General features: G+C 41.8%; 2 protein-coding genes and 1 pseudogene across 7 annotated transcripts; 2 read left to right on the forward strand and 1 right to left on the reverse strand.

Annotated features, from left to right (window-relative positions):
• Positions 1–20,350: 20,350 nt before the first annotated feature.
• On the reverse strand, positions 20,351–25,795 carry LOC118935908 (protein maelstrom homolog; annotated as a pseudogene).
• Positions 25,796–30,245: 4,450 nt separating this feature from the next.
• Positions 30,246–41,782, forward strand: GEM (GTP binding protein overexpressed in skeletal muscle). Of its 2 annotated transcripts, none has more exons than XM_036933180.2 (5): positions 30,246–30,397; positions 31,732–32,071; positions 38,224–38,300; positions 39,087–39,291; positions 40,399–41,782. In XM_036933180.2, the coding sequence occupies exons 2-5, from the start codon at positions 31,741–31,743 to the stop codon at positions 40,674–40,676; spliced, it is 891 nt and encodes a 296-aa protein (XP_036789075.1). In that variant the 5' UTR covers positions 30,246–30,397; positions 31,732–31,740; the 3' UTR covers positions 40,677–41,782. The 2 variants fall into 2 exon arrangements, with proteins under 2 accessions (XP_036789075.1, XP_036789068.1); XM_036933173.2 differs by having other exon boundaries at positions 30,264–30,553.
• A 1,727-nt stretch (positions 41,783–43,509) lies between these two features.
• CDH17 (cadherin 17) lies at positions 43,510–143,907 on the forward strand. Of its 5 annotated transcripts, none has more exons than XM_036933149.2 (18): positions 43,510–45,515; positions 91,000–91,070; positions 95,971–96,069; positions 103,924–104,058; positions 104,969–105,107; positions 107,103–107,261; positions 107,364–107,563; positions 109,894–110,025; positions 110,353–110,503; positions 114,476–114,691; positions 116,565–116,641; positions 118,801–118,992; positions 125,309–125,553; positions 128,491–128,621; positions 130,891–131,130; positions 135,291–135,407; positions 135,530–135,643; positions 142,991–143,907. In XM_036933149.2, exons 2-18 carry the CDS (start codon positions 91,026–91,028, stop codon positions 143,089–143,091), a joined length of 2,493 nt encoding a protein of 830 aa, XP_036789044.2. In that variant the 5' UTR covers positions 43,510–45,515; positions 91,000–91,025; the 3' UTR covers positions 143,092–143,907. The 5 variants fall into 5 exon arrangements, with proteins under 5 accessions (XP_036789044.2, XP_036789035.2, XP_057353877.1 ...); XM_036933140.2 differs by lacking the exon at positions 43,510–45,515 and adding an exon at positions 80,649–80,788; XM_036933131.2 differs by lacking the exon at positions 43,510–45,515 and adding an exon at positions 81,503–81,707.
• The last annotated feature ends 132,749 nt before the right edge of the window (positions 143,908–276,656 follow it).

Here is a 276,656-nt window from a genome sequence, read left to right on the forward strand (position 1 = left end):
CCACAAGCAGCCCATGAGTTGCCGAACACCCAATACCCATGGGTATATATATATAATTTTTTAAATTAATAAATTGGTTCATGCGGTTATGGAGGCTGGCAGGCCGGAGACCCAAGGAGAGCCAATGTTCCAGTCTGAAGACCATCCAAGAGGAAGAGCTGATTTGTGGGTGAAGTCTAGGTCAGCTGGCTGGAGCATTCACTATTACCAGGGGTGTGTGTTGGCAGTGTTGGTCTTTTTTTCTATTTAGGCCTTCAACTGATTGGATAAGGCCCACTCACACTATGGAGGACAGTCTGTTTTACTCTACTGATTAAAATGGTAATCTAATCTACTAGTCCACTAATCTAAATGTTAATCTCATCCAACAATACCCTCACAGAAATGCCCAGAATAATGTCTGCGTACTCCATGGCCCAGTCAAATCAACACACAGAATGAACCGTCATCACAGACACGTAGGGGCCAGCAGTCCTCTGTGATGCAAGTGGCTAAATTTGAGCCGTGGCCTCTGAGTAAACAACTTAATCCTAAAATTACTAATCTTTAAGGGCCTCAAAATGAAATAGTTTGGGTAGAGTTCCTTACATACTAGAATGGGACACAGATTTGTCTGAGATGAAGTCTCAGCTGTTATGAAGACATATCCTAAGTCAGAGGAAGAGCATAATACAAACGCTGTGAAGTAGAATAGTGGGGAAACATTTTGCTCTCATCTTTATTTCTAATTCATACAGTTGTTAGCATGTGGGTTAGGTTTATATTTGAATGTTCCTCAGTAGTTTAGATTGAGTGGCTTTGAGTGTCTTCTCAAGGCTCATTAACATTTCTTTTCACATTTAATCCTTATAAGGATTCTGTAGGAAAGATAAGCAGATGCTAGGATTCTTAATGCCAGTTTGTCTTCCAAAGTCCAATTACTTCATTTCCTTACCCTCTCCTATAACTTCACTATTATTTGCTTTAAATCTACTTGCCATTTTTAATTTAAATCCACTCATTACATTTTAAAACCAAACTTTAATTACTTATGTGTAAGTTAGGAGCCTATATTACCTGTCATAAATATTAGGTACCCATGACATTAAGCACAATAAAAAATAAAACATTTAAAATTCTTAGCTATTGTTGTCTGCAAAAAACTGTGTGTTGGAGGCCTAGTCTTCATTCATTAAAAAAAGAAGTTAGCAACTTTTAGACATTTGTTTAAGGTTACCACCAAAGAGAAACTTTCTCCTTGACAGAACCAAAAGGCTCAAAAGGGATCTGAAAAGAGAATCCCTTCCTTTCCTTCTGACTGTCATTTAATCATCTCAAAGTTGCAAAGCTAAAAGATCTTTTGTACCACTGCCTTATCACACATTGGAGAATGCTACCATCTGTATCTTTAATATCTATATATGATCTAGAGATAACTGTTTTTATTTATCTTTGCATTTCCAGGACTTTGCATTGTTGGTGAGCAACAGATATTGAATGAATGAATGAAGATTCACTGAAGGTGTGCAGACATCTAAGTGCCTGAGTTAGAATCAGAATTCAGAGCCCCTGGAATTCAAGCCCTCTGTGCTCTCTTCTGGGTTCATAGACATCTGGCTTACAGGGGCACTCATAAAGGTTGCTTACTTCTGGAAGTTTCCTCAGGCCTAGGGCTGATTCCTTCTTGAACTGGTTCCTGATACTGGCGAGGCTCTTTGTCCACTGTCTTAGGGCTGTTTACAAAGCCAAGCAAAATTATCCCTTCAACAATCTCATCTTTAAAAACTTAGAATAATTAACGAGGAGACTCTACTGCGAGGTTTCCTTGGGGGAAGAACAAAAATCCTCGAGGGCTGTGCTTTGACTTGCCCGGCCAAGCCTCAAGGAGTAGAGAATGTCAGAAGAATATTGGGACCAAAATCAAGGTAATTAAATAAAATTCAGAATCTTCCTAGGAACAAATAAAATATTTCATAAGGGACTAATTGTTAGGAAATCTGGAGCTAACTTGCAAGTTTTAGTAGATGGCTCATATTAACTGGGACTATTTTCCTTAATTGCTTCCCTTTAAACATACTGACTGTTTTTACTTGGTCTCCCTGCCTCCCCACTTTTTCTTCTCTCAAGAAGCTTTAGCTAATTCATTTCACTAAGATTTTACTGCGAGTGAATGCTAGGCCCTTTGCTGGAACAGGAAATGTAAGTTGTGGTCTCATGCTCCATGTACTGAGGATAAGAACAGATAACTTACAATATTCCAGGTGATGTGCTGTAAGTCTGGGGAAAGGAAATCCTGGGGCAAAATACCTCCAAAACCGAAATCAGTCAAAGGGAGAAATAAAGTTTAAAATCCGTTTATTGCTTACAAACTGCAGTCTAGGCCCTTCTCTCTTTCCTGCTCCAGCAGAAGCAAAACCAGCCCTCCCCTCACCTCTCAGGTACAGATAAGCCCTCCTTGCCCAGGTAATTACCCATTGATATGGAGATGAACTTCTTTCCACCCCTGAGGAATGATGCAAATGCACTAAAACCATGCTTCTTTCCACCTCTGAACACCTATTGATGTGCAGATGTACTAAAGCTAGGTGAGATATTCTAGAAATACAATAATTTTACCCAGATGTGCTAAGCATTTTACATGCTTTATTTAATTTCCTTCTTGCAATGAGCCTAGGAAGTGGTAGTCTTATTGTTTCTACTTTACAGATGGGAAAACTGGGAATGGAACTCCAATAACTTGCCTAGGTCCAGTAACTAATCAGGATTTAAACCCACATTCATCTGGCCTCCCAGCCTGAGGTCTTAGCTGCTGCATTGTGTTCCGCTCTCATGATTTACTCTGCGATTTATACAATGTAACTCTTAGCTATGAAATCTTAGAACACAAAGAAACCATATAATAAAGTGTTAAAATAAATTAATACTTTAATTTACAGCTATTAAGAATGGATGTTTATGATCATTTATAGATATGGGTATAGAAGGTTTCATTTTCATTTTCAATTGTTAGTATTTTAGTTAGTAAACTAAAAAAACTCTTTTTTCCCCCCAAATAGTCTTGAAGGGTACAAGATGAAAAATGAGTCTTCCACCTATATAATGTATTTGGTTTATAATTTGAGAATATTCAATTCTGCTGTAGAAGAAAAGAAATAGAATGGAGAAAACTTAGAAGGATGGTTAATTATAAATAATAAGTATGCAAGTGCCTTGTGAGATCCTCAGAACTTACTCCTCTTGTAACTGGAAGTTTGTTCCCTTTGACTAACATCCCTTCATTTCTCCTCTTCCTCACCCCCTGGAAACTGCATGTCTACTCTCTGTTTCTGTGAGTTTGGAGATCAGATAGTTATTTATCTTTCTCTGTCTGATTTTTTTTCACTTAGCATAATGCCCTTAAGCTTTATCCATGTTGTCACAAGTAGCAGGATTTCCTTCTTTTTTTTTTAGACTGAATAATATTTGTGTGTGTGTGTGTGTGTTTGTATCACATTTTCTTAATCCATTTTATTCATTCATCCACTGATGGGCTCTTAGGCGGTTTCCTTACCTGGGCTATTGTGATTAATGCTGCAGTGAACATGGGGGTGCAGATATCTCTATGAAATAGTGATTTCATTTCCTTCAGACATATACCCAGAGGTAGGATTGCTGGATCATATGGTGCTTCTATTTTTAATTTTTTGAGGCACATTTATACTGTTTTCCACACCAGCTGTATTCATTTGCATTCCCACCAACAGTAAAATGTATTCATTTTACATGTACAGTCTGATGACAAATATGACAACCACCCCAGTCAAGGCCTCAGACCTTTCCATCATCTCTAAAAAGCTTCGTATGCTCCTTGGCCTCCCACCCATGGCCCAGGCAACCACCGAACTGTTTTCTGTAACTATTGAAGCCATTTTTCAATCTTTGCTCTACCTGGTACATTATTTTAGTGTAGGAGATAAAAAGAGTCCAGCTTTGTTTTCTTCCAAATGGTTAGCCTATGTTCCCAATGTTATCTATTGCATGATCTACCTTCCCCTATCGTTTTGAAATACTACCATTATCATATATAAAATGTCTATAGGTATTTGAATCTCTTTTGCATTGATATATCCCTCTCTTCTTGTGCTGGTCCCTAACTTTCAAGTACTGTACCTTTAGCTTTGTGAACTGGGGCAAATTACTGAGTCTATCTGTGTGCCTCAGTATCCTTCTCCACAGAATGAGAATATTAATAGGACCTACCTCAGGGTATTGTTTAGAGGATCAAGCAATTATTTTTTAAAAGTACTTAGAAAAGTGCCTGCCACATACTAAGCACTCAGGAGATGTTGATTACGTTGCAAAGCTACTGATTTCTACCTGTTAATTTTGCAATCAACTACTTTACTGAATTGTTTTATTTTTTTTCTAGCAGCACTTTAGTGAGTCCTCTGGGTAATCAAGGTTTTGTTGTCCTTTTATCCATCACCTTTAGAAAGAATCTCTTAGTTCCCTCATTGAGTAAGATGAGGAAATCAGTGTTCAATTCATTTCCCTCCATACCTCCTCATTCCTCCCCTCTGTCTCATTCAATCTGCTGTTACCTCTCTGGCATCACTTACACAATATTCTATAAGTGGAATGAAACCATTGGGTCCATTTGATTCTAAACCCAGGACCTTGGGGAGGATGGCAGTAGCAAAGGCAGTGGCTGTGAAATTGGTTTTCATTCTCTCTGCATCCCCACGTAAAAGTAGGCAGAACACCTAGACAGCAAAATAAACAACTTATGGGCATTTACAGCACTCTAGGTGTTAAGGTATCCAGGACCCATAGAACAAAAGCAGGTGAGGACAAACCACTCCTAACTTCAGGACCTGTACTGTATTGGTGTCTATGCAGAATAAAGCCAAGGGAAGCAGTGGGCCATCTTATAGGCCCAAGACCAAGAGAAACCCAGTAGATACTCACTGAAAAGCATGAAAAACCAATGGGAGAACAGAATCAAATGTGGAATTGTACCCTCTCCACCACTGGGTGAATGCAAGGGGCTCATGGTAGGAACTGGACCATGCAAGGCACTGGACCAGCCAGAGCCCCCTTCTGGGACAGGGCCTAAACTTAAGGGCAACTGCTGGGAGTGGAATCAAAGATGAGTAGGATGGGGAATAGAGAGAGGAAGGAGGAGGTCCAGGAAAAAATGGAAGAAAACAGAAAAACTGTATCAATATGCAAGAAGTCAGGGAATATGAGCTCTTTCTGAAGAGTTCCTACAGACAGGGATAACCAAAATGACCAGAGTGATGTAGATATAGGGACAAGTAGGGACAACCTGAGAAAGCAAGGCATCATATCTTGAATCATCTCCACTTTACAAAGAAAGAAAGAAAGAAACACAAAAAACCCACCATCACCAGCATCAATAAAAACAAGGTGCATGAAAGGGGAATCTCTGTGTAGTTAGAAAAGCTATGCCAAATTTTCCTTCTGAAAGTTCAGGAAAACTAATTTCACATAAGAATGAAGACTAGAAAAGGATTGGGTTAAATCCCATACAAAGTTATTAAAAGAAAAAAAGAATAAGGGGCAGAATGATATTCCTACAAATAATGGGTGCATGTCAGGAAGACCTATCTACAGGTCAAAATTGTACCTTTCCATTTCAAAATGAGCTAAAATGATGCAAGACATGAAAGTAAAACATAAATGAGAATTAGAAAATTTGGAAGTGAGGTGACAAAATTTAGGAAATGATTAGAAGTAGAATTATTTCAGAAATGATTAGTACTGGAAGGGGCACAAGACTGAATAAATATAATGGAAAATGCTTTTAGAGAAATGGAAGGTGAAAAGGAAGAAGATGTTTATATTAAAAGCCTGAAGAAAGAAATAAAAAACGATTTAAGTAAAAATGACAAATATTATAGGTAGGCAAAGAAGATCCCATTTATGGATAATAAGAGACCCAGAAGAAGAAAAGCAAAGCAAAAGAACAAACAATAAGAACTATAACCCAAGAACAGTTTCCTTAAATACGACTTAAAACTGCATATTGATAGAGTACACCACCCACCTGAGAGCACTGCCCCAGACTGATTAGCACCAAGGTACACTATAGCAAAATTATTAACTCCAGAGAATACAAAATTTGGGCAAAAACAGCAAGACACTAAGAAGGGAAAGAAAATTAGGTTATCATCAGACTTTCCAATACTGATGCTTTATTCCTTATGGAGTAACACATGTAAGATACACAAGGAAAGAAAATTTGATTTAATAATTTTTTTTCTTTTGGTATCATTAAGCTACAATTACATGAGGAACATTATGTTTACTAGACTCCCCCTTTCACCAAGTCCCCCCCACAAAACCCATTACCGTCACTGTCCAACAGTGCAGTAAGATGCTGTAGAATCACTAATTATCTTCTCTGTGTTGCACAGCCCTCCCCCTGCCCCCCCGCCACATTATACATGCTAATTGTAATGCCTCCTTTCTTTTTCCCCATCCTTACCCCTCCCTTCCCACACATCCTTCCCAGTCCCTCTCCCTTTGGTAACTGTTAGTCCCTTCTTGGGTTTTGTGATTCTGCTGCTGTTTTGTTCCTTCAGTTTTTTCTTTATTCTTATACTCCACATATGAGTGAAATCATTTGGTACTTGTCTTTCTCCACTGGCTTATTTCACTGAGCATAATAACCTCTAGCTCCATCCATGTTGTTGCAAATGGTAGGATTTGTTTTCTTCTTATGGCTGAATAATATTCCATTGTGTATATGTACCACATCTTCTTTATCCATTCATCTACTGATGGACACTTAGGTTGCTTCCAATTCTTGGCTATTGTAAATAGTGATGCGATAAACATAGGGGTGCATCTGTCTTTTTCAAACTGGGCTGCTGCATTCTTAGGGTAAATTCCTAGAAGTGGAATTTCTGGGTCAAATGGTATGTCTATTTTGAACTTTTTGAAGAAACCATACTGCTTCCCACAATGGTTGAACTAATTTACATTTCCACCAATAGTGTAGGAGGGTTCCCCTTTCTCCACAACCTTGCCAACATTTGTTGTTTGTCTTTTGGATGGTGGCAATCCTTACTGGTGTGAGGTGATATCTCATTGTGGTTTTAATTTGCATTTCTCTGATGACTAGCGATGGTGAGCATCTTTTCATGTGTCTGTTGGCCATCTGAATTTCTTCTTTGGAGAACTGTCTGTTCAGCTCCTCTGCCCATTTTTTAATTGGATTATTTGCTTTTTGTTTGTTGAGGTTTGTGAACTCTTTATATATTTTGGATGTCAACCATTTGTCGGATCTGTCACTTATGAATATATTCTCTGATACTGTAGGATGCCTTTTTGTTCTATTGGTGGTGTTCTTTGCTGTATAGAAGCTTTTCAGCTTGACATAGTCCCAAATGTTCATTTTTTCTTTTGTTTCCCTTGCCCGGAGAGATATGTTCATGAAGAAGTCACTCACGTTTATATTCAAGAGATTTTTGCCTATGTTTTTTCTAAGAGTTTTATGGTTTCATGACTTACTTTCAGGTCTTTGATCCATTTCGAATTTACTTTTGTGTATGGGGTTAGACAATGATCCAGTTTCATTCTCTTACATGTAGTTGTCCAGTTTTGCCAACACCAGCTGTTGAAGAGGCTGTCATTTCCCCATTGTATGTCCATGGCTCCTTTATCGAATATTAATTGACCATATATGTTTGGGTTAATGTCTGGAGTCTCTATTCTGTTCCAGTGGTCTGTGGCTCTGTTCTTGTGCCAGTACCAAATTGTCTTGATTACCGTGGCTTTGTAGTAGAGCTTGAAGTTGGGGAGCGAGATCCCCCCCCACCTTATTCTTCCTTCTCAGGATTGCTTTGGCTCTTCAGGGTCTTTGGTGGTTCCATATGAATTTTTGAACTATTTGTTCCAGTTCGTTGAAGAATGCTGTTGGTAATTTGATAGGGATTGCATTGAATCTGTAGATTGCTTTGGACAGGATGGCCATTTTGATGATATTAATTCTTCCTAGCCAAGAGCATGGTATGAGTTTCCATTTGTTAGTGTCCTCTTTTATTTCTCTCATGAGTGTCTTGTAGTTTTGAGGGTATAGGTCTTTCACTTCCTTGGTTAGGTTTATTCCTAGGTATTTTATTCTTTTTGATGCAATTGTGAATGGAATTGTTTTCCTGATTTCTCTTTCTGTTAATTCATTGTTAGTGTATAGGAAAACAACATCTTTCTGTGTATTAATTTTATATCCTGCAACTTCGCTGAATTCAGATATTAGTTCTAGTAGTTTTGGAGTGGAGTTGTTAAGGTTTTTTATGTACAATATCATGTCATCTGCAAATAGTGACAGTTTGACTTCTTCTTTACCAATCTGGATGCCGTGTATTTCTTTGTTTTGTCTAATTGCTGTGGCTAGGACCTCCAGTACTATGTTGAATAACAGTGGGGAGAGTGGGCATCCCTGACTTGTTCCCGATCTTAGAGGAAAAGCTTTCAGCTTCTCGCTGTTAAGTATGATGTTGGCTGTGGGTTTATCATATATGGCCTTTATTATGTTGAGGTACTTGCCCTCTATACCCATTTTGTTGAGAGTTTTTATCATGAATGGATGTTGAATTTTGCCAAATGCTTTTCAGCATCTATGGAGATGATCATGTGATTTTTGTCCTTTTTGTTTATGTGGTGGATGATGTTTAATGGATTTTTGAATGTTGTACCATCCTTGCATCCCTGATATGAATCCCACTTGGTTATGGTGTATGATCCTTTTGATGTATTTTTGAATTCTGCTTGCTAATATTTTGTTGGGTATTTTTCCATCTATGTTCATCAGGGATATTGGTCTGTAATTTTCTTTTTTGGTGGTGTCTTTGCCTGGTTTTGGTGTTAAGGTGATGCTGGCTTCGTAGAATGAGTTTGGGAGTATTCCCTCCTCTTCTATTTCTTGGAAAACTTTAAGGAGAATGGGTATTATGTCTTCTCTGTATGTCTAATAAAATTCCGCAGTAAATCCATCTGGCCCAGGGGTTTTGCTTTTGGGTAGATTTTTGATTACCACTTCAATTTTGTTGTTTGTAATTGGTCTGTTTAGATTTTCTGTTTCTTCCTTGGTCAGTCTTGGAAGGTTGTATTTTTCTAGGAAGTTGTCCATTTCTTCTAGGTTTTCCAACTTGTTAGCATATAGTTTTCATAGAATTCTCTAATAATTCTTAGTTGATTTAAGAATTTTATGTCCAGAAAATATCTTGAATTTTACAGTCAAGAGTGGCAAAAATCAAGGGCAAAAACTGTTATTAACATGCAAAAATCATGGAATATGAGCTCTTTCTGAGGAATCCCTAGAGACAGGGACCACCAAAATGGCCAACTGGACTGGCATAGATATAAAGAGAAGTGTTGAGCAGGTTGAAGAAACATATGTTACTTTTCTTTTTTTTATTTTAGTATGTTTTATTTAACTCAGTACACACTCATTTTAACATGTGATCAATTGTTTAAGTGTTAGTTATCTTACATTATTTTTTTCAGACCAGGTCTTTAGAAACTGTTTTTTTTTTAAATTAAAACATAGGCTACTTTTAGAGCTAAGACCAGATGAAGGGTAAGGGGGAATGTATAGAATGAAATGACTGCATGCACAGACAAGGTAGATGTAGTGCAATTATTAAAGAAAAAAACAGGGCCAGAGTGGGTGGGCATAAGTTAAAACTTTGAACTGTTCCTAGTATTGGTGGCATAGTGCTTGCTCTGCTATTCTGACACTGTCGTACACAAGCAGAGTCATGTCCAAAGCTCTCAGGAGCCAACCTGAAGATGCCTCCACTGGCCAAACAGTACAATTTGAGTTTGAAAAAGAATGGTAGTTGAAATTAATCAAAACTTATTGAGTATGTTATAATCCATGGCTTCATAATTTACAAATGTGTATATTTAAATGGAATTGATCACCTTTGGAGAATGATAAAGGAATATTATCTTGAAACCTTGTAAAGAATGGGAAAGAAGCGTTTTTTTCTGCCTTTTCCATTTGAATTGTACTACTGGGAGCCATACTGTAGAAGAGAGAAAGTAGCTTTTTATGTAAGTATACAAGCTGATAAATGTGAAAGAAATGACAAAATCAGATCACCATTTTGCAATCCCTGATTGCAATTAATAGCTGTAGGCATGGCTCCTCAATATCCCTTAATATTAAAAAAAAGTGAAAGCTGTACATTTTCTGCCTCCTGATGAAAGACTACATCACCACCTTGGAAACATGGCGCTAAGAAGCCAGTCACAAAGGACCACATATTGCTTAACTCCATTGATATGAATTTATATGAAATGTCCAGAACAGGCAATATATCAGTAGTTGGTTTATTGGTAGCAGAGTGTATCAGTAGTTGCCCAAGGCTGGTTAGGAGAGCTAAGGGTTTGGAGGCTTGTGGCTGGAGGGCATGGAGTTTCTCTTTGAGATGATGAAAATTGTTCTAAAACTGACTATATAATGGGTGCAGGACTCTAAATATACTAAAAGAAACCCACTGAACTGTACACTTTAAATGGATGAATTGAATGGGATGTGAATTTCATCTCAATAAAGCTGTTATCAAAAAGAAGGAAGGAAGGAAGGAAGAAGAAAAAGAACATGTCACCATCCAGTCTGGCTAAAAGGCTAAAAGCTGAGTCTGACCCGGTCTGTGGGTACCGATGCCCATTTGCAGGATCACAGGGGAGCCCCACATGCTGAACTGTAGCATGAGTATGCATTCAGCAAAGTCCAGACACCATGTTCTTCAGCAGATAAAGTGCAAAAAAAAGGAAGGAATGGAGGGGAAACCTGTAAAGTTTTTTTTTCGCTATTCTATTTTATTTTATTATTTTTTAATTAATTAATTAATTTTTATTTCTTTGAAGAACATTATGTTTACTAGGCTCTCCCCTACCCCAAGTCCCCCCCCACAAACCCCATTACAGTCACTGTCCATCAGCATAGTAAGATGTTGTAGAATCACTGCTTGTCTTCTCTGTGTTACAAAGCCCTCCCCTTTCCCCCACCCCCCACATTATACATGCTAATCATAATACCTCCTTTCTTCTTCCCCACCCTTATCCCTCCCTACCCTCCCATTCTCCCCAGTCTCTTTCCCTTTGGTAACTGTTAGTCCATTCTTGGGTTCTGTGAGTCTGCTGCTGTTTTGTTCCTCCAGTTTTTCTTTTGTTCTTGTACTCCACAGATGAGTGAAATCATTTGGTATTTGTTTTTCTCCACTTGGCTTATTTCACTGAGCATAATACCCTCTAGCTCCATCCATGTTGTTGCAAATGGTAGGATTTGTTTTCTTCTTATGGCTGAATAATGTTCCATTGTGTATATGTACCACATCTTCTTTATCCATTCATCTACTGATGGACACTTAGGTTGCTTCCATTTCTTGGCTATTGTAAATAGTGCTGTGATAAACATAGGGGTGCATATGTCTTTTTCAAACTGTGCTCCTGCATTATTTATTAGGGTAAATTCCTAGAAGTGGAATTCCTGGGTCAAATGGTAAGTCTATTTTGAGCATTTTGAGGAACCTCCATATTGCTTTCCACAATGGTTGAACTAATTTACATTCCCACCAGCAGTGTAGGAGGGTTCCCCTTTCTCCACAACCTCGCCAATATTTGTTGTTGTTTGTCTTTTGGATGGTGGCGATCTTTACTGGTGTGAGGTGATATCTCATTGTGGTTTTAATTTGCATTTCTCTGAAAACTAGCAATGTGGAGCATCTTTTCATGTGTCTGTTGGCCATCTGAATTTCTTCTTTGGAGAACTGTCTGTTCAGCTCCTCTTCCCATTTTTTAATTGGATTATTTGCTTTTTGTTTGTTGAGGAGTGTGAGCTCTTTATATATTTTGGATGTCAAGCCTTTATCGGATCTGTCATTTACAAAAATATTCTCCCATACTGTAGGGTACCTTTTTGTTCTATTGATGGTGTCCTTTGCTGTACAGAAGCTTTTCAGCTTGATATAGTCCCACTTGTTCGTTTCTGCTTTTGTTTTCCTTGCCTGGGGAGATATATTCATGAAGAAGTCAAATGTTTTAAAAGTTTTAATTTTAAGAATCACCAAGATTATAATGTTTAGAGATGCGTATTTGGGTGATAAAGTGAGTAAGTAGCTAAGGGTATTATTGCATATAATCACCCGGAAGGTTGAGATTGGGATGGTTAAAATGGGAGTTTCTGGGCTGGGTGACAAAGGTTTATTCCTTGAGCTGAGTGATGGTTATGCTCTCTTCAGAGTGACTCATTAAGCTATCTATACTTTTGTGGGTTTCCTGTATTTTTATTTCATTTTACAATAAGGCACCAGTAGGAGGTTTACAAAGTTGTGATTCATGTCTGTATTATTTTGTGTAGAACGTTGATGGGCCATTGGAAGGAAGTGTAGTCATAGGTCACAAAAACTGAACGTCATGAAGGAGACTATTCTGAACATCAAGATCACGTGGGCTGTCTGCACTTACACAAGGGCTCACAATTATCCTGCATTTTAGTTAGCTTCAGATTTGGGCTGTGATTTTTTTTGTCTTCATACTTTCTTCCTTACTAGAGATTCTGTTTGTCTTTTTTCCTGTGGACAAAAGAAGCACATACCTTCCTGTCATCACCAAGACCACCCAGCCGCTTAGTCAGACTGTCAATGGGACATCATTCCTTCTTGTAGACACTCTTAGAGCTCTTTATTTCTCATTTTAATTCCGACTGGTTACTTCTAAGCTGCACACAACTGTTACCCTGGGCTTTTTTTTTTCTAATTGAGCTACTGGGTTAGGTCCCCTGCTTATTGGGTTCCCTGCTTTCCTTTTTCCTTGGATTCATTTTTTTATTCTCTTTTGAATTGCTGATTACTTTTAAAGCATTTGTTCTCCAAAAGAGATTGGGATGGCATTTTTTTTGAGTTCTTGTATGGAAGGCAGTGTCATTATTTTTACCTCACACTTCACTGAGAATTTGGCTATGTACAACAGCATATTAGGTTGAAAATAATTTTTCACTTAGAACTCTAGGAACTATTTTCTAATGTCTATTGTGGCTGATGCATGTAACATCAACCTAAAAATCGTATTGCTTTTTAGTTAATCTTTTATTTTTTGATTTCAGAGGATCTTCCCTTTGTCGTTGGTATTTAGAAATTCACAGGGATGCACTCTTGGTTTCTTTTTCTCTGCTCAGTGTTTGCTGAGCCCTTGTAATGCGAAGCCATATGTCTTTCTTCAGCTCTGAGAAATTTTCTTCTTCTTATGTCCCATTTTCCTCTCCTGTATTTTCACTATTTTCTCTTTCTGAAACTCATATGGGGGATGCTTCCTGTGTAAGTCTTCTACATGTTTCTTAACATTTTGCTTATATTTTCCATTTCTTTGATGTTTGCTCTATATTCTAGGAGATCTCTGTGACTTTTTCTTGTAGTCTTTCTAATAACTTAAAAATACTTCGTTATCTTGTTTTTGACTGGTTCCTTTTTTACAGAAACATGCTCCATGTTTTCTAGGCATTACCATCTTAAATCTCTCTAAGTGTACAGATTTAAATTAATTTTAAGTTGTCTTCTTACCATCTAATTAACTATCTCCTTTGAGGCCCAATATTTGATGATCTAGCTCCTTCTCTTTTGTATCATTGGTTTTCCACTGTTGTGTTGGTCTGCAGCTCCTTTGAGTGAAGGATGCCTTGCCAGCCTGGAACGAGTGTGTGTGTGTGTGTGTGTGTGTGTGTGTGTGTGTGTGTGTGTGTTTTGGGGCAGAGGGACTGGCAATCTTTGTTATAGGGTAGATGGGCAAGGAGGCAAATGCAAACTGAGAAGAGCTTGACTCTGGGTTTACATGTTAGTTATGGTTCTTTGGATGTGAAGGAAGCTTGCAGCAAAGATACGGGATTGTGTATAAAGCCTAGGGTAAAGTGGAAGAACCAGGATCACAGCAGGACAGGAGGGAGACCTGCAGGAAGCAGAACATCTCTGGGGGCTTACCATTAGGCAACAACCAAGGCTAAGGGAACCACAGTTTCTTTAGGCAGGAAGAAGGCACTCAAGCCATATTTATCCTTGTGTCAGTCTGTCAGAGAGATGAGATGATCTGCTGGCTTCATTTGGGTCAGGTGCCTACACTTCGGCCAAGAGAGGAAGGCACTTTGGTCTAGTTTCCTTTTTTTAAAATTCTTTTTCTTTTTTTATTCTGGTATAGTTAATGTACAATTACTTGAACAACATTATGGTTACTAGACTCCCCCTATTATCAGGTCCCCCCCACCTACTCCATTACAGTCACTGTCCATCAGTGTAGTAAGATGCCATAGTCATTACTTGTCATCTCTGTATATAATGCCTTTCCTCTGTCCCCCCTCCACTACATTATGTGTGCTAATCATAATGCCCTGTTTTCCCCCTTATCCCTCTCTTCCCACCCATCCTCCCCAGTCCCTTTTCCTTTGGTAACTGTTAGTCCATTCTTGGGTTCTGTGAGTCTGCTGCTGTTTTGTTCCTTCAGTTTTTGCTTTGTTCTTATACTCCACGGATGAGTGGAATCATTTGATACTTGTCTTTCTCCCCCTGGCTTATTTCACTGAGCATAATACCCTCTAGCTCCATTCATGTTGTTGCAAATGGTAGGATTTGTTTTCTTCTTATGGCTGAATAATATTCCATTGTGTATATGTACCACATCTTCTTTATCCATTCATCTACTGATGGACACTTAGGTTGCTTCCATTTCTTGGCTATTGTAAATAGTGCTGCGATAAACATAGGGGTGCATATGTCTTTTTCAAACTGTGCTCCTGCATTATTTATTAGGGTAAATTCCTAGAAGTGGAATTCCTGGGTCAAATGATATTTCTATTTTGAGTTTTTTGAGGAATCTCCATACTGCTTTCTACAATGGTTGAACTAGTTTACATTCCCACCAGTAGTGTAGGAGGGTTCCCCTTTCTTCACATCCTCGCCAACATTTGTTGTTGTTTGTCTTTTGGATGTTGGCCATCCTAACTGGTGTGAGTTGATATCTCATTGTGGTTTTAATTTGCATTTCTCTGATGATTAGCGATGTGGAGCATCTTTTCATGTGCCTATTGGCCATCTGAATTTCTTCTTTGGAAAAGTGTCTGTTCAGCTCCTCTTCCCATTTTTTAATTGGATTATTTGCTTTTTGTTTGTTGAGGTGCATGAGCTCTTTATATATTTTGTATATCAACCCTTTATCAGATCTGTCATTTATGAATATATTCTCCCATAGGATGTCTTTTTGTTCTACTGATGATATCCTTTGCTGTACAGAAGCTTTTTAGTTTGATACAGTCCCAGTTGTTCATTAGGTCTAGTTTCTTGACTGACCAGACTGTCGACAAGGCAAGATGAGTGGTTTCCCAAAGCAAACTTGAGTTCTAAAGGTAGGGGAATGGATGCGGGGAGGGAAGACCGCGGGAACCATTGCAGGTTCCAGCGCTGAACGAGCAAACTCGACCCTCCATAAAAAGATCGTTCACACTGCAGTGTGTCTTGTTTTTCTCCAGGGAGTAATCCTCCAACTGACAGGTCCCCAAACGTGAAGGTGGGGGTGCCCCTAACTCGCTAACTGCTCCCGTGACAGGCCCTCCGTCCACCATGCTCATCTCTGCTCTGCTTCCCATTCCCACTGTGTTCCACCCGACCTCGAACTTGGAGCCGCCCACAAGCGCTCCGCCCTTAGCTACAGCCTTCTCTGCTGTACCTGCTGGGTGGTTGCTGCCTTCTCTCTGTTATCTCTGCCCAGACAGTCTCATCTGCTTTCTTTCTTCCCAGAAGCCTACCAGACTTCACACCTGCTGCAAGCTTCTTTTGTGTGATCTATTCCCCTTGCTGCCTCTTTACTGTCATGTCAATGCCAGGAAGGAGAGGAGGTAAAGGCCTGTTTAGTCTTCCATCTTGTATTAGAAATGTTAGTGGATAGATTAATCTCTTGATTTCTTTGAATTTTTCCATGGGTGGTTGATTTTAAGGACTTCCTTGTTGGCTAATAATCCACATTTGTTGAAAGTTACATGGGAATGCCCTAGGCTTTTCCTTGATCAAGGTGGAAGGAAGATTTACTATTTATTTCATGCTACGTGCAGGTTTCACCAGCTGGTACTCCATAGACCCAGCACAGGAGCCTGGGTCTATGGAGTGACCCCAGCTCTCCTCTGCTGGCTGGACTGAGCTCATTGCCGACAGACCTCTCCATATTTATCTTCTCCTCTGACTTTTGTGCTTATCTGGATGCTAACTTGTCAATAAAGTGTCTCTCCCTTGTCTCCCTAAAGAAACCAAATGAGAATCTGTAAAATTCTCAAAGGCTTAGATTCCCTCTATTCTGATAACCTACCAGCTGAAAAAGATTTTAGCTATAGGAAAGGGAAGGAGCTTAGAATAGTTTTTTTTTTTTAAAACAAACAGAAATCAGAAGGCTGAGATTGTTCAGCCCTGGTCTTGTCACTACTAATGTGTGACTTCCTGGAGGTCTCTGAGTCTTGGTTTTAACATCTGAAAAATGGTGCTGGGCATATTGCTTTTGCTTTCTTCACCTGGCCGTCATCAAGATAATATTTAAAAAGTGTTTTATAAGCTATTACATAAATGAAAGCTACTGTTCAAAGGATCAGCACTGTTGAAGCAACACTTAAAACTGCCATAGCCCATGGGCTCTGTAGAAAGTATGAATCTGGGGCACAAACAAGATTTTTGTGGTAAGACGTGACCTGTGCTATCAGGATTATTGGCACTAAGGGTGCATTTATTACTTCAGCAAATATTCCCTAAGTACATTCCCTGGGTCTGGCCCAGTGCAAGGCACTGAGGTACGATGGTGAGTGAACCGTATGGTGCCTGCCCACATGGAGCTTATCGACTGGAGGGCGAGGTGGGCATTAACCAAATAACCACCACAGTTAATATGGTAGAATGTAAACTGTGTGGGAGCAGAGATTTTGTTTTGTTATTGCTGCATCTATAGTGCCTAGAACACTTAACAAGTCTTTAATAAATATTTGTTGAACTTGTGGTAATCCCTAGAAAGGAAAAGTCCAGAAAGGTTCAAGAATAAACATCAGAGGACCTACAGTAGCCTTGGGGGTTGAGGGCTTCCCTGACCAAGTGATGCTTGAGCCAAGATCTGAAGGATGATTAAGAATTGACTTGTAAGAGGTGGAAAAAGAGTGTTGTAAGCCCAGGGATTGAGCAAGGAAAGAACTTGGCATGTCCTAGCAATGAAGGAGATGAGAGTACTCAGATAGCCCAGAGAAAGGGGCAACAAGAGCATGGAGGGCCGAGACTGTGTCTCAGAGGGACACATGGAACTTTAAAAAGATTGTGGTCCTTATACCAAGAGCAAGGGCTTTGAATAGGGGAAGGTCAAGACGTGATTTGTGTTTTAAACAACTCTGTGGTCTGTGAATTCACAGAGAAACCCATTAGGAGGCAGTTGCTGAAATTTAGGTAAGAGGTCGGTGGTTTGGATGAGGGTCATCATGGAGGACTTGGAGAGACATGCTTGGAATTGAGAACTATGTTGAAGTAATAGCAACAGGACTTTTTGGTGGATCGGATGTGAGGAAGGAAAGAGATGGAAGAGTCAAGCTTACTTCCGGAATTTTCTGTTTGTAGCTGACTAGATGGAGGTGCATCTGTTCAGAGAGGGAACTAGTGGGGGTTGACCTAAGGGTATAAAGTGCCTTCTGGCAGGGTGAGCCCTTGGGTGCAGTTCAGGGATCTTAGTGTTCTCCCTTATACTCTTCTCTTCCTCCATCCCTTTTATCTTCTGTCAGATTTTATTCTGTTGTGCAAGGGTTGCCTCCAATAACAAAACCAAGCAAGCTGTTTCAGAACTGAAAAAGGCTCATGGAACAAAATTAAGATGCTCAAATCATATAGATTATCATATCAATTTGAAACACACAGCAATGGGGCTGGTTACACACTGAGGATAGGGTGCAAGGACCATACTGCCCAGGTTCTGGGTTATGCAGTGTCTGCATGTCCTGTTTCCTTCTGATACATTAGTTGGTGCTGTGGTTACAAAGACCAAGTTAGAGTCTGAGTAACAACAGACTTGAAATATCTTCTACATGTGCCAACCCTTATACTAGGTGCAAGGGAGGATAGAGTACCTTAAGATGTGTCCTGCTTATGTAAACTGAAATAAAAGGCTACAAATTCCTTCCATCCCTGCATCTTATTCTCTCAGCACTGTTACTTTACCTCTCCTCCCATCAATAGGTGAAGTCTGTTTTTCACTTCTTGAATGTGAGCTGATCTTGTGACTTGCTTTCTCCAACAGAATGTGGAAAGGTAGACATTTGTGGGAATTCTCAGCTGTGGGAGTTCCAGATCTTGCAGCTTCTAGGTCTTGCTTTCTGCAGCCCCACTGCTATGGGAAGAAGCCAAGGCCAGCCTCCTTGGTAATGAGAGGCCACATGGAGAAAGAGAAGCACAGCTGAGAGCCAGCACTAACTCCTCGTCATACGGGTGAGGCCGTTTCGGATCATCCAGTCCTGCTGAATTGCCAGCTGATAGTTCTGACATGAGGCAGCCCAAACGAAACCAGGAAAAGAGCCACCCATCTGAGTCTAGCCGCAACTGATGACCCATAGTATCATGAGCTAATAAATTACCATTGTTTTAAGACACTAAGCTTTGGGATGGCCCATGAACACTATAATAAATAACGGCTAATGAGGGGCTCACTGTCTAATGAATGTATTTCCGTGGCTTTTTCATTCTAAAAAATTTACCTAGGAATTTTATTTTTACATTTGTGGTAATACAACTGATTGCATTTCTCACATTTATATGTTCTATTTTGTCTTTTTGTCCTTTTAGTTCAGATTTTCTGGATATCATGTGCTACCTTTGGATTTTGCTAATAAGGATTTTAGATCCAGTGTCTCAAGAGAAATTTCTGTAAGGTTTATGTTGGACTCCTACTTGGAAAAGCTTTTTTATGCCCCAGGAGGGAAGGAGGGAATTGCGACAGGGTGGGACTCTCTAAACTGGATTTGCAAGAAGCAAGGCTATAGTTCTTGGACAGGTTACTTCTCCCGATCTGTGCCTGAGTGTCCTAGTGTTCTAGAGTCCTTCCTCTGGGCCTGAGCATGAGAGTGATTCAGACTAGTATTCCTCTCCTTATACAAAGAGTGTATGAGGTTGGATCATGCTTTTGTGCTCTACTACAATTTAAAATAGACTTTAATAGTTCAGGGATGCAAATGAACCCCCCAAGGGACTCTGTCTTGAGTAGCATGTAGGAGAAATTGCCTTTCTGTGGTTATCAATCTGTTAACAGTCACCATCTCCTAAGGGAGTTCTCCCTAATGAGAAGCCCCCCGTGTGGCAGCCCCAGGGGGAGTCTGTCTCTGGTCATGAGGAAGAGAACTTCCTGCTGGCAGGGGATCTGCTTCTTTGGTACAGGGATGTGCTCAACTGTGACTAGAGATACTGCTTGAGGTCTTAAATGAATTGGAAGTGGGGCTTGTAGCTAGGAGATCAAAATATTTGGATCTTTTGTATAATATGATGTGTCTGTCTCTTTTAAAACTCCCATTGGTTCTCAGTGATATATTCTTTCCTCTTATTTCATGTTTCTGTGTTACATTTCTCCATAATTTATGGCAAGAATTGAGTCACTGTGACATCTAATATTAATTAGCTTGTATTTCTCAGTGCAGGGCAGGAGAGAGTATACTGCTTGTCTCTGCTTGTTTAAATAAGCAATTTACAGAGGACTTTGCAAGAAAAATCACAGTCCTACCACCAAGATTGTAAGGCCTTAGTCGCCAAGAAGTTATGTAGCAGTCTTAATGATTTTGTAATGGGTAAGGAGTTTCTTCCTTTTATCTATCAATTGTTTACCTTATTTTACTTTAAGGTCCTCAGAAGTACATATTTGAGGAGAATAAGTAGGAATTTGAGGAGAACTGGCTTTATTAAAACACCAACTAATGGTACTGTTACATAGTACATTGAATAGCACAATAGTAATTTTATAAAATATATGTGAAATGCTAAAATAGTTACTGTTTGACATGCAAAGTGCTCATAGAGATTCCTAAGAAGCTCATTTTATGTCTAGAGAGTATTTGGAAACAGGATAGATATTCTATCATCTAAGTGCTTGAAAGTCATGGTACTTTTTGAGGAAAACTGCTGAGCCTATAGCTTTTTTCTGCGAAAAGCAGAAGCAGACAGTGCTTTACCCTTGCTTCTTGGTGACTTTTTTTTTTGTTGTTGTTGTTGTTACAGAACTCAAAACTTTAATCACATTTCCATCAGACAGTCAGGAAGTAGAACAAGTCCTCAAGAAAAAAGCAAAAATGCAAATATCTTCTCCAACTTCTTTTAAGGGAAGTTGGGCCTGTTATTTTTCTAGAAATTGAAAAGCACCATCATTAAGATAAGGAACAGAAAGATTTGTATCCATCGTTTGGGGACCTGTAAGGTGAGAGCAGAGTCTCACAGTTGGAGAATCAGTGGATATTGCTGGAGGAGCTGGAGATGCTCTCTAGTAAGCGGGTGATTCCTCTTCCCCGAACATTGCTGCTTTGGCTAGAAATTTTCACCCCTGATGGGTAGTCACCAGTGGGTGTGTCTGCTCTTTGTTCTGGATTAGGAGAGTGGAAATTAGAGAATCCTGGACTCTCGACCCTTAGTTTCTGGTAACACCCCACATCCAGTACAACCATTTTGGGTGTCACACTATTGCTGGCCTCATAATCCTGGAGTGCAACGTGAGCCTCCGTGAGCCGGATTCCAAAGAGAGTGGCCAGGGAGTTACTGATGCAGTACGCGATTTTCTTGTAAACAGCTTAAAGCACAGAAAAGAATGTCATTTTCTTCATGCCACTTGCACCTTGTGTTGCTAGAATAATCCCACATGGCCACATCTAGGAGGCTCTGAACCCAGGTCTTAGAGGGCTCCTTGAGAAATTTTTGCTGGTTGATCTCCACTACGAGATCCTCCACAGTGAGAAGCTTCTTGGTGACTAAGGCCTTACAATCTTGGTGGTAGGACTGTGATTTTTCTTGCAAAGTCCTCTGTAAATTGCTTATTTAAACAAGTAGAGACAAGCAGTATACTCTCTCTCCTGCCCTGCACTGAGAAATACAAGCTAATTAATATTAGATGTCACAGTGACTCAATTCTTGCCATAAATTATGGAGAAATGTAACACAGAAACATGAAATAAGAGGAAAGAATATATCACTGAGAACCAATGGGAGTTTTAAAAGAGACAGACACATCATATTTCTATTCTGTAGCCTTGTGATGTCTCTACCCTGGCCACAGCTGATAGGACCAGGATTGATGGGACCAGGATAGATTCATGGCTAACCCAGAGAGAGCTACAGGTCAGTTGAGGTCCAATCAAGTCTACTTCTGGGGAGAGTGAAATCCATTTAGGTAGAGAGATGCTGACACTAAAGTGGGACAGAACCAGAGACATGGAGACAGGCAGTGTGTAGAAGGCACAAAACAATAGTAGCTGTGGGTAAGCAGATGCCATGGTGCACAGAATAAGAGAAGGGAGAAACCTAGTGAATGTGGTGGAAACTATCCATACCTAGGTCACTATGAACAGTGTGCTCAGTCACAGAGCAAGGGAGCAAGGGAGCAAGGGAAGGGAGAGATGACAAGATAGCCAAAGACTAGTAGACACTTTTTCTGGTGCTGTTCAGTTCATAGCACCCCTTTCATGTGAGAATGCCCTTCTTTCACACTCTTAAGGCTCCTCTGTGGCAGCCATGATTGTGCTACAAGGCCCCACCCTCCAGGCCTCAGATGATTGGACCGATGGTGGCATTTTCATCCAAGCTGAGACAATCAGATGCTCTTTCCTGGGACTTTGGAGTTGGAACTGAGAGACCGTGTGTCTGGTGTGACTGGGGCTAAGGGACATGGACCTGTGGGGTGAGCAGACAAAGCTAGTGTGTGGAGAAAAGAAAGAAACAGATGTGCAGCAAGAAGCAGATGTGGAGAGGCCATGTGGAGAGAGGGAGGGAGGCAATGCAGGGGTCTTGGCTTCTGCTACCTTTTCATTTCCTGGCTCTGATCACACAAAGAAGTCCCTTAGGGCCTCAAGATATGTATGTTTTTGTAATATATATCACCATTTTAAAAAGTAAGATGGCTTGAGGTAGTGTCCAGTTTCTTCAGTGAAGAGTGCCCGTGAGGACATAGCACAGGTATGGTCGCCTGTGTGAGCCTGTGTTCTCCCTGACTCCCAGCGGGGCAGCTAGCTTATCTCTTACAATAAGCTCCCAGTTAAGTATATGTCATTTTTTTGCAACCTAGAAGGTACTAACAAATATACCTGGAGAATCTGACATGATAAAGGAGAGTGGAACTAATGGACTTAGATTTTTAAACACCAAATACTAATTTCTATTTGAGACTTCTGTTATTTTCTCTTCTCATTACTCTTTTATATGTCCATGTTCTTGGAGGGCAGAGGCTGTCTTGGTGTAGTAGGAATGGGGGGCCCCATGTACCTTCCCCCTTTTCCCATCTGAAGCCTCACTGTGTTCCTGCCTATCCATGCTGATAGGCCTTGGCCTTCCTGAACAAACACTTGACTTGAACAGACACTTCAGTACTAAATTTGGGTTCAGTGATTGTGACTTTTTTGAGGGCAGTGATTGTGTGGCTTTCATTTGTGTATCTGGGAGCCTAGCACCTGGGCCAATGCCTAAGAAGTCCTCCATCAAAATTTATTGATTGAGCAACTGGATAAAATAGCTTTTATCAATGTCAGTTTGAAGGCACAAAAAGCAGAATATAAAATCTGACCCCTAACAACATATTAAATTATATAATCTGAGTACACAAATGAATAGACACCTAATAAAAATTCTTTAGGGTATAAATTATGATGATGGTATTTTTTTCTATGCAGTTTCTTAATGCTCAAGGTGTGGAAACATAGCTAAGAATACTGGGTCTATGTTTCACTTGCAAGGAGCTTGCTTTCCTCTACCTCAGATTGTGCTTTAATTTTGAAAGAAAAATGGCAAGTGCATTTGCCACTGGGTCATGCATTGCTCCTGCTGAATTCCCCAGGGGAGATGATTTCACAGTTTCTTGGAGGCTTCTACTCATTTCATTTGTCAGAGGAACATTTACAGTTTTCATGTAAGTTTTAATGGGTGGAAACATCTGTTCCCCAACCAGCCATGAGGTTTGCGTTGGGTATAGATGAGACTCTCTGGTTGAACACAGACCATACTTGCTGTGTATTGGATGCTCAGAAAAATAGCGTAGACCAAGGACAAAGGATTTGGGAGGAGTGAAGAAGGGTGTGGGGAAGAGAAATGCACCCTGGAATGGAGGGTGGGTGTTTGGGCAGGAAGCCTCTCCCTGCTCCAGCTGGTGGCACTGTGGAGGCCTATCCCTCCTGGGTGGTCTGGGGGGTCCTGGTGGATCCCAGGTCTCCCTGCTACCTCTGGGAGCTCAGCCAGGAGGGCTCATGAGCGTCTTTGCTCCATTTTATGGAGCTGTTCCCTCATAAAAACTGTGGGAACCTCTCAGCCCTTGTATGGGAAGGGGCAGATGTGCACCTTGGTGTCATGGCACCTGCATCTCACCAGCCCTCCAGGTGACTGCGCCGGCTGCTCCTTGTTTGCTCCTGTACCTTGAAAGGTTTCTCCCCACCTTCTATTGCCTGAGCTCCTGCTGGCACTTTGTGTTCCTGGGAGAGGACTAAACAGAGCACTATGCCCTCATATACCCGCCATAGCTCAGAATTTGCAGAGGACCCTGACCGTCTTATCTCTCATTCCTCCCACGCTTTTCTTGCTGTTGAGCCACCCTAAATTACCTGTGACCCCCCCCCAAATGCCCATAGTTCTGAGGCTTTGCATTTGCTTTTGGTTTTTTTTTTTTTAACTGGGATGCTTCGTATTTCCTGGCTCCTGCTCAAGTGGTGGTGTGTGCATTTGCACAGGACACTTGTGTGAACACACACACACACACACACCATCCAGTTTCTCTCCGTGCTTCTATTCTTTAAAAACTCAGACTGAAGTTTTCTCTGTGAAGTGTTCTCTGACCCACTGAGGCGTAGCTCGTCACCTGCCTCCTGCTGCCGCGCAGCAGCTGTCCTGTTGTTTTGCAGTGATGGATTTAGATTCCTAGCTCTGACTCTCTTGAAGTCAAGTTGCTTGGCTACAAATAACAGTTCCATCACTGGGCTGGGTGATCCTGGGCAACTTAATTAATATCTTTATGCCGCAGTTTCCTAATTTGTGAAATGGGGACAGATTATTAACAATGACCACATAGGGTTGTTAAGAATATTAAATAAGATGATACATGCAAATCACTTAGCAAAATATTCAGCTCAGTAAAGGGCAGCTATTAATATTATTAACTCCTCAGTTTTTCTTCCCAACCACTGTGTACAGGGACTGTCTTTTATGTACTGTATTCCTGGAGACTGGCATTTAAGAGGTCTGTCAATCTGTTGAGATGAATTGTTGAACTGATGGCTCCCAGTGGCCTATTGGATGAAGTCCATGTTTTCTGGAATCAGAAGATGGGGTTCAAATCTTAATTAACTTCACCACTTTTTAGCTGTGGGACCTTAGGCAAGTTAATTAAACTATGTTTCAATTTTGTCATCTGTGAAATGGCATTATGATAGTACCTTGCTCACAGTGCCTGGAATATGCAAAGATCTCAATAAATGTTAGTTGATATTATTCTCATGAATGTTATGAGTTTTACTATATGTAAAGGCTGATTTTAAATATCACTACAATATACTACTGAGGGTCTTTCTCAGTTCCTCTAGCTGGAAATAATCTCATCTTTATTCATTCATGCAATGTAATTATTAAATGCCAACTATTAGCCAGGCACCGTGCTAGACACAGGCTGTATAGTGGTAAATAAATCAGATATGACTTCCGCTTTTGATTAAGTTGGGGTTTGAGGGAGTGATAAACACTAACCTGTTCTCCAAGCTCTAAACTGACTGAGATATATAGGCAGGTAAATGGAGATCAAAATATCAGCTTTATAGTTGATTTTGCTGGATTGGAGAACATGATATGCTCTGCCAAATTCAGTTTTTCTACTACTTTCCTTAAGGAGTTAAACTCACCTGTCTGTAAGTTTGTTTGGCTGTCATTAATAGAAAACTTAACTAATGGTGGCTTATTCCCTGATAAAATGTCTGGAGGAGGGTGACTAGGATTCTTTGGCACGTCAGTGATGTCATTAAAGCCCCAGGCTCTTGCTTTTCATCATCCATGTGCTGCCTGGAGGTCTCAAGGTGGTGGCTCCAGCTTCAGCATAGAGCTCTCCGCATACCTGTACTCCCACGGCGAAGGAAATGCAGGACGGCAAAGATGGCCTTCTTTTTATTAGTGAGGAAATTATTTCCCAGGAGTTTCCAAATATCCTTCCCTTTATATCATATTGGCCAGATCAGGATCACATGCCCATGTTTAGCCCAATCCTTTGCAAAGGGGGTGAACTTACCTTGCCTGGCTTAGATCACTTCATCTTCTGATGCCTGGGGCCCTCCATCTATCCCTGTTTGTTTGTTTATTTATTATTTCTCCCACCAGAACACAAATTCCATGAGTGTGAAGACCTTATCCCCAGCCATTAAAACAGGTCCTGACATAAGGTGGATGCTCAGAATTTGTTGCTTAGTGTGTGAATGAATGGGGGAACCTGGGCAGAGAACAGCTGCCTTCTTCAGGAGGCTTCCCATGGCCTTCTGCACATCTGCACATCTGCACTTACTCTGCAGAATCTGAGGAGGGTCTCCAGCAAGTTCTGCCATTGGAGCGGTAAAGGCCTACAGCAGGTTATGCTGAGAGAGTGGAGGAAGGGTGACAGCTAAGATTTTTTTCAATGGAAAATTAAATCTGCTCAGCAGGAGCCTGATGAGAAGCTGGGCCAGCCCAAAGGGGCATGCAGCTGGAGGTAGGGTCCATCTGGGTCACACGGGCCTCTGGCTGTAGGGAGGTTATTCTTAGCCATCCTTTCTTCTTCGGTCTTTATTTTCTCTTAATCAGGACTCTCTTGATTTTGCAATTGGAGCCTTTTTTCTCCTTTTGTAAAGCAATGATTTTCCATATAGTAATTCTTTCCTTCTTTAGACTTCCCAGAGGAGGTAGGCGGTTCTTTTCATGCTCACGCTTTGCACATTGCCTCCCACCCAGCTCCTCCTGGGTGCTTCTGGGGCTGGTGGAGACCTATTAGGTGGGTTGGGTAGTTGACCCCAGCTCCTTGTTCATTTACAGAGAACTTAAACATACCACTCTCCTTGCTAATTATTTTTTCTTAGTAACACCAATACGAGTACGTTTTCCACCATTCCTCCCTCTGTCTCATGTGTCCTGAATTCTGCTGGATTAATTGAACTTGAGCCTTAACAGGCAGTAAAACAGGGGCGGGTAGCCTAGCTCCAGTCCTTCATTCCTGGGTCATACTCACAGTCACACTTGAATTAACACAGTGCTCCATGGCTGGCAGAGCACTGCCACACTCAGTAGCTCTTTCATTCTTAGAACAACAGAAGCAAGGCCTCTGGGGTTTGGTGACATGCCAGCATCAGGGAGGCTGAGAGGAGGAAAGGCCTGGGATTGAATTTGCATTTCTGATGCCTTGCTTTTTCTTTTAACCCTTTCAGGGGTTACAAAGTCAAATGCCCTTGGGGACAAGTAGATGATCTGAATGAACGAGGCTGGCTGGAGTAGAAAACATAGGGAGCAATGAGAATGTTGGGGAACTGGAACCTGCCTAAAGGCATCAGAGAGGTAAGTCAGGGCCCAGAGGAACCCCAAGTTGACTTTCTCACCCAGGGAACCTGGAGAAAAGAGAAACATTTAAAAAGCAATGAAAAAAAAACCATTAATTTTATCACCCACTCACCGCCCAGTCTATAATCCACCTTTTGATGGTGGAAAAGCATAGGGATGGTGTCACCTTTGCCACTGAGTAGCACTGACTTGGTGGCCCGAGTAAGCACGCCCTTGGTCGCAGTGTCTGCGGGACAGATGAGGGAGTATGGTAAGTTAAAGATGGAGTGGGTGATTCCATTGCTTTTAGGGTAGTCTTACAGACCAAAGAATGTACAGATCTTGGGCCTCCTCATCATCTCGCCCCTCCTACAGTTTTTAAGGGATGAGTTTCAAAGTAATATTATATTACTGGTTGAAGGGTCCCTGATGTCCTAACCCACAGCTCTGGTCAAAGGTTCTACTCCTTCCCTACCTCTCTCCTCCCTCTTTCATCCCTTTTTGAAATCACGGGACTGGGTTGCTCAGGTCTATTCACTGCAAGAAAGAGTGACAATGGCAGAGACAGAGAGGTAAGTCAGGGCCCAGAGGAACCCCAAGTTGACTTTCTCACCCAGGGAACCTGGAGAAAAGAGAAGAGCATGGTTCATGCCTGCAAGTGGAGAATCCCTGCCCGTGGGTTACATGTAGCCAGTGGAGGTCGTGGCCTCTGGCTGATCAGATAAAAACTCCTCTTGCTAGGATAGCTGGGAAGGGAGTGGGCTGAGATGGGGCTAGCATGGGAATGGTGCTGAAGTGTATCCCCGACTCTAAGTAGAGCAGCTTCAGACTGTGGCCCTGGAGAGCACAGCTCTGCTGCCTGCCGATCTGTGACCTTGGACAAGTGATTTCACCTCGTTCCTCAGCATCTTCAACTATAAAACTTGGCTAGCTGCAGTGATAAGAGGACTCAGTGCGGTAAGGCATGCACAGTGTTCAGTAATGTGAGGGCAGGCTTGTTGGCTTGAGTCCTGTCTCCCGGCTATACTTTGTGAGCTGGAATCTGAGGAAGCCTTCAAATGCTAGCAGAAGGAATAGAGAGAATAATTCAGAGAGCAAGAAACTACAATATTCTGCCAATTTTTTCCTCTTCAGAATTTGCCACTTGCCCAAATGCCTGTTTCCACCTTCTTTCTCCATTTCCATATCCTCAGATGGTCCCATGGAGCTGAATCCTGGATGAGGCAGCTGGGACAATGCTGGATAAGATTTGGCTCTCAAATGTACTTTCTGTGAGCTGTAACTGCGCTTTTTGTCTAAATGGTAACTGTCATTCAGTTGAAACTTTTCCTAAGTAGTTGTTTTCTCATCTGGCTTCTTGTGTAACAGAAAATTTAAGAAGAAATCTAAAATTAAATTATTTAATTCAAACACAACATTGCTGTACTTACCCAATCAATAGTGACCTGAACCCATTTCGCAATCTTTAGAGTTTGTTTTCTTTGGTGTGCTTCAAATACACCAATGAAAAGCAGTTCATAGTAGATATTACCTAGGCAGAGAATTAGGTTCTTATTAATGTGAAGAATTTTAGGTTCTTATTAATGGGCAGAAGTAGAATTGAGAGGCTATATGATATGCTTGTAAACTCTGATTTAGTCTTAGTTTTTAGCCACAAAATGTTTTTCTTGAGACCAGTTGATAGAATAGGAAGCTCAACATGGAAAAAGCATGGGTAATTATGAAATAACTCACAAATTATTTTACATGTGTTTTAGCATGGAGTCAGTGATATATGCTTGGATAATTTTCCTTCTCTCTTTCTCTCTCTCTCTCTCCCTCCTTCATCCCCGACTCTTACTCCTTTCCCCACTTCTGCAGACAACCCCTTTTGGCTAAGCACAGAAGGAAAAATTGATGGAAGCGAAGGGCACCATCCAGGAAAGTGTGATGCCCAGTTTCTTGTTCCAGGTCTGCCATCTACTAACTGAGTGGCAGTCATCCCTCCAGGTCTCAGCTTCCTCGTGTATAAAATAAGCAGAAGATTGGAGCCAGGGCACCTAGAACTAAAGGAGCTCTAAGTTTGCATTGTTCTGAAGATCCCACCTTTGCCAACTTGGGACCTCCAGGTCCCAGCAGCTGGTCACTTGGATAATCCCCAAAGCAGATAACTGCCTGCAGGGTCACCAAGAAGGGTTTTTAATCACAGCAGTCCAGCGGCTGGAATAAGTGCTGGTGCTTTGGCTGCCTCCGCAAGCTGTGAGCCAACCCAGAGAAGAAGCTGGCTGGAAGAGTGGATGGATGCTTTGGAAAGGCCAGTGTCATCTCCAAACAGCGTCTGGGAAATGACCATGTCCCCAGAAAGAGGTCACTGAAACCCTTCAGCTGGTGGTGCCCTGCAAAGAGTTAGGAAAACAAGGTTGAGTCCTGACTCTTCCACTTACACAAACTGTGTGTGACCTTGGGCAAGCTCTCTGGCCAAGTATCATTTCTCTCCTACATAGAATGGAGGTAGCAGTATATCTCCCTTGCAGAATTATAGTAAGGATTGAGGTACAGAACAGGCCTAACAGCACCTACCTATTGAGTATAGGTAGTCTGGGGTACTTAGTAAATGGTAGCAGTAGTTGTTTTTATTATTATCCTGTACCCTTTATTCAGGGGAGTCTCTGGGTAGGGGATGGGGGTCTTGGGTTCCCTTTGCTTGGTTCAGGGCTCCTCCCCATGGCTGGGAGGCACTGGCACCATGCCCAGGCTCAGCAGTATCAGGAAGCCTGGTACAGAGATGCTGCTGATGGGGACGAGGATTAAATCCCCTGATTGAGGAGCCTTAGCATCCTGGCCCAGGGCAGGAGGGCTGGGAGTATTTAGCATAATCTACTTGGATCCCTAAGTAAGTTACTTTTCAGAACTGCCCTTTTCAAGATCTTGTTCCCTTTGCTCACCTCTCTCTGGCCCCTTCTCTGTGGGTCCGTGCCAGAGAAGGGGAACAAAGCAGTGTGGGACCCCTCTGCCTCCCCATTCCAGACAAGGTGCCAGGAGGCAGGAAGAGGCTGTTTCCCTTGCAGAAGATGCTAAACAAGCCCTGACCACTCAAGGTAGCCGCAGACCCACTCACTCTAGAGGCTGAAGTCCCCGCTTGCGCCTAGCTGATCCCTGTTTTTCTTTCTTTGTTTCTTATTTTTTTTGTCTTTTGGCAAAGCAGGGCTTTGCAATTCAAACCTCCCCTTGCTCCATCTTTTATCCCGAGAGCTGGCAAGTGCTTTGCTGGGAAGCGCGATTAGTGGCATTTAGTGTATTTTTCCATCTTTCTGTGTTCACCTGGTAAAAATAAAGCAAAACAGAATAAAGGGGCCGGGATTGAATTGTTATTTTTTAAAAAGAGAGAGAGGGGTCACATGACTGCGAGTAACTGATTTAGCCCGGCGGCTGCAACTAGGAGTTTACTGCAGAGCCTCCCTTCCCGGCGGGGCGCTGACGTCACGGAAAAGCTCGGCGCGGGCGGGCGACGCTCTTTATAAAGAGTGGGGCCGCGGCGGCTGCGGGCGGCGCGCTCGGACGGCGGGCACGGCGCGAGCTCCCTTGTGCTCGGCGGCCCCAGGATCGCAGCGCGCACGGCGCACGGAAGCACCGCCCCGCGGACGCCCACCCGGCCGAGCCAAGTAAGCCGGGCGGCGCGGAAAGGGGCCATCGAACGCCGGGGAGAGGCTGGGGAAGGAATGGGCGTTCCCAGCCCGCAGAACTAGTTTCTAAGTTGAAGGAAGATCCCTGAACGTGCTGTCTGCGCTGTGGCTTTCTGGTCGGGGGCAGAGTTAAAGGTGCAAAGTATTTCATTTGTCGTCAGAGGTTTCCTTATTTCAATTCAGTAGCAGAGTCACCTCCTTCTACTGACTGTGTGGTCAGAGGGCAGCCAGCCCTCAGTGATACTTAAGTTTTCGTTGTTTGACTGCAAGTCGGCCAACTGAAGCGCTGCTTTTAAGATAAAAAAACCGGCCAGTCATGCTGGTTAGTGGCCGACGTGTTGGGGTGAGTGGGAAGTGGAGAGTCTGTGCATTTCTCACTCTCACAAGTGGATCTTGCTGATTAAGATGAGAACGCTTCCACTTATCTCAAGTAGCCTGGGAGGACAGACCTCCGGGCAAAGGGAGGGTCTTACCAGGGAAAGTTGTAGCCAAGTTTTTGACTGCCATTTGGCAGAGTTTTTGGCCTTCTGATTTGCTTCAGAAAGTTGGAAATCTGAGTTGAATTAAAGAATTCTCAGAATGGACGTGGTTTAATAAGAGTGAAGCATTTTCTCTGCAAATTTGATAGGTCTGAGGGTAGGCAGGTCATTTTCTTGCTAGAACCACAAGGCCTGGGGCTGGGATGTTTTAAACGTGGTATCTGTTGGCAAGAGAGCAGAGCTGAGGCATAAACCTCCAGCAGAAATTACCCTCCCCCACCAAATAATAGCTTGTTCAGGCATCTGGAGAGCATCAGGGCAACTTTACTAAACATGGTAGTTCCAATAAGTACTTGCCCAGTCCTGCAAGGAGGAGTGATGTCATTGCCGTATGTTTCCCACCAAGGCTCAAAAGCTGCTGGATGCTGGTGCAATTAAGAGCCATGTTTAGACAAGAGCAGCTAACCTGGCCAGCTGGTCCCCGGCTCCATTAATGTGTTGCTTTTCAAGACAACCCTGGAGGCTGTTGGTTCTTTCTGGCTTCCTCTGTGCTAGCTCTGACTGGGGGTCCCAAGGAGGAAGCCCAAGGGCAGTGGGTGATGTTAAGGGTACTTTTTCTTTTTGCAGATTGACAGTCTGCCTGAGGAGTTGGTTAATAGTGTGTGTGGGTGTGTCCAGTTGAAAGCCTGTTGGTTTGGGAGCTGTTTCATTGGGGTTCGTTATGTTAAGGTTTGCCCCATCTGATAAAATATCCCTGAAGACGACTGTGTTTGAGACCAATGAACTCTCGCTCATGCTTACTAATGCGCACACCTTGGCCACCTTGCTCTCCAGGCCCTGACCATGACTCTGAACAATGTCACCATGCGCCAGGGCACTGTGGGCACGCAGCCACAGCAGCAGCGCTGGAGCATCCCGGCCGACGGCAGGCATCTGATGGTCCAGAAAGAGCCCTCCCGGTACAGCCAGCGTGGCCATCACTCTGCCACCAATGAGGACCACTGCCGCCGGAGCTGGTCCTCTGACTCCACAGACTCCGTCATCTCCTCCGAGTCCGGGAACACCTACTACCGGGTGGTGCTCATAGGGGAGCAGGGGGTGGGCAAGTCCACTCTGGCCAACATCTTTGCAGGTGTGCATGACAGCATGGACAGCGACTGCGAGGTGCTGGGAGGTAGGTGGCCCAGCCCCAGTGGCTTCTGTTCATCAGCAGTGGTCCAGGCAGACAGAGTGGGCAGGTAGGTCATTTATCCGCACAGCTGGGAGCTGTGATTATGCATTCTTGGCACTGGCTGGGGAGCTGAATCCTCAGAAGGGCCCTGGCACTGGCCATCGGGACAAGAAGATGAAAATGCTCATAGATAGAATCTGCATCAGCAGGGAAATTTCTTAGATTCTAGTTCTAAAGGGACTGGGGGAGACTGACTAAAGAGGACAGAGCCAGAAAGTCAGGATCCCACCTCTGACCTAAACCTTTCAAGAGCTCAGTGTAGACACAGCCTTTTTCTGTGGTTATACCTAAAACCAAATCATTTTGAAAACTAGATGGATTCATCAGTTTGTTTCCACCAATATCAGGGTCTTTCGAGAGTATAACGTAGTTTAAAATCTGTATTTAAAATAGTATGGTATTTTTAAAAAATTGAAGTATAACAATGATGATACATTTGTTTGTATGGTCCTAACAGTTTTCAAGACAATCTTACCTGTACTATCTCATTTAAAATATTTATTTGTCTTGCCTGTTTCCAAAACTGATTGGAGGTGAGATAATCTAAAAAGTACATATAAGTCTTCAAATACATGTAAGGCATATAGCACTATATTCTGGGAAGCAATAATAATAGGATCCTAAAAGTCAGTGGTTTTCACAGAGTGTCTTTTGGCCTTGGCTTGCATCTTCCACCTTACATGACCAGGGTAGCTTCTCATCCCTGTTAGCAGCTGTGGAAATGTAGGGAGAACCTTCTAGTGCTTGCCCAAGTGGCACAGTCTATCTGTACTCTTGGTTGCTACTCACAGCTGAATCCCAGACTTCTAGAATTGGAAGATGTCTTAGTGATGACTCAGTTCTGCCTTCCACTCGATGCATAGGAATCCTACTCCTTGCTCATTGCTGTCAGCCCATTTCAGCCAAATGTTTATTCTTCCTGGCTGTCTCCAGTGTTAGGGAGTTCACCGCTTCATGAGCAGCTCCTGAATGGGACTATAAATGATGACTCATCGATAGAACATTGATATCTCATCTTGCTTCTGAAATCTGCAGGATTATAACTAAACAAATGTCTAGGGGAAAATAGAGTCAAGGGGGAATTATTATTTTACAATTGGTTTCCTCTTACTTTGTAAAGGCTGGTGGATGACTTGCTGTAGGAGAAAGGGAGGGAGGAACTTACATCTAGAATGCACAGTTGCAACGGGAGAGGCACTTACTGGGTACTTTACATTTGCTACCTTTTTACTTTGGTCCTCATAAAAGTCCTGTACTCGTGTGAGTAAGTGAACTCTCAGGGTTGCCAAGCGGCTTATCTAGAATCACACAGTGGGGTAGCTGGGCTTAGAACCTGGGGTTTTGTAATCTTAGTTTAGTGGTGTTCTCATTCTGCATTGATGGGGAACCTGCTATATGCCCGGCACTGTGCTGAGTACTTCCCATAGGTTTTTTTTTTTGCTGATACTTTCAAAAACTGAAACCATTTGGTATTAATATTCCTATTTTACAGGTGAAGAAGTGTAGAATTATGAAGTCAAAGAACTCCCAGAGAGAGAGAGCTAGTCCATGGTATGGCCAGAATTCAAACCCAGTTATAGTTTGGACCCAAACCTTGTGTCTGTTCACTGTGCCTGCAGCTGCTGGATTTACCATCCAAACGTCGTTAAGCCGTGTGGTGCTTTGCTCTGGTTATGAGCCCATGTCTGGCTCTATGCTAGGCTCTGGGGTCCTCGATGATGAGTAATATAACACCATGCCCTTGTAGGAAGGAGCTAAGTGGCTATAATTCAGAGCAGTGTAAAATAATACCTTAAGAAGTAACAATACAGGACTTTGGAGAGGAATATAAGGAAGAGATCAACCAAGAGTTTTTGTTGTTTTTTTGAAGAGGGAGGAATTGAAAAAGTCGGTAGGTAGCAGACTTTCAAACATGTTTGTTGATTAGTGGGGTGGCATCCCCATAGGCATAGGGTGTGAAGCCCACTTGTGTCTGGAATTTGGGATGGTAGGCTTCTGTATTTGGGAAATCTCTGTTGAATAGTGGGGCAGGGGGAGGGGATTCTTTCTTTCTCCTCAGAGTCTTTGACAACAAGTAGCTTCTCAGGTGATCCATCTTATTAACATGTCCTATTTGGGTAACTTAATTTTTTACTGTCTAAGATTACATCTCTTATCTGTAGGCTCTGTTGGAATCCCTGGTTGGCTTTGTGTTCCCCAAGAGGAGGGCTTTCCGAGGCATGCCCCCACATTGTTCTTTTTTTAGCATTAACCGTAAAAAAAAACCCCTACATAATACTCTCATCATTATTTCTCCTAATAAAGATGGATGTTATTACTGTTACATTGCAATAATCTTATGACTCTCTGTACACATGTAATGCCATTCATTCATTCATTCATTCCTAAACAGTTACTGAACATATAGCGTGGAACTTGATGAAGCTCTGGGGACATACGAAGAGTCATGGGGCTTCTTCCCTATAGACGCTTCCAGTGTATGCAACAGAGATTAGATATATACCATCTATGAATCAGGATAGGATGTGGTAAGTGTCTTGGAAGAGGTACAAGGACAGTGCTGTGGGAGTATAGAGGAGAAAAGATTACTTCTGGGTGTGGAAATCAGAGAAGAGGTTCACGGCAGAGGTGGTCTCTGACCTGGACCCTAGGCCAGTTAGGACTTGGCAGCCCTGAGATGGGTGAGAAGGCATCCTGCCCGCACACAGGAAGGACGGGAGAGAGCACTGGACTTGCAGGCCACTGGGCTTGGACCGCAGCTTTGACACTGACCCACCTGGGCACTCTTGGGTCATCTGCTCAGGCTGCCTCATTATGTCAAGAGGGACAATTCCTGCCTCATAGGGTATTAAGAAGATTAAGGGAGATAAAGTATATTAAGCACGTAGCATAGTGCCTGGCTCATAGTAAGTATGGAATGAACACTAGTTGGTGGCGATTTTGAATCTCCCATCTCCTTTCCCTGGGCCTGTCTTAAAAACTGGTACTTCCATTGCTTGTAGTCCCCATCCACTTTGGGCACTCCTGCCTGGGGCCTTGTGAGGTAGGCAGAGGAGGCCTCAGCCTCTAGAGCAGAGGACTGACTTCCCTTGGGCTGTGAAAGCTGAAAGCACTGGCGAGCTTTATGGGAGAGAGATGCTGGAGCCTCAAAAGTTTTGAGGGGCTCCAGGAACTGGTTCCAGCATGTGGGAGAGCTCCTGTAAGGTTCCACACCCTGTGTTTGAGCCAGCAGTGGGCACAGGGCCCTCCACGCACAGTGGGGGTCAAGTGAGGAAAGAGAAATGGAGGTACACCAGTCCAAGGAAAATGGCTTCTGACCACAACCTCCCCATCCTAGAAACTGCACCCCATCTCATGTGGATGATCTCTCTTGCTGTAGGGTGTAAGTACACTCCCACAGCTTTCCCCAAAAGTGCTGGAGAAATGAGGACTGCCCCAGACCCAGGTTACTGAAAAGCCATACAGGCCAGTAGGCCTCAACCTCTTCTCCACAAATGTTAACCAGGGACAAATTTCAAAGGACTCTTACAGAGTTTTATATTACTTTATTTCCCCTCTCATCTTATGAGCACTTGAAAAGTCCAAAAGGTAAGTGACTAAGGGAGGAGGAGAAGCTAGAGCTTTGGTTGCAGACAGGCCCTCTCTGGGTGAGCAGAGGCCCTCAGGCGGGGCGCTCTGTGTGTCTGAAGGATCCTTGCGGCGTCTAGCCAGAGGGCGTATATAGACCGGGTGTGGGGCATGAGCTGGGAAGCAGGGCGGAGAGGATTGCTTTAGGCTCCTGGGTTTCCAACACAGTGATTTTTCAGGCAAAGCAAGTCCTGACGGAATGATCCTGTCAGGAACCTTCCAGAAAGCAAGCAGTTTGGCTCTGCTTTCATAGCTGTAATCCTTAGTCCAGTTTTTCCCTAGACTTGTTCTGATCTTTCTCAAACCAAGGGAAAGTTAGAGTTGGCTTTTCCCTTCAGCTGTTGGAATGCAGTAAGCTCCTATTTGAACATCTGGGGAGTCCAGAGTCCCCTGTACCTGCTTCTGGGTGGTAAGTGGTGGGCTGAGGGCAGAGAAAGTGTGTTTCTTAGTTTTCTGAGCACAGGGAAGGATTTTAAAGAAAAGATGAAAGCTCTGAGGTAGGAAAGGTCAGTCGGCCTCGTGCCCCCACCCTCCACTGTGCTGCTCTGTGGGGGTATGGGGGGCCCAGTGATTCCCATTTGGTTGCATACATTTGCCCCTGTGAAGTCACGAGGCCCTGCTCTTCAGTAAGCCAAATAGTGCATCTTGCTGTGATCCCATTCATGCTGCAGAGTGTGGACAGTACACATAATGGGCAGAACAGTGTTTAATCCCCCAGTGGAAACAATTACCTGAGAATAATGATGCCTACAGGAGGAGGGGACACTCTGTTAACTGGCTTCTCATTTGTCCACGTTGTCCTTCCTTTCCCTCTCCTGATATCAATTCCTAGATGAAGAAACATTAAACCAGGACCATTGCTTTTTATAAGCCTATTCTAAAACAGGAAATGTCCTGTTTCTCCCAATGTAACATTCTTAAGCTAGGATTTACCTGTAGTAGGAAATGCTGAGCATGACAAGAGACTGCTCCCCACTCAGAAGTGATGGTAACCACTGACGTTTACTGCATTCCTGCTGTGTGCCCAGACTTAATATATGTAACTGTCACACTGTCCTAAGGCATGGAAACTGGTACCAATCCCATTTCACAGATGAAGAAACTGAGGCCCAGGGAGCTTAAGTGGTCCAGAGCCACATAGGTAAGCAGGTATGGCACCCAGATTCTAATTCAGGTTTGCTTGTGCTCACAGCCACAATGCCGTGTTTACCATCCATTCATTCATTTGATAAATATTTACTGAATCCCTCTAGCACACTGGGTCCTCTCTGGAGTGCTGGGGGCATAGCAATAAACAGCACAGATGCAAATCTGTGCCTTAATGTTCAGGGAGGGGAGGAAGAGGGACAGAAAATAGTAAGTAGGTTAAATGGATTGCGTGTTAGATGGTGGCAAGCACAATGAAGAAACAAAAAATAGGGAACGGAATAAGGAATATTGGTAGGGAGAGGTGTTGTAATTGTAAATAGATGGTCAAAGAATGCCTCTCCCGGAAGGAGGTAAGTGAACAAGCCTTTTGGGTGTTTGAGGGAACAGATTCCAGGTAAAAGGAACAGGAAGACAAACAAAAAATCTCTAAGAAAATCGTATTTTTCAAGTGATGAAATTCAAAACTGGAAACCTCACTGTGAAAATAGAGTGGGGATAGACTCAATTTATGGGGTTGATGGGAATGCCTCTTGGAAAAATCCCAGTTAGCTCAGTCAATGCTCCCCCACCTCCCTAGCCCCGCACACACCCTGTCCCAATTTTTTCGGGCTGGAGCTGCTCTGGCCCAGCGTACTGCATTCACCCTTCACCTACACTCAGTCTGGGCCCAAGGGCAGGGAGGAAAGTTTCCATTACCTAGTAGAGCTGGAGGCTACACTTCTGCTATACCTCAGATGGAAAAGCAAGCCCGTTTATTCCTAGGGAACTGTATTTTTTAAGGAAGAAAACTTGAGCCCAAACAGGGACACTTGGGTTTTTTTGGACATCTCAAAAGAGGAGAAATGTCTCTGAGCTCAGATCTTCTGAAATTGCCAGTGAATATTCAGTAATCACCCCACTGAAAGACTCAGTGGAATCCCATGTAAGGCTTATGAACAGGGCTTACAGTGCCACTGGGCAGTTAGTGTTTTCTTATGGCATCAACCATTGAATCTGAGTCAAAAGCTCTAATGTGAGTTTATCCTCATAAATGGTTTTCCTATATAAAAGGCCTAGGAAGGATAAAAACAAATGCCTTTCATCTCAAGTGGCTTAGCAATAACACATTTAGAAGATGTAGTTCTGCTTGGTAAGTACTGGAGGAATATATGTAGAATGGTTTTGAAGGTGATTAAAAAAACTAGTAACGTGCCTTTGTGAATATCTGTATATTTACATAATTCATTGTGTATTTGGTAAGTTTACTTTCTACATGACTCTCTTATATAAAAGTGTTGCCTGTTTCCCTGACTTCAATGTCACTTCTCTTTCTTTTCTAGAGGATACATATGAGCGAACATTGATTGTTGACGGGGAAAATGCAACAATTATACTTCTGGACATGTGGGAAAATAAGGTATGCAGAGCCTGTAGCTCTTGTAAATTTCTTTAAGGCTTGCTTTCCGATAGGCCGTTTGATGCAAGACTGACCTGGCCCCTTTTTGGTGTTCCAGATGAGGTGGGCCCATTTTTTTTATTAAAAGCTTTGAATTATGAGACTGTTCCAAAGAACAAATCATTCACAAATGGGCTCTGAATAGCAAGCAAGTTGCAGTGATTTGCCTTTAGTTCTATTAAAAAAATACAAAGAAAGTATATTTGTTTTAGAGAAAGTACCAAAAAGTGTGGATGATCATTTTAAACTACATAAAACCACATTATATGAAATTGACATTCTCAGTACTTGTCCTCAACACTTGCTTTTTAAAGATTTTAGGCTTCTGAGCATCTACACTAGACCTTCTGTTCTCTGAGAACCTTTCTATTCTCACAAAAGGATCCTTAATTTCATCACTTGGGAAAGGCAGAGATTTTTGGAAGTTGGTAAAGACTCATTTTTGATAGTTTCAATAGGAACTGGAAATATTGTTTGGCAGAGTGGTCATGTAACTTATCAACTTGAGCTGTAGAAGAATTGGACAGTAAAAATCTTTTTGGCATAAGTGCTCTCTGGGTTGGCAGTCTTCACAGCCACCAGACGTCCTGTGGGCATGGGCGACCAGTGTATTCTGAAGAGCTGGAATAAGTTTCCTTCCTTTCTCAAATAAGCAAGGGTGCTTCAGGATGTACATATTGTTTCTTTGCCAATTGCTGCCTCATTTATCAGGCTAACCTGAGCTCATGGAAGTTCTTGTCTCATTAGGGGGAGAATGAATGGCTCCAGGACCACTGCATGCAAGTTGGGGATGCCTACCTCATTGTATACTCCATCACAGACCGGGCCAGCTTCGAGAAGGCGTCTGAGCTGCGAATCCAGCTCCGCAGGGCCCGGCAGACAGAGGACATTCCCATCATTTTGGTTGGCAACAAAAGTGACCTGGTGCGGTGCCGAGAAGTGTCTGTGTCAGGTAAAAGGAGCGGCTATCATGGAAACATCCTCTGGGGCCCCCTGCATATTCCTTCAGACAGGTGCTCTTCCCTTCTTCTTTCATGAAGCTGGAGCCAGGGACTCATTAACATGCTACATGGGGTTTTATGTATATTCTGACCCATGCATTCCCAGTAGGTTATTTCTACCCTCGTTGTCCCCTTGTCCATCTGGTCTACCTGCACATTCCAATTTCTTCATACCCAAGGCTTTCCCTGCAATTCCTTTAGGGAAAATATCATGCTCAAGGATTTACTGGTGGTCCCCAACCTTTTCTCCTTGTCCTTTCCAGTTTCCAGGGAGATCTCAAGAGTTCAGGGAATTAAAAGTAGCATCTTTATGCAAGAAGGACAGGAACTCTGAACACTTAAAATTGAGACTATTCCAGAAAGGCTTGTTTGTATAGTTTGCTGTAACTGTGTTGTACATTTGTGAAATCCTCAACATTTTTTCAAAATATCTCATCAAAGTTTTATAGCTTTTTATTAAGAGAGGAAAGCCAAATGTCAGGTTTCTTATTTTCAGTGCAGGAAACTTGAGTCAGGAGGAAGAATTAAGAATATGAGCTTGAGAATGAAACAGGCCTGAATTCACGTCTGCAACTTACATGCTGTGTGAACTCTCTCATGTTTTTAAAAGACTCCCCAGCCCCCACCCATTTCTTCATCTATCTGAAAGTAATAATGTAGTTTTCGAGATTGTTGTGAACATTAAAAAAAGTTTAAGAGGTATTTAACCTAGTTCCTGGCATTTAGTAAGTGCAATAAATTAAGACTGTGGTTTTTACAGTTATAATTAATATTACCGTATTTGATGAAGTTGGGCCTTCATATATTTTTATTTGAATTTATGATGGGTCAGATCTAGAGCCCATCTCTTCTGCTTCTGGGAATCTTCCTGTCAGACTTTCTGCCTCTATTTATGCCTTGGGGAGAAATGTGTCACAGTGGCCTTCTATATCCATCAAAAATATGACTGACTTAGAGTTACCTGGGGGAGAGTTTAAAATTAGGAGTCCTCCAACTGTGTGCTGTGCAGGGTCATACTCTGCAGCCCCTCTGACTTTCTTCTCTCCTCTTCTCAACAGAAGGCAGAGCGTGTGCTGTGGTGTTTGACTGCAAGTTCATTGAGACCTCTGCGGCTGTCCAGCACAATGTGAGGGAATTGTTTGAGGGCATCGTGCGGCAGGTCCGCCTTCGGCGGGACAGCAAGGAGAAGAATGAGCGGCGGCTCGCCTACCAGAAAAGGAGAGAGAGCATCCCTAGGAAAGCCAGGCGCTTCTGGGGCAAGATCGTGGCCAAAAACAACAAGAATATGGCCTTCAAGCTCAAGTCCAAATCCTGCCATGATCTCTCTGTGCTCTAGGCACCCAGAGTCATCCAGATGTCCCCCTAATAGACATCACTGAAGGCCAGTGGGACCAATAATCTATATTAGATTGGATCCTTAAGGATTGTTAGATGCGGCTTCCTTTTTTGCAGCTGGAAATTAGCATGTTAGCCTCGTGGGCGACATAATGCATGGGAAATGAAAGATCTTTGCAAAGAGTCAGAGTTTCTTTACAGGAATAGCCTGACCTTGTTACTTGAACACCCAAGACTCATGAGAGGATGTGTTTGGTGTTCACATGTGTTTCCTTTCTCCCTTGGATAGTAGAGAATTGAAGCCTGCAAAAGAATGACTAGAACAAGAATTTTTCACTATTAAAATTTTGCCCAGTGTTCTGATACATGAATTTAAGGCCAGTGGGTCATAAAACAAATACAGGAAAATCATCAGAGGATTTATTCAAAGGAGGGAGAATGACTCGCTTTACACCTTGTATATTCATGGAGCTAGGATTGTAGAACTGGTCATGATCATGAATAACGATCATGACTATTATTGCTCCATCAAGCTGTGAAAAGAAATGATGGCCCTTGCTGAAAACTAAAGCTGAGCAAACAACTTTGGTTCAGTGCCCATAATTAGGGATCTAGAAATTTGTAGAATTGGGAGCTGATAACCTGTACCACTTATGGTTCAACAATTATGTCTTTATTTCTGTGTCTTAAAATTTTTCATTTAGGGGAAAATTATTTTAATCAAATTCTACTTAGTCAAAACACCTTTTATGTTTCATTATTTTTAAAATCATAGGAACATCATAAAAACATTTTTAGATCTGAATTATTGATAACCTAGAGTGCAAAATGCCAAATTTTTAAGTATAATCAAAGGTCTGAATTTTTATAAAACACAAAGCATAAATATTTCCAGTCTTTGGGTTGACCATTGTATGCCACAGCTCTGCTCTATTTATTATTATTTTGCAAAGTAATAACCATTTTAACATTTGATAAAGCATATTTATGAACATATTTCTTAGTAAGAAAGATGTCCATTTTATTACCATTTTCTATCTTTTTCAGAATATGCAAGTTTTTACCTATGTCTTTTATAAAAGAAATAAAACCTTTGGGAAAAAGGTCTTCTTAAATGTTTTTCCTTTTCAAACAGTATGATTATTTTGACATAGCTTTGAGAGCAAGCACATTCTAAGGAAACATACCTATTATTTTGTTTCTTCTTTTGATTAGCAGTAGCCCAGTCATTATTTGTTTTAAGCAGTTTCCCCAACATCTCTCCTTTGGAACAATGATTCACAATAATGCAAAGTTATTTTTGGCTAATACAGTTGGAAAGTATTTGGGGTCATCTAAATGCTAAGTTACAGTAAAGCCAGATTGATCTTTTACTTTGGCAAATTCCTGACTGCACAGATGGACCTTGCTTTGCTCCCTGAAGGCTCATGGTCCTAAGCTTAACTAAAGCATTAGAGGAAATTATGGAGGATTAAGGGGGGAAAAAGGAAATTGGAGATTTGCAGCCTGAGATCTAGTCAGGCAAGGCTTTAACCAAATTCTCCTCTCTGACATTAATATGGTTTGACATTAATCACTAGCATCTATCCAGTGGTGGTGTGCAACCCTTTTGCTGGAACGGAACTTTCTGAATGGCATGGTTCCCCTTTCACATCTTCTCTGGTCCCTATTTACACCCTCTTTCCTCTTCTCATCTTTCTGAATTTGTAATCAGATACATGCTAATGGTGGCAATCATGGGACTTGAATATTACCCAAAGCAGCACAGTTTTACGAGGTGTCTCTGCTGAGTCTCTTGGCCCATTCACCCTCTCTTTTAAAGTGGAAAGCAAAGGTTTCCATCTCTACATACTTTGCATCTTTGAATTACTCAAAGAAACAGTACAGGGAGGAGATATGCCTCAGGTTACATAGGCCTGGGGTGAATCTTGGCTGTGCCATTTCACATCCGTTTGTCTTTGGAGTAAAGGTTAAACCTTTCTAACAGTTGGTTTTCTCATCTGCAAAATGGGGTTGCTAATAATACCTACTGTGTGAGACAACCACCTTTTAAACTGCCATACTGAAAGAGCTCAAGGGATGTCAGTTTCATTGTCACGTGTCTTCCATTTTGCAAAAATTAGAATTATTTTCCATATTTGTCTCACCCAATTGGAATAGAAACCCATTAAAATCAGGGACCACTGCTTTTCCTTTCTATCCCTCTGCTCCCTTCAGTGCAGTGCCTTGTGTATTTTGGGGACTTTATATTGTTTCTTCTTGAATAGATCTTCCCAATGGCCACATTGTTGGGCCATTTTACTCAAACAAATTCAGGGTGATAACTAAGTTGCCCCAGGTTATTCAGATGTTGAGTGTCCAGGCTAGGACTGGAGTCAAGATGTGACTGAGTTGTTTGCATCTTCTAGTATCCAAAACCCAGCCAAATGGCCAACTTAGGGACCTGCTCAGTCTTGTCATACTAGGACTCTCTCAGCTCAGCCAGGCAGGACAATGCAGGTTGCATTCCAATCAGTGGCTTTTTTAAAAAAAATTTTTTGTTAAGGTATGATTGATATACACTCTTATGAAGGTTTCACATGAAAAAATAATGTGGTTACTACATTTACCCATCAGTGGCTTTTTGGTTAAAAGACACAGCTTTGGAGTCAGACCTGGGTTTCAATCTGGTTTCATCACCTACTAGATGTGTGAGCAGGAGGAACTCCCTTGTGAGCTTCAGCTTTCCCATTGTGATATGGGAATAAATCATCTTCACAGGGTTGTGAGGATGATGTGAGGCTGAAACCAGGGTTGTGAGGATGATGTGAGGCTGAAAAAGTTACCATCCCAGAAGAACTGACTACTTCTATTCTAATGTGGCGTTCATGCCTTCATTCCCTCATAGATTTTTCAGACATTACTGGGCATCCAGGCACCATCGGGTACAAGAAATAGAATGCTGACTAAGACATTGTCTTTGTCCTCAGAACTCTGAGGACAGTAAATTTGTTCCAAAGAGCCAAAGGAGGTGACATTGAAAATGTGAATAAAATGAAAAAACTTGGAAGATTATACCTGGAAGGGGACTAGATTTGCTGCCATTAGATAAAATTCAAATGGAGGAAAAAATTACTGTTAGAATGATTGGATTTAATGTGGAAGAGTAAATTAAACTATTGCTAAAAATTCCGTTTTGGGGAAGTGGGAACACTGGAGAAAAGTCGGCTTTTAAGCATCCTACCTTTTTGCTCACTAATGCTTGAACTATTCAGTACAGGGAAAGAAGCAGACGGCTGTGAATCCACTTGGCTAACTTTATGGCGCTCCTGCTTGGGCAAGGCGCTGTGCAGACTACGCGCTGGGACAGGGCAATTTGCCTTTCAGAAGCTTATGGTAGAGTTGGATATACTGGTGGGAAGTGGACATGGTGGTGAATGAGGACAACTGCACAAAAACCCAGAATGTGAGGTAGGAGACAGAAAGGGCCCTCAGAGACACGTGAAGTAAGGCAGCTGGAGCTTGGGTAGGGGAAAGAATTCCTTGCTTGGCTGGTCCGATCAGCTGCAAGCCAAGGAATGCCTGGGAGCACAAGAAGCTGGAGGCGGGAGAAAGGACTCTTCCCGAAGCCTTCCAAGGGAGTGTGGCGCTGCCAGTGTGGTGACTGTAGGTCTTTAGCTGCCAGAACTGCAAGAGAACACGTTGTTTTAAGCCACCAATTTTATGGTAAATGTCAGCCACTCTAGGAAATAGAGTACTTTGAGTTATTTAGGGCAACTTACTTAGCTTCTATAAGCCTCAATTTCTTCATCTGAAAAACAAGGATATAAGCCATCTCAAAGCATTATCATGAGGATTAAAGTGCTTAATTTATTGTCTATCCAAGAGATGGGCTGTGAGTAAACCCAAAGACCAGATGGAGTGCAGTCGTAGAACGCATGTTTCCAGGCTCAGTATGACTTGGTTCAGGAGGCAGTGCATGTGCTTGAATATTTCCAAACAGGGGTGTGATGGATCAGTGGAGCTGCTTCTGGACACTGTCCAGAGAGAACTGACCTGACTGAAGCCAGAAGGCATGGGACCCCCTCCAGGAGACCAGTGAGGAAGGGCCAGCACCTCGCCTAGAGTCCTGAGTAATGGCTGCAGGCAGAGGAAGGAAGTCATTTGTCGGGAGACATCCGCTCAGAAAGTCCATTGGTGTGTGGGTTGGGCCTACTGAGTGCACAGAACTGGAAGTGGTCAAGGTTTTGGACAAGGAGTGCAATGAGGCCCGCTGCCTCCCACAGCCTGAGAGCAGTGCACATGACAGAGGGAAAAGGGTAGCACAGCCGGTCAGGCCCAAGGGTTAGGGCAGGCCCTGGTTACAGGATCACTCTGGAATGAGGGTGTGGACTTGGGACTGCCTGGAAAATAGCCACAGAGCAACAGACCCTAAACCACCACGAATTGTCGAGTAACTCCTGAGGGAATATGGCAGTAAATACTGGACTTGCTTTCCTCAGAATGTGGCTAGGGAAAAATGCACGCAAACCAGAGACCTGAGCTTTTTAGCCAAGGAGTGCTGCCATGTGTGTGCATGTGAATGTGTGTGTGCATGTGTGTGTGTCCAGAGGTGTGTGTCAGGAAGTGGGTAGAGTTGGGGATGAGAGGCCTCACAGGTAAAGGAGAAGTAGGCAGAGCACTACAGCGAAAATAGCGAACGGGCTCTCATCCTGCTGCACTTCTTCGGTTATTCCAAAACAGGGCTGCTGCCCGTGGTCTTACTTCAGCATCTGCCAAGGAACCTGAGTAGTTAAGAGGTGCAGGCCCTTTCTGAGACTGAAGATGGGTTGTAATTTAAGTTTGCTGGGACTATGCTCAAGTAAGTCAAACAAAAATGTGCCTTCATCTGTTGTGCTTGTTTTTAACCCTTTGAATCAAGGGAGTAGAGAAGCTACCCCCTTGTGAGGCTTTTAGACAAATTGAAATGTAGGACTAAGAAGTCCTCCTGGAGGCCCTAAGGCAGTTGTTTTGACTTGGAGAAATCTGGCTGCCTTGTGGGTAATCGGAAACAGTTTTGGAGGGCACTTTCTTGAAAGGTGTTGGGAGTCATACACACACACACACACACACACACACACACACACACACACACACACACACACACACACACACACACACACATTTACGTTTACACCAGCCTCCTTTAAAGGTAGGGATCAAATGTAGTACAGATGGCAGATGTTTTAAAATAAATGTCTGATGAGGGAATTACAGCCCTTATGTGACTGTTAGCAAAGAGTATCTCACACAAACCCCAAGGAAGAGCGAGTGTGTGGTAGACAGGCCAGGCACAGAGCCGCAAAGGTGCAACTCAAGCAGTCAGCTGTTATGAGATTTAAAAATGCAATCGGGTATACTTGAAAGCAGTCATTTCTTTTCTTTATAAACATCAGGCTGGACAAGGCAATGAGGTAGGGATGGAAATCCTATTAAACAAATCCAAAGGAAATTGCCTTGTGATTCATCTATTTGATTATAAGATGGAGCTGGTGGCCTGCCATCATGTGTTTCAGTATTTGGGACCAGCAGTGTGAGGAGCTTGGCTTATTTGAGGGATGACTGGGCAAAAGTAGGTCTGAGCTGAGGTGGAAAAAAAGTGAAACCAGAGCCTCCAGCTGTCTTGATTATGTGACCCAAGGAGGCCGGCCGGGGGCCTGAACAGTACACCCCAGTTGGCCCTTCACTTAGCGCTGGGGGATGCCATGTCTGAGTTAGCTGAGTCTCAGTCAAGGTTATTGTCCATAAGGATGGTAGCAGCTAATTGTTATGACTTTGTTAAACATTTGTTAAGTCGATGGATGGCCTGCAAGAGAAACTGAAATAGAGAAGGGCTCCCCACCAGTCTTGGAAAAGTGCACAGCCCAGCATACATTGAGGGGCCACGTGGGGAGGTCAAGGCAGAGTGCAGACAGAAAGAGAAGCAGGACCTGGGGCACCTGCTTGTGTTAGGGTTTGTGTCTGGGTTCTCGGCCAATGCCCAGTTGATCAGTTCAAACCAGACTTGGCTCTTCTCAGTACACATATCAAAACTTACCTGTCCTAGGCTCAGGCTTCTGGCAGGTGAAGGAATTGTGTAAGACATGTTGATAGGTGCACATATCTTGCATCCAGAGAACACTGGTCTTAGAGTTCAAAGCTTTAGATACTAGTCCTGGCTTTGCTAATTACTAGTGAGCTTTAAAATCTTCACATGTAAGATAGGAAAAGTGATATCAACCTCACAGGGTTTTTTAAATGACAGAATGAAATAAATGTGATTTGTAATGTCTAAAGAGTTTTCAAATTTGTATAAGATTAAAAGGTGCTATGCATAGATGAGGTGGTATTAGGCCTTGTTTGCACATCAATGGTTCCAACAATGCTTGAGGGAGAATGACAGGTGTGAGGCTGACCCGGCATGTGAGTGAGATCTTCTGGTGTGGGTGGGTCTCTCAGTGCCTACCCAGCTCACCGCTTGGATCCCACCATGACACTCACCTACTTTGCCGATGTATTGGACCGGCCTTGATCATTGTCTCTTAGAATATATAAAGCCAGTTAAAAAAACATTAGCAGATGGGAAAATGCCAATATTATCTCTTCAGGCAGCCAAAGAAGGGAACTCTTAACTTGATTTCCTTTATTGTGCCTTTGAGAGTCTCTGTACAGGCTAGGCAATGAGAAACGCTATTTCAACTATTGAAGATAACATTTGACTCATAAAAAATCAGGTTGATAGTGACCTTGTCCATTCCCCTGCTTTTATGCAGAACAGCACACCACCCAGCTGATAAATGGGACAGTAGGGTTTCACAGGTGCTTCTGGTTATAGTTGTGAGTACAGGAAAGAAGAGGACACAAAGAATCCCCCTCTTTTGTGACTGAAGGCAGATGTGGACTGTGCAGCCCTGGGAAAGGGGGATGCAAAGATGGGGAAATGGCTGAGAGAGGGGTGGGTTCTGGAGTCCAGCAGCATTTGAGCCCCGGCTCCATGTGTGTCCAGATGGGTAACGGGCAAATAACTTCATCTTCCTCAAGCTCAGTTTCTTCATCTGAATGAAGAAGTTGAGTAAATGAATTAAGAATTGATCTACTTTACAGGTTTTTACAGGGAAAAAAATGGGGAAATGCATACAAAGCAAGGTCCCTGGCTGATGATGAAGCTCAAAAATTTTTAGCTATGTTTCATTGTTTTCTTTGTTCAAACAAAAACCCAGAACCTTCAGAAGTTAGTCCTAGGAGGATGTCTAGAAGGAGGGAGGGGCTACCTAACAAGAGACTGTCCTACTCTGTTCTAAACTGTTACCTTCCCCTTGGGCAGTTATTTATTTATTTAATTGAAGTATACTTGATATTCACTATTATATTGGTTTCAAGTATACAGCATAGTTATTCAACAGTTACCTACATTATTAAATGCTTACCCTGACTAGTGTAGTTACTGTCAACACAGAAAGATATTATAGTATTTTTGTTAATATTTTTGCTATACTGTCTATCTATACTTCATCTCCATGACTAATTTATATTGTGATTGAGATTTTGTACCTCTTTATCCCCTTCACCCATTCACCCACCCACTCCAATCCCTCTCCCATGGTAACCACCAGTCACTTCTCAGTGTCTGTGAGTCTGTTTCTGTTTTCTTCATTTGTTTTGTTTTGTTTTAGATTCCACATACAGGTGAAATCATATGGTATTTGTCTTTCTCTGCCTGGCTTATTTCACTTAAAGGATATTTTACTATACTCTCTAGGTCTATCCATATTGTTGCAAATGGCAAAATTTCTTTCTTTTTTATGCTTGAAAAATATTCCATTGTATATATGTACTACATCTTTTTGCACTCATTTATCGATAGACACTTTGGTTGCTTCTCTATTTTGGCTATTGTAAATAATGCTGCAGTAAATATAAGGGTGCATGTATCTTTTCAAATCTATGATTTTGTTTATTCAGATAAATTCCCAGAAGTGGAATTGCTGGGTCATATATATTTCTATTTTTCGTTCTTTGAGAAACCTTCATACTGTTTTCCACAGTGATGGCACCAATTGACATTCCCACCAACAGTGTAGGAGGGTCCCTTTTCTCCATATCCTCACCAACATTTGTTATTATCTTTTGTATAGTGGCCATTCTGACTAGTGTGAGGTGGTACCTCATTGTGGTTTTGATTTGCATTTCCCTGATGCTTAGAGATGTGGAGCATCTTTTCATGTGTCTGTTGGCCATCAGTATGTCTTTGGAAAAATGTCTATTTAGGTCCTCTGCCCATTTTTTAATTGGGTTATTTGTTTTTTTTGGTGTCGAGTTGTATGAGCTCTTTATGTATTTTAGATACTAGTCCCTTTATCGGATATATCATTTGTGAATAGATTCTCCAATATAGTAGGTTGCCTTTTCATTTTGTTGGTGGTTTCTTTTGCAATACGGAAGTTTTTTTAGTTTGAAGTAGTCCCCTTGGGTAGTTTAAGTACCATTCTGGTGGGTAATCTAGCCTGAGTGCCCTGGCCAAAGGGTGGACCAAACTCCCTGCCAAAGGAGTTCCCCTTAGTGGCCAAAAACAGGCTAAAAATTGCAAAAAGTCTTTATTCAATTCTGAGGTTTCTAAACAACCTGTATTCTGCATGTAAACAGTAGAATCTATAGTAGCAGAGGTAATTAGCCTCAGTCTCTGGGGATGTAGGAATAGAGTTTGCAATGTTTCCCATACCTATTTGTCCAAGATACCCTTAGGCACATCTTACAGGATTGTTCAACAGAATATATTTGGGGAAATGCTGTCATATGCTAATAAAAGGAATCTATACTTGTACAATAGCAAGTCCAATCCTGGTTGATTCTTCTTCAGTGTGTAAATTAGACCCATTTTACATAAAGGGCAAAGGCACACATCACGTATATCCAAGCACTGAGCTGAAGGGAGCCTAGACTTCCCGAGTTCATGTGGGGAAGCTAGGAGTCAGATTCAGGTAATCCTCTTTCGTAAACGCACGGGTTTAATGCTGACCTCACATAAGCAGAAATGTAGTTCATGGATTTTTTTTGGGTGTGCATGTTATCTATGAGATAGGTACACATTTCTCTGTGACACTGAAATGTGAGAAATGACACATTTCTGTATTTTTTAAAACAAAATTAAATCTTAGCCCAGCCCTTCCTCAGCAGGGCTGGTCTTTTTGGGAGACCTCTACTCCTTTGGAATATTGATGACACCCTGGGATTTACTTAAGGCCCAAACAGCTGATCTTTAGGGCACAGTTACTTCCATCACTATTGCTCTGTCTGATACCAGGATCCCCATGGGTGCTGGTCCCACTGTGCACTGGGCGCTGACACTCTGGGTGGGTCCCCGAGATGCCCCTCAGAGTGCTCTTCTCCCCTGATGTCATGCTTGGCATGGGGCTTTCAGGTGGCCTCCCAAATCTCTTAGCTTCTCACCTCTGCAGTCCTTCATGAAACCAAGCCCACCCTGAAGTCCCCCTGCCTGCGGGGTGGCACAGTGAAGCCTGGAATAGCCCCTCAGAGGCCCCATCCCCTCACCAGGCTCTGGGACTCCAACCCCACTGACACTGAATCATTTCTGTGTCTTACCTCAAAGTATCAATGCCTCCATTCCCCTTCCTCTGGCATATAGTGATCTAGCACCATCACTTGGGGTATAGGGATTGCAGACCAGTAATCAAATTTCAGTCCCCTCGGGGGATTTTGAAGAACCTGGGGTCCTGTCCTCAGAGGTTCTGATTCAGTGCTGTGTGGAGTCCAGAACAAGCTCCTGGGAAGAGTCTGATACAGCAGGTCTTCTGACCATACTAAGATGAGCACCAGACTTGACCTTGGGAAAAGATCCGATAAAGCTCCTGGGGTTAAAAAGAGCTCAGTCTTTTGAAATGCCATAGCTGGTCTCCCCTTCCAAAAATAGGCAACATACTTCTTCTAAAGCAGCCACAACCAACATATCCTGATTAAATTCTCCGTGACTCACGCCATACAGCTGTGCTTTGGAAGTCCCTATAAACAGAGGAGAGAGTCTGGCTATTGTGGCCTGGCAGGTATTGGCATGACCTTGGCGAGGTGCCTGGTTTCTAACTCCTGCTGTCTGACAGATGGCTGGCTGGAAGTGACTTCCAGTGGCTGGAAGCAGAATGAGGCAGGGGCTAGGCAGGGGGCTGTGTTCATGGGAATGGCGTGTCTTCTTCAGATCATTGTTATGAATTGTCACTGCTTTGGGAATTTTCTGTGACTTTCAAAACAGGTGCCTTTTGATTTTCTGTTGCCAGCGTCTCCTTTTCTTTCTTCTCCAAATTCCATTCAAGCATCTGTATTTCTATCATTTCACACATCCTGGTGACAAGAAATGAATAGGTATTCACCAGGGCTGCAGCAGCGCGGTCAGCTCTGGGTAGGGTGGGAATGACTGTTTTTTAATTTCAAAACTCATCAGCAGGGTGATCTGGGGTTCTGAAGGTGTGTTTCCATAGGGAAAAACGGGCTTTGCTGGGAGCCTTGTAAGGTGCTGGCTAGCCTTGCCTCCCGGAGCGCCAGCTTTGCAGGTGAAGGACCTGTATGCTGAGAGCAGTCAGCGGGGACCCATGAGAATGGGCAGTGGGAATGCTCCTGGTACTGAGAATGGTGTTTTCTAGAATGTGAATCTGGAGCCAGGAAACTAGACACCTGGGACCTCTCCCAGCTCATCCATGAATGTCTGGTCACCTCTATGCTTCAAGATTTTTTCCTCCATAAACTGAAGAGGGTTGGGTTAAATCTATTAATTCAAAAATAAACATTTGCTGAACTTTGATTAGGCATCAGGCTCTGTGCCAGAGGGATGTGACATTAAATAAAGCATGACACATGCCCTTGTGAGATGATTTCCAAGGTCTCTTGCTGCTCTAACATTCTGAGTCTATGAAATAATGCCTTGGACACTGCTTTCTCATGCCTTATCACCACCGCACTGAGCATGTGCTGTCCTTCCCACTGTGTGACGGGTCAAGTGACCTGTCTATGGACACATGCTTATCGTTGCTAAGCAACAGAATGGGATTTGAATCCAGATTTTCAGATTCTCAGTCCTGTGCTCCCTTCTTTGTAGTTTGCTGTCTGTGACTGTTCCCTCCTCCCAGACTTCCCCACCCATGAAATAACATCTAGCATTTTCCAAGCATTTACTTTGTATCCTGCTACATGCATTACCTCATGGACATCTCACAGCAGTCTTATTAGGTACAACTATTATTGTAACTTTACACAGGGGGAAATTGGGGCTCAGAGAGATTGAGTGCCTTGCACAGTGCCACACACCTGGTCAGTGGCATTTGCTCCCAGGTCTGTCTGGGGCCACCATGCTGCACTGCCTTCTGGAATCACCAAGAGAGATAACTAGGAGGACGATGGACTCTGTTCTCTCCTGGAGAGCGGAAGGTTGTGCCTTCGGCAGGGGCCCTCCTGGGCTTCCTCTGGAGGAAAGGGAGAGAACCAGAAGCCTCCAGGGACCTGGTTGTGAATAGGCTTTGGTCAGGGCCTGCTTCTGGATGGAAGGCCCTGAGGCTGGGGCCTTCATGGGAAAATATGACAGGCTTCCAAGGCCCCAGAGACATCCCGGGTCTCACAAGCCCAGAGACCCTAATAGTCAGCTGAAAGGTAAGAGCACCCTGTCATTTTCCAGAAGGGATTATGTGGACTAGCTGGGGAAGCTGCTTCTGAGGCTTAAGTCCCTCCTTTTCCCTCTATCCCTGCATCCTTGGCTCCCTTGTCCACTCCCAGGTCCCCAAAGGCCTTTCTTCTTCCTAAAGCTTGCATGTGGTGCTCCCTGACCTGGCACCTGGAGGCTCTGGGAACAAATTCCACTCTGGCAGGGCAGTGCCCCCATCTTGGGGCTTCTCTTTAGCCTCATGCCCTTGTGGGAAGGCTGGGAGATAGTGGGGTACACCCCCATCTGCAACACCCACCGAAGGAGCTGGGCCTGAAGCCCTACCCTCAGTTCTCTGGGGCAGGGTGCCCAGCTGGACCCACAATGGGGTAACCAGTGCTCCCACCTGTGGTTGGCTTTTAGGTACTTTATCTCATCTACAACTACTGCTTGAGGCAAGAAGTAGTGTCTCATTCTGCAGATGAGAACCCTTAGCTTAGAGAAATCGATGGGCTAGAGGGCCATAGGGCCCGATTCAAACTCAAGACCTGCTGGATCCCCCTACTGTGTCCAGCTGTCTGCTCTCCCCGCAATCCCAGAGTGTGATTTTCCAGACTTGCAGAGTTCAAAGTAAGGTAGAGTTCACAGCTGTGAGTAAAGCCCAGATGTTTCCTTGATGAGTGGCTAGTAACTGGGTCCTAATTGCCCATCAGTTGCCAATCCTCCATCCCCTGGATTTTAATTATCTTAGGAAGAGTCAAGATAACCTTAGATTCATTTGTTAGCAACAGGAAGTGTGGGGGATGTTCAGAGGCTCCAAAGGGACCTTTTAAGGTAGCTAGCAGCTCGGGGAGCCATGGAGATGAATCTGCGAGCGGTAGGCCCCAGGAGAGGTGGCTCTGACGGCTGGTGAGGTCACCCTCGGGTAACAGATGCTAATGGACGAAGGTCACGGCCTCTGAGGAGATGGGCGGGAGGCAGTCATCTGTGAGTCACCATAGGAGAGACTCCCGGCATGCCCTGAAACCCGGAGGCCCAGACCGAGCTGTCTCCACAGCCACCCTCCCATAAAATGCATGATTAATTATGATAAAAGCTTCTTACAAATGTGAAATACCGAACTGGGTCTGCAAGTAGCATGAGGAGAAGGTGTTTCACATTCAATTACTTTTTATCTGACCTGCCTGATCTCCTAAAGCAAGGCTCTACTCATGCTGTAAGGATTAAATTTTCTGCCAGGGCTGGAGGGAATTCAGCTCAGGATCTTTCCAGACTGGAGAGTGTATCTCTGAGATGTGCCAACTGAACAGATGGGAGAATAATGAGCATAATTGTCCTCTGTCCCACCCGGTGGAGACCTGAGGAGGTAAAATCAAGCCTGTTCTTTTGGAATCTGAAAGAGAAATCAGATGGCACAGTTTTGTTTTGTTTTTTTTCTCAACAAAGCATAATGTTTTAAGGGGGAAATTCCCAGCATACATAGATGATTTTGACCCTGCGTTAGCCGAGAGGGAGGGGGAGGGACACAAGCCATGGACTGGACTCTTCTGGGTTCCTGATATTCCCTGTGACCCCTAGCTTGAACATGTCATGTCTTGGTTTCTCCCCCCTGTACAATACAGAGGGTCAGCAAATATGCTGGAATATATGAAGCTTGTTCTGAGCTTTGCATCCAAGTTCAGGCTGGGGAGAAAGGCCACTTCTTGGGGCAGAATTTGATCATTGAAGCAAGTAGGAGGTGCTAATGTGATCCCGGGTGGTCCCAGCTCCTGATCTGAGGGCCCAGTCCCACCTTGTGGAGGACGGTAGCGTGGTCACAGGAACCCTGAGGCACTGGATCTTGTTGAAAACAGGGTGGACAGGTTCTTCTGATTTCAGGTGGGCTCTCATATGGGTCTTCAATTCGGCTATCCACTTTGCTGATCTTGGCCGACTTGTTTGGGGGCTGGACTGGAACACAGGAACTGGCAGCCAACGGAATTGTTCATTAGTGTGAAAAGTGCTAGGCAGCTGGTGGGATGGCATTTGAATGGGAATGAGGAGCTGGATCTGGGGATTTTGAGTCACGTTATTCAGACGTCACAGAAGGCCGTACAGTGGAATGCCATGTCCCAGGAGGCCTGGGAGTTTGGAGTTTCAGAAATAAGTGTTCAGAACTCTTACCACCTAATTAGGTTTACTCAGAGAGCTTGAGTCAGATGGACACATTTCCATCTCTTCTCTACTGAGTCATTTTGGAGAGGTTATTTAACCTGCTGATTCTTACCCTTATAATATGAGGGTAATAAATATCTCCCCATTAGGGCTGATGTGAGGATCAAATGAAATAATCCCAGCCGACCCAAGGGTCTGCTGCAGGCATGTTCCTGAGCCTCCTGGCTTAATAAACTCACCCTTTCCTTTGCTAACCCTGAAAGATTTACATGATGCCCATTTCATATGCTGTGGCTTGTCCCACCACAGCTTCTTCACAGCGCTCTGAATTCTTGGGGAGAATTTGTTTTCCTTCTGGTGATCTTTCACTTTGATTTCCTGCCTCTGCAGAATTTTCAAGCCCTCTCTGCATCTCTTCTGCTGTGACTGCCCTCCTGTTATTCACCACCCCCACCCCCTTGATTCACTAGGCAAACTATCATTAACTAAGTTAGCTGTGTTTCCTGAAGATTGAGGCCTAGCTGGGTTGGTTCAAGAGGGCTTATAGCACAGACCAGACAACAACCTAAAACTGAGTATCAGGTATTACCCTTCTAATATTTCTCAGCCATTCCATGGGCCTCTCACTAGTCATCTGTATCAGTTAGCTATTGCCACATAGCACATCACCCCAAAGCTTAGTGGTCATGACTTTGTGCATTGGTAACTGAAGGCCAGCTATGTGGTCCTTCTGATTTCAGCTGGACTCTCACTTGGGTCTTCAATTCGGCTATCCACTTTGGTGATCTTGGCCGACATGTTGGGGCCTGGACCCAAACACTGAGACGGTTTCATGGGGCCTCCCTTCTTACAGCACGTTAGCTCAGGCTTGTTCACATGGCAAGTGGTGGAAGTGGGCAAGGTCTCTGGGATCTCGGCTTGGAACTGGCACTCTGTCACTTCTGTTGTCATTCTTGGTAAAAGCTAGTCACAAGATTAACCCAGATTCAGGAGGGGAAAAGGACTCTATTTTTTGGGTGAGAAGAGCTGCAAAGTCATATTGCAAAGGGTGTGAGTACAGGGAGGAGTGAAGCTGAAGTATTGTATCCATGTTTTGTAACCTGCTACACCATCTTTCCCCTCAGGGTCTTGCCTGTTGTCCTGTTGAATCTTCGGTCTGTCCTCCAGGACTATCTAGATCTCTTTCAAAATAGTCTCTTCTTCCTGTTCTAGGGCCCCCAGTTCTTCCTCCTTTTTGAAGAAGACTCCAAATTCTTGTAATTTTATTTTACAGAATGTTTATTTTTCTTTGTGGACATTTCTTTTGTTCCTTTCTAATCACATTCACACCAAATATGTGCTGATTAAAGTAAACCAGTAGTTCTCATCCAGCTGGGCATACGAATCGCTTATAATGCTTTTAAAATTTACTGGGAGAGGTTTTGATATCGGTATTTTTTCAAAGCTTTCCAGGTGGGTCTAACATGCAGCTATGGTTGAAAACCACTGGAATAAACAAAAGCACCCTGTACCTCTGAGATAAAGTTTGCTCCTTCCTTACAATATGGATGTCTTAAGCTGTTTTTTTTTTAATGAGCAACTCCCTCTCATATTACATTTGTAACCTGTCTAGTTCACTGGAAGTATTCACTAAAGGTAAGCTATAATCGTTGTTACAATTACCATAATAGTGTGGTGGTAAGGGACGTGGGCTCTGAAGTCAGACCACTTCACCTCTCTGCCTTGATTTCCCATTTGTAAAATGAGGATAACAAATTTCTACTTCACATAAATATCTATTTACCACATAGGAGTTGTGGGGATTAAATGTCTTAATGGTTGTACTTAGACATAACGTAAATGTTTGATAAATGATGGGTAACATGTAATTGCTGTTTTGTTCATTCAGCACCCCATAGTTTACTAAGCTCAGCCTCAGTTTTCTTTCTCTTTGGTCAGTTTCCAAATGAAATGTGGTGACAATGGGTGGAGAGCAGTGGTGGCACAGTTACAGCGGAGCTGGCATTGGAAGAGCGGGCAAGAGAGACATTTCCATGGCCTGGGGAGCCCTCAGCTCTGCCAGCTCTAGATTACTACAGGCATTAAGAAAATTCTCTGGCAGACTTGCATATATTCTTTCTTTTCCAAGTTGAGTTTTCTTCAGTTCAAACACTCATTTTCATGGGGGTGGCCTCAAACTTGTGCAAGTGCTTGAGTAGTGCCTAGTTGGCACATTTAGCTCATGTCAGATGTCCTGGAGAGAATAGATGTGAGTGAGGATGCAAAAACCTGGCAGGAGCCTGAGCAGGGTCCGGGTGGCTGCCAGTGGCGGGGTGGGGGTCAGACAGCACATTGAGTCGGGGAGGACAAGATAGAGGACATCTTGGAATCACAGAGAGTCAGAGTCAGCAGAACCCTTTGGTAGCTAGACACATATACAAGGAAAGAGTCCTGGAAGAATTAAGCATATCCAGAGTCACCTAACTGACGACTGATAGAGCTCAGACTAGGGGAAGAATGAGGATTTTAACTGTCACTACATCCTTCCTTGTGCCAGGCTTGTGCTAGGTCTTTATCTTCACTCCTTCAGTTATAGCTCACATTCTAAGATGTGGGGATTATTGGCTCCATTTTGTATTTGAAAGAACCGAGGCTTCGAGAAGTTATGATGGCGCAGCAGCTAAGTGAAGAGCTAGGTCACAGCATAGCCCATGACACCATGATGACTGCTTAAGGCATTAAAATGACATTTAAAAAAACTATAAAATTTCTATTTGCCTGGAGACAGATTTCTCACTTATCTGCAGATGCCAAGTTAGGTTATCTCCATGGTATGATTTTTAGGAAGATCCTAAGTAAAAAAAAATCCTTTCCTAAACACAAAGATCAGAAAACCCAAATCTCACTTCGGAGTCCTTTCATCTTACTCACTGAAAGGTAGAAATCAATCAGAGCTCATTCTAAGGCTTTAGAAAGAAGCTAAAACTTAGTGTGAGCGGAAAGGAGCCTCATGGCAGTGTGGAATGAACCCTGGGATCTCATATTTTAAATGACCAACTTGGGTTAAAGTTTGACCAGCCCAGTACAAGTCATATTCTGGCAAGTTCTAGAGGACAGCCATGAAAAAGATCTTATCTGGTGGGAAAAAAGTCCAAATTATAAAATATTTAGAAATATACATTTTATTATGGTCTCTGTTATAGACCAATGTATGTGATATGATTACACAAAATAAGATGGGGGAATAAAAAATGATAAATCTCCGCAGCCCTAATGTCTTACAGGCATAAACAAATTACCAAATGATAATGCAGTGTAGTAGAGTGGTTACATTTTTATATTTGGGAGTCAACCTTTCTGGTTTCAAATCCTGGTGGTACCACTTTACTAGTTGTGTGACTTTGTACAAGTTTGCCTAACTTCTCTGGGCCTGTTTTCTTATCTAGAAACATGGGGTAAAGACAGATGTACATGTCTAGAGTGTCCTTTTAAGATCTGAAGGAGTTAATATATTATTATTTTCTTTCCAGTATAGGATCCTCTTTATAGGAATCCAATTCAGGTTATTGCCTTATTGCTGGTAATATTTTTTCAAATTAAGGCAACCACTTTCCTGGTTTTTGGTCATTATCTTTGCATTGGGCAGTCCAGGATTACCTATCATCAACTATAATTTACTCCTTGCTTATGGCTGCTTTGGCTTATACTGACTGCTCTTGTATCATTTTTCATATTAGCCATGATTTTCAGAGCTTTGACAAGTACGCACTGGCTCACTGTTTGTAGCAAGAGGCACTGCAGAGGGTAAGGCAGGTTCTTCTGTGTCACTGTTACCAGAAGATGGCCGTGGCAGATCTGGCTTGCCCTGGACATGCCTATTCATTCACATGGATTGACTTGTCATGTCTACATCCAACATGGCTATGGTTCAGTCAAGCACTCAGCCTCTCACCCATTCCCCGGTCCCCTGGACCTACTGGAGATCAGACCTTGGATTAAAGCAGGAATAGGGTTATCTTAGGGCACAGAGAGAAGAAAGAGACTGCTTCCCTAGACCAGATACTTGCACAAAATTTTAAAAGCAAATAGCACAAGTGATTCCATTATAGTCCCCTTCTTATGTATCTCCAATTCAATGTTTCCATTGTCAGAACACCCAGCCAAACAAGGGTGGTTCTGAGCATGGGCTAAAGACATGGATTCCTAAGGGGAGCCCTGAGTGGGTCCCTCAGGATGCTAGAAGAGGCAGGTAGAGATCAAAGAGTAATGTTGCTACTGGCCGCCTGCCTTCGTGGCTGCTTGGAATAGCTCTGCACAAACTATGAGCAGCCGTTAGTCTAAGTTTGGGGTTGGCAGAGATAAGAGACCAGGCAGATGGCCTGGGTGGGGACCTTTCCAGGGCCTCAGGAAGAATCTGCAACAAGTGGTGATTATCAACAGGGTGTAAGGGATCAGGATATATGAGCATGTTTTGCTACCAAAAGCATCTCTTTAGAGGAGGACGTATGGTTTGTGGTCTACAGGCTTGGATGTATGTCTGCATAATTATTGTTCCTCACAGTTCCCCTGCCCAGAGATGAAATCATGGAACATGTAATATTACATATTTACCATCACAGGTTTTTTTGTTATAAGCATTTTTTTCTGGCTTTGTATCCTTTTACCTCTGGGGCAGCATAAAGAGAAATCACAAGTGATAAGGAATTCAAGGACCTATGTTCAAATTTAGATTCTTTTATCTATTAGCTGATGGATGCTGGGGCAAGTCACTTAACCAAAAAGAATTTCTTCATCTGTGGAATAGGGATGCAAAATACTTATTTCAGAAGTTTTTAAAATGGCATTTTAGATAAATAATGCCTGTTTTCTGTATCAATGGATTGTTTGTCTCATTAAAGAAGTACTTTTTCTATGAAGATTTTGCGTTTCAGGAATAGTCTTTTTGTCTTGTGCTGTTTTTCATTAATTTGATTATTTCAGATAATTAAAAGCATAAAATACAGAATAGCATGGGGATTATTCGACTGCACTATGTTCAAATGAATCTTAACTCAGACTAAGACTGAAGACACACACCCACTCTTCTTCTGAAGACAGAATGAAAAACAACACAAGTCAGTTTTCACCAACATAGTTCTATATTAAGAAGATACAAGGCAAGGATCATGATGTTAATGATTATACATGACAATAATAACAACAGCTGCCACTTGGGAGCCCTTACTAATTATTGGGCATATATAGGACTTTACAAATGCTATTTCTTAAACATGATAATAGATTTGGGAGGCCTCCCCAAGTGTGCCAGGCAATCACTGCAGGCTCCCAAGTTGTTTAATTTCTCCCTAGAAATGATGTGTTTTGAAAAGGCTGTCACCAGATCATTTTCCAGTTCAGCTTTAAGTTTATCTCCTCCAAAATCTTCATGTGATAGAGTAAATATATATGGTGGAAGTCATATTTATCTAGATCTAATGGCAGAAACACCAGAATGGTCAGAGAATGTGTTGTTCACGGTAATCAAATATTCTGGTTATATAGATTTCACATAACCATATGCAGCTGAGCAGTTGTCAGATACATTTAATTCAATCGGGTATATTTAATGTGCTGCCTCTCTGGAATGTAATTGCATTTTGGTGAGTCATAAACCCCTTTAGGATATCTCACTGCCTTTGAGTCATCTGTACAGTCATCAATTCTTACTGTGTTGTAACACCACTTTCTAATCAATAGGATGCTAAATAAATGAGCTCTTATTGCATTATTTGCCACAGGGGAAAAGGGGCTGCATTTGTCTATAAAAATATCATTAATGATCTATTTAAAAGTGATGTAAGGTGATGGGAAAAGGGAGCCGTGAAATACATGTCTTCCTTACTCATTGCCCACCAGCCCCCACCAGGCTTTCTGAATGCTTTGGTCCTGGATTTGCTACCTTGAGAAATGATAGAGGCATGAGTTGTCTTCTGAACTCTCTTGCCTTCTGTGATGAGCTATTCATCCTTTCCTGGATGGTGCCTTTGCCATTATTTCAGAGGTTAGGATTTTCATGCAGGAAATGCTTTTTGCATGACCAGTGCAGTGACACCAGCCACCATTCCACGGCCTGCCATACCCAGACAGTGGAGAAAAGGTTTGCAAACAGACTTCCCTAGGCTAGATAACAAAATCGTACCTGCTGTGTGACCCCAAGAAAACTATTTGTCTTCTCTGAACCCCTTTTATCTTTATCTTTAAAATTGTGATGATAATGTCTAAGTCATGGGGAATGGGAGGGCTGTGAAGATTCAATGAATAAATTAATATAAAAAGCTTAGTATATGGTCTGGAAAGATAATTTATGAATGGCAGGATAATTGCTTGAAACCCTGTGTTCAGCTCAGAATCCCCTGATCTTTGGGGTTACAGAACTCCAAATCATGCTGTGAAGGGCTAACGACACCCCCGCACTGCCTGCGAACTCCTGAGGCTTAGGCTCAGGTGGACAATCTGCCCCTTCCCTCTTCACTCACCTTGTCTGCCTGGCTGGCTCCTGTTTCATTGTTCCTGCACACCCTGTTTCTGATGCATCTGCTCTCACCAGGTCATGAATCCTAGCTCAGGTGAGAGGCTTGACATTATCTACATACTAAAAAATGAGAATCGTTCTTATGTTTCAAAACTAATATTTTAGTACTTTGACCTCCAAATTTGCCTTCTAATTCAAAATCTTCATTTAAATTTTTTGAAAGGCCAGATCTCGAATGTGAAATAAGAGGATTCAGCACATGGCGTTATGGCTGAAACAGTGTCATCACAGGCAGCTTTCCAATCAGAGTGTGCTCTTACTGTCTTTAATGAATGAAATAGCCTGACCGTTTAAACAAAAACACCACTCATCTATTATTGACACAGATCCCTTGCTCAAAAACCAAAACAAGAAAGTAGGGGAAGTGTGGATGTGTGTCCGTGTGTGTGTGTGTGTAAGGGACTTGAATTTTCTAATTTTAACATTTTCTAATAGGAAACCTCACACATAAACAAAAGTAGAGAGAAGAACGTAATGAGCTCCCATGTACCTTCACCCAGCTTTGGCAATTATCGGCTCATGCCCAGACTGGTCTCACCTCTGCTCCCCTCGTACCACACTACCCACCCCTGGAGCCCAACGGGATTCTCGTGAAGCAAAGCCAAGACAGCAGACCACTTTATCCGTAGCTCTTTCCATATGTATCCCTAAATGATGAGGACTCTTTAAAAGCCAAAGCCACATAAACCCAGACAGTGGAGAAAAGGTTTGCAAACAGACTTCCCTAGGCTAGAGAACAAAATCCTACCTGCTGTGTGACCCCAAGAAACCTTGGGGTTATCAGACATAAAATGGACAACATTGGAGTTTCCCTAATTGTACAGTTTCCTCCCTTCCTCCCTCCCTCCCTTCCTTCTTTCCTCTCTCTTTCTCTTTCTAGAATTGCTTTGTTTCGATCAGGTCCAAATAAGGTCCAAAATTTCTTTCAAATTTCTTTTAATCAATAGGCTTCTCCCTCCTTTTTTTCTTTTTCAATTTGTCTATGGGAGAAACAGCATCACTGGTCCTGTATTTTGCAACCCTGAGGTGTCATTTCATCTGTAACTTGTTCCTGTGACTGGCAATTTCTATAAACTAGTTGTTAGACCTGCACTCTAGAATTGGAGGTTTGATCTGGTTCAGGTATGATTTTTCATTGAGAATTCTTCCTAAGTGGTATTGCATACTTCCCTAGGTGACCAGCTGTCCATTTGTCATGGTTCTCCATCTTCGTCTTGATCTGTTATTTCAGTAGGGGTTGCAAAGTGGTAATATTTTAATTCTATCATTTCTTCGTTTATTAACCGTAAGACTTCTATAAGAAAAAATTCTTAAAAACTTGGTTGCCCTGAGACAGTTTGTATAGTATGGGCAGGTAAATCCTTGATTTTTGCCCTTTATTTACATGTTTTCAGAATAGGAAGTTGGTTCCCTAGCATCCTCCACAGGTGATCAGTGGGTTTTTGTTGTAGAGTATGATCATGACTTCATGGCCTTTTATATATTTGCTATGTTTCAGTTAACTGCACTTTCTTATTCTTACTGCCTCTCAAAATTTTCCGTCTTTTGCCTAGGAGAGACTCTTCCTTGGCTTCTGAATCCTTTGATACAACCCTAGTAGTTTTTGGTAACTTCCTCACTGTCCAGTATGACAAATGTCCTGGGCACATTTTGCACATTTCCTGCTCCAGACCTAGAATCAGCAATTTCTCCAAGGAAACTTAGTTCCTCTTGTGAAAAATGATATCTAAAATCACAGCTGGCTTTAGATCTGCCCATTGCTTACAAGTTGGTCATTTCTTCTGTCCTGTTTCAGTAAGCAGAATGATAAAAAAATATTTAAGAGAAAATATCTCATGAATTCCTGCTAATAGTCTGAATTTGATTTTGGTATTGCAGGGTTTTTTACTTAGCTTCTTTGATTTTTGTATTTGTGCATTTTTTTCTCTTCTGACTAGAATCTTGATTCCAAATAATATTAACATAATAACTTTGCTTTACGATCTGTGTTTCAGGATAATGATATTAATATTATTGCTAACAGTATGATTTATGAAAACAGTTTAGAATTTTTTAGTTATTTTTGTCCTTAGGATCTATCCTACTAGGGATACACAGGCCAATGACTTTTTAAAAATGATGGATTAATTTATCTCAGTGGTTGGGCTGCCAACTCAATACACAGCAAAGTTTGTTTCATTTGCTATCAATTCTTAGGAATTACTTTCTTTTCTTTTTGATTTGATATTGTTCTGTAGTTATGTAAAGAATTTACATAGTTCCGGTGTTAAATCTATACAATAAATTATAAGCAGAGAAGTTCTATTTTCTGTTCTTGTTCTTTCCACTTTAGCCTCTTTCCTCCCCTATGGTGATTATTAAACAGATGTGCTTTTTTCTTCTTTTTTCTAAACTACAGATGTTCCCCAACTTATGATGGCTCAACTTAACAATTTTTTGACTTTATGATGGTGCAAAAACAATATGCATTTAGTAGAAATTATACTTTGAATTTTGAATTTGGATCTTTTTCTCAGTTTAGCGATATGTGGTATGATGCTCTCTCATGATGCTGGGCAGCTGAGACAGCTCCCAGTCAGCCCGTGATCCTGGGGGTGAACAGTGACACACTGACAACCGTCCTGTACTCTACTCTTACAACCATTCTGGCTTTTACTTTCAGTACATTATTGAATACATTACAGGAAATGTTCAAGCCTTTATTATAAAATATGCTTTGTGCTCGATGATTTTGCCCAGAAGCAGGCTAATGTAAGCATTCTCAGCATGTTGAAGGGAGGCTAGGTAAGCTTGATATTGGGTAGGTTAGGTGTATTAAGTGCATTTTTGACTTTCGTTATTTTCAACTTAACGATGTGTTTATTGAGATATAAGTTCATCATAAGTCGAGGAAGAACTGTATAAGCAAATGCATGCTTATGTGTGTTTATAATATGTACATAATTTTATGTATATACAATACATACATGTGTATCTTCCCCTGCTTAGATATTAGATAAATGGTAACATACTATATATACTTTTTCTTTTGCTCTTTTCACCTAACAGTATAGAATCCAAGAGATTGCTCCATAATAGTATGTAGAAATCATCCCCATTCCTTTTAACAGTGGCAAACTGTTCATTGAGTGGTATACCACATTTAATTCAAGCAGAATCTTACTGGTGAACATTTTAGTTGGTTCCAGCTTTTCGGTTTTTGTTTTGGTGATAACTAGTACTGCAATGAATAACCTTGTACACACATATTTGGGTATTTTTCCCAGTATATACATGGGATATATTCTTAGGCATGAGCTTTCTAAGACAAAGGGTAAGTGTAATTTTGCTAATATTGCCAAATTCCCATCCATGGGGTATATCATTTTGCATCCCACTAGTGATGTATGACAGTAATTGTTTCTCTGCAGCCTCTCCAACAGGACATGCATTTTGGGTTTTTGTTTATCTGAAAGGCAATACATAGTTTTTAATTTACATTTTTCTAATTTTTTTGTGAGGTATAGTGGTTTTTTCCATATGTTTTAGAGCCATTTTTATTTCTTTCCTAGAACTGTTGTTCATATTGCCTGTCCATTTGTTTACTTGTTTTGGTCTTTTTTGTTTCTATTTTTAGAGGGTCTTACACATTACATATATCAACCCTTTCTTGTGATGTGTTGCATATGTTTTTTCCTAGTTTATCATTTCTTTTTACTTTGCTCTTGGTGTTCATTTCCATGCAAAATGTTAACAAATTAATATTATTAAATTTGTCAGTCTTTTCATTGTTTTTTCTGAAGTCTGAGTTAGGGAAGTTTTTCCACTTCCTGCCTGTAGAGGAATTCACCCGTTTTCTTCCAGCACCTGTATGGTTCCTTAAAAAAAAAATATGTCTCTGACATACTTGAAACTTATCCTGGGGTGTGGTTTAAGAAATGAATCTCCCAAATTCATGCATATTTTTTACTAAAAGTGGGTAGCAGCAGCCAGGCCAAGACTCAGCTGTGTGCTTAGAGCCTGGAAGATGGTTATTCTGAGCTGTTGATTAAAGGAGGCAGCTATAGATGCTGTTTTCTCAACTTATGAATTTCTGTGGTTGTGTCAAAACTTACGAACTTCTGCAGTTAAGGGTCAAAACTCACCAACTTCTGCAATTAAGAGCTCAAGAGTTTCCCCAAATTGTCTGCCACAAATAGGTGATATTAAAAATAACTTGTAAGGTTCCTCTTCAGATTTCAGCACAAAAAGAACTGGAAAAAGCATCTGAGAACTAGACCTGTCCATGCGTAGAACAGCTTCTGCACTTTGGGCATCGGCCAGGCAGAGACAAGCTGGAGTGATTGTATAAATTGACAGCCTGACCTGTATTACACACAAGGGAGGACCATTCTGCCACTAGTGCAGTTGCTTCCAGACAAGACCATAATTTTTTTCCTAAGAAGCCAATCTGGAAGCTTGGGGCAGGGGGTAGTGTGGTTCAAGAGAAGCACAGATAATTGTTGAAGCTAGGTGATGATATTTGGGGTCCATTACATTATTCCATTATTCTCTCTGTGTTTGAAATCTTCTATTACAAAATGTTAAAATGAGAAGATTCAAGTCACACACACACACACACACACACACACACACACACACACACACACAGCCTGGTGGAAGCATTTGGTATCTGATTATAGACCACAGGTACTCTTGTGGGGCTTTTATATCTATCCTTGAATCAAATTAGTCACCAGCAGAAAGATTATTCTAGATGGACCTCATTAACTTAGAAAAGTTAACTCCATAGAAAAGGTTTTACTAAGTTACCTTTCAATGTTACATCCTTTCTTTTATCAATGGTGGACCTAAAAGATGTCCTTATAGAGAATGTTTCTGCATCTGTAATTGATATGCAGAGATCTTACACTGCAGATCTACACTTTAAAATCAGGGATTGATATGATTCAGGTACAATTTTTTTGACCTTAATCCTGCATAAATATCACATGCTTCTACCAGCAGGCATGGAGTGACCAGTTTGTCCATGTGATGTAGCAGGCATTGATGATCTTTGCCTTGACTCATTATTTCAGTGTTTGAAATATGGTAAAATTTGAATTCTATCATTTTCACTTCACTTATTTACTGAAAGCATCTTTAAGAGAAACTTTTCCTTATGACACTAGAATTCGTTTCCACACAGCATGGTGGACATGATTTACCATGGAAAATGCTAAGGGCAGCTATTACCCATTGCCTTCCTCAATCGCAGGAAAATCTTAGTGAGCCCAGGAGACTTCTGAAATGGAGTGCACTGCAATTAGAGAAGTCTGGATGAATTTATATAAATATGTCCTGGAGGGAATATAGGGGTGTATGAATAAATAGGGCTGGTTTAACATTGCCTGGAACATTAGAGAATTTGCCCAAAGCAACTATTTTAGTTTGGGCATAAATTCTCCAGTGCTTTTTTTAGACTATTGTAAAACAGATTGTTATATATTAAGGCCTTTTCTGGTTGGTGGCAGTAAAACCACCTCTACAAGGCTAAATGATGAGACAGAGGTTGTGGTCATGGTGTGCAGGGCAGAAGCTGTGACTAGAACATCCCTATAAATCAGGAGTGGTACACCCAGGCAAAGGTCTTGAGTTGGCATATCCTAGTTCAAATCCTGGCTCTGTAACCTACTATCTATGTACCTTTGAGAAAGGTATTTGGCTTCTCTGAGCTTTAATTTCCTCAGCTGTAAAATGAGCTCCAAGGTTGTGGCCTATCTTTCAGACACGTGCACATTAGAGATAACATAAGCCAAACATTCTGCCCAGTGCCTAGTACAGAAAAGACATTCACTAATTACAGACCATTGAAGGAACTGTTTAATTATCAGAATAAATAGTTAAGCAAGAATTGGGGCTCATCCCTAAATCCGTTGTAAGTTTCTATGTCCAGGAACTTCACCTGGCCCTAAACTATTTGATGATGTAACTGGCCTACTGCTAGGCTACTGCTTCCACACCCATTGGCAATGAGCTATTATTGACTGAGTCACTATGTAAAGAGCTCAGCCCAGTGCTCTGGGAGGAGGCAGAGATGGAGATGGATAACGGACCAGCAGACTGCTGGATACAGATGTGACTCTAGTGCTCGACCTACCACCCTGAGAATAAAGTTGGGTATAAACCCTTTTTCCCCAAGCATTTTCCATTGTCATTATTCATTCTCACTGAGTCCATAGTGAAGCTGCCTGGGACTGAAACCCTCAAGCAAGACAACAGTAGATGAACACTTCAGGTGGCAAAATAACTTCTGTAGTGATTGGATAGGCTCCATTTGAAAGTTATGCAAGGTTCCTGCTGCAGAGAGTTGTAGGCTCCATGAAATATGTAGCCATCTCTACAGGGCTATAAAGTCAGCCAACTGTCTAATCAGCTACCATTAGAAATCAGAGGTCCCAGCAGTCTTCCTGAAGGCATTTGTTGAGAGATGGTATGTCCGAACCCTGTTCACTCTGCTGTCTAATGGATCATGTGAAGCTTTCTTATGGATGTTTGCTGTATTTTAGCTTTTTAAATAGAAAGTTATGCAAGGATTTGAACTTAACTTCCTGTGGCTTCTTTGGTATTTAGTTTGGTATGCTTAATGAAACCATGTTTTGATTATAGTTTTCTATACAAAGCAGCCTTTGTAATACTATGAGTTAGGGTAACTAGCCTCCTAGGTCCTTAGGCTTGTGCTAGATGAGGCTAACTGCTTTGGTTTCTGGCTTGATCATGGTTGGGAGGCAGATGGGCAATGTTTCTAAGGCAGGTAGTGGTAAAAATTTCTTTAGAAAGGTTATAAATGGAAAATGTTAGGCTCTCCTCTTTCCACCTTCAATATATACTTAAATATATTGGTACCAGTTTTAGAGTTCAGAGCTCCTTACAAACGCAACTTAGTTTTTTAACCTTTGATTGGACCATTGCTATTATGAGCATAAACAAAGTAGGGGGTGTGGTATCAATAGTCTAGTCTAAGATTTCCAAATCCACATTGGTGATAAAGAAGCCAAAGAATAGAGCTGGAATTGGGAGTCAGACCCTGACTGGCTAGTCTCCAAAACGTATGGTCTTAGATATTCTGCCTTAAAGAATAGTAGCTTAATTTATTAGAGAACTGAAGAAAGATGGGGAGAAATAAGTTCTCACTGCCTATCTCAGGCTCAGGAAATGTGTCACTGACACTGAGACCCCTAGGACTGCTTCCCTGGTTATTCTCCCTACATTCCTTTGATTTATGACCAAAAAGAAAAGGACCGAAGGACCCTGTGTTCCAAAGATGGAAGAAAATTAATTTTCAATGTCCAAGGTCCCCACAGACCAATTTAAGAACAAAGGTCAGCAAGTCAGTGTTGTATTAGGCAATACGCGATACCCCAGTGATGGAGAGAATGGTTAGTCACTGGGAGGATGGTACGTTACAGCCAGCACACTGAGTCAGGGATAATTCAGTTACTCCTGAGGTCAGGGTGCACCTAGCATTATAAATGAGTCTTTGAACAATACTGGTTGCTAGGCCTGGCTTGTCTGAGCTGAGCTATGATAAAGCTAACCACTTCCTTATTAGCTGTGGGAGGTGATTTTCCTCCAGACCAGCTGAAAGACAGTGACTGAGTAGGAGTCAGCCAGGTGATGCTATTGCTCCATGACAGGAGGTCAGGGGGAAATCTAGGAGGGTAACAGCTGGAAAGGAGATTTGGGTAGAAAATGTACTATGGGATAAAGTGGTTGGTGTTATCAGTTAATGGAAATGATAGCTGGGCAGATTTCTCGGTTGTAGCAGGATTCCCAGTGAAGTAATTCACAGAACAGGTGGAGTGGGAGGGACAGCGGGTGGGAATATTATTGCAGTAGGAGTACTGGTATTCTGGCTGTGGATCTGTGAACTGATCAATCTCCTCAGTGGATTCGAACTGCCCCTGTCTGATTTCTGTTCTTGCGGGCAAGTAGAGAGTCACCCAAGATGGGTTCAGTAGGCTACTACTGGGGCTCACCTGAGGGGAGCTTTTAAGCTGTTTGAATTTTTCTTTTATTCATACCTGGTTTCACACTCAAGGGAATCTATCTTTACCTTCTTTGTCCCTTATTTGTAAAGTAATAACTATTTCACAGAGTTGGTATAGCGATTAAATGAGATATTATAGAGAGAGCAGTTAGAAAAGTTCCTTGAGACCTGGTGGTTCTCAAACTCAGCTGTTACATTGGCCTCAAGGAGAAGTTTAGAAACAGTTGCTGCTGAGTTTCACCAAAGACCCATCAAATCGGAATCCCCATGATTCTATGTAGCCAGCATTGAGAACCCTGTACTAAATATTTATTACTTATATTCAGATGATTCTTTCAGGGGATAAAGAAAAGTAGTGGGTTTTGGCTGACTTTTAGTCAAGCCCTGTGTTAACCGTTGCTGGTTTTCTTTGGTATAAAGTGGTAATTTAGAGAAGGTATGGCCGTATATCTTATAAATCTACCTGGATACAATCCTGGTTTTAGGCAAATCTTTTTGTTTCTCATGCTTAGGAAGTGGAATTGAGAAGGTCTAGAAGTAAAAAAAAAAAAAAGTCCCTTTAGAGCCCAGCCTCCGTGAGGTTTAACGCAGGGCCAGGTGGGTGGGTGGGACTGCAGCCCTCGCAGGGTGCTCTGCGGGGTCTCCTCCAGGCTTTGCCGTAAGGGGTATGGGCGTTGCCTGGGCGCTCACTGATAAGCCGGGAGAATCTCTCCCCTGTAGACCCACCCTTCCTTCCTCCTCCCTCTGCTCTGCGGACTGCTCCTGAGGACTGGCTCAGGCTGGGGAATTAATTGGATGGCAGATGTGAGATTTCAGTTCCTGTGTTTTCTCATATAGCAAACTGGAAAATTCCAGGCTTTAGATAATAGGGCGTTTCCAGAAATTCTCCTGGGGTATTACTGAGACTAGGCTTAATGTTATCTTGAGCCGGAAGACCAGAGGGAGGAAAATGTTCTCTTTGTCTCGCGAGTTTCTAGGGTTAGTCACATAGAAAGAAAATAGTCTTCCCTTTTCGGCAGTTAGTGAGGTAAAAGGGTTTATCTTACGTTGAACTGCCTGAGCTGAAACCATAGGAGAAAGACTGAAGGGCCTGTGGTCACAGTGTCATTTTCTCTTTCTTTCTGTGCTCAGGTCAAAAATAATATTCAAGTTTTGAAGTGTTCTTAGTCACCACATTTTAAAAAGTAAAACATAAAAGCGGAGACCAAATAATAAGTAAATTAAGTAAAGGAGATATATTCAAATGAAAATAAAATGATTAAAAAATTTTAAAAAAACCCAAAATATCTATGATACTAGGACACAAATGATCGATTCCAAAGTGATTGGACTGAGGTACTGAAAATGGTGTAGCCTATGTCTTGAAAATTCATATAAGGTGGGATTTCAGGGAAAATGTCTTCTTTTTCTTGGTAACAGCTTTATTGAAATAAAATGTATATGCCATACAGTTCAGCCATTTAACATACAGAATTCATTAGTTTTTAGTATGTTCGGAGTTGCACAACCATCACTGCAATAAATTTTACAACACTTTCAACGCCACAAAAAGAAATCCCATATCTTATAGCTGTAACCCATCAACCCCATCGCCCCCTCTGTGACCCCAGGTAACCAGTAGTCTTGCTTTCTGAAGGGCCCCCACCCATAAGATGGCGAACTTCCTGCTTCTCTTTCGGGTCCTCGGTTCCCGCCGGCACCACCTGAAGCCCAATCACCCCTCGCCCCCCTAATCCCAGCACCTAGCCAATAGCCACCAGCCCCGTAGAAGTAACACCACAATCACCCCATGCCCCTTCCTACATAACCCAGCACCTTTCCCTAATAAAGCGGAATTCTCTGGTGAATTGCTGCTGTGTGTCGCTCCTTTCCTTTCATTGGTGCCGAAACCCGGGAGACGGGACACCCCAACTGGGCCCCGTCTTCCCCCCGACACCAGCGGCAGCTTGCCCTCGTTCTCTTTTTCCGGCGCTGGCTCCTCACACTCACCACTCCTCTCTGGCCTTTGGGTAAGTTTTCCCCCGGAGCGGGCCGCTCTTCCCCGACGAGGAGGGAACTCTCCCCGCCTCAGGCCTTCACGGCTGCGGGGGACCCTCAGGCCCCTCCCCCAACAGCCATAAACGAGGTGACTCCTTGGGGATGAGAACGCTCCCTTCCCCCCCCCTCCTCCTTCCGTTCCTTCCGCCGAAAACTCCTAGTACTAGGTTCCTCGGACTCCGGCACTCTGCCTTCTTAGAGGAGTCTGGGTGACGACCACACTTCCTAAGAAACCGACTCGTATACGAGTATCCGCAGACCCCCAAGGATCATCGGGGACGCCCTTTGTCTCCGTGCGGTCTGCTCCCAGTCCGAGGGTCTCCATTCGTCTTCCCCTGTTTGTCTCCTTCTCTGTCCTTTAGCCACGGGAGCCTCCTCATCCCTCCCTGGAAGTTCACCTCTTGAATGCCTGCTCAGGCATCTAGCCACCCTCTCCCTGACGCCTGATATAAAACCAAAACTTCTCCGCAAATACTGCTCCCAAGATTGGCCGACATACCCCCTAGACAATAACAACCAATGGCCCGCAGGGGGAGCTCTTGATCCTAACATCACTCGCGGTCCTTTAACTACTGCCAGCGCCTGAAAAACTGGAAGGAGATTCCCTATATCGAGGCTTTCCGCCTCCTCCTCCCCTGGCCTCCCCCCAAGTTCTCCCAGCCTGCAAGCCGTCTCCCCCGCAAAAGCCTCCTGCCCACTCCCTTCCCCCTCCTCTCCTACAACAGCCCCTCCCCCTTCCTCCACCACCATCTCCTCCCCCACCTCACCCCCCTGCAGATCAAGCCTGAGCCTTTCAGCCCCCCTCTAAGTCCCAGGAGCCTCCTCCATCTTTGCCCCCATCACCTGTTTCTCCCTCACAGACTGAGCCAGAACCCTTCAGTCCCACACCGCCGTGGGTCTCCGCTCTCGAGATATCTTCGCCTGCTGCTTAATAGCAGGTCTGAAAAAAGGCAGCTCGTAAAGTAGTCAATTTTCAAAAGCTCCAAGACATAATTCAAAGGAGGGAGGAAGCTCCCTCCAAGTTCTTAGACAGACTCACTCAAGCCCTATTACAGTACACCAGCCTGGACCCAGAAACGCCTGACGGAAGACATGTCCTTATGACATACTTCCTGGCTCAAAGCTACCCCAATATTAAAGCTAAACTCAAAAAGTTAGAACAGGGCCCCGCTACCCCACAGACTGAGATCCTAACAGTGGCCTTTAAAGTCTTCCATAACCAGGAGGAGGAGAAAGAACGCCGTAAACAAAAGGCTGATCAGGCCAATTTCCAAATGTTGGCCCAGCTGATAAAACCACAACCTGGGCGCCCCTCTACAAACAAGCCCCCCCCACAGGAGCTTGTTTCAAGTGCGGACAAGAAGGACATTGGTCAAGGGCGTGCCCCTCCCCCAGATCTCCTACCACCTCATGCCCCAGATGCCACAAAAAGGGCCACTGGGGGTCTGATTGCCCAGCCACCCGAAGGGGAGGCTGGACGAACAACCCCCATCCTAAGCCCGCCGTAGTGGGGCTGGCAGAAGAAGATTGACGGGGCCCGGGGTCTTCTCGCCCGACCATTTCCATCACCAAACAGGAGCCCAGGGTTACTTTAATAGTAGACGGTCGCCCCATCTCCTTCCTCCTAGACACTGGAGCCACCTTCTCAGTCTTGCGAGAATACCGGGGCCCTACCACGCCTGCCATTACTCCTATAGTCAGGGTAGGAGGTAAACAGATTTTCCCATTAAAACCCCCCCCCCTTTTATGCACAATCCAGGACAATCCCATACCTTTCTCCCACTCCTTCCTGGTTATGCCCCAGTGTCCCATCCCTTTACTAGGACGGGACATCCTTTCTCTCCTCCATGTTTCCATAACTATATCCACTCCCACAGCCCCCAGTACTCCCTTTCTGATGGCCCTCATAGCCGATGATCCCCCTCTATCCAATGAAAGCTCCAGTTCCGCCCTCATACACCCTGTAAATCCCAAAGTTTGGGACATTACAAGCACCTCCGTGGCTCTATGTCCTCCTGCCTCTATCAAATTACGTGACCCCTCTCAGTATATCTGTCAGGCCCAATACCCCCTAACCACTTCAGCCCTCATAGGCCTCCAACCCATCATTCAAGTTCTTTTAAACAAAAATTACCTCAGACCCACTCACTCCCAGTTTAATACCCCCATATTAGCTGTTAAAAAAACCAACAGATCTTTCCGCCTCGTCCAAGACCTTCGCCTCATCAACATGGCCATCAACCCTATCCATCCCTTAGTCCCAAATCCATACACCCTTTTATCGCAGATCCCTGCCTCGGCCTCCCACTTCTCAGTCCTAGATCTCAAGGACGCATTTTTTTCTATCCCTCTGGACCCCTCCTCCCAAGATTTTTTCGCCTTCACTTGGACGGACCCATACACAAGACATTCTGAACAACTCACTTGGACAGTTTTGCCACAAGGCTTCCGAGATAGTCCCCATATTTTTGGACAGATCCTAGCTCAGGACCTCAAACAGTTTCATCATGATCACTCCGAGTCCACCTTATTACAATACGTGGACAATCTTCTACTCTTCAGTCCCTCGTGGGAACAGTCTCAACTTGACACTGCCTCCCTACTTAACCTTCTAGCTTCCAGAGGTTACTGGATATCCCCCGTCAAAGCTCAAATCTCTTCCCCTTCTGTCACTTACCTCGGATTCCTTCTATCTCAACAAAGAAAGTCCATTACCTTAGACAGAAAACAGCTCCTCTCTGAACTGTCCATTCCCAAAACCAAGACAGAAATCCTTTCCTTTCTAGGCCTGGCTGGGTATTTTAGAGTGTGGATCCCTAACTTCTCCCTGTTGGCAAGACCCCTATAGGACCTCAGCGAGGGCCCCCCTGAAGAACCATTATCCTCCTCACCCCGACACTCCTTCATTAAGCTCCGTCAAGCCCTTGTGGAAGCCCCAGCTCTCCATCTTCCTGATTTGTCGAAGCCCTTCTCATTATACATGCATGAGAGGTCCAGTCAAGCTCTAGGAGTCCTAGGCCAACATTATGGCCCATCCTTTGCCCCAGTAGCTTATCTTTCCAAGCAATTAGACCCCACAGTTCGGGGATGGGCCCCCTGCCTACGGGCATTAGCCGCTGGACAGCTCTTGCAGAAGGAAGCTCATAAACTGACATTCAGGGCGCCCCTTACCATTCTGTCCCCACATCACCTAAAGGATCTCTTAACCTACAAAAGTTTACAGACTCTCCCTCCCTCCAGACTCCTGACCTTACTGTCCTCTTTCCTCCAAAATCCCGTTCACCCCCTTTGCCATCCATACCCGAATCATGACTTTTTCCTCCTTTACTGCTCCCTCGCTCTCTCTCGCTTTTTTTCCTCATTCCTATTGTCTTTCCCGCCACCCCAGCCTCCTTTGTATGGCAATTCAAAGTCAGACAGACTTACACACAGCATCAAACAAAATTACTGCCCTCATTGCCACATCAGACTGCCCTCTGAAAGGCTGCTCCGAGCCTTTATACCTCCTCTTCCTCCCTCCACCGAAGTGTTCACTAGCAGCTACCTTTATTCTCCCTACCTCTGCTTCCTCTATGACCAAAAACAAGCCTGTTGCAGGTGATGGCCAGACACCTACAGGGATGTCCCTACTGGTCTTACGCCATTCACTACATGGGTAACTCCCAGTACCCACAGTATTACTCCTCCAACCCATTCTCTTCAATACTAACAAACCCCTTCCTTACCTGGCTTTGGCCCATTGCAGGCCCTATAATAATCATTCTCCTCGCCTGTCTCTTCTTGCCTTGTATAATGAAGTTCATTAAATCCCAAGTCGGAAAAATCTTTAATCAAACTTTCAACCAGCTTTTACTCAGGAACTACCAGCTTCTGGCCACAGAAGATCCCTCACCCTCACGTAACCTCCTCACCACACGCTGAGATGGACCCCTCTCTCCGCTGGAAACTGTTCCTGGAAACAATGGCCGCAGACGCCTGGCTCCTGGCACCTGTATCCTCCTGGCACTGTTGGAATCAACAAGTCCTCGACCTATGGTTACAGGGAACCTTCATTGATTTCCAACCTGAAGAAGTCCACATCTACTCATCCTTACTGTGGGGAGTCCTATCAACCCTTTCCCCCCAATCCTCAAGCCCTCACTCCCTTCTCGGTCCCCGTTCAGCAGGAAGCAGTCAGAGAGAAAGCAACGTCCACAACCCCATAGAGGAGAAAGGGGGGAATGAAGGGCCCCCACCCATAAGATGGCGAACTTCCTGCTTCTCTTCCGGGTCCTCGGTTCCCGCCGGCACCACCTGAAGCCCAATCACCCCTCGCCCCTCTAATCCCAGCACCTAGCCAATAGCCACCAGCCCCGTAGAAGTGACACCTCAATCAGCTCATGCCCCTTCCTCTGTAACCCAGCACCTTTCCCTAATAAAGCGGAATTCTCCGGTGAATTGCTGCTGTGTGTCGCTCCTTTCCTTTCACTTTCTGTCTCAATGAACTTGCCTATTCCGGGCATTTCATATGGGTAGGATTATACACTACTTGGCATTTTTTGTCTTGCTTCTTTTCCTTAGCATAATGGAATTTAATGTTTATCCATGTTGTAGCATGTGTCTTTTTATGGCTGAATAATATTTTATTGTATGGATGAACCACCTTTTATTTATCCAGTTAGCAATTGATGAACATTTGGCTTGATCCTACTTGGCTGTGATGAGAAATGCTGCCATGAACATTCATGTACAAATTTTGGATGGACATATGTTTTCATTTCTCTTGGATATATACTTGGGAGTGAAACTGCCTGGTCAAATAGTAATTCTATCTTTAAGTTTTTGAGAGACTTCCCAGATTATTTTCCAAAGTGGCTATATCATTTTAGATTTCCACCAGAAGTGTATGAAGGTTCTGATAGCTTTACATCCTCTCCAATACTTGTTATTATATGTCTGTTTTTAATATAATCACCATAATAGGTGTGAAGTAGTATCTTATTATGGTTTTGATTTGCATTTTGCTTTTGCTCGGTGATGTTGAGCCTTTCTCCATGGGGCTTGTTGGCTATTTGTATACTTCCTTTAAAAAGATGTCTATTCAGATCTTTTTTCCATTTTTGGTTGGGTTTGTTTTTATTATTGAATTGTAAGAGGTTTTATATATTCTAGATAAAATTCCCTTCTCGGATATGTGACTTGCAGTGTTTTCTCCCATGCTATGGATTCTTTTTATTTTCTTAATAGTGTTCTTTAAGGCACAAAAGTCCTTAATTTTGATGAAATCTAATTTTTTTTTTCTATTTTTGCTTCTGCTTTTGGTGTCTTATCTAAGAAACCACTCTCAAGTGCAAGGTCATGAAGATTTACTACTGTTTTCTTCTAAGAGTTTTATAGTTTTAGTTCTTACATTTAGGTCTTTGTTCCATTTTGAGTTGATTTTTCTAAATGGTATGATGTAGGAGTTCAACTTTATTCTTTTGCTTATGGATATCTAGTTTCATCATCATTTGTTGAAAAAAACTGTTTGTTCTCAGAAAATACTTTTTAATGACAAAAAATTTCAGAGGTAATATCAACATTTTGGTGTTTTAGTGAGAGACCCACAAACAGAGAAGGGAACCTGATATTTACTGGGTCCCTACTGTCCAGATCACAGGGTCCTCCTAGGCAGGGTTGGAGAGTTCCAGGCATACGCATTACCAGCCTATTTGAATCCTCGGCAGGAATTATTAATCAATTTCAGCATACTGTCTGGTAAGCCTTGACTGCCAGGGTTAGCCTGAAAGGATGGTGTCCCAGGAGGATCAGTTGGAAGGAATTAAAACAGTGAGGTCAATTTTGTATATGTTGAGTTTGTTGTGCATTTGGGACATGTAGATGGAGCTGCAGCAATAGGTGGTTGGATATAAAAGACTGAAGCCTAGAGCAAGGGTGAGATCTGGGCTGGAGAAAGACTTTGACATGTAGAAGGGAGTAGATCCAAATTCCTAGAGTGAGTGACAAGGCAAGATAACCTGGGCTTGACCCAAGGAGTCTGATGAGCTCACAACTGGGAGTGCACGGGACTGGCTCGAGAGGCAGAAGGAAAGCCAGGAGAGAGTGAGTACTGGCGAGGAAACCAAGAGTGAGGGGCAGTTTAGGGAAAGCTATCAATAGTGTCAGAGGTTGTGAGAGGGCTGGTAAGGTGCAGACTGGAGCGTGTCTCTGATTAACAAAGGAGGTTGTTGGTCCCCTTAGGGAGTGCGGTTTCAGTGGGATAGGAGGCGGGAGCCAGAGGCAATGGTCGGAGCAATGAGCTGGATGTGAGCAGAGATTCATGTTGATGAAATCTGCTATGAGGGACAGAGACAGAGACAGAGATGAACCAACAAGATGATTGTAGTTTCTTGGAATTCAAAGAAAATATGAGGTCAAATAAAAAGTTTAGTAGACTGTGGGAAGATGAGGATGTGTATGTCTGCCAGATCCAGTCTGCATGTACATCATCAAACCAACTGTGTCATTGTGTGAGCCAGATCCTGGAGAAATGGAGGGAGAAATTTAATCTCAGGTACAGGCCTTCCTTAAGAATATTTACTGGCAGATAAAGCATAGAATCCCTAAGCTTGTGTTTCTCACAGAAGGGTTCATGTAATCTCCTGCATTGGAAATCCAGAGTGCTGTAAAAATGTTAATTCCTGGGATGGCTCCCAGACCTACTGAACCAGAATCTCATGGTGTAAGGTCCAGTTTTAATAAACTGTCAGGTTTAGAAAGCTCTAGAAGGCACTTGTCCAGTGTATGACTGGTGATGTGGATATTCACTTACCATTTCATTCATAGATTCTCCAGCAGTTTCATGACATGGGTAACTAGAACCAGATTAAGGACTTTACCTGTTGAGCAGTTGCCTGGAGCAGCCATCTGTGGGTGGAGTTAAAATATGCCTGGAATAAATAACTGCCAACTGGGTCCACTTTTGTGAAAATCAATAGTGGGGAAAAAACCTCAAACTTTTATTAAGCTTCAAACTATCTTTTTTGAATATTTTTTAGGATGAACACAGGTTGCTGTCAGCTAAGATTTTGCAGCAGCATTGTGTATGTGGTTATTTATTTTGTTATCTAAGTCCTAAATCATTTAATGACTCCTGGTTTGGAAAATTGTCTAAACTCTCCTCCCCCAAAACAACAATAACACAAAAACCCAAATTCAAGCACAGAGACAAGCCTAAGAGCTACATGAAAGTGGGAGCTATATTGCTTAAATTGATCAGAAAATGGAACTGTCCTGGCCAGTAAAAGGACTTAGGGAAAATTCTGCTTCTGCCTAAAATGTCCACTAGCAGAAAATTAGCTTTGGTTAATTCTACTAAATAAACATGGAACAAAAGATGTAAAACATTGGCTTGAGGGGGTGCAAAATCATTCACTTGTCTGGGCTCCTGTCAGCCTTGTTTGAGCCTGCATGTAATCCTGACTGAAAGGAAAGGAGCGACACACAGCAGCAATTCACCGGAGAATTCCGCTTTATTAGGGAAAGGTGCTGGGTTATATAGGAAGGGGCATGGGGTGATTGTGGTGTTACTTCTACGGGGCTGGTGGCTATTGGCTAGGAGCTGGGATTAGGGGGGCGAGGGGTGATTGGGCTTCAGGTGGCGCCGGCGGGAACCGAGGACCTGGAAGAGAAGCAGGAGGTTTGCCATCTTATGGGTGGGGGCCCTTCACTGACTACTCAGAATTATTGAATTAAATAAATGAAAAAAGCTCAGCTCTAAAAAGCATTTACTGAGTGCTGATGGAATATGTTTCTCCCATCTTTAAGTTAACAGAGCAAGATATGTAAATATGTAAAACACAATGAAGTACCTTTTAAAATAGAAGTGCATGAACAATGGAAAAACTTAATATTCATAGATTTCATTTACTGAGTTTAAAAAAAATACTAGAAATGTAACATATCTTGAATTTTAAGAATAATTCCAAATTTCTATAAAGATTTTGTGTGTGGGTCTATATAAAGTATCCATAAATTAAATATTACTTACATATATTCTATGGCTAATGTTGGAAAAATGGTTAAAACATTATTATAGACAAAAGTGCTAAAATGTTTTCAACACCATGAAGCTGTCAGTCAGAAGTATTTGCCCAGATCTTTTCAACTGTTCATTTGTTTCCATCATATAAATCATTTATACCTCCTTTGCTCCAATGAAAAGAATCAGTAATCTATATCAATTAAATTTCCTTATTATTTCTATTATTCCTGAGTCAGTATTAAACTATCGAGCTAGCAATGTCTCATTTTTGCAAGAAAATGTATTCCTAAAATGCAGTGATGTTCACTCTGAAACACAGGGCAGACATGCATGCTCTTAATCTTTGGATTTAATCTGGAATTATTATATAAATTATAAATGTATAATTAATATATAAATGATAAAACAGCACTCAGAACCACATGCACCCGTTATCCTAGAGAGCACAGGAAAAGCCTTTATCATTCAGAGAGGTGATCACCTGTTGATTCCTCTGACAGGTGACTTTAGCTGTTTTAGAGTTGAATCAGTTTGATTTTGACTTGGAAGTTTACAGGCTAGAAGTAGCATAAAATGCACAGTGAAACCCAATTTACCAATTTGGTCATCTCCCATTGGAAATGGCCTTATACAGAGAGGGTTCTTTCTATGGGATTTTTATCACTCACATGCAGCCAGAAGGAAAATAATCCAGCAGATTGTGAATGATTTGGGTTTTGAGTCAGACAGACCAAGGTTGAAGTATGGATTCTGTAATCCCAGGCTGTGTGATTTGAGCAAGAGGTAAAACATCTTTGTGCCTTTGTTTTTTAGCTATAAGGTGGAATATACTTCACAAACATGTTGTAAAGATTAAATGAGAAAACTTTTTAAAACTGATATGTCAATATGCCAGGAACATAGTTGTATAATATTTCTGTCAAACAATAACAACCAAAAGTGATACGTGCATACTATCTTAAAAAAAAACCTTTTAAAGATTTTAAAATACTTTTTTTTTTGGTATCATTAATCTACAATTACATGAAGAACATTATATTTACTAGGCTCCCCGCTTCACCAAGTCCCCCCCACATACCCCTTCATAGTCACTGTTCATCAGCATAGTAAGATGCTGTAAAATCACTACTTGTCTTCTCTGTGTTGTACAGCCCTCCCTGTGCCCCACACACACTATACATGCTAATTGTAATGCCCCCTTTCTTATTCCCCCCGCTAAAATACTTTTTACATACATTACTAAAACATTTCCAAAGAAGAAGCAAATTCCTTTCAGAACAATGTCATGAGATTCTTGTCATTGATTCCAGGAAGTGAAACATACAAGTGGAAGCTATTTGGCTTTGTAGAACAAGTTCAATTTATTCAGGAAATGGGAGGGCAGAGGTGTTAAGAATTTGAGTTAGGAGAGGTGTTAAGAATTGTTTAGCCTCACTGACCTCATTTCCCTAAACATGATTATGTTGGTTGTGAGACAGGAAGAAGGATCTTTCCTGGACCTCCTGGTCCACCAGGTATGCTAACCACTGGCATGTGACTAGATGGTTTTACTTTCAGGATCCCTAAAGTAAATGAATCTTAGCGCAATCGTGAAGGCTTCTTGAGAGATGTGGGAAGAGGAAGCCACTGTCTAGTGGGCTGTGCTCAGGTGTTTTCACTGTGCTAGCCACACACCTAGAGACAAATGGAAAACAGCCCAGAAGAGGCCCAGAAAGGAATATTGGAAGGTCAGCAGACACAGGGTAAGGTGTGACACATTTGACTCAAAAATGACACTGCCTCTCATCTTCAGTGTGGATTCCTAGAGTGACTGAGGGGTGGGAATCAGAAATGAGTCTAAAAGAGGCCTTGACTTAAGAAATCTGGGGCTATTGACTTGTATTGGTTAGTGGGAAACCCCATTTTGAGTGAAAAAGGTAACTTGCTCTTAGGTAAATCCATTCTCAGGATTGTGGGAAAAAAAGAACTTGGTTTGTGTTTTGGGGGAGGCTGCTGCTGGTTTCATGCATACTTTGAACAGGATCCTTGAATTTCAGAAGCAGGCATAGCCAGATTTGTGCCTTTGGTTGTGCCTTCTGAGTCATTTCCTGTGTCTTGTGGCTGGTTTGTCAATGAACTGCATTGTTGCTCCGACATGGTGCCCTGCACTCTGTTTGAAATACAACCTACATAAATATTTATCAACTGAGTCTTCTGTGCATACATGGTGCTAAATGTTGTGGGGTTGGGCATGCAAAATATGAAGGAAACAGTCTTTGATGTCATGGAGCTCATATCATACTCTAGAGATAGTTGAAAACACTAAGTTTTTTCACTTTAACTTCTGGTCTTCTAATTTACTTATCTGCATTCAAAAATTCAGAAACCTGTTTTGAGATGTATTAGGTGTGAATTAATCCCCTTTGGTACAAACCCATTTCTTTCCTGGAGTGAATGTAATAATAATTTTTATGACATCTGGCCTCCATAAGTCAATAAAACTAGAGATGGTTAATGTTTGACTGAAGGTGAAGAGAGAGGCTGGGAAAGCAGAGCTGTGCAGAGAGAGTGTCCTCCTGGGAGATCCTCAAGTCCCAGCAAGAGTCTCAACTGCAGACTGGAAGAAAACAACTTTTTACAACCAATTTGTTATTTACTTACAGAAAGGTAAGAGTTTCAAGTCTTAACATGTTGATAACATAGTTCTTCAAGAATGACGAAGTAGATGGTGGGTACTTAAGAAGATGCTGAATGAATTTGTTCCTTGAGGGGTGCTATGCAGCACTGCTGGGGAGGGAAGTTTATTCCTGGTGTGACGAGTTTTGCTTATGGAGCATAATTTCTTGTGCAGGTTCCTTTCATTAGTCTGTATTTTATAAATTCATTTAATGACATGGCTTTGGTTAAATTAAGCTTGGTAGTGGAATTAAAGGAAAGATTGAATTTTTGGATGTTTAAATGAGTGTTATGTCCATCCTTGTGGTTAAAATATGAAAGTAACTAACCTTAAGATGTTCTGGGATTCTTGTATTCTAGAAATCAGAGTTGAAATCTCATTCTCACAAAGTGTTCTCTGTCAGATGTAGTTTTCAGAAACTGAGTATTCCATCCATTTCTTAGAGAATGATACTCAGTTTGGGGTCCTTAGGACTGTCTGGGATGCAGTGAGGGAGAGGAAATGCATAGGAGAAAGAAGCCCTTTCCTGAAAGCACTGGCCGAAGAACTGAAAGCAGAGACAGACCTTTCCTTACAGAGGGAACCAGAGCCTCAGGGTGCGCGCCCGGCCGCTTCTGCTGCTTCCTTCGGCCTCACTGGTGGGTGTACAGTCTGCTGACGAGTATGTTTTGAGATGGCAAGTCATGTACAGCTTATTTTGTCTTCAACGGTCCAGTCTTGGCTTTGTCTTGGTTTTTTCTTTGTTATGGGTTACTTTCTGGGGACAGGTGCCCTCTGTGATGGGGATGCCAAGCAGGAGACTGGAAGGGCAATACATTGCCTGGTATTTTTCGTATTTCAATTTTTCTTTGAAAACTTAGATAACAAGTAAGGAATCATTTGAAAGACAAAACATGTTTAAATGATAAGACATTAAATGGATTTGACATTCAGGAAGTAAAATGAATCTTTTACTGAGTGAAGGTTTATCGTGGATTACAGGTCATATGATTCATGATCTTCAGGGTTGGGCGGATGGGTTAGGTTTGTTTCATCATTTACCAGCACTGTGAAGATTGGTTCAACTCCCCAAACCTTGCTTTTCTCTTCTATAAAATGGAGACACTTGCCTAACCAAGTAGTTGTGAGAGTGTATTAGATAAGCATGTAAAGAACTGACTTATGTGGCTTGGCTTGTAGTAGAGTTCAATGAATGTTAGCTTCTTTCCACGATGAAGTTCGAGTAGGTGACCTGGGTCTACTAGAGAAGTTGCCTCATTCTCTAGGAAAAAAAACAACAGTAATGCTTCAACAATTACTTCTTTCACTGTGCAAGAGAGCAACAGACTCTGTGCTAAGGAAGAAGGATCCAGTAATGTAAGAAAGTGATAAAACAAGGAGCTTTCCTTTTTTTTTTTTTTTTTTTTTTTTTAATAAGAGGTGTTTTCAAGCCTCTCTGAGATTTCATATATAAGTCTTCTGGTGAGGTGCCGGTGTGGGCTGAGGTGATCTCTGGAAAGAATCGTCACTGTTCCAGGTGAAAAGTTGCATTTCTAGTACCTCCTCCCGTCTTTTACAAAAGGTATAATATATCCTGACAGCAACTCAGCTTCCTGTTCCATTGTCAAAGGAACTCTCTGGAAGGGGAGTGTGCCCCCACCCTCTTTCCATGTCAGGAGAGATGACTCTGAGGAGGCAGGCTGAGCATCATTAGGTTCTTTTCTCCAAAGGCCCGCAAATAATTGCTTTTATGGGTGTTAGTTTACACAGATAGAAATACACGGATTTAATTGTTGGCATAAAATCGCAGTCATTCAGGAATCCCTGGTGTCTGATTTAGAATGGGGCTGGTTGTTTTATAGCCTACTCATTGATTAAACAAGGAAAGAGGTACTGAAGTTTGTTGGGGGAATATCTAACTACCTACTTGTTACCTGTGAGGACAAATAGGAATGTTTACTTAGGTACAAGAAATGTTAACTTAATAAAAGTAGACATTCACCCAGTGGGTGAGGTTTTAAAAAGAAGTTGATTTTTCACTTAAGCAGATTATAACAGACCAAACTATCCTTGGTTATCATGTATATGGCACAAAGAAAACTTAGTTTCTCTTAAAATATTCTATGAGACTGACATTGAATTCTCTTACCCATGATATTCTGCATCAATAATTTATTACCATATTGTAATTATTTTAAAACATTAGAACTTATATTCTTGGGTAAGAGACAAAAAGAAATCAACATGGAGGATTTGTGCTCTTAAAGAATGTTTGAACTAAAGATGAACACGTCTTCAGATGGAGGGGTCTGTGGGTTCTGTGCTTGGTCTCTGCAGTCAGATTGACATGGCTTCCTCAGCCTCTCTGAACTTAGTTTCCTTCACTGTAGGATGACAGCAGGACCTGCTTTATAGGGCTGTTGTGATATTTAAATGGCATAAGACGTTCAAAATGCTTAACTTAGTAAATGCTCGCAAAATACTAATTCTTAAAAGTTTCAATTATGAAAAACTAATTCACGAGTGAGATTTCACAGTGGCACGGTATTCTTTATTAAGAAAAAATTAAATTCATTTGTTCCTTACTCCCTTGACCATCCCAGCTACCAATTATGATTTAATTACCAGAATCAGAAAGTAAACCTGCCGTACTTGAGCATGACTGCACGTTTTTGTCACTCGAATCCTTGCCTCAGGGTCACTTTATAAATGAGTTAGTATTACAACACGTGGTTTTTTTTTCTTTGAATCTCAGTGTCTAAAGTCTGTGGGATGGGATCTAAATCACACTTGCCTTATAAGTGTATTTCTAAGGCCAGAATGTGTAATTTTATTCTCTTGACAAAATGTTCATCTACATATTTTATAATATGCAAAGACTGTTGTGTAAGATACAAAGTAACACTTTGTCAAAAATCTTTAAGGTAGCTTTTATGAGAAATAATGATTCCTCTCCTCCTCTTTAGGCCAGGGAAGACTCTTGTGATGTTCTGGTACACTTGGAGGAAAGAAAGTCCTTCCTCCACATCCCCTTTAGGGATTCTGAGGCAAACCTGCGCACCTCAGAGTCCGACACTGATGTCCTTACCATCAGGGAAGCACCGGGGTGGAAGAGCCATCTGTGCCCATGTGGGAGCCTCCTTTCCCTTGGACCTCCTTTGACCACCATTCCACTCGGTGCTGGGGCACCCTGTGCGACCTGAGCAGAGGGCTCCTCAGGCCTGTGGCCCCTGCCCTTGCTTACTCTGGGGGAGGGTTGTGTGGGATGAAAGCCAGGCAGGAATAAGCATAAGCACACTTCTCAAAATACTCCATTGAACTCATTATTATTTTCTCTAATAAGAATAATCATTCAGCTAATTTATATTTAGATCAATCATATAAATTTAAAACCTTTTCAGTCCTCTAGGAAAGCCATCTATCCTCCCATGAACCTATTTACCTAGCCGTGAACCTACTGATAAAACAAATAATCACCCCCAGTTTTGCATACGTGTAAATCCAGATTCGTATACTGCAAGACTGGCATATCAACACTGCAGAGATTAGTAAGAGAACAAAGTGCTTATGTTTGTGTGTGTAGGTGTGTGGGGCCATCCATCTCTCCTTTCCTTCATCCTAATCAGTCTGAAGGATGAGCCGGCACCTCTGATTTTATGCCTGTCTGTTTATTTCTAGTTTATTAATGGCCACTTTAATTGGGCCCCTAATTTGTCAAGAGTACAAATTGGTCAGTTCCTCTTGTGATTTTTCTAAACCCCAAGTGATGTAATCGGTGCCAGAGATTTTTGAGTGAGACCAAAATATGGGCATGATTGATTTGAATGTTACTGGGTGAACAATGGTGTGGGCGAGCTTTTAATCTGATCTTTATTCATATCTGGCCTTGCTTTATGATTTATATTGCTCTTAGCAATATACAATGCAGAGGGGAAATAAATGGCACACAGGATATTTGTCCCTGTTTGGTTCTAGTGGTGTTATGAATTCCAGTCACATCCTTTCCCACCCACATAACGTATGCTATTTGAAAACAAATTGTATAATCCTCTCCTTCTGCACCATCTTTGTTCTTTGGAAATGCATGATTCAACGTTAGAGCAGGGTGAATTATTTTAATTCAGAGCCCTTAGTGCTTTTTTTGTTTTAAACAAAAAGGATGAGAGATGACTGACTCTATTTAAGGTTTGCCTATCACTTAGTTTTGGGAAAGGGAAAAAAAATAAATGTTTGTGTGTTGAGTTTCTTGTACGTTTGGGATGTAGAAATTCCATGGCCTTACTCAGATAAGTGGGAAAATGACAAAGTGTCTAAAAATGCCTCTTGGAGGCATTTGAGCCCAGCAGGAGAATCAATAAAACTTTGAGTGGACCCCCCTGGGATGCTGTGGGCACAGTATGTATAATAACTGAAAAAAGCCCCATTTGAGGCCACTTCTGTCCCAGAATGGCATCACTTTTCTCAGCCAAAGCCACAGATCCTTGGTGTATTAGTTTGCTAGGACTGCCAAAGCAAGGTGCCACAGACAGAGTGGCTTAAACAAGAGACATTTATTGTCTCACAGTTCTGGAGGCTGGAAGTCCAAAATCAAGATGTCAGCAGGGCTGGGTCTTCTGAGGGCAATGAGGACCTTTCTCGGGCTCTCCCCTTGACTTGTAGGTGTCCAACTTCCCCCTCTGCTCTCCACATTAGCTTCCCTCTCTGTGTGTGTTTATGTGTCCAAATTTTCCCCTTTTTATAAGCATACCAGTTATTATGGAGTAGGCTCCCCCACCCCCGCCAATGACTTCGCTTTAACTTCATTAGCTCCGTAAAGACCCTATTTCTAAATAAGGCTGCATTCTGAGGTACATGGGAGTTAGGGCTCCAATATATGAATTTGGAGGAGGACACAATTCAACCCATAACAAGAGACTTGATTAGAACCTGGGAGACTGCTGAGGTGAAGGCAGAGGGGAAACGAGGAGAGGCAGGACTGCACAGAAATAGCTGTGGGCTGCTGTTCCTCTGAGCACGTGGAGTCGTGCCAGCATCTAAAAACGAAGAGAAGCAATGGCTTAAAAAAAAACTTGTTTGAACTTTTGGAAAGATATGTAACAGGTTTAGTAATACGAGCTGTCTTGTTGTGATGGTATTTGTGCTTTCAGGTGGAGAATAATATATGATCAGTGTGTTAAGTGGGGAATCAGGCAGTGTGATCTTGGGCAAGTCTCTTAACTTTGACCTTCACCTTTTGATTTTTGATCTTTAAGAGGCAAATTTTAATAGTCTTAATGTGTTCTTGTGAGAAATCAGTAAAATAATTCATACAGAAGTCTTCGGATGTGTATGGCAAATTCTTTTCGGTAAATGTTAGCTGCCTTTGTATTGTTATCCTGGCTGAACGTAGATTCAGTATGTGGAGGGATTTGTGTTTTGTGGGCTGTGGTGAAGTGAGGCATCAGGCCTAAGCAGCAAGGCCAGCAGCCTGGATTGCATATTTGTATGTGGTCCAAGGTTAAAGCAAGTGGTGGTGGGTTTTCAAAACTCCCTTTTTTCCCCCCAAACCTTTGACCTGTGTTGCTAAGGATGTGCTTGGTCTCTCAGATAGCTGCTATAGAAACTGTTTGAATTTAGTCTTTGTACCTGAGGGAAACCCCAACAAATAGTAAAAATTCCAAGCAGATGGTTGGATCAAGTATTTCAGGTAGTTTAGATAAAATGTCACTGAGTTACCTAGAAATCTACTCTAATCCTTTACCATATAGTGTTTGTGAGGAAATATATCAAGTGTGTATAGCTTGGTGGTTTTAGGCAATTTCTAGTATAAACTGTGGTTTCCCTTCAGCAATATTATGATCCAGGATGTGAGATTCATAAGTGGAATTGTGTCCATGCAAAAGGGAAATATAGGCAACACTTGTTTGAGAGGCTGAAGTTGTCTCCCGGCATACGCCTAGCAGCAGTGTAGTGCACCTTGAATCACTCAGACCAAGGCTTTGCCTTGCCACTTCTTTGGCTTGAGGATGCTTCTGTGGGGCCTGCTTCTTGAGTATCCTTGTTCTTGGGGCCACTAGAAGATGGGAATCATGAAAGCTGACGTCATGTAAGCCAGTGTTTAAAATTCCGATTAAACAAACATAAGTGGCAGAATGCATTTTTGACAAACACTGTAAGGCAGATACTACTATGATCCAGGCTTTACACGAGCAGATACAAGTCAGCCGAAGAGTCAGGATCCAAACCAACCAGTCCAGTCTGGGGGCCGTGCTAGCAACTGCGTCATGGAGTAGATTTGTCTGCAAATAAATCATAGAACCCCAGGCATGGGAGTGGAAAGCAATTACTTCTATTTTCCCCTGGAAATCCTGTGAAGGATGAGACTAAATGTAAACAACAAAATAGAGGATAAATGCATTGCTACTTTTACTTTTTAGATTCCAGTACACCCCAGATGGTGGCCTGTCCCAGCATCTCACTAAATTAAGCATTTATTTTATTTTTATTTGCCTTCCTTACATTCAATTTATGTGTGTTTGTAATATTAAAAGTGCCAAAACAAATCAGTTCAAAGAGAGATGATGCGTTTCAACCAATTCTTAATGTATTTATTGAGCAGAAATCTGTTAGTGTATTTAAAAGAGAAACAACTCATTTCATCAACAATAAAATATTACTTTGCATTGAAATAAATCTTTAAATCTCAAATTAATTTACCATTTATGTTTATTCAGAAAACTTACAGATTGAACAAGTTCATAGGGTATCAATGTAAGACAATCACAAATGTTTTAGAATTTAACAAACATTCGTTGAGGACTTAATATATGCAAGGTGTAGTATGAAGAGCTCTGAGAAGGTAAAAAAGAACCCAATTTTTAAATAAGGCCTATGCCTTTCAGGATTTTGTTTTCTAGTAAAGACAATAACACAGACTTGTAAATAAATGATAAAAAATAAAGTACATTCTGGAGAGGCTTTGAGAGGAAGGCTTACAGGCTGGAAATCAGGGAAGATTTCATGGAGGAGGTAGGATTGTGGTTCTAGCTCTTATAAAGGCAGACTCTTTGTACCCCTTATTTTGTATCCCAGTTCTTAGCACAGTATCTGGCACCTTATAGAAATGTTTTAGAATAATTTGATGCTTCTAAAATAAATGAATTAGTTAGGTCTAGGTAGCAAGATAGGACACATAGAAGGAGAGGTGAGGACAGATCATCTGAATCCAAATTCAAGGGGCAAATATCAATTGTCCATTTGCTCCAGGCTGGACCTTGTGCTGGGTGGGGAAAACACCAGGTGCCCAAGCAGGCAGACAGGAAGGCTCGGGTGCAAAGTCCATTCTGTGGAACAGTGTTGCTGGGCGTGGGAGGGAGTGGGAGATAAGGCTGTAAGAGTTAGGACCAGCCTTTGAAAGATCCTGAGTGCTGAGGAGCTTGAGGGGAAAGATCCCTTACATGTGTCATTATTATCTATATTTTTATTTCTCTGAAGCATATATGGGGGATAGTGGATCATGGTCATTTTGCAAATAATAATAATAAAAGTAAAATTAAAAATTAAAAATAAAAATAAAAGTAAAATTAAAAATTAAAAATTAAAAATAAAAATAAAAGTAAAATTAAAATAAAAAATGAAAAAATGAGTTAGACTTAAGACTAATCATTCATCCATTCATCTGTAGTTCATATTTCAATATCTTAGAACGTGGGGCTGTTATTATTTTCTTTATATTTCCAAGCTTCATAAGCAGCCTAAAGCAGCAGAAAAATGTTTGTGTTTAAGATAAGGAGCCAATTCTAAAATAATGTTTGGATGCACCAATTTAATTCTGTTGCAAAAACTAATTTCTAACCATCATAGAATTTATGAATCTAACTGCCCTGAAGAGTTTTAGTCTCAGATCTTCCTTAAAATAGCTGTAGAGCCTGGGGACAATTAATTTGTATAGCATGTAAAAGCAGTATGCACATTGTTCATATAGCTACATCTACATCTCTATGAGGTACTGTAGATATACGTCTATAGAGATGTAGCTGCATCTACATCTCTATCTATGAGATACTCTACCTATGCCTGCACCTATGTCTCTGCAGCTATCCCACTATACAGGTTATAGTGGAAGAGCTGAAAGGGCTTTTGGACTTTGGAATCTGACAGATCTGGTTGGAAGCATGGCAGTGTCACTTCCTAGCTATGTACCTTCAGGCAAATGGCTTAACTTTGAACTTCAGCTTTTTCATACATAAAACAAGAATGGTCATTTTGCTAAAAATAAAAATTAAAAAATGAGTTAGATAAAATGTGATAATACTTCAACCTTCTTAAACTTCAAGTGTAAGATATCCAAATGTAAGGAATTAAAAAATGTTAGGGTCCAAATTTTTAGAGTGATTAGGATTTTAATAACCTTTTCCCATGCTGATTATATTAGTGATATAAGTTCAATGTAGAAAAACTTAAGGAAATAAAGAAAAAGATGAACTAAACCAAGATCATCCATAATCCCTAAGATAATAAAGTGATTGAAATTTTAGTGAAATGAAGGTATTCGTCATTTTTTCGTTTTGTTTTAGCAGTCCAATATTATGATAGGCAACAGCCCTGTCGTAATTATTATATCAATATATGTACAGGCCATATGGAAAATTTATCTCAGATCTTAAAATCAGCTGGTCACAACACGTGTGAGGGCAAAAGTTGTAATTTCTGAGGAATGTGAAGCCGCAAGGAAGAAAGGAAAAATGACACAGAACAGAAGAGATTAGGGCAGAGTTTGGATTCTTATTTGGTTGCTTTTGGAATAAGAAGGACGTTTGTCCCACAGGTGCTTTGCATAGTTAACAACAATGTTCAGAAGACTGAAAGCGGCAGCTGGGAGATCTTTGACTGGAAGATCGTGAATATTCTTGGGTTCTTTCTGCTTGAAGAATCTCATATATTTGCCACTTTGAGTCAGAACCATGAAAATTGTAATATCTATTTATCCTGACATTTGTTAAAACATATCTTTCCCATCCATGTAATAGGAGTGAAAATTATACAATAAGCCCACCATTTAAGGCCCTTAAATGAAGAAGATTATAATAAAGTGAAGCAGTTAAAGAAACAATTACCATGAGCCTGTTTGGGGATGTCGACTGTGTATTGCTATGAATGAGGTACCATGAAGCTTCTGGAAGACTGGGCCGTCCCACAGAGAGGAGCCTGGCCTTTAGGGTCCCATTCCACCAGGTTTATGACTGGCCAGTGAGCCTTTCTGCCTAGAAAGACATGGTTTTAACAGACTGGTAACTAATCACTTTTATCTCTGGTTATTCACAGGAGTTTGAATAAAGAAAACGACAGTGATGCAAACCCAGCTGCACTGCTTATGTGTCCTTATACTTTATTTGGTAAGAGAAGAGGATGTTCTTTATTTATTTACTAGAATGTGTCCTCCATCCTTTTACCCCATACCAGGAAAACAATGGATGGTTATCATCACCTAAAAAAAGTCTATCAAAATTAAATAGTTGCATACAAAGGACGTAGTTTGCCCCAGTGTGATATTTTTGATGCAATGGCTACAAGTAATACATCTGTCCTTCAACCAGGGAGGCACTTTCTCCTCAGCTCTTAAAAGCCAATACTACTTAATGGGTGAGGTCAAAGTGAATCTAGCCACTCAGGTTTAGACATTCACATGTAACTCAGGGAATCTGAAAATAAAAGTACAGTAATACATGTATAATCTATATCCCTCAATCTTAACTTTTTTTTTCTTAGTTTGACCATGAAAAATTACCACTGAAGCATTAAGAAAAGCATTTTCTCTATTTTCAACCCTGTTCTGCTCTGTACTTTTCTTCCCATACATGGTTTGGAGGTTTTTGGTCAAATTTGTCTTCAGCCACTTGTTGAGCTCATCCTGTTGACTGATAGGCTTCTAGAGGTTGGACCGGATAGAACCTGAAGAGACAAATTTACCTAGTTCAAAATATTTATAGAGTGAAATAGAGCCAATCTTGTAAACTATGGAGTCTTCCTCCTGGCGGGAAGATGCAGTTCAAACTTAATGAACCGTGTGCATAGTCACAGATGGGAGGGCTCAAGGCTTGTCACTAGGACTACCCAAGGCCTGGGTTCAATAACCCCTCTTGCCTTTGCCCCTCTTCCTGCCCTCTCAAGTGTCCTTTGCTGTCTATATATTATCACAGGGTGGTGGTGAAGTCAGATGTAGGTTCACACTTGGCCCTGCTACTTACCAGTGATAGGAACTTGGGCGAGTTATGCAAGCTCTGAAGCTCCCTTTTCTGCTCTGTGAAATGGGTCTAATTAAGAGTACTTGCCTTATGGAATGTGTGGCAGTTAAGTGAGATAATGCATTTATAAAGCCCTTGGTCAGTGACTGGCACAATCTAAACACTGGATAAATATTAGCTATTATTATTTTAAATATTCAGTGTCTACTTGTATATGGACTTTGACCTCCATGAAGAGGACGATGCTTTTAATCATCTATGCAGCCTCAGCAAAAAACACAGTGTCTGGAACAGGGTAGAAATTAAATAAGTAGTTATGGACTTACATTACAAAACAACGAGATCTAAGAGAGAAAGAAGATTCTATCATGATAATTTGATGTAGGCGGCTCATCTGGTCTGAGAGCCCACACTGGTGGGCTTTCCCTGCTCTCGCACCGGTGGGATTTCCCTATTCTCACACTGGTGGGATTTCTCTACTCTCACATGGTGGGCTTTCTGCCTGGAGTGAGAAATGCTGCCCAATCCACTGCTGGCAGCAAGAGCCTTGACCAGGAGACAGCCCCCCACACGTCTGGCTCTGGGTGAAGGAGGGATGGTGTTACTGTGCGGTGGGATTTCAGGAGCATTGAGAAGAAGCTACTTCTCTCTCCTGTCTCCACTCCTACTCCCAAACCCTCTCCTCCAAGGACTGGAAGTTTAGTTGGAGCTTCTTTCCTTCAGCATAAGGCTTTATTCAGGAGAGGTAGCAATTTTAATTGATTGCCGGTTGTTTATTCCACACTGCGAGTGGCTCTCCTGTTCTTAGAACTAGTTTTCATAAGATGGTTGTTAGAAATGCCACATGAATATAATGCAAGGGCGCTGAAGAGAGAGGAAGTGAGCTGCCCGGGGGTTGGGAAAGGGTCCTGAGGAGCGGGGAAGGGAAGTCAGGGAGAAGCCAGCTATTTTAGAGTTTTGCTGGAGACTATGCTGCTTCCTGAAGGAAGAAGAGTTTGGCATAAATACCATATAATCAATGCAGAGAACTCTTGCTGGAAAGCACACCGAGGACGACTTCGAGGCAGGCAGATCTGGGAACTGCACACACCCTTTGTTGGCCTGGAAGACAGGGTAGAAACATGCTTCAGAATTGGGGCTTGGTGTACCAATGAAGCTGGCTCATCCCACTGCAGCGCCAGTTACCTGTGTCTCTGCTGTGGAAGTTCTCTGGGGATATTTCCCTGAATTTGTTGAGGAACAGAAGAAATCATGCATTTGGAGGATCCTATTTCCATCACCACCACACAGGGAACCCTTAAAAACACAGGTTCCATTCCCTTCCCTTCCTTTCTTCTCTTTCTGCAAGATGGTGGCTGTTACTCCTCCAGCTACTGCATGAACTCTCTCATCTTTTCACAAGTTTCCACTGCACCATTCTTTCAGTTCCAGTGGCATGGCTTGCTGACTCAGAAGGTGCACATGCATTTTGCAATCTTTATGGCCCAAATAGCTCCACTGCCAATGGTGTCCTGATAAAAGAACCTAACTTCGAACCTTGCAACAGAGACAGCACCTCCTTTCCTGATGGGTGAGCCAGCTGCCCATGTAGGAAACACGTGGGCTTGTTTGTGACGTTTGCCTGACTAATGTAGTTTTTCTCTGCATGCTGTCGCTCATGCACTGAAAGATGTCACTCATGCACTTGCTGATGTGAGCAGAAAGTTGATGAATCTCGTTGGCTGTTTGGCAGAAGCTGCACAGAAAGCTCTGCCCTCATCTTGTCCAACCAACCTGGACACCTGCACCTAGTTCTTTGGCCACCTTCTAGAGGAGCTAATGGAGCCAGAGAAGGTGTGGGGAAGGACTGGGAAGAAGAGCCCCCAGAGGAAGAAAAACCTTGAAAGGAATTGATGAACTAGAAATCTATAAAATTATTGTGTCAGTTAAGAATGCTTCTAGCTACAAGCAATACAAATTCAACTTTAGAGTGTCTGCAGTAAACAAGAGTTTATTTTCCTTGGATAGCAAGGAGTCTGAAGTGGGAAGCCCAGGGCAGGGTTAGCTGGTCTGTGGTGTCTTCAGAGACTTGGGTGCTTTCTCTTTGCTCTGCTATCCTTTGAGCTGATTTGTCCCATCATGATTTCATGGTGGCTGCCTTGGCTATAGATACAAGGTCTGTTGCTGGAGCAAGAACAACTGGGAAGGGGAAAGCAATGCCAGTCACCTCGGTCCTTTTCCACTGGAAAACTTGACCAGAAAGCCCCCAGCAGACTTCAACTTTTGTTTCATGAACCAGAACTGGGTCATTTGGCCACCCTCCTAGCTGCAAGGGAGTCTGGGAAAGAGAACACTTGGCTTCCCAAGGGGGAGAGGTTGGTGATAGTTGGTGACCACTATCCAAGGACCTGCCACAACTCTGAGGGAGAGGAGATGAGATTCTAAAACCCTCTGTGTTTTTGCTTGTTATTGTTTCTTTTATTTATTTATTTATTGCCAGACAACGTGTTTCAATTTAATCAAAATTTAATGACTTGAGGGAAACAGCGTACAACCTTTCCCTATCACTGTTTTTGGGTTATTCCCAATGTTTCTGTGGCAAGAGTGTTCCTGTTCTTCCTAAAGAAGTAGAAAATCAATTCTCTTCCCTCCAGTTCTTATTTTTTTAGTTTTATCTGTCCAGCTCCAAAAACCATATCATACTTCTGATTTGAACCATCTCAGCCCTGATTTCCACCACAAGTAGGAGACTCAGGAAGCAGGGGGACCAGTACTGGGTATGGATGCTAACTCCCTCCTCCCAGAGGGTGCCCCTACGGTGTGGGCTTAGGGCAGCTCTCCCTCCTGCATGCCACCTGCTCTGCTCTGCCTCATGTTTCCCTTTAGAGGTGCAGTCGAGGTGGGAGACAGGGATGGAAGATGCTGCGGCTGAGTGCTCCCATCCTCTGGGCTGGGAACGGTGGGTGTCATACCCTCCTGAACATCCATGAAGCTGCCTGTTTTCCCTCCAGATTCTCTTGGTTGCTTTTCCTCTCCCTGGTGGGGAGTGGGGTGTAGTGGGCAAGAGGACTGGCTGTGGAGTTGCAGGTTTGAATCCTGCTTCCTGCCACTACCTGGGGAAATTGCCGTGCTTCACCTCTGTGTCTCATTTTTATCACTTGTAAAACAGAGCTAACCTTTAATAATTTACCCCATATAGTTGTTGTCTGGGCTAACTGTGCTTAGGACAGAGCTCAGCACATCCAAATTACCAAGTGCAAGCTCTTCTTGCTGTCCCAGCCGCCACTTCTATTCCAGCCTAGATGTGGGTGTCCGTTGAGGCTGCCTACCTACCAAGTTTAGGATCCTGGATTTTAGAAACACTGTAGGGCTGCTTCTTGAAGTAAATATTTCATGTTTTTATTTTTTCTACATGAGTATAGATTGCTAGTCAAATAGTAAAATATTAAGCTCTCCTTAAAGTTACAGTTCAAATTTGACTAAAATTTACCATGTAACTATGTGCCAAGCAAGTATTGTACTGAATATTTTTTCCCCTTATAAATTCAATTGTCCTTGAGGTGACTGTGAACTCCAAAGTTCTGGGAAGCTGCCATGAATTCCCTTATAAAGAAATAGGAGCGTTGTGGAGATTTCAAGAAGCTGGTGTAAAACCATGTAGAATTTAGAAGGCAGAGTGGCATTGTGGGAAGATCATGGGCTTTTGTTCAGTTAGATCCCTGTGTGTGTGCTGTGTCAACCTCTTACAGATTTTACTCAAGGCAAGTGGCTACCTCTGTGAGCCTCATTTGTAACATGGGAGTGTTAATATTCTTCCCATGTGGTGATTGCTAGAATGGTTAAATGTGAAAAGCCATGAAAGGTTTTGCAAGCCGTCTTGACACAGTAGAGCCACAACATATATTAGACCCCTTGCTGCCTGTTTTGGTTAAATTTCACATTGATTTGAGCCAGGTTAGACTCTTAAGTTATATATTACAGTTCTGGAAGCCATAATAAAATCAGCAAATGACATATGTACATTCATAATAGATGGTGATGCTAATTTTATGTTTTTGTGTTTTTTTGACAGACAACTGGATATGGCCAAGAAGGGAGGTTTAGTGGACCCCTGAAGCCCATGACATTTTCTATTTTTGAAGGCCAAGAATCGAGTCAAATCATATTCCAGGTACTAGCTGCTCTTGATCATTCTCATCGGGATCTCACTGGCTCTCCCAGTGGACTTTTACTCCTTTATCTGATGTATGACAGGAAATGAAATAGAGGCGTGGCAGATCTCATTATCAAAATGATTTCAGAAGCTAAGTTAAACAAAGACATGGTTGCCTCAGTATTGGAAGGTCTTGTACATCCTCTCTTGCACTTCCTTAGCTGTGTCTGGGGTGGCTGCTCCCATCCACGGGGTGGGTTCTGCTTCTGCCCCAGGGCAGGAAGGGAACGGGTCTCTGGAGTGGGATGACCATCCGGCCATCTGTGTGCTCAGTGAGCTTGCCTCTTGCAGCACGTGAAGACAAGGGTCTCCGGAGAAGTGCTGGAAGGGCCTGCTTTTCCTTGCTACCCCTCTGAGCCCATCCCTGGGCCGTTGCCCATGAGCAGGCCAAGGCTGTCTGGGAGGCGGTCATCCTATTTAGTTAGATGACTGAGAAAGGTGTCAGACTGAGGGGAAGTGTGCAGGTGGGGCTGAAAGACATCAGCTCTAAGAGGGCAGTGAAATAACCATGGAAATGTAATAGAGGGGGAGAAAAATGTGGTGCTGCCTTTACCAGAAACGCCCCAGAGAAGCCCACTTGACCCTGGAATGGTTGAGGATGCTTTAATGAACCTCCGGGGGTGCCCGTGACCCTCACTGCATGCCCTGGGGTTGTTAAACCACCACTCTAAGAGGGATGCCTTCCATTAACTGCTGAGCATTTGTTTTGTCAGACATTCCCATCCACCAAAGAGAGACTGAAAGCTGCCTTATCTCCCTGTCTCTTATTTGGTACCAGTGAGTGCCAAGGGGCTCCAGAGTATGAACTGGCAGGGTGCACATGTAGCTTCATCCTCCCTGCCATGTGGGGTGTTACGGAGGCCTTGACCTCTCCAGACAGGGAAGTCAGCTGAGGGAGTAGCAAATACTTTGAGAGCCAGAGGCTGATAGGAATTCACTTGGCGAGGAAGGGAGAGAAGAGCCTTCCAGCAAAGGCTGGGAGAGGGCGGGGTGTGCACGAGGACTGGCAGAAGGCCAGTGTGGCTGGGGAGCGGACACTCTGGAGGGGAAGGTGGGAGAGGAGGCTGCAGAGATAGGAAGGGCCCTGAATCCTAAGGCTCTTGGGTTTTCTCCCTAAGCAATGGGCCTGAATCTAGTTTCCATTCAGGAAAGGTCACTCTGGCTATACACTGGAGGTGGGGGAGAGAGGATGCAGGTTAGGAGTCTGTGGCAAGGGCTCATATAAGAAATTATCCCATTTACTTCCCTCCAGTGCCTAGCCAGGGAACACTTCCTTGTAGGTTCTTTCTTACATTTTTTATTCTTTTCATTTGTGTATTTTACAAGTGTGTAAGAACTTCGTGGGCTAAGAACTTCCTCCTATGGGTGCTAAGCCCACATTCATTTTCTTTTATTAACTATGAGTCAAGTACCTACTGTGTACAAGGTGTTCTGCTGTGTACTGGGGATATGAGAAGACCCGTCCCTGCTCCCAGTGGGCTCAGAGGGCAGATGAAGGAAGTTAACAAGTAGGCAGGCTCATGCAGGCTCTGGCTGGAGGCTGGAGGGATGCAGAGGGGACAAGGAGCAGGTGAAGAAAGGGCGATTGACTTTAAATGGGGATGGTAGCGGGTGAAAAGAAAGGTGTCATTGACCCCTAAACTGAATATTTAAAGATGAACAGATGCTCCCAAACAGAAAGCAGGCCCTGAGCACAGCATGGGAAAAAGCATAGCGGTGTGCATTTAGAAAGAAAGTGGAAGATGGCCAGTGGTTTAGGGTGGGAGACAGAGGAAGTCACACCTGCTGGAAATGGTTACTGAATGAGGGCAGGAGCTGAAAGGTCTCTGGCTTGCTTGACTGTGGGTGGTTAGTGGTAGAGAGAGAGAGAGAGAGAGAGGGTGAGGGGGAGAAAGAGAAAGAGAAAAGAGGTTTATGGAAAAATTAGTGCATAAATTTCAGGCTTCTTGAATTTAAGGTTATCTGTGGAGTAGCTAGGTGGAGATGTCCGGGAGTGGTTGTCTGGAGATATGGACTGGGGAGTCCTTCCTCCTATGGGTGCTAAGCCAGTGTTGGGGTGTAACATAAAAGCCCATCTGTAGCAAAAAACAAATGTAGGAAAAAATCTCAACCATACACATGTGAAATGACAAGGCTCCTGATAGTGGGCTTTGGCATATGGACATGAAGGGGTAGTGAAGGCTGGGGCAAACCAAGGACATCAGCCGCCGACAGGCTCTGTTCAGTGCTGGACAGAGTGCAGAAAATTTTCACAAGTCAAAATTTGGGTACAGTGTTACTAGATTTTATGATTTTTTTAAAAAGTTAGAAATATTTATATTTTTATGAGCTTTCATGACTTGAGAATATTGATTAGGTTTTAAAAAGTCATCATATAAGCTAAAAAAAACACATTTGTGGGCTAGAGAGTCTGCAGTTACTTCTGTGACCTCTGAGGAGACTCAAGAGCAAAATAAGAGTAGGTGGTCTGTGAGCACAGGTCCGTATTCCACTGAACGGAATCAGGACTCTATACAGAGGCAAATCTCCTACTTAGAAACATCACAGACACAGGAACTGCTTGATAGGATCATTCCACAGTCTCTGAGGATCCCAGCCAGTAAAAATCATTCTTCGGGTTGCTCCACTTCTGTTTCTGGTCTTTTTCCATTAGCCACACTACAAAGCTTATCTCTTTTTGGTAGGCAATGATAGCTCAATTGTCATGTCTGTATGTTTCTTTATGGGTGTGTGTGTGTGTTGGAAGGAGGAGTAGGAAATGTTGGGGATTTCCTTCCTGGAATTTCAGAATGTTTACTCTGGAAAAGCTCTTAAGAGACTTTTGGTACTAACGCTTGTTTTACAGATAGGGAAACTGAGTCTTAAGTTACTGCAGAGCTGAGACTAGACAACAGGTCTCCTGACTTCTGGTTGAACTTACCATGCTCTCTCCATCTTTGTACATGAAGATGAGGCAGCAAAACGAACCCGAGTAAGATATTGAGCTCTTTATTACAGGGATGGGGAGGAGCACCTCATCTAGTGCTGCTTGAAGCATTATTGCTTGGAGTTAGGGAGGCACAAAGCAAACTCCTTGCTCCCTGAGATCGATCCTCAGGTTATGAACATATTCTCAAAAAAAAAAAACAAACCCCAAAATTAAATAGCAACAAATTTCTTTCATTGAGGATTTTCAATTTAGCCCTAGTTCAGGGCTTCTAGGTCATAAGAGAGTATGGTACAAATCTAAGAGAAGTCATTTTTTTCTTTTTTCTTTGAATTGAATTATAGCTCATATACTATAAAATCTACACTTTAAAAATGTGCAATTCAGTGGTTTTTAATATATCACAAAATTGTGCAACCATCACCACTGTCTAATTCCAGAGCAGTTCCATCACCCTCAGAGAAACCCTGTACCTAGTAGCAGTCACTCCCCATTCTCCTTTTCTCCTTACCCGTGCTTTCAATGCTAATCTACTTTCAGTCTCTATAGATTTGCCTATGCAGACATTTCATATAAACGTATTATACACCATGTGGCCTTTTGTATGTGATTTCCTTAATTTAACGTAATGTTTTTAAGGTTCATCTACACTGTAGCCTGTATTACTGCTTTATTCCTTTTTGTGGCCAAATAATATTCCATTGTGTGGCTGTACCACATTTTGAATATCTACTTATCAATTAATGGACATTTATGGCAATTATGAATAATGTTATTATGGACATTTATGCACGACTTTTTGTTAGGACATATTTTCAATTCTCTTGGATATATACGTAGGAATAGAATTGCTGTATCATAATTAATGCAAGGCTTAACTTTTTGAGGAGCTGTAAAACTACACCCCAAAGCAGCTGAAACATTTTATGTCCCCACCAGCACTGTATAATAGTTCCAATTTCTCTACATCCTTGTCAACCCTTGTTATTTTCTGTGTTTTTAATTAGAGCTATCCTAATGGGGGTGAAGTGGCATTTCTTTGTGGTTTGGGTTTGAATTTCCCTAATGACTAATGATATCTCCTCATGTTCTTATTGGTTTTTCACGTACCTTCTTTGTAGAATGTCTATTTAAATCCTTTGCCTATTTTTTCATTATGGTATCATTAGTGTACGAACACATGAGCAACACTGTGGTTACTAGGTTTGTCTATTTTTTAATTGAGTTGTCTGTTTTACTGTTCTAAGAGCTCTTCATATATTCTGCAAACAGACATATGCAAATATTTTCTCACATTCTATAGATCATCTTTTCACTTTCTTGATCGTGTCATTTGAAGCACAAAAGTCTTTAATTTTGATGAAGTACAATTTATTATTTTTTCTTTTATTTTTGTTTTTGATGCTGTCTCTAAGAAATTATTGCCTCATCCAGAGTTGAAGATTTTTGCCTGTGTTTTCTTCTCAGTTTTATAGTTTAGCTTTTACATTTAGGCCTTTGATTTATTCTTAGTTAATTTTTTGTATAAGGTGTGAGGTAGAGGTCCAAGTACATTCTTTTGCATGTGAATATCCTGCTGTCCTAGCACCATTCCTTAAAAGTACCATTCTTTCCCCATTGAACTATCTTAGCACCTTCATCAAAAATTAATTGACCATAATTGTAAAAGTTTGTTTCTGGACTCCTGATTGGATTCCATTGATCTGTACATCTATCCTTATGCCAGTACCATGCTCTCTTGAATATTGTAGCTTTGAAGTAAAAGTGTTAAGTCCTCTAACTTTGTTCTTTTTTGAGATAGTTTTGGCATTCTGGGTCTCTTGCATTTCCATATGAATTTTAGAATCAGCTTGTCTTGTCTGCAAACAAGACAACTGTAATTTTGATAGGCATTGTATTGAATCAGTATCTTAACTTGGGGAGTATTACTATCTTAACATTATTAAGTTTTCAGTCCTTGAACATGAGAGGATTTTCCACTTATTTATTTATTTAAACAATGTTTTGTAGTTTTCAGTTTACAAATATTTTATTTCTTTGGTTAAATTTATACTGAAGTATATTATTCTTTTTGATCCCTTGTAAATAGAGCTATTTTCTTAATAACATTTTCAGATTTTTCTTTGCTAGTGTAGGAAATATAATTGCTTTTTGTATACTGATCTTTTATCCTGCAACCTTACTGGACTAGACTTTATTAGCTCTAGTAAATTCTTTATAGATTCCTTGGGGTTTTCTGTAAATTAGATTTTCCATATATCATGTCATTGTGAATAGAGATAGTTTTACTATGTTTCCAATCTGAAAATGTTATTTCTTTAAAGTAGATAATCTCAATTACCTGTTACCAAGTTCACTGATTCTTTCTTCTGCTAGTCAGATTTACTGTTAAACTGTTGAACCCTTTCTAATTACTTTTTCATTTCATTTATTATGCTTTTCAGCTCCAGAATTTTTGTTTTTAAAAAATTTTTGTGTCTTCATTGATAGTCTCTATTTGGTGAGACATTGTTCTCATTCTTTTCTTTAGAGATTGTTTCCTTTAGTTTTGAACTTATTTAAAATAGATAATTTAAAGTTTTTATCTAGTAAGTCTAATATCTGGGTTTCCTCATGTGCAGTTTCTATTGGCTGCTTCTTTTCCTATATATGGGTCTTACTTTCTTTTCATTTGTATGTCTCTGAGTCATTTGTTGGAAACTGAACATTTAAAATGATACAATGTGGCAACTCAAGATATTTTATGCCCTCCTCTTTCCAGGTTTGTTGTTAGAGTTAATTTTTTTAAATGACTTTCTTGAAGTAATTCTGTAAAGTCTGTATTCTTTGTCTTATGTGACCATTGAAATCTCTACTTGGTTAGCTTAGTATTCAGCTAATGAGTGAACAGAGATTTCCTTAAAAGCCTCAAACCAATAATGCTTCCAGCCTTTGCTAAGGGTCTGCATATGTTTTGGGCACACCTTCAAGGATGTGGCAAGCAGTTTACAACTCTGCCTTGCCTTCACTTCCTGCTTATGTAGAGTTTCAGGGTCAGCCAGAGTTGAGTGATTAGGGCCTTCTCAGGTTTTTCCTGGGCATGTGCACAGCTCTATTCATGAATATGGCCTTCTGGAGTCTTGGGAATTTATTGGAGATTTTCAATGACCCTAATGACATCTCATCCCCCAAAAACCCTTTTAAGCTTTTTGGTCAGCTTTTTGTTTGCATCAACTATTATCACTACCTCAGGCAGCTGAAATGTTAAACAATTGCTGATGATTATTTTTGACAAATCCCCAGGTAAAAAATTGTTTGTGGTGAGTGAGCTCTGAGTAAGGTAAAATAATGACAAGCCCTGACAGTAGGTTTTTCCAGGGAACTTCCAGATAGGTCAGATAATAACACATCTCCACACACAGGGCTTTTGGGTAACTCCAAACCCCTTCTGCCTCCTGTATAGTACCGTAGTTGTGAGGCTGGTGCTTTTCAAGGCTATTGAATATCTTGAGAAAGAATGATGGAATTAGGGCATGTCAAAATAACCACATAACTTGATTCTAAGAGTCATTAATTTTCTTAAATAAACATTCCTTGGATTTTACAAGCATTTGGTTAATTTACAAGGTTCTGAGAAAGTTGATTTTTTTTTCTTGCCAGTTTCTCATTGCTTTTACAGAGGGAAAGTTTTTTTTGCAGATTCTTACTCTACCTTTCCCACTGATGTCCAGATCTTTTACTTAAAACATAAAATAGTAACACTTTTATTTATTATGTAAACAACATAATATTAATAAGCAAACACAAAAACTTCACCCATAGTCCTACCTACTTAACACACCAACTGTTGTTTTTTTTAAATTCCTTTTCTTGATCACTGATATGAATACATTTGGTATTGTTACAATCATAGTCTAGATTTACTCGTACATTCTTTTATTACTTTACATCATCTGATTGTTTCTTAAACTGCTTCATAATTAGTAGCATGAACATTTTAATGATTAAAATTCTATCAAGTTTATGTGCTGTAATAATTTCATATTTCCTTTTTTACCCTATAGGAATTTTCAACTCTGACAATATTATAGATAAGTCTAATTACACTGCAAGCATGTAGGTTACTGTTTTAAAAATATTTCCTTAGGATAATTCTATTTAGTAATATTCACTTCAAAGGTTACAAACATTTTATACCTCAAGTTATTTCCAAAAGGATTGTATTAATTTACATTTCTCTCAATAATTATGTTTCTCTACATCCTTTATAACTTTGGCTATAATTGATTTTTAATTGGTTAACAAAAATACATAAAATATATGAAAATTATTAATTAAGTTAAACATTTATGTCTGCTTTATTTTATATGAATTTTATATTCTGTGGCCTTACAAGTGCTATAGCTACCCCATGAATAATTGTTGATATTCTCTTTATTTCTAAAAAAGTAATAAGAGATTGTCATAGAATCTTACCAAGTTAAAGTCACTTTAAAATTGTTTTCCTTAATATTAAAATGTCTCATAATCTTTGCCACAATTTTTAGAAGTACTAAATGACATCTTTTTTTTAAATTTTAGCAATAAATCTACCTTTTTAAGTGTTTCTTAGAAGCTATAATGTTAAAGCTTTCAGATATCCTCAGAAAAATCTCATCTAACTTCAGCTACAATTTAAAGTATTAATTGGGTTTTGTCAATAAGTGAATTACATATATACATTGTTTCTTGAGGGAAATGTATTTTGAATGTTAAATAGTTAATATTCAAGCACACTCTAAGAATATATCACTTTAAAAGCTCAGAACTTGTTAGTGATTATACAAATGAACGTGTTACCTAAAACTGGTGACTACAAATTCTATGACATTGTTTCTCCTTATAACTTAATCTTTCTTTCTTGCCAGTTTAAGGCCAATCCTCCTGCTGTGAATTTCAAACTAACTGGAGAGACAGATGACATATTTCAGATACAACCAGATGGACTTCTGTATCACAACAGAGCCCTTGACAGGGAAACAAGAGCTGTTCACCAACTACAGGTGAATTGAGACCAGACAAAGGAACCTAACTCCAATCTCTTTGAGCACCCTTTGTCCTGCAAGTATTTCTGATACTCTCATCTCTTGCACAGAATCGTGTTAAAGCTTTCCTGTCATTAATGGCATGCTTTGCAAACCTCATTTGTCCATTTTTACCAACTACAGAGAGATATAGCAAAGGTACCCTCTTCCTTAGGCTTTTTTTTTAACCAAAGTAATCCAACTCACATTGCCAAGACCCTCCAATAGCAGTACTTGTCCAGGTATGGCCATGCTCAGGCACCTCTTTTAAACCTAAGCCAACACTTTTCTGATATTTTCCTGGGATCTGCCTGTGGCTGTTGTGTGGGCTTTGGACCCACAAAGAAGGCAGCATCAGCACTGGGGTGGAGCTTCCTTGGGCCTTGCTGGAAACAGAAGTATGGCCAGAGGCTAACTAAAGTGACCCTTCTCTCTTTCCCCTTAAATTTCATGGTTGGTCTCAATATTCAGGAACAGTAAAGAGCTAATTGTGAAAAAAAAAAAAGAGCGAGTCAAAGGTTGCTGTCTAGTAATTTCTTCTATTGGTTCAGTAGGTTGACTGCTAAAATGCCTCTGTAAGAGTTCATGGCACTTTCATAGTCTCACAGGTCAAAATGTTCTTATTTCACTGACTCCAACTATTTAGGAAAGAAACCTGTCCAGTATCTAGCATATTCCACTGCTGGAAAAACACTGTCAATATTAGCCAGGTTTAACTGATGGGACCCCTATTTTAGCAGCTCACAATTTGGTCTTTTATTGGTGTCTTTCTTCCTTATAGTCACCAGGTTATTAGTTCTTTGAGCTCTAATTGTCTCTGGGTGAGTTTTGGTTGTGTGATATATGGTCCCGACTCACCAAGGTGGTTTCCCTTTCTTTCTGACATGAGGTCGCAGCCCTGGATGCTCATGGAGCTACAGTGGAGGGCCCAGTCCCCATCATCATAGAAGTGAAGGACATCAATGACAATAGACCCGTGTTTCTTCAGCCGAAGTATGAAGGCTCAGTAAGGCAGAACTCTCGCCCAGGTAATAGGCAGGAGCCTGGAGATACTTTTGGAAGGTTGTCTGGAAGACGGGGCAGATTTGGGTGACCAACAGCTACAGCTCTCACTCATTAGACACTCTCTTGTTAAATTTCACAGTAACCCTCTGAGAGTTGTTTTATTATGCCCATTCCTCTAGGACATAGTTTTGCAACTGTGGCACTATTGACATCTTGGGCCCAGTAATTCTCTCATTGTCAGGGGCTGTCCTGTGTAGTATAGGATGTGTAGCTCCATTGCCGACCTGACACCTGCTCACTGGATGCTTGCAGCAACACCCACCTCCTCAGTTGTGACAGCAGAGATGTCTTCAGACGTTGTCAAATGTCACTGAGGTGGAGGGCAAAATCACCCCGCAATGAGAACCACTTTGCTAAGGTGAGATTTAGAACACCTTAGATCTCTAGAATGCTCTGAGAAGGTGAGCTGACTCTCCCACATTCTCCCAGGAATTGCACAGTCACTGCCGGCTTCCAGTTACTTTCCTTCCCTTCGAGTTCCCAGCTATGGTTCATCCCTTCACTATCTATGCTTTTAACTTTCATGTCCACAAAAGCCCTTCCTCAAGGTGTAGGTGTGTGCTGCAGGCTCTATTGAAGATTTGGAGGGCTGAAGGGGCAATCCCATTTTACCAGTGCACAAAATAACCATGAATACTACTAGACTTCTGAGTTCTCGGAAGGACTCTTGGATATTTCCATCGACTCAGTTACTTAATTTTCTGTCTCTCTCATTCTTCAATGCCCACTTCCAATAACCTAGGAAAAATATTCCTTCCACTGTATTATGTGGAGCAATTTCACTGTCTCTGTGGAGATTGCACACCAAAGACTCACAAACAAAACTGTTAGGTAGGGATCTTTTAGGTCTTACCTTTTTCCCCTTCACTGGTAGGATCTTCTAGATCAGAGACTCTCAAACTTTTTTGTCTCAGGGCTCTTGTATTCTCTTAAAAATTATTAAGCATTCCAAAGAACTTCTAGATATGTGGGCTATATCTAGTAGTATGCTGATAAATATTTAATAGCTGACTCTCTGGGGTGAAAATCCCTGTTTTGTAGCATTTGCCAGTTTCCATGGTCTAAATACTCCCATCATAGCCTATTTTAAGCTACCAAAGGTGTTATAATTGGCTCACAGAATTTCTGAAAATTTAACAATTGATTCTCATGAGCTGGCTCCAGTACATCACTTGTTAAATCTGTCAATATTATAAATTAAAACTGAAAAATTAAAAATATTTAAATATTTCAATAAATATTTTAAAAATATTTATAAGTATTTAATAGTATATGTTATTTAAAATATCCATTTTAAATAATAAGCATATTTCAATGAAAAGTAGCTCTATTTTTCAAAGACAAAAAGAATTATTAAGAAGAATGACATTGTTTTAATCTTTGCAGATCTCTTTAATATCTGGATTAATTGAAAACAATTGGATTCTCTGTTTCTGTATTCATCTGTTGCCATATGTTATTTTGGCTGAAACATATGAAGAAAGACTTGCCTTCAACAGACAATGTAGTTGGAAAAGAGAAAAGTATTGCAATAGCATTTTCAGATAATTTTGGATGCTCTTTGATGTTACCAAAACTTAGCAAGTGGTGGGTTCTTAAAGGCCAGATGCAATGTGGAATCTGAAATTGTAACAATGCCTATTTTTGGTGTTCCTTTACGCTGAAATTCATTGAATTATCTTGTGCTTTGAAAGGATCTTATACATGCATGAGTTTTGACTGCATTGGCTCTGAAAATAGACTTGTAGAGATTTAGATCTCTACCGGCTCTGGACCATACTTTGAGAAACCACATACTAGAGAAAAGGAGCAGAATAAAGACTTATTTCTTCACTGATATGACTTATGGTACCCTTCCTCATTCTATCTTCACTTCTTAGAAAGCAAAAGTGACTGTGGTTAGTTTGAGTTTCAATTAATACCCTCTTTTTTTCTTCTGGGTATGTTTGGTTAAACAGGAAAGCCCTTCATGTACGTCAATGCTACAGATTTGGATGATCCATCTACTCCAAATGGTCAGCTTTTTTACCAAATTGTCATCCAGCTTCCCAAGGTCAACAATGTCATGTACTTTCAGATCAACAACAAAACAGGGGCAATTTCACTCACCCGAGAAGGTAAGTGATGTCCTCATGGGATTGTCTGAGTCAGAAAAAGGAGCCTAGATCTGCCTCGCCTTCAGAGATATTTCCTTTTCTCTTCTCCCCTCCCTGCCATAGGATCTCTGGAATTGGATCCCGTTAAGAATCCTTCCTACAATCTGGTGGTCTCTGTGAAGGACATGGGAGGCCAGAATGAGAATTCCTTCAGTGTCAGCACGTCGGTGGATATTATAGTGAAGGAAAATATTTGGAAAGCACCAGAACCTCTGGAGATTGTAGAAAACTCGACTGATCCTCACCCCATCAAAGTCACTCAGGTAGTGCCCAAGGAATGCCTAGAGCCTTCTATGCAATGGTCTCACTTTGTGGAGGCTCTCTTCACTGATACAATTATTAGGTACATTTTTGCATAGCACAACTATAAAACAAACTAAAAAGACAAAGTCTCTGGCTCCAATTCTCTGGAGTTTACGATCATGGGTAAACTCTGGACTTTGCCAACTTGGATTTGGAGATACACACACACACATATTTGAACTTCAAAAGAGAACTTCACTCACTTTCACCTTCCAAGTAAATGCCACTGATGTTTGTTATTCACTGTTGCTGCATGAGAGTGGGCTGTGCATAGTGCACAGGCCATGGTACTGGTACATGATTTTAATTTGGGGTGGCAAATATTTCTGAAAGGCTGCCTCTCAGTCTTGTGGGAAATGGGAAATATTTCTATCCAGTAGATTCTCCCATCATAGGTTGAGGGAGAGACACAGGACTGGGTGAGAGTAAGAAGTGAGTGGGCAATCTTTACCTTTGGACATCACCCTCCGCCAGCGGCACGTCTTGTATGTGCCACTTCTTTCCTTGTAAATGCTCCCTGCTTCTCACCTCCGTGGCTGATGCTCTCACCCTGGGCTCTCTCCTACCTTAGAGCTCTTGGATATCCAATCTGGGTGCCACCCAGATCTGATCTTTTCTGGAAGATCAATCAGGAGGTTCCTTGACATGAAATCTGTGGGCTAGTGAGAGAGCTCTGGGTTTGGAAGCAGATAACCAAAATCACATCCTTGCTCTGTTACTTAAATGATTGACAGTGAATAGGTCATTTAACTGTTCTTAATCCCAACTTCTCATCAATAAAATGGGGATAGTAACACCCTCTGGGTTGTTGTGGAGATTAACTGAAAGGTAGTGTTTTTGAAGGTGGATAAAAGGTATTAATGTTATGTAAACTCCCAGTGTGTAGTTCACCTAAGATTTAAAAAAAAAATGTCACTGTTGAGGTTAAGGGACCCTGGAAAGGCCCAGCCCATCATATCTATTGTCTGGCCTGAAAGGGTTTTCATTTATTGAATGTAGAATTAATCAACTTCACCTCCTGGTGAAAAAGAAATGAAAGCAAGGGGCATTCTGCCTTACTAGCTAAGAAAGTGTGTCATGAATCACTACTGTGAGAATTTCAGATTTTACTGAAAATCGTTCCTGAAGTCTAAATAAATTTATTATTTAGGTCATCCCCACAAAGATTATAAATGCTAACCAGAACAAATGTGCTTGTTTGTTCCTGGGGCTGTCAAAGAAAAGAAATTCAGGGACATCACACCCAACACCCAGTACTGGGGAAAGTGCTTTGGGTGTTTTGAAGCCCAGGAAGAAGACTGGAGAGGGCAGCTCAAGGCAGAAGAACTCAGACTGAATTTTTAGGGCACAAGGGAAGCTTGCTTAGAACCAACAACATGGTCTTTGGTTTCAACAGAGGGTAGTCCTTAAATACCCAGCAAGGGACAATGGTGGTTCCTTGACACCCTTTGCAAGGTATTTGATACCTGGTCTGAGAGAATAGTTTAGTGTGGAAATTTCAAATAGCTGAGTTTTTGTGCCCTAGTTTCCTCATTTATAAAATGAGGATAATAATAGTCTCTACCTCATAGGGTTGCTTGTGGATTTAGAGATAATACACGGAAGTGTTTAGAATTGTGCCAGGCATGTGGTAAACCCTCAGTAAGTGTGACATTACTATTAGAACATCAGAGAGGCCAGACTCTCTGTAGCAAGTACACTGGTCTTACTGTTGAATTTATTTATTTGTTTTTGCCAAGTTGATAAAACATAATGCCAGGAGTTGGCAATTATTCTGGTCTCTGAAGTCTATAAAACTATTTAAGGGAGGAATGTACTTTATGTATCAGATGTCTTAAATAACAAAATGGCGAAGAGCTTAAAGTGTCTCCTATCACTCTTATCATCTTCATTGGTGAGTTTTAGAAGCTGGTCATAAATCATGGCTTAATCCTCACCTAATTCTGTAAAGTACATTTTGTTTCTTAAATTAGTGTTTCATGGATATGAAGCCTTCACAGTTAGACTTCGAAAATAACAATGCACAAACTCTTCTGAGGGTTCACAAAGAATTGCTTTGGAGAAGAAAAATCCTCGTGCTTTTTTTGAACAATATAACTTGTTAGGAAAGAGAAAAAAAGGCTTATTTTAGGTTGAAAATGAAAATGTAATTCAATAATTACAAAAAAATCCCCACAGACACACAAACAGGGTTGTCAGAAATTTCAAATTGAGAACCCGAAAATTATTTCTTTTCCAGTTCTCTCTGTCCAGATGTATTTTTCCTCACAATTTACTTTGGGCCCTGTAGGTGCGGTGGAATGAGCTAGATGCACAATATTCCTTAGTTGAAAAGGAGAAGCTGCCCAGATTCCCATTTTCAATCAACCAGGAAGGAGATATTTATGTGACTCAGCCCTTGGACCGAGAAGAAAAGGATTCAGTGAGTAAAACTGGGAGCTGTTTCACAGGCAACAAAATAAAGCCCTGCACCCATGGGCAGCTGAAAGCAGAATCGATTTTACTTTAAAAACCAAGCAAACAAAAAAAACCCCCCAACAACCCAAAAAAGCCTCAGACTGTGTTCTGAACCCTGGTATGTTATTCTCAAAGGCATGATACTGTCCCCACAGATCCGACCCATTCATTTTCTCCTGCTTCCCAGTTCTAAGTAAACTGAAAAAGAGGGGGTTAATGAAACAGATGTTTTCTTTGCCTTTTAAAGGGGGTGATAAAGGGATCATGTCTTAACTCTGACTTCCTGTTGTAGTATACTTTTTATGCGGTTGCAAAGGATGAGCATGGAAAACCACTTGCATTGCCACTGCAGATTCATGTGAAAGTTAAAGACATTAATGATAATCCACCTACATGTCCATCTTCTTTGACTGTATTTGAGGTCCAGGAGAATGAAAGAATAGGTAAGAAACAAGAGCTGTTCAAAGCTGTGTAACTGTTCTCCCCATGTTAACTCTGTAATCCTTTTCTCCTCCTGTCTGTTGGGTAAAAGGCGGGCAGGTAAATCTCACTGGGGATCAGTTGTCCATGTCTGGCCCAGTATAGTTTGAATGCATCTTGGGACTAATACAGGTACAGTATTTTGGCTCAAACAACATCTGGGTAGTATTCTTAAACTGGAGCTTTTATAACTACCACAATTGTTACCACGGCTATTACTGTGACCTCTATTATAGTACTACTACCATCGTCACCACTACCACCAGCACCACAACCAGTATCCTGTATACGTATGTTTATCTCAGGCAAGGTTTTCCTGTAGATTCTTATTTGCTCTCTAACAAACTCAGTAACAGATAAAATCTCATCAAATTTGCTAAATAACTTAAACATTTAGCCCCAGGTTCAGATACCCTGCCGTAAGCACTACAAATGGAAGTTGACTTCTGACCCTGGATCTTCCCTCTCTAGGAAGTTGATAGTAGTTCAGGAGGCTGGTAGATGAAGTTCAGATCCTGTCAGTTTTTGTCCTTTGGTTCTTGACTTGCTTTGTTTCTTGTATTGTGTCTTATGGATAACTTTAGTTTTGTACAGAGACAACTACTATGAGAACACTATGATTTCTGGGAGTTTAAGGATTTCCCTGAATGTGGAACAAATCTTGTCAATTACCCCTTGGTGTTGAGCCCATTGACTGAGCAGGCTGGCTTTCTTGTAATGTTTTTGGCCATTGTTTCATGTAAGTAAGTTCCAGAGGCTTCCAAGGTCAGCAGCCTCTTATGATACCCTCCCTAGGGCTTTGCTCCCCTGCTAGGCAGGTCCTCACACGCCTTGTGGGCCATCTCATTTCCTTAGATCTCTCTACCGTTCTCGCTGCACACCTTTGACCCACGTCCTGGAGGCTTGATGAGTCCTGCTCTCGTAGCTTGCTTGTGTGAGCTAATTATTTTTCTTTTTGCTGTCAGGAGTCATATGTAAGCTGCCTATTACCAGTGTGTTCTGCTTAGGTCCCCTTTATTTTATTTACTCTAATTCTTGCTACAACAGGAAGTGTTATATGATGGTTTGAAGGATTTTGGTCAATTATAAGGAAGAACCTTCTAACAGTGACAGTTGTTTAACAATGGAATGTGTGACAGTAGCCAAGAAACACTTGTGGCACCACCCTTTTTGGAAATCTGGGGAAGTCTGTGATGCTGGATGAAGGTGAAAGACCTTTGAACACCTCTCTGGATGATACCTCCAGTCTATTTGTGTAGGGCCTGACACTTAGTGTCTTAGTTATCTATTGCAGTGTAACAAATTGCGCCAAAATTCAACAGCTTAAAACAACAAACATTTGTTATTTCACAGTTTCTGTGAGTCAGGAATCTGGGTGTTTCTCAACTGGATGCCTTTGATTCAGGGGGAGAGCTGAGAGAGAGTGAGATGGAAATGGAGAGCAAGATGGAAGTCAGTGTTTTTATAACCTTGGAAGTACCATCCATCACTTTTTCCAGATTTTATTCATTAGAAGGGAATCACTAGGCCCAGCAGGAGGGGGTTACACAAAGGCATCAACATTGGGAGGGAGGCAGGATTGCTGACAGCCATTTTAGAGCCATTTTAAAAGCTGCCTACCTCATTTGGGAACAGGACACACTAGTTTTCTGAGACAGGTGAGGGAGTCGGTGGTGGTGGAGTAAGTTGTTCAGGGGCTAGATGTACTATTTGCCTCTGTAAAGAGGGGAATTTATTTTGTAACAATAATTCACAAAGTCTTAAATGGTGGACTTAATGGACCAGGAATTCTTCTAAATCAATAGAGAGGGAGTCTCTTCTATATACGTAGCCTAAAAGAGGTATAAAACAATGCCCCTGCTCTTTGAGCACTTACTGTCTTGGTCAATAAAACACTGAATTATTCTTCAGTATGTTTATATTCTCCTCTTTGATATCTTCTATCATCAGAATCTTGTGGGACTCATGTCCCCAAGTCTTAGCATGCCAACATTAATTCTGAAATCCCACTTGCTACCAAGTCCTAGGTGTTCATACAAGAAATTTAGTGCCTCATAAAAGCCCCGCCTCCCTAAAGTATTCCGAGTGACCCAAGAGATGCTGTTTGTAACTGAATCAATTTGGGATGTCACTTGTTCTTGGTTTTTATCGCTCAGAGACATGGCACTCCTTTCACTTCTGGCTCACCCGCATAATTCTCTGCTCCCCCTGAGCAGTGCCCTCTACTGGCATTCCTCTGGTCACTGATGTCGGTGGTACTCACAGTGCCTCTGATGGCTGGAGGTTTCCTGCGGTGTAAGAGAAGAGCAGTGTAGTGTGTGCGATGCTCACTTGCTGAGGGGAAGATCCAAAGCAGCACTTCTCAGACACCAAGGGACCCAGAAATTAGTAGGGTACTCTTCTATTCCAATGCAGACATACTTTTTTTTTTATTAAGGTATCATTGATATACAATCTTATGCTCAGGTTTCACATGAGCAACATTGTGGTTACTAGATTCCCCCTATTATCAAGTCCGTACCACACACCCCATTACAGTCACTGTCCATAAGCATAGTAAGATGCTATAGAGTCACTACTTGTCTTCAGAGATACTTTTTTTTGTAAGGGCAGATGCATGACTGCTCTTATAAAGGGCAAAAGTGACTTTGTTGGGATGGCTTCAGATATAGCAGCTGCTTCTACACTAGATACATATTCTCTTCTACTCTATCGCTCATCATGTCCCCCTCCCCAGCCCATGAGACATTTCTGCATGTGTCCAGCTCCACTTCAGATAGAACACATGTGCTTCCCTGCCTCCCCACAAAAGAACTCCAAATTTCCATACAAGTCAGTGGATATGGGGGAGAGGGTGAAACCTAAGTTGACAAAAGGTATATAGTGAAGTTTTAGCCCTAAGGTGGAATTCTTGCTGCACGTAGAGAAACTGTAATCCTTATTTCACAAAGCAAGATGATCTAGAATCTATCAGAAGTCATCTAGAGCAGGGGGAGCACTGAATCATAGCCTCTGACTTCTGTAACTCCCTGGACTGAAACATGCACAGGAATAAAATACGTGAGGCTGTAAACTGCAGCAAGGCAGAGAGCATGTGCACCTGATCTTTGCCTCACCTTATCTTTGGGGTGGAGTCAGTGTCTGCAATGGCTCCATGAAGTTGTTCGGAAGCAGCCCGTGGTTGTCTTGCCCTTGTTCAGTTACACCGGTCACCTTGTGCGTCAGTGTCTGAGAGTGGCTGCAGCAAAGTACCACGAGCTTGGTGGCTGACAGCAACATGCATTTATTCTCCCACAGTTCTGGAGGCTAGAAGTCTACAATCAAGATGCCAGCTAGGGGAGAATTCTTCCCTGCCTCTTTGGCTTCTGGTAGCTTCTGGTATTCCCTGGCTGCCAGTCTCTGCCTCCTTCTTCACACTGCCTCTTTCTCTGTGTGTGTCTCTGTGTCTTCTCTTCTTGTGAGAACACCAATCACTGGATTTAGGGTCCACTCTAACTCCAGGCTAATTTCACCTCAAGACCATTATTAAATCTGCAAATAGTCACATTTGAAGTTCTGGGTGGACCTGAATTTTTGTAAGACATTGTTTGTTACAGGCTGAATTGTGTACCCTCAAATACATACAGTGAAGTCCTAAGCCCCAGAACCTCAAAGGGGAACTGTTATTTAGAGATAAGGTTTCTAAAGAGGTAATTAAGTTAAAATGAGGTCATTAGTCTGGGTCTTAATCTGATAAGACTGGTGTCCTAAGAAGAGACAATCTAGACACAGACATGTACAGAGGAATGACCATGTGAGGATACAAAACAGTTATCTACAAACCAAGGAGAGAGGGCTCAGAGAAACCAGCCCTGCTGACACCTTGATCTCAGACCTCTCGCTTCCAGAAACACCGAGCCTGTGATGGACGGGTTTCCTTCTTTCCTTCTCCATAGGAAGCAATATTGGGACTCTTACAGCCCATGACATGGATGAAGAAAACTCTGTCAACAGTATTTTAGTGTACAAAATTGCAGAGCAAACCCCAAGATTTCCTGAAGAAGGACTCTTCCTGGTCCAAACCTACTCGGGAATATTCCAATTAGCTAAGCATTCCTTGAGGAAGCAAGACACTCCAAAATACCACTTGGTTGTGAACGTGTCTGACAAAGGTTTGTATCACATTTTCCATCAAGAGGGGAAATACTTGTTTTCCTTCTAGCTGTGATCGGTTAGTCCATGCTAATGCCATTTAAGAGTTCTTGTTTCCTGTGTAAAACATACACAGCAAGGAGCAGCTGGTCCAACATGGAAAAGGCCCGAGTTACAGCTTAGGCAATGTTATTGTGTTGGTCCCGGTCCTCTGAGAAGCGGATGCAAGAGGGGATTAAATGTGTAAGAATTTTATTAGGGGAAGTGCCTGTGAGCAAAAAATGGTGATAGGTCCCCAGGAGTCTGTGAGAGCTGTCAGATCACAACACAAGCCTGACCCTGAGTGAAGGAGAGAGGGAAGGAAGGCTAGTGCGGTACCACAGACCCCTGAGCAGTCACAGGAAGGTTTGGCAAGGTCATGGGGGAGTCCAAAGTTGGCCATCAAAGGAGCCCCTGGTCCCCAGGAATAGACCTGCCCTAGCATGTCTGCCTTGCTCCACCTTTGCTTCCACTGGGAAGCAGGTCCTTGGTGCAAAGTGATGGATTTCAGAGCACAGCGTTAGTGCCATCTTGAATTAAGATTCCTGTTATTGGAGGTTGACAAGGCATGTTCTCACGGCTTCTGTGATCATGAACAAGAAAATTAATTGTATTTCCCAATTTTCCCTTTTGGACTCAAAGGATTCTACTGTGTGAAGGTGGGTAAGAAATGCATCTTTTGGGAAGTGCTGTCTTCTATCAGCTTCTCGTTGGCCATTTGACTATATCAGGAGAAATTCTTCCCTACTCCTTATATAATTTCAAAGCAAGTGTTTCTTAATCATTGTGGGGTCCCAAGACCCTTCGAGCACCTGATGAAAACTATGCATTCTCAGACAAATGTACACATTTTTAGACATATGTGCACAGATGCACAAAAATACTTGTGCCCAGAAAGAGGCTTATTTTAAGGGCATGTATACTCCTAGGTTGAGAATCTTTCTTTGGGCTAATTACCACTATATCTTAGATCACCAAATAGTTCAGTAACTGTTATGCTAGGAGACACAGACTATGCAGATATGGAGAGTAAAAGAGTATCATTTCACACTATGCTTCACATTTTTTTCCCTTTACACAGATGTTGATATACTGAAAAGAACTGGGGTCTAACAGGCTCCCAATGCAGAATGTTTGAAACATAGTCATTTAGCAAATATTAAGGGCCTAGTATTTGTCTAGCATTATGTTAAGATGTACAACAGAAGTGAGTATAATAAATCATCACTGTCCATGATGAATTAACAATTGCACACAATTAGCCATCCATTCTTCCAGCAAACAGCTACTGAGTGTTGGCCTTGATTGAGGCATGATTCAGAGTATCGAAGTATCAGCTGGGGGCTGATCATACCACTTCCTCCCTTACCTGGAGGAGAAGGAGCAGGCACCCCAAACCTTCCCACCATTAGGGGCAGAGGAGATATAGGGTGGTAAGTGCTGGAAGTGTTCAGAGAAGGAAAGACAGCCAGCTGGGGTGCTGAGAGGGCAAGCTTTCTGAGAGGATGGTTTTGCACTGGGCTTTGAAGGCTACATAGGTTTCACTAGTTAGAAGAGAAAGGCTGCCTCACAGAATTGGAACTGTCTTGCTCAGGATCCAGCCTGCCCCAGGAGGGGGCAGGTGGAGGGCAATGGGAAGTCCGGGGAACTTCTCTCAGGCTGTCTGCAGCCCCCCTCAGTGAACTGGTTGTGGGTGCGGGGCGAGCCCAAAGTCCTGTCGCAACAAAAACTGCCTGTTGGTAGCAAAATTGAAGCTATGGCTGCCATTCTCCTTGCCAGTGTTTCTCCTGCAGATTTCTGATTTTAATGCATGATTTTCAGTAAAAATTTTTGTTATATGACTTTGATTTTCAGATTTCACGACCCACTGTCACGTGCAAATCAACGTTATCGATATCAATGATCAGATCCCGATCTTTGAAAAATCAGATGTGAGTAATTGTCACTCACTGTATTTTCCTTTGTTCATATTGCTTGACCCCTGCTTCTCAAAAAAAGACACACAGAGTAGTTAGAAAAAATGCCAGATGCAACAGGTAGCCTTAGTTAATGCACTGCTAACAAACCCAGACACCATCTTCAGTGAAATCTTCAGGGAACAATAACATTCACTGTTATAGTATCTGAGAACATCTGTTTATAAACTTCTGCCAGTGGCTCATTTATTCTAAGGACTGCTTAAAAGCTACAAACACAGTCTTTGTCAAATGAAAAGGAGTTGAATGGCTACTTGCAATTTGTCATTATATATTTTGTGACAATAAACAGATTACTGTAAGGTCTTAAGCATTTTTTAGTCAGAAATTTAATATTTGGAATATTGGCAATTTAAACTCATTTTGCATAAAAGTAAGAGAAAAGGAGAAGAAAAAAACCAATCTTTGTTTTGAATTTTAAATAATGTGCTCAAGGCATTTACAAGAAGTAGGAGAATTGCGCAGAAAGAGCAGGAGAGAAAAGATTAGTTGAGAACATAAAAAAGTGTTTACTTATTTTGATGGCTTTACATTTGGGGTGGTTTTATCACTGCTCCCCTTAAAAGGATGTCTCTATGTATTCTGGAACAGAGAGAAGCCCATTTGACTAGATTGTTATGTCATGTTTGAAGTCAGCTATGAGGCAGCCCAGAGCCCTATGATGATGATAATATATCAAAATAGGAACGAGGCTTTGACAAAGAAAGGGAATTGATTTATGAGAGGGTTTTGGGCAGTAAGAGGCATGACTGAACGTATCTTGTGTAACAGACACAGAGGCTGAGCAACAAGAGATAGAGAGCCCATTTCTTCTCAGCCTTCATTATCTTTTCCTTGTGTTGTGATTTCCTTGCATTTCACTTACCTTGGCTTTTAGATTGAGGAGTCTCAGAGCTTTGAAATGCAAACTGGGCTCTCGAGAGAGTGAGTTGGTTTCTTTCATTGTCATGCCCTCTCCTGTCCCTGCCTCTTGCCGTCTTGAAGGTCACGATGCCCAGAGAGATGAGCCGGGGATTTTCAGTGGAGGAGTGGGAGATGGTCTGGGTCAGCGATTAGGAGCGGAGGCTTTGGCGCTGGACAAACCTGGGTTTGAATCCTAATTCTGTGACTCATTAGCTGTGTGGTGTTGTGTGGATTTTATATCTCCAATTCTCTGCCCTTCTGTCAAGTGGAGTTGATAATACAGCCACTTAATAAGGTGTTTTGTTGCTTATCTTCATTAGATACAGCTGACCCTTGAACAATGTGGGGCTTAGAGGCATCAACCCCCTGTACAGTAAAAATTCCAAGTATAACTTTTGACTTTTCCCATAACTTAACTACTAATAGCTTACTGTTGACTGGAAGCCTTACTGATAACATAAATAGTCAATTAACACCTATTTTGCATGTTATATGTATTATTTATGATAGTCTTACAATAAAGTAAGCTAGAGAAAAGAAAATGTTTTTTCAAATTGTCACAAATCTCTAAAACATTTTCTAATATATATATTTTTAAAAACCCATGGATAAGTAAACCTGTGCAGTTCCAACCCATGTTATTCAAGGGTCCACTCTACTTACTATGTGCCAGGAATTCAGGGGCTTTATGTGCAGTATTTCTCTTGATCCCCACAGCAGACAGGAAGCAGGTTCTATTATTATTATTTCAGTTAGCTAGATGATGAAATGGAGACTTAGAGAAGCCAGGCCACCCCTCTCATTAGTGGCAAGCCTAGGATTCATATCCAGGCTGTTTGATCCAAATAATGTATGTAAAGTACTGATACATTATGGGTACTCAATACATAGTAATTTTTTTATATTATCACTAATATAATAATTACCCTTATTAAACATATTGAATGTGGGAAGGGGAATTTGTTTTGGAATCCTACTAGTAGCTCTTTGAGACATTGTGTTTCCTGGTACAATGGATATTGGTCTATGAATATGGCTGACATCAAAGTCAACTGCAACGTATTCATCAGTGGGAAAAACATTCTTGCTAAATATTGATGCAGACTATGACTTGTGTCCATCCTGAAACCAAAGAGACAAGTTTGCCCTTTGGCAATTATGCTTGATGACAAGGGACATTCTCATATTTCCTCTCTCTGTTTTCTTCTTAGTATGGAAACTTGACTCTCTCTGAAGACACGGCTGTCGGGTCTGTCATCTTAACCATCCAGGCCACTGATGCTGATGAGCCAAATACTGGAAGCTCTAAAATCCTGTACCGTATTACAGAGGGAGACAGTGAGGGATGCCTGGGGATAGAAACAGATCCCCAAACCAACGCTGGATATGTCATGGTTAAAAAGGTAAATAGCCCCTTTAACGGAATCTGTCTTTTCCATAGATTAATTTACTTATGACAGTACAAAGACTTACAAACAGAAGTGGTTTATTAGTGGTGACCCCTCAGGTATGGTGATGGGCTCCTGGAGCACTGTCAGGCATTCTTGTCCCCCTAAAGACAAAAAGTCCAGATTCTAGTTCTGGGTCTGTCATAACTGACCACGTAACCTTTATGGAGGGAGGTAGGATTGCCATATAAAATACATAAAATATAGGATAAATAATTTTTTGTACAAGTATATCCTATGCAATATTTGGGAAGTATTTAATACTAAAAATTGGTGTTCATCTGAAATTCAAATTTAAATATTCTATATTTTTATTTGCTAAGTTGGGGTGCTCAGGGCTTTACTTCCCTCTTTGCAAATGTGGGGTATGAGACTGGATGAGTCCTATGAGTCCTTTAGGCTGTAGACCCTTTTTAATAATGAGTGGAAATTGGTAGCTCTTCCTTTAAGGTTTAATAGACAGGTATCCTTTCATCCCTTCCTCTCCCCGCCCCTTACTTTCATCTGTTATGGGATTGCCAAGCCCACTAAGCCTTGCTTTGTCTCTCTTATAAGGACTGGGCAGTCTGGAGTCAATGTCTTAATTACCATAGCACCTGCTTCTTTGTACAGGATCTTTCCATTCTTCCCTCAATCTACACCCATCCCTCACCACGTACACCTGATCCTGAACTTTTCTTTGCGGCTGCCTCATCTATGCTTTAGAGTATGTACATGGTTACCAGATGGCTCAATAGGAAGCAGCACTCAGTGTCATCCGGTATGTTTAGAACTAAAAAGGATCAGAGTTACAGCGATAGAGACTCTGCAAATGTGGGTGAATGCTGAAGGTTTATAGCGCAGTATGCTGAGGCTGCAAAATAAGGCTCTGGAGGAAAGTTTTGAACCCGAATAAAGGAAAGCTGAAGTAGAGGATAAAAATGAAGACAAAATAGAATAATTTCACAGACAATGGACAGAAACGCAGGGAGAAAAGTGCTGTGCTGAAGAAGTCCTGAGGCAGGCTGTTGGAGTTCCGATGCCACTGCCATCACGTACTCCAGCTCTGACAACGGGCCTCACCTGGTTCTAGGAGGGGTTTGTGTGGAGACCGACTCAAACCATCGGCATTCTGTATCAGTCTGACACTTGGAACTGGAGCCTTTGCAACTTCATAGTTGTCTACGTGGAGAAAAAGAACCCAGAAGGAAACGATAGAGGCAAGGGCAGTTTTCAGAGTTTGCAGTGGGTGGTCTATTCAAATGAAATGTCTATTCAAGTCCTTCGCTCATTTTTAAATCAGGGTATTTGGTTTTTTTTGCTACCAAGTTGTAGTTATTTCTTGTGTATTTTGCGTATAAAACCCATTACAGATACATGGTTTGTCAATATTTTCTCCCATTCCAAAGGTTGCCTTTTTACATTGCTGATAATTTTCTTTGCTGTGCAGAAGCTTTTTAGTTTGATGTAGTCCCACTGGTGTATTTTTGCTTTTGTTGACCGTGCTTTTGGTATCATATCCAGAAATTAAATTTCTTAGTCACAATTCTATCAGCTACTATTCATCTGAATTACAAATGTGCTAGCTGCAGGGGAAGTTCAGCGAGGAGCCCGTACTCTATAGCTGTGCCTGCTTTCCTGTATGAAGCACTTCTGCATTCACTCTCCTGTGCTTCTCACAGCAACTTGAGGGAGGCAGAGAAAAGCCCCTCTTTGCAGATGAGGTTCAAGCCTGCTGCAAGATACAGTCAGGTCCCCAGTGGCGGCAGAGCTGGAAACTTGACGCAGGTCTCTGGCTCTTCTCAGGAAATGATTTCTGTCAAGGCCTGCTGTTGCCATGACCTTGACCACATGATGCAACCTCTCAGGTCAGTTTTCTGATCTGTAAAAATGGGTGAAATGCTAGGTCCTTCTCAATAAGGATGTTGGAGGATTAAAAGTGAAAATACATATGTAACTTATACTGCACCCAGCAGATAGTAAACTTAATAAATTTCTGGCATTATCTTAATTCTGATTAATTAGAACTAGGGCAGAAGCCAGGATTCTGCCTGCAGACAGATATTTCCCATCTTGCTGAGGGGGCCAAACTTGCCTAACCCAAGAGTCAAATGGGGTGCCCCAGGCATGGCTGACAACATCTGCAGGGGAGGCTGCAAATCAGTCATTTTAACAAGTGCCCCGCAAAGGGGAAAAATCACTCCTGTTTTTCTCCTTTACTCTCACAGTGCAACCACACTTCGCTTCTGACACTAGATGTGTGGGTTCTCCATACACCAAACAATTCTCTGATGCCAGCCTAATGGCCTACAATTTGACTCATTTCTGACCCCTCTACCTGGAGACACTGCAGATCCCTCAGACCGAGACTCAGGTCCACAAGGCTGCCCCACTTGAGAAACCTAGCTTGTGACCTGTACTTCTGACCAGCTGCCTGTAAGTCAGAGGTTCCCCGGTCTCCCCTCCTTGGGTTTGGCCATTTGGTAGAACAGCTCACAGAACTCAGAGCAACACTTACATTTACTAGTTTATTAACCAGTAAAAGATATGATAAAGGGTACAGGTGAACAGTCAGATGAAGAGATACATAGGGCGAGGTCTGGGAGGGTTCTGAGGGCAGGAGCTTTTGTCTGCGGAGTTGGGGTGCACCCCTCTCCCAGCACATGAATGTGTTCACCCACCTGGAAGCTCCCTGAACCTCATGCTTGTGGGATTTTTATGGAGACTTCATCACATACACAGGATTGATCAGTAACCCAGTCTCCAGCTTCTCTCCCTTCCACAAGGACGTGGGGGTGGGGCTGAGAGTTCCAAGCTTGCACGCATGGTGAGCAGCCCTGTCCTGAAGCAGTCCAGGTGCCTGCCCAGACTTGCTTCCTTAGGACAAAAGGCACTCCCCTCACCCAGGAACTTAACAAGAGATTTAGGAGCCCAGTTTCAGGAACAAGATCAAAGACCAAATACTAGAACAGAAGATGCTCTTAGTGCTATTATCACTCAGGAAATTACAAGGGTTTTAGGAGCTCTGTGCCAGGAACTGGGGGCAAAGACCACTATCTATTTTCTATTATTTCACATGCCCCAAGTGATACTTAGGATTAAATAAGTTTTAGAAATACTGTCCTACTCAGTATTTACTGCTATCCGAAACTCTGGCCTGTTGTGTGGTAGATCATGATACTCAGGGCCAAGCAGGTGTCAGGAGCAGGGGGGCTATTTCTCTGAGCGCTGCTTGGCTCACTGGTAACTCTCTTGGAACCCCCTTTCTTAAAATCCAGGATTTTGTTTAGCTTTAGTTTTTTAAAAACGCAAATGTCACCCCCTCTCCATTGGAGTAGGTGGTCCTTTGAATTCTCAGCATGGGACCTATTTTTAACCAGCTCAAGTGTCATCTGGAAAACTAATGCTCACACTCTTTTCTCATCACTGATCACTGGTGAAAATGTTAAATATTCCCATTCTCAACTTCTCTCCCTCAGTACTTTTATCTCTGCCTCCAGGCTGAATCTAAATCACTGGGTTTGGCCTTTCAAGCAGTTGTGCGCAGAAGAGGAATCAGGCGCTGAGCATGCTTTTCAGCTTATCTGATGAATCTGTCTTGCCAGATAGGACCCGAGGCCTTCCAGAGAGGCTGGGATGGGTCTCTTGACTTGGCTTTGCAGGGCACAACGTTCCTGTGTCATTAAAGACAGCACACATGGTTTGACAGGGCTTGTCTTTGGTTAAGCTCTGTTGATTATCATTTGCTCATTTAGTGTCTTTTATTGCTAATTTTTCTCTGGAAGATTTGGTTCAATGATTTTCCTGGTGTAAAAATTAAGCAGGCTACTCCTTTCTTCATTTGTTCTCCCATTCAAAGTGTTTCAGGAGCACTGACACCCTCTCCTAACTGGATCACCGTAAGTCCATTCCTCACATGGCTGCTCCCAGGGTTATCTTTTTAAAACAAACCCAACCTTGTTAGTCTTGTGCTTAACACCTCCCTCTGCTCCTCAAGGATGAAGGTCCAGCTCCTTAGCTTGACGTTCATAGTCTTCTCTGCCACCCCTTTGTACTCTCAGCCTCACATGTTCTCTTCTGCCAACACAGGCTGCTTCCTGTTTGCAGACATATGCTCTTGCTTCCTGACCCCTCACCTCTGGGGCTACAGTGAGGGGATGGGAACGCCAGGGCGGGGACTTAGGACCTGTTTGTTGGCGAGGATGGATGTGCCTCCTCTGCCTGAGCACACAAACAGTTGTGCTGCTCTCCGGGGCCTGGGCTTAGCTGGGCCAGCAAGGAACAGAGTGCGTCCTTTGTCCACGCAGCAGCCTGGCTTGGGGGCTGCTGCCTTTCTGTGCACCTGCGAGGCTTTCTCCATTTGACACTCCTGCTGTCACCCCCTGAGATGAGGAGTGGGTCCTGGGAGTAAGAAGCTCCAGCGTGCAGCAGCTCCACCTCAGATGAGGGGCCCCATCAGACTGCATGGTAGTGGTCAGGTCATCGCGGGGCCATGCCCGTGGACAGTGGGTGCTTATCTCTAGGAGCAACCTCTTAGCTGACTTACAAATTTTACATCCCATATATTATAACCAATCAATTGCTTCTTATTTTCTACTTCAAATGACCTTGAATCTTCACACATAGCTCTTTCTCTTCCATATGAGCAATGTTTCTATCGTGCTTTTTTATTGAACTAGAAGTTGCATTGTAATGTTGTGTGTGTTTGTGTGTGCATGGAGGAGAGGGGGTTCTGGACAGTGGGGATTTTCTACAGAATCTCTTTTCTACTGGAGCCCTTAAGGGCTCTAGAAGGATCCAGGCCTTCTCATGTTTATATTTCCTGACTGATATGCTGCAGGGACTGTGTGTCAAGGAAGAAATAAGAAGTAAAGGTAAATATAGCAGAGTTCCTCCGCTTAGAGATCTTATGGCCAGTAAGGATCTCAAATAGATAAGCAGGTAGAGCCTGGGTCAGGTACTAGGAGATTACAGAAGACATAGAGCTTGTCCATTTGGGGATGGAGGATGGGGATAGTGAAGCTGTCTGGAGAGGACAGCATTGAGCCAACTTCTGATGAGGGAGAGAATTTTTTCAGCTGTTAGGGAAGAGCAGGCTGAGCTAATTCAATCATGTGTCCAACCTCCATGAATTCTTCTCTTCCCAAATGGTTGTTACCATTTATATTTAGCTGATGAGACATTGATATCAAGTTAAAGGACTGACAGCTTGCCAACAGGCCCCGGGTCCTCCAGGACTGGAAGAGTTTCCATAATTGTAATGTCCCTTGTGGGCTTGGCTTTGCTGCCTTCACCTTTTCGAGGTCCTGGGTAGCACTGAGATGCTGATGAAAGCTACTATCCTCTCCCTAGAAAAATATTTTCACAAAAATAAATATGTGAAATATTTATAATATTATAAATTATATATATATATGCACACATATATAATATTTAGATTTTGGTTTTGAGGGCTTGCAGACCCCTGGAAGTGCTTTAACCCCACTTAAGAAGCCAGACTTTCGGGGCTGTTTTACTCTTCAGCAGGTCTCTAGGATTAGGATTTTTCTCCTCCATGGACTCATGGGCTCTGCGTTGAGAGTGACCTTAAAAGTTACCTAAAACCAATTGCTTAAATGATTTTTCAGGGCTTTCTATGTAAGCCTGTCACATATTTTTTAAGCCTATTCTTGAAAACTTCTAGAGTTGGGAGTTTATTATGTTTTGAAGCAACTCCTTCTATCTTGGGTAGCCCTAACTGTTAAGTTCTTACTCATACTAAACCAAAATTTGTTTCTTGATTTTTCATTTCTGCTCCTGTCCAGCATTGCCTGGAGCAAGTGCAGACCATCTATCTTCGATTGTCTCTGCTAATCTCTCCCATTCTTCATGAGTTTAAAGTCTTTTATTTTGGGGTTTGAGTATTGAGGTCCCTGGGAAATCATTCTCCATAATGTGGAAATCTCTGTAAAAGCATTTCCCAAGTGTCTTCTGAGAATGCTTGAGAGAATCAATATGTCTCTAGGGAATGAATGAAGTATCTCAGGGCTAACTAAATTTGAAGAATGCTGCATTGATTTCTCCTTCTAGGAGAGCTATAATGCATATTAGTATATTAAAAGCTCTGATAAGCCCTGCAGCAAAGAATTTTCATTTCACACCTCTGTTACATTTAGAGAAATAGGTTTTTGCTGACATCAAATTGGGAACTCGTGCTCTGGAAATGAGTTTTTTTAAAAGAGTATGGGGAATGAATGTTTTAAGGAAGCTAATCATCCCCAAATTAATTTTTCTTCTTTTTTTCCTTATACAGCCTCTTGATTTTGAAACAGCAGCTCTTCACAACATTGTGCTCCATGCGGAAAATCCTGAGCCACTGGTGCCTGGTGTAAAGTACAATGCCAGCTCTTTTGCCACGTTCACACTTACTATAACAGATGTGAATGAAGCACCCCAATTTACCCAACATGTATTTCAAGCACAAGTCAGTGAAGATGTGGCTATAGACACTAAAGTGGGCAACGTGACTGCCAAGGATCCGGAAGGTCTTGACATAAGGTAGAGGAGAGCACTACTGGGCAGGCCTGGCTGTGGGGAAGAGAAGGGGCAGAGAAGCTGGTCGGACTCCAGGGTTCTCCCCTAAGGGAGCAGCCAGTGACCTGAAGCCCTTTCCCCATGTACATGGTGCACTTGTCTTGCTTCCAGTAGGTGTCAGTACCTGAGGGCATCAATGAAAATCCACTCAGGTAAGTGGTAGACATGTCAGGTCCATCCTATTCTGGCCACTGCGGGTCCCCACTGAGAGCTGGTGAGTTCGGGAGATGTGGCCCAGAGTCTGTGCCCCTGTACACAAAGCCAGGCCCTGTGTCTGAACCAGTCCTGGGGGCTAGGATTTGGAGGACAGGTCCAGCCTAGGCCCTAAAGTGGGCTGGAGTTCTAGACAGAGGGAACGAGGCAAAAGCCCAACTGGACAGACCCAGCGACCTGCCAGGGCTAAGAGCATCTTCTAGATGTAGAGTGCGCAGGTTCCTCAGATCTCCAGGTCTGGGGCACAGCCTCATTCCAGAGTCTACCCCTGGAGAGGCTAGTGCTAAGGCTGGGGTGGTTAAACAAAATGTGTAAATCTTTCCTTTTTAGCAATTCTCAACCCTTTTAATTTTTTCAGTGCAATAGGACCCACACAGATTTGCCTTAAAAATATTTTGATGATAATTAACTTGCCCGAGATTTATATGCATGTGTATGTGTCCGTATCTGTATCAGTATCCATATCCTCTTTAAGATCATATAATTACTAAGCATATAGATAGGACTAGAACCCATATCTCTTGCTTCTATTGTATAACATTAGCTCTACCGTCTATGGCGTGACAGATATTTCAGCATGACTTAATCCAATGCATATGGTTATAAACAGTAATTCCTTTGGTTTCTCTAAACATTTGAGGGGAGTCTTCTCCCAGTGAGCTGTCATGTAGGCACCTGGAATGAGTTCTGAGAGCTGTTTCTGATTGTCAAGGATTAAAGTTCCTACCTACTGTTATATTCTTTACCCCCTTCTCTAGTTTCGTAAAAACAAATGTAAGAGAGGAAAAACCAGTGGGGCTATACTATCAGAGTCACAAGTTATGATGGGGCCCAGAATTTTATAGTTTGACAACCATTTATTGTTGAACAAATGCTTCTTCTTCCTTCATGAGAATGATATAAAAATCATTGGTCAAAGGCAAGTGAATAAAAATCTGAGTTTATGAGTTGAGAAAACAAAGACAATGAGAAAACTTCTCAGATGGATCAAGGAAAAAATATATGTACCATTAAGCTGAGATCAGGAAGATGAGAAGATTGAGAAGCTGAGTGTTCTGTGAGAGAAGCCCTGGGAGACAGATGAGGAAAGCGTCTCAAGAATGAGGACTGATCACTGGTTCTGATGCCCATAAACTGAGAATCACAGATCACTCCAAAACTTTGGCCTGAGCAAGTGAATTCTTTTTTTTTCTGTCTGCTCCACAAACTTAGAATCCATCAGCACCCAACGGACCCTAATCCAGTCCACCAGCAAATAATAGATTCTTTCATTAAATGCACCCAGAATGTAACTGCTTCTCACCACTTCCAGCATGGTCCAGGCCACCATCTTTTCTCTTCTGGATCCATCCTGCCATTTGTCCACTCCACCTGGAGTCTATTTGCTGCAATCAGAGTGGTCTTTTAAAAAAGTAAATCAGATCACACGACTCCTCTAAAACCCTCCAAAGGGTTTCCAGCTCGCTCAGGATGAAATCCCCAATACATAGGGTTTCTTGTTCATCACCTGTAATACAGCCTAACAGTGCTTGGCATATCAATATACTAACATTGGGAAAAAACTAATTTGGTAAATTAACACATTATAACTTTTTAGTCATTCTCTTATTCTGGGACATGTGGATTGTTTCTCGTATTTTTTATTGTATAAAATGTTTTCAATATAGGTATACATATAACTTTTTGAAGTGCTATTAAATTGTTTTCTATTTCAGGAAAATTTGCAGAGGTGGGATTCTTTGGTTTAAAAACATGGACATCCTTATGGCTGTGCACTTCTTCCCAAAGGGCTATACCAATTGGTTTTCCTGTGCTTCTAGCCTTTCTCTCTCAAATTCATCTCTCACACACCCACCAATGATTTCTGCTGAAAACCCAAATATGGCTAGGCCACTTTCCTGCTTACCATTCCATGCCTACCCAAAGCTCTTCACATGTTCTGGCTCTTTCTAATCTCCTTGGCATCATCTTTTGCCATCCATCCTCTTTTCCCATTTTTATTCCACCACTGATGAATGTTTGAGTCCCCCATACCACCCACTAAGTTATTCCTTGACCTCTCTGGGTTAGCTCATGCAACCCCTTCTGCTGCAAGCATCCTCCTTTTTTCTTGCATTGTTAACATCAACTCCTTCAGACAGACTTCTCTGATTCCAGGAGTTCCTCTGGGATTCCACAGGACCCCTTTCATTGGTTTACTGCATTTTATTAGAATTGTCGTCTTTTGGTCTACTGTTTGAGTTTTGCTAAGCATTCAACAGATGCTAAATGAGGGGATTACTGTGCCACCAGCAGCCTTTGAGTATCCACCCATTCACACAGTCTCTACTCCTGGGTCTCTAAGTTTTCTTGGAGGGGGTGGTTTACTAATCAGTTTTAAAAGTTTCTTCCAGGTTGCTTTAATTGGAATTCTTTGATTGCCAAGAAAGTTTTACTTTTTTCCCCTCAGAATTTGTGACTATACCATTTCTAACAAAACAAGTACAACTACCACTTTGTAATGATGGATAAATTCTCCTTTTGAAGATAGATGGTATGCAAGTAAAGCACTGATATTAGATAATAGTCCTGTAAATATGTTATAAATAATTTGCAAAGGATAGTACTGATATAAAAGCATAATGATGCATAAATCATCTGTCATGCAGAGTAATCTGGGCTTTCTTTTGCTCTTTTCACTTCGTGAAGTTACTCACTGAGAGGCAACAAGAGAAGCTGGCTTAAAATTGACCCTGTCACTGGTGAGATCTTTACCATGGCTCCGCTGGACAGAGAAGCTGAAAGTCTGTATCGGGTACAAGTGGTGGCAACCGAAGTAGGTGAGCAGAAACCCCCCCAAACCCGGAACAGATTCTTAGGGGATATATCAATAGGAATGAGGGGAAGGTGAGGCAGATGAGAAATTGTCAGAATAGCTTACAGTGGAAGTATTGCAAAGGTCCAAGTGTCAGGGGAAGTGCTCAGCCTTCCTGGTTCTGCTCAGGATGAGAACCACCTTTGCCCGGAGCAGGGCTCCTTCAGGCTGGCAAGGAGGCTGGCTCGGCTTCAGGGATGCTGCTCACTCTGTAATGGCTACAGCTTCTGGAAGCTTCCTGTGTCCCTGCTGAACTAGTACCCACCAGCCCCTACTTTCTCCAAAGTGGTGTGGGTTTCTCCTGCCAGTGGGGTCAAACCGCTGCCTTGCTACTTAGACCATTACTTGCTCCTTCAGCAGGGACTCAGGTTTCAGCTTTTGTGAAACAGAAAAGGTTAGTGTTCTCAACTTTCATTTGTGCCAACATCACCTGGGGAGCTTGTTCAATACAGACAGTAGGAGCTCACTCCTGGAGATGCTAATGCAGTACATTTGGGTAGGCCTGGGTAGCTGTGTTTTGATGAAATCGGGTGAACTTTTGATAGGAAACATTTTTTATATGGATAAACCAAGGATGTTGAGGTATCCTTATATAATCTGCACTCCATTTAATTTGGTTGTGGTGATACATATTGCCCACTGGCTCTGAATGTGGGGCTCCAGGGAATTTTAAATAAAAATAAAAATAAACATAAACTCTTAGGTATAAGGCTGGTGATTAAAACATTGAATTTCTTTGCATTTAAATGGAATTTTCCAACTTAGAGTAGGCATTCTGTTGACATTATGCTGAGCTGAGCCTCTAATTACATAGTAAATATATCTGCTTGGTTTACCAGAAAATGAGAATTGAACAAATTAGGACGAAATAAATACAGTTTTAGACAGAAAAATAAACTTTCAAAATGTGAGGTCCAGGGTTGGCAGCTGGAATGGGGAACATTCCAGTAGGTGGGAATCATTAAAATGGATCCATCATGTGAAAAGATTAAGAAAAACAAAAATACTGCAGTCAAGTTAAACCAAAGAGGGTAGAAATGCAGATGTGTTTGGAACGGCTGTGTGTGACGGACGGGCCTCGCTGAGGAGGGTCAGGGGCTGGCTTTCTGCCTTGCTTGCTTCTGGTTGAACACATTCCACTATCACATTGTATATATTTAACTCTTGATTTAAAAGCTCCTGACTAATCAGCTGGAAATATCTGGCTGAGCCATTATGCTGTGCATTCCACCACAACAGATTGTGGAGATCAACCCTTCACTGTGGATGTGTCCTCAAGGCCTCTCGCATTTTAGAACCAAAACCAGGGTTCAAAACCCTGCTCCATTTTTTGCAGTTGTTGGCCCTGAAATGATGCAGTGGACAAAATGAAGTCAAGAGTGCAATGGCTTTTCCTCCTTTGGTTGAGTGTAGTCAGGGCCATAGAAGATAGTTGAAAAGAAGAGCTAGAAAACATTGTTTACTGGAATTGAAGCGAGTTGGAATCTGAAAGTGTAAAACAATATCTGTGATTGATGTCAGGGAGAATGAGAATAGTCAGAGTTTGCATTGCACTGATAGCACTGTTTTAAGCATTCAGTGTAATGACTTACTCCTCATACAAGACTGTGGGAAAGGTACTATTACTGACCATATTTTATGGATGAGGAAATCGAGGCCCTGAGAGGTAGTTTGCCCACAATCACACAGTTACCAACTGTACAGGCTATGGAGTCTAAATTTTTCACCATTACATCATAGTAAATAATGTTTGTGCAGCCCTTCACTGTTTTCTAAGAGCACTACATGTGGGATCCTCACAGAGGCATTTGTGAAGGCATATAGTTGGAGAAATGTAACTTAATAAAATGCTTAAGTCAGTGTTGAGCAATAGAGGATGTGGACTCTAAAGTCGGACCTCCTGGGTTGGAAGGCTCTCTGTTGCTGTGTGAACTTTGGCAAGTTACACAGCTTCTCTGAGTCTCAGTCTTCTCATCTGTGAATGTACATCAAAGTTGCAGTAATGTAAATAAAATATTGGCACATAAATCTTAGTTATGATTATTATGATCATTAAGACTTTTAAACCAGGAAATAAAGCAGGGTCTGATTCTAAAAGCTTGTTACATTTCTACTACCTCCATATACTCAACTACTTGAACTATTAATTTTTTTTTTAAGATAAGAAAATATCTTTTCTCATTTAGAGGAAAATGAGAGAGCTGATAGCATGTTTCAATGGCTCAATTTCTTAGGTGGATCCTCCTTGAGCTCCATAGCAGATTTCCACCTGACTCTCACGGATGTGAATGACAACCCCCCTCGACTAGTCAAAGAGTACACAGGCTTGTTCCTCTGTTACCCACTCCAAGCACCCGGAAGTCTCATTTTCGAGGCCACTGATGATGATCAAGTGTCATTTCGAGGTCTACATTTTACATTTTCCCTCGGCAGTGAAAGCTTACAAAATGACTGGGAAGTGACCAAAATCAATGGTGAGTTGTCAAAAGTATATGGAGGAGAACAGATGGATGATGAAATTAGTTTTTATTTGCTTTTGTGTGTTTGCTGTACTCAACATAGAGCTTCTTTCTTCCATGCCCCAGGGGAGAAGTTCATGCCTTGGAAACCTGCCCAGGGAAGCTGTCTAGAGCGGAGAAGCCCTGGGCTTTGGAGGGAGGAAAGATTAACACACAGCATCCCCTTAGTGTAGGTGGATAGTTGGACAACTGAGCAGCATTTACAAAATCAATGACAGCTGAGAAACAGAGTTCATGATTTTTAAGAACAGCTTTATTGAAATATAATAAATAGCACATAAAGTCTACAATTTCATAAAAATTGATATGTGTGTACCATCACCTTGAAGCCATCAGCACAATCATGATAAGAACATTTCCACCACCCCCAAAAGTTTTTCATGCTCTGTTGCAGTCCCGTTTCCACCCTGCCCATTCCCCATCCTCAGGTAACCACTGATCTGCTTTCTATAGCTGTAGATTAGTTTGCATTTTCAATGTAATACAGTATGTACTGTTTTGGTCTGGCTAGGGCACTCATTTTGGGATTTATCCACATTGTCACATGTCTCAGTACTTCATTCCTTTTTACTGCAGAGTAGTATTCTATTATATGGCTACATCACATGTGGTTTATCATCCACTCAGTTAACTGATGGTCATGTAGGTTACTTCCAGTTTTTGCTATTACAAATAAGGCTGCTATAAACATTTGTGGACAAGGTTTTATAGGATCAGATGCTTTCATTTTTCTTGGTTAAATACCTAGAAGTAGAATGGCTGGGTTAGATGGTAGCTCTATAGTTAACTTTTTAAGAAAATGTTGAATGCTTTCCAGATAGCTTGTAACATTTTACATTCCCACCATGTATGAAAGTTCTAGTTGCTTAACATTTTCCCCAAAACTCGCTCAGTCTTTCTAATTTTAACCATCCTAGTGGGAGCATATTAGTAGTTCATTATGGTTTTAATTCGTCTCTCCCTACTGACTAATGGTGTTGAGTATCTTTTCATGTGCTTATTTGCCACCCAGATGTCTCACTGGTGAGTGTTTGGTCAAGTGTTGTGCCCATTTAAAACATTTGGCTGTTTGGCTTCTTCGTTGAGTCATAAGTATTCTTTATATAGTCTAGATACAAGTTCTTTATCAGATGTATGTTTACAAATATTTTCTCCTAGGCCATGGTTTGCATTTCCATTTTGTAACAGTGTCTTTGAAGAACAAATTAAAAAATTTTGATGATGTCCAATTTATTGATTTTTTTTCTTATATAATTTGTGACTTTTTTTGTGTGATGTTCATGAATTTTTGCCAAACCCAAGGCCATAAAATTCTCTAATTTTTTTCTCCCCCAAAGGTTTTATAGTTTTAGCATTTGCATTTAGCTCTATGATCCATTTCAAGTTAATTTTTGTACATGGTACAAGGTAAAGGTCAAGGTCCATTGTTTTTAGTATGGTTCTCTAATTGTTCTAACACTATGTATTGGAAATATCCTTTTTATATTGAATTATCTTAGCAGCTTTGTCAAAAATCAAGTGACCACATACAGATGGATCTATTTCTGGACTTTCTTTTCTGTTTCATTAATCTCTATCTTTGTACTAATACTATACTGTTTTGTTTAAGATTTGAAATCAAGTAGTACAATTTTTTCCAACTTTGTTCTTTTTCAGGATTACTTAATCTATTCTAGGTCTTTTGCATTTCTATATAAATATTAGAGTTTAGCAAATCTTTTTCTACCAAAAAAGCCTATGGAGATTATGACTGGGATTGGGTGAATCTATAGCTAAATTTGGGAAAGAACTGACATCTTAACAAAATTGAATCTTCCAACCCATGAACATACGTCTCCATATTTTTAAGCCTTCCTTAGTTTCTCTGAGCAAGGTGTTTCAATTTTCAGTGCATAGTTCCCACAAAATTACCACTAAACACTTCATATTTTTGATGCTATTTTAAATGGTACTTAAAATAAAAAATTTTTCAGTAATTCAAGATATAAGAACATAATTGATTGTGTATTGATCTTACACATCCTCAGCATGTAGCCTATAACATTGCTGACCTCATTTATCAGTTCTTCCTTTTTTTAAAAGATTCCATAGATTTTCTACATAGACAATCATCTGTGAATAATACCAGCTTCATCTCCTTTCCAATTTGGATTCCTTTTATTTCTTTATCTTGCTTTATTACTGGCTAAAATCTTCACTATAATGTTGAATAAGGTAATGAGAGCAGAAATAACTTGGCTTCTTCCTGATCTTAAGGAGAAAACATTCAGTCTTTCACCATTAAGTATATAGTTAGCTGTAGGTGTTTTGTATATGCCATTTATCAGATTGAGGACTTGTTTCTGCAAAACTTGAGTTTTTAAATTTAAAACTAGGAATGGATGCTAAAATTTTCAAGTACTTTCTTCATTTTTTGACACAATTGTGTGGTTGATTTGTTTGTTTCTTTGTCTGTTAATTGGTGAATTATATCCTCCAACTTTTGATCTTAAACCAGCCTTCTCTTCCTGGGATAAAGCCTACTTGCTTGTGAAATATTAGCATTTGTATACATTGTTTGATTTGCTAAAACTTAAAGGATTTTTCCATCATTCAAGAGGGGTATTAGTCTCTAATTTTTTATTGTAGTAGTGTTAACTTTTAACTTCTTTTAGTGTCTTTGCCTAGTTTTGGAATCAGAGTAATGCTGTCTTCATAGAATGAGTTAGGAAGTGTTCTCCCTCTTCAATTACCCAGAAGGGTTTGCATAAAATTGTTTATTTCTTCTTAAAGTTTGATAGAATTCAGCAGTGAAGCCATCTGTGTCTGGGTTTTCTTTGTAGGAAGTTTTAACTACAAATTCAATTTCTTTAGTAGATATAGGGCCATGAAAGGTATAGAGTTCATCTTCCATGAGCTTATTAGTTTGTGTCTTTTGAATGAATTGTCTATTTCACTTGATTAGTCTAATTTATTGGCACAAAGTTATTTGTAATATTATTCTATTACTCTCTTAATATCTGCAAACTATGTAGTGATATCACCTCATTCTGATATTGGAGAATTATGTCTTTTTTTTTCCTGGTCAAACTGGCTAGAGGTTATTAATTTTACTGATATTTCAAAGAACCAGCTTTTGGTCTCATTGATTTTTCTCTATTTTTTTATTTTCTATTTCATTGCTCAGAACTTTATTATTTCCTTGTTTTTCCTATGTTATATTTAATTTGTTTTTCCTTTTCTATTTTTATGAAGGTGGAAGCTGAGGCAATAAATTTGAGAACTTTTTCTTTCTTAACATAGGAATTTGGTGCTATAGATTTGTTTCTTAGTGTCGTGTTAGCTATAGTCCACAAAGTTTGATATATTTTGTTTTCCACTTTCATTCAGTCCAAATACTTTCTAATTTCACCTTAGGTTTCTGCTGTGACCCATGGGTTATTTAGAAGTGTGTTATTTGGTTTCCAAACATATTGGGATTCCCCACATCTTTCTGGTTACTGATTTCTAACTTAATTCCATAGTGACTGGAGAATATTTGACTGGAATACTTTTACATTATTGATACTGTTTCTTTCAGTATTGTAAAGGTATTTCTCCCCTGCATTCTGGATTGCATTGTTTTTGTTCCCCTGATTGTGATGTGTCTTCTTTCTCTGAATGCTTTTGAGATTTTTTTATTTTTAGTTTTAAACATTTGATGATCATATGCCTTGGTGTAGTTCTATTCATTTTTCTTCTTTCCTGAGATTTACTGATCTTGGATGTGAGGATTTAGAGTTTTCATCAAATTTTGGGGGAAAATGAGCAATTATTTCTTCAAATATATTTTCTCTTTCTAATTCACTGTTTGCAGAAATTTTCTAGAACATAACTACTAGGGATAGTGGACTGTTTTTTTTTTACTCATTTCTGCAGAGAAATCATAAGCTGAGAACCTAAGGGTCTCTAGCGTCCTCTTGACATAACGGGAGGTACATGTGGAGTGAGGATACTTTGAGTAGTTCAGTCGTACTCGTACGTAGCCGTTTCCTAGTTACCCGTAGTATACAATGCAAAGATGAGCTTTATACCTGCTGACCCAGTGGTCTGAAGTTGTGTTTCCATGTCCTGAATATTTTTCCTTATTCTGACAGGAACTCATGCCAGACTCTCCACCAAGCACACAAGCTTCGAGGAGGGAGTTCACTACATCCCAATCCACATCAGTGATGGTGGCCGCCCACCCTTGGAAGGGACTGTCTCTTTACCTGGTAAGCCCCTCGAAATGCTGTCAGTGACCACGGGTGGTGTGAGAGAAGTCTTGTCTTTGATATGTTAATCTGCAACTGTTGGCTCGAAAATGTATCCTACTGAATATCATTTTGCTTTTCAGTTACTTTCTGCACATGTGGGGAAGAAGGTTGTTTCCGGCCAGCAGGTCACATGCCTGGGATGCCCACTGTGGGCATGGCGGTTGGTATACTCCTGACCACTTTATTAGTCATTGGTGAGTATGATTTGTCAGATTGAAGAGTTCCTGTCCTGGGCCTCAGAAACATGAGCTCACTTCAAGGTCTCTTGTCATGTGCTGGTCTGGTGGCTGCTCAAAGGGCAGCCTAGGCAAGAACCAGATGCTGACATACCTGAAATGTTGCAGAACTTCCCTTTGTGTATTTCCATGACTGCAATCCTGATTCTTTATTACTCCAGAATAATTTCACTGCATAACAGGACTCACTCTGCCTTGGCCCCTGGCCTGTCTAGACAGAGCCCACATGTTTAGCTGCCTTCTCTTTTGTGAAAAGCTCAGTGCCTTGCATAGTAATTGCCCTCTTTCAACTCTTGTCCTCTTTGTAAATTAATTATTAAAAGTATATACTTCATCAATTCATATCCACTTGAGTGAAGAGGTTTATACCACTTCACATCTTTTCTCTTTTATTTATTTACTTATCTATCTATTTTTTAGATATTTAAAAAAATTTTTGTTATCATTAATCTACAATTACATGAAGAACATTATGTTTACTAGGCTCCCCACTTCATGAAGTCCCCCCACAAACCCCATTACAGTCACTGTCCATCAGCATAGTAAGATGCTGTAGAATCACTACTTGTCTTCTCTGTGTTGCACAGCCCTCCCCGTGCCCACACCCCACATTATACATGCTAATTGTAATATCCCCTTTCTTTTCTCCTGCCCTTATCCCTCCCTACCCACCCATCCTCCCCAGTCCCTTTCCCTTTGGTAACTGTTAGTCCATTCTTGGGTTCTGTGATTCTGCTGCTGCTTTGTTCCTTCAGTTTTTCTTTGTTCTTATACTCCACATATGAGTGAAATCATTTGGTACTTGTCTTTCTCTGCCTGGCTTATTTCACTGAGCATAATACCCACTAGCTCCATCCATGTTGTTACAAATGGTAGGATTTGTTTTCTTCTTATGGCTGAATGATATTCCATTGCGTATATGTACCACATCTTCTTTATCCACTCATCTACTGATGAACACTTAGGTTGCTTCCAATTCTTGGCTATTGTAAATAGTTAAGCGATAAACATAGGGCTGCATCTGTCTTTTTCAAACTGGGCTGCTGCATTCTTAGGGTAAATTCCTAGAAGTGGAATTCCTGGGTCAAATGGTATTTCTATTTTGAGCTTTTTGAGGAACCTCCATACTGCTTTCCACAATGGTTGAACTAATTTACATTCCCACCAGTGGTGTAGGAGGGTTCCCCTTTCTCCACAACCTCACCAACATTTGTTGTTGTTTGTCTTTTGGATGGTGGCGATCCTTACTGGTGTGAGGTGATATCTCATTGTGGTTTTAATTTGCACTCTGATGAGTAGCAATGTGGAACAACTTTTCATGTGCCTGTTAGCCATCTGAATTTCTTCTTTGGAGAACTGTCTGTTCAAGTCCTCTGCCCATTTTTTAATTGGATTATTTGCTTTCTGTTTGTTGAGGTGTGTGAGCTCTTTATATATTTTGGATGTCAACCCTTTATTGGATCTGTCATTTTTGAATATATTCTCCCATACTGTAGGATACCTTTTTGTTCTATTGATGGTGTCCTTTGCTGTACAGAAGCTTTTCAGCTTGATATAGTCCCACTTGTTCATTTTTGCTTTTGTTTCCCTTGCCCAGGGAGATATGTTTGTGAAGAAGTCACTCAGGTTTATGTCCAAGAGATTTTTGCCTATGTTTTTTTCGAACAGTTTTATGGTTTCATGACTTACATTCAGGTCTTTGATCCATTTCGAATTTACTTTTGTGTATGGGGTTAGACAGTGATCCAGTTTCATTCTCTTACATGTAGCTGTCCAGTTTTGCCAGCACCATCTGTTGAAGAGACTGTCATTTCCCCATTGTATGTCCGTGGCTCTTTTATCGTATATTAATTGGCCATATATGTTTGGGTTAATGTCTGGAGTCTTTATTCTGTTCCACTGGTCTGTGGCTCTGTTCTTGTGCCAGTACCAAATTGTGTTGTTACTGTGGCTTTGTAGTAGAGCTTGAAGTTGGTGGGGGTGTGAGATCTCCCCCACTTTATTCTTCCTTCTCAGGATTGCTTTGGCTATTCGGGGTCTTTGGTGGTTCCATATGAATTTTTGAACTATTTGTTCCAGTTCATTGAAGAATGTTGTTGGTAATTTGATTGGGATTGCATCAAATCTGTATATTGCTTTGGGCAGGATGGCCATTTTGACAATATTAATTCTTCCTAGCCAAGAGCATGGGATGAGTTTCCATTTGTTAGTGTCCTCTTTAATTTCTCTTAAGAGTGTCTTCTAGTTTTGAGGGTATAGGTCTTTCACTTCCTTGGTTAGGTTTATTCCTAAGTATTTTATTCTTTTTGATGCAATTGTGAATGGAATTGTTTTCCTGATTCCTCTTTCTATTATTTCATTGTTAATGTGTAGGAAAACCACAGATTTCTGTGTGTTAATTTTGTATCCTGCAACTTTGCTGAATTCCGATATTAGTTCTAGTAGTTTTGGTGTGGAGTCTTTAGGGTTTTTTATGTACAATATCATGTCATCTGAAAATAGTGACAGTTTAACTTCTTCTTTACCAATCTGGATTCCTTCTATTTCTTTGTTTTGTCTGATTGCCGTGGCTAGGACCTCCAGTACTATGTTAAATAACAGTGGGGAGAGTGGGCATCCCTGTCTTGTTCCCGATCTCAGAGGAAAAGCTTTCAGCTTCTCGCTGTTCAGTATGATGTTGGCTGTGGGCTTATCATATATGGCCTTTATTATGTTGAGGTACTTGCCCTCTATACCCATTGTGTTGAGGGTTTTTATCATGAATGGATGTTGAATTTTGTCGAGTGCTTTTTCAGCATCTATGGAGATGATCATGTGGTTTTTGTCCTTCTTTTTGTTGATGTGGTGGATGATGTTGGTGGATTTTCGAATGTTGTACCATCCTTGCATCCCTGGGATGAATCCCACTTGGTCATGGTGTATGATCCTTTTGATGTATTTTTGAATTCGGTTTGCTAATATTTGTTGAGTATTTTTGCAACTGCGTTCATCAGGGATATTGGTCTGTAGTTTTCTTTTTTGGTGGTGTCTTTGCCTGGTTTTGGTATTAGGGTGATCTTGGCTTCATAGAATGAGTTTGGGAGTATTCTGTCATCTTCTATTTTTTGGAAAACTTTAAGGAGAATGGGTATTATGTCTTCTCTGTATGTCTGATAAAACTCCAAGGTAAATCCATTTGGCCTGGGGATTTTGTTCTTGGGTAGTTTTTTTATTACCACTCAATTTTGTTGCTGGTAAATGGTTTGTTTAGATTTTCTGTTTCTTCCTTTGTCAGTCTTGGAAGGTTGTATTTTTCTAGGAAGTTGTCCATTTCTTCTAGGTTTTCCAGCTTGTTAGCGTATAGGTTTTCATAGTATTCTCTAATAATTCTTTGTATTTCTGTGGGGTCCATCATGATGTTTCCTTTCTCGTTTCTGATTCTGTTGATGTGTGTTGATTCTCTTTTTCTCTTAATAAGTCTGGCTAGAGGCTTATCTATTTTGTTTATTTTCTTGAAGAACCAACTCTTGGTTTCATTGATTTTTTCTATTGTTTTATTCTTCTCAATTTTATTTATTTCTTCTCTGATCTTTATTATGTCCCTCCTTCTGCTGACTTTAGGCCTCATTTGTTCTTCTTTTTCCAATTTCAATAATTGTGACGTTAGACTATTCATTTGGGATTGTTCTTACTTCTTTAAATATGCCTGAATTGCTATATACTTTCCTCTTAAGACTGCTTTCTCTGCGTCCCACAGAAGTTGAGGCTTTGTGTTGTTGTTATCATTTGTTTCCATATATTGCTTAATCTCTATTTTAATTTGGTCATTGATCCATTGATTATTTAGGAGCGTGTTGTTAAGCCTCCATGTGTTTGTGAGCCTTTTTGCTTTCTTTGTACAACTTAGTTCTAGTTTTATTCCTTTGTCGTCTGAAAAATTGGTTGATAGAATTTCAATCTTTTTGTATTTACTGAGGCTCTTTTTGTGGCCTAGTATGTGGTCTATTCTGGAAAATGTTCCAATGTGCACTTGAGAAGAATGTGTATCCTGTTGCTTTTGGATGTAGAGCTCTATAGATGTCTATTAGGTCCATCTGTTCTAGTGTGTTGTTCAGTGCCTCTGTGTCCTTATTTTCTGTCTGGTGGATCTATCCTTTGGAGTGAGTGGTGTGTTGAAGCCACCTAAAATGAATGCATTGCATTCTATTTCCTCCTTTAGTTCTGTTAGTATTTGTTTCACATATGCTGGTGCTCCTGTGTTGGGTGCATATATATTTATAACGGTTATATCCTCTTGTTGGACTGACCCCCTTATCATTATTTAATGTCCTTCTTTATCTCTTGTTACTTTGTTTTGAAGTCTGTTTTGTCTGATACTAGTACTGCAACACCTGCTTTTTTCTCCCTGTTGTTTCCATGGAATATCTCAACTTTTGCTTGTCTGGGTGTTGTTTAATCCCTCCTTCATATTTAAATGATAATCATGCTGGATACAGTATTCTTGGTTCAAGGCCCTTCTGTTTCATTGCATTAAATATATCATGCCATTCTCTTCTGGCCTGTAAGGTTTCTGTTGAGAAGAAGTCTGATGATAACCCGATGGGTTTTCCTTTGTAGGTGACCTTTTTCCTCTCTCTAGCTGACTTTAAAACTCTGTCCTTGTCCTTGACCTTTGCCATTTTAATTATTATGTGTCTTGGTGTTGTCCTCCTTGGTCCCTTCTGTTGGGAGTTCTGGGTACTTCTGTGGTCTGAATGATTATTTCCTCCTCCAGTTTGGGGAAGTTTTCAGCAATTATTTCTTCAAATACACTTTCTATCCCTTTTTCTCTCTTCTTCTTCTGGTACCCCTATAATGCGGATATTGTTCCTTTTGGACTGGTCACACTGTTCTCTTAATATTGTTTCATTCCTGGAGATCCTTTATCTCTCTCTGCATCAGCTTCTATGCATTCCTGTTCTCTGGTTTCTATTCCATTAATGGCCTTTTGTATCTCATCCATTCTGCTTTTAAATCCTTCCGGAGATTGTTTTATTTCTGTAGTCTCCCTTCCTACTTTGTCCGTTAGCTCAGGTATTTTTCTTTGCAGCTCCATCAGCATGGTTATTACCTTTATTTTGAATTCTTTTTCAGCAAGTTTGGTTAGGTCTATCTCCAAGCTCCTTCTCAAAGGTTGTCTATGTGATTTTGGTCTGGATCAAATTCTTCTGCCTTTTCATGGCCATAGAGGTAGTTGTGGGGAGCTGGCGCATGTGTCAGCTGGGAGAACATCCCTTATTGCTAGTTTGTGGCCTTCCTCTCCTGGGATAATGGCGACCCCTAGCAGCTTGTGCTGGGCAGCTATGCACAGACGGGGTCTCTGATTCTTGCCCAGCCGCCGTGAAGGAAACTCTGTGCGTGGTTGCTGTGGGCGTTGCCACTCTGAAGCTGCTGCTCTGCTATGGTGGAACCATGTCGGAGGGGGAACAGGCAGGAGGCTGTTTATCACCATCGAGGGGCCTCTGAGTTGTGCTGCAGCACAGGGGGTTAGGGCGCCCGGAGTTCCCCGGGATTCCCAGCTGCTGGGCTCTGTGTCCCAGGATGCTTCCGTACAGCTGTGGGGTCCCTGTCCCTTTAAGACTTTCAAAGTGCATTCACTTTTCTTTGTTCCAGGGGCGCCAGCTGCGTCGACCCACTCGCAGGTTTTACTGTTCTGTTTCCTTAATATCCAGCACACCATATGCTGTGTGTCTGTGCTCCCGGTGCAGATGGCTAAGGCTGGGTGTTTAGCAGTCCTGGGCTCCCTCTCCCTCCCCGCTCCAATTCCTCTCCTCCTGCCGGGAGCTGGGGTGAGGGGCATGACCCAGGCGGTGGCTTGTATCTTACTCCCTTCATGAGGCTCTGGGTTCTTGCAGGTATAGATGTAGCCTAGCTGTTGTCCTGTATCTTCTGGTCTTTCTTTTAGGGATAGTTGTATTTGTTGTATTTTCAAAAATATATATGGTTTTGGGAGGAGATTTCCACTGCTCTACTCATGCCACCATCTTGGCTCCTCCTCTTTTCTCTTTTAAAAGTAGGGCTGGATTATTCTAAGAATTCTTAATTGTTCTCCTGGCATCTGGTCTTTTCTACCATAACCCAGTCTCTCACAGCAGTCTCTGATTCACAGCTCTAAATGAAATTTCATTTCCTTATACCATTCCATCTGAAATCCTCATTATTATGACATGGAAGGTCCTTTGTGACATGGCCACTACCCATCCTAATGAGAGCACAGTGATCAGTTTTTCTTACTGAAAACTGTGGTCTAGTGCTAAGTAGAGCTAGTCTTTTGAGGTCCCACTCACTTACCATGCTTCTCTCTACTGCTAAGCCTTTTTTTATTCTAGTTGCCCTCCCATCTGGAAAGGATTTTTGAGTTTATGCATCAAATGGCATTTTTCTAACATGACAATTTAATCCATAATTTGACTTCAAGTTGAGGATTGAATGAGTTTAGGGATATCTAGAACTAGAAGTCATAGGACTTTATAAGTTCATATCCTTAATTTTTTCAAAATAGGATTGGGATTATTGCAAGATTCTTGATGGGTCTCTTGAGTATAAAATATTTTCTTCATGATTCCTCATGCAAATGTCTGCCAGATTAATTTCCTTAAAGCAATTCCCTTTTCCATATCAGTCTCTGACTTACAGTGCACATTTAGTGCTAAATTGCACAATGTAATTTTGTAGGAGTTCCTAGATGGGAGAAACCAGGAAGGTTAGGTAGACTAGTCAAGCTGGAGCCATGAGGGAGGCGCCAAAGAAAATGTGTCATTGGTGTAGACACACTGAAAGTAGGCTTTAAATGGATGGACAGGTCAGAGAACAGCTTTCTGCTTGTTCTGATTGGACTGTTTCTTCTAGGGAAGGGGTGAAGGACTGGAATCAACATTTATTATGTCCAAAGTTCAGTAACTACTAGGGATAAAAGACTGTTTTTACTCATTTCTGCAGAGAAATCATGAACTGGGAACCTAAGGGATGCTCTAGCGTCTTCTTTGACATAATGGGAGGTACATGTGGTACATCAGATGCTTGCACACTTAGCCTTCAGAGCAGTGCAGGCATTATGTCCTATATTCCTGGAGAAGAGCCAGCAATAGCCACCAGCTTAGGTATGACGTGGGTCTTGAGACATACTGACAATAAGATAAATGATAATGCCTAGAATTCCTTATTCACAAGGAGAAATACAAAGGAAGTTACATAAGTCATTTTATCCAATCAGGGTGCTACTTTATAAATGAATATGGCAGTACACTGTAAGTTTCCATCTATTTGACCCTGAGTTTTCTCTTTCAGGTATAATTTTAGCAGTGGTGTTTATCCAGATAAAGAAGAATAAAGGCAAAGATAATGTTGAAAGTGCTCAGGCATATGAAGTGAAACCTCTGAGAAACTGAATTTAAAAAGGAATGTTTGAGTTTATGTACCAAGTGCTATTTCAGTAACAACCATTCAGTCCCATAACTTTACTTTTTATCCAACATGTGCACTGTAATTTTTTTACAGGTATACCCTCTTGCCCTTTAATATTTTATTACTCTTTGATATTTCATGTGCTATAGACATGAGAGATGTTTTCCACTTTCCCATGACACTCTTCCCTTCTGCAAAAGCCGTAGCTATTTATCCAAAACCAAAAATGTATGTGTTTTTCCCCCTCAAGGAAAGATGGGCTGATGAAATAGTCTGTTCAATTTTCTTCACCAAGGAGATTTATCAGTCACCCACCACAGAACTTTCTGGATTCCACCTATGCTTTTTCTGGTCCATCCTGTGTCCCCTTCTTCACATCTCCTTTGGCATTTCACTAATTTTAAAACATCTGTTGGAGAAAAGAACAAAGCAAAGCCTCAGGAAAAAATTAAAGAGGAGACGTGTCCCTTAGCTTGAACAGAAACTGTTCAGTGTTGTTAACCTTCTTGAGCTCAGTGTGGCTTATGCAGGGCTTCTTTTGAGGTTTTTCCACTTGGGAATGGCACAAGCCCCACACAGACCACACAGAAGCCCACTTCATGATCCTTGGTGTGGAAGCCAGCCACTGACAGGGCTTACTCACTCCCTACCGTGCTTGCATGCTGCGCATGTTTTCTTTGTGTGTATAGTAATAAAGTTTTGGTTATTGTATATTTAATGGTAGAGGAAAATAAGGAAGCATGAAAGAAGTGGGGACAAAAATCCAAGAATAAACGTTGGCTGTGGTTTTGTTTCTCGGATCTCTCTGGCTCTGCTTCCTGGTTCTCTGTATTCATTAAGGGAAGGACTAGAGGACAATGGTCACCTACCGCTTATCAAAATTTCCTCCCACGTAGAATTGGCCCATAAGGAAGGGTCTGCAATGCTTGCCCTGATTATTATTGTAACTGAAAGACTGAGGCAGTCCCGAAGTGAGTCTGGGGAGGAGGGCTCGGGGGTCTCCCTTGCCTCAGTTTGGTGTTGGCCTCTCTGGACCAGCTTGTATCACCTAATAATAGGCTGCTCACACAGAACCTTCTCATCTAAAATCATCAATCAGTATTTTTACTTTCTGTGCTGTTTTTCCCCAGATGGGCCCTCCCTCTTAACCTTCCCCTCTTTCCGCAGCCAGATGGTATGCATTCTGAAAGTCTTAAAGACCAGTTTAAGTACTGTTGCCTTTGGGAAGCCTTCTCTGATTTCCTACAGGAGACCAGGCCACTATTTCATTTACACTCCCACACTGGGGAGGAAAATTTTTGGCCAGGATGCGTTCCTTCTTCTGGTAGGGGAAGTCCCATTCCCCCTGGAGATGTCTCCCCCACCCCCACCTAGTTTATACAGCTTGGGGAGAGCCGGCCCTCTGTTCTCCTCCATCCACCTGGCTCTAGAGATGGGCACTTTATCGCAGTGAGACTCACTTCCAGAATTTTAGTTGAAACTCTTAAAATATAGCTCACTTTAGGTAGAATTTGCTAAATTAGTTGGAAGTAAACTTAGAGCATTTTGATCCCCACAAGAGGTGAGCCTGCCCCAGGATGAGGAACACAGAGAGTCAAGGGATGAGAGGAGAAAATTTTGAACATATTGAGTACCTGGATTCAGCTGTGTCTGAAGGCAACTTTACCCTGGACTTCTCTCTCCCATGAGCCAGTACGTTCCTTTTTACCTAAAGCTGAATGGCCTTCTGCCCCTTGCAGCCAAAGAGGGGATATTTGGACCTTGCTTATGCTCTACAATTAGAGCCCATTTGATCTCCACAACTAGTCTGGGACTTCTAAGAATCCTTTCAAACCACAACAAGTCTTGACTCAGTGACTCCTCCATAATTTTTTGAAGAATGAATAAATGAAATAACTGGCTGATTTTGGCCACTTACACTACTGTTGTCTAAATGCCATGCATTTGAAAAATTGGAACTAATTCATTCTTTGTGTTCCTTTAAGAGTATCCACAAAGATGCTTTAAACTCCCACTTCACCACTCTCCTTTTCCCTACATAGAAATCCTGACAGCCACTGAAACATCCTCAGGGCGGCTGTAATGGTGAATGAGACCTGTGAGCGACAAAGCCCCTAAGAATGCCTGGTGGTTAAGAAATGGCTGTGAGACTGGGTGGGTCTCAGGGGCTAGGGCGGGAAGTATATGTGGCAACTTGTGTGAGCAGCTATGTAGAAAGTTTCAGGGGTGTCTGAGGAGCAGTAAATAAGGAGTGAGATCTCAGGGTGTTGGCCCATGGTCTAGATAAACCACAGGCAGGAAGCTGAGGTTGCCTCAGAAAAGCATCTAATGCAAGAAGGAAACAATTCGCTTCCCAGGTTCTGTACAATGCTGTCTGCATGATGGGAGCTTGTTAAACTTGGAACTTTTAAAGTTCCCTGAAAATATACAATACCTTATAATTCAACTTAAAAAAATTATTTTTACCATTTTTAAACATACAGTTCATTTGCATTAAGCACATTCACATTGGTGGGCAGACATCACCACAATTCATCTACAGAACTTTTTCATCTTCCTAAATGAAACTCGACCCATTAAAAAATAACTCCTCATTTCCTTCCTCCCCCAGCCCCTGAAAGCCACTAACTTTCTGTCTGTATGAATTTGACTACTGTAGATACCTCATATAAATGGAATCACATATTTGTCCATAATAACAATGTTTTAAAATAGTAACAGAGAAAATAAGAAAATGATGTTCAAACCTGGAAGCTCTCTCATGAGGAGACTATCTCAAGGTTAATTTTATTTTTTATTTTGCCTGCATTCATGTATGTCATGTATATTGTATACACTTTCATGCTTATTTTATACACATGTGAATATATCCATATAATATACACACAATGCACATGTGTTTCCCAAACACCACACAAACTGGCATTGTTCCTAAACTTCTCACAAAAGCTTGTCTCATTCTGGCTGAGTCCCAAAAGGTGTGGTCAGGCATTGGATGGTCAGCTGTCTGCTCCAGGGGTTCTCAATGGATGCATGTTAGAACCACCTGGAGGAGTTATTCAAAAATATTCATTCCAGGGCCCTGTCCCCAACTGAACCAGCATCTCTGTGCAGGGACCCTTTAGTATTTTCTAAATCTATTTCTAAAATCTCCTCCAGTGAGTCTAATGCGCAATGACACCTGAGACCCTTATTCCAGACAACCCCAAGAGGGCCAAGTTAGTACCAGGCTAGTGTGGGAACATGATTCTTTTTAGGGTCTAAATCAGCATCCTTCTTCAGAACATCGGCCCCCTAATCCTGTCAACTTTCTGGGCACCTTAACCCTAAGCAGTCCTGCCCAGACCCTGTCCCAGATGCAATCATGAGTGAGGGCTGTTCCACAACTGTGGCCAGAGCTCAGGAAGGCAGGAGGGGCTGCTGTCAGGAGAGCCATTCTCTGCCCACAAAGATCCTTCAGCTCCGTTGAGGAGCAGCCTGTGGGTCCAGACCCAGCACTCTGCTACCATGTCAGAACCTGCAAGCTCCTGCCATGAAGCTGAGAAGAGGGAAGCTGGTTTTTCCTGCAGCAGAGCAGCAGCCCCCTTTGTAGGCCAGAGCTGAGCAACAAACAGCAATGCTTCACTTTTCATCACAGAGGCATCTCTCCAAAATTACTCTAAAAATGCATGTTTGTGTAAAGTGACCCTCTTTATGCTTGTGCTTGGATAATTAGCTATTTAAAGAAATATTTTGATAGTACAAAAACAAAGAATATTTTAAAAAACACAAACAATTACTTCCCATTTAATTGGTTTTCCATTTTTACATACAGTGGTCCCCCCTTACCCACAAGGGGAATGTTTCAAGAACCCCTAGGGAATGCCTGAAACCTCAGATAGTACCGAGCCCTATATGTACTGTTTTTTCCTATACATACATACATACCTATGGTAAAGTTTAACTTATAAATTCAGCACAGTAAGAGATTAGCAACATAACTAATAAAATAATTGTAACAATATTCTGTAATTAAAGTTACACGAATGTGATCTCTCTCTCAAAATATCTTCTTGTACTGTACTCACCCTTCTTGTGATAATGTGAGATGATAAAATGCCTACATGATGAGAGGAAGGGAGGTGAATGAGGTAGGCATTGTGCTGTAGCATTAGGCTACTGCTGACCTTCTGACAATATGTCAAGAGGATCATCTGCTTCTGGACTATGGTTGACTAAGGGTAACTGAAACCTTAGAAAGCTAAACTGCAGATGAGGGGGGACTACCGTCCTAGCTTGGTACAGGGTCCATTTGACATTTCAAACTGATTTCTTGAGTATGTGTTATGTGCTACTCATTTGTAAGCCATCTGGGCCCTGAAGACAAGGAAGGTAGCCTCCTGAGATGATAGATAATTCTAAAGGGCAAGGGCTGCCCTGAAATCCAAGTCTAATAATGTCAATGGCTAAAGCACAAGTCATACTTGAAGCTTCCATGAGGTATTTGTATCCAATGGTCATTGGCTTCTTTGGACAGGAACCAAAGCCCCTCTTTTATTGTGATCCTTGTCCAAGGATCCTGAGAGGGCAGTGAGACAGGGAGGGCAAGTGAGGAAGGGGAAAGCTACAGAAACAAGGGGTCATCTGATTTAGAGAAAGCATTTCATTTTTCCCATTGCAACAGTTGGTTTAATGTTTAAGTCCCGGATTTGAAAAGCTACATTTGGAAAAGGAGGAGGGTGTGTGCACAAGGGAGGCAGGAATAAAAATAGCATGAGTGTTTACCCAGCATTTTTAGTGACTCTCTTAAATTAAGTGCAGGACTGGGAGAAAACAGTATATTTTTGGTAGCAGAAGATAAAACTAGGCCTCTTTGCCTAGTTTTGTCTTGGCCAAGAAAAGACCCCAAAAGCAGAATTTCTTGTGGCTTTGCTCAGGCACAAAGTTGGGCATGGCCTTGGCCAGCGGCAGACACAACCAAGAAGGGTTCTGGAAGTGCCCAAGTCCACTGTGGGGCAGAGGGGCAGAGGCCGTGGCTTAGCTCCCCTGCTGCATTTTGCCTTTTGCAGTGGCATCTCAGACTGCCTTCCTGGGGCTAGAGGGAAAGGGATTTCCCTGAGTAAACAAATCCTGGCGCAGTGGGTGCCAAACATTGGCACTGGGGTAAGGCTCCCCCGGGCTTTGAATTCTTCCAGGGCTGTTCTGCATCCTCTCAGCTCAGCTGCTTCCCCTCTGGCGGCACCGTGCTTGTCCAGGCAGGAGACGAGGAAGTGTTGCTGGGCCCGCTTAGTAGATAGGTACTAGTGTGTTCTGCAGGAGGGCCCTCCATGAAGCAGACACGGAGACAAAATGAGACAAGGAAGAGATATAGGAGAGGTGAGGCATGGGAGGAGTAAAGGGGACGGACGAGAGAAGGCTGGGAGCCCCAGACCATGAGGGAAGTTGGGCTGTTAAGGAGGAGAAGGAAGGGAAGAGGATTGGTAGGAAGAGTGTCAGGCCATGCACAGCTCTGAGAATATCTAGGCAGGGGATGCCGAACCCCAGTGCCAAGATTGCTGGGCAGAAATCACCTGGCTTTGGAAGCCCCCTGTGCTCATGGCAGACTGAGGGTGTGATCCTGAAGGCTGAGGCAGCCCTCAGCTAGTTCCTGAAGTCGGGGCCTCTTGAAGGAAGGTCTGAGCCTGCCCTCCCCTGCTCTCAGACTTACTTTGCTCTTTTGCTCTTATTTGTCAGCTATGTACTGAGCTTCACTATGGCCAGATACTGAGCTGGTCAGTAGGGACACAAATAACAGTAGCTAGTAATTCTACAATTTTTATAATGTCCCAGGCACTGTTCTAAATGCCTTACAATATATTAAGTCATGGAATCACTACAGCTGTATGAGGGCAGTACAATTATTATATCTATTGTGCAGATCAGAACCACGATAGAGAAAGGTTAAGGATGTCAATTTGCTCAAGGTCACATACATAATAAATGACCCCAGAAGTCATACTCTACAGCCCATGCCCAGAGCTACCATATTTCCTCCAATCTAAGCTGCCATCTCTTGTAAAATGCATCGTTATTTTGTGTGACACAAAGATAGAAAAGAGTACTATTAACTTCGCTGTGCCATTATTAGTAAGATGCATCCTAGCAAGTTTCAGAGATGTTACATGTGAAAACTGTGAGTCTTGAATTATTACACAGGGGCACTGTGTCTGTTCTCATGGACTTCACAATTGCTTAAGGTGAACACACCTAAGCAATTGTTGTGCAATGTGAGAAGTATCGAGTATCAGCAAAGTGGAGACACAAATGCTGCTGTGGTCATCTGGGAACCCAGAATGGAGGAAGTTGTATCCAACTGGACCTTAGGGTTTCTTCAAACAGAAAAAGGAAGAGTGGAATTGGGAAATTTTGGGCATTTTAAGGGCCACAGTTGATAATGCTAATGCTAATATAACTAGAGCTAATCACTTATTAACTGTTTACCATGTGTCAGGTGCTGTGTTCAGGGCTATTCATGCATTAGCCCTTTTAATCCTCACAGAAACCCTATGAGAAAACACTCTTGTTAGGTCCCCCCCTTTACAGGAAAGGAATCTGAGGCCCAGGAGCTGAACTGACATACCCTGCCCTGCACAGCTAGTGGAAACAGATCTGGGATAAGAATCTCCAGCAGCACAGCTCCCAAGCCTCAGACTGTAGCCACATTGTTGGACCACTTCTTGGAAGCAGATAGTTTGATAACACTGCATTATACAAATGAAATTTTTTAAGAGAGTAGAGCTTAAATGTTACCCACCCCCTAAAAAATGGTAAATATGTACGATGATGTGTAGAGGGCCGGATGTGAGATCACTTCCGGAAATGAGATCACCAGATCCAGAAGTGACAACACCAGATATGATATAAGCCTGGAAGTGACGTCATTGTGACCCTGTGCATATAAGCTGTGCTCAGAAATAAAACTACATCACTTGTCTGCCACCAGTGGTCAGTGAACCTCCTGATCCTAGCTTTGGTTTCTATGTCTTTCTTGTAACTATCTCTGTGTTTCTCAATCTCCCACCCACTCCTCTCAGGTTCAGCTGGTTTGCAGAGCTGGTCTCTGCAGTGATGGATGTGGTCATTAACTAGATGGGGAGAATCCTTTCATAAAATATATATATACACATCAAATCATCACATTATATACTTTAAATATCTTACCATTTGTTAATTATATCTCAATAATGGTGAAAAAAAAAAGAAGTGAATTAGTGATGAGATTTAGTCCTCATCCTCTGAACTCCATTTCCTGGGAGAAGCATGATGGGTGGGAGGATCTGGAAGTGTTATTACAAGACTGGGGCTTCTCTGTTGTTTGAGTTGTTGAATATTTGCTGAAAGTTTGTTCTGAACAAAGGTCTGTGCTGGGCATGAAGGGACTATAAAAGAAAGTCCTGGCTGAGCACTGAGTGTGGAGTGAATGAAGTATATACCACTAGGCACCTTCTCAGGCCTGCCTGATCTGGCTCCTGCCTGCCTCTGACCTTATCTCCTGCCTCCGCCCCCTTGCTCGTTCTGCTTCTCACACTGACCACCTGCCATGTCCTTGAGGAAGCCAAGCTCCTTGCACTTATGTTCCTTTATATGTGCCTCCCACCCTGAGCCCCTTTCGTGCAACTGGCCTTTTATCTTGCTTTAGGTCTCAGTGTAAAAGGTTGCTCCTCTGAGATGTCCTGCTTGTTATTTTCCATCCTAGTACCTGTTAATTTCCTTCCTAGCACTTTCCATAGTGTGTAATTATGCCCTTTATTAGTTTGCATCCTTAGGGGCAGAGATCTTTGTTCACTGTTGTGTCCCAGCACTGAGCACAGTGCCTGGGGTGTATTAGATGCTCCATAGTTGAATGGATGAATGGCTTAGCTTAGACTCTAATTATGGAACCAAGATGTATAACAATAACACAGAGAATAGCTGCTGAACAGGTCAAAGAATGGAGAGATTGACGTGTGCAGAAACTGTTAAGGAAACAAGCATTGAACAGGATAGGCAGATTCAGAGTCTTAGGGATGGATGGCCAGGGAGGAGAAACCCACTGGGCAAGAAATGCCAGCCTGTGGGAAGACAAACATTAGTTTTTTCCCAGCAGGTTTGAAGCACCTTCATTTTCAGTATCTGAAATTTAGCTTTCTTTACCCCATGGGCTTTCCTTCTACTTAATGGAACATGGGCTGAGGCCATGACAGCCAGTTGTCCAACCTTCTCTCCCTAGGGTGTTTTGGTGGGCTCCTTTGGGGGACCAAACACAGCACTGAAATAAGGAGACTGAACTCTGAGATGGCTTCCCAGCCTAGGAATGAGGTTGTTTTGGGGAAACCACTATGGATGCTATTCTCACTTTACCGTACATAATGGACAAAGCAACTCCCAGTGCCCAGAAAGTCCTTCAGATTGCCTTTTTCGAATCCCTTCAAGAATTTTAGAAGTAGAGATAGATTTCACCAATTTTAGTGTCCTCGGTCAGTTCTTGTTTTTTACCTCCAGTCAGAGATATAACAGAGCATATTATTTGATTCACTCATTGAATTATGCACTTGCACAACTTTGAATTTTATGGACTTCCATACCATACATTTTGAAGGTAAAGACTTGTAACCATTTTGTACATGTTCTGCCTGATTGATGTGCAATAGACATTTATTTACCTTATTTGTCTAGAAGACAATGTCTCTCTACAGAATATCAAATTTTGTTCTTTCTTTTTATTCATGTGTTCACATCCTCCCACCCCACCCCCATAAAACACACACTCTGAGCCCCTTGAAGACCAGGGACCATGTCTTATTACCATAGTAACTATGCTGCCAGCACAGATTTTCAATAAAACATCTTCTTGGTTAGTGCTGAATTAAACTGAACAGTTCCAAAATCTTCTAGAAGTTCAATTCTCTGCTCTTTTTAGCAGAGCAAGCTGCCTCAATTCACCTGAGCCCAAGGTTGTTACCTATTAACCATATAAGCCAAAATCTGTGTCCTACTTGTTAAAGACTATTAAAGAGCAGAACTCTCATTTTAGCCTCAACTGATTTGTGACTTAATTTGGGAAGCCTCTCCTCACCCTAGATTAGACATTATTGGACAAGAATACAAAGAATGAACCCAAAATAACTTTCTGCTACAATGGAACAACTTAAAAATCTAAGCAAAACTCTTTGCCACAAACCTCAACCCCTGAAGAAGCTTCTAGTATTTCAGAATTTCAAGGGACTATTAATCGCCACATTTCATCCAAGGACAACACCATCCAACGGAGGTAGGATTGAAGTCATTTGCGTATGTGTTTTCTGGAATCCTGCCCTGAATAGTTTTCTTCTTGACATACGTCCAGCTCTTTAATGCAGCTTAACATTAGTAATGCTCATAGCCTTTTTATAAAATCATGTTTAGAATATACAAGAATCATGGAAAAATTCCCTCAGAGTGAGGAAAGGAGAGAAAAGTAGAGAAGAGACCGTTTGCCGAGAGTGAGCAAGTGTTCACCCTAATAGCGAGTGGTGAAGCCTGCTCTCTCGACGAGAGCCCTAGCCAAAGGCTGATGCGATAGTAGCCCCCTGAATTAGGACACTGAATTTAGCTAAGGATCATCTTCCTCAGAGTCATGCAATAGTCACTTAATCTATAAATTACTATTTGTTATTTTTTATTCCTAAGAAGCAGGCAGAAAATAACAGTGACAACCAGTACAGCCTCTGTTTATGCAGTTTCCTTTCCATTAATCTTCTCACTCAAAAAAACCTGTCAGGTCTTCAGAAGGAATTCTGGATGTTCTCAAACTCCAGGTTCAAGGACTTTTCTACCAAGTGATTATTAAGAAAATGTCTACAGTAACATTTACCCTCCGAGGACTATTCTTGTCTTTGATTTTTCACCACAGTCAGAGTCTGATCTTAAGATCAACTGGAAAACATTTTAAGAAAATGAAAGGTATGAAAAGTGTTTTTGAGACCAGATCTACGGAGTTACAGAAAGACTTGGTAAGGGCTCCCCAGCTGCTGGGAACAGCCAGAGAGTGATGCAGAATTCACAAACCATGTTATGAGTTTTGGTGCCCTGGAAAAAGCTCTGAAATGTTCCAATCATTAAATTACTCAACTTAAATCACTTTCAGATGAGCAAATTCAGGACAAGCATTACCAGCTTTTTAAGCTACATCATATGCCCCAAAAGCAAAATGGAAAGCAACAAGTGGCACGGTCTGTCCCTACTGCCCTGGCTTTTGCGGGTGATTTCAGATTAAATACAAGGGAAGTGGAGACAAAAGAAATCTCTAGTGTGTCTGTTCCCAGAGCCCACAGAGTGAATACAGAAACCTTGGTCCACTGATTCAAACAGTTCTGCCAATTAGGTGGTTGAAGTCAGGATGCTTAATTCACTTATTTCACTGATAGATAAACACAAGGATAAATGACCTCTGATGATGAGAATGAGGTGAAAATTCCTCAAGTATGGCAGAGTAAGATGGCCCTATGAAAGAGAGTAAAAACAGTGGCCAAAAAAAGTGAGACAAAAACTTGCAGACAAAAGCGTAGATAAGTTAAAGAAAATTGTAAAAAGAAGCAAGTGATGGACAAAGAAAAACTGAAGGAACAAAACAGCAGCAGAATCACAGAACCCATGAATGGACTAACAGTTACCAAAGGGAAAGGGACTGGGGAGGATGGGTGGGAAGGGAGGGATAAGATAAGGGTGGGGAAAAAGAAAGGGGTCATTACGATTAGCATGTATAATGTGTGGGGGGGCATGGGGAGAGCTGTGTAACACAGAGAAGACAAGTAGTGATTCTACAGCATCTTACTATGCTGATGGACAGTCACTGTAATGGGGTTTGTGGGGGGGACTTGGTGAATGGGGAAGCCTAGTAAACATAATGTTGTTCATGTAATTGTAGATTAATGATACCAAAAAAAAAAAAAAAAGACAAGGTCAAAAGTAAAGTGCCTCAGAAACAGACTGGTGAGCACCAAGTTGATTCAGCAACAAAGTGGTAATCTAGATGGTAATAGTTTCAAACTGTATATGAGACAAATTCAGTAGGCAGCCTTTAAGATTGCCTCTAACTGCTGGCATTCATGCCCTTGTGTATGTAATCTCCTACGATACACGTAGGCTGGATTTAGTGACACAGTCCTAGTACACGGAATCTTGCAGAAGTCAGATAAATATCACTTCTGATATTAGATAATAAAAAGACTGTGCCTTCTCCCTTGGTCTGACTGTTGCTGCCTAATTCGCTTGTTCTGGAGGAAGCTGGATGCCACATTGTGAGCTGCCTTAAGGAGATATTCATGTGACAAAAAAACTGATGTTTCTGGCCAATAGCCAGTGTGGACCTGAGGCCTGCCTGCAACCATGTGCACCGCATCCAAGCACATTCTTGCAATCATTTACTGTGTTAGAAATATTTATTAATTATTAGACAGAGACTGCTTTCATTTATCTCAAGAAGTACAGCCATATTACTGCTGGAGATCATATAATAACCATTTTCCCACCTAACAGCAGAGTGGTGGCCCTATGGACTTAAGGATGGACACAGAAAACCTCTTAAATAACTGAGCTGAGATGGTGCATGTCTTCTTACATTCAATTGACTCTTCGGTCTTGTAATTCATGGCTTTGCCTATTACTTCAAGGTCTGTTTAGAAAATTCCAAACTTTTTGACTAAAGACACAAAATAGGTAAGTAAGAGTCAAAACAAATATTTCAGAAATTGTGGTCTTTTTAAATAGGATTTGTTTTAAAATCAGTTACTCTTTAAAAAAAAAGATACCTGGGAAAAACATTTAAACAGGATTGATTGACAGCCATTTGTGTGTAGTTATTATTATTAAGGAAATGTTTTGGTGCAACTGTTTTGACCCCAGTGTTCTGTTGCTTCATCAAAATGAAAATTTTATTGTTTATTTTTTTAAGTCACCAAGTGATGTGGCCAACAGACTAGTGGACCTCTCAATCCTGATCCTCCTCTACCCTAGGCCACTTTGATCTTAACTTCTAGGTAGGAGTGGATGAAATGAAATTTTGGAATGAGGTAAGGATGAAAACTCCAAAGTATTGCAGAGTGATTTTTTAACTGTAAAATTTTAGTGGGATAATTTTTTTTTTGGTATCATTAATCTACAATTACATGAAGGACATTATGTTTACTAGGCTCCCCCCTTCACCAAGTCCCCCCAACATACCCCTTCACAGTCACTGTCCATCAACGTAGTAAGATGCTGTAAAATCACTAATTGTCTTCTCTGTGTTGCACAGCCCTCCCTGTGCCCCCCACCCCACACTATACATATTAATTGTAATGCCCCCTTTCTTCTTTCCCACCCTTATTCCTCCCTTCCCACCCGTCCTCCCCAGTACCTTTCCCTTTGGTAACTGTTATAGTTACCAAAGAATATATATATATTCTTGGGTTCTGTGAGTCTGCTGCTGTTTTGTTCCTTCAGTTTTCCTTTGTTCTTATACTCTACATATGAGTGAAATCATTTGGTACTTGTCTTTCTCTGCCTGGCTTATTTCACTGAGCATAATACCCACTAGCTCGATCCATGTTGTTGCAAATGGTAGGATTTGTTTTCTTCTTATGGCTGAATAATATTCCATTGTGTATATGTACCACATCTTCTTTATCCATTCATCTACTGATGGACACTTAGGTTGCTACCATTTCTTGGCTATTGTAAATAGTGCTGTGATAAACATAGGGGTGCACCTGCCTTTTTCAAACTGGAGTGCTGCGACCTTAGGGTAAATTCCTAGAAGTGGAATTCCTGGGTCAAATGGTATTTCTATTTTGAGCATTTTGAGGAACCTCCATACTGCTTTCCACAATGGTTGAACTAATTTACATTCCCACCAGCAGTGTAGGAGGGTTCCCCTTTCTCCACAACCTCACTAACATTTGTTGCTGTTTGTCTTTTGGATGGTAGCCATCCTTACTGATGTGAGATGATATCTCATTGTGGTTTTAAATTGCATTTCTCTGATGACAAGCGATGTGGAGCATCTTTTCATGTGTCTGTTGGCCATCTGAATTTCTTCTTTAGAGAACTGTCTATTCAGCTCCTCTGCCCACTTTTTAACTGGATTATTTGCTTTTTGTTTGTTGAGGTGTGTGAGCTCTTTATATATTTTGGATGTCAACCCTTTATCGGATCTGTCATTTATGAATATATTCTCCCATACTGTAGGATACCTTTTTGTTCTATTGATGGTGTCCTTTGCTGTACAGAAGCTTTTCAGCTTGATATAGTCCCACTTGTTCATTTTTGCTTTTGTTTCCCTTGCCGGGGGAGATATGTTCAAGAAGAGGTCACTCATGTTTATGTCTAAGAGATTTTTGCCTATGTTTTTTCTAAGAGTTTTATGGTTTCATGACTTATGTTCAAGTCTTTGATCCATTTCAAATTTACTTTTGTGTATGGGGTTAGACAGTGATCCAGTTTCATTCTCTTACATGCAGCTGTCCAGTTTTGCCAGCACCATCTGTTGAAGAGACTTTCATTTACCCATTGTATGTATGTCCATGGCCCCTTTATCAAATATTAGTTGACCGTATATGTTTGGGTTAATGTTTGGAGTCTTTATTCTGTTCCATTGGTCTGTGGCTCTGTTCTTGTGCCAGTACCAGATTGTCTTGATTACTGTGGCTTTGTAGTAGAGCTTGAAGTTGGGGAGTGAGATCCCCCCCACTTTATTCTTCCTTCTCAGGATTGCTTTAGCTATTTGAGGTCTTCGGTGTTTCCATATGAATTTTTGAACTATTTTTTCCAGTTCATTGAAGAATGCTGTTGGTAATTTGATAGGGATTGCATTGAATCTGTGTATTGTTTTGGGCAGGATGGCCATTTTGACAATATTAATTCTTCCTAGCCAGCCAGGAGCATGGGATGAGTTTCCATTTGTTATTGACCTCTTTAATTTCTCTTAAGAGTGTCTTATAGTTTTCATGGTATAGGTCTTTCACTTCCTTGGTTAGGTTTATTCCCAGGTATTTTATTCTTTTTGATGCTATTGTGAATGGAATTGTCTTCCTGATTTTTCTTTCTATTAGTTTATTGTTAGTGTATAGGATTAGTGGGATAATTTTTAAATAATTTGATTTCAGTATGGTCATTTCAAAATGTCAGGTACTTGGACACACACTATTTTTGCTAGTATCTCTTGACTTTTGTGATCTTCACTTAAAATGAGCATTTCCACTAATATAGCTCCATGCAAATACAGTTTTCCAGATTTAAATGTAGATAGTTGGCAGTTATATAATCTGTGTGCCATCCAATGGGCACCCTGGAATACATTATAATATAGTGGCCAAGAGTATAGGGTCTGGTGTTAGAATGCCATGTATTGTAGCAGTATGACACAGGGAAAAACTCACAGTATGACCCAGGGGAAAGCTATTTAATATCTTAGAACCTTGCATTTTTCTTTTGGTGAAAGGGTGTAATAATAGCATGTGTACAGATTAAATGAAATGATAATGAAATCCTTAGTAGACTGCCTTGTACAGTATGTTATATATTAGAACTGTTATCAGAAATGGATATTTAAACTGGACATGGGAAGGTGATTTCATTAATTGCATCATAATGTTCATAAAATATAGATAAGAATTACGCCAAAGTTGTTCATGTCAGTGGTTCCCAAACATGGCTCCATATCAAAATCTTCTGGAGAGATCACCTGTCTGTGAAGATGGAGTTGGGAGGTCAGGACTTAACTTCAGACAGCTAGAAAACTGAACAAAATAGATGGAACACTTGTTTTCATACATTGGACATCTGGTAGCACATGACCATGACCCTTGAGAAGAGGGGAAGAGACCAGGTGGGCCCCGAGAATCCTGTGAATGCCCAGCCTTCTGTCCAAAGGCAACTATGGGTCGCTGCCACAGCGAGCAAGGAGCCACGGAGAGCACAGCCGACTTGCTGAGCTGAGAGATGGAGATAGGAATTTGGGGAGGCTGAAGGGGCTGAATGTGTGGGACAGAGTTCCAGAGGGAGTAACACAGGAAAAGAACTATGAAAATCTGTGGAGGGCTTCCCTGAAGCCTATGCTGTATATGCATAAAGTGTGAAATCCCTCAAGGCTTGGAACTTTGCAAATCTCAGAACCTGTGTTCTTTTTACAAGACAAACCCCCAGGGCTCTGCATCTGCAGAAAAACTCCCTGTTTAGCAGATTTCTGTAGTTGAGGTTCAGGGAAGATTCTTGCCCATAAATGGCTTGTGCTCTATCTGGTTGGGAAAAAAAGGGGAGCTCACAGAATTTCATAAGATAGCTAATGCCCAGGCAAAACCATGCAAACCAACTGTGCATGTAAGCAAATGGAACAAAACCCAGTCACCTGCCAGTTTTAGGAAAGGAGGGGCAGTGAGATTGGAGTCCATGCGCCGTGGTGCCTTACCGATCCTTCTGGAAGCATGGAGCTCTGCTAACTCACTGTTCTGGTTTCTTGCATTAAAAAAAGGGCTCTGGCATCACCCAGCTCCACCACTGATCACTGGCTGTGCTGACACAGGAGGAAATAAACAAGCTGTGCCTCAGTTTCCAAGTAAGATAATTGCCCCTCCTTAATAATGATACTAATACCAATGACATTAATAATAAACATCTGAGAGCTTACTGCATACAGAACACTATTTTAAGCACATTAATAGTACTATAATGCACACTATTTTAAGCATATTCAACCTATTTATGTCTTCACAACCCCATGATATAGACTCTATTATTGTTGCATTTTAAGATGAAGAAATTGAAGAAAGAGTAAGAACCTTTCCTGAGGCTCCATAGCCAGTAAGCAGTGGAGATTAGGTAGAGGGTTCCTGTCAGGGCTGAATGTGATAATGTGTGTGCGAAGCCCTGCCTGGCACACGGTAGGTGTGTGCCATAATACACGGTAGCTGTTACTTCTAGGTCATCTCCTGCCCATGACATCACCAATAGAAATCTAGTGGAGGTCATGTGTGGAGAAAGTAGCACAAATAAATGCACTGAATCTTTAAACCATTGAAAATCAAGTTAGTGGGATAGTAGCAAGCCAAAGTGAGGAAGTTAGAGGTGTTTTCTAGGAAGTCATTAAAAGAAGCACCCCCACAAGCCAGATCTGGAGCTGGTGTCAGTGGAACTAAAGTCAAATTTAGGAGAGGAACAAAGGCTGAGTTCTCAGCATGGCAGGGGCAGTTAGAAAATGTAAAGGAGGTGACTCAGCAATGGACACTTTCCCAATGCTTTCTAAAATAATCCACACTGGTCCAATCCTTTTGTTTTCCTGTTTCATAACTAGAGAGTCATTGGCTATCTTTCTGCCCCACAGATAACCCCACTCTATTAATAAGGACTCTAAGAACATTTTTTCCATTCCCCAAGATATACCCAATGTTAACCCCACTCTTTATTTCATCGTTAGCCAAGCTGAATTTAATTCATCTTTATTTGTGTTGCCTCCAAATCTCTTTAAGACTTTTTACTGAGTTCTTATTTTCTCAAAGATGTTTCCTGCAATCAAAAAGATTTATTCTTTAATTGAACTTCCATGGAAATAATTATAAGTTTCTTTCCTTCTTTACAACTTTCCAGCACAGCCTTCTGTTCTGATGGTTTTTAGGAATGGGGCCTTTGGGGACTGTCTCGTGATTTGTGATGTCCTCAGAGACGTGAATCTTTCCCTTCACAGAGGCTTTCTGCCTCTGACTGAGATTCCCTGCTCCGTCCCCCGGGCTCCATCCTCCCCTTCTTCCCCGCTTCTCTCAGAGCATCTGCCATCTCTCCTCCCCTCTATCCCCTTTCCTGCAGTCTCACTACTGCCCATCCCCTCTGGTGCCGCTAGTCCCTCTACAGCCTTCTGTGTCCTTCCTGCAGCGGTAGCTCTCTGTCATCTGTAGTCTTGGCTTTGTCATTGCCTCAGTCCTATCACCCTCTAAAAATATTCTCTCCTTGGCCACCTATGACCTCCTATTTGTCAAAGTCAATAACTTTTCCCTGGTTTTGTCTTCCTGAATCTCTGGGTAGCATTTGGTGCAGTTGACTCACCTCCCTCTTCCTGAAATTCTTCTCCTTCTTCTGGCTCCTCTTCCTAGAAGAGGTGCTTCCTCCAGGTAGCCATCTCTGATTCACCAAATAAGATGTGACTTCCTCCTCCTGCAATTGCATGTGTCTACATTGTATCTGTCCTCAAATCATAAACTCCTTGAGGGCAGTGACCTTGTTTTCATACCTCTCCTCATACATACAACCTGGAGCTAATATGATGCCCTGATCAAAGCAAGTATTTAGCAAACACTGAGTACAAACATGGTCCCAAATGTTGGGGTGCAAGCTGAATGTGGCCCAAAACTGAATTTAATTTGGTGATTCTAAAACCACTTAGTAATTTTTTAAAATTTGAGTTAATGATCAGCATTTAAAACTTGGGATATTTCACATTAAAAATTTAGATGTCTTAGTCATTTTCTTTAATAAATCTGATTTAATCTAGTCTGGGTGCCTATTCCTACATGGCAGTAGTCGGCAGGATCCAAGCATCCACTAGCTTCCCACTTCACTCACTGACATTTCCTTCATAGTCCCTCTGGGCACTTTTGTTTCTGAATTCTTGATCAATGAACCAAAATAATTGGAATTAGGAAGTATGGACTCTTCAGTTTACCTACCAACTTTCCTGTGAGCCCTGTCATCTGGATAAATGTTAAGAATTTGGAGGGAATGGAAAACTGGCAGTATCTCCGAGCTCTCTGTAACTGGGTTGGATATGGAGATATTGCTTCCTCCATGAAGCCTCCCATGGTTGCTCCTGCTAACACAGGACACCCCAACCCCAACATACAGACACACATACACACACACACACACACCAGTGTGCTTTGTATAGATATATATATATGCATAACTTCAGCTGCCTACTCTCAGTGTTCCTCACACACACAACCTCAATGAATCTTGGGGTCTCTTTGCCTTTATTTACATGCATGTGAAGTTTTGGTTGTGGAGTGGAGAAGGAGATGCCTTGCTGGGGGCAGGGAGAGGAGGTGGAGGAGGAGGAGGTGGTTGGAAGGGATGATGTGGTAACTGTTCCTCTAGGGCTGGCCCTTTGGGCTGAGTGTGCCCTACAGTGGAAAGGGAGAGCACAAAACTGACACCATCATTTGGAGTGGCTCTGGGCCAAGCTGCCCAGATGCCTCAGGAGACACACCGTGGCCAGAGTTGCTTCTGGCTATTTTGCAGACAACATCTGCACGACTTTTCACCCAGAAGCCTGGAGGGTTTGGAAGTGGATGAGGTAATACTTCAGCCTGGGTGATGGCCTCCTCTTGATGGGCTGTGACTGGGGCAGGTCTTGCTACACTCAAGGCAATGCGGATGACAAGGAGCAGAAAAGGACAAGCAGAGCATGTGTGCACATTGACAAAGTGGTCTTTCAGGGACTGTCAGCAGTAAATGAGGGGCAACTTGCTTGGGTGCTACCATTACACAGACAGGGGCTACCAAGTTATTAGACATTGATTTACAGGTACTTGTGTCCATATCTCTATTCCTTGGGATGTAAAGTTGACCTTTTTAACAAAGAGACCTAAATAATAGTGATTTAAATGACAGGTTGACTTCTTTCTCAGGTAAAAGGCCAGGAGGTCATCCAGGGCTGCTATGGCAGTCCAATAATCACCAGCGCCTGGCCCCTCCTGTGTTGCTGCTCTGTCATCCTTCATATGTGGTTTCCACCTCATGGTTCTAGATGGCACATACTACTCCTGCCATCATGTCTGCATGCCAAGCAGCAGGAAGAAAAAAAGGGGAAAGACATCACTTCTTCGTAAAGGCACAAAAGAGAAGTTGCACAGGTCACTTCTCCTACATCCTACTGGCCAGAACTTTGCTAAAGGGCCACCCCTTAGGCAAGGGAGGCTGGGAAAGACAGTATTCAGCTTGGTAATCATGCATCCACTTTAAAATTCTATTTCTACAGAAGAATGGGGGAATGAATATTGGATTTCAGCCAGTTGTCTCTTCCACAACAGCTGTCCGCACTAGACTGGAAACTCACTGAAGACCAGGCCTTTGACAGCCCTGATCCCACCAAGTCCTAGCATAATACGCACAGCCGATTGCTGATGAACCAGAGCCGCCATGGATTCCGCTTTTGCCACCCTGGTCACTAAGGGATGGTCACAGAGTTAGTGCATGTAGCTGCGATGGAAGCAGGCTCCCAGAGCAATGTCTTCTCTACCACCTTCCAGCTGTGGGTCTTGAGCAAGCCAGCCAGGACCTACCTGAGTTCTCTTCATCTGTTCAGTGGGAATACTACCTGCTGTCAAAGGGTGTCTGAATTAAAGATTCGTTTAGTGTCTGGTATGCAATCAGTGCTCAATAAAAGTTTTAAAAAATTAGCATCACAAGTAGACCACCCCATGACATGGTCAGGGAGGGGTCCTGCACAGAATCCCCCAGTGCACAAGGCTGCTGGTGAGGACAGCAGGATGGTTCTGGGTGGGTGTGTGCTTGCTTGAGGAAACCCAATGTATAATTGTCTTTATAAACAAAGAGAAACCTCAGCAAATTACCTTAGGAGTCCTACAACTTGAATTTCTCCACTGATTAATGACACAGTTTTTCTCATGTAGCTCCTTTGCCAGGTACTAGAAGAGATACTGGGAAGTCTTCAAGCCTAAAGATACTAGTGGAGGTCACAGAGCTTTTCAGTTAAGGTGATGCACTGCAGATTCTAATCCTGCGGGAGGACTGGCTATGCGGCTCCTTGCCTGTCCTGAAGGGCTTCTACTGTTTCCAGACAATGAGGATTCCTGGCTCCAGGGCTGAGCTTTGCTTAGGAACTCTCAAGGCAGTTGGTTCCTTTTTCCCCCACTAGCAGGCTGAGAGTACAGACTCCCTCTACATCACTCAGTCACTCCATCAACCAGGCAAGCTACCATTCCCTAGTGTTGCCAATTTGTTTTTTAAAGTATGTGGCCTCAAGCGTGTCACCCGCAAGAAGGAGAGCTATATCGACAAACACCGTGACATGGGAAGAGCATAAATTTAGAATCAGACCGACTTTGGATCAAGCCCCATCTCTACCACTTCACAGAGCCTCAGTTTTCTCATCTGTAAAGTGGAGGTGAGTGCATGTCTCAATAGGATTGCTTAAAGAATGATCAACTAAAATCATGTATCAGAAAAGCACCTTGGTCATGGTAGAACTCTAAAAATGTTATCTTGAATATGGTGAAATTGGTTGCGATGCCTTAGTGTTTCTAAAGGGATCTCCAGGGTCTTCTTCCATGTGCACTCTCTGCCCCCCATCCAAAGGCTAGATGCTGTGCCTGCCTGCGTTTTTAGCAGGCCTTGCCTCTGATCCCTCCCCCACCTGATGAGGAACATTACTAGAAGAATGACACCAGCTCCCTTCACAAGGGTCTGGATCGTTGTTTCCATGACACTGTTTCTATGGATCGTTGTTTTCATCATTTCCCTGTCATGAACGGCCCATTCTCAGCAGGCTAGAGCTTTGAGTTAGGGTCAGAGGGATGTTGCTTAACTCTGCTCTCCAATTCTTGAATGAGTTACTTAGTTGTCTGAGTCTCAATTTCCAAGTGAGAAAAACAATAACACTGTATCAGTAAGGATGCTTTTGGCTGCAAATAGCAAAACAATCCAACTCAAGCTGACTTAAGCAGTAAGGACATTGATTATCTTACATAACACGACTTCAGAAGAATTCAGGCTTCAGGGCTATTTGGTCCAGTGCTCAGCTGTGCCATCAAGGAAGCTGGTCTTTGCCTCTCTGGACTCTGCCAACCTCATGCTGACTCTGCCCACACTGTTAGCTATATGGCTGCAGCCCATCTGAGTCTCAAGTAGTAAGGAGATTTTTCTAAGAAACTCTCCAGGAGCGTTCTCTCAACTCACTTTCCAGGAGAGAGGTACGTGTGGCCATTCCTGAACCAATCCCTGGGAAAGGGATGGAATTACCCGGGGATGAATAACACTCATCATCAGAGTGGGATGCTTTTGGTTTTCCTGAGTCTGCACTGGGGAAGAACAAAATATGATTCCGGTGGAAAAAAGGGACAAATGGGTGCTGGGGAGGTAACTGGAGTTTCCTCTGCCAAGACTCTATCAGGAGTTTGTGAGGGCTAAAGGAACATCGACCTTAAAAATAAATCACTTATTTTATTAGCAAAATGAATTTATTTGGGAGTAGCAGAGGAATTGCATTTCGGGACAAGCAAACTAGGCAAAGCATAGGCAGTCTGAAGAGAGAAAGGGACGGTCAGTTTTTATTAGGGTTGAGGAGGAAATTTGAGGAGGGCTGTTTTGAACAAAAGTTCACTGGAGAAGAACAAGAGTTAGAGGTTGTGGTGGTTTCCCATTGGTAGCAGGCTTGGTCAGCCTGCAGGTCTGTTGCTGGGGCAAGGAGAGGTCTTCCTTGTTTTCACTGAAAAGCAGATGAAATTCCTGCGTGGCAAGCGTCCTCCCTTGTCAGGGTAGGAACTGTGTTCCTTCTTCCTGCTTGTTATGCAGACTGCAGTGAGAGATACGTGCGTGAGAGCGCCCCCTGCAGGGCGCCCCGAGTCCATTGAAATGATGTTTTCTTTACTCTTTCACAGGAAATAAGGTGATGAAAAGAATTTTTCCTTTTCCTCACTACTCACTGAGTAATTCTGTATTCCAAGTGTGTGTGTGTGTGTGTGTGTGTGTGTGTGTATTTTTCCCCAAACCCAGCCATTTTCCAACTCTCAGTGGACACTGACTGGGTGTCCTACAAATTTAACCTGAATTCCCACTCTTTCTACCTGGAAAGCATTAGATGTCACAGGTCAAGGGTTCAGTCTCACAAAACTGCCCCCTCCCCACTTCAGAGGTGAACCTCAAGTCCAGGTTCTCACCTGTGCCTCTGACCCATGGACTGTGAATCAGAGGTTCCCATCACCCCCTCCTTGGGAGTGATAATTTGCTAGAGTGGCTCTAGCTCAGGCAAACAGCTACTGACTAGATTATTGGTTTATTGTATAAAGATACAACTCAGGACAGTCAGGTGGAGATACACAGGGCCAGGTTTGAGGGAAGGGATGTGGGGCTTCCACACCCTCTCAGGGACCAGCATCCTCTCAGCAGTTCCATGTGTTCAGCAGCCTGGAAGCCCTCTGAATCTGCACTCTAGGGATTTTTATGGAGGCTTCATTAAAGAGGAATGATTGATAAAATCATTGATTACTGGTGATTGAACTCCATCTCCAGCCTTCTCCCCTACCAGGAAGTGGCAAGGTGTGGCACTGAAAGTTCCAGCCCTCTACTCCAAAGCTTGTTTCCCTGGCAACCAGCCCCCATCCTCAGAGACTTTGCAATACTCACTTCACTAACATAAACCCAGACTTGATTGAAAGGAGCTTGTTATGAATAACAAAAGACGCTTCTTTAGCCTTTATAGCATTTATCACTTGGGAAATTTCAAGGGTTTCAGGAACCCTGTTCCAGGAATGGGAACAAAGACCAAATAAATACTTCTTATTATATCACAGTATCACAATAGTCAGTACTTAACAAATGGTACCCATTAGCATTATAGTTCACCTTTTTCCTTCTCCCACCCAACTCTCTTTATCCTGGATCTAGCTGCCTCAAGATCCAGCTGTGTGATCATATGGCCATTCCAAAAACTGGCAGTTTCTGGAATCAAGCAGAACTGTGGGGACAAGACTTTTAAGCAGTGGGTACAAGAAAACCCTTCAAATCACAACTGAACATTACTGTCCTTAGGACCAACATTGATCACAGGTGTCCACAAGGCAGCTCGGTGGGCGTCTTGTGTGGGGAGCAGAAGGCCTGGCACGAGTCCTCAGAGGTCATTCTATAGCTACAAGAGCTTGACCCAGCAGCCCCGAGCTCTCTGCATCCAACACCACCCCAAAGCCTGGACTTCTCTTTATGTGCTGACTCGCTCCAGTAACTGAACCCTCAGTAACCTTTTGGGCAGACTTATACTGAGGAAAACTGCGAGTGCAATAGAGATACTATTTTGAAAATACTAATCTGAAAGAGTTCTCATTTGCCTATGGTCCTTGAGTCAAAAGTCTGAGCATTAGGCTTATTACTCAGAGAAAGAGGGTGGTTGCTTCTAAAAACAACAAAGGTACTGTTTTCGCAGTCTATTCTTGGAATATGGGTTTCTACTTTAGAATATTCCAGAGCATAGAATGGGTTATTTTTTTACAAGGCCATCTGGCTCAAATGCCTGCTCTTAAGAAGACACGTTCCTCGTGTTCCCCAGTTGAGAATAAAGGAAAAGAGCATCACATAGTAAGTCCCGGATGAGGGTCCTACTCTCCACGCATGCTCCATTCCTTCTCTCTTTTCCTTGGTCTCTTTGCTTTCGCTGTACTGTTCTCTCCACCTGTCTTTGCTTTCTCTTTGCCTACTATTTTTTCACCCTTTCTTCAAGACACAAATCAAAATTCATCTTCAGGAAATCTTTCCTGCATAGTCTTGGATTGTATTTAGGTCTCACTTCAAATTTAAGGAGATGTTTGAAAGAAGATGTAATTTTATAGTGGTTTACTTCTGCCATCTGTATCTACTACAAGGAAAATATAGTAATTTTCCATGTGATAAATAGAAAGAAATGGAGGTGCCGCCAATCTTATTAACTGAAAGTTTCTTTCTAAGTGAGTGGATGTTATTCCAGTGAGTGCAGGAATATCAGGTGACAGAGACCGAAGTGTTGAGAAATTTGTTATTTCCTTTTGAAATGTAGCAAAACATACCAACGAAGTAACCAGTAGAAATTCCACTGAGATATGTTGCTTCCAACGGTTCTCCTGTGGGCAGGTCCCTCTGGCCTTTGAAACTGATCTACTTGGTGATACCACATCCTCATCAGCGTTCTGACTTGTCTGATACTAGCAAATTGTATTGGATGTGCAGGCAAGAATTCCCTTCCTTAATCTAACTTCATGGTCAAGAGCAAGTTCTCATACCTGTAGGAAGAAAAAGCAGGGTAGTATAGGCAAAAGCATCTAGAACAAATCTTTCTTGATCCCAAAAGCCCCTGTCACAGATTTATTAGCTTCCCCTTGGGGTGCCCACTTAGATGTAGTTAATGAACAGTTGTTACTATCTAATTGTATGTGTATATAATTGTATTTTATTATATTATATATAATTATTTAAAACAATAGTACTATTATATTACATAGTATAATTATTTATGTTAATATACCACTATGCTAATGTTATTTAATATATTATAATAATATATAATTATTATGTAATAATTATTTATAATATCAATCTAATATAATTATGTATTTTATACCCCAATTTTACAATCTTTTCAATATTCTCAAAAATATATGGGATTCTACAAAATTTAAAAAACACACCACCCATTTCTAAGACTAATACCAAATACCTACTATATTATATTGAGTAATTCACAGGATTTACTCACCAAATCCAAAGGGGCAGAGGGCACCTTAGAACTGCTGAGAGTATGAGATGTCGAAGCTATCAGATAGTAGACTTCTGACTGAGGTTCAACAGTGCTTCCCTTCCAGACATTAGTAATCAGACCAGTATTTTTGGATTTGGTCCTTTCTTTTAGACAGACTTCCGTTCTCATGCCTTCAGGATTTTCCAAAACATTTCCTATCTGCTGGGACTTGCTATCTGATATCTTAAGTTTCTTTTTCTTCTAACCAAACTCTTTACAGGGATATGTCCTCAAGTCCTAACATTTTAGTTTCTTTTTCTGTATTCCTTTTATAAGCTGTTATCCTTTTTAATTTTGATTCTGTAATGCTTTCATTTATTTACCTAAACACTTAATGTAATTAATAATCAATAACTTTCTGTCAGGTAAGTTGGTGGCCATTTCATCCCCTCCAATATGGACATTTGGAAGTAGTTAAGTCTTCAGGTATTGCTCCATTATTAATTCAGTGGAAAAATCCTTTTTTTCCAGTATAGATGAGTAGGTTTAACAAGAGAATAATGCAAATCATTTCATCCCATTTCCTCCAAAGGTCCACATCACAGAACTCACTCAAGTGACCTTTCTGTCTTATTTAACCTCTGCTTGAGGAAAGGTGATGGGCCAGTGATGACTGGTATAAGATTTTTGTTTGCAAGTTTCTTAAACTTCTAGAATGAAATGCTGACTCACTGTTAGGAATGATATTTTAGATATAGAGTCCCTGTGATCCAATAAACAAGCAGCAGTGAGTTGGATTTCAACAACTACCTAGTATGCCTCCAAATAACTGATATCATCTGAGATTGCAGGAGAGATCTGACACAGAAACAGTAGCATATGGAGTTATTTAGGGAAAACTCCCCAATTCAAATTGTGTTCTTCTGTAATTCTTTCTCAAAGCACACTATTCTATTCTATCAGAACATAGATAATAATTTTAATGATATGTTTGAGTCCTTATTTGTTAATATTAATCTCCCCTATCCATTAGGAAACCCTAAGAGGGCAGGAGCTATATACTTTACTGTTCCTGTTACTATTTCTGAGGTATTACTTGTCTATATAAAAATATGCAAATCTTGAGTACACAGATTGATGAATTTTTATGTGCATATACACCCACATATCTATCACCCAGATTAAGATATAGACAATTTTCACCACTCCAGAAAGTTCTTTTATGTTGTATCACTTCCCAGTCAATATCCTGATTTGTATTACTATAGATTAATTTTGCCTGTTTTTGAACTTCATGTAAATGGAAACATATAGTATGTATACTATTTTATGTCTGGTATTTTCCTTTTTGCACAATATAAATGTTTTTAAGTTTCATCCATATTTTTCTGTGTCTCTAGTTTTTTTCCCTGCTAGTATACAATGTTCTATTACATGAATAAATCACAATTTATGTGCTATATTAAACATTTGAGTCATTTCTAGTTTTAGGCACAGTGAATAAAGCTGTACATGAGCAGTCTTCTGGAAGTCTTTTGGCGATATACATATTCACTGCTTTTTAAAATATTATTATTATTTAATTTTTTTTATTTTGGTATCATTAATATACAATCACGTGAGCAATATTGTGGTTACTAGATTTCCCCGCATTATCAAGTCTCCACCACATATCCCATTACAGTCACTGTCTATCAGTGTAGTAAGATGCTATAGAGTCACTACTTGTCTTCTCTGTGTTATACTGCCTTCCCCATGCCCCCTGCCCTACATTTTGTGTGTTAATCGTAATACCCCTTTTCCCCTTATCCCTCCCTTCCCACCCATCCTCCCCAGTCCCTTTCCCTTTGGTAACTGTTAGTCCATTCTTGGGTTCTGTGAGTCTGCTGCTGTTTTGTTCCTTCAGTTTTTGCTTTGTTTTTATGCTCCACAGATGAGTGAAATTATTTGATACTTGTCTTTCTCCTCCTGGCTTATTTCACTGAGCATAATACCCTCTAGCTCCATCCATGTTGCTGCAAATGGTAGGATTTGTTCTCTTCTTATGACTGAATGATATTCTATTGTATATATGTACCACATCTTCTTTATCCTTTCATCTACTGACGGACACTTAGGTTGCTTCCATTCCTTGGCTATGAAATAGTTTTGTGATAAACATAGGGGTGCATATGTCTTTCTCAAACTGGGTTCCTGCATTCTTAGGGTAAATTCCTAGAAGTGGAATTCTTGGGTCAAATGGTATGTCTATTTTGAGGTTTTTGAGGAACCTCCATACTGCTTTCAACAATGGTTGAACCAATTTACATTCCCACAAGCAGTGTAGGAGGGTTCCCCTTCCTCCGTATCCTCGCCAGCATTTTTTGTTGTTTGTCTTTTGGATGTTGTCCATCCTAACTGGTGTGAGGTGATATCTCACTGTGGTTTTAATTTGCATTTCCGTGATGACTAGTGATGTGAAACATCTTTTCAATTGCCTGTTGGCCATCTGAATTTCTTCTTTGGAGAAGTGTCTGTTCAGATCCTCTGCCCATTTTTTAATCAGGTTATTTGCTTTTTGGTTGCTGAAGTACGTGAGTTCTTTATATATTTTGGATGTCAACCCCTTATCAGATACGTCATTTATGAATATATTCTCCCATACTGTAGGAAGCCTTTTTGTTCTGCTGATGGTGTACAGAAGCTTTTTAGCATGATGTAATCCCATTCTTTCATTTTTGCTTTTGTTTCCCTTGCTCAAGGAGATGCATTCAGGAAAAAATTGCTCATATTTATGTTCAAGAGATTTTTGCCTATGTTTTCTTCTAAGAGTTTTATGGTTTCATGACTTATGTTAGTATTTTGATAGGGATTGCATTGAATCTGTACATAGCTTTAGGCAGGATGGCTGTTTTGATGATATTAATTCTTCCTATTCATGAGCACAGGATGTGTTTCCATTTATTGGTATCTTCTTTAATTTCTCTCATGTGTGTCTTGTAGTTTTCAGGGTATAGGTCTTTTACTTCCTTGGTTAAGTTTATTCCTAGGTATTTTCTTCTTTTTGATGCAATTGCGAATGGAATAGTTTATGTGATTTCTCTTTCTGCTAGTTCATCGTTAGTGTACGGGAATGCAACAGATTTCTGTGTATTAATTTTGTATCCTGCAACTTTGCTGAATTCAGATATTAGATATAATAGTTTTGGAGTGGATTCTTTAGGGTTTTTTATGTACAATATCGTGTCATCTGCAAACAGGGACAGTTTGACTTCTTCTTTGCCAATCTGGATGCCTTTTATTTCTTTGTATTGTCTTATTGCCATGGTAGGACCCCCACAGCTATGTTGAATAAAAGTGGGGAGAGTGGGCATCCTTGTCTTGTTCCTGATCTTAAACGAAAAGTTTTCAGCTTCTTGCTTTTAAGTATGATGTTGGCTGTGGGTTTGTCGTATATGGCCTTTATTATGTTGAGGTATTTGCCCCCCTATACCCATTTTGTTGAGAGTTTTTATCATGAATGGATGTCGAATTTTGTCGATTGCACACATTCACCTCTTTGGAGTATATATATATATATAGTAGAAGTGCTTGGTCATAGGGTAGACAAATGTTTAGCTTTAGTGTGTACTGCTAAGCAGTTTCCCATAATAGTTGTACTATTATATAATTCCCCCAGTAGTGACTGAGAATTCCGGTTGCTCTGCATCCTTGTTCGCACTTGGGTTTGTCAGGATTTTTTTATTTTAGCCACTTTGTTCTATGTGTAGAGGTATCTCATTGGAGTTTCAGTTTGCATTTCCCTGATGAGTAACTATGTGGAATGAATATCTCTCTTAGGATGACGCTTTCTCCCACAATCTCTAAACAGAATTATATGTTGGTTGGGCAGAAGTTAGTTTGATTAAATATAAATGTAGATATAATGGAGTTTATGTTTCCTATGTTCTGCTTGCCCTGTTTTTAAGAGTTATTTTTTAATATCAAGAAGTATAGTTGATATACAATATTATGTTGTTTTCAGGTGTATAACATAGTGATTTGACAGTTACTTACATAATTAAATGCTCATCCAATACATGTTATTACTGTCAACATATGATGATATTGCAATATTATCGACGATATTCCTTATGCTGTACTTTCATCCCCATGGCTAATTTACATCATAATTGGGATTTTGTACCTCTTTATCCCCTTCACCTATTTCATTCACCTGCCCATCGTCCTACCGTATGGCAACCACTAAGAGTTGTTCTCTCTAAAACATAGAATTTCTATTAGAAGTTTAACTTTGATTTCTGTGACATGCAGAGAAATAATCTTACTTATTTTCCTTGTGCCATTAGTATATCTGAAAATTTGTTTCCCCTGAGATCTTTTGTAGGATGGTATACTGGGTTGAATAGTGTCCACCCAGCTTCATGTCCACCTGGAACAGAATGTGACTTGTTTAGAAATAGGCTCATTGAAAATAAAGGCCCTAAGTCCAATGCTGGGTATGTTTATAAGAAGTCCATGTAAAAACACAGACACTAAAACCTGGGGGAAAGCGGCCATGTGAAGATGGAGGCAGAGACTAGAGTGATACAGGTACAAGCCGAGGAACACTAAAGATTTCTGGGAGCTACCAGAAGCTAGAAAGAGACAAGGGAGGATTCTTCCCTATAGCCTTCAGAGGAAGCATGGCCCTCCCAACACCTTGATTTCAGACTTCTGGCCTCCAGAACTGTGAGAGATCACATTATCTTGTCTTAAGTAACCCAGTGTGTGCTAATTTGTTATGGCAGCCCTAGGAAATGAATACAGATGGCTTTATGGAGAACTGCATATCCTAGGTAACAAAGCAGCGTGAACTACGAATTCTTGAAAGTACCAACCTGACCTGTGGCAGACTGATGTAGAAGCTCTGTATTGCAAACAGCAATGATTCAGGTGTGATTTTTCTTTTTTGGTTCTACTGAATAATATGATGGTGCTGATGAGAAGTACATTCTTGGTATTTCAAGATTCATTGCATATCAAAGGACTGGGTCAAGTAATATTCTGGGTTCCATGGGCCCTTAGGAATGTGCTCACTACTGTTGAAGACTTTCTGTTTCATTTGCCTCAAACTAGATTGAAAGTGAAAACAGAACACAGCACAATGCCTGACACAAAGAAGGGTGTCAATAAATATTGCTCAATAAGCTGTGTAGTAGATGGATTTCTTTCAGCTGTCAAGCAACAGAAACCAACTCAGATTTACTTTAAGGGGCTCATATAACTGGGAAGACTGGGACACGGCTTGTTTCTGGCAGGGCAAGACCCAGGGGCTCATAGATGCTCTTGGAACCTGGTTTTCCATTTCTCAGACCCATGTTGACTTCGTTCTCAGGTAGGTTCCCCCCACCTCTCCTCATAAAGGCAAAAAGAGGCATCAGCAGCTTTAGGCTTACATAATTCCCACAGTTAATGATCCTAATGAAAAAAGAAAGGAGCCTTTTGTTAGTAGTTCCAGAAAAAGTTCAGTGTAAGGATCTAATTTATCCAGCTTAAGCAACAGTAACTGTGACAGGAGGCATGGAGGCCTCTGACAGGCCCCGGTCATGTGTGGCTGAACCACAAGAATTGTGAATGGGGAGAGACATTTCTCCTAAGAGACCTTGGCAAGCAAAAAACTTATCCATCTCTTGCCTAAGCTGCCATTTGGAGTCATCTTTGGAACGGATTGCCCCTGCTGGTAATTGCTCAGCTTTTTTTTATAGCTTCCTGTGGTTTTCTCAAGAAGTTTCATTCTTATATCATTCAGCAGTTGGGAAATAGCAGTTCATCTGCCACACTATTTTTCTGGAGCAAACTCTCCTTGGCTAACCCATCCAGAATCCAGTGGGATACAAAGGATCTCAAAAGGAATAAAGACACTAATGGAAATTTAAAGGAATATAAGCAAGCATTATGATTGATGCTCATTGGTTCCTAGCTTACAAAAGACCTATTTTAGATCAGCAAAGCCAGGTAGCATTGCAAGGACTCCTCAGACTTCTGATCCCGGAATGAAACCAAGTAGGGTAACCAGTTTGCTACACAAAGGAATCTGCCTGGGGAACCAAATTAAGCATGATAGAGATGCTTCATCACTATCTCTTTCACGATTGAGAATTCTTTCTCTCTGTCTCCAGAGGACAAGAATGAATCAAACTAGTATTTTAACTATTCAAAATAAACAGAATTTGGAATATAAGCAAATTTATTTTATGTTTAAAAAAAGGAGAAATTGAGTTAGGAATTATTAGCAGTGTTGAAATAAATTTCTAGACCAAAGATGGAGCCACTCTGGCCTGCAGTACCACATCAGGACGCTGAAAGTTAGCTAGCTTTCATGTATCTGCAAATGCTTCAGTCTTTACCAGAAACTCCATATATCCAGTCAGCCAATCCTGAATGCCAAGCCAACTCCAGGCTCTATATTTATTTCCTTGCTCCTCCTTCTTTATCTTATAAAAGCTTCCTGCTTCCCGCCCCACTTTGCAGTTCTGTGCACCCGTGGGAACAGAGACTGCCCATTTAGTGCAGCGTTAAAACTTGTTTGTAACACCTAAATGGTCTTCTTTAATCATTTCTAGCAGCAGCTAGCATTTATTATATGACTTATATTTTGGGTGCTTTGCTAAATGCTTTACGTGAAATAGTTAATCCTCCCAACATCCCTGTGAGGTAGATACTCATCGTGTCTCTGAGATACTTCTAGGATTTTCCATTTAGCAGTTTACAAGATATTTTTTTAATGCATTACAATTTAAAAATTCAATTTCTGGGTTCTTCGAGTATAGAATGGGGATTGAAAGCCACCTGCTCCACATGGATCACAGAGGGATAAAACCCAGTGACATGTGTAAGGAGAGGAGGTAGACCCAGGGCCTGACCTGCACCTAGAGAAGGCTCAATCCACCCGAGGCCCTTTTGCTGTCCCTACAGGCATTTTGTGGCCACTTCTAGCTCCACATCTGGTGTCCTGGTCTCGTAAAAAAAGTCAAGAACAATGAGAGTGAGTTGCCGCAGCGAATCAGCAACAGAGCAAAAAGATGAAGACACTCACAGAGGGCACATCCTAGGAGCCCAGTGGCTCTTGGTTTCAGAGAGTGACAGGAGACAGGAAGAGGTGGTGGCGTCAGGTGTCCTCCTGTGTCATCTTGCTGACATTTCTAAGAGAGCATCCTTCACATCCATGTTCTCTCAAAACCCAAAGGCTTTCTCCTCGAATGTCTCTCAGGAATCCTTGAGTTTTCTGACTTATTACAAGAAATATTCCTGCTAGTCAAGAAATAATTTTTTCCTGTCTAATTGCCTGCTAATAGTAGAGACTTGGGTCTGTGGAGCAATCTTGAACCATGTCATGACTCTGGAAAATTCTGCCACAGAGGCCTTTTCCCTGATGCTGTGACTATTTGAAAGATGATTATTTTTTTTAAACTTAACAGAAGGATATGTGATCATTTTACAAAAATTTGAAGCAAGAAGAAGGAGGAAAACAAGAAACACAATCCCACCTGCCTAATTAATACACAAGTTCATATCCTTCTCAATCTTTTTGTCTCTCCCTACCAAGGGTTCATACAGTTCAAACTATTTTGGGATTTGCTTTTTGCATTTAATAATAGTCCAGTAAGTCTTTTCCCACATCTGTAAAAACACTACTGTCAGTCACATAACAGCATCGTGGTCTGCTGGGTGGGTATTTTGTATTTCTGACTTTTGTTTTTGTTTTTCTTCTATTTGTTGTACTTAAGTAAAACAAGGTAAATTTGGTGGTGCCATATGTTTTGATAACTTCATACTACAGCTGACATTGAAACACTTGGACTAAAAAAAATTTCAGTGGTTGTTTTCTTAATAGTGTGTCAAAGAATTGGTTTGGTTTCTTTCCACCTGAGACCAGTGCCTTTTTTCTTACTGTGTTATCTTAATTGGTCAGTAGCGCTGAGGTTCTGTGTCTAGATCCTAAATATAGTTGACAAGCTCAACAAAACCATTAGGTAAACATTTATGTAGACTTTCCTGCCAACAGTCAGAGCCGTCTGCTTTGCTCTCCCTTGCTGTGGCTGGTCTGGCTGGATACTTAGGCCTTGTTGACCATCCGTCAGGTGTGTGACATCATTAGTCATGGGAGGGACGTGAACAGGAGGTGGAGGGCCACTTAGAGCCTGCTGCGCTTCCGAGTGCTGTCTCCTTGAACAGACTTTATCTTGTCACTGAAATAATTGTTTGTCATTTGTAAGGAGATTCCTGGCAGTAAAATTCAGAGATGGTGTTTTTCTTGGTTTTCTTTCTTGTTTTCTTATTTAGTGTGTAAAAACACGTTCCCTTGCTTACCACAATATTCTTAGGCTATTGAGGGAAGTGGGTGGGAGAAAAGAGCATTGCTAGTGATTTGGGCACATGAATTACCATCTCCCCTCTAAGGACACCCGGAATAGCTGTGTTGCCTGAGGCCATGCCCCATGACAGCTTCAGAACCCACCACCCACCAGTGCGGTAACACACCTATGCAGGTGAGGTATGTTGTGAGCTTATCTTCCAGGCCTTTCAGTGTGTGCTGTTACCAATTCCCCCTTCTTTCTGGAGAGTGCCTCCCAAACAGCAAAGCTACAGCTTCCCTGGATGCCTCTCCCTTTATCTTGACCCCAAAGACAGATTCCATGTTGTTACCTGCCCCTCTGCCTGGGGCTGGCTGGCATGGAGCAGCCTCCTATCGTGGGTACCTCCATTTCAGATCTGCTAAAGAGCTTTGTGTCACTAAGTCCTTAGACTTACTGTGGTGAAACAGATGAGCCGGCAGTGGGACAGAGCCTACCATCGGAGAGAAACAGATAAACTTCAGAGGCAGAAGCCTGGTGAGGGACTGGGCATGCTCTGACAGCTAGGTTTCCCGGAGACCTCTCGTGAGAGCACGCTGCCTGTCCTGGGAGCAGGAGTCAGCTAGTTAGCTCTAGCCTCCCTCAGCTGACAGGTCTTAGCCTCTCTCAGCATTTTTATCTAGCATTCTGGTTTCTCTGATTTTGAGGGGTCTTGTTCTGGACTCTAAAATTTCCTGTTGAATATTTCAGCGACTCTCCCTGACTGTTGCCTGTATTTTGGCAGTGTCATATTTGGCCTCTTTCTTTGTCATTGCCACTATTTCTGATCTTGCCCTGCTGCCCTTCTCTTGGTGGGGTCCTCCACCTTCTAGCTGTCTGCTAGACACCCCGCCCTCTGCTGCCCCTGGTAGCCCCAAACCAAACCGCGGCACGTGGATGCCAAATTAACTCCTGGGGAGCTGGACCTCTTCTTAAAGACCTGCTTACCAGGGTCCAGTTCCTGTGCAGGCCCAGCAGTTTCCCACTAGGTTTGTTGAAAAGCACCACACCGGCCTGAGACACAGCGGTGTGCTCTGTAAGCACTGGGTAAGGACTGATATCCCACAACCACTTGTTTCTCCCCCAGACATGCTTCTGAAGGACATAAATAGAAGAGTAGAGGGCAAATGAATAATCATGGAAGCATAATCTCCTTTTGGAATAACAGAAATCCTCTGGATTATCTCAACCCACTTTTCCTCAATCAGTTTTTGTCCTAAGGGAGACCATTATACAGAAGGGAGAGGAAGATCCTTTATTTATGGCATTTGCCATTTGGGATCAATTACTAGCAAGTGGTACATTTATGAGTGGACTAGTCACTTAACAAACAGCAGAGCAGTGTTCCTGATCCCAAAGGATCCAGAGTTTTCCATCAGAAGACCATGAGAATCTCTGAGGCAGAAAATTCAAATGAGGCTTTACCTATGATCTCAGTGAAAATGAACAAGTCCCGACTCCCATTGCTAATAAGGAAATTATCCATTTAATTATGTCAGCCAGTGAGGAAAGAGGTGTTTTCCCTCACTGGCATGTAGATTGACCACTTAATTCAAAACAGTTATTTCCCAAACACCAGTCATGAAAGAACAATGAGTGTGAGCAGATGAGTACAGGACAGAGCTTTTTAGATTTTTATGGCACTCACTGGACTGACAGGCTTGAAAAGGTTGGTGTTCTGAACTTGACTTCTAAGTGCTACAGCAGCGGGCAGGGTCAGCCCTCAGGCAAATTATCCCTGGGCAGTGGTGGATTGCGCAGTCCTGATACTTCTGCCTTGTCAAACAAACTCTCACGCTCTCCTGTATTATCAAGAGGCTGCAACCACAATGGAAGTCAGTCAGAAAATGTTAGCCTCGTGTTTTTGTAATAGGCACTAAAAAGGGACAGTCACATTTGGAGAGCTGTCACATTGTTTAGTAAGACTATAATTAGTGATCAGAATCACTGATAGGGTCAGAAGTAACCTCAGAGGTGATCTGTCCTAAATACTCATCTTCCAGGTGGGGAAACAAGATTTGGAGAGGTGCCATGACTTGTTCAAGTCAGAGTGGCAGAACCAAGGGGCTGGGTCCTGGGATCCTGGGTCCGGTGTGTTACTCCTTTGCATTTGAATGGAGTGACAAGCCTGCCATCATGGGGTAACTGTGAGCAGTGATGTCATGCTGTTATGAGAGTTGCCAGCCTTTCCTAATGTGAATGGTTAATGCATTGTTCTTATTTGCATTTTTCAGCACAGTACAAGACATATACCCAAATCCAGTTTCTCAAACTTTAGAAGGCATGAAAATCTGCTGGAAGAATTTTTAAAACACAGATTCTTGGGCCCTACCTTCAAAGATTCTGGTTCAGTTGGTCTGAGGTGGGACCTGAAATTTTGCATTTCTCAGGTGTTGTAGATGCTGCTGGTCTCTGGACCCCACTTACAGTATACCCCCTCTGGATCCCACTTACAATATACCCCTCCAGTCCACTACCCATCTCCAAGAAGGGTGATGGAGATTAAACCAAGGAATATCAGAGTTAGCTTCTGCTGCAAAGTACAAATATGCACCAAGATCGTTGTCTTATATGCTATGTTATTTTCTTGCAAAATAATTTTCCATATCTGGAAATGTATGCATTCTTTCAGCACATAAAAGAAAAGTCCAACCTCAAGCACTTGGCAGATATACTTGCTTTAGAATGGAGGGAATTGCCCTTTCCACTAGTAAGGCTGAGATGGCATTGGAGAGCAAGGAGGGTATGATACAGAGAAGCCTTGTCCAATTCAGGCCCAGGGATTGTAGGAAGAAGTTGGAAACTGAGGGAAACATGTGTCCTGGATTTCCTCTCTCTGAGCTCCAGTGTACTAAGAAGGATACAATGAAAAGAGTGCCTAAGACAGGGAATACTTGTTGCAAGGGATTCTGGGAAGAGCCCACCTGTATGGGTCTTCCCTAATGTGGGGAATAGCCACATCAACCTAGAAGCATACAGTCATATTTTGTGGTTCTGCTGGGGCATAGACAAGATGCAGAGGTACCTGAGAGACTGGTGACTATAGTCAGGTCAAGATAGCTCTTCAGAGAATACTACCTAGAATTTCAACCTTGAGCAGATGCCCAAGGAAAGTTCTAGTTGTGGATCACAGCCAGGTCTCAGAGAGGTCTTTAGTGCCTGCAAGAAGTGAGGGGGTTCCATTCACAATTGCATCAAAAAGAATAAAATACCTAGGAATAAACCTAACCAAGGAAGTGAAAGACCTATACCCTGAAAACTATAAGACACTCATGAGAGAAATTAAAGAAGATACCAATAAATAGAAATACATCCCATGCTCATGGATAGGAAGAATTAATATAATCAAAATGGCCATGCTACCTAAAGCAATCTACAGATTCAATGCAATCCCTATGAAAATACCAATGGCATTCTTCAACAACTAGAGCAAATAGTTCCAAAATTCATAGGAACCACAAAAGACCCCGAATAGCCAAAGCAATTCTGAGAAGGAAGAACAAAGCTGGGGGGAGTACGCTCCCCAACTTCAAGCTCTACTACAAAGTCACAGTAATCAAGACAATTTGGTACTGGCACAAGAACAGAGCCACAGACCAGTGGAACAGAATAGAGACTTAACCCAGACATTAACCGGTCAATTAATATATGATAAAGGAGCCATGGACATACAATGGGGAAATGACAGCCTCTTCAGCAACTGGTGTTGGCAAAACTGGACAGTTACATGCAAGATAATGAAACTGGATTATTGTCTAAACCCATACACAAAAGTAAACTCAAAATGGATCAAAGACCTGAATGTAAGTCATGAAACTATAAAACTCTTAGAAAAAAACATAGGCAAAAATATCCTGAATATAAACATGAGCAACTTTTTCCTGAATGCATCTCCTTGAGCAAGAGAAACAAAAGCTAAAACGAACAAATGGGATTACATCATGCTAAAAAGCTTCTGTACAGCAAAGGACACCATCAGCAGAACAAAAAGACATCCTACAGTATGGGAGAATATATTCATAAATGACATATCTGATAAGGGGTTGACATCCAAAATATATAAAGAACTCACGCACTTCAACAACCAAAAAGCAAATAACCCGATTAAAAAATGGGCAGAGGATCTGAACAGACACTTCTCCAAAGAAGAAATTCAGATGGCCAACAGGCACTTGAAAAGATGCTCCACGTTGGTAATCATCAGGGAGATGCAAATCAAAACTACATTGAGATATCACCTCACACCAGTTAGGATGGCCAACATCCAAAAGACAAACAACAAAAAATGCTGGTGAGGATGCAGAGAAAGGGGAACCCTCCTACACTGCTTGTGGGAATGTAAATTGGTTCAACCATTGTGGAAAGCAGTATGGAGGTTCCTCAAAAAACTCAGAATTCCACTTCTAAGGATTTACCCTAAGAATGCAGCAGCCCAGTTTGAAAAAGACAGATGCACCCCTATGTTTATTGCAGCACTATTTACGATAGCCAAGAAATGAAAGCAACCTAAGTGTAAATCAGTAGATGAATGGATAAAGAAGATGTGGTACATATACACAATGGAATATTATTCAGCCATAAGAAGAAAATAAATCCTACCATTTGCAACAACATGGATGGAGCTAGAGGGTACTATGCTCAGTGAAATAAGCCAGGCAGCAAAAGATAAGTACCAAATGATTTCACTCATCTGTGGAGTATAAGAAAAACTGGAGTATAAGCAAAAACTGGAGGAACGAAACAGCAACAGACTCACAGAACCCAAGAATGGACTAACAGTCACCAAAGGGAAAGGGACTGGAGAGGATGGGTGGGAAGGGAGGGATAAGGGGATTGAGGGGCATTATGATAAGCACACATAATGTAGAGGGGGGCACGGGGAAGAAAGTATAGCACAGAGAAGAAAAGTGGTGATTCTATAACATCTTACTATGCTGATGGACAGTGACTGTAATGGGGTATGTGGTAGGGACTTGATAATGGGGGGAATCTAGTAACCACAATGTTGATCATGTAATTGTATATCAATGATAACAATAAAAACAAAAAAAACCAGTAACTAACTGATGTGATTTAAGAATTATTAGTTTTTTGTGCAAACTCAAGTTACAGAGCAAGTTGAATTTGTGACTCCACTCTACTTGATATAATATCTTGTCTGATAATTCTAAGAACACATCAAAAAGTATGCAAACTAAATCACTAGTGTGGTTGGATTGCATAAAAAATGCAAGGTGGATGGATTTTTAAAATCATTAATTTAAACTACACTCTGGGTTAAAACAAACAAGTTCACTAGGGGAAATAAATATCCACCCATCAGGTGAAATGGACTGGCAGCAGGCTGAGGATTCCTGGTGCCTATCTATTCTATTCATTAACCTCAACATTTCTTGAAGAGTCTTACACACTGGCTATGTCAAGAGTCATGACACATGGGTACACAGCAATCAGGTGCAGGATAGGTAATTCATTACTATTAACTTGTAACTAGTAGATGCTAATATTGCCAATAGCTAACTTAAAAATAGGAGTGGTCTCCAGGCTCTTAGTCTAACTCACTTATATTTGGAAGTGCTTCCAGCTGTGGGTGGAAAGGATGAAGCTGAAGAACACAGAACAGGAATTGCGTATTGTTTCATGTCACATAGGAAAAAAAGATTGACAACTTTGATCTGGTCTAATGTAAAGTCTTAACTGTCTTGAGGTGCTAAGTAGCTTCTGTGAGGGAAGCTACACTTACAACCTGGAAGATCATTGCACTAATTTATGAAATTAACCAAATTAACTGAATGGTTCAAATGGTATTGAAGATGGAAGAACCCTGGACAGAACCCCAAAAATTTATTTTCCATTTCAGGAAATATATGAACCAATATCTGGAAAACACACTGATCTGAAATGCTGGCTCTGTACATGGGAAAACCCCCAGAAATTGTCAAGTATGGGACAATAGTAATAAATTTATCTATTGGCATAAAATACATAATCTCTAAGCCACTTGCTTTATGTTTATAAAGATTCTTTATTGCCTTACTGGAATGTTCACTATATTCAAAATTGAAAGTTATATTTATATAGCATCATTTTCCATGATTATGCTACTTTCTATGTATTACAAAACTATTAACCTAGCAACCACTTTTAGACATCTACTGTTTTTCTGCTACTGTGCTAGGTGAGAAAGCAATTGGAAGCAGGTAATCATCATGTGGTATAACTAGTACTATAAGAGAGATAGGTACAACTGTGGGAGAAAGAACATTCTTTTTCATTCATTCTATTATTAATTTCTTACACACATGTGATTCTGGGAAGCAATTGCTATTATTCCATTTTATAGTCAAGGAAATTGAGTATTTTAAAGAGGTGATTTTACATCACTTCAGTTATTCCCATCACCATCACTGTAATAGTCACTGAGTGCTTGCTAAATGCTGAGGCGGGACATTCATTTTCTCATTTAATATTCACAGTAACTTCGAAGTTTAAAGAGATTCATTCATTCAATGTTGAGAATCTATTGTTTCTTAGATACTGGGAATACAAGGATGAGTAAGATGCAGTCCCTGCCTTCAAAGAGTTTTAAACCAAATATTAGAAGTCACTTTCATAAAACATTGGAAGTAAAGGCAGAGCTGGGATTTAAATACAGAACTATCTGGCTGCAGTGTTTGTGTTCATTTCACTCTGCCCGGTGAACATTTATTGACTAACTCAGTGTTAGGTTCTGGGCCAATGACACAACCAGGAAATCAACAGGGGATAGAACAGCTGGGACTTGACCCCAGAACGCCCAGACCAGTCCAGTGTTCTTCCTCCCATACCACTGCAGCCCTCACAACCCCGAACTGGGCAAACCTCATGGGAAGTATTGAATGGAGCTGGGCTGTGTGATCACATGTGGTTCAGAGGCACCACCCAAAGGTGGGCATTCCTTTCCAGGTCTGACTGAGTGCCCACTGGCTTCTGGAAAGGGACACCTACTTCATCCCTCATCCGTGGGCCTCTCCTTCCTGGGCTGCCTTCGAGACGCCAGGGACTTGGTAGTGTAGGCTTTTATTTATTCTTGTCTCCTTGAGGTTTTGCTTATGTGTGCTTTCCAGTTCTCAAAGGGCTGAAAGATAAATTGTCTTTTTTTTTTTTACAGGGCAACCTACTGCAGAGCTACTCACAAAATAACACATTTTAAAAAGAGATCGTTGCAGCTGTAGCTTTCACTTGAATTTAGGGGTGTCCTTGTTATGCTGTTAGAGCCATCAGTCTTGGCCTCTGGGATTTGTCTCACCTAATGAAGGTTGCAGCAAATATGATTTTTGCCTGAATTTTTACATTTTAGAAGGAGATTTAGGATTGTTTAAATGTAGATTAAATCCACTTAATAAGCAAACATTTTAGGGTCCATTGAAGTGTAACCATCAATAATGGGGTCTCCCAGGTTGAAAGCTGAGGGGATAGCAGGGATGAATAAGGCAGTCTGTGCCCTCTGAAAGGCTTTGGTTTCATTGGAAGGGAGGTTATTCAGTGTGGTGATTAAGAATAGGGGTTGGCAAACTATTTCTGAAAAGAGTCAGATAGTAAATATTTAGGCTTTGTGGACCATAGTGTCTCTGTCACAACCACTCAACTCTGCTTTTTCAGCACATGAACAGCCATGGACAATAGTAAACGAATGGGCAAAGCTGTGCTCCAATGAAACTGTATTTACTACAACAAGCAGTGGACCAGAACTGGTTGGTCAGAATCTGCTGGCTCCCCATGCAGGGCAAGGCCTCTGCCATCGGAGTGCCCATCTATAGCCCCCGGCCCCTGACTGTGGGACCTCGGGCAGTCTGCTTAATACCTCCAAGTCTTTTATTTCTCATCCGTAAGTGGAGGTGGGAGTAAAGACTGCCTGGTGGGGATCTAAGACTGAATGCTATGGGACTTATTTAAGGCAGTGGTTGGCTCCTGGTAAGAATTCAATAAATGTTAACTCTTACCACTAAGCCAGGAGCCTGATCGGAAGCCTCTGGTGAGGACACAAAGCGGAGATGACAGCAACGGAGGTAGAGAAAGGGGACCCAAATCATAAAGCGTTGTACGCAAGTTCTCTTTGAAGTGGGAGGCTTCTCCGGAGTCCTCGTGAGGAGGGGTGGAAGGATCAGAGAGCCTTCTGAGGCTTTCTCTGGCCTCCCGAGGCAAACATGACTGATTTTTGCTCTGCTCTCATCATGTTTAGTGCAAACCTCTGTAAGGGTCTTTGGAGGTGCCCCTGTGGTGACTGATGGTCAACAACTGCCTCCATTACAACGGGAACCCCTCCTTCTGGGATCCCAGGACCCCAAACAAGCAGGGTTCACGGTAGGTCATCAGTAAGTGTTTTTTTCTGTACTCTTCCAAATTCAGGATTCCATACAGGTGAAGGGACAGCTCTGCTGAAACAGCCCTGAGAGCTGCAAAGCCAGTCAGATTGTGGGGAGCTTTGGAAGGACCCTCCAGAAATGCTACTAATGCCCTTCATTTCACTGCAGTTCCCAAGCAGAATTGTCACCGTTCTCTGAATGTTTCCTTTCTTCCTAAGGGTCAAGGACTGAATCCTGCAATGCTTACATGATGTTCTTGAATGGCGAGTTGCCTTCTGATTGTTAATTTAATAATCTTTTCCTCACACAGAAATAAAAAACAAGTTAAAATGCCAAAGTCGAACACTTTGAGCATGGCAATTTTGTGGTGGATGCAGAGACTCAGGTAAACAAAGTGAATGCAAGCCAGACAGCCAGCTTTCCAACTCACGTCTGGTAGGCATTCTCCAGCACCTTCCTGGCAAGCGGGAAGGGTAGTGCCAAATGGGGACATGGCTGACATCCACCTCAATTTTAACAGACACAGATCAATGGACCCTGGCACCTGGTTCATCTCTTATTTGAATTGCTTTTGAAAGCCCAGGGTAGGGAAAGCCAACAAACTCTGCAGCACAATGTGCTACTGGCCTTGGCCAAATGCACTTCAGCTGTCTGCCTCTCCGTTATGGTGAGTCATTCTAGACGGGGAGGGGTGGGGGAAGGAGGCCTCTTTACAAACAAGCACGGAGGAACTGGGGCCACCACATCTCAGTTCGTTTTGCAAACTGGGCATTGTGGCTCACTTCTGTCTAAGTCACAGAATCAGGAAGGTAGCAGAAGGGAAGAGCTAGGAAATAAAGCTAGCATGTATCAGTGCATGGGCAAGCATAGCGTTAGATGCTGATACACATAGTCACATTAAACTCCCACAGGAAGCCTGGGGCCCTCATGCCAGAGCACTTCTCCACCCTGAATCCTAGATGTGAAGGCAATTACCAAGTCTGAATCTCCACAAACCTCTAAGAGGTTCTGTCACTGCCTCCTGTTGTCCCCAAGACCAGTCAGCTCTTACTATGTTGGCTTTCCTCAAACTAGGAATTCTCTCTTTTGCTACAGGACCTTTGCACATGTTTTTCCCTCTGTCTGGAATGCTCTTCTCTTCCCTCCAGCTTTTTATCTAGATAATTCAATATTTAATTCAAGTTTCCCTTCATCAGGAAAGCCTTACCTAATCCTGCAGTGTAGGGATCTTAGTTACAAGCTGCCTTTCTTCTCTTCAAACCTCTTAGCTCAGTTTGTAATCACAAGTTTATTAGTGGTAACTAAGTAGTTAAAGTAGTGAGTATTTTATCCCTATCGTTAGCACAATTCCTGGCTCTAAAGCTGAACTACTGAAGATTTAAATCCTGTCTCCAGTTCCTTCCAGATGTATGACTGGGCAAATCACTGTATCTCTCTAAGCCTCATTTTCTTCACCTATAAAATGAGATTGGAGTGGTGTCAATGCCGCAGAGTTGTGGGATGATTAAGTGAGGGAACACCTGAGCTGGCCCTGCTGTGCTTCTCCTCAGTGTTGACATGCTTGGATTTCTGCATTCCCAGGTGAGGCTCTGCTTTAACTGCTCCAGACTTCTTCTTTTGAGCAACTGCTTTTGCTGTCAGATGGCTTCATTTTTGCCTGGTCAGTTCATGGCTTTTCTCTTCAACCCCTGATCCTTTTTCCAGCCTCTGGCTTTAGTCCAGGCTGCGCCCACTGCTCTGGAGGAAAGGCAGACACAGGTGACAGCGGCCAGCTTCGGATGGACCCAGTTCTAACCTGGAGACACGCCGTCTACAGGCCGGAAGTCAATGTGGGGTGGGAGCCGACAGGCAGATCAATACTTCAAGACTCGCCCCAAACCTGCCCACGTGGCATTGCATCACACTGGTCTCACCTTCCTCCCTGATCTGGGCAGCATTCCAGGGCTCACCTTGTTCTTGAGTGGTGACCTGAGCAGTCCTGAAAACAGCACTGAGGAGAAATCATGTTGATGGGGTGTTTTCCATTATAATCTTCTCATATCACATTATGATTACATTTTACATGACTAAATTTTCATGTTATTTTAAATTAGTTTTTAATTATAAAAGCAGTATAAATATGCATGGTCGAAAACTTCACCCTGATCAGAAGCATAGAAAAATTTTTTAAAAACTCTTCTGAACTTACACATACTTGCATATCCCATCCCCTTCAGGGAGGTGTCCACACTCTACTGTGTGTCCCTCAAAAAAGGGTTTGCCAAACACGTAATTTATGCAAACATATGTATTACGCATCCCTTTCTACATAAATTATATGTTATACACATTGCCTGGCACAATGGTACTTTTAAGGAAGGTCTACTTTGTTCCTTTTTAAAAGTTCAGTAGAGACAAAAGGAGAAACAAAGCCATTCAAAACACCTCTTGTCAACCTATGGTGGTTCTGCAGACATTATTGATATAGTCTCATTTTTCCCAAGATAATAAAATTCTGTTCAGAAAATTCAGAAGAAATGGTTATTTTAAAACCAAAGGAAAACTTTCTTCTTAAATAGATATTTAACAGTACTTGGGCAGAGTAGGCACTTGCCAAATGTTATTAGATATGGTTACTGCCACTGTTGTTATCCTTATTAGTATATTCTAGAAGGCAAAGTTGCCTAACAGGAGCTCATTACTCCTTTCTTTGTGTCACTACTCTGCCTTGTATACACACTGTAGTTACATGTGTAGTTCTAGATTTCTAATTGTGTATTTGCATCTATTTCCTTTTGAGTCTTGTTCTTCAAGTCCCACAGACTTAGTTGTGCCTGGGACATAATACACAGTCAGTCTATTCGCTGTCCATCTCTTTGTAAACATACATCTGCCACTCTTAAATACAAACAGGCAGTCTAGGATCACTAGACTTGGGGAGGCTAAGTCATAGGATCCAGGAAATAGGGACCCTAACACAGGAAAGAGACAAAGAGAATGAATAACCAGGATGATGGTGGAAGTAAATTCCAAGACAATTAGCTCTGTAACAAGCCCAGAAAGAAACCAGAGGAGATGGAGCAAAAGAATGGAGGATGTCTCTAAGGAAAAAGTGTAATTAATAGGTTACCTGATATGCTTCACCATATGAGGGGAACTTTGCTGATTTGTAAGTGAACCTGGCTATAAATTAATGATAAGTACATAAAAATCTAAAGGAATAAAAATAGCACAATCCTCAACTCCAGGAAATACAAGTTCTACAGGAAAGCAAATTAAATAATAAACACTGCTTGTATAGTCATAAAAGTATAAACACAAAATAGTAATTTAACCAAAACTTGAGATAGAAACATATTTGGAGGATGGCAGTAATGGGAAACTGAGATGGGAGAGAAGTATAATAAAGCTTATTTTCCAGAGTATGAAGCCAATAGATAATGTCCATAAAATTGAAATTTAAGAAAAGCAAGAAATATCTGTAAAAGTTTATTACCTTACTATGGAGGTTCCTAAAAAAAATTAAAAATAGGATTACCATATGATTCAGCAATTCCATTTCTCAGTATGTATACAAAAGAATTGAAAACAGAATCTGGAAGGAGATTTTTGCACACCCATGTTCATTGCAGCACTAGTCACAATAGCCAAGAGAAGCTGAAGGAAACCTACTGTCTATCAGCAAATGAATGAAAAAAGATGTGGTATATACACACAACGGAGTATTATACAGCCTTAAAAAGAAGGAAATTCTGCCATTTGCATCAACATGGAAAAACCTGAAGGACATTATGCTGAGTGAAATAAAATAATCACAGGAAGACAAATACTGTATGATTCTACTTACCTGAGATATCTAGTCAAACTCATAGAAAAAGAAGAGAGAACTGTGGTTGCCAGGGGCTGGGAGCTCACTGCAGAAATGGAGAGTTGTTGTACCGTGGGCATAGAGTTTCAGTTTTGGAAGTTGAAAAAGTTCTTGAGGTCTGTTGCACAACAATGTTAACATCACTGTACACTTAAAAATGATTAAGAGGGGAAGTTTTACGTTTTTTTAATCAATTAAAAAACTCATTGAACTATATGATTAAGATATGTGCATTTTATTGTATGTAAATTATACCTTAATACATTTGAAAAGGGCAAAAAAAGCATGTTACTTAGAAAATAACACTAGAAAAAACAACTCTTTAAAGAAACCTCTGATGGGGAGCAGGGCAGAGACTACTAGTTTATATTACAGTTAAATGTTAACTGTAGTGTTAACTACAGTTAAATGTTACCAAAGAAACCCAGGATACACTATTTTTCTATTAAAATAGTAAATGTTAATAAAAATCCCTATCTTTCAATGATGACATGGATGGACTGAGACACATGGTCTCACAAAGTGTGGGTGCAACCGTCCAAGAGGGCAATTTGGGAATGTGTATTAAGATCCTTGAAGATATTCATGCCTTTTGACTCAGTGGCTCTATTTTAGAAATTCATCACAAACACAAAATTAAAGGATTAATTCAGAGGAAGGGACAAAAAGATTATATTCATAAGTGTTCATCACTGCCCTATTATTTCCAATGTTTTATTAAGAAAAATTGCCAACATAGAAAATGTGAAAGAAAAATACAATGAACTCCCATATACTGTCCACCTAAAACCAACTATTGATAGCATTTTGCCATATTTGAAAATAAGTCGCCAATACTTCATCCTCAATACCTTATGCCAGTGCCATTTATAATAGCAAGTTTTAGAATAGAAATTAGAAAAATAGGAAGAAACAAATGTACAGCAGAAAAGGATGCTGTATAGGTTATAGGCTGCTATGCATGCATTAAATGATGTCTAGCATGAATTTTTAATTACCCGGACATACTACAGTCTATTGTTAAGTAAACAAGCTAAAGTCGAACTGTATGACCTCAACTTAAAACACCAATAGTTAATAGTGGGTATGTCTGGGTTTTGGGATCATAGATAATTTTTACTTTTAATATTATATTTTTTAGTTTTTAGCAAAAACAAATGAAATTCTCAATTAACATTTTGGCAGAAAGGAATTCCAAAGAAGTGATTTATTCACTCAACATATATTGCATAGGAGTTTCTTTCCTATGTGTAATGCCCTATGATACCCCCTCTGCTAATACCATTTCTGAAATCAAAATACCAGTCTGCAGAAGCTTTTGTAAAGTCTGAGTTCCTCTAGCTTGTTGTCAACTGTTTGCCTTTAAGAGAAGTTTGTAGGCTGCATATCATTTATCAGAAACTTAGAGTGAGTTTCTGTCTGGGACAATCCAAGATTGTGTTTATTATTATTTTGCCAATTTCTGATGACCCTGTAAACTGTTCTTAATTCCATGTGGATGTCTCTCTTAACTGGTCTGACTTTCTCTCTCCTACTCATGCCTGTCCAGCCCACACACACTCCCTCCTGGACGAACCTCACCCCGACGGACTGAGGAAGTTGCCCCCTCACCTTGGGGCACCCAAGCCCTGCTCATGCTCTCCTAAAGAGTTGGGGTGTCACCCAGTATGCTTTCCTGCCACCCATGCTGGCTCTGCTGTTGAGGCCAGGGCCTGCCTGACCTCAGTATCCCTGGGGTCTAGAGGAGGGTGGCACTCAGCCACCAGGACTTTGAATGCCTACTCTGTTGCTTAGAAGATCATTCCTTTTGCTTGGAAACTATTTTAAATAGCTCCATAACATCCCCCTTGTCTTGTTCAGGTTTCTTAGCTTTGCCAAGAGAAATGCCTGAAAAAAGGTGTAAAGGTGTGGGTCCCCATTTCATCACCAAGCAGGAGCTCAGAATTTTTGTTCCGCCTCTGATTGTGTACCTTGGCAGGGGCAGCTTTTTCGCTTTTGGAGGTAAAACAGTTTGAGAATGACATGGACCATCGTCTAGAGGCCTGGTGTGGGAAGAATAGCAGTTAGGGAGGAATCTGAAATACAAGCTCCTTTTGAGCTAACAGTGAGCTGAATCCACTCTACCAGCAGATTCACCTCCTCTCCGGGCTTGTTTGCTCCTCTGCAAAATGCTAGGTCTGGACTTGATGACTTTTCAGGTCCATTCAATGGCAGTCAGGGACACCATCAACCCAAATACTTAGGGACTCCAAACAAAATCAAGGGAGAGAGAATAGAGAGCTAGTCCCCAGCCTGGTCAGGCCTCCTCTCTGTGCTGGGGAACCCCCTCTCCCTCAGGCTCAGGCTCCCATTGCTCTGGGCTGCGTCCCCGGACAACAGTTTCATGAATGCAAGCTTTTTCTCAGTTTGTAGACCTGGTGCAAATTCTCAGTTGCAGGGATGGCACAGTATTATTTGGGTGGTTCCTGCAGAGCCTGCTATAAAGTTGTGCAAATACCACTGCCTAATGCATAGGGTTCAGGTCCTCAGTGTCTATTAGCTGTAACCTCCCGCTCTCTGGCCTTTGCCCTATGGTGGCTCAATACCCACCAGGATGCTCACTCACCTGTGGGTTGGCGCTTTTGAATCATTTTCGAAAACAAAACGGTAATAAGGGTGAATGTAATAACCACATTGTTTTTCTTGTGAAACCTTCACAAGAATGTATATCAATGATACCTTAATAAAAAAAAATACGGACATCGGATTCAAACCCTACACATCATCTGTGCCTCCGTCTCCTTAATAGAATCATCACAAACGAGCAGATGTAAAATCAAGCAGGAAGATAGGGTACCATTTAGAAGAGAGCATATTGATGCAAAAGTCCCTCAAATTTATTTATTTTGGAACACTGAGGCTGCAACAGAGTTTGAGAGGATGTGGTGTTGGAACGAGCACTTCCTGTGACAAAACAGGAGAAATAATTACCCTGCAGCTCCCTCGCCATCAGTGCTATGGAAACCAGTGACCTGCTGTGGATGGCCTGTGACTGATGTGAACAGAATTTTAAAAGGCATAATTTTGCAAAAAAAAAAAAAAAAAAAAGGCAGGATCATAATAAAATTCATAGGCTTTTAAAAATTACATTTATGACTTTTGTCCTCATGTGCTTAAAATGCATTTTCTTTGCTGACATCCAGGGCACAGAGATTTAGGAGCCTATCTATTTGGAATTAAATATCTCTACCTTTGAATATTACTGATTGGTGAAAAATAACCAGATCTGGGCAAAAGCAGAATTGCAACTTCAAACTGATGAAAAATAAGACAAAAACCATAATGAGTGTTCCTACTAGTGCTTTTTCCTAAAACGTACTTTCCCGACTGCTCACAGACACACACGGGCCAACACCACCTGGTGACAGCCTGGGTGGGAGGCCAGCCTGACCTGTGGGACCAGTTTAGGCCCTTTGTTGGTGTGCCTGAACTGCCTTCCACACCAATTTCCTTTGACCTCTAGAGTAATTTGAAAACAGATGATATTTTGCTATGGAAAGTTCTGCTCTTGGAAATATGCCCAAGCTTTCGATATGGGAAAATTTTTACTTCTATTGCTTAATAATTTCCAGCACACATCATAAATCGCCCCATCCCCAACAATTTAGGGTACTTGAGTTCACCCTACCCAAAATAAATAACTTAATTAAAAACAACAAAGGGGATTTATTTCCCACAGTAAGTTGAGAGAGGGAGAAGCCGGCAGAGCTGTAGTTCCCTGGAACAGGGTAGGAGTTTTTACTCCTCTGCGTCCCCGCAGGGGAGGACTTTCCACTCACTCCCTCCTCTGGATTTCTGGGAGTTGCTAATCTGCTTTTTCAGATTCTAGGACAGTGACGAGGTCACGTCCGCTGGGACAGGGTACTGGGAGGTAGTGGCTCTCTCTTCCTCGGAGCGCTGCTGAAGCAGCAGCCTGACTCGGCGGAGTGCTCATCTTCCTTTTTCTCCATGGTGAGAGAGCCAAGGCCTGGGCCACGTTAGGAAGGGCCTAGCAATCTCTAGTTCCCCCTTGCCCGTAGGGGCCATGTAAAGGGGACTCTTAATGAGATTTGGATTTGAATTTAGGAGGAAACTGAGGACTCCCCTTCATGACTCAAGTCTCAGCCACTTTCTCCAATCCTTTACACTATCATTTTGCATAAAGCAGTGGTTCTCCAACTTTAACAAGCATCAGAATCACTGGAAGGGCTTTTAAAACAGACTGCTGGGTCCCAGTCAGACTGATTCAGTAGGTCTGGAACAGGACCTTAGGGTCTGTATTTCTAGTAAGTTCCCAGATGGTGCTGCTGGTCCAGGGACCACACTTTGAGAATCACTAGCTTAGAGTTCTGGACATAAATCCAGCTTATGATAAAGTAGTATTTTGCTTTCCTTTACAAATTGCTGTGTCAGCTGAACAGCATCAAACTCTCACTTTGTCTCATAAGAAGAGTGACAAAATTACTCAATTATCCCAGAAATAAATGATGGGTTTTATGATGTAATAATAAGGATCTCAAAGATTTTTAACCTGGAAAGGAAGAGATCAAAGAATTTCAAGGAGGAAGCCTTCCAGGTGTCTTCCTCCACAGATGATTAACAAGGCTCAAGTGGCAGTGTGAGAGGGCTTGGCAGACTAAGGAAAGATTTCCAAATGGGGTGGACAATTAAGCAAGTATGCTTAGGGGGGCTGTGGAAATCCTATCTTCAGAGCTCTTTATGGCAGGATCAATGACCATCTCGCTTGGATGAAAACTCACGTTTCTGGAAGACTCATGAGTAATTTGACACTCACTCTCTTCCAGGAATTATGCTTTAAAACTATGTTTTATCTTATTTTATTCTTATAACAATTATATAAAGTGGTGCTATTACCGCCATTTTACCAATGAGGAGGCTGAGACCACAAAGGCTTCTTGCTCACACACTTGGGAAATAGCAGAACTCAGATTCACAGCCGTAGTATGATTCCCTATCCCAATCTTAGGTAATACTTGAAGCTGTAATTAGCTATTGACATTTTGTATTTTTAGATTAAAGAGTCATTACAGTCCCAGTTGTCTGGGAGGAGGGAGGCCCCTGTAACTGAATGAAAGACACATGATAGGTAAGTTTGGACAGGTTGTGGGTAAAGGAGGTCGGAAGCACCAGGGACTGGCCAACCAGCAAGGAGCTGGGGGACAGTATGAAGGTCCTGGATACAAGGAGCAGAGCACACTGAGGAGGGTGGAGGGAAAGGAAACACAGCTCACTATTTGCCTCTTTCATAATTTTGCTTGAGGCAGATCTGCTATTATGTAGATATAAATATAGGCAGTATAAATAAACCACAGCTCGACAGTGGCTTTATAAAAATGGAAGTTTACTTTTCTTTGATGTGGAAGTCCAAGCTGGAAGGACAATGTTCCTTTGTGAAGACACCAGGGACCCAGGCTCCTTCCATCTCATTGCTCTTCCCTCCTCAGTATGCTACTTTATCTGGTGCTGCAGATACTGCTGCGTTCCACCATCACGTTCCAGCTACTGGGACCCCATCAGAAGTTACGTGTGGTATTTCCATTATATACCTTTGTCTGAAACTTAGTTATAAGGTACATCTAGCTTCAAGGAAGGCGAGGAAATGTAGATTGGCATTTTCTTCAGTGCTTAAGCAGAGACACAAACCAGAGTCTTCAGAGGACACTCAGGTCTCTGCCCTTTTTACTACCATTTCAGATTTTCAGCCTTGTCTCCTAAGATACTCAGACTTGTAGCCTGAGCATTTGTGTTCTTCGTCCTGGCTCAGTGCCTTTTGGGGCATCTCAGGGCCTTTTACTCAGTCCCTTAACAATAGCAATTAAAGATAAGCCAAGCCACGCCCATCTAGCCATCTGCAAGTAGAGAAAAATTCCCAAGACAGTTCACAATCAAATCTGAGGACAACAGAGGCAAAACCAGTGCTTTTTGTTCCTCGGTGCTTTCCAGGCACAGAAGAAAAGGTACCTCAGATCTGGCAGGAGCTCCAAATCTGTGTCCCAACACATCTATAGTGAAAGAAAAAGATCATATGAGTTTTGTTCTGGTATCACATATTCCAAGGACTAGGCATACAGAGAATTGGCGGCTTGTCCTTGGATGGAGGAGATGTGGAGAGAGGGGCACCCTCTCAAAAGGGAACGAAGTCTGCAACACTGCCCACGGCATGTGCAATCGTCACCAAGAACTTCCTTCCAGACCGGTTCAGGGTGTCAGCTTTCACCAGACAGCATGACACCTGTGTGAAGAAATGTATCACAGCGTGGTTTATTCTAACCAAAGACTGTAGATAAATGTCCATTGTTAATAGGCCACTTAGTTAATTAGGATCTCCCCACACCAAGGGAGACCAGGTAGCCATTAAAAAGGATGTGCCAATAGGAAGTGGTCTCTAAGTTGTTATGAGAAAAAAGAAGGTACAGAACAATGTTCATACCCTTTATGAGTATAAAAAAAGAGGATTGATCGATCGGTCTATCTATCGACACACACATACTCACAAACTCATACAGCCTTTAATGCTTACCGGCTTCCTGTTGATGCTCTGGGAAGGGGAACTGGAGAATTTAAGGAGAGAGGAAGAATTAATCTTAATTATATGCATTTCAATAATGTCTGAATTTTATAAAACAGTCTTAAAAATAATGTACCTTTTTGAATTAAAAAGGTACCATCAGGAAGGTTTGAAATTCACTATTGTTAAGCACCTTGCTAGGCACTCAGTGTACATTAATTATCTCATTCACTCTTCACAACAACGCATGAGGAAGGTATTGTTACCTTCAAATAACAGGTGGAGAAAGATACTTGCAGGTATAGAGAGCCACCAAGGGACAGTGGTGCCAGGCTCCTCATCACTCCCCTGTCTCTTTTTATTACTTATTATTGTCTACAAAGTCCTGTTTACAGTTTACTTGTTTATTGTCTGTCTCCCACATAATATATAAGAGAGTGAGGACCACGCATCTTGCTGGTGGCACTATCTCCACACCTAGAGCAGTGCCTGGCCTGCACAGGTGCTTGGCGTTGAAGAAACGCATACATAGTGATTGAAGGCTTGCAATGCACAAGCCATGGTCCCTGCCTTCCAGAAGGGAGACAGGACAGTTTCCACCTGCCCTCAAAGTCCTCTCCTTGCTTTCTCAGCCAATGCCATGTCCAAGGATGCGGGCCTGTCACTCTTCCTCAGGCGACTTATGCTCAAGCTTCTAGAAGGGTCCAGCCAATGGGCAGCACTGGCAGGAGACAAGGGCAAGGAGGCTCTATTATTCATGTTTTTATGTTCTGTTTCCTGATGCTTTGACATCTGGGGCCTTTCAAACGCAAACTAATCAATCCAGAGTCCAGACTCAAAACAAACAACTAGAGCTGCTAAAATTATTCAACTAGCCAATCCTAAACCTGCTTACCCTGCCTCACCTGATCCTTCTAGTGATGATCAGAATAATGGCCCTTGCTAACATTTTCCTCAGCCCCTCTGCCTCCTGACTGACCCTGGTGCTTCCCCTTGTGACCCCTCCCTTGGGGTATGTCATGTCTCCTGTTTCTAAGGAACTCTGAGTATAAAACTTCTTCCTTCATGATAGTCATTTGTGTCTGTGTGTCTTAGCATACCTGATCAAAACAAATCCCGGTCACCCTTAAAAGTGTGGTGCAGTGAGACTGGCTTATATACCCCCTTGAGGCCCTGTCAGGGGAGGGCTGGTTGCATTTCTCAAGTGAAGTTTCCAGTTCCAAGTCCAGCTGGCTTTCTCCACATGACCCTGGCCTCCTAGGTTCTGGTGGCTACCCTGCCTCTTTGCCTCTTCAGACAGAGTGGTAGGCTCTTCCTATTCCCTGTTCTGCCTACACGTTGTCCATTCCTTAGTGAAGAGTCCCTTTATTAAACTCTTTTGAATGATCCTAATCTGCATGTACCACCTGCTTCCTTCTGGGACCACAAATCATACAGGGATACATATTATTGCAACATTATGTTTAGTAGTCTTTTCACAGTTATTGAATATAGATAGAATGACATGCATCCAGTAAGAAGGGTAAAGGATGCTAGAAAAAACACAGGAGCAGAGCCAGTTGCGCTAGGGTCAGGGAAGCTTTCAGGCAGGGGCTGAGACATTTGCATTGGGCCTGGAAGGATGAGGAAAATTTCAGCAGACATTGCAGATTGCAGGATGGGGAAATAAATCTCAGATGGAAAAAACAGCTTAAACAGAGTGGTGACAGCAGGAAAAAGCAAGATTTGTGTGCAGAACAGCAGTTTTGCAGAAGAACAGTGTTCACAAAAGGTAGTGGGTTAGTGATGCAGCTTGAAGATGACTTGGGAGTAAGCCACAGAAGGGAGGTCAAGGTGGGCTAAGGGACTTGGATTTTATTGCCATTTTCCAAATGTATTGCAATGGAGAGCCAATAAAGGGTTTTAAGCAGGAGTGACCCAGATGGAGCTGGAATCTAGATGACAAATGGAGCAGGAGACAGGGCAGCAGGAGGGAATTCTGCAGGTAGGGAGACCAGCAAGAATCATGGCAGTCATCCACTGAGAAGTCAGGGAATGATGATATAAAGAATGGGCATGGCGGTGGGGCTGGGAGGAAGGGGGCAAATTGGTGAACAAGGCCTACATCAGTGTTACTGGAGGGAGGTGGAGGCTCATGCCCGTCATGCTCACCCCTTCCTCAGGCCTGGTTTCCATCTTTGGGGGAAGCCCTCACCCAAGTTTCCCTGAATTCCAGTGAGAGTGGTGATGAGGAGCTCAAACCCCACAGCAATGGAAGTAGAGATCTGAACCCATTCTGCTGAGATCCCAGGGCCCACGCTTATGCATCACCCCTGTGTGTGTGTGTGTGGTGGTGGTGCCTAAGGAGCCACTTTATTCCTTCAGAAGTCATGGTGAAAAAAGCCATTCACCCTGGATCTTTTGTCTTCCCTTGTCTGATATTAACAGTGACAAGATCGGGGGTTCCATGGTGGAAGGGGCACGGGCTCTGGAGTCAGACCTGGGTTCTAGTCCAGCAAACAGGACCTGGCACTTGTAAACTGTGGTATACTGGGCAAGTTACTTAACCTCTCTGAGTTTTGGTTTGCTAATATGTATAGTGGGAATAATAAAACTTATCTGGCAGGGTTGCTGTGAGTGGTAAATGAGACAATGCACCCTATATGCCTACACAAAAAGTGAGCTTTTATCCCCCTGAAAACCCAACCTTCAGAAAAAATAAGGAATGACTTTACACCTCTGTCGTTATGAAGTTGCCCTATTATGAGGGGTATCAGACCTCCTAGAGGCCACTTCAGAGCCTCTCAGCTTCATTTGTTTCCAGGGCAACTTGCTGCAGTTGCCACGATGGCTGCGGGACTCCGGCGGGATCCACACGGTGGAGGGAACCTTCCCGGGTCTGGGGAAAGGCCGTGCGCGCGTCCCGCAGCCCCTGAGCCCGGCCCGCCGGCGCCTTCCTGGACCTGCTGCCATCTTGCTGTGAGGTCCAAACGGCGGCCGCAAGTGGAGGGGCGGTGACCCCCTGGGAGACTGGGGCAGGTGGGTGGCGTCGTCCCTCCTGCCCACGGGTCCCAAGAGGCCGCCGGTCAGAGAGCCGCGTGGAAGGAGACGGTGGCGTGGATGCCGACGGCGGAGAGTAGGGAGGCTCCTCCGGCTCGGCCCCCGGCCGCCCCTGCGCCCCCGCCCAGCCCGGCTGGGGCACCAGCACGTTCTTCCCTTTTTTTTTTTTTGATAAAGTACTGCGAGAGGAAGACAGATTGTTCTCAAGCAACGTTCACTCAGTGCAGTTGGGGTGGTTAGAGGTCGCTCTACACAATGGAATTTTCAAAGAAGGCAAATTTAATACAGATTTAGTCATAAATCTAGGGATACTTCACAACCGCAAGTTCTAGATATCACTGAAAACAGGCCTTTAAAAGATCATTTTAAAGAGAAATAGTAATGGGGTTATTTTATAGATATCACAAGTATGCATTTAGGGAATGACTCTGAAAACCCAACTGTACTAACTTGTGGAAATGGGTATCTGGGGCTCAGGGTAAACCTTCCTTAGCAGCACAGTGTATGAACTGAAGCAGCACTGTATCTCAAAGCCACTTGGCTGGAAGTAAAGTCGATGTGCTTTGGGAACGTAGATGCCCAATAAGTGACATTGACGAGGAAAACATTCAACACAGCTGTCAAGGTCAGCAAACGCTTTTTTCCTCCAGTTGGCAAAGCACTCCCAGCTCTCTCTCTCCTCCCGTCGTCCAGGCTCCTTTTTTGCCCTGCACATGCCAAGATGCCACATATCAAAATAATATAAACTGCTCCCCTTGCTTGTGCTCGGGGCTCAGACCTTGGGAGATTTCTCCCCTCTGGGCCCGCCAGTGTGAAATAAAACCTCAACACTCCAAGACCTCCGAGTGCCGCTTGGTTCTTCCATCAGTGATCCAGTCCGGGCTTTCCAGTATTTTCCGTAACAACATCAGTTGTGACAAAGTCAGTGATGTCAAGGGGAACATGAAGAGTATATGTAAGATTGTTCCACGAATGTGAGATTGAGAACGTTTAAAAGCAGTGTTTTTAAATTACTAGAAATTTATAATAAATTTGCATGGATGGTAAAATGAATAAAGGTGACAGGCAGACATTTGTCTGTTTCATCTCCGTTACTAAAAGATTATATTCTCATGTTGGTCAAAATCTTTTTTTTATCTTCAACCTTTCAAAAATGGAAACTACCCTCTCTTACTGTTTGCTCTCTATTCAGACTTCTTCATTTTGTAAAGGGTTTGGCACAAGAGAAGGAGTTAGTTAACAAATGTTAGCCCCTTTGCTTTTTTCCTTCCTAAATAACAGCTCAATTCTCCTTTCTCCTTGCTGCTCAGATTCCACCAGGAGTTTATTTTGTTTTGCTTTGTTTTCTCTAGCAGGGGAGCCTGCATTGGGTTAGATAAGCACCTGGCCCTTTTTACCCTGGTATGTCCTGGCTGTCTTAGTACCATACAGTGGACAGGATGGGCTGGTTAAATTGGGGTGATCTACTTTTTGTTGATGGAAATAGCTCATTTTGCACATGAGACAGCCTCTTCAAGGGACCCCACTCTGCTTGCCCTGCTGAGTCAGGAAACCTGCTGATTTCAGGTCAGATCCCTGCAGAGTAAGGGCACAGGGAAGTATTTCTTATTGGGAATGTTTTCTTGTCATCAGGGAGGCAATGAGGCAAGCCATCTCATGGTGGCTACAATGAGGCTGACACTAATGCGGCTCCTGTGGGTAAATGGTATCATTTGTCTTTGCTGTTTTTCATGAGGGATGGACCTTACTGGGCAGTATGTTGCTTCATTATTATTATAATTATTATTGCTTCAATTTCCAGTCTCTGTGCACTGGCTCTTCAAAAGCTTGTCATTGTAGACAGAATCCATACATTGATGTCACCATGTTCTTAGGAGCCAACAGGCAGGAAAGTCACCATCTATCACCTAACAGCTGGAAAAGGAAAGCAGTTGGTAAGTGCAAGCACTGGGACCAAGCTCATAAGTGGTCTCTGGGTCTCTGATCACCCTGCAGGCTGTGAAGCCAGCTCCAAAAGGGAACAGAAACTGGTTTCTTCTTAACTAACCAGGGAGCCAGTGGTACAGTCTGATAAAGGGCCGGGGCTTGGGGATCAGGCAGATCAGGTGTGAATTTCAGCTCTCCACTTACTAGCTATGCAAACTTGGGTATATTAATCTTTTTGCTTTCCATTTCTTTGTTCAAAATGGGGGTAACAATAGCCCCTCTCCCTTCCCCCATGAAGTTTTTGGGAAGATTAAATAAGATAAATATGGAAAACTCTTGGCACATCATCTGGCACCAAGTGTTAGAAAGAGCATAAGACCTAAGTGTGATTTATTCCCACCAGGAGGATTAAACATTTTAACAGTAAGGTATTAACAAAGGGCCACGTGGTGGAAAATATGTCAGGAAGCTGCTCAGGCTGAGAGTGGGGGTGGAGGGGAATTGATAAGGACCTGGCTATACCTGTTTGAGAAGAGAAAGAAGTTTTAAGCCTACCAATGAAATTAAGACAAATGTAAGAGAAGGCCTAATATGGATATAACTGGCTTTAGTGATGTCCGGGAAAGAATGTGAACCCTGTAGTACTCAGCCAATGAGGACCCAGAGGAGGGATTCACACACTAGGGAATAAATTACTGTGCCAACTGCCCCAGGTGTGCCTGCCCACCAGACACCGGATCTTGCAAGACTGTCATTAAAGCCTCCTTCCTCTGTTCTCTTTGTTTCCATGTTCACTTATAGAGTTTGGACCAGTGAGTGTGTTTCTCATACAAGTACTCTGAAGATGTGAGCTATTATTATTGTGTATATTACAGTCATTGTCTTTAAATAGCTTCTGACCATATGCTACTAATGTGTTATTAAGTAAGTCTTCTCTGTAGATGGACATATCCTTGCTCTCAGTACGCTAAGCACATCATGACTATCCCTGGCAAGTTCTTAGAACTTCTTCCCATAATCATTGTTTATAAGAACAAGAAAAATAAACATTAAGTCAGAATTAAGCACCAAATATGTCACATGGGCTTAGGGAATGAATTAATCAATTGAAATAGGCTGACAAGAGATTAGATAAGAAGCTCTTGAAAGAAAACAAAGGATGTAGCAAAAATAGACGGAGTTGCTTATTATTGTGGGGTTGCTTTATGGTGATCTAGGTGTTAAGGAAATATTCAAAGAGGCAAGGAGAAAAGTAGCTCTAATTTTGAGATAAACAAAACACTTGTCCTCATTACCCTCAGCAAACAAAACAGATATCACTGCTAAGACTGAAGCAATAAAGTGTTCTAGGATCTCTGAGTGAGGCATGGAAAAATCAAATACTATCCTAAGGATGGCAAAAGAGATTGCCACTATCCTCTCTTGGACCCCATCCTCCAGCCACCCAGTTCCTCTCCCTAGAACCAACCGGAGTTACCAACTTCTTATGAATCTTTTTGGAGACATTCTGTACATAATCAAGCAAAAAGCTTTGACCCTGTTTTTATTTGAATAGTAACAAACCAAATGCATTGTTCTTCACTCTATCATTCCATTTAACAATGTATCTTGAGGAGCGTTATAAAGTAATACATGAGAGCTTCCTCATTCTTTTTACAGTTGCACAGTATTTTATCATATGCATATACCATAATCTGCTTAATGAATCCTCTGTTGCTGGATATTTAGGTTGTTCCCAGTTTTTTGCTATTATTAAAAGTGCTACAATAAATAATTTTATACCCATAGCATTTCACCTGTAGAAATGGCATTTAAAAAAATATATCAGGTTTCCTCATCTTTTGGGGGTGGGAGTCCAGACGCAGAGACTGTTGTGAAATCGATGCCCCTATAGTGATGCACCTCCCAGATCCCCTTTACTAGACCAGTGCACCAAGACCCCAGCTGCTGTGATTGTGGGCTGTCCCTGTCTCCAGAGTGCCACCCTACTCAGAAGGTTTGGCAAAGCTCCCACTACCCCCACCAGCCCTGACTGACACAGGGGAACAACACTACGGCCAACTCTGTGGTGCAGCTCCTCCTGCAGAGTGCCTCATGGGGTCAGGTTCAAAGCTGAATTTCAGCCGAGGCCATATCCTTTCTTGGCTCTTTCCCATGCTCCATCTGCTTTCATCAATCCCTTTTCCCTGAGATGACTCCCTCACCACCTAAGTTCTTGTTTTAGAGCTCTGCTTTATGGTACCTGACCTAAGATAGCCTCTATCCTCAGAAAAATGCACACACAGATACCCAAGAAAACTTTAAAAAGAATTTCATAATTTCAGAGAGCTGAACAGTCCTCTGAGTTCCAGATTGAAAAATTTTGTGTGGAATAACATAGGCTCCACTTTGAAACATCCTAAAACATCCCTAGACTCATAGATAGAAATATCATCAATATGATCTCACATATGTGATTACACTATATTCTATCATTTCTTCCATACTTTAATTTCTCTATTTCTTTTTCAGTGGAAAATGTCAACTTGATTAATTTCCTTTTAGAACTTCAAATATCTTAATCAATAGTTGCACTGTTCACAGTTCATGAGTTAAGAAGTGGAAATTTTTACTTCAAAATAGGCTCCAGTTCTCAAATGCATGCCCAGGGTAAAGTGTTTTTACTTCTGAGAAAATGGTGGAAATGACAAATCTTTCCAAGTTGCTTGAATGTGTGATATATTTTGGGGGAAAAATGTAAGGGATATTTTCTCAGTCTTTTGAGGTTAGATACTCCAATTTCCTGAGAGATCTATAGAATTCTGGGTGACAATCTTCTGGAATTTTCCAGTTTCTGCAACCCAGTTTTCAAAAGTTTTAGGAAAACCTCTTCCTTAATCATTGGTAAACTCAAATGCTGCAGGCTCCTTCAGCTGGTTTTAATGAATCACATAAATAGGTTATGAAGAATGGCTTTAGTAACTCTAAATGGCAGCATCATTTATCATTAGGGAAATGCAAATGAAAACAACAGTGAGATACCACTGCACACTTGGAATAACTAAAATCTAGGACAATGATAATAACAAATGCTGGTGAGGATGTGGAGCAACAGGAATTCTCACTCATTACTAAAGGGAATGCAAAATGGTACAGCCACTTTGGAAGACAGTGTGATGGTTTCTTACAACACTAAACATACTCTTACCACACAATCCCACAATCATGCTCTTTGGCATTTACCCAAAGGAATCAAACATTTATGTCCACACAGAAATCTGTACGTGGATATTTATAATAGCTTTATTCATATTTGCCAGAAGATGGAAGCAACCAAGATGTCCTTCAGTAAGGGAATGGTACAGAAATAAAAGAAGACCAACCAAAGGAGAAAAGCAAAGGCTGTTTATTCCTAACTTGCTATAACAAGGGAGTTGGCCACCATCACTTGCATTTTGGCAGAGATGCTAAAGCAAGCAGTAGAGTGGGAATATTTTATATTGGAAAAAGGAGAAGGCTTCACTATGCTCTGACTGGAAGATACTGCCATAGGGAAGCTGTAAGCAGGCTAACTAGAAGTGGCCCATCCAGTAGAATTGGTTAGAGGACATATTTGGCTTTTCCTGTCTGGTTCTAAATTAGAAGCAGGGACAGTAAGTAAGTCATCAGTTATTAATTAAGTCCTGGCCACTTTGGGCAGATTGTTAAAGAAGTTACCGTTTTGCTTCCTGGGTTGTCATTGGAGATAGCACTCTGGCTTCCTCAAGTCTGACACCGGAGGCTGGCCTCCTGGATTGTTTTTGGTAGATAAAGAAGTTGATTTCCTGGGTAGGTTACTGTAGGTTGTGAGTCAAAGTTCTATTTTTATATATGGTCTGGCCATTAGCCATTTGTCTATTCAGCCCATCAGTGTATAAACTGTGGTACATCTAGACCATAGAATATTATCCTGCACTAAAAAGATATGAACCATCAAGCCATAAAATGATACGGAGGAAACTTAAATGCATGTTATTAAATGAAAGAAGTCAGTCTGAGAAGGCTCATACTGCAAGATCCCAACTATAGGACGTTCTGGTAAAGGCTAATCTATGGAGACAGTAAATAAAATCAGTGGTTGTCAGGAGTCATGGCTGTTAATTAAATGAGGGGTCCTTAGACTGAGGTGACTCTAATGGCATGGTGGTCTAAGTAAGCATTCTGTATGATACTATAATGGTGGATACCTGTCATTGCACATTTGTTAAAACTCATAGGATGCACGACATGAAGGATGAGCCCTAAGGCAAACTATGGACTCTGGGTAATAGTGATGTGTCAGTGTAGATTCACAGATTGAAACAGATGTGCCACGCTGGTGGGGATTTTGATAGTTGGGGAGACTGTGCTTGTGTGGGGGCAGGGAGCATGTGGGAAATCTCTGTACTTTCTGCTCCATTTTGCTATGAACCCAAAACTGCTCAAAAAAATAAAATCTATTTAGAAGGAAAAAAAAAAGTTTTGGAATTAGTGTGATGGTGGCACAGTATTTTAAATGTACTGAATGCTATTGGATTGTATGCTTTAAAACAGCCAGTTTTACAGTATGTGAATTCTGCCTCAATTTTTTTTTAAAGGGCATCCTAAAAACAAAACAAAGCCTATGGTGAACATCCTACTTCTGCCTAGGCTGGGCCATTGCCGGGGCTCAGACATGTCCAAGCCTGCCTGCAAACTGTGACCTAGCCTTCCTCAGGGATTGAGGCCCCACCTGGGAAAGGATCCGCTCCTGCAGGAAAAGAAAGAGGCAACCTTGTCCAGTAAGTCATAGGGGAGGGTGATTCCAAGAGCAAATCTGTTTCTGATCCCCACATTTCCCTGGAGTCACCATGTGTCCCCTCGTCTGCTGGGACCACTGGGCCACCCTTGCCCTGGGCATCAGGCCCCCACTCTGCCTTGGCAGGAGGATACCCTGTATGCCACGAGATGGGGCTGGTGGTTCCAGGGCAGGGCTGCTAACATCCTGGTGGGGCCTCTCCCTATTATACCCAAATTCTGCTTTTTTCGCACACTGCCTCCGGCCATGCCACACTACTTCTTCCTAATATATGCTCACAAAGCCTGTTGAAGGCCTTGGTAACAGTGGAATTTCATCCTCGAACAAGGAACAAAGTCGGGCATCAGGCATCACTTTCCCTAAATTCCTGGGTCAAATCCTCCCAAGCCGGTCTCCCCGCAGAGGCTTCCTCTGGCCCTGCCCGTGGCCATGCTGCTGGGGCCTGCTCCCTCAGGACAGCGTTCCCAGTTTCAGTAAATGTGGACACTCAGGTCTTACCCTCGGCTTCCTGAACCAGAACCTCAGGCAGGAGCCCAGGAACCTGCATTCTAACAAATTCCTCAGGTGACCCATGCGTCCCCACCACCAGGGGATGCAGGTTTCTCTGTGGAGATGAGACAGGGACCATGGATGTAGTCAGAGTAGGGTGAGGGCCTCTGGAGGGGGCAGGGCGGGATATTTGCAGTCAGAGCAATGTAACTACATGCAAGGAAACCTCCCTTCTAAAACTCTGTTAAACATTGAGCTCTAGAATCATTCTTCAGTGAAATCAGTTAATGTTCCCCAGATAAAGAAGAGTAGCACATATTTTATTATGCTAACCATTTATAATCATGTGTAAGGTTCACTTAAGCATGCTAAAAGGCCAGGCCTATGTGCTGTCTTTCCTCCTTCAGATCTGATGAAGTGATTTTGCAAACTGGGCAACTAATTTAGCAAGTAAGCCCAGGCATAAACAACACAGTAAAAGGCAGGAAGGATTCCACCTTAAAGATTAGATTGCATTTTAATACCCAAGAAGTTAAGACGTTAGAATTCTTCACTTACTCTTTAGCAAACAATGCCTCAGCTCACCTTGGGGGCTGAGCAGGTGGCCTTGTTTCATATGTCCCCAGACCAAGATGCTGGTATCTCAGGGAGAAATCATCAGAGGAAGTTGCTTGTGTTAAGTTAATTCTAAATATTCAGGGACCACTTAACAAGTCCACACCCCTAAGTATTTTTCATGTTCTCGAAAATCTACAGCTGCCTATAAAACCCCCTAGACAACGCACCACTACGGGTTCTCTTGTCCCCTCCTGGCATGAGCCAGGATCTCTATTCTCTCACTTTATTTCTAAATAAAAGCCTGTACCTTGCTCTCCTACCTTGACTGTTTGTGAAGCTCATTCTTCGGCTCTGAGAACAAGAACCCCGGCATCAGAGACAGCCGCGCCTCTGACGACAGGCGGGCTCAGGGGTCTCTGCTGTGCCTCCTCCTCTAGGCTCAGCCTTCTCCCTGATGATCAGAGAGCCCCACGCATTAAAGGGGCTCAAGAATTATTTTGTAGGTGCATTCTGTCATCAAAACACAAGCTCCTTGCGTCAAAATTCCTTTAAAGGGGCTTTGCTTTATAAAATGACTTTGAACAGCTCTTCGAGGAGGAAGTTCAGACCCCTAAAGAGGTTTAAAAACAACATTTTTGCTTTAATTGTGATTTTGTGAAACGTGAGATTACAGATATATCTGAACACAATGTAGTCAGTCATGTCCTGGAAGCCGCTCTTGTGATTTGTCCGCTTAGTGTACATAACGCCCCAGGAAGAGGCAGAGGGGCGTGTGCAGAGCTTTGGATTCTCACTGAGGGGGGTCCGGGTCAACTTGGCTTTGAGTTTATAGCGTTATCTGGATTTTTTCCATGGTTACTCTCTGTTTCTTCTCCTTGCCTCACTTTTCTCCCCCAGCTTTTACTGTAGTGTCTCAAAAGGTAGTAATGCAAAAGAGAGACCAAAAACGGGATTTTACACATTGGCCTGAAACTCTTGTTACCCGTGGTTTGGGATGGTTACCTAGTTACCAGAAGAATCTGGCTTGAGCTTCAAGAAAATCAGTTCGACACTAAAAACTTAAAACGCCAGATGTGCTCCAGTGTTTAGACAGGCCTGGCACATGAGACATTCCAGGCTTGGAAAATGGTACAAGCCTGAAATCCACTGCCCTGTGCTCTTTCCCTGACTCCGCAGTGTTCTTCCCCGGGCCCTCGCTTGTCTGTGGCAGGCAGCAGATCTGTGTTCTGCTAAATATTCCTTTACCTGTCACAAATAACTTATCATCACTTTTCTCAGTGGCAGTTTTCCATTTTTTGAAAGTAAAACATAAAGAAGTGGGGTCCCTGTTCTGGAAAGGTAGGAAAGCGTAATCTTCATCGAGTCCCTCCATTTTTCTTTTTATAGAAAAAGCATAGACAAGAAAATGTTGCAATTTACAAATAAGTGTAGGTTTTGCCTGCTAAACTTGTATTATGCCACAGATCAAAGTCTGATCCATTCTGCCTGGGGTGAGGCTGGAGAATTAACATTTTTAACAAGTTCCCAAGTGCTGCTAGTCTGGGGAACCCCATTTTGAGACCCACTGGTCAAAGCAATGATTCTCTAACCCTTGGCTCACTTTAGAAGCTCCTGGGGCACTTTAAAAAAGGCCTTGGCCCACCTCAGAACAAATAATGGCTTAAAGTCACATCAGCACTTTTCTCCTCACTCCAGGTCTGTTGTTCTCAGTACTGGCTGCCCGTTTGCTTGCCTGGGGAGTTTAAAAAACCCTGGTGCCCAGGCTGGCCCAACCCCAGCACTATGGCCTGGCATCAGTGGTTTTCAAAGCTCCCCAGGTGGTTCACACATGCAGCTGCAGCGCTGAGAGCCGCTGGAAGAGACGACCTTTCTCCCTAAGCAGATGCCAACCTCAGGAATGGTTTCTTTTGTGTCTTTTCTACTATTAAGTGGGTTTTGAAATAGAGGTTCTAAATCCACTTATGTTAAGGCTGGAGGGGCATTTTAATATTTAGGGCAGCAAAGAGGATCACCACACTCTTTCAAGGTCAGGAAAGTTACCACTTTGAAGGAAACACCCCCCCCCCCCATGGGGGCTTGGCCTTGCTATTACCTTCCTCTGGGGGTGGGAACAGAGGATGACACTTTAATTAGGGTAGACTATATAGCCTCATTGGGAAGGTGACATTTGAGGGACGTTGGGCGAGATGTGAAGGAGTCTGTTGGTGGGAGATTAATCAAGGTTTGAATCGATCCCACCCAGTGTGGCTGCAAACTGGGAGAGGAGCGGCACTCCCACCAGAAGAAAGTAGACTAGGAGGAAAGATCTGGGGCAGTCTTCCCCAGGAGCTCATGGGGCATGGGGGCAGTGTTCAGGACAAGTCAGATGGGGACTAATAGGGCAGCTTGGAAAACACTACTCAGAGTAGGCCTGGTGTTGAACGTGGCTTTTTTGATGAGGGACCCAAAGAACACACTTTCCTTTCAAAGTAAACAGCTTATGGAAGATTCATGACTGCACCTGGGCCCTTGAACTTGAAAGGGCCACTGATGACCAGCCAGTATTGTTCTTTCTGAACTATGTCTGCAGAGCTCTGGGATTCCCAGGGGTTCTTTCAGGGGTCTGGTGTGGGCCAAGATGGGAGGCAAGAACCATGGTAGAGCCAAGTAGTGGCTTGCGGGGGACCTTAGCTCCCCGCAGACATCCAATCTAGTTAGCATCCCACCTGCTTTGCAGCATCAAGATGATGGCAGACAATACACAGCGCCTGCTCACTGCTGCCAGGGCCCCTGCTGAGCACCTGACCCACCTGAGCTCATTCAGAGCCCACCTTGTGAAGTAACTCTACTCCCTCTTACTAGTGAGGGAAGAAGCCCATAGAGGCCAGGGACGGTCACAGAGTCTAAGGAGCTGCTCTGGGACTCACATTCCTGCAGCCTGGCTCCGAGGCCCTTGGTCCAGCACTCTGCTATCTATGCTCCTGACAGTTGTGCCCACCATGTCCCCAGCAGACTGCTTCCAAGCATTCGACAGGCCGAGTGGCTGCATGAGGTGGGCTCAGAGCTTCCCCACCCTTGGTTCAACCAGAGTTCCTTCAAACTCACTCCAGAGTGGCAAGACACTCCCTCTTTCTCTCCAAGTGTATAGCTTCTTTGCTACTGCAAAAGAGAGGAAAGCCTGCTTGTGATGCTATGTGGTGGGTTGGGCGGAGGGAGCAGTGCTTGTGCGGCATCAGCTCCTCGGGGCCCTTTCCAAAGTGAACTGGTACAAAATCTGGACCTTCCTTGGGAAGCCTGCCCTGCAAGCCTCCTCCAGGCCAAGCAGACAGAACCACGGTGGAGGGATCCTTTCCTAAAAGGCCAGGTGGGTCTCAGGGAAGACGGAGGCAGGACAAGGACTGCCGTCTCTCTTGCTCAGATGTTCTCCTGTACTTTCTAAAGAAGGTCCTTCCAATTCCTTCCCTCTGCAAAGATAAGATCAGAACTCACTTTCTCTCCCTTCACCTTCCTCAATTCCTTACTCTGGGGCTCCCTGCCCCTCTTTATTTACAGAGGTAAATGTGGAGAACAAAGTTCTGACCTTGGGCTCTGGTTCCTTGCCCTCAGATTGCTTTGGGCCCTCTGAGGTTCTTCTTTGAGCTTTGCAGGTGGAGGCTGAGAGGCTTAGGTGGAGTAGGACTCCTCTTCCAGGTCAGCCTCTACTAGAAGGAAGGCTTTTGGGGGAGGGCAACTGGGGAACAACCTTGCCAAGGACAGTACTAGCTGGTATGGGGAACCGTGCCGCTTTGCATCAAAGGAGGCTACTGCCCCTCATAAGAAGACCTTGCCCCTTGCAGAACAGCCTCTCTCCCTTGAGCCTGGCTGTGGGCCTTACCACTTGGTGTGCCCGGACCCTGCCATCTTGGTGCTGGGGAGGTGTCTGCCTGGGGCTGCTTGCCTTGTACATGAAGCCGCACTCACTGGGAATGGCCCTTCATTCCAGGAGGCACGGTGCTCAATTCTGTACTTGTAAAAATATATCCCAAGGTGCCCCTTGATTTAGGTGGGAGTGGCACATGCTCTTCATACTGACAAACTACTTGGAGTTTCATACAAAATTCTGGTCTCTGAAAAGGAGCCCATGCTTAGGGATAAAAATGTCCAAAACCAGATATCGAATGTTTGCTTCTCGTTTTATATTTAAGAAAACTCAGTCCAAGGAGGTGGGATTTCTTGGATGTGGTTCTTGAGCTCACATTTTACAAAAGATGAATGGCCTCATTTTTCCTATGTGACGGTCTCTACAGAGAAAGGACGTGGAGCAGTCCTTGTAGAGTAAGGGGAAGGTGCCCAGCACCACCCTGATCTTGTCCATGCTGAGGACCTTGCTCCCCCTGGCTCCCCTTCCTTCCTTTTGGGATAGCTTAGATGGAAAATGTGGCACTGGTAAGATTTAATGTTAGTATTTCAAGACTATGTATAATGCCAGAACCCTTCACGTTTCCATCATTCTCCCTGCTGGGCTGTTTCAAAGCCTGTATTCCACAAGGCAAAGTCTGATCCTCTGGAATGTAGCTGTTCATTAGACCCTGGGGCAGTTTGTTCCAGATAAGGAGATGACACAGGCTGAACCTGGGGTTGCTGCTGGAGGAACCCTGCGGTCCACAACTGTGCTGGCCTGGGGGACATCACGCCCGGGGAGGAGGAGAGGCGCCCCCTCCTGATGGCTCCCGGCTACTGCGTTCCAAGGAGGAATTTCCCTTCACCTGTGTTTCTTCCTCCAGGACAGACGGAAGTAGGCTAATCCTTATCGCAGGCAGCTGGGGGTTAGTGAATGGAGTGCAGCGAGAGGCGAGACGACGGCAGTGGTTCGAGCTCAAACTTGGGGTTTGATCCAGCTCCCACCCTCAGTGACCTTGGGGTCGCAGGTCACCACTTCCTGATCTTTAGTGGGGTGAGAACAGCGCCTCATTCAGATTATGACAATTAAACAAGATAATGTAATACTTATGGAAAGAGTTGTCTGTAGTCTGTTTCAACTTCCTTGTCCCACGTGCCTCCTCAGTCCTCTGCAGCTGGTTTTCTGTCCGCAAAACTCCACGGGCTGCCTTGGCCTTTGTCTAGATCACCAGTGACCTGCACGGGGCACCGTCCCGGGGCCGTTTGTCTGGGACCGCCTTCCTCGACCCCCGGCAGTGCCCAGCTCAGCGGCCGCTCCCTCCAGACCGTGGCCTCTGCTTCTTAGCTGACTTCGCCCGCTGCCCCCCCAGCTGCTGCCCTCCACCTCTCCACCCCGCAACGCTGGGCTCCTCTCGTCCTTCCCTACGTTCTCCCTCGGGGTGATTCCACCTAGGCTCGGGGCTTTAAGGCCCATCTGGAAGCAATGGTACCCAAATCTTTATCACCACCCTTGACCTCCTCCAGGAAGTCCACCATTCAGTATCCAGCTTCACAGGACATATGAAGGGCGTCACCACCTAGGTGCCTAATGGTCATTCATACTTCACACAGCCCACCCCTCCCCACAAAAAGGCCTGCTTCCCAGACTTGCCTTTGGGAGTTATCTTTGATCCTTCTTTCTTTGAAAGCCCTTTCCCTTCCTTGCCACCGCCTCCCCTGCCACCAGCATCTAATGCATAGCTTGTCCTGTAAACAGCACCTTAAAACCCTCCTCAAATCCACCCCCTCTCCATCGCCACTCCTGCTGCTGGAACTCAGGCCCGTTTATCTAGTTTTGGACCACTGCCCTCATTGCCTTACTGATCTCCCTGCTCCTCTTCTTGCCCCCTGCAATCATTCCCTGCTCTTACCGACTCTACAACCTCACCTCTTCCATTCTCCCCCTCACTGACTATGCTGCAGCCATACTGACCCTGTTATTATTTTCCCTACTTGCTAAGTTCACCCTCATGTTAGTGAATTTGCTCTAGAGATTTTCTCAGTCTGAATGCTCTTTACTCTGACAGGGCAAGCATTCCCAACCCCTCCCCAAAAGGCAACTGCTATTAGAAAGCAAAGGACACATACATTTTAAGATTATTTGCCACTTCATCTTACTACACTGATGGACAGTGACTGCATTGGGGTATGGGTGGGGACTTGATAATATGGGTAAATGTAGTGACCACATTGTTTTTTCATGTGAAACCTTCGTAAGAGTGTATATCAATAATACCTTAATAAAAAATGGAAAAAAAAGATTATGTGCCACTTTAGATCATCTATAGATAGCACAACTGCATTTCTTCATCTGGGACGCTGGATACATAATCTCTGTTGAGAAAGAAACAGACACTCAGGCACACTTTTCCTGTTAACAAGGAGATATGATCCCAAACTGAGGAAATCTGTGAGGTTATGCAGTCCAGGACTCATAGTGACTCGCCCGGCCCAGAGTTTGGTACAAATCCCTTCCTGACACCAGTGGGAGATTTCCGTGGGTAATTCAATCAACTGGACCCTATTACTGTATTACTGTCACATCACTTCTTGCTAAGATGTACTCCCCTTAAAAAAGCCCCAGTAGAGTCTCCTAAATTCTGAAATTGACAGTGGATGATACCTCTAGAACAGACAACATAAGGAAAAATATGAGGGCTGCAAAGGGTAAATCCAATTCTCTGAAATGAGACACAGAGGAAATGCACAAAGGAGTCACATTTCCTTGGATATGACAGGCCCGGTGCTTTGCTGAAAGGGCCTCCATGTACATTATCCTGCAGGAGGTGAGGTCAGTGAAGCCAGATGGGCTGCAAATGCCTTGGTCATCCTTAGACCTCTGTTCTTTGTCAGTGGCTTTCAAAGCTCCCTTTCCTTGGACCCTAGAGTACCTGGTTGCATTTCAAGGTAAGTCACTGGCTGCTGGAAGCATGCCCAGCATATTGGGTGTTTTCAGATATCTGCATGTCTGTCCTTGGAGATCAGATGGTGGCAAAGATCACATATCCATTCCTCGCAGGCTGTGTGGCCAGCACATCCCCTGCCTGGGAAGGAAGTCTGAGACAATGAAGAATAAGGAGCACTTTAATAGGGGGCTTGTGATCTCTGGACCACCAAGACATTCTGAAAACCCTCATTCCCCCAACACTGAGCCATGCCTTACTTGCTGTCCCACATGTCCTTTGCTCCGTTTTATTAAGCACAGTGTCAGAGGCAGTCTGTGCTTCTGTGATAAACAACACACTGTGCCAAGGCTAGACGTTCTGGGAATAAGTTCAAGTTCTAAGTCAGCCACCAAAATGATTTAAATTTAAGCACAACACTGGGCTAGTGCTATAGTCAGCATAGGTATGAATCTTGGTTTTTTAACCGTGTGAAACCTCAAATATGTATTTTTGCCATTTATTTGGAATTTTTCTGAAGAATAGAAGCAATGTGAGAAAAGCAGGTAAGAGTAAAAAGAGACAAATTCCTGCAAGATTTTCAGTCTCAGCATCGTGGGATCAATGAGCCTGAGCACAAGCTCCAGCAGGGAGCGGGGCGAGGACAGCAGTCTGATAAAGTCCAAACGTGCCTTGTGCAGGCACCAGTCTTTGCTGGGCCCTGTCCTCAGTGGGAAACTAATTCCCCACTGTTCGGGGAGGGTCCCTCTGCCAATACCGTACTCTCCTTTCCACACCCCGAGGACCCTTGTCCATCAACTGCCAACAGCCACAGCTCCAGCTTACTTCCTGCTTAGCAGAGGTTTGGCACAGCATTGAGTGCAGCACACACACCTCTTCTCTCCACGCCAATGCTCAAACTAGCCCATGCAGGCAAGCGCTATTACCTCGTCCACCTGGTGCAAAACAGGCACAGAAAGGGGCAAAACTCTCTCTACGTGTCAAAACTACTCCCAGGTGGGGTCTGCCTCAGCCCCAGTGATCTGTGTTCTGCACTACTGGACACACCTGACTTTCTGGGGCCACTCCCTGCCTCCCAGCTATGTCCTCCTCACATCCCTCCAGGTCTGAGCCAGCTCCTGGCCACAACCCTAGCCGGTGGTTCATCCCTTCTAGATACTGTCCTATTGTTCTCCTTCCTGTAATTTAATTGATTAGTTGATTAATTATTGTTTAATGAGATAGATTTTTAATACGTGTAAACATTTTGTGCTGACAAAAATAAGGTAAGAGTAAAAAGAGACAAAGCCTCAGACTGCCAATACTGTACTCTTTAGAGTTCGAGGCTATCAGTTTTGCCATATTGGTAGTAGGAAATGATTTCCAAATTAACCCAGACAATGGGATCATATAAAGGAACTTTAAAAAATATATTCAAGGCTCCATTTCTAAACTGACTCAGAATTCCCTCAGCCATAGCACATCTGTGTGTGTGTGTGTGTAGTGATAATACTTACGGATCTACTCCTAGCAAATTTTGATTATACAATACAATATTATTAACTATAGTCACATTGTTGTACAAGAGATCTCCAGAAATGATTCATCTTGCAGCTGAAAGTTTGTATCCCTTGACCAGCATCTCTCCCTCCCCACTCCCCACAGCCCCTGCTCTAGTTTCTGTTTCCATGGGTTTGACTTTTTTCAATTTCCCACAGAAGTGAGATCATGCAGTATTTATCTTTCTGCATCTGGCTCATTTCATTTAGCATCATTTCCTCCAAATTCATTCATGTGGTCACAAATGACATGATTTCCCTCCTTTTAAGGGCTGACTAACATTCCATTATATATATATATATATACACACACACACACACACACACACATATATATATATATATATGCCTACTTTCTTTATCCATTTATCCACATGTGGACATTTAATTTGTTTTCATATCTTGGCTCTTGTGAACAATGCTGCAATGAGTGTAAAGTGCAGACATCCCTTCAAGATCCAGATTTCATTTCCTTTGGATATGTACCCAGAAGTGGGGTGATTGCCACATAAGGTAGTTCTATTTTTAATTTTTTGATGAACCTCCATACTGTTTCTTATAAATCTCCATTAAAAACAAGAGAGAGTCACCAGGCATGAAGTAGTAAAGGGAGATCTGGACTTGCAATCACAGGGGAATATACTTAAGCTTCCAAATCTAAGCATTTTGGTGGTACTGAAGATGTTATATTTCATACTACTCAAGCCAGACAGAACTCAACTATGTTTTCACCTTCATAAACATACGTGTGTAAGGTAAGAGAAATTTTGAGCTGTTTTTGGAAAATGTTAAAGCAAAGCAACACAGGGACATTTGGATAAAAGAATGTCAGGAACATCCTTGTGACTGAGGAAAGCAGAGTTCCACCTCACAGGATCCTCCGCTGTTATTCCCACAGGACCGGGAAATCCTTCAGTAGCATATTAGGTTTGGATGGCTAAGCAAGGATGATATCTCAGCTACACTAGAGGCTGAATGCCAAGCTCTGTACTTCCTAATTCTGTCTTTTATCTGTAAACTGGGGGCCATTACACTAATCATAAGGCTTGAAAGAGGGTTATGCTGCATGATGCCAGGTAAATGGAGGAGATTTGTAAGCTATTAGGTGCTGTGGAACACTATCTTCGTGGAGATGAGATGTGAAATTTTGTTTGGAACCATAGAATTTAAAACTTGGAGTTTTCCTAGGACCATTTGCTAATTATTTTTCCCTAAATTCTGGATGCTAAAATTGTGCATGCCTCTTTGCAGATTTCCCTCTGTGTACATTATTAAAATATGCATGAAACCCCAAGATGTAAATTTTGCCTTCTTAGGAAAACCATCACCAGTTAAGTTAAAACACTGTCAGACTGATTAAGAGGAGAGTTAAAAAGCAAAATAGCAAGCCAGCTCCCAAAGGGAGCTGTTCCCGTTGACCTTGGGATTCTGAAAGAAAATAATTAAAGCAGGGCCTGTGCAAGGTTCCCACCAAGATTTATGGACAAAAACTTAAATACTTCAGCGATTCTGCCTCTGTTGAATTGCTCCATTGTCAGTGACCTCCACAATGGAAAATTTTAGTCTGAGACAGCTCAGGGTGGGGAGTGGGGACGGGAGTGACAGACTGTGAGCATTTGCAGCAGCTGGGACACCACAGCCAAGGGAGTGAGAAACCTTTTCTCTCTAGCAGAGGCACTCTTACACTTTGCATGCGTCAGAAGTAACAGCTCTTGAATTGAATTAAAAGATCAAGGTGTGAGAGAACGACATCTGATTGCCCATTTATTTTTTAATACATTGTATGGCCCTATGCACATTACCTTAAATAAATATTTCTTGTCTCAGTGTTGACCACTGATTCTTCCCCTACTAACATATATATTCAGGCACTTGATTAACTTTCCAAACCAGAAGAGTTTCCCGAAAGAGAACTCCAGAACATTTGTTGTTTAAAACAGCATCCAATCTTACAATTAGTACTGATCAAAGTCAACACGACTTTCTATCTTAAAAGTGCCATGGTAAGACACTTTCAGATTCAGTGTACAGGGCATTCACATGGTGGAAAACAGAAAGCCTTCAACTCCTTCCCTTCCCGGACTGTGACAGTACAGGTAGTGTGTTTTAATTCAGAGCATTTAACTTAAGTTTGATTACTATCAAGTGCCTTCTGTTTTTCTCTGTTTTTCTATTCCTAAAAATTTGTTCCTGATAATGCTTGCATAGTAACCAGTATAAATGACCAGTCACCTGGCTGAAAGGCTTCCCACAAGGGAGTAAAAAAGTAAGTGTGCAGGGGCCCTGCTGGCTTGTATTTTTGAAATGGTTTCAAAGATGTTCCTAAGTCCAGCATTTGTTGTCACCCACAGCAAAATTTATCCAAGCCATTTGAATAAATTCAAGTAAGGCTGAGATCCTCAGTGAAGAAAAGGGAGATAAAGGAAGCACATAGGCCAGTTTCCTTGCACATCCCCAGAAGCCAACTTCTTTAGCTTGGGTCAAATGATATGTATTCAGGTGGTTATATTAAATCTTTTCACAGATCTCTAGTTTAAAGTGGTTATTGATTGTTTTTCTGCAAGCCAGTTGTCATAGAGAGTCACCAGGGCTCAAACAGGAGCATTGGTAAAAGGAGCACACATAAAAATGGATGGGTAGCAATTCCACATTTAGGTATACCCCCAAAAGACTTGAACTCAAGGACCCAAACACATAATGGAACATGAATGATCAGAGCAGCACTATTCACAATAGCTACAAGGTGGAAACAATCCAAATATCCATCAGCTGATGAATAAACAAAATGTGATATATATATGAATGTTATTCAGCCTTACAAAGGAATGAGTTTTGATACATGTTACAACATGAATTGAACTCAAAAACATGCTTAGTGAGAGAAGCCACACACATTGTCACTTACTGTTTGATTCTTTTATATGAAAAATCCAGAATGGGTAGCCCCATAGACACACGAGGCAGATTAGTGGCTGCCAGAGCCTGGGAAGGTGTGTGTGTATTGTCGGGGGCAGATGGGGACTGACTGGTTAATGGGTACAAGCCTTCCTTTTAGGGAAATGAAAATATTTTGGAACTAGATAGATGTGATTGTTGCACAACATGTGAATGTACTAAATGCCACTGAATTGTACACTTTAAAATAGTTAATTTTATGTATGTGAATTTTACCTTCTTGTTGCCAGAAGTTTCTGACCTATAAGCAGGGAGTTTTGTGAAAATGAGGAAGCACTTTCAGATTCAAGTTAATGAAAATTAGATCATGTTTTAGCTTGGGCTGCCCAGCAAGCAAAGCCTGAGAAAAAGGCAGACATGCAGGTAGTTTATTTGGGAAATGATCCCGGGCAGAGTGAAGAATGGCAAAGTGGAACTAGGAACCAGGGAGAGGAAGGCCAGCCTAAGGCCGCTTTACCAAGTTGGTGCTTCTACGGGGTGGCTGCTGCTTGGCTGTGCCTGAACTTCGTTGTGCCTCAAACAAGGCATCTTCTCAGAACTTCTGGTCCTCATTACAAAAGGGAGAACATTTTGTCCACTGACTGCCGTGCCCCTTCGATGGAGGGTGTCCCTGTTAGTGCTCATGTTTCTGAGTCGCACTTGCATGAATGCCCAGCAGGTTCCTGTGGGCATCACACGCTGGCACCAGAGGAGCCCCAGGCAGGAGAGGAGAAGTGTGCATGCTGCGGCAGTCTGCATGGAACCCTGCCTGGAACCTGTGTGTGCAGCAGCAGCTGTAGCAGGAATTAAGGCTAAGGGGACCTGCGCTGGCACAAGGTGTATGGTCCACAAGAGTGTTACGAGTGTCAGGCTTAAAGAAGCACACATCTGAAATATTCACCACAGCTTCTGAGAATGGCTGATGTATCCTGGCATGTGTTTCTGCAGTCCCTCTTCATACCCACCAAACAGTAAGCCATCACCAAATAAGCTCTGACTTAAGCTTCCATTCCAACCTCCAGTTACTGATTGAGCACTGTCTTGCGGCTGGCAGTATTCTAGGAACTGGCGCACATAGCAGTGAACAAGAGCACAGCATCTTTGCTCTTAAAAAGCTTATATTCTAGTAGACAAAAATGGACAATATAAAATACAAAATAAATAAATCAGAAAAATATGAGCTGGGGCTAAGTGCAGGAAACTGAAATAGCATGGTGTGATGGGAACTGAATGACCATAGCTTTTCTTGCTACCTTGAAAGGTTAGACACGTGGCTGGTTTCTGGTTCCTGTCTCCAATAGCTCTGGGACTGAGTCACATTTCTTTACAATCAATTTCAATTGCTTAGACACAATTGTACAATTTTAAGGTCTAACATTTTAAAAGTATTTCCTGATTAATAAGATCCTATGACACATACTAATATCAATGGGTTCTTCATAGGCAAAATGTAAGTCATTTTTAATTCTCCCTTATACATCCCAAATACACACACACACACACACACACACACACACACACACACCACGTGTCAACTTCACTTCCTGCTGTTTCTCAAATTCGCTCTCCCTCAAGTCCTTTCCATCCCCACAGCACGTGGGTCCAGGCCTTCCCCACCTGTTGCCCAGGCACTGCTGGCAGCCTCCTGATGACTGTCCAAGTTTTGTTTTGCTCCACGGCCTCATCTTCTGGTGTCTAGAAAAATCTTCCTCTTTGAAATTTTCAATCAGTGGTCCCGGTTATGCCTTCTAGAAATTCAATGGCTAAATGTAGGCATTCTGCCACCCACTGCCCTCCCAGTGACTGAACAGGACAACACTCCTTCCTTGTCTTCCCTCCAGCCTGCAGCTCCCCATTCCCTTCCCTGTCTTACTGTGTCATGGTGTCCAGACTCTTCTTGATCCTGGCAACTCTGATACAAACAAAATTTTATTTATTTTTAAGGTGTATTCAAAACTGAACACAGTATTTCAAGTATGGTCTGAACAAAGCATAGTGGTTCTATTGCTTCTTCTGAACTAGTTCTCTTTTTAAAAATATATTTTAAGAGTGCAGTTCTGAGTTTTGACAAATAAAATACACCTGTGTAGCTACCAGCTCTGTCAAGATATAGGACAGTTCCATCACTCCAGAAAGTGTCCTCGTGCCCTTACGCAGCCCAAACCTGTCACCAATAGCAACCATTATTCTGATATCTATCACTGTAGGTTAGTTTTGCCTATACCAGAATCTCGTACAAGTAGAATCATATAGAATGTACTCTTTCGTGACTGGCTTCTTTCAGTCACATTTTTTTTTAGATTCATTCAGGTTGTTGCATTTATCAGTAGTTTGTGCCTTTCTATAGCCTGAGTAGTATTCCACTGAATGGATATGCCACAGTTTGGTCATGGGTTGTTTTCAGTTTGGGGCTGTAATGAATAAAGCTTCTATAAACAAGTAGTTTTATAGAGTTTTATTTTTATTTATCTTGGGTAAATACGCAGGAGTGGAATTTCTACATCTTGGCATAGTATTTAAATATATAGAAAATTGACAAATAATTTTCCAAAATGACTGCACCAGCAAAGTATGCGTTCCAGTTCCTCTCTCCACATTCTTCCCAACATTTAGTTTTAGTAGTTTTTGTTTTCCATTTTAACCATTCTCATGAATGTGAAGTAGTCATTGTGGTTTTAATTTTAATACATTCAATAAACTTGATCATCTCTCATGTACTTACTAGCCTTTCATATATCTTCTTTTATAAAGTACCTGGTCAAATATTATGCCTATTTCTTACTGGGTTACTTGTCTTTTTATTACTGAATTATATGAATTATTCATATTATCTGTATTCAAGTCCTTTATCACATATATGTGTTGTGAATATTTCTCCCAGTATGTGGCTTATCTTTTTATTTTCTTAGTGGTATGTTTTGATAAGAAGAAATGGCTAATTGTTATTAAGTCCAATATAATTTCTTTTTATAAGTTAGGTATTTTTTTGTCCTGAGAAATCTTTGCCTAACACAATTATAAAGGTAATCTTTTAGAAGCTTTATATTTTTGGCTTTTATGTTCAGAGTGATCAATGATCCATGCTGAATTAACTGCTCTGTATGGTATGAGGTAAAGGTTAAGGTTTTTTTTCCATACATTTATCCAGTTTTCTAGTACTATTCCTCTTAAAGACTTTTTATTCCTTCATTGAATTTTACCTTACTTGTTAATAACTTCCTATTCCCTGCTAGATGAGAAGCTTCCCCCAACCCACATCTCACCATCACTCTGTAAAAATGTGTTGTACATTTTGATTCATTTTATGTAGGTTTAGCTTTACTGCATGAACACTCTGCATCAGGCATGAAGCTAGAACTGGATACAGAGAACTTTTGTCCAGGAGAAATTTTCTTCTCTTGGTGGAAGCTAACATAGAAGGAAATATTTTTTATTTCGTTTGATTAAATAGAAATTGCAATGAGTTTTGTGGAATACAGAAGAAGGCACATGGCAGGGAGGCAGCATATCATAGTAATCAGAGACTATTGGTTTTGGGTTTAGGCCAATGTAGTTTAAAATTCAGGCTCCAACATATCTTTGCTGCTAAAGTAGATGATGAACAAGCCACTCAACCTTTTTGAGGCTGTTTCCTTAAAGCTGTTCAAGTATTGTGTGACACCAAGTATAGCATGTGGACTACATTTGCCTGGTACTCAGAGTTAAGCGCTCAATAAATGGTTGCTATTTTTTATTCCATGGACTCAGGGAAGGCATCCTTGAGAGGGTGATTCCTCAGCTGAGCCTTGAATAGTGTTGATTAAGTTGTCCAGATTAAGAAATGAAGGAAAAGCATTCCAGGCTGAAGGTCTGGAAACTGCAAAGATACAGAGGTGTTAAGTTAGTAGGTATAAATGGGAATGCTGTTAAAGCTTAGTGTGAAGAAGTGAGTGGCCAAGTCATGGAGAGCTTTATAGTTGGTGTTAAGGAGCTTGGGCAGTATTTTTCAGTCAACACAAGCTGTGGGCAATAAGGGGAAGTGTCAGCTGTCTCCTGGTTCCCCCAAACTCTCAATCAATTCTTGTAAACGGCATTAAGCAGTAGCACCCCCTGCAGGCTTAAATATGAAGCTCACCCTGAGAGCTGGTGGGAATGCACAATAGAGACTGACAGGCCAACTGCGATGATACACTCCCTTGCAAAGTCTCGGGCAGCCTCTCACATAAGATGAGGGCCAGAGGTCTCCCAAGATTCCCTGATGAAGCCTCATAGCTATTTCCTAATTTGTTCAACAACATGGCCACCTTAAAAGCAGAGCCTTAGCTTGCACTTACATGCCATGGTTATGCTTATTGGCTCTTATCAGAACTCACTGCAAATGCAGAGGTGGCCCCCATCTCATCTTTCCTCTTATGGACAGGGACTCTTCTAGGTGTGCACAGGTTTCCCTGAACTATGCTGCCTTCCAGCTACTTGTTTGCTTTAAGTTACTGTTGTTAAGCATCTGCTACATATTGAGCCTTTTACTAAATGCTTGTCAAGCTTAAACTTTATTACTTTAAGCTTCCCAGCAACTCCACAAATAGACTTTATTGTTTTGATTCACAGATGATGAAAATGAAGTTTAAAACATTAAAAAAAAAACTTGCCTACAGTCACACAAATAGTAAATGTCAGGTCTAAAATTTGAAGCACCATCTCAGCACCTATTGCCTCCTGCCTCCTAAGTAGCCATTGAAGAAAGGATCTCTCTGCCCCTGATGGGAAATCTCAGCCTTGATGTCTTCTGTGTTCCTCAGGCACAAGCTGAGATGCCCTAATGGGACCTGTCTTCTTTGCTAAGCCACTTCAGGGATGATGGCCCTTAGCAGAGTCCCAGCTACACCCTGCTCCTTGCTGACATGGTGGCAGTGCTATTTTAGCCTACCTCCAGCCTGAATTCCACGCTGTATGAGTCCTATTTCATAAATTAGATAACTTAGGTTCAGACAGGTCAAGAACATAGAACAGTGAATCACAGTGTCAAGACTAAACTCTAGATCTCCTGCCCCCCAAACCAGCACATCTCCTAGGCTGTGTTGCCCTTTTTGGTAGTTTGTGGCCCTTGCAGGAAGCATTCCATCAGGAGTGGGAAGACAAGTGAGGGCAAAGTTGTGCAAGCCCCTTCAAACTAACAGTTTATAATTCTGCCTAATGACTGGGAAGATAAGATCAAACTGTAAAAGGAGACAGAAAACAACAGAGAAAGGCCTATGCTACTAACAACATAACTCATGGCTTGTCTACATTTCACTGTCATATTAGCAAGATGAAAAGGAGGGATGAGTGGTTAAGGTATAGATACAGCATTAATAATATAATCCAAAACCAAGATAAATGTAAGGAAAACATGGAGCCCTGATTCATGCTCTTGCAGGCAAGAATTGTGCTGCTGAGTTAGCATCTATCCCTTTATTTGATCAGGATGAAAGCCCATTTCCAAGATGAGATTGTCTTGGAAAAGAAATAGAGCCACTTAAAGCAACACAGAACCACAAAACCCTGGTTGGCTGGAGTGAACCAGATAGAACCCAACTTTGCTGCTATGCCCAGTTTTCTGGACTTGTAAAGAAAAAATCAAAATCAAGTCATCTATTTCTGTGAGTCTGTCTGCATGCCCCCAACCTCTGGATGACAGAATTCCAAGTAATTGTTCTGCTGTTTTGACAACTGTTCAGCTGTGCCCTGTGTACTGGAAAGCCAGGGAGCTGTGTGCAGTGGCTTGGTCTTAGAACTTTAAACATTTTCAATGTGATGAGGTATTTACAAGCTGGAAGTGCAGCTGAGGTCCAGTGCTTCCAGGAATGATGTGTATAACCCAGAGGCTCAGAGTACAGCTGCTCCTGCCGTTGGCTGGGATCACATGAGTTCTTATGAGTTTATGTACAAGGCATGATCATGAGACTGTTAAACAGCCAAATTGAAACCTTTATCCAGATTGATAAATTCTATAAAACTCTCTCCACCATTATTTCAGGAGGTAGTTTTGTAGAAGTTATTCATAGACATTTTGCAAAAGTCATTAGCATTGACATGGTAGAATAGATACATCCCTGGTATTTCCTACATTATATTAATTTGTATAATAGTGGAAAGCATGGAAATAACTTGAGAATAGACATATAGTTGATTAAATAAAAGGCCTTTAATGTTTATTCATTCACTCCCCAATCATTTCTTGATCACCTGCTAAGTGCCAGGAATTCTAGCTTGCTTAAGATACATAAATGATAAACATTTTCTTCTTTCAAGGGGGCCTACATTTAATGGGAGAAGTAAATATACCTGCAAATCCAGCTGTGATTATGTAGAAGGTGCTTTGGGAACATGGAGGAAGAATGGATTAGCTGGGAGGCTAAGGGTGGGCATTATGCGGCTGCATTTGAACTAGGTCTGGAGAGGCATTTATTTACAAGATTGTCAGACAGATAGGTTAAGGTGGGATACCAGGCACAGGCATTCCACATATAAAGGGTAAAGACTGAGGAGAGAAAAGGTAAGTTTGGAAAATGGCAAGTCATTTAATGTGCTCTAGTACCTAAATTGAACAGTTGCAGTGAGAAAAGTTAAAAACTCTCTATAAATTACACACATGCTAATGCTAATCTCTGATGTTAAAATAATCCATCTGAAGTGGATCTAGGTGAAGCAGCATGGAATATGGGAACAGGGACAGAGGTACACTAGCACAGAAAGAAAGGGAAAGAAAGAGAGAGAGAGGAAGGAGGGAAGGAAGGAAGGAAGGAAGGAAGGAAGGAAGGAAGGAAGGAAGGAAGGAAGGAAGGAAGGAAGGAAGGAAAGAAGGAAGGAAGGAGGGAAGGAAGGAAGGAAAGAAGGAAGGAAGGAAGGAGGGAAGGAAGGAAGGAAGGAAGGAAGGAAGGAAGGAAGGAAAGAAGGAAGGAAAGAAGGGAGGGAGGGAGGAAGGAAGGAAGGAAGGAAGGAAGGAAGGAAGGAAGGAAGGAAGGAAGGAAGGAAGGAAGGAAGGAAGGAAGGAAGGAAGGAAGGGCATTCTGAACTCAAACAGTATGGCACACCATTCCAGTGACTCTGGACTATGGGTTTACCCTAAATCCTAGTAGAAAATGTTAGTCACACTGTAGGGCATCTATAAATAAGTAAGCTATTATGCTGCATATATTAATTCCAAAATGCAGTTTCATCTCGTCTCAGTGAATTGTTTTGTTATGCTTATAATGGCCTAAAGTTAACATGCCCTTCAAATACTGATAAAGAGAGGTGCAATAAATGGGAAGAGCCCACTGTATTTATCCAGTGGATAGAGTAGAGAGCTCATAGAATGGTGTCTGCAAATGACCTGTCAAGGGATATGCACTCAATAAATGGTAACTCATTGTTGACAAAAGTCATATAAAAATAGCAAGGGAAAAAATCACAGGACAGCCTAGGAAAACTTTGAGCTTGCTGTCTTTCTGGGTTTCAAGTAGACAAAAGTCAAGGAAAATAGAAAATCCAGGTCTGCATACATGAACATCAGAATCCAAATGTATAATATCTGTGTGGCACCAGAACCCAAAAATGAGAAATTAAAATAAAAAGTAGTAGAGGAACATTGAAACCCTATGGTTTCAGTAGATGCAAAGTGTAAGGCTGGAGGCACCAGGGGAAGGGGTGAGCCTGCTGGACAAGCTCAGGCCTCACCAAACAAGGCGAAGAGACCAACAGGTTCTGGTTTGACATTTCCAGAGCCTGATCAGATAACATTCCTAACTAGAGCCCTCCCAGGCTAGACGAGTAGTGGTAACTGTCCAGTACCTGGCTAAAGGCCAATGAGAGACCCCCACGTACCCTAGGTGAGCCAATCCTCGTGCCACTGTATACTTTTGCTCTCCTTCCCCCTGCCTTCTTTAAAAACTTGGTGCCTGCCCTGCTGAGCGCCACTTCCCCAGCCACCATTTCTGTAGACTGGGAAACCTCGCCTGGGAATTGCGTTCAAATAAACTACCTGGCCCTTTGTTGCGTCTCTTTGCCTGCTTATTTCAGCTAGAATTTATCTTACACAAAGGTCAAACTGCTCTGTAGAGACAGTTCACATTCCTGAGTTCATGGAACCTTCTGAGGAGGAAAGAAAAACTTTTCTAGAGATGAGCTCATTATCAAAGATTGCAAACCACATGGAGAGACAAACTACCATAAAAGAGAATTAGGAGGCATAGAGCTGGAAATAATAGAATGGTCTAAAAATGATTTGAGGACATTTTGAGGACAAGTGATTTGGGGACAAGGCAAACAAATACTTCTATAACTTCTACCCACATGCAAAATTTGATTGGAAACTGTTAAGCACAATAAAAGGTAGCTCCATTCTGTAAATTCTTAATGGCCTTTTTTATACTTCAATCTTGATTTACAGACTGACTCAGAGTTCAAGGTCAAAATGTAATTTGAAACCAATCTGGTAAAAACCTACCCAAAGCCAATCTGGTCAAAACCAGTCTTTAAAGGCAGATAGGTGGAAAATGCCAAAGCAGCCAAGAGAAAGCAGGCATCTGATTTGGCCCAGTCAATTAAACCAGCTCTGGAATTGTCATAAATAATTTTTTCTATCATTTTTTAACTGCTGCTTCCATTTTATGTGTGGACTTCATAGCCATTTACTTTGTTAATATGAGATGTCAAATCACAACAGAAACTCAAAAAGTTATTTTGTATCCGTTTCATTAGAACAGCATTTCAGAAAGGCTTCACATGTTTATTTTTACCTATAGAATTCTAACTCTTTCTATGACTGCCAAACTGGAGTGGGTTTAAGAACCAGATAATGGCCCTGGGCAAGGGGCCCACAATTCGTGTGTGTCTATGTAGAACTATCTTGGGGTAGCATTTGCTGAACTTGGGGGCTTTTTGGATAGATAAAATTTTGGACAAATATTCAGGGACTGATACTTGATTGCCATCTTATTTGCTAGGACAAAATACCACTGTGATAATTTCATTTTTTAAAAGGATATTTTGACACCAAAATAAGGAAGAACATAACTTAGGAAAAAAAGATAGTCATCAAATTTGCCTGTAAGTAGTTTTATTAAAAACACATTGCAGCACCCTTGTTTTCCTCATTTTGCAATCAACTAGTAAAATATTGGTTATGGCTTTAGATGGTGAGATGATAGAAACTATATGTATATATAGGTCTCTGCCGCATTACTGGCACAGGGCTTCTCAAATGCTTGTAATTTCCTTAGTGGTTAAGAGCTCTAGGCAAATCTTTCGTTCTAATATTTGGCCTTTGCCCCTGGCTCCTGACACAGAGCTCCCGGACCCTTGCAGTTCCCCAGGTGATGGGAGTGTCTTGTTCTGATGAAGCCACTCTGGGTGGATTCCTGATGGCTCCTGGATGGGGCTGGTCATGGGAAAGACCAAGCCCTGATTAGAAGCTTGGAATTACCAGCCCCACCCCCTCCCCCATCTTCCTGAGAAGAATGACGTGTTGAAAATGGAGTTAATAATTTCTCATGCCTACGTGGTAACACCTCCATAAAAATTCCAATAGTGTGGGGTTTGCAGGACTTCCAGGGTGGCGAGCACACTGTGCACTGGGAGCGGCGCGAGTTTCAGCTCCAGGCAGGCAGAGGCTCCTGTGCTCAGGGCCCTCCAGACCTCACCCTTTGTGTCTCTTCATCTGGCTGTTCATCTGTGTCCTTTGTCATATCCTCTAATAACCTGGTAAATGTAAGTGTTTCCCTGAGTTCTTTGAGCTGCTTTGGAAAATTAATTGGACCTGAGGAGGAGATCAAGGAAACCTCTGATTTATAGCTGATTGTCAGAAGCTTGGTTGACAATCTGGACTTGTGATGGGCATCTGAAGTGGGGTAGGGGCAATCTTGTGGGACTGGGTGCTTAATCTGTGGGATGATGGTAGATGGTGTCAGAATTCAGTAAAATTGTAGGACACTCAGCTGGAGTCCTGGATAATTGCTTGGTGTGGGGAAAACTCCCACACGTTGGATGACCAGAAGTGCTAGAACTGACGTGTTCTCTGTGATTGTAAAGGAGAAGGACTCACAGGAGAGAGCCTGAACTGCAGGGTTTTCCAATATACAGATTCAGAGCTCCCCATAGGGATCCTCTTAACTCTGATTCCAAAGCAGGGGTTATAGAACTCTAAGAATCCCTATCAATTTAGGTAAACTTTCAACATTAACATGGGAAGACTCTTTATAACCTTTGACCTGCCATTATAACTAAACTAACTATAAAACTACTGGAGTTTAGGGGGTTCTTTATGGTTTCCAAAGCACTTATATATGTATTCTCTTCTTCAATGAAAGAAAGAAGGAAATGAAAGGAGGAAGGAAGGAACTCTACTGCAAGAAGGTATTTTATTTATCTGTGTCTTGCTAATAAAGAAATTGAAATTTAGAAGCCATTCATTTACTCATTCATATGCTCATATAGACAAGTATTTATTCCGTGTCTCCAGGCCCTGCAGCACTGTTATAACCCCCAATGATGTTAGGATGAATAAAAACCATCCATGTTTTTTAATTATTCATGATTATGGGTAGTTAGTGACAGAGCTGGGACTGGACCCCAGGTATTCTGAATGCAAATATTATGCTTTCTTCAGCAGGCCATGCTATCCACTGTATCTTTCTCTTCATTATGAACAATCCTATCTACCAAGAAAAGCCTCCTGTCCTCACGTATGGCCTGAGCATCCCCACCTTGGCCAGATAGAGACATGTGGCACTCTGGACGGGTTCTCATATTCACACCAATATTCTCTAGACATTTGTTCAACATTTATTTAGGGTGACTGAGCTCTGGGGTTGGGGTAGGGATAAGGAACAAGGAGGGAGATCACTTGAGGCAGTGCCCAAGAAGCAAATTAGCAAAATAAAGGTCCTGCAGCGAACCAGGAAGTTCAAAGGCTAAATATTGTTACTGGAATGTGAACATACTTACAAGGCCCTTAATCTCCTCCCCACCACCCCATGCATCTTATCAAAATAATCCATCTAAACATAGGCAGTTCTCTCCCTAAGTGGAGATCCAATCAGGACAATATTTCCAATTCCTCATATTCAGTAATGTCTTAGTTTAACACTGTGGTTGCCCACCCCTTAATTGACTTCTGCACCCACTTCTTGTTTGAAACAACCTTTGTTCAGCACTTTGCCAAAACATATTTTCATTATGCACCACCCAATTCAAAGCCCATTTTTTCCAAGGAAACAACTTTAACATACCCAGAACATTTCATCTTCCCAGCTAAATCTCTGTACATCTCAGCATTTGATGTCCATATAGTCCAGGATTATACCTCAGCCTGCACCACCAGTATGTGACCCACCAGTCACATGGTTGTTACAATTTTGACTATCACTCTTACATATGTTGCTATGCACTCATTTGCATTTGTAAAATCTTTGTAGCTACTCTTCTTTTATACATCTGATAGACTGGGATAGGTTAAAGTTCAGAGACTATCTCCAAATAGATATAGATATATAGGCGTACATGTTTGTAATATATCTAATAACATGCCAAGTGATGGATCATTATGAATTTATTCATGACAGTTTTGGAGTTAAGAGGCAAAGAGAAATGCTAGCATTAACTCTTCACTGACAGCTCGTTTCCATATCCTCTTAAATGGGCTGTTTAATCTCGGAATTTTTTCTGAAAATAGAAAATAACTGGTGCTCTATCTGAATACATTAATGGGAAGTATTTGGCCTTCTTTGAAAGGTGGCAGTTCAATAGAGAACATTTGAGAAATCTTTCACCAACTTAATGCAAGGTGGCCCTTCTATACATATATTGCCTGGCAGGTGAAAGTCTCTCTAAGACGCACATTACCCTCTTTCAAAGGTCGTGTGAGCTTCTCTGTGAGGAAATTTTACAATGCTTTCAGAACTCATTGCTTTGTGACCTCCACAACTTTACAGAGGCATTGAGAGAGAGTACTCATTACTGATCCTTTTACAAGGCGTGGAGCACCACTGTAAGTCCTATGAGATATGTCTTGGTAATCAAGTCCCTGTGACTCTAGGTGATGTGATTCTAGGTGAGCTCTCAACGTAAGTTTCTATATTTCACCCTAAAAGACACTGAATAGATACAATCACAAGCCTGTCCTAATTCCTGTGAAATTTGCAGTCTTCATCCTCAAAAATGTTTTGCACAAACTGGGCAACCAACACATATTTGTTAAATATTGAAATTGAAGTTGAAGAACTGAATGAATGAAATTGGACTCTTTGCAGCCTGGGGCGGGGGTGGGGGGGTTGCTACCTTCGTCAAATTTAAATGATAATGAGTTTTAATGATGAGAATTGTACTTTCTAATCCTAGCACCAGTCCCTTGAGAGAGATTTTATGGCATACACTGGGTCCTATGGATTGTCAGTAATTTAGGCTTCTATTTAAGTCTTTCCATTTTGTTTATTTCAAAGTAGAATTAAAGCCTATCAATATGTGAATTTCAGGAAGCAGGTTAATTTGGAGGAAAATATTCTCCAAAGCAGCCATTATAAAAAGAGCATCAACTCAGTTTCTTGCATGAAATCCATATTTGATTACTTGCTTGTCCCTCCTTACTGTTAATTCTTCTCTTTTCCTAGTTGAATAATAGTAGAAGGTAAATTTTCAAAATCCCCTGTTTCCTGTTCCCCACTGTTACTGGTGGAGGAGTTACTATTCTTCCCAGGATCCTGTCTTGGCAGTGATGAGGAATGAAGCCAGCAGACAGGAGTATGGAGCAACCAGCAAATCTTTTAATGATGAGTGTAAAAGAAAGAAGATTCCTGCTAATTGGGAGGGGCTTCAAGAGAGGATGCCATTAGGGCTGCAGTGTCTACAGTTTGTAAGTACAGAAATGGAGGAATTTACATGATTGGCAGGGGCTTGTTGCTAGGGCCTAGCTGGGTTCAAAAGAAAAACTCCCTTGTTTTTCAGGCTGAATTTTCCAAGTTTCTGGGGTTTGACTTCTTTTTTACTGGGAAGCCTTGACCCTAGGTCCCTCCTGACTGCATCTTACTGGGGCCTTGAAACTTATCTGCCTGTGTCACATTAATACTTACCTCACCACCACAATAGCAGGAGTCCTGATTCACAGCACACCAAAGGCCACATACTGAATCTGGTTCCTTCTCCATCTTCTAAAGAAGAAATAGATGCTTCCTTTATAGACAGTGCCTGAAAGAGTCATGAGATGCAAGGGAAACTCTGTGTCTCTTAGGGAATCTTCAAGGGTCATCTGAAATTCTACACAGAGGTGGCTGGCTTCCAATTGCTGCATACAGTGCCTTGAAACATACATTTCTGTAGCCTGGGTGAATAGGAAAGAGACACCAGATGTGGAAGAGGGAAGCAGATGGGGTGAAAGGGCATCAGAACCAAACCTGACCTTCCTCCTTGCTCCAAAAGATGAGAAGGCCCTAATGCTGCAGAGATTTATTTGCACTAACAAGCTCTTATTTCAAAATCCACTTACCCATAGGATGATTAAACCTACAGCACTGGAGACTGCATTAAACTCAATTAAGTCCTCTCCAATCAGAGTCATTACTTTGGAGTAGGGAAGAAAACAAGAGATGCACACTTTGGTTAAGGAAGGATGAAAAAGAAAATTTCCTAAATCTGCTGCGGTATGAATCATCCGAAGACCTTGTTGAAAACAGATTCCCTCCTCCTTCTCCCACTTAATACCTTTTTTGAATTATAAAAGGCTGGGATGAGGCCAGGAATCTGTATTTCTAAAAGCTTCCCAGGTCATCTGACACTGCTAGCCCAGGGATGAGCTTTGAGGAAGCACAGATCTTGGAGGCTAATTTGTTGCCCTAACCAAGCTTCAGTCTGATCTTCAACCTGACAGACATTAAACTTGATGCTGCACTGGGGCTGCTTGGAACTGATCCACTTACAAAATTAACAGTAAACATGTGTAAACCAGAACGCCTGCTCACTAATTACAAGGAGGGGTGGTTCTTCTCAGAGATTAAAATGCCCGTGTCTGCCATGCAGAACATCTGGACAAGCACACTTTTATCAGATGGTTGTCTGCTATTGATCTGTGAAGTCAGATCAAAGGGATGATCCCCATGGCATTTTCATTCAGGCTATGGGAAGGGTGGTAAACAATCCTTGCACTGTATGACCCAGACCAGATCTCCATAACCTTAACCAGAGTTGCATAAATGCTGCCAAATTCTTGCCTTCAGCCATTTTTTTCTAGAGTCTATAAAGACAATCACTCTTTGTTTTTAGTATTCTCCTTTCAAATAGGATACAATACACTTTACCAAATTTCCTTCTTTATTGAAATCACATTCCATTCATGCCTCCCTGGCCAGCTATGTCACAGTCCATGTGTCCACATCATCATCATCTTGGTGACTCCTTAGATGGGTAAATTTATTCTCTGTCCTCTGCTCTGATTAAACTTGTGAACTTACATTCGAGCAAGGAGGAGACTTGTAATAAATATACCTTCAGAATAAAAAGAAAATAACGTGTGAGTGCTTTGAGACACTGAACTAGAGCAAGGGGGAGAAAGTGATTAGGGCTGGGAGTTGTTAAAGGGAGGCTTCTCTGCAGATGGGATATATTTTGTGAGAGCTAGAACCTCCTAATGCACTCTCTAAGCCTATTTATTTCTGAGGTCATGCAGAGCTTTATATCCCCATCATAAATACTGACACTGTTTAACTAAAGGAGTCAGTTCATGGTTTTATAAAATCTGTTATGAACAGCTAATGGGGAAACTACTCTTCTAGATAGTTTGAAAACTCTTCCACTGCTAAATGCAAGGAATACTGGATAAAATATAACAAGTATTCATAAATACACTATTTTCAATGAAACATATTTTTGAAATGAAGAGATGAGCTCACAATAAAGAGAAATCACCAGTCACCAAAAGTAATGAGGGAAATGAAAACCAGTGAGGCCACTATGAAACCAAAGCTTCATCTGCTGCAGAGAAGGGATTTGGATACTAATCCCTGTACAGGAACAGGAGATAAAGATTTAAACCCTAGAGATAGGAAGTTGGACCTGAAACCACAACAGGAAGCCAGGATGAAACAATGCAAAATTAAAAAAAAAAAAAAAAAAGCCCATTTGCTTTGGGTAGAGTTTTAAGAAAAATAAGATACCCTGAGAATTTATAGCCACATGACTATCTGTCATTTGAATTTATGTCATGGGCAAGATCTAGAAAACTTTAAGTTGAAATAACAGCATAAAAAGTAGTGTTTAGCTGGTGATGCTCCTGGAGTAACTTACAAAAACAAATGCAAAACCTCTCTTAAAGAACATCTCTTTAACATGGTCTCTGTAGGGATTTCCAAAGATTAAATTCCAATGAAGGCAAGTTCACAATCTAAAACTGTAAAATGTGTGAGGAAACAATACTATGAAAATGAGTCAGTAAACAGTAGAAGGCAGAATTAGAACTTTAAATACTATAATTCTCAGATAGAAGTGATAAAAGAAGATTTAAAGGATTAAACATATAAAAGAAGGTATTAATGAAAAAGCACAAGAGTCTTTAAAAAAAAGGGTCAGGCAGATCTTGAAAATAATAAAATCAGGCAAATAGAACTTTTAGAAAGGAAAAATATGGCAATAAGCTTAAACTCATTAGAGGTGAAAATATTTGCATATCACATATACAGTAAGGAACTTGTTATCTGGGCTATATAAAGAACTCTCTAGAAACGATTGATACACAGGATAATTTGGATCCATCTTAAAGGCATTATAGTGAGTGGATCTCAGTATAAAGCCAGTCTCAAAAGAGTGCAAACGGGATGGTTCCAACTACATAAAATTCTTAAAATGACAAAATTGTAGAGATGGGAAACAGATCAGAGGTTGTCCAGAGTTAAGAGAAGGTGGAAGAAGGGTGTGACTTTAAAAAGAGGCAATGTGAGGGTGTTTCTTTGTGGTAATAGAACAATTCTCTGTTAATTGTGGTGGTTATATGAATCTACACTTGTTATAAAATGTCATAGTTCCACATAAAGATATTAAAATATAAGTACAGGCAAAGACTGTAGTCTAGTTGATGGTATTGTGTTGATCAATTTCTTGGCTTCAATAATGCACTCTGGTTGTTTAATAGGTCACCAGTGGGGGAAGCCAAACTTGGGTCTACATGAACTCTCTCTACTATTTTTGCAACTGATTATGATTCTATTTTTATTAAAAAATGAACATTATTAAAAAATTTTTTAATTGTGGGAAAAAAATACATAAACTCAATGGGCACATTGAATCATAAATAATTTGAATTGAATTTGAACTTTGAATAATAAATAAGTCACAGAAAGAAAGAAAATGAATGAACTGGGAGATTGATCTGAGGAAATCACCCAAAGGCAATCAGCCCAGGAAGATGAAGACATAAAAATATAAAAACATTAAGAGACATGGAGGGCAAAATAAGATGTCCCACATAAATCTGATAGGAGTTGCAGAAAGAAAAAATAAAGAAAATGAAGGAAAGAGTATATTTCAATAGATAATGGCTGAGAATTTCAGAGAATTGGTGAAAGATAAGAATCTGCAGAGGATGAAGCACAGCCATTGCAAACTGAGTAACAATAAACCCCTTCCCCCCACCTGGAGATGTGTTATAATAAGAGTACAGAATGCCAAAGAAAAGGGGTTTTTGTTTGAAGTAGTAGGCATGGTTAGTTTTATCTGATGCTAATTACAGTTTTCTTTCCATTGAAATACCAACTGTTTGGTGTTTCTCTTGTACTTATATTTGAAATCTGCTTTCCAAATACACTGAAATCTAAGAATGTATAGAGTTTATTACTTTGGGGAAAAAATTAAAAACACCCTGTACTATCTAAACTTTGGTGCAATCTCAGTACTAAGAGTGGAGTAAATATGACAGGCACATGATCCTGGCTGGCCAAGAACCCAACAAACAAACTGTAAGTCTGTCTTAGTTTCACTCAACTTGCTTTTGCTGCTATAAACAGGGAATCAATCAAACCCCCCTTCCTCCCAGACTGGTCTGTGGTAATGCTTCCTGCGGAGCATGATGACAGCTCAGTGCAAACACCCCTCAGTTAATTTGTTGAGTTCCCCGAGGGTACAGGGTTGGCTCCACACATCCTTTTACCTGAGCTACCAGGTTCTGGCTTTGAACAAGGAACACTGCGCTAAGACAGAGAGGGTTATGCAATTCTTTCCCCTCCTCGGCCTCCCCCTTCTCCCTCTCCCCACTTCTTCATCTCTTACACCTGGTGGGCAAGGGGCTTCTTTGTGAATCAGGCAATTTCAGTCAAAATTTCAACTTGGGGTAATTTACAATGAATGCAGAGCAATGGGCTAAGAATGGGCATTCCACCTCTGGCACTTCTGGAAATCTCTTAAATCTCTGAGTCTTGTTTTTGCTCTTCTTTAAAATGATGAGAAAATAAAACCCTATCATACTGCTTAGCTCAGAAGAAATGCAGTGTTTTAGCTGTACACTTCACATGTGTTTTACCATTCTACTCCACCGCAACTTAAGCTGTAGAGGAAATGAAGCCATTCATTCATTTACTTAGTTTGCTATAAACATTTATTGATTTTGAAGTTCAAGAATAAAAAGGCAGTCCTTGAGGACTAAGTGGGACAGTGTGGATCATCAATCTCTTCCTGTTTGAATTCTTGGTGAATGAATGGGGGAGCAGGTGCATTTCCTCTGGAGTTGTCCCAAAGCAGGGATGCATATGTGGAGCAGTTCTTAAAGAAAAAGTTATTCAACAAGTTTACTTACAATTTCCTCATTTGGGGGGTTTTCATGACTCTTCCCCATTGGACACCCTCTTTGTTCTTTACACTGTCTATGGCTTTGTTGAACCCTTAACAAATATATTTCTATAAACAGTGGTTAAAAAGGGGCAGATTATGAACCTCTCAGTTCTCACAGTACAAATAACCAGAATAACTTACATAGGGAGAAAGTTTCTGTCGTCTCTTTTCATGTCAAGATCCTAATGCACATGGGTGGAAAGCTTCCCGGCTGTCGTCTTGGATCTGGGAGGGAGGTTCTGCTCTCTTCCCCAAGGACTTGCACAAGTGGGTCATGTTGATGTCATGCAAAGATGACTCAGTCACTGGCCAGAGGTCATCTGGATGCCTTCTTGGATGAATTTTAATAAGGAAAGATTTGACCTAAAATTCACAATAGAGACATATGCAAGATTTTTACTTAATCTTTACCCTGGCCCTCAACTCTGCAGTTTCCCCATCTCTTACCCACCTGCCTATTTTTTTCCTTGTTCTTTTTTCTCCCTTTGAGTTTCTTTGTTCTCTCATCATTTACTTAAAGTGTTGAGATCTTTTTGAAAATTGTTGTTAAATAAAAGCAATGAGGAAATGGAAAATTGCTGCTATACTCAGGTCAGGAAATGACTGGAAATTTTGACAGAATCAAATAAATATACATGTTTTACCATCACTACACATCATACCAGTAAACCGCAGCTGGCTAACGTCACACCTACTTTTGAAAAGTAAACATTGTGGCAATAAATGCCCCAAGATGACATGGATGTATTTTCATTCTTTTAACTTTCCTATACAGATGATCTGCATGGAGCTGGTATTTCAGTTGCCTTGGTGATAAATTATTTCCCCAGGTTACATCCTTCACTTCCATACACCTCCAGGCTCTGTTTGTGTCAATACTCCTGCAGCTGGTACTTAGGTTTTTGCTACATAATTACTGTTTATTCAAAATCTCTTCCTTGTTTGGGGATTTACATTCAGCTTCCAAAACGTGATGACTCTTAGTTTTGTTCTTTGTGCTAAACATTGAAGGCAGCTTTTAGTTCTAACCAAAATATTTGCATGATGCTAATTACATTTCTGTGGACCATCAAAACAAAGTCTATGGAAGAATAAACAAAAAATGTGCACAAACTTCATAATCGCAATTTCAAGTCTTTTGCAACAAAGGATCTTCCAATCGGAAGAAGCAGTAATATAGGCACCCTCTTGCTTATGAACAGCAAGGCCTAGGAAAGATAATTGAGAAGTACTGAGAGCTCCCGATGGGGCAGGCCTCCCCTGAGTGCCTTCCACATTTCATCTTGAAGCAACAGTATGAGATGAGTAGTATTATCAGCCCACTTTACAGACAAGAAAACCAAGGCACAGAGAGGTAAGTCACTTTCCCCAGGTCTCTCAGGTAATAAGTGATGCTGTCTGAATTTAAACCCAGGCATTCTGACTCCAGAGCCCACTCTTGAACCACACCATAAGCTCCATTAGTATTTATTTTTCAAGTAGCTCAACAACCTATGTACTAGACAAAGGAGAAAGAAGAAAGGCAGAAGCCTCCCTCCCCTGCCCTGATACCGGTCCCCCTTTCAACTCATCAACCCTCATTCCCCCCAACCCTGCCCAGTACACGGGAGCAGCCGCAGAGGGCACTGGCTCCTTAACAGTTTCCTTTCCCATCAAACTTTATGTTAGAAGTCTGGTCTGTGACTTCTAGGGGTTCATAATCCAAACAATATAAAGAGGCATATTAAAAGAACATGAAGGTGTGGGGAGAAACATTAAAAAGAAAAAAAGACAAAGTTTATACCCAGTTTGATAGATAGTAAAAGAGTGAGATCGGAGGTGTACAACTGATGAACAGCTTCTGAAGGCAAATCCAAAGCCAAACTCCTTTGGTTTTTGCCAACTTGTGACTGCTCTGAGACGACAGCCCACACTTAGAATATTTGTGTGAATGTTTCTCAAGATTTTATACACACACCTTGAATAGCAAATGTCTTTCAGCTCTCTGCAGTCGAGTCAACTGGCTCTCCCTTACCTCCTTGTCTTCTCTCATCTTCCCTTCCTCCTGGATGGCTACTTTCATTCCTTTTATCCAGGTATTCATTTAACAGCTCCTCACGGAGCACTTGTCTTAGAAGGCCCAGTTCTGGGCACTTTGAGGGATACCAAAGCTAAAGGCAGAATTTCCCTTCTTAAGGAACTCACGTGCCACAGGATCAGCTCTTAAAAATGAAAATCAGATCCTGTCCCTAACATTAAAACCATCCAATCAATGGTTTTCCATTGCTCTTAGGACAAAGGACCAAATTGACTCTAGCACCACCCTAAAGCCCTGAGTGGATGCTCTGCCTCGTCCCCACACACGTCCCACACACTATACCCTCTGTTCACATCTCTCCAACTTTTTGTCAGCTCCTTGAATGTGTCAAACAGGGCTCTGGGTTTTAAGATCTTTTGCCATTATAGATCTTATCGTAACTCATGGATGTGCGTTCCTGTGACGGCTGATTGGTCTGACTTTCCCCTCTGGACCATAAACTGCAGGAGTGTGGGGGAGGCGGTTATTGGTCCCATAGAGATAAGACAGAAATGTCAGCTGAAGTCAGGTTGTGAAGAGCCGCGGAGGTGCCAGACTGAGGAAGTTGGACTTTACTTTGTATGCTTTGGGGAGCCACTAATGGTCTTTGAGAAGGGGAACAAGGTGATCAGAGGTGTGTGTTAGGATCAGAGTCAAGGCTAGTAGCGATAACTGGGCTGGAGAAAGAGCAGGGGTGCATTTAGGAGGCTGCATCTGTACCTTGACTGAGACGTATGAGAAGTTGCACAAAGGTGGTGGGGAAAGAGGAGGAGAAAACAGATTCAGGAGACTTGACCAAAACAACATTTGATCATTGCGCATATGTGGGAATTGAAGGACCAGGGCAGGGACAGGTCCAAAACAATGCCAAGTTTAGGCGACTTCATGAATAGAATAGAAAGGTAAGGGTAGGAGGCCCCTTAGAGAAGCTGGCATAATCAGTCCTGGAATTGTTTAGCTGCAGGCCAGTCCAGAGGTTGGACAAGTGGGACTAGAACGCAAAAGAAAGGTCACAGTCTATGAAGGAGAGGTGGTTGCCGTGAGCACTGAGAAGGTCTCTGAGGGAGGAGAGAAAGGAGCCGGCAAGTAGGAGGAACACAGGACCAGGGAAGCCAGGGTAGGATGGGGCTCAAGGATGAGGTGCAAACGGTGATGTAAAGTGCTGTGCCAAAGGCTAGAAGAGGACACGTGAGCCCCCTGATACCGCAGGTTCGCGGGAGGTCTGAGAAGCAGTTGGAGGGTAAAAGTTTTGAGGGTAAAGGCCACACTGCAGGGATTTTCATAAGACTGTAGAGCTCACCAGTTAATTTGACTGCCCTCTGCTGCTGAACTTGATTTAATTCAACAGGGCAAACACCAGTGTTTACTGGAGCCCAGCCCTAGAACCAGGTGCTTTATGCTATTTAAATTATTTTTCACCACAGTCCTGGGAAGATGTCTTCACTCATTTTAGTATTTTAATATCTATTTTCATACAACTTAGAGTTTAAGATGGAGCTTGGGGAAGTACTGTAACTTGCCTAAGGACACACAGTGACTAGAGCCTGTAGACTGCAAGTTCCACAAGGGCAGGAGCCAGGAGTTTTATTCATCATCATCGATGCCTAGATAGCAACACTTGGCATATAGGATAGGATGACTTTTCAGATGAATGAAATAAATGAATGAACTAATGAAGTTTGGCATCAAAATCAGATCCAATTCCAAAGCGCATAAACCTTCCGATACACACTGTTACCTCTCACACTCCTTTAGCCCAACAGAAGGGATTGTCCTTTTGCCCATTTCTTCAAAAATCTCTTCAGAAACAAGAGTGAAAAAGTTGCCTTTGTGAGAAGTGTTGCTTCAGAATAAAAGCGTGTGATTATAACTGCACTTCGCAAATTACTCAGCTGATAAATCAGTCAAACAAGTCAAATTCATAACATGTATGTCAGAGCTCACAAGCAAGTAAATATGTATGAAATTAAAAAAAAAACATTTTAGAAAGGAAGTGCCCCTCACCCATCACAAGAGTCAATCATGGGCCAAATTCTTTCAAATTATCAGAGCAACTTTTCATATACTTTTTAGAGAAAATTATTTCCTAAAGTGACATTCCTTTATACATATTTCAGAACACAAATTCATGGGAAATAGAGGTCACAGATTTGAAATTGATTATTGGAAGCTGAAAAGAAAGAGATTCAAACTTAACTTCTTTAGGACATAATTTTTTAGTCTTTTTATGGAAATGCTTGGAAGAGGCATTAGGCAGATTTGAGCTACAACAATCTACGTGTTTCTGTTAGTGGAGGCTGGCATCCGTACTGATTGTCAGCTTCTTCCATTTAGTCCAAATTGAGCTGGGACCTGGGAGACTAGACGGACCGTTAAAAAGTGTGGTAGGTGGAAGCAAATTTCAAGACTGCCCCTAGTTAAATACAAGTCTGGATAACCTTCTAAATATCAGTTTTTCCCTCTGGGTTATGGGATTAAAAGTGCCTGGTCTACCTAATTTACAGAATTGTTTTAAAGATCAAAGCAGGCAATATAAGTTTAGAATTGATGTGCAATGTCAAAGCACCACACAAATGCAGTGTAACTACCATTGCCTCTTGAAAGATGCTTCTAATCCATCCCCATCCAGACAGAAGAATGACCTTCAAGCAGTCGTGCTCCTGATGGGTTTTCTCTGATTCATCACCTTATTAAAACACAGAATGGAGTGGCTTTTCAATAATCCTCCAGACAAGGCTGTCCTTAAGCACTGTGTAAAGAAGATTGTCTTTGCTCATCTTAGAAAGCTCTAGAGTTTCAGATGTCGGCCTCTTGGAAGCTTTTAGATGATCCTGAGGTTTCTGAACTTCCATGAAGCTTCTAGAATTATACAGGTCCTGCAAATTTGAGTATATAGTTCTCCAATCTTGAGGTGGAAAACCCTCACTGGTATCTTTCCCAAAGTAAAATTCAAGGAAACCAGTGCCAGAATAGTCCCAGGAGTATTTTTCAAACCAGGAAAGCCTCTGAAACCTGGAGTTTGGTCTGTGGCTCCTTTCTGAAGGATTTGCTTATACTGCAGTGTTTTCTTTCTGGGCCCCACACTGGGCAAAGGAGATGGTTGGAAGCGTGGCTCCCAGCAAGCCAGGTGCCTTCTTACAAGGTGTGTTGCTAAGAGTCAGATCTCCAGCCTTGGGTTAACATGGATAACGATCTCTGATCGGGGCCTCTCCAATCAAGACACAACTTGAATGGTTCTGAGTGCACACTGAGACGCTTAGAAGGTGAATAGGAGAGGGCAGACAAAACACAGCCACTCCGAAGTCCTTGGAGAGGTCCATGGTGTTAGGCCCCAGGTTCACCTGGAGTACCATAACAGAGGGCGGTAGGGATGTTTGCCAAGAAAAATAGGAGACACAATATATTTATCCAACTCTCCTTACATGCCAGGAACTTTAAATACATGATCTCATTTAATTTTCATAACAGTTAATCCTATTAGGAAGATATTAAGATACCTCTTTTACAGATGAGTAAAGTGAGGCATCAAATCTCATTCACACGAAATATTTATTGAGCATGTATTGTTTTTCAGACACCTAGAATATGGTGATGAATACAGGCACATTATTGTTAAGAACTAATGGCCAAAAGGAGGTCAAAAGTACCCAGTACATTGTCACTGACCAGATTTAAGAGCCCGAATTTAAATGTAGATGTGTTTGGCTCAATGCCTTCCTATCTGGCTTCCAAGGCGGCAATGGTGTTAAGCCATTCATTTGTTCATTCATTCAGTGAACAGTAAAGTGTTGAGCACCTACTGTGTGCAGGGCTCTCTACCAGAAGTAGAGTGGACACAGCAGTGAGCCCAATGAGTCTAATGAGGCAGAGTTGGTTCTTGTCTTCAGCGAGCTTGAGCCCTGTGGCAGGGCCTGGGGGACTCCTCACCAGGGCAGAGCCGCCGCCCCTCCTTTCCCAGGGCGCTGCAGCCCTGCCGCCAGTTCAGGCTGGGTCTCCACGGTGCCCGGTTCATTCCGCTTACATCAGGCAGCACAGTGGGGACATTTCTAGCTGATTTTTCTCTCCCCTTATGGACAGAACCATTTTCTTTGTTAGAGGAAATGCCGATTCCGGATAGAAGAGATCATTTATAAATGAGAGGAATAGAAGTAAACTGAAAAAATAAAAGGGACAGATTTCCGGTGTTTTTCAAGGCGGGCGGCCTCGGGGACTGAAGGTGGAAGCCGGGCAGAGCCTCCGCAGGATCCGCGCTCATTCCGGCGACGTCACCGGCCCGCCTCACTCGGGCCGCAGTCGCATCTCCCCGACCGCGCAGTCGGGTGCGGCGTGCGCGCAGGTCCGGGTTCGCGGGGCGCTGACGGCAGCTATTCTGCCGCCGCAGGAAGCCCGCCCTCTGCGCAGACGTCCGCTCGCGGCTGACGTCCAAGGGGCTGCAGCCCCCCAGCACCATCTGTTGACTATTTCAGGCAACTGTCTTCTCCTGTCCAAGAGCCTTGGTTCCGTGTCCCAGAGGCTTGATCTGCTGACTTCCCGTTAGCTTCTTGACTTCAGGATTAAGTTTAGGACTAAATTATGTAAGGCTAACCCCTGCATTGCAGACAGTGTCATTTCGTATTTCTCCTTGGCATTCAGAAAGGAAACTACAGGTGCCATTATTTCCTATTCACATCAATTAGGTGGACGGGTATTAGCGTAGTTCAGGCTCCGAACAGGAAAGCTGCGATCATCGTGTCTATTGCTTGGTCACCTCTCCTGGCTGCTTCTTGTAGGGTCTTTTCCGACCTTCTGGCTCACCCACCTTTCTGGTGTCCCAACAAAGCCCGTACACCCCTCAATTTACTGTGGCTGGCTATTTCCTCCTTTTCTGGTGTTGGCCTGTCTCACCACAGCACTGAAATATTCTGTTGTTCACTCAGCTCTTTTTGATAATTCTCCCGATTTTTTCTCTGCACAGCACATCTCAGAAGAATCACGTATTTTGATGCACGGAGGAATGGATAGCCACCCACCTAAAACACTGCTGTTCCACAACAGGAACACGCGATGAAGATGGCATTTTACTGCGGGTGGTTTCAGGTGACACTTAGCCTTGACAGACGGGTCTGCCAGATTGAGGTTTCATAACGTAAAGGGGAAATTCTTAGCCTATTTCCTGGCACAAAACAAATTTTAATCAATGTTTATTTCCTTCCTTCCTTGGAAGAAGTCATTCAGCCTGGACTTCTCAGAGAGTCTTAGAGAGTCTCCATTCTTAGATATGCATGAGCCTGTGCCCAAGATTGGCCAAGTCAGCTCTGAGACTAGACATTTCCACCTTTCCAAAGAACAGTTCTGACAACCCGGTATGGCAGAATTTGTGAGACAGTAGGATCTTGGAGCTAAAACAGCTCTTGGAGGTAGTCTCTACTGACTCAGGCCATTCGACAGGCTTTAAATAGGTTAGTAAATCTAAGTATAAGCAGACAACGAGATGGTGGTCAATGCTGGAAGATGCCATCATGGCTTTTTCTTCAGCACTCTCTCCACAAAGCTGACTATATTGACTCATTGTGCTATTTCTTCCCAGAAATGATCCACTTTTGGGTTCATCTGCTTTGATATATTTGTTGCTTTAAAAACATAACCACCAACTTAGAGTGATGCTTAAAAAGACTCTGCAGGTCTCTTGTGAGATCCTATAACTTTTCAGGTGAGATGACTTCCTTTGGAAGTGACAGCATATCTAAGCACAGATCTGCTGAAAGAGAGGAGGCTTGGTCTGGACATGTGCAGGCCTTGGAGTCAGGCACACCTGGGTTTGAGTTCAGAGTATGGCACTTTCTGGTTGTGGGACATAGCATCAGGGAAGTCAGTAGCTTCTCTGACCCTTACCTTCCTTATCAACAAAATTAGAAAATTAGTACCTCTCACTGGAGACTGCTGGGGAAGTCAAATGACCTTATGTATATAAAGTGTCCAGCACATAATAAGCACCAAGTACCATTCCTCATTGCATATTTGAACTTCACTGTATCGAACAGGCTCAAAAGATGTCTTATTGATTACCTAGCATGTCACCGAGAATAGGAAAGGATTCAGCAGAAGGCTTTGCTAACAACAGTTAAATGTAATTTTTTTTCAGGACAGTCCACATCCATTGGCAGAAATAGATTTCCTAATAAATATAATAAAGACAGCAAAAGAATGGCACTTCTATGTTGTCTTAAAGGATTGAACTCCACTTCTGCTGTGTACCTGGATATGCCTTTCCTTGCTCTGTACTGTATCTATACCATATTTTCTCTTTTAATTTTCTATCACTTTTTGAGCACCTATCAAAGATTGCATTAGGTATTTTACATACATTTTCTCAGTTAAGACTCCCCATAATGTTATGGAGGGTTGTTTCATTATTCCAATATTACAGATGAAGCTCAGATTAGGTGAATTAGTTCTGAGATGACACAGGCTTGCCTGGCACTAAGCCTCCTCTGGATTTAGGGTGCCTGTATGTGTGGACCTCTGAATGTAGCATTTTATGTGCATGTTACTGACTCATGTTTAGCAGGCATGCACTGTGGGTTCCTTTTCCCATAATTAATGTGACTTGTACTCCAACAGTCTTGAATCAATGAATCTTCTCTTTCTCATCAGATGTTACTTTTAATCAGCAATATGTCTTTGTGTGATAGCTAGCAAGGTCCATGGAATGGAATTTTCCCCTCTGGGCAAAGATCTTTCATTTTTGCTAAGCTCACCATGTAGGATGAAGGGAAGGGTGATGAATGTTATTTTCTTACTTACAAGCTTGTTATCTTCTGGCCCTTGTCTACCCCTCCAGCCTCCATGCTCACCTGTCTCCCTTAGGCACCCTACATTCTGGCCGTACCAGGTTGCTTCTATTTCTCAGCAGCACATGCTTCTCCATCCATGGGGCCTTCACATGCTGCTCCATTTACTTGGAACACCAGTCACTTCCTGAGGAGTTGAATTCTACCTACTATTTAAGTCTCAACCTAGGTAGAACTTCCTCCAGAAAGCCTTCTTGACCCTCCATTTCAGTTGTCTGTTGCTGCATAACAAGCCTTTTCAAAATGTAGTGGCTTAAAACTACCAGCATTCATTTGCTCACAAATCTGCAATGGAGTTGGGCTTCGTGGGGACAGCTTACCTTCTGTTCCAAGTGGCATTGGCTGGACCAGTTTGGCTCAAGCTGGAGGATCCAAGATGGCTTCATTCATATGTCTGGCACTCAGCTGGGATGAGAGAACCTGGGTCCTACTTCCTCCCGACAAGGTTTCTCCAAGCAGGATTTCTTTACACACTGGTTGGCTTCTAAGAGGGTGAAAATAGAAGCTGCAAGAAAGTACCTGAAGGACTATGCTTGGAAGTCCTGTGGTGTCCTCTCTGCCACATTCTACTGATCAGATTGGATTGCAGGGCCAACCAAAATCAAAAGGAGGGAAAATAGATTCCATCTCTTGGAGTGACAAGGCTTACTTCCCAAGGCTTGGAAAGAAAAGCTGGCTGAGTCATTGCAGCAATCTTCTACCCTCCCACACTAGTTCAGTTCTATTATACAGAGCACCACCACCACCTCTGTGAAAACCAAGAGCCCTTGTACGTACTTAGTATCTGTCTCCATTCTCCCATTACCTCCCACACCAGTCTGTGAAATCTATTAGAACAGGAGTCCTATCTGACATGTTCATTGCTAATTACAAATATAGAGTGAATGAATGAATAAGTGGGTGAGCAAACAATAGTCCAGGCACATAATACACAGCAGCTTTCATACATGTCATTAATGTAGTTTGCCTTTCTTGGTGATGATAAGCTTGACTTTTAAGTCATGTGGCACTTCCCTTTGGAAAATTTTGAAATGCATCTCATGAGGATTGAAATTTGACAATCTCTAAAGACACACAAAAAATTTACAGTTCTTAAGAGTGCTTAGAATATTCAGAATTCTCTAGGAGTAAAAGGCAGTGATCATGTTGGCAGCAGTCTTTTGTAAAGTTATTGTAACATGAGTTGTTTTCTGGTGCCTGGAAAACTGGTACTGCAATATTAGAAGATCTTGCCTTGTTAGTGCTTGTCTAAAACTGGCTGTTTTGGAAACACATTGGAAAATCCCTTCTTCCTGCCCCCTCTGTCTTTTTTGTTTTTAATATTAACAAAAGCAGAAGGAGATTTCGAGAGAACAGCAAAGCTATAAATGGCTATGTGGCATTCATGGAAGTTTGTTTTAGAAACTCACATTTCAAATGCTAAATTAGCTACAGGTTTATGAGAGGGAAAAAGAGAAACTTCCTAGAACCAGAAGGGAAAAAAGAATAAGCCAAGGAAATTGATCAATGTGTATGTCTTTTGAACAGAGTGTGAGGCACAGGGAAAATGGAACTTTTTCAGCCAGGACAGCACTTGAAAAATCTGGTTTTGACCTATGAGTCATTTGATGCACAGATGCCAAACTCTGGAGCCTTGCTGGTTGCTGCCTGTCTCCTTGGCCTTCATCTGGAGCTGAGCCAAGAGGGATGACAAGCAGAAACTGGATTATCAGCCATCCTGCATTATGTCCCCCAGGCTCTCTCTGTATTAAAAATGAGAGGTGTCAGGAGTGTTTGCAAGCATTTCTAAGAGTAAATGAATGAGTTGGCAATAATTGTTAATTGCGATTTAAAAAAAAAAATATCTTAGTAAGGAATAACACTGAGCTGCTTCAAATTCTTGTTTGTGTGTATGTATATGTATGTATGTGTGTAAACATATTTATTTTATATATGTATATGTGTATATGTATATGTATATGTATATATATATATATATATATTTTTTTCTCTTTCAGCAAATTAAAAGGATAGTGTGGAAATAGAAGAATTCAGGCAAACATGGTCTCTTGGCCTCACAGACCAAACACTTAGCAGCTCAGAGCTGAGAATGGCATGTTTTTCATTTGGATTTCTAGGCCTGAGGTCAGCATTTATTTCTTTCTAAACACATGTAAACAACGTCTCTAGGCAACCATCATGAAGTAAAGGCAACTAGTTCTGAAAAGCAGAATAATGTCTTTCATTTTCTTCTTTTTGCTACTTAGAAAATCTCTCCCACTCTATACCCACCAACTGCCCCACACATTCTGCAATAAAACCCATAGTTTATGGTTCTTTTTCACCACCAAAAGGGAAAAATTTCTCAACATATTAAGTATCAGAGGCAAGTGCCTTCACAAAATTCCGTCAAGTAGCACCCTAAACTGATAAGTCTTTCCACGCAAGACATAAATCAAAGAATGCAGGCGTTTTCACTGGCTTCGTGCATCATCTGCCCAGCGCAGGTTCCTTTCAGCGCTGCGCTGTTGCCTAGCAACCTGCAATGAATCAGCCCCACTCTTTCCCCTCGTTTTCTTACATGGGTCCTCACAGGCTTTTTTTTTGGTCTTTTTCCAATTTATTTGCCCTGCAGCAGCGGGTTTTGACCCACTACCTTCAGTCCTAGAATGCCAAGCTGTCTCCCTCACCTGGGAAGCGACCGGGAGCCGCTGCTATTGTGAAGCAGCGCAGTGACAAGATCAGCGCTTGCTCCTGCTCAGGAGCCTGTGAGGGAGCAGACCACCGCGGCAGACGTGGAAAGGAAGAGAGGGCGCAGAGCAGAGCTGCGGGGCTGGGTCAGGTTTCACAAGAACACATATTAGGGCACAGGCTTTTGCATGTGAGTATTCTGGACTTACAAAGCCAGAGTTCTTTACTTTATACTATTTTCTTTATACTGTTCTTCTTATAGCCCTGATCGGTCCCACAATGTGTCACTTCAGGGAAGAGGCAAATAGACTAGACATGTTCAGGTCTCTGCACATTGTCTGTAATCCTTGAGTGAAGACATCTGTGACATTTTTTAATGCCCGACGCCATGGAAAACAGGAGATATGCTCATTTTACAAATGTTTTCTCCAGACAATAACTCTTCCGCCTGCTCCAGCTTTCACCCCCAAGCAAAACATTTTCACCCAGGGGGCAATCATCAGACAGGCTGCTTGCAGCCTGCCACTCAAAGGCAGTGGTAGAGAACTTTGTGCTTTGAGGCACAAATCCTCACTGAGAACCAGGGGTAAAGATATGGGAGGTGCTCTGAATGGGGTAAGCATCTGCCCTCCAGCTCTGGTATGGTTGGGGATATGGCCGTTGCATAAACTCACGAAACCTTCTCTCTAGAACATTCTTATTAGCATGCCTCAGATCCAGTAACAGACAATGTCTGAGCCTGTTTCTTCCAGGTTTCATATTCACAGAGGACAGATGGCACAACACAGACCAATGGATAAGACCTAAATTACCCAGCACAGGGAGGGCCAGGGTGACATAGGTCAGCTAGGACCATGGAGGCCAGAGAAGAGAGGGTGATGGTGGGTCAAACAGTTATCCCAAGGGATCTCCAGTGCAGTGTGATGGTGGCCTTGGAGGTGGTGACGAGAAGCTGTCACCGAGTTTTGTGGGCAGGGCCATGGGAGGGCCAAGAGATCATGGCAGATGTTATTTGTTTGTGAGCCAATGTGAGACACAACCTAGGGACCTATGGGGGTGAAGGATGAGTGAGCTAGTGTGGTGAAAATGAATAGTAAAAGTTTTTAGTTCCTCAACCTGCATGTGCATAACCCATCCTAAACTCTTACTAGCGCTAATGCATTTAATCCTAGCCACCACCTTACACAGCAGGCACTACCACACTGCACAAGTGAGTAAACCAGGACAGAGAGATGAAGAAACTTGCCTGAGCTTACATGCAGGGGAGAACCATGTTTCAGCTCTGAGCCCAGACACCTGTGCCTTACCAGTATTTTACTCAGCAAATGGGGCAATGAAATATGGGTTATTGAGCTACAGGGGCCTCATTTGCAGCTATAGATCACAGTCAGGCATGCTGAGGGCATTTGGTTTGTGTTTTGTTGTTTCAGACCAGCCTTATTCTCCACTTGACAAAAAGCATCCAAGGAGTAGTGTAAACAGAATTACTTAGAAACACTTCACTCTTAAGTCTCCACATATGTCCTTACATGTGAAACTGTCCACATCTTGTGGCTACAAGGGCCTTTCTCTATTATAACCCATAATGACACCACCAATCATGTCCCATAACATACAATCAGTCTGTCCCAAGTATGGATACTCAGCAGTCTCATCCAGTCATGGGGCCTGTCCAGAGGGTACCAAAGCCTGAACATAGCCACCCTGCCTTTTCTGGAGGATGGTATGGTGTATACTTGTTGGGGTTTTGTGGTTATTTAGATGGTGCCACTGTTGTTGCCTTGAGCTCTTTTTTTGGTTTTCTTCTTCTTAATGGTCCAAGGAGCATTTACTTTTGAACTTGACCTTAAGCCATGCTCACACACATCCTCTAGGGACACTCTTAAGCCAGTAAGTGTAGAATTTTATACATGCATGCAGACTCAGAAAGGGGAATAAGAGGGTGAAGCAGCAACCCTGTGCAAGTGGGTTTTTAAACAGATCAACCACTAGAGGGAGGCATACAGGAGCGTCTTCAGGGAGTGGAGCAATTCACTGCTTCCACGATCCCACAGGAGTGAATAAGGTCTTTATTGAAGAAGGCATAATGGTCTGTGGCTACATTTCTGTCATGAAGATTTGTCATCTACTTCCTGAATGTTTGGCTAATTATATTTTTTCTGCTCCCCCTAAGTATTCAGACCAGATGCTTTAGGACTAGAAATAAACAGAAAAAGAGAAGGAGCACCAAAGACAAATTGTCTATGACAAAGAGTCATAAATTGAAAGAAACCAACAAATTAAGGACTCTAGTCATTGTCACACTTCACTTGCCACAGTCCATCTTTTCAATTCAATTAGTTGTAGTACTGAGTGTAATAGTAAGCATTTTTAACAATTGGGGCAAAGATATTTTGGTTGTTTTCTTGCTTCTTTTTTGCATAGGCAATAAAGAAGAGTATCAGTGCTTATTTCCAAATCCTTTAACAGAAAAATTCATTAACTGGAGGATGTGGTAGAGAAAGCCCTTTGGTAGGACTCATTTTTTTAAATTAATTTTTAAGTATACAAGTAATATATGAATACATTCCCCTCATGAAGAAAAGAAATCACAAGTCCAGGTCTTCTTTAGTCCCCATGGGAGAAAAGGAAATCTGAACTTTCCACACACCAAGTAAGAGTGTAGAAGGGGGCTCTGGAGAGTCCTGGACTGGCAAATAGGATGACGAGGAGCAAGGTGAGCAGACCCCAGAGCAGAGCCAAGAGGTGGACAGCACAGATTGGAACTCACCCTTGTTTGGAGCAAGAGAATGGACAAGTGACATCCGTTGTTGGTGCCCAGGGAGAAGAGCCCATGGAGGACCAAAGCCTCTTCCCTGACACCATCATATGTCTGATGATACACAAACTCCTCAGAGCTTGGATTTTTGCTGGCAGGAGAGAAGAAGGGAAAGAGGAAAGCAGAAGTTTTCTGAGTATTGAACCCAGAGAGACTTTATGGTCTAAGCCAGAAATGACAGAATTACCTGGAATTGGCAAGATTAGCTTTTCTACCACAGCCTAAGAAGGGGTTGTTTGAGAACTAAGCTAAGTTCAATACAAGAAAATAAAGTTACATTTGGGAACATCAGACTTTGTGACTGTGAACTTGAATCTACCTACTTAGTATAAGAAGGGAGAAATCAAAGCAATAGCATGAAGAGGTGGGCAGTGTTTGAGCCTCAGAGACACACCTGCAAGTCTGTCCCGGATTTCAAGTTATACAGCAAGTCCCTTTTCCCATATATGGTGACAGAGTCACAGGTTCCAGAGATTAGGTCAATGACATCTTGTTAGGGCCATTATTTAGTCTACAATATCCCCAAGACATGATGCTAGAACCAGAGCATACCTGCCTCAGGAAAACTACCCTGGATCTGCCTAACCCTGGGTGAAAAACTCAAGGTTTGTACCAATCATAAAAATGGGCAGCTAGAGCACTTTGCATCCTTTCCTATCCCCTTGTCCCACCTCATTCTACATTTGGTCACCGATTGTCAGAACACAATTAGAAAAGAGGTGAGATTGGGGTTGGGGGCTGGCAGAGTCACATTGCATGTTGGGAAATGTGTTCTACAAGTGTGGTGTTGTCAGCAGGGCTAGTGAGCAGAGAACCCTAATTGAAGCGCATTCTGGGAGTTCTGGCAGGGACCTGGAAATTAAAAAGCAACATGAAGAACTGAAAAATAACCACATAAAGACTCTGCAATTAAAAAATTCAATAAACAGAATTGATATGTCAGTAAAAGTGTTTAATAGTTATATATAGCTGAAGAGAGAGTTGGCAAACTGGAAGACACGAGATAAACTATTAGAGTGCAGCACAGAGAAACAGAGATGGAAAATGCAAAGGAGAGAATAACACTCTTAGGTTCCAGTGAGAAGTTCTGACGGGTTTTTTTTCCCGAAGTTTCAGAAGAAGAGGGTGGAAATAATGAGGCACAGGCAATATTATTTGAAGAAATAACTGAGATATGGCTGATATCAAGAGCCCCAACTATTCCACCAGTTAAGTTCCCAGAACATTCCCAGATTTAGCAGCCTAGTTGGCTCAAAGCAAACAGAGGTCCTCTAGGGGGCGGTGTTGTCTAATGCTAAACACCAGTCTGAGCATCTCAGATCTGAAAAAGCCCAGTCCACGCTGGCGGAAGAGGGGCAGTTAGCTAGGCTGAGAGGGAAAAGAGCTCCAACCTCAGGAGGCTGCATACGCAGAGACTGGAAGGCAGAGAGAGGGGAAGAGACAGAGACGGAAAGTAAGAAGATGAATGGGGGCCTATCCAGATGGTACCAAAGCCTGAACATAGCCACCCTGCCTTCTAAAAACAGAACCAAGTTCAGTATGTCTGGGGCGCAGAGGCAGATGACCAGATGATAGAAAAGACCCCAAAGGAATAGGTGAAATGAGGACAGGAAGAACCTCATGAGCCATAAGGACATTCAGGTCTCATTCAGTGGGCTCTGAAAGGTACTAAAGGGTTTTAAGAAGGGAAGTGGAATGATCACATGTATGTGCTGGAAGACTCACTCGAGGTGGAGTACGGAGAATTGGAGTGGGGAGAGAGATGGCTGAGGACCATTAAGAGCCCGTTGTAAGTCATCCAGAGGAGAGCTAAAGGTGACCTGCTTTCGGTAATGACATTAAGAAATAACAATACCTAATGTTGGCAAGAGTGCTAGAAACAGGCATTCTCCAATGCTGCTGTTGAGATTAATTGATACAACTTTTGGGAAAGCAATTTAGGAATATGTAATAAAAGGCTAAAAATGAATATAACCTTTGATTCAATACTGATCCTAAATACACAAGAATGTGCAGGTAATCCCAATATTAATTTTAAGAAGAAAATGTTGAAAACAACCTAAGTGTCTACCACTGGGGATCAATCAAATAAATGTACACAAATAATATTTAGAGGTATTAAAGATGATATTGTAAATGACTCGTTTTCTTTTTTATGCTTTTACCTTTTAAGTTTTTCTATAATTAACATGGATTACTTCTGTAATTAAGAACAAATCAATGAAAATGGTAAGTTAATGAAAACAGCTACAAAATCTAAAAAGAACACAAGGAATGTGTTCCAAAAATAAAAATGCAATGCATGTACTTTCACCACTATATAGTAAGATTTTAAAAATACTGTGTTATGTAAAAATGACTCCACCTAGAGAGGATGCAAGTAATTTTCACATTTTATTTATTTATTACTCAAATTAATTAGCACCAGTTTGAGTTCCCACCTTCCAGACTAGTGGGAAGTAATGGCCTTCACCTTATCCACCACTGGGTCCCTTGCAATCATCCAAGGAATTCATTTTAGGACAGTTCAAAAAGGGAAACTAGCAGGCTTTTATCCTCAAGCAGGGAAGGATCTTAGTTTCTTTAAGGCTGCTGCCACCTTTGACATAGTTGCTCCTTGCTTCACAAGGCTTTTCTGTCAGCCTAGGTCTTCCTCTCACTGTCCCGCACTGCTGGTCCCTGTGTCCCAAGGTCCTGCCTCAACAGTCATGTGTTTTCACAAGCAGCACTGAGAGCAAACCCATTTCTTCCAAGCGCAGCTCACTGCCCTCACCTGGGCGTCGGTATTGCATAGCCTTTGGAGTCACCCACCCTGCTTTTCTGCAAGGCCCTACCACTCTGGAGATGTTTTGGAAAATGGGGTTCTGTCATCCTCTCTTCTTAAGACCAGCCTCTATTCCCGGGCCTGTAGACTGTGCCGACGGCTGTCTTCAGTGCTTTCTTTTCTTTTTTTAAAATTTTTATTAAGGTATTATTGATACACACTCTTATGAAGGTTTCACATGAAAAAACAATGTGGTTACTACATTTACCCATATTATCAAGTTCCCACCCATACCCCAAGGCAGGCACTGTTCATCAGTGTAGTTAACTTGCCACAGATTCACTATTTGCCTTCTCTGGGCTACACTGTTTTCCCCGTGATCCCCCACACCATGTGTATTAAACATAATACCCCTCAGTCCCCTTATCCCTCCCCCACCCCTCCCCTTTGGTAACCACTAGTTCCTTCCTGGAGTCTCTGAGTCTGCTGCTATTTTGTTCCTTCAGTTTCACTTCGTTGTTATACTCCACAAATGAGGGAAATCAGTCGTGCTCTGCCTGGCTTATTTCACTGAGCATAATGTCCTCCAACTTCATCCATGTTGTTGTAAATGGTAGGATTTGTTTCTTTCTTATGGCTGAATAGTATTCCATTGTGTATATGTACCACAACTTCTTTATCTATTCATCTACTGATGGACACTTAGGTTGCTTCCATATCTTGAGTATTGTAAAAAGTTCAGTGCTTTATTTTCTTATCCACCATAACTACCTCCAAACTCAAACGTTTCATCATGCTCCTTTCTTTAACAATAGGGTTTGATTGTCTATGATGAAGTGTCAAACTTTAGAAAAACACAGGAAAGCCTTTCTACCCTCAGTGGGGTGAGGGTGGAGAAATAGCTTCCATTCTTTGGCAATGAGTGCCTATTCCCCAAGGTCAAATCCAAAGACTTTCTGCTAAAAGAGAAAAAAAGAGGTACAAAGGCCACCCTACCTACAAAGAACACAAATTTAGGAGAAAAAATATTGGACATTTAGAAAAAAAACCCCACAACTTCCCTAAACAACTCCCTTAACTTGGGAGGACCAAAAAAAAAAAAAAGAGCTAAGGTACAGTTTATGGACACTTTTACTCAAAATTTATGATTTATCAAAACTATATGCAAAGGCAAATAAATAGCCTTAGATGTTTTCATTATTAAGCAAGACAAAATAAACTGAAATCAATTAAGTATTCAACCTTAGAAATCAGAAACCTAAGCTAGGAAAACCCAAAAGAGGTCAAGGTTAGTGAATTAGAAATCAGAGAAACTAGAAATTGGTTTAAAGCCTGTCTTTTTGCTGGAAAAAATAGCAACAACGCAGTCACAAAAAAACCCCCTAATAATCTAGTTAGTGAAAGAAAGGAAAGCAAAATATATACAAAACATTAAAAGGAGGGGAATTTGAGAACAGATAAATGCAACAATTTTGATAGAAATGACTATTTTCTGGGAAAATGTCAATTGTCAATATTTACCCATGATGTTGAAAGTTGAACACACCATCACATAAGAAATTAGAAACTTTTTCAAAGACTTTACTGCAAAAAAGAGTTCAGAGTCAGGTAGATGTTACCAATTCTATGTTAGGGGAGTTACTTCAGAAAGCAGAAAGAGGTTAAAAAACTTCTCAAACCATTTTGAGAGGCCAGCATTACGCTAACGCCAAGATCTGACCAAGGTAACAACCCCCCCAAAATTATCGATATATACAAACATATATAATATATAAATACAAAAATATTATATTATATTAGTATATAACATTACAATAGTATATTATATATGTGTATAAAATTATATAAGCATATAAATGCATATTTCAAACACATGTAAAAACATGTATTTGTACCAATTTATGTATGAATAAAGGTATAATAATCCTAAATAAAATACTAGCTAATTAAATCCAACTATATAATTTAAAGGCTATATTCATTTTTAAAAAGCTGTGCTATATATAATACATTCAAAAAGAGATCAGTTAAATGTAAGTCAAAATGGCATTTGGTTATGTTCAAAACTTAATGCTGGCTTAAAAAGTGTCTTGGTGAAATAGAAGAAGAAGAATATTTACCAAATAGAGTATAGAAAGTGTATATATAGTATATATAGTCAATAAATACATCAAACCACGAGCTGAGATCACATTCAATGAACCTAGTTTCATTTCCTCTGAAATAAGGAATAAAACAGAGCTATTCAATATCACTCCTCTTATGTGACACTAACTTGAAAGGAAGTGTAATCAGAAAGGGAAGGCCAGTGTAATAAAAAAAGAAATGAAGAGTTATTGGGAAAGAGATGAATGTATCATTATTTTCAGATTATACTATTTTCCATCTGCAAAACTCAAGGGAATTAATTTAAGCTATTATAATTAACAGAAGTTACTCAAAAAAAATCAGGAGAAAGAAAAAGAAGAGAGGACAATGATGGGGAGAAAGAAGGGGAGATGGTAAAGGAAGGGAAAAAAACAAGAAAAGGAAAGAAATCATTGGCTCTGATTGTCATAAACACCAAACTCTAAATGCTATTCCATGGTTGGAGGCTTCAGTAAGAGAAATTGCTCTTTAGGGATTATTTGTTGAATATATTTCATAAGCCAAGGATTATTTTGTTCACCTTTGGTGGGTGTTGGGCATTTCTGACTTGCGAGCTGGTTTCAGACACTGTGAATAAAGCAAACCTCCCCATCCCCAGGTCCCAGGGTCTCTGTGCTCTCTCATGGCCTGGAGCTTTATCTGCGTAACTGTGGCTGAAAGAGGCATTGGGTTGAAGAGGGTTTTTTTTTTGACTCCTTGAACAGAGTTTAAGGCCAGAAACTGAACTGTATGTCTTGAGAGAGTCGGTGGGCTCACGGGAAAGGATTATGCCCAGAGATGAAGAAACTGAGAGAAACATTTGAGGCGCTAGGTACAGTCTGAGTTATTTCATGACTTGGGTAACAAAGTGGCAATACCAGGCAGGAAGCTATTGTCTTCCCCTTCACGGCACCCAGCATTGCTCTGGTGCCCACCAAGAAACGGAAACGTTTGGAACATCTACAGGTGTAAACTGAATATGAACATTGCCATTCTTGTGAGCAGGAGGGGTTGTCCCCTAAGTGACTTTTGGGGACTACAGACTGGGGTACTGCAGAGCCAGAGAAGAAAAGCAGGCAGCACTCCCAAACTCATTCTATGAAGCTAGCATCACTCTAATACAAAAACAAGGCAAAGACACCACAAAAAAAGAAAATTACAGACCAATATCCCTGGTGAACATAGATGCAAAAATACTCAACAAACTATTAGCAAACTCAATTCAAAAATACATCAAGAGGACCATACACCATGACCAAGTGGGATTCATCTCAGGGATGCAAGGATGGTACAACATTCGAAGATCCATCAACATCATGCACGACATCAACAAAAAGGACAAAAACCACATGATCACCTCCAAAGATGCTGAAAAAGCATTCGACAAAATTCAACATACATTTGTGATAAAAACTCTCAACAAAATGGGCATAGAGGGCAAGTACCTCAACACAGTAAAGGCCATATATGACAAATCCACAGCTAACATCATACTTAACAGCAAGAAGCTGAAAGCTTTTCACCGAAGATCGGGAACAAGACAGGGATGCCCACTCTCCCCACTGTTATTCAACATAGTACTGGAGGTCCTAGCCACAGCAATCAGACAAAACAAAGAAATACAAGGCATCCAGATTGGTAAGGAAGAAGTCAAACTGCCACTATTTGCAGATGACATGATATTGTACATAAAAAACCGTAAAGAATCCATTCCAAAACTACTAGATCTAATATCTGAATTCAGCAAAGTTGCACGATACAAAATTAATACACAAATCTATGCATTCCTATACACTAATGATGAACTAACAGAAAGAGAAATCAGGAAAACAATTCCATTCACAATTGCATCAAAAAGAATAAAATACCTAGGAATAAACCTAACCAAGGAAGTGAAAGACCTATACCCTGAAAACTACAAGACACTCATGAGAGAAATTAAAGAGGACACTAACAAATGGAAACTCATCCCATGCTCTTGGCCATCCTGTCTAAAGCAATCTACAGATTCAATGCAATTCCTTTCAAAATACCAACAGCATTCTTCAATGAACTGGAACAAATAATTCTAAAATTCATATGGAACCACAAAAGACCCTGAATAGCCAAAGCAATCCTGAGAACAAAGAACAAACTGGGGGGAATTACACTCCCTGACTTTAAGCTCTACTACAAAGCCAGAGTAATCAAGACAATTTGGTACTGGCACAAGAACAGACCCATAGACCAATGGAACAGACTAGAGAACCCAGATATAAACCCAAAAATATATGGTCAATTAATATATGATAAAGGAGCCATGGATATACAATGGGGAAATGACAGCCTCTTCAACAGCTGGTGTTTGCAAAACTGGACAGCTACATGTAAGAGAATGAAACTGGATTATTGTCTAACCCCAAAGTAAACTCAAAATGGATCAAAGACCTGAATGTAAGTCATGAAACCATAAAACTATTAGAAAAAAACATAGGCAAAAATTTCTTGGACATAAACATGAGCAACTTCTTCATGAACATATCTCCCTGGGCAAGGGAAATAAAAGCTAAAATGAACAAGTGGGACTATATCAAACTAAAAAGCTTCTGTACAGCAAAGGACACCATCAACAGAACAAAAAAGCATGCTACCGTATGGAAGAATATATTCATAAATGACAGATCCGATAAAGGGTTGACATTCAAAATATATAAAGAGCTCATGCACCTCAACAAACAAAAAGCAAATAATCCAATTAAAAAATGGGCACAGGATCTGAACAGATACTTCTCCAAAGAAGAAATTCAGATGGCCAACAGACACATGAAAAGGTACTCCACATTGCTAGTCATCAGAGAAATGCAAATTAAAACCACAATGAGATATCACCTCACACCAGTAAGGATCGCCACTATCCAAAAGGCAAACAACAACAAATGTTGGCAAGGTTGTGGAGAAAGGGGAACCCTCGTACACAGCTGGTGGGAATGTAAATTAGTTCAACCATTGTGGAAAGCAGTATGGAGGTTCCTCAAAGAGCTCAAAATAGAAATACCATTTGACCCAGGAATCCCACTCCTAGGAATTTACCCTAAGAATGCAGCAGCCCAGTTTGAAAGACATATGCACCCCCCTTTGTTTATCACAGCACTATTCACAATAGCCAAGAAATGGAAGCAACCTAAGTGTCAATCAGTAGATGAATGGATAAAGAAGATGTGGTACATATACACAATGGAATATTATTCAGCTGTAAGAAGAAAACAAATCCTACCATTTGCAATGACATGGATGGAGCTAGAGGGCATTATGCTCAGTGAAATAAGCCAGGCAGCAAAAGATAAGTACCAAATGATTTCACTCATCTGTGGAGTATAACAACAAAGCAAAAACTGGAGGAACAAAACAGCAACAGACTCACAGAACCCAAGAATGGACTAACAGTCACCAAAGGGAAAGGGACTGGGGAGGATGGGTGGGAAGGGAGGGATAAGGGGAAAAAGGGGCATTATGATTAGCACACATAATGTGTGTGGGGGGGACATGGGGAAGGCAGTATAGCACAGAGAAGACAAGTATTGATTCTATAGCATCTTACTATTGCTGATGGACAGTGACTATAATGGGGTATATGGTGGGGACTTGATAATGGGGGGAGTCTAGTAACCATAATGTTGCTCATGTAATTGTACATTAATGATACCAAAGTAAAAATAAAAAAAAGAAAAGAAAAGTGGGAAGACACTGGGTGGTTACCACTGGACATGATCTGATCTGGAAATTCACAGAAGCCCTGTTCTTTTGGACTCCCATATGTCAATATGCAGGGATATAGGAAACCGACATACTGGTTCTCAAATTCACACGGCGATGCCAAGGTGAAGAAGAGTGAAGGCAATCTTAAAGCAGACGAACAAGTCTGAAGACTTAAACCCCCAGATACCAAGACCTATTATAAAGCTATAGCAATCAAGACAAAGCAATTAAGCAATTCCACAAGAACAGACAGACCGATGAAGCAGAATACAGATTTGTATATGAACAGAAACCTAACTGATGACAAAGGGGACAGACAGGGCAACACCCTTTTCAGAGGGGAAAGGATGATCTTTTTGATAAATGTTGCTGGGTCAACTGGATATCTAATGGGAAAAAGTGTATCTTGACACCTACCTCATATGATAGAAAAAATGAACTTTAGATGAATCACAGGTGTAAATGTGAAAGGTAAAACAATAAAGCTTTGAGAAGATAACATAAAATACCTTTATGACCTTAGAGTGGGCAATGATTTCATTAAGAAGATACAAAAGGCACTCACCATAAAGGAAAAAACTGAAGAACTGTACTGTGTTAAAAGTAAGAACTCTGTTCATAACGACACCATTAATAGTGAGAAAACAACCGTGGGGTAGGACAAGATATTTTCAGTGCATATATCCAACAAATACTTACATCCAAATACATAATCATACAAATCAACTCAAAAATACTGATGAGCCAATAACAAAGTGGACAAAAGATTTTATCAGACATTTCACAGAGAAGAATATCCAGATGCTCCATAAACAGAAGGTGCTTGCTTTCCTTGGTCATGAAGGAAATGTACTGCTATGAGATACTACTATACACCTATCAAAATGGCAAAAATGAAAATACCAAGTATTAGAGAGGATCTGGAGCAATCAGAACTTTTGTTGACTATTGTTGGATATATAAATTGCTTCCAATCACTTTGGAAAACTATTTGGCTATAACTACTAAAACTTCACATATACATAGCCTGTGACCTCTAATTCCACTCCTAAGTATATACTCAACAGAAATACAAGCACACCAAAATACATGTACTAGAATTTTCATAAACCATATTATTCTTAAGAGCAGAACCAGAAAATCCCCACAATGTCCATTAACTAAGAATGAATAAATAAGTGGTGGGGTATCTGCACAATGAAATCTTATATGGTCACAAAAACAAGTGACCTATTTTATAGCAACAACATGGGACATCTCATCAGTATGATGTTGCACAGAAGTAGCTGGGCAAAAATAGTACCTACTATATGATTCCATTTATGTAAAGTACAAATGCTGATATAAGTAATCTGTGGTGTTAGAATTCAGGATAGAGGTGACCCTGGAGGGCAGCCAGAGACTGGACAGGAGCATGAGGGGACCCCTGGAGTGCAGGGATCTTCTGTCTCTTGATATGGGTGCTGGTTACATGGACATATTCAGTTTGTTGAAATCTACTGAGTACATATTTGTGATAGGTACACTTTTGCATATGTACAGTATACTTCAGTAACTATTTTTTTACAATAAAAATCTATGTGATCTTATTCCATTGTTACAGCCCTATGGTAGAGCTACTATTCTGTCCACTATACTGATGAATAAGTTGAGGCTCAGAGAAATTAAGTTTTCACAAGGTCATTTGGACAGTATGTAGTAGAGCCTAGGCTGGAACTGAAGTCTGCGGAAATCCAAGGTTATGCCAAAAGATTACTCTGGCCTTTCTTAAGGTTCTATTTGATCCTTTCTCTACCTGTCTGTTCTACCTGGAGTGCCCTTACCTTGCTACTTTACCAATAAAATTTCAAGGACCAGCTTTTGTTCTCTTCCTCTGTGAAGTCTTTCCTTATACTGCTGCCTCCTTCCCCATCTCTGGCTGCTTGCAGAAGGGATCCTAAACTCAAATGCCTACAGGGGGATAGCAGGTACTATAAATGAGGGAAGCAGCTGGGTGTAGAACAGGAAGAAGTGAGGACTGTGGCAAAATGCAGAGGGCAAACTCCATTGAAAGGTAAGAGCAGCTATTCTGTTCTAACACATTGCTGCAACTCAGGAATACAATATCAAGAAGCCAGAAGCCTGGACTTTTATATGAAATCTTCCTTTTAAATGCTGCTTTTTAAGAATTAAATCCAAACATAAAGATAAAACATTGTATCAGTCAAATACAGGGCCAGATTTCACTCACTGGTCCCAAATTTGCAAGGTCTGTTTAGAGTTTGGCAGGGTCAGACAAAGGCAACCTGGTTAAAAACTGACCAACTTCTGCCTGCTGTGCCCTCTCCCTGCTGGGATGCCCTTCAGATACGGCAGATGAGGGTCACTTACTAAATAAAGTTCTAAGCTTTTATTCTTACCATCACATATGCTCCCCAAAACCTGGGAGGGTGGGGTGAAAGAAAAGACTTGGCTCTCCCTAAAGCTCACCACCACTCCTTAATATTCTGTAATGTTAAGTAATGTCCTCATTAGTGGGTTAGTTTCTCTCAGAAGCCTGAGAGGAAAAATGAGGCAGCATTTGCAATAGAAGAGAGTCTGCCACATTGGGGCAGGGTGACTAACCCTGCCAGCCATCCCTAGCCACCCGGGGTTCTAGGGCCCAAGCCCCAGATCCCTGGAGAGGAGCCCTCCACCATGGATGAAGTGCGCAGAGGGAGAGGCTTATGGACGAGAAGCACATCTGGGACACTATGACCTCTGGTTTGGACAAAATTGAACTTGAAAATAGCTAGATCCATGTTTTGAGAAAGGATCCAGAGGGAGGTTCAAGAACAGGGAAAAATGTTTCATCAAGGATCTTACTGGTATTCTTTCCTTGGGGCTTTCAAAATGCATAGTTTTCCTTTGTGAGTTAGCCAGGTAAACATATTTCACTGGCTCTGCTGGGTTTTGGAAACTACATAAGTGAAATGTGCTTTTATGAGCAACAACATTCAATTTATTTTTTTCTAATCAATGGAGGGAACAACTGAATAAACAGTCCTAGGCATTTCCAAAAGTGCTCTTAGGCTAATTCTTTGGAAGTCAGAAGGCATTTTTGCACAGAACCATAGTGATGTCTGGGAATTAGGATTTTATGAACAGGTCAAAAGAACCCGTTTAGCACATCATGAAACTAAAATGTTATTTTTGCAATGAGGAAGATTAGAAAATAACACTCTTCTAAGAAAGCAGCAAACAAACTGAGTAATTCAGTAACCACTTTATTAAATATTTGCTCTGGGCAAGATGCAGTTGATTTGGGTCTGGTGATCAGAGGATCAGCAGCAGCCTGTGAGAACAGGCTCCATCAGGTGAGAGAACAAAAGCTATGAAAGTGGGTGAAGAAGGAAGGGGCTTGATGGGGGGAAAAGGAGAATGTATCAGGATAGCTGGAGAAGTACTGGAGAAATTTGGGTATGCTTCTAGGCTGTTGGAAAGAAGGCAAGACAGAGGGAGAGGCAAAATTACAGGTTAAAGAGGGTATAATCAATGGGTCTATTTTCTGTGGCAAAGACTATTAGTTTCTCTCTGCTATCCAGTCTTTGCCTATCTTAGTAAGGGAACCCTGGTTTTAACCAAGGTACCAGTGCACTTAGCTGAAAGTTACATTCTCCAGCCAACCTTCAGCTAGATGTGGCCTCATGACTACAGCCTGGCCAATGAGATAAAAGAAGAAATTTTAGGTGGGACATTTAAGACTGCTGACTCTGCTGGAAGAAGGCCCTTTTGTCCTTCCTACTGTTGAAACACTTAAATGTTAAAAACGTAATTCCCATACATGATCTGAGCGCATGCCAAAGTGTGGTTGATTCATTAGTGAGGAGAACCAGCCATGACAAAGCTGGCTCAGTAAGGGAAAAAGAAAACCTGAAATTAGAATGCTAAGTTAGATACCAAAGGGGCAAATGTTCTGCAAGGTAATAAAACCATCTCTCCTGAGAAAAAGTCATTTGCACCTTACCAGTTTTTACAAATTAGCATCTCATTTGAGAGTCTTTTCCCTAACTAACAGTAACTAAAGCGTGTGTCTTTCTTCAAGTAAGATGACCCTTGGGGATACTTGACAATGTTCTAGTATGACATTGGCAGGACACACAGTTGTCCTTTTGCTTTATTTCTAAGTTTTGGATAATTTTTCTAAACACCATGTTCTCTGTGCCTGCTCCCTGGAATGTGGATGCAGTGGCTGGGGCTGCAGCAGTCTGAGGATGGAAGCCATGAACTAAAGTGGCAGGGCAGAAAGGGAGGAGTTGGGTCCTTGGTGACTATGGACCACGACAACAGCCCTGCACCACCTACTCCTGGGCTTCTTTTGTGAGAGAGGCGGAGAGAGAGAGAGAGAGAGAGAGAGAGCAAGAGAGAGCGACTTCTTACTGAAGCCACTGCTATTTGGACTTCTCTTACGTGTGGCAGGAGGCAGACATCCAGTGGCCTATTGCTCAGTGAAGTTGCCTTCATGCAGGGAAGCTTCTTAGTGAAACCTATCAAAGCAGGTATGGATGATTTAGGAGTTTCCAAACCACACACAGATGGTGAAATGCATTGTTCAAACTAGTGGATAGTGATGGCTTTACTGAAACCTTGAAGAAACTGAAGAACTTACAGAGTAACTGGGAAACTTACCCACAAAACTTAGGATGGCGATACCAAATGGGAAGTCAGATTATTCATAACTTTCCTCGAGTGTTCCAAAAATCTTACTGAATTAAATTTTTCAATGTAATCCCTCTTCAGAATTTCATGCAATATATTACTGTATACCTTGCATAGTGTACACCTTATGCAGTATCTGTGCCTTACCTCTGTATATTATTATTGCTTGATATACTCATACCTATATATTATTTTACAGGACTATATTCCCCAAACCACATTTGACTTACAGTTATAGGTGATTTAAGCAATCTATAGAGTAATTTTCACTATGTGGACTCATGCCTATGTGCTGACTTAAGAATCTGATCTCCACCTTAAGATATGATTCCACTTTAGAGAAACTGAAAGGGGATCCAGTCAACAAGACTGGGGAACAGAGGAGCTTTAAAACCAGTGAGGAGGGAGGTGTAGAAACAGATACATTTGTTGGCTAAGAAGTAGGAAATCAAGCAAGCTGCTCTAAGGAATGGGTTTGGGGACTGCCCAAGGACTTACATGATGCTGAGCAAAGGATATGCTTGAGCCTCATACACGGTCTGGTTCCAAACTGGCATCCTCTTCCTCTCTCCCTCTTTCTAGTCCCACCAGGGAGGCTGGGGGATAGGGAGGAAAAGATCAAGCATTATGTATAAAGCCTGTCCACTCAGAGTAAATACAGTCCAATCCGTAAATAAGATAACATCTGGCAAGTTGTACAAGAGCTAAAGTTTTAGTCACATGTTTTGAACTTATTTGAGAATTAAATTCTGTCCCTGCTACATAGCAGGCATTTAATAAACGTTGAGCGACTGGATGAATACAAGGAATTGTTTTGTAGTTGTAACAAAAGCCGTTGTTTAGAAGAAAAACTTGTCAAGAGAAGAGCCCCTTAACTCGTGAAGAAGCCACCTGGACCCCACCTGTGAAAGCCTCCAGCACTTGCGTGTCTGCTGCTGCAATTTCTTCTCTCTTCTGAGGCATACCTTTCTCCTTCCTAAAACATACCTTCTTTTAAGTCAAAAAGAACCAGGAAAAGGTATCCTGAGAGAAAAGGGTTGAGCATAATGTCAGAATCTTATGTAACATATATTTTTATACCACACTTTAAACCTAGTGCCTTTTTCCTTCAGTGTCTATATTTACTTTTGAGAGCACCATATTTTTAAATCGCATGCTGTGCTGAATTGCTCTCCACTGTCTTGCCTACCCTGGACTTCCTGAGAGCATCAGGCTGGGTGGCTGCGTTTCGGAGTTTGGCATCCACGAGCGCTAATGAGGCAATGCAGCATCTTCTGTGGACAGTGGGAAGCGCCCTTTCTCTCTCACAGGGTTTTAGACAGCGATCCAATCATAAAGAAGGCAGGGGGCAGAATCTGGCAGTAGCCTCCCAGGCTTAGCCGCCTTGTCTCCTGAACATGGAGCTCAATTTCTTGGTCGCAAAGGTAGTTGAAGCTCAGTTTACCGTGAGATGAAGGAAATCTTTTTTTTTTTTTCTGCAGAAAGTAAGCTTCTCTGGTAACTGAAGGAATTTAAGTGGGCCACAACAGGGAATGACTTCCTCTTTGAGGACATGGATGAAGGTGAACTTGAATGGCGATTTAGTCCTGACATGCCAGATCCATTGAACTTAGTTTGAACTGTCTAGCAAAGTGACCAAATATGAACTTTGTACCCAACTTTTGTGATGATAGCCAGCGTTCACCTACATTACCCTCCCTGCCGTTGTAAGACTGGCTGTTACTGCAACAAAGAGAGCACCAGTCTCTGAGCTACAAATGCAGAGCTCCTACTATGTGCGGGACGCAAAGGCCAGCATGCAGCTCCCAGAATCAATAACCTCTCAACAGGCTCAAGCCCTGGAGCGGCTGCCACAAAGCCGGGAAGCGGCTGTCCCTCAGCCCCCTAAGTGCCCTTGATTGCCACAGTCTGTCTGCTCTGCCTGCTGCCCAGTTGGGGAGCTGGAAGTGGGGTGTGCGGGGCAGACCCATTCCTCAGAAAGGAAAGAGATACAAGTGAATGTCCCAGAGGAAAGGGGGTTGCAGAGATGATGGAATTCGCCTGCAGATGAGGGACAGAGTAGGGCGACATTCCTGAGGAGGACACAGCCATTGTCCACAGAGAAGATAACTTGCTAAAGGACAATCCCATAATTTTAAAAGATTTCTTTTACACACCTTAATTTTTTAAAAATACACCAATAAAAACACACTAAGGTAAAATAAAAAATCCCAGAAGCTTAATGTGACTGAAACCCAACTGGACACAATCACCTGGGTGGGCTCCCATCGCCCTCCCCCTTTGCCTCTGTGGCCAACTGCATGGATGGGGAGCAGGGAGGGGAGAGGGGCTGGATCAGACTTGCTAGAGAGGAGGGCCACTGGGGGCCAGGATGAGATGGGAGGAGTGTGAGGCCACCAGGATTTACTGTGAGCTGGAGAAGAGTTGAGGCACAGGGTTTAAAGATTAACCTTGAATTATGACTTAGATTTCTATTTTAAGTTTTTAGAGATGTAAGTAAAACTGAAATGCCTGTTTGAGAAGCCCTTCTACAGCCATGAATTCCTTTTGAGACCCTACTGTATGGGTGTGACTCTGTAAGTATTCTCCAACCCAGATAACATGGCTGTCTTATTGTCCTTTTGTGAGCAGGTTAAATGGAGGAAAATGGAGTTAGTCTCTGATGATTTCAAGTACTTTCTTTGCCATTCCCAGACCAATCATTTGCTCACTTTTCCATGCTCTACAGATTATGACTGAAGAATAATCCTACTTCTTATTAATCAACTCAAAATATGGATTTTTATACAAGGCAGAATTCCAAGAATATAATCATAGTGAATATAAGAGCTGAATTCCAAAAGGGTTTAAAAAGTAGCAGTCGAAAGCAAGAGCAACCACATAGCAAATAAAGCAGACATGCATGAGTACAGTCTCTTTAACAGGCTGGCTGCAGTTGATATGCAGACATAAATATCCTTAAATTCACTATGACACAGTTTCAAACCACAAAAGTGGATCATGTAATCTGTCTCCAGGAAGCTGTTCCAATATAGCAAAGGGTTGGTTGGAAGGGTTTCCTGGAATAGGTGAGTTTTCTAGTGCTCACAGAGAGGAGCTCAGAGAAAGGAATCAACCTGTACTTCCTCTCATATCAGTAGTGTGGAGAAAACATCAAATTTACAAGGTAGGTCATGAGAAGAAAGAAATCAGCCATATAAACAAAACGAAAATTCATTTTCTAAATATTTCATTATGTGTTCCAGACTGGAAGGAAATAGAACCAGGTGGTTTGAAGGAAGCAGTGGTGGGGGAGCTAAATTTTCAATTCTGTGCTTTCCATGTCCAAAGAGTATTCATTACCTATATTCTTTCTACAAGACTGGTCTTTTATTTTTAAGGCAACACATTTATTAAGATATGATTCCTATACCATATGATTTACCCATTTAAAGTGTACAATACAATATTTTTTGGTATATTCAGTGTTGTACACCATCATTTTCATACCCCACCCCCACCCAAAGAAAACCCCATACCAGTAGCAGCCACACCTCAGTTCCCTTTAATCCTCTTCCTAGACACAGGCAACCATTAATCTACTTTCTCTATATATAGATTTCTCTGTTCCAGACATTTCATATAAATAGAACCATACACGATGTGGCCTTTTGTACCTGGCTTCTTTTATTTAGTATATTTTCTTCAAAGTTCATCCATATTGTAGTATGTGTCAGTACTTCATTCTTTTTTTTTTCCAAATGGTGATCTATTGCATACCATATTTGATTTATTCATTCACCAGCTGATGAACATTTAGGTTGTTTCTACTTTTTGGCTATTGTAAATAATGTTGCTATGAACATTTGCATACAAGTCTTTGTGCAGTCACATATTTTCGTTTCTCTTAGGTATACAGTTGGGAGTGGAATTACTAGGTAATATGGTAACTCATGTTTTAATCTTTTGAGGAACTGGCAGATGGTTTTCCAAACTGGCTGTACCACTTTTTATTCCCACCAGCAATGTACAGGGTTTTCAATTTCCTTGAAGCCTTGCCAACACTTGTTTACCTTTTTGATTGCAACCTGTGGCTTATGGTAGATGAAGAGTTATATCTCATTTTGGTTTCAATTTGCATTTCTCTGATGGCTAAGCATGTCAAACAATTTTTCGTGTTCTTATTGGCCACTTACATGTTTTTCTTTTGGAGAAACATCTATTCAGATACTCTGCCCATTTGCAAATATCTTCTTCCATTCTGTGGGTTATTGGATGGTGTTCCACTGAAGCCCCCAAATTTTTAATATTGATGAAGTCCAATCTATTGATTATTTTGATACTTGAGCTTCAGATGTCATATCTAAGAAGGCTGAGCATAATGCAAGATCACAAAGACTTACTCCTATGTTTTCTCCTAAGTGTTGAATAGTTTTAGTCTTTACATTTAGATCTATGATCCATGTTGAGTCAATTTTTGTATATAATACAAGAAAGGTATTCAGTCTCATTGTACTGCATGTGACTATAGGGTTGTATTGGCACCATTTGTTGAAAAGACTATTGAATTGTCTTGGCACCCTGTTGAAAATCAATTAACCATAAATGTGAGTGTTTATCATGGCATGTGTGGAGGGTCACGGGGAAGACAGTGTAGCACAGAGAAGACAAGTAGTGATTCTGTTGCATCTTACTTCATTGATGGATAGTGACTTCAGTGGGGTATTGTGGGGACTTAATAATATGGGTGAATGTAGTAACCACAATGTTTTTCATGTGAAACCTTCATAAGAGTGTGTATTAATGATACCTTAATAAAAGAAAAATGTGAGTGTTTATTTCTGGACTCTCAATTAGATTCCATTGATCTATTTGTCTATCCGTAGGCTAGAACCAAGCAGTCTGATTACAGAGGTAAGTCTTCCAAACTCGCTCCTATTTTTCAAGATTAATGGGTTTTTTTTAATCAACTTTGGAAAGTTTTCAGTCATTACTTCTTAAAAAATTATTTTTCCTGCTCCTTTCTCTCTCTCCTCATCCTGGTATTCCCATTACATGTGTGTTGGTACATTTAACGGTGTCACACATTTCTCTGAGTATCTGTTCATCTTCATTCTTTTTTCTCTCTCTTTTTCAGCTTGCATAATCTCTATCAATCTACCTTCAAGTTTGCTAATTCTTTCAATCTACTGTTGAAACTGTCTAGTGAATTTCTCTTTCATTATTGTATACTGCAACTCAAAAAGTTTTCATTTGATTCTTTTTTCTATATATACTTTCTGTTCATTGATAATTTCTGTTTGATGAGACACTGTCATGCCTTCCTTTACTTCTCTAACATGGTTTTCTTTAGTTCATTGAACATATTTAGGATAACTACTTTGAAATCTGACATCTGGGCCTTCTCACAGGCAGTTCTGGCTACCTGTTTTTGTTTGTCTTTCCTGCGTATGGGTCACACTTTCCTGTTTCTTTGCATATCTTTCAAATTTTTACTGAAAAATGGACATTTTAATGATAGGTTTTAGCAGTGCTAAATACTGCTTCGCTCATTTACAGCCCTCTCTGGGGCTGCATGTTGTTTGCTTGTTTATTTGTTTGGTAATTTGGCTGGACTATTTTAGGGAAGTCTATTTTCTCCACAGTGTGAAGCCTTTGAAACTGCCCTTCATGGGTACTGTTTGGGCATTTGCACAGTCCCCATGAGAGATTGCTTTTGAGAGACTAGCCTCAAAACTACTCCTGCAAAGGAGCCTGGAGCAATTTGTGCACCAGGACATTGTCAAAAGCTATAGAGAAACCGGATGCAATTAGTGGAGCCTTACAGCTGGATGTGACAACAACAGGGGCAGATAGCTTAATAGAGAGGTCAGAGTAAAAGACAGGCAAAGAGAACTCTGCAACAATCAATGGCCTCTCATGGTTACTTATAGGGTAAAGGCAACTGGGGCCAAGTATTCTTGATTTGCCATGTCTAGGGTAGAGCCTGTGTCCTAGGAGTGGGGTCTTGGTGAAGGAAGGGAGCCCCATTAGTCTGTTGCCTACACTCACTTGGAATTTAACTCCTGAAAGATAGAGCTGAGGCAGTGAAATAAGTCAGGCAGAGAAAGACAAATACCAAATGATTTCCCTCATTTGTGGAGTATAACGACAAAGCAAAACTGAAGGAACAAAACAGCAGCAGACTCACAGACTCCAAGAAGGGACTAGCGGTTACCAAAGGGGAGGGGTATGGGAGGACAGGTGGGGAGGGAGGGAGAAGGGGATTCAGGGGTATTATGATTAGTTCAGATGGTGTGGGGGAGGGTCATGGGGAAGACAGTGTAGAACAAAGAAGGTAAGTAGTGACTCTGTGGCATCTTACTACACTGATGGACAGTGACTGCAATGGGGTATGAGGGGGACTCAATAATATGGGTGAATGTAGTAACCACATTGTTTTTCATGTGAAAGCTTCATGAGTGTATATCAATGATTCCTTAATAAAAAAAATTAAGTAGATGAACAATGTCATTATAAAAAAAAAAAGAGCTGAGGGGAATGGAAAATGCTGCCGCCCGCACTTCAGGAGAGATACCACAGCCCCTGACTGGGAGCGAGCGCCATAGGAGGAAACCCCACACTCTCAGCCACTCAGCTTGGGGTGGAGCTCTTGTTACAATGAGAGGAACGAAGCATGTCTCAGCTCAAGTGCCATAGACTCTCACTATTCTTACTGAGATTTAGTAGATGCTCTTGAATAAATGTTTCTTCATTTGCTGTGTGCCCTCAGGACAACCTCCAGAGACCGTAAATGGTTGTTTTTTGAAAACAATATTCTCCAGTCATGGTGGTTTCACTTAGGAGCAGTCTGAGAAGCTTCTCCCACCACCATTCCAGAATTGGATCTCTGGGACTTGTATTTGCTGTTTTACCATAGAAGGAAAACAGAGTTCAAGGCAGGTCAGGAGCGGGAGAAAATAAGTGAGAACTTGGGAGCCAAAAAGAAATCAGTTGGTCATGGTTACTTACCTCCTGGGGATTTTGTGGTCTCACCCACACTGGAGTTAGCTCTCTTCTTGGCTGAACCAGCGCCAGCAAAACTGGGACAGTGACGCAGGACTGCCTCACACCACTGTGAGCCAGCGTGCGTACAACCAGCTTGCTCTTCTGCCCAGAGACCTGACAGGAAATGCACTAGAAGGATGAGGCAGACATGGGGTGGGCTGGGAGCCTCAGCAGGCCCGGAAGAAGAAGAGAAGTAGGAGGGGAACTGGGCACAGTCAGGGACTGGCCCTCAAGTTGGTAGTTTTCTTTATAAGATTTTCACCTACTTAAGCTTCCGTAAAGCAGTGGTATCACAAGGGTCATATTCTGTGAATTTCCTCTAAAGAAGGGAAATCCTCTCTGCTACTGAGTCACAGATGGAGTAAAGTGAACAAAAAACAGTCCAAATCTAGCCACTTAAATTATTTTTTTAAATATGGAAATTAGTCCAGTAAGCAAAAAAACTAGACAACTAATATGAGCTCAGGCTATTTGTAATATAAAAAATAGAAAAGATATTAAGATATTGGTTAAATATATGTTGGCATATCCAAAAAATAGATTATTATGTGATTTTGATTAAATGATATTTGTCACATATTGATTTTATTTATTTTTGACAAATAATAATTGATATATTTATGGTGTGCAATGTGATGATTTGATATACATATATGTTCTGAAATGATAACCACAATCATGCTAATTACATATCTAATCCCTCACATAGTTAAGAATTTTTGTTGTGAGAACACTGAGATCTACTCTTTGAGCAAATTTCAAGTATACAATACAGTATTATTAAGTATAGTAACCATGCTGTATATTAGATCCCCAGATTTATTCATCTTGTATAACTGAAATTTTGTATCCTTTGGCCATCTGCCTATCTTTCCCACCCCTCAGCCCTTGGCAACCACCATTCTACTCTTTGCCTTTATGAGTTTGACTTTTTTAGATTCCACATATGAGATCATGTTGGAGGAGGTCATCAAGAAGACATGACAGTTGATTGATCTGTGAGCTGGACCCCACCAACAGGAGCTTCTCACCCCTTCCCCTGTCCTTGGAATATGCATTCTACTTGCCTTCCCTCACCCAGAGGCTGACCCAAGGACATAGCCTTGAGATAGTGATGGGGCGTTGAGACCAGGTGGACTGAATGAAGCCAGTTAAGGCCTCTGTATGAACTTTTAAGATTCTGGTGGGAAGACATGGAGATCTACTCCTCTTGTGGTCACCCAAGAGAAGCCTTGTATGTAAGTTTCCTTGCTTATTAAACCTACCACCTACCAATCTGGAGTGGCCTGCCTCTTTCTTCAGTCTCTCCCTGGCCTCCGTGTCTAGGGGCCAGTTTCAGATTATAAGGAGGAGCTTGCAAACCAAGAGATCATACAGCATTTGTCTTTTTGTATCTGGCTTATTTCAGTGGATACTTAGGTTGTTTACATATCTTGGTTAGTGAATATGGTGCAGTAAGAATGGGAGTGCAGATACCTCGCCAAAATACTGATTTCATTTCCTTTTGATATATACCCAGAAGTGGGATTGTGGGATCATATAGTATGTTACATTTTTAATTTTTTGATAGTCAAATAATTAATAATAATTAAACATAATGGCTGCACTAATTTACATTTCCCACCAACAGTGTAAAAGGGTTCCCTTTTTTCTACATTCTCGCCAATACTTGGTACCTTTGTCTCTTTGGTAATAACCATTCTAACAGGTGTGAGGTGCTATCTCACTGTGGTTTGGATTTGCAGTTCCCTGATGACTAGTGATGTTGAGCCTTTTCATATACCTGTTGGCCATTCGTATGTCTTCTTTTGGGAAATGTCTATTTAGGTCCCTTGCCCATTTTTTAATCAAGATATTTGTTCTTTGCTATTGAATTGTTTGGATTCCTTACTTATTTTGGATATTAATCGTTATCAGATTCATGGTTTGCAAATATTTTCTCCCATTCAGGTTGTCTCTTCACTCTGGTAATTGTTTCTTTTGCTGTGCAGTAGCGTTTTAGTTTGTTGCAATGTCATTTCTCTATTTTTGCTTTTGTTCCCTGTACTTTAGGAGTCATATCCAAAAAACTAATGTCAAGAAATGCTTTTCCCATTTTATTTTGGTTGTTTTGCAGTTCTAGGTCTTATGTTTAAGTTTTTAATATACTTTTAGTTGATTTTTGTATATGTTGTGAGATAAGGGTCCAACTTAGTTTTCTGAATGTGTATCCATTTTCCCAGAACCATTTATTGAAAAGACTATCTTTTTGATATTATGTATTATTGGCACTCTTACTGAAGATCAGTTGACCATATATGTATAGATTTATTTCTGGGCTGTCTATTCTGTTCCATTTGTCTATGTGTATGTTTTTATGCCAGTGCCATACTGTTCTGATTATATCACTTTGTAATATATATTCAAGTCAGGAAGTGTGATGCCTCCAGATATGTTCCTCTTGCTCAAGACTGCTTTGGCTTTTGGGGTCTTTGGTGGTTCCATATGAATTTTAGGATTGTTTTTTCTATTTCTGGGGTAAATGCCATTGGAATTTTGATAGGGATTGTATTAATCTGTAGATCACTTTGGATAGTATAGACATTTTAACAATATTAATTCTTTTAATCTAGGAATATGGGGTATCTAAAAAGATATCTGTCATACATTATTAAATGGATAAAACAGGTAGCAAATCAATATGCACAGGATAATCTGACTTTATTTAAATGTATATGTGCATATCAAAGGATCTGGAAGGATAATAGCAAAAATGGTTCCCAGAGCTCTTTTTACACATTATTCCATCTAATCCTCATGAAAATCCTGTGAGGAAAATACCATTGTTATCTCCATTTTACGGATGAAGTATATGAGGCACCAAGAGGTAAAATAATTCCTAGTAAGTGGTCAATTTGGGACACATACCAGGTAAACCTGTGTCTAAGCCAGTGTTAGTTCCACTCTACTATGCTGTCTCTTGATATATTGAATTAATAATTATCACTGAATAACAAGATAATTGTTGAACTTGATTATCTGTTATGTCTGCTTATGTGTATTTTCTAATTTTCTATAATGAATACTTATTGTCCATAAGGTTGAAATAAAATTTTAAATTTATTTTTAGATTAGGCTTAGAATAATCACACATAAATGGGATCAGGTTATACAAGTTGATTTTTTTTTTTCTACTCAGAAATCTTTTCATAAGACTGCATATACATGTGTCTCTTTGTGTCTTTTACCCAGGTGACTTTTAAACCTATGACTTCCCTGGTCATTGCATGTCCTTTTTATCAGGTAATACTCACATTGGAGACATCATGTTCAGGAAACAAGCAATTAACGTCTGTGTGAGCAAAATAAAATTCGATCTGCCTCTGAGTTCACACATGTGACTGCTGGCAGGAGGCTTCATTCTCTCTCCACAAGGTCGTCTCTATAAGGCTGCTCACCACACGGCTCCCCCCAGAGAGAGGGGTATCCAAGAGAAAGGGAGTGAGTGACCACGACAGAAGCCGCAGTGTCTCTTATGACCTGATTGCAGGAGGAACATCCCACCACACTGCTGTGTTCTGTTGGTCACACAAACCAGTCCTTGGGGCAGATTACACAGCGTGTATTTAATTGACAAAGGGTGTATATACAAGAGGAAGGGATCATTGGGAGCCAGCATGGAGGCTGGTCACCAAATATCCCAAGAACTGAAAACAGTGAGGAAGCCCAATAAACACTTGTTTAATTGGACTGATCCAGCTGATGGCTGGCAATTCAATAAGGATATAACGGTCCAAGTCTTTGGAAGATGCTGCATAGAAAATCCAAGTTCAGTTGTCAAGTTGCCCCACACCTGAGTAGAGTTCAGTGATCATGCACTATGGCAACTAAGGTATTGGGAGGGAGGAAAATATGACTGTGTCGAACTAAAATACTGAGTGTACATACCAGGTTACTCAGTGTGACTGTAGACACATGAATGACTAATGGCAGTATGTAAATCACACAGATGTTCTCTTGCTTAATCACCAATCCTTCCTCATTTAGAACTGGTCAAGTCTCTCACCCATGAGTGCTAGAAGCCAGCTCTGGCTGACCTTGTTTTGTGCTTCTTTCTCCCACTCTTGCTCCCACCAACTCCTGCATCCTATGATTTTCTTGGCCGATCTTCACCTTCTCTAGTATTTCTGTCCTTAAAGGTATGCCAGCCACCAGGGTGCTGCAGTCCCCATGTATTTACTTAAAGCTCTTTTCTGCAGTTCCTATCTTCCTACCTCATTTTCACTATGGTTCTCCCCCCACAGTGTATGTTCTAGTCATGTAAAAGGCACTCAGAGATCTTCGAGCACAGTGTGGTTTCATGTTTCCATCCCTTGACATACGCTTTTCCTCCAGGAATGTCATTCCTAGGTCCTGTGCTGCCTAGCAACCTTCTCACCTTTCAAATCTCTGTTCAAGCATCATCCATTTTAATGAAATGTCCCCCCTTTCCAGGGCCTTTTTTGCCCCTATGGCACACCAGAACAGAGTTTCTCACTTTCTTTTCTGGATTATTTTTGGAACTTGCACTTGCTTCAATTCCTGAACCATTCTTAATTACTTAAGAGCAACTTTTTTTTTTACACATGCATCTTCCAATATGAACTGTGAACTCCTTGAAGGCAGACTCTACCTTTTACCCCTAACACATATCCTCAGTGCCTAGACTCTAATAAATATTTCAACAGATGAATTGGGGAGCTGAGAAACTGCATGCCTGGACACTGCAGCGCCCTATGTGAGAGCTACCTCTGGCCCTCACCTCTCCAGCTGCCAGGCTGCTATGGCCTTACGATGTCCACCATCCATGCGGGTGTCTCCATTCTTTACCTGCTACACTAACCTTTGGGCTACATCAATCTTTGCTGTCTTTTCTGAGGATCTTTGCCTCTGCTTCTCAAGGGATCACTTGCCTATTGGCTACTTGATAGTCCTCAGGTTTTTGCGATTCTGAAGAGAACATTCTGCTTCCATGGAGAGGCCAGGCAGTACGATGTGGTGATTAAACATGCAGGCTTTGAAATATATAGATATGGGTTTGTTTCATTTGTTATGTTAGAAGTTTCCTAGCCTCTTTGTGCGAGGTAAAAAAAAGGGGAAATAATACTTTAGCTTATTTTGAGGATTATATTGGTCAGATCCTGTCAGGAAACTGACTTCACCCTAGATTGTTCAAGTAAATGGATTATTTAGAGGTATGAGGAAGGATGAGGGACCAAAGGAAGGCTGGTGAGAAACCCAGAGACCAGCAGTGTGTAGGGAGCCATTACTAGCCCTAAGGCTGAATGACAGAGGGAGGAATCATGTTACCTGAGCCCACTGAGAACTGGAATCAGGGAAGAGGGGCAGCCCTGAGGGCACTATAGTGTGGCTAAAGCATGGAGGGAATGAGGAAGAATATTCCAGCTGCTCTCATGTCTCTCACATGCCTGCTGGTGTTAATGCGTGGTGGAAGGGAAATGTCAGCCAGGAGGCGAGCAAGCCTGGGAGGTGCGGCCTGAAGGGTTCAGCTTCCTGGTGCCCAGAGCACAGCAGCGATGGCTTAGAGAAGGGGATCGGCGGCCAGAGACTAGTCAGCACAAGGATCAGATGAGAAAATGTGTACAGTGTACTCTCCACAGGACCTGGCACATAGTAAGTGCTCAAGCAGCAGCAGCTGTGGTTACTGTGACCATGTGCCGGGTCAGAGTGCTTTCTGGTCATACCTGATGCCATCGTAGCCCCCTCTGAGCAAGAGCCCTGGGGGTCTGACTTACGGCCACAAGGCCTTGCTTAAGTGTTATGCTCTCTCTGGTCTGCTCAGTCTCACCCTGTTTCTCCTGATACCAGGGCCTTAATGACCCAGTCTCAGCTTTCAGTAGGCTAAATTAGACTGTTTAAACTGTCCAGGTTTGGAGCAGAAAAGAAAAAGTTTTCTAAGAAAAGTTCTTTTGAGAAAACTGTCCATCTGGGCACAACAGATCCCTTTCCATATGGCTAGTTTCAAAGGCTTTCCTTTCTCTTCTAATCTGATGAACCAAGACGAAACAGCCACGCTGTGGAAGCTGTTCTGCATTCTAACTGCTGCTGTCCTAGCAAAGAGTACATGATTTCATATGGGCTTTAAGATGCTTTAAAAACCCATTACTTCACCACTCCTCAGCCTGCTGCTGTCTTTCCTCTGCTTTGCTTTCATCCCTGTCACTGGTCCAAGGTGTCAGAGTATCTGATGCTCTCTTGCCATTACTACTCTCTAATCACTACTGAGATTGGACACCATTCTCTTCCTTCTCTGGCTTTTTTTCCCCTTAGGTCTCCTGTCAAGTTACTCATTCTTCTCAGCTTTCTTGCTGGAAGGTTGGTCTCTTAGTCAACACTGCCAGCCAATCAAACTGTTCCTGTAAATCACAGCCGGTGAGATAAAATCTTTGATTCTTTGGCTCTTCCCGCCTACTTTTTTTTTTCCCGCTTAGTACCCAAGGTTTGAGGTTTCTGAAAGGCTGAATGTGATCACCAACCTCGCACTGTAGTACACGTGCAATTTGGTTGACAGCGTGCTGCAGGCAGAAAAGTCAGTCAGTGGACTCAGTATGACTTAGAAAAGCAGAGAAATGTGACTCCAGATAGGGTCTTAGATGGAAAACTCTCCTCACCACCCCGTGATGTAATAAGGTGAACCAAAATGAACTACTTGCTCCTTTTGGAGCTAGGTGCCAAATATTTCCAAACAGCAGCTACACTTTTTGGTAGGCCTGCAAAGGAAAACTTCTGCCATTCTGTGCCTAAGGTAAGGGTGGGGGTAAAGGGTTGGATGGGGATCGTTTAACAGTGCACTGGGGGAACTGAATTGACTTTTTGGGTCCAAATGACTCACTTAACAATTGAGGCTCTGAGGTCTCTGCGAGTGAACATAGGAAGCCAGGAAGCTATCTCCTCTGAGGGGACTAATCCTGTGAAGGGGCCAATTAGTATACTGGCACTTTTTCTTTTAAATTTTAGTTATTTGCAACAGGAGACTAGTTCAAGTTTTAGAAGTCATTGAATCTTAACTATAAAATCAAACTACGGCTAAGGAATAAATTATTTCTCTGCATCTCGATTGAGATGTTAATGTCTGAACTAAGGAGAGAACTTAAGGTCACTTTGACTGACTTGTTATTGACTGTGTATCCCTAATGTAAAATAAAGTGAATGCTGAACTTGTTTTATTCAATATTATGCTGGTTCAAAGAGAGAAACAAAATCCACGGGCCCTCCCCTTAAACTGAAAATCTTGACGGATAAATAACAAAAAAATGTAGAACAATTTAAAACCAGATATATGCTTGTTTTGTGAGCCTAAATATTGGCTAAATAATTAAGCCTAAATTGTGTGGTCCTTAAAATAAGTACATTGGGTAATGATTATTAATGGTACACAAAACTCATTCACT

This window comes from Manis pentadactyla, chromosome 3 (assembly GCF_030020395.1).
Source record: "Manis pentadactyla isolate mManPen7 chromosome 3, mManPen7.hap1, whole genome shotgun sequence".
Taxonomy (NCBI): domain Eukaryota; kingdom Metazoa; phylum Chordata; class Mammalia; order Pholidota; family Manidae; genus Manis; species Manis pentadactyla.

Excerpts from the sequence above, each read along its gene's own strand:
- CDH17 (XM_036933149.2), top strand. The coding sequence starts at position 91,026 with ATGCAAACCCAGCTGCACTGCTTATGTGTCCTTATACTTTATTTG. Across the intron at positions 118,993-125,308 it reads GATATGTCATGGTTAAAAAG|CCTCTTGATTTTGAAACAGC; the intron begins GTAAATAGCCCC and ends TTCCTTATACAG. Across the intron at positions 135,408-135,529 it reads AGGGACTGTCTCTTTACCTG|TTACTTTCTGCACATGTGGG; the intron begins GTAAGCCCCTCG and ends TTTGCTTTTCAG.
- GEM (XM_036933180.2), top strand. The coding sequence starts at position 31,741 with ATGACTCTGAACAATGTCACCATGCGCCAGGGCACTGTGGGCACGCAG. Across the intron at positions 32,072-38,223 it reads CGACTGCGAGGTGCTGGGAG|AGGATACATATGAGCGAACA; the intron begins GTAGGTGGCCCA and ends TTTCTTTTCTAG. Across the intron at positions 39,292-40,398 it reads CCGAGAAGTGTCTGTGTCAG|AAGGCAGAGCGTGTGCTGTG; the intron begins GTAAAAGGAGCG and ends TCTTCTCAACAG.